General features: G+C 47.9%; 9 protein-coding genes and 3 long non-coding RNA genes across 32 annotated transcripts; 3 read left to right on the top strand and 9 right to left on the bottom strand.

The window, feature by feature from the left end:
* Window positions 1–7,644: 7,644 nt before the first annotated feature.
* Window positions 7,645–14,167, bottom strand: LOC142044062 (uncharacterized). Its single transcript, XR_012654191.1, has 3 exons — window positions 13,512–14,167; window positions 12,582–12,681; window positions 7,645–7,819 (listed from the first exon to the last, which is right to left on the bottom strand). It is a non-coding gene; the product is annotated as an uncharacterized LOC142044062 (long non-coding RNA).
* A 541-nt stretch (window positions 14,168–14,708) lies between these two features.
* LOC142043897 (uncharacterized) lies at window positions 14,709–16,662 on the bottom strand. The gene is made up of 3 exons (XR_012654143.1): window positions 16,570–16,662; window positions 15,144–15,826; window positions 14,709–14,776 (listed from the first exon to the last, which is right to left on the bottom strand). It is a non-coding gene; the product is annotated as an uncharacterized LOC142043897 (long non-coding RNA).
* A 26,846-nt stretch (window positions 16,663–43,508) lies between these two features.
* Window positions 43,509–125,059, top strand: GPSM1 (G protein signaling modulator 1). Of its 8 annotated transcripts, none has more exons than XM_075055035.1 (15): window positions 43,511–43,632; window positions 47,574–47,636; window positions 70,558–70,779; window positions 71,311–71,446; window positions 71,730–71,872; window positions 73,395–73,518; window positions 74,660–74,775; window positions 75,056–75,211; window positions 76,975–77,083; window positions 80,117–80,243; window positions 93,885–93,955; window positions 96,839–97,018; window positions 119,324–119,483; window positions 122,095–122,303; window positions 122,767–125,059. In XM_075055035.1, exons 1-15 carry the CDS (start codon window positions 43,574–43,576, stop codon window positions 122,953–122,955), a joined length of 2,064 nt encoding a protein of 687 aa, XP_074911136.1. In that variant the 5' UTR covers window positions 43,511–43,573; the 3' UTR covers window positions 122,956–125,059. The 8 variants fall into 8 exon arrangements, with proteins under 8 accessions (XP_074911139.1, XP_074911136.1, XP_074911137.1 ...); XM_075055042.1 differs by lacking the exons at window positions 43,511–43,632; window positions 47,574–47,636 and adding exons at window positions 66,863–67,032; window positions 116,637–116,714; XM_075055038.1 differs by lacking the exon at window positions 96,839–97,018 and having other exon boundaries at window positions 43,509–43,632.
* Window positions 125,060–129,284: 4,225 nt separating this feature from the next.
* On the bottom strand, window positions 129,285–131,051 carry DNLZ (DNL-type zinc finger). Its single transcript, XM_075055050.1, has 3 exons — window positions 130,641–131,051; window positions 130,200–130,339; window positions 129,285–129,560 (listed from the first exon to the last, which is right to left on the bottom strand). The coding sequence occupies exons 1-3, from the start codon at window positions 131,034–131,036 to the stop codon at window positions 129,389–129,391; spliced, it is 708 nt and encodes a 235-aa protein (XP_074911151.1). The 5' UTR covers window positions 131,037–131,051; the 3' UTR covers window positions 129,285–129,388.
* A 135-nt stretch (window positions 131,052–131,186) lies between these two features.
* On the bottom strand, window positions 131,187–143,980 carry CARD9 (caspase recruitment domain family member 9). 6 transcript variants are annotated; one of them, XM_075055043.1, is made up of 14 exons: window positions 143,686–143,980; window positions 142,110–142,256; window positions 140,058–140,281; window positions 138,792–138,929; window positions 138,017–138,342; window positions 137,412–137,591; window positions 137,060–137,212; window positions 136,451–136,576; window positions 136,137–136,328; window positions 135,532–135,573; window positions 134,867–134,912; window positions 133,372–133,442; window positions 132,525–132,619; window positions 131,187–131,594 (listed from the first exon to the last, which is right to left on the bottom strand). In XM_075055043.1, exons 3-14 carry the CDS (start codon window positions 140,239–140,241, stop codon window positions 131,486–131,488), a joined length of 1,662 nt encoding a protein of 553 aa, XP_074911144.1. In that variant the 5' UTR covers window positions 140,242–140,281; window positions 142,110–142,256; window positions 143,686–143,980; the 3' UTR covers window positions 131,187–131,485. The 6 variants fall into 6 exon arrangements, with proteins under 6 accessions (XP_074911144.1, XP_074911148.1, XP_074911146.1 ...); XM_075055047.1 differs by having other exon boundaries at window positions 131,187–132,384; window positions 132,537–132,619; XM_075055045.1 differs by having other exon boundaries at window positions 132,537–132,619.
* An 80-nt stretch (window positions 143,981–144,060) lies between these two features.
* SNAPC4 (small nuclear RNA activating complex polypeptide 4) lies at window positions 144,061–164,095 on the bottom strand. 2 transcript variants are annotated; one of them, XM_075055033.1, is made up of 23 exons: window positions 163,503–164,095; window positions 162,457–162,497; window positions 161,228–161,386; window positions 160,592–160,717; window positions 159,577–159,655; window positions 158,887–158,968; window positions 157,924–158,028; window positions 157,248–157,320; window positions 156,771–156,935; window positions 156,388–156,535; window positions 155,274–155,380; window positions 154,893–154,987; window positions 154,065–154,159; window positions 153,367–153,452; window positions 152,254–152,646; window positions 151,110–151,199; window positions 150,644–150,887; window positions 150,468–150,538; window positions 150,058–150,156; window positions 149,790–149,817; window positions 147,030–149,140; window positions 145,536–145,666; window positions 144,061–144,588 (listed from the first exon to the last, which is right to left on the bottom strand). In XM_075055033.1, the coding sequence occupies exons 1-22, from the start codon at window positions 164,086–164,088 to the stop codon at window positions 145,547–145,549; spliced, it is 5,103 nt and encodes a 1,700-aa protein (XP_074911134.1). In that variant the 5' UTR covers window positions 164,089–164,095; the 3' UTR covers window positions 144,061–144,588; window positions 145,536–145,546. The 2 variants fall into 2 exon arrangements, with proteins under 2 accessions (XP_074911134.1, XP_074911133.1); XM_075055032.1 differs by having other exon boundaries at window positions 145,551–145,666.
* Window positions 164,096–164,272: 177 nt separating this feature from the next.
* Window positions 164,273–168,440, bottom strand: ENTR1 (endosome associated trafficking regulator 1). Its single transcript, XM_075055049.1, has 7 exons — window positions 168,289–168,440; window positions 167,912–168,193; window positions 167,288–167,361; window positions 166,407–166,518; window positions 165,753–165,815; window positions 164,907–165,046; window positions 164,273–164,505 (listed from the first exon to the last, which is right to left on the bottom strand). The coding sequence occupies exons 1-7, from the start codon at window positions 168,388–168,390 to the stop codon at window positions 164,412–164,414; spliced, it is 867 nt and encodes a 288-aa protein (XP_074911150.1). The 5' UTR covers window positions 168,391–168,440; the 3' UTR covers window positions 164,273–164,411.
* A 176-nt stretch (window positions 168,441–168,616) lies between these two features.
* On the top strand, window positions 168,617–173,459 carry PMPCA (peptidase, mitochondrial processing subunit alpha). Its single transcript, XM_075054713.1, has 13 exons — window positions 168,617–168,717; window positions 168,832–169,034; window positions 169,236–169,315; window positions 169,640–169,722; window positions 170,031–170,125; window positions 170,288–170,388; window positions 170,804–171,067; window positions 171,307–171,399; window positions 171,647–171,765; window positions 172,251–172,341; window positions 172,465–172,527; window positions 172,763–172,907; window positions 173,265–173,459. The coding sequence occupies exons 1-13, from the start codon at window positions 168,665–168,667 to the stop codon at window positions 173,432–173,434; spliced, it is 1,560 nt and encodes a 519-aa protein (XP_074910814.1). The 5' UTR covers window positions 168,617–168,664; the 3' UTR covers window positions 173,435–173,459.
* A 1,460-nt stretch (window positions 173,460–174,919) lies between these two features.
* On the bottom strand, window positions 174,920–186,603 carry INPP5E (inositol polyphosphate-5-phosphatase E). The gene is made up of 11 exons (XM_075054712.1): window positions 186,376–186,603; window positions 184,372–185,440; window positions 182,435–182,558; window positions 181,590–181,687; window positions 180,756–180,880; window positions 180,481–180,600; window positions 179,990–180,097; window positions 178,864–179,025; window positions 178,155–178,270; window positions 177,550–177,686; window positions 174,920–176,436 (listed from the first exon to the last, which is right to left on the bottom strand). The coding sequence occupies exons 2-11, from the start codon at window positions 185,226–185,228 to the stop codon at window positions 176,304–176,306; spliced, it is 1,980 nt and encodes a 659-aa protein (XP_074910813.1). The 5' UTR covers window positions 185,229–185,440; window positions 186,376–186,603; the 3' UTR covers window positions 174,920–176,303.
* A 407-nt stretch (window positions 186,604–187,010) lies between these two features.
* SEC16A (SEC16 homolog A, endoplasmic reticulum export factor) lies at window positions 187,011–218,460 on the bottom strand. Of its 7 annotated transcripts, XM_075054742.1 has the most exons (33): window positions 218,355–218,457; window positions 211,567–214,152; window positions 210,268–210,798; window positions 209,565–209,710; window positions 206,496–206,581; window positions 205,404–205,539; window positions 204,401–204,599; window positions 203,088–203,265; window positions 202,164–202,306; window positions 201,252–201,313; window positions 200,876–201,014; window positions 200,362–200,604; window positions 199,940–200,037; window positions 199,139–199,220; window positions 198,829–198,946; window positions 198,475–198,586; window positions 198,104–198,209; window positions 197,472–197,612; window positions 197,249–197,362; window positions 196,397–196,601; window positions 195,950–196,198; window positions 195,174–195,262; window positions 194,098–194,145; window positions 193,747–193,905; window positions 193,426–193,503; window positions 193,133–193,189; window positions 192,328–192,439; window positions 191,857–191,994; window positions 191,065–191,165; window positions 190,581–190,655; window positions 189,896–189,955; window positions 188,923–188,997; window positions 187,011–188,693 (listed from the first exon to the last, which is right to left on the bottom strand). In XM_075054742.1, exons 2-33 carry the CDS (start codon window positions 214,075–214,077, stop codon window positions 188,625–188,627), a joined length of 6,660 nt encoding a protein of 2,219 aa, XP_074910843.1. In that variant the 5' UTR covers window positions 214,078–214,152; window positions 218,355–218,457; the 3' UTR covers window positions 187,011–188,624. The 7 variants fall into 7 exon arrangements, with proteins under 7 accessions (XP_074910843.1, XP_074910838.1, XP_074910841.1 ...); XM_075054737.1 differs by having other exon boundaries at window positions 210,268–214,152; window positions 218,355–218,458; XM_075054740.1 differs by having other exon boundaries at window positions 203,088–203,205; window positions 210,268–214,152; window positions 218,355–218,458.
* A 91-nt stretch (window positions 218,461–218,551) lies between these two features.
* Window positions 218,552–225,985, top strand: LOC142043504 (uncharacterized). Its single transcript, XR_012654060.1, has 3 exons — window positions 218,552–221,814; window positions 222,968–223,020; window positions 225,853–225,985. It is a non-coding gene; the product is annotated as an uncharacterized LOC142043504 (long non-coding RNA).
* On the bottom strand, window positions 224,822–268,377 carry NOTCH1 (notch receptor 1). 2 transcript variants are annotated; one of them, XM_075054735.1, is made up of 34 exons: window positions 268,146–268,377; window positions 266,332–266,413; window positions 248,312–248,574; window positions 247,599–247,937; window positions 244,169–244,291; window positions 243,761–243,994; window positions 243,460–243,615; window positions 243,154–243,339; window positions 242,583–242,696; window positions 241,894–242,007; window positions 240,601–240,834; window positions 240,164–240,274; window positions 239,200–239,392; window positions 238,811–238,956; window positions 238,273–238,386; window positions 237,142–237,261; window positions 236,651–236,803; window positions 235,962–236,190; window positions 235,597–235,798; window positions 235,297–235,450; window positions 234,885–235,069; window positions 234,554–234,686; window positions 233,982–234,239; window positions 233,756–233,868; window positions 232,632–233,203; window positions 231,467–231,895; window positions 230,519–230,667; window positions 229,668–229,884; window positions 229,222–229,312; window positions 228,780–228,945; window positions 227,755–228,050; window positions 227,261–227,408; window positions 227,051–227,148; window positions 224,822–226,593 (listed from the first exon to the last, which is right to left on the bottom strand). In XM_075054735.1, the coding sequence occupies exons 1-34, from the start codon at window positions 268,201–268,203 to the stop codon at window positions 225,124–225,126; spliced, it is 7,650 nt and encodes a 2,549-aa protein (XP_074910836.1). In that variant the 5' UTR covers window positions 268,204–268,377; the 3' UTR covers window positions 224,822–225,123. The 2 variants fall into 2 exon arrangements, with proteins under 2 accessions (XP_074910836.1, XP_074910837.1); XM_075054736.1 differs by having other exon boundaries at window positions 233,982–234,101.
* Window positions 268,378–270,830: the final 2,453 nt, after the last annotated feature.

Raw genomic sequence — 270,830 nt, 5'->3', positions numbered from 1 at the left:
CTCCAAAGCAAATATTTTCAACGCTGTAACGAGAGCTTGGAATTGCACGAGGTTTGAGCTTGTATTTATGCATGTGGGGCTAAATTCCTATTCTAACAAACATACACTGAAGTCCATCAGTTCCTAGCTGACTTCAAAATCTGAGGCTGGAAGGCAACCAACAAATAAACAGCTTGCTACTTTTTTTTGTTTGTTTTTTGAAAGGGTACTTTTTGGTCAAGATTAGCATCTCACTAGGCTCTCATGTCTGAGGAAGTATCCCAGTAATTATCTCTCGAGGACTTAAAAACCCTTCTCTTGATTTTACAGCAAAACCAGCCATAGACACGAAAAGCTGCAGTACCTAAGTGATTTCAGATCAACAACCCAAATGACAGCCTAAGGGACTTCATTACCTGAGAGACCGGGGCCCTTCCAGAAAGATACCCTGATCTACAGTTTTTATCAGTTAAAAAACTCGTTTTGATTAAGGGACTCTGAGTGAGAAAAAAAAACAGTGGGGTTTGGAGGAACATTTTGCTGAATCCAGCAGCAGTAGCACAGGATCTGAAATGATAACTTACCTCTAAATTGTGCTGAAGCAGGTCAGTCAAAAACCTCTGGCTTTCTTCAACTTCTATCTTTGCTTTCTCCCTCAGCACTGTAAGCTGCTGTTTCTGCTGGAGCTGATGGACCTGCATTAGCAAATGACACGCTATAAATGATATTTTTAACCAAGTCACATGGTTCCTTAGAGGTAGGGGGCAAAGGGCAGCAAACTCCAAGAGGAGGCAGCACGGTATTGCACAGCCAACTCCTGTCGCATCCTGCTACCTTTGGAAGGCAGTACAACTGCTTGCTTTGGCTGCAGCAGAGCAATGCATTCTTGCCCACCAGTGCTAGACTAGGACCCCCAAATAACAAACTAAGACTAACACCTTTCCTTTACAGCTACTTGGGGTTTATAAACCTGATGCAGAGTCAGCTGATGCCAGCTGATTATAGCCTAAACACACCTGAATCCAGGGATGGCTATCACCTTTTTACCTGGGATAGCAGAACTTGAATTGCTCTTTGCTTGTTGCATAGGTTGCTTATTGTACCTTCAGTCTGTGAGCCAGTAGTAGGGAGGTTTGCCTCAAATTGTCCAGATGGCTCCTGTGTTTGTCTTCCAGTTCTGTGCAGCTAGGGTCTCCCTCACCTGCAGAAGCTTAGGAAATAGATGTTAACAGTTGCCATTTCTTCCTTTAAAAAAAAATAAATCTGTACTCCACTTAATAGATGCCAGCTGAAGAAAGTATCAGAGTTAACTAGAGAGAGGTAGTGGAGACAGAGTTTTTCAGATTCGTTGCTGCCCTGAAAATGTGTTTCTACACTGCCAAAGTCCTTTGGGATTTAAGCATTTGCTGTTTTGCCAGTAGGGCTGCCTTGCTGGATCACCATTGAGGCCAGTATACCTTGTAAATAATCTAACAGTATCATAGTATTTTCAATAGGGTACCAAGGCATCTGCTTCTCAGCATTCTTTGCAGTGTTTCAGGCCTGACTGTACTTCTCAAAACATGCCTGAATCCTAATACATAGACTTAAACAAGGGATCACCAAAAGGGGAAGGGGATACATGTACATTGTTCCTAACTGCTTTTTCCTTTTGTATCCTTCCAGGGCCTATTTTTGGAAGCCTCCCAAATCTGACATCTGCCTTTATTCCTGGAATAACTTCTCTGCATACATTTACTTCTTCTACCATATCTGAAGGAGGAAAATGTCACTACCTACATCCTGTCAAGAAATCTGTTAGCGTAAAGTCCTGTAAGTACTGGGGAGAGGGGAAGAGGTAGGACTCAAGAGGGCCTATGCCAGGAAAGAGAAGGACTGGGGAGTGATTCCCATTCCAAGCCCGAAGTCCAGAGCATGGGTTATGGTCACTCTTGTTACCATGGCTTCTTTACTGCACCAACAGGGTCAGACCCACTAGTTACAAAAGGAGAAAAGCTTCCCAACCTGGTCACTTCTTTGGGAACTCCAGCAGCATTGAGTGTGCCCCCTCCATCTCACAGCTTCTCCCTGTACAGGGGTGCAGGCTTGATTTCTCTCTTTTGTCATGGGGAGACAAACCCGTGAAAAAAAAGCTTTCGCTTTTAAGTGGGGAAAACAACTCTTGTTCCAGGTGCACTTATTTCACTGCTACTTTCTTATTGTAACTCTCCTGTCTGTCTTTTACAGTATAGGTGATGTAATGTTTACCAGTGATATGTTCTTGGCTGCTTTGAGCTTCTCAGATGAATTGCTAAGCTTATGCAAACAGGTTGCATGTTTACTCTGTGCTGTGCCACTGTCACAGCAACCAGTTATAAATGAATTGAAGTGTGGGTCATAAATAGAAATAGGTTTGACTTGGAAACTTGAGATAAAATCTGTATCCCTATCCAGATTGTCTGAATCCATATTACCCCATGCCTCAGGATAAGCCCACAACATGCGCGGTTTGTTTTCACTTTAAATACTGAAGGATCTTTAACATGGAAGGATCAGAGATGTGGGCTTCTTTGCATGCCAGGATGCTTTTTTTGTTTATGTGGATGTGAATGAAATAAAATGTTAATGCTTCAAGCCCGACGAAGATTTTCTATTAGAATGCTGCTGTGTTTTTATAAAGGGCCTGCTTGCAAATTTCACTTACCTCTTACAGTGTTACTATAGGAGGCTTTTTTTAACCCCCTGCTTTTCCGAATCAAGAGACTGGATGAAAATCCCGTCTTATTTCTGTAATGCCTGTCTCCTGGTTCTGGAGGGTTGTTTGAAAAGACATAATCATACTGAATTACCTAGAAATCGCATGTCCAATAAAGAGTTCATCCATTTTAAGAGAGTCTTGGTTTTGCCCCAATCTTTCTAATTTGGGGACTGATTCAGACTCTTTAACACTTGTAGTTACCAGAGATGAATTTGTGAAATGGTGTATTTAGGAAAATGCTGCGGGTGAAAGAGCTGTTGTTTCTACAGGGAAGTTTTATTACTGTTTTTAAGCAATGTAATAGAAAAAAGACAAGTGAACAGTTCTTCAGCGGGTATATAGACAGCTCATCACTTTCAAAAGCCAGACAAGGATGCCTCCTTCAATACTAACAAATAAGGTCATTTTATTAAAAAAATTTACAAGCTAAATGTATTGACACTAAGTTGTCTGAGTAGCTTTTAATACTAATATCTGGGCCATTCTGAAGTATGGTAATGTATTAGGATATAGTTTAAAACTGACAAGTATTTTCAATTTGTGCCTCAAACTGAAAAATGTTATTGTTCTGCTCAAAGCCTGACCAGTGGTATTGATCTCAAAGTGAATAAAAAGTTTGTTCTGTTGTGTTTTCACTCCTTTTGAACATAGTTTTCCTAATTGTGGCTATTTCCAGATGCATTTCTTGTGTTGTAATATCCTGCGTTAAAGAAAATACCATCTGGCTAAATTTCACGTCCTCTTATGTTATGATGAATGGCATTTTACTGCCTACCCAGATAGCTTCAATGTACATACACTCAGTCTTTTTAAAAAAATGCTATTTATTAAATCACTTTCCGCTGCACCTGCAGAATCTCAGTAAAGCCCTGTAGAATCTCTGTGACATATAATTAAAAAAGCCAGGCTAAAAGTCTCATTTTTCTAATCACTTGAAGCTACGCAGAAGCACTTACTGCTGCTTTACTCAAGGACAGCTTTTTCTCTTTCTGCCCATGTCAGCAATCAGTCCAAACCAGTTATTACAAAAATACATACTTGCAACTTCAGATGTAAGCATAACTTTGACTACATTACTGCCTGGAGGTATATGAAGATAGGGTGTAAAGAGTCCTGAAATGCTGCTGTAAAATGGTGCAACGGACCCAGAAGGAGTTGACACATTTGATACCCAAGGCAGGGGAATCCTTCCCCTCCAAAATTACTGGGCTAACTCATTTGCTTTATTATTTTAGGATGCTCTTCAGGTAAGTGAAGGGATGGGTGAAATAATACCACACAGGCATTTCAGTACTTTGTTAGCATGCGGGAACTGAGCTGTAGTGATGACAAGTAACTGAAGATACAGAAGAGAGGTTTGCTGACTCCTGATCCCAGCTGAGATATGCAGCATGGGCGAACAGGATGGCTGTTTGGCCCTTCTTCAGCAAGACCTGTGAGCCAAGAGCAATCCCTACGCAAGAGGCTCTGAACTTGAAGGTTATGCTTGTTTACTCAGGAAAGCCAAGGGGCTGATCTGCATTCTTGAGTACCTTGGAGAATCTGTATTTCCACGCCTGCTGAATCAGTTTCTTCTCTCCTCTACGAATACATCTGGTATCCCACTTGTCATTGAAGAGTAGCTGCTTGCTAAACAAGGGGATTAATGTGGTCTGTGCTGCTCCTGTCCTCTGCATATTTTGTATTTATGTCTAAATCCTTTAGTGCGGAGGGTTGGCTAGAGTTCAGCTTCCAGCCAGATGTTGCAGCACATGGCAATACCTCACCCTGCTGCTGACCCTTCCACGTGTGGCATATCACTTGCAGAGCAGCAGAGCAGCTCTTGCCACAGGCTATCAAGAGAGCTGGGCCTGAGTCTGGACCTAAGCAGAACCCTGAATTTCCATGGAATGTTCCTTCTACAGCTCACGAATTATACTAAATTCCCTCAATCCACTACGCTTGCAGTATGGAAACCAAAGCCCCAACCCATGTGGCAAAGCAACACTGGACTCCACAGAGTAAGAAATGCACACGTGTCCACATGCTTTGCAGTGCTGTTTTACAAGTAACAGCACACTATGGGGTAGTAGCATGGAGAGGGAAAAAGTCCTCATTTCTTGTGCGCACACAGGCAATATGATGATTTATCAGCCAGCTAATAAGCAGTGCAAACACAGTCTCTGTGGGTATGGAAAGAAACTAGTTCAGAGGAAGAAAACTGGTATCAAAGGAAATGAGAGCAATTCTCAAGAGCAATTCTCGTGTTGCCTGTCACAGAGTCAAGAAGCATGCTATGCTTCAACGCTGCCATCATTGCAGGCTACTTTAGAGATGTTTGAAGGCTGATGATGGAGCTCACTGAAGCTTCACCAGGCAGAAGCTTTGTAAAATACAAAAGACAGTGTAGGATTTTGAAGTGAAACACGAAGAGCTGTCTTATCTCAAAACTATCAATCAAGAGGACAATTAGCTGAAACCATGCTGTCACACTACTTTGCTGATTCCACTAATTTAATCATTTCTCCCTCTGCTAGAAGCAAGAAGGCAGCTCCCTCTAGTGATATGAAAGAATATGTCAATCAGCAGTTAAGGGGAAAGATGTTATGTATATTTTCTTTGTAATCCATGTTAAAATTCTGCATTTTAAGAATAATGAAGAGCATTCAACTTGCTTTCCTAATGCAAATTACTTTAAACCAGTAGTCATGCTTAAGCTTCAACATTTAGAAAATACTTTTTTAACAATTAATTTCAGCGTAAACCTTGTTATCTCTGAGATACAAAAAAGAAACAAAAGTCTGGCCCAATGAAATGAGATTTCTGGCTCATTTAGTCCAATCTGGCTCATAGTCCAATCACAAGGCTGTACGAAGGGGTACAGGCAAAATGTTTTTTTCAAATCACCTAGTTCCCTTATTTAATAGCAATACAGAAACTTGGGTACTGTGGGCTATATTCAGAGGGTGTGCTGCAGTACCAAGGAAAGTATAGCTCATCTTCTCAGCTCTCTGTGGAAGAGACCTGGTGGTCTGGCAGGAATGATGGAAAGATTTTATGTAGTGGTGTCTCCGAGATAAGCAGAATGTGCAAACCACTTCCTCGTCAGCTCACTTGGTTATAGCAAGTTTTGTGCCTAAACCGATTAGATATGCATATAAGAGGTACATGAAATACTTTCCAGTGATGCCTGTGGAGACAATTTGTGTTCATCACAGTATGTTCTTATAGCATTTGCAATTCTGGATTTTATACTGGCTGTGTTTAAAAAGAAAATTCAACAGTTCAGGACAGATTCGCTGTCTTCCTCCAGGCAGTAGTTACAAATATTTTGTGAATATCTGCTTCTTATACTGTGCTTTATTATGTTTGAAAATGAAATTTGTTATTTTGCCAAGTATGTTTACTACAGAAAAATTTGTCATGTCTTTGGCATAGCAATTAGCTATGGGGATGCATGTATCTTTCAAAGGTAAATATTTATATTTTATATTAATATTTATATTTTGCAGCAGTTGTATAATTGCACATCATTATGCTGCATGTGCACGGTGACTTCTGTGTTCTGTGAAAGAGAACAGAATCAACTGCTGGTGTGATGCTTTATAGCAGACAATACAGCCTTGCGTCTGAATGCCCTTTTCCTGATAAGAGTGGTGAACGGATCCACTTGTGACCCATATTTCAAAACCACATTGTCTTCAGCATGACAGTTCTGTGCCTCATCTGCAGCAACATGGCCCATAGTAGAACTGCTGGCTTACAGTCAAACCTTGGGCTTGAGCACACTCAAAAGCTGTCAGCTCCTGCAAATGCTCAGGGAAGGTGAAGGTTTCTCCTGGCATAGACAAGAGGCAGCAGTTGCTGTTGTTCATGTGGTGAATAGTGGACGGCAGGGTCTTTTTGCCAGAGAGCTTCCAGAATTGGGGCCCTTAGTTATTAATATTAAATAAATACATTGTCTTTCGCTTATGGTAAACACTTCAGACAACAGACTTACTGTCCAATCATGTAAGATGCCCTCCTAGTCCCTGGGGGGTGGGGAGAAGCATAGTAAACAAGGTTGGCTTCTCGACCACCTCAAAATGCAGTATTACATATAAAATTTTGTGGGGAAAACAATAAGAGTCCTTAATAAGAGCAAAGGCTTTTTTTAAGTACCCTCTTTGAGGACAGGTTATCTGATCTTGTTCTTTTGTCTCGGAAAAGCCCTTAAAACAATGCACCATCTGCTACTGTTTGGTGGAAGCAAGCAGAGATCTCTTCAGACAGAGCAGCCTGCATGCTACTGTTTGCCATTTAACCCTTTCGGCCACAAACTTTCCCTTGTTTCTATGCAAACATTTGTTCTGAGCAGAAGTGGTGATGCCCTGCACCCCACTCTTGCCTTGTCCAGCCCTGCAGGATCCGTAGGATAATATCCAACACTTATCTGATGTGACAATTATGAAGAATTAATTGCAAGGCTCATTGAGACCTTCAGACGAAGCTGCAGGGTGCTGAAAATGTCTCTGATTTGAAGGGGGTTTGTTCCATCGGGGGTTGTCTGTAGCTGCTGCGTGTGTAACTCAGCACAGGAGCAACCTGTGAGGTGTCGCTCTGCTGAATTCACACCTGTGAAACAGCACAGCGCTGCTTGGAAAAGGCAAAGCATTTCTATTGCATTTTTTAGTGGGATGTATCTGTTAAATTGGACAAGAAAATTGAGGGACATTTTTTCATATATTCGTTCTTCACCTTCGAAATTTGGAACATGAACCAGCTATCTGAAATTCCCCCTCACCCTAGAAGTCTTTTCAGTCCTAGTCAGAACCGTTGGCAAGAATTCTCTTGCAACGAAGCAATATTCATTCTTTTGCAATACAATAAGAAGTACCTTGGGAGGGCACTGAGTAACCACTGCGCTCTGACACTTTGGGGAATGCCACCTTACCAAAGTCCCGCTCAAAGGCGTCGTGAGTCTCAGCTCCAGGGCTCAGAGCAGCAGAGGGCTGTAATCTGAGGCTGTCCGGTGTCCTCAGGCTCTCTCTGGGAGACTGATTGGCAATCTCCTCTTGATTCTGAACTTTCAAAATAGTCTTACGTGGGTAGTGATTCCTCTGAGCGGTGAGTTCTCTCTGTGGACTGTGTCAAGGTAACAAAAACAATTAGACAGTTTTTGAGATCTTGCATGTGCGTAAGCAATCTCTTAAACTAAAAAAAAATGGTTATTTCATTTTAACAAAGCTATCATTTATTAAATTTTGTTAAATGGAAACAAAAGACTGCCTGGAAAGTCATACCTGCCAATGTACAAAATCCCCTTTCTTGTACCTTGATGTTGTCAGGAAAGCTCACAACACTTGTCTTCACCTACTCTAATTACTGCTCTGAAGAACTGGATATTTTTCAACCTGGTGGCAAATAGAAACAACCACCTTGCAGTTTTGAAGCTTAATTTATGAGGGCTGCATTGTACAATCCGTGCCATTGTTAGGAATTTGTTGCACAATCTAGCTCTGAACCTTGGCAAAGTTATCTGAAATCTTTTTAGAAACACAAAGTACTGATCTCTGTTCCAGTGTTTCTGGGACTTGTGCTGAGCATGGCTGTGGCCCAACTAACATTTGCTATTGATATATATAGTTTAATATTTCAAAACAATGTCAGCACCAAGTCCCACAGTCCTGATGAAGATCTCAGCTAACTGGTTTTACTTTGTTTTGATCTGTAACTATCTGAGCTTAACTAAAAAGATTAGGAAGGAAGGTGTGAAAATGGGCATTTATTGATCAAGCCTCAGCTGAAACACATGCAGGGACACTGAGACACATTGAAATGGTGACAGATGTTTTCTTTTTTATACAGAAAAATGAATGTGGAAAATTTTTTTTGTTGGCAATCAGCTTAGGGAAATCTTATCTCATTTTTCTCGTTAATAAGCTTTTCTTTGTTTTTCATGACCCAGAAACTGCTAAAACGATTAGAACAGCTTCCACTAACATGTCTTGGAGGTAGTCTTCAGAAAGTGGGAGCAAAGGTGGATGAGAGAGAAAGAGAAGAGGTAGCAGAGATTTCTTAAGAAGCAGTTCTAATATTTGTTGGGCAAATGCACTGAGTATTGTCTCTGCATTTGTGTTGTGATGGTTTTTTAGTCAATGCCACTGTTTTCTTTGGCTCTTGAGAAATGCCTTCTTCTGTTTGGAGAGGCTGATGCCAAGGTTCAAATCCAACCCTGCCTGTTTTCTGGGAAGGCTATTGCCAACATCAGTGAAAGTCAATGCAGATTCTACTGAAAATACTGGGATTACACAGGAGTAGCCAGCAACTCCTCTCTTCCAGACACAGCCAGCTCTGCAGTGGGCATAAACCATCACAATTCCCAGATGAGGCTCTTTGGATTTGCACTGGCTAGAGAGAAAGCATTATTGGGTCCACAGTAGGAGGCAGAGGTGTGATCTCACAGCTAACTCTTTCAGGACATCAGGCCTCTGCCTGGCAGCTGCTTGCTCTGCCCTAGCCTGTGAGGCTGCCCAGGGCACTTTCAAAACTGAACTTATGGCCAAAGTGTTATGGTCTTTTTGACTCTCAAGAATGTAACAGAAATCCACTTATATGGGTAACTGAATCAAAATAAGGATGAAATTGCATACGTATTTTCTGGCAGTTTGGAGAATTCCCATCAGTGTGTCATTTGCATTAGCAACAAATCTCCGTCAGCCGCCCCTGTGGACTGCAGAGCAGCCATGCATGAAATGGGAACATTTCTTATGGAAAGAGGCACCTGCAGGATTTCTTGCATGAACATGATTCACTGTTTTCACAGCTATAATTAAACATGTAAACACAAAACTGTGTTGTCGAAACTGGCTGTGGATAAGATCATGTTCAAGAGTGCTGACTTTGTAACACTGGATGTTTTGTATTTGTGAATGAGGCCAGCAAACAGTCAGGTTTTAACAGGTGGCTTGGTTTAGATGAACTCTTGAAGAGAACATCCATTGTAGCCAACTGTGGACTCATAACTCATTATTGCTGGTAGCAACAGTGGAAGTCAGAGCATAGACCCAATTCAGCTGCTTTCACTATCATATTTTCTAACCTACCTCTAGCTACACCGGTGATGAGCTACACAGGCGTGGATTTACCAAGGGCTAAGACACAGCACTGTCCCCACCTGGTAGTCAGGTCCTGTAAAGTTTTGAAGAGACACGCTTCCTTCACTCCCTACTAACACTCCCCCATATGGAGTTCAAGCACTCACAGTGCAAATGTGTCTGCAACAGGAGGAATTATGACCCTGGAAAACGTGTTCCTCAGTCACCTCCTTAACACACTGGTGCTCCTCCACCATGTGGCTTTCTCTCTGATCAGCTCGTAGATGTATGCCCTCAGCAGGTATGTGAATCGGTTGGTACCGGAGCAACTTCAGGAACAGCTTGGTCATGGAAGCCTCATGTTGTCCTTACTGGCATGTGCTGCCCACTGGTGTGTACAGAAGGACTCTCATCCACTTTTGCTTCCCATGAGTGAGTGTGCAGGCTTCAGGACTAGGTGCAAAATTAGAATCTAGATCATACGCAAATAAAAGCTGAAGACAACTCAAAGACAGGCTTTTACACTAAACCTTTGTATGATCTATTACACTAGAGGCTAAGAAAGGGTTAGACATGGGGTGGACTTTCCTTTGTATCGTCCCCTTACTGTCACTACTGCTGCATTAGAGGGAGCCCTCAACCCACAAGGAGATGAGTCTGGAGTGGTTCACAACATAGCAACACTTTCCACTTCTAATCTCTAAATACAGTGATATTTTATCTGCAAGTAGCTCTCCTCATCTTTTGAAACAGCATTCGCAACAGGGTTGCGATTTATTGTTTGGGAGGTTTTATTGGTCTTTTTCTTTCTGTGATGCTCTGAGGACTTTGACTCCACTGCTCAAACACACAGGAGCTTTGCTTTCTCAGTAATTGCATTGTTCAGGAGATCAGTGCAATCTGTCTTATTTCTACTTTGTCTGATGCTTGTCCATTACAGTGGAGGGGCTATTCCCTTCGGGGCCCAAGGGGGTTCTGCACCTACCTTCCATTACCGTGAATTAGAGTTGCCTATAAACATGCACGCTTCAAGACAAGAGTAATGGACCCCACCATCTTCTCCAGGCTGGTGGGCTGTGCTCTCTAAGGTGCAGCGCGTACGCAGCTCTGACACTTCACTACACGCTCTGAGTGCCGAGTGCTCATGTTTTATACATTTGCCATCTTCTGTGACAGAACAGCTCCATAATCCTTGCAACTGATCTCTCAGAGCAGAAATCAGCCCAGCCTTTGTGAGTGTGGTAGTTGCGCACAAAGAACAGGGTTTTAACTCTCAGTAATTCCAGTAATTACTCTTCATAACTTTGGTAAGCTGAGCTGTCTGGACTTATCTCTCCAATTTTCATTTTCCTCTTGTTTACTTTGCACTGTAAAGCTGTAAACAATCTTCTTAAAAAGAATGCTATGCCTTATATCCTGCCTTCAGTTAAACAAACCACTCTTCCCATTAGAGCTTTCTGCAGTTTAAACTGCAAGCAGTTTGGCACAGCCCACTTGGTCCCAGGACCTGATGAACTGCCCGGTAAGCAGAGCCACTCCATCCCCGCCTGGGCAGGGATCCTGCAGCACCAACACCTCCTCCTTCGCTCTGAACGGGAATTTGGGGATGCAGTGGCCAGTTTGCTGCACATATGTCCTTTCTTTGGTAATGCCTGTCCAGGCCATATTTAATCTAGGGCTCAGGGGATTTATTCTCTAAGGGAAGACCTCTCTGCAGAGACGTGCGGCCCCTGCAGGGACTCCGGCTTTGTCCTTCTCCATGGCTGGACAGGAGCACAGTCTGGTTTGCAGTTAGCGATTGTGTCTGAACTAATGGGTCCCTTCATGGTCCTCCCTGTCACCAGGGATGACCCACCTGGGGCAGCTATACAAATATGTCTTTGAGCTCTAAGATACAGGCTAAATGCAGAGGGTTTTCTATCGACTGCCATCTACATTAAACATTTAATTAACGTAGGCTGACTGAAAACAACCTGCGTTAATGTAATCCCTTTTTTCTAAACTTCCTGCTTCAAAGCCTATTTTCCATAACAATCACCACGCTCCATCCTGTTCGAGGGAACTTGATGTTAGTGACGTTTGTGAGAAAAATCGGAATTTTTCACCCACTTTCGGCGCAAAGTGAGTGAAAACAATTACTCAAAACGGATTTCTAGTATTCGGTTGATTAAATCACTCTTTAATCCCCCGCAAAAAGGAGATCAGCGGAGCTTTAACTAGGTACTCGCAATCCATTTCTCCTCCCGCCAACGCCACACGTTAAAACACCGAGGGGTTTTGTTTTACCGGGGCCGGGGAGGGAGGCACAAGGTGCCGGACACGGAGCTCTGGCCCGGGGGGGGCTTCGGGGGTCGGCGGGCGCGGAGGGGGCGCCCCCGGCGGCGGGCTTACGGCGCCCCCTAGCGGTCGGCCCCGCCGCTGCCGCCCCCCCGCCCCCCGGGGGCCGCCCCCGCTGCGGAGCGGGGTGGGAGAACCAGAGCTCCCCGGGGCAAGGGCTGGGCTGCATGGCAAGAAACCTTCCCCCCCTCAGCTCCCAGGCTCCTCGGGCTGCATCCAGGGCAAAAGTGCTGCAGGGGACCTCCATGGCTCCAACCCCCCCCGGCTGAACCTTTCCTATTGATCTTCCAGCTCTCTTACAAAGAGGTGGTTCCCTCTTTCAGTCTATCTTGTGTCAAAAATCTGCCTACTTGGCAATTCGCTGGGTAAGGAGTAAAGAGCAGTCTGGCTCCGTGCTGAATTGGCGCTATTAGTTTTAACTACGTGTGTGTGCGGCACGTTTAGCAGGGAATAATATATCCAAATTTGTTTACCTTCTAGCGAGGAATCTGTGAGATGGAGAGGCTGGGCTGGTTATTGGCTTTTCGTGCAATAGGCTTGTGTCCACCTCAGAGCCCTTATTCATAGGAAAACCTTTTAAAAAGACAAATGAGGGCATTTAATAGATATGCTCTTTGTAGAAATGAAATGGCCCAAGCTTTGGCATCTATTCTCTGCCTACTTATATGTGAGCACTTAACTTCCATATAGCTCTTCTTATCCACCGATTTCTAAGTACGTGGGGTTAGGCTTATAATTCCTTTCTTACTTCTGGGAAAGCCTAGGCACCAGAAGGTGAAGCGATGTGTCCAAAATCAGTGGCAAAACCACAGATAAAATTAAGAGATGTAGTTTCACAGGTGCAATGAGAGGAGAAGAAAGTAATTAGATCATTACTCAAGTTAGATCATTGCTTCTTCATGTGATAGCCCCTACTTCAGTCCAATCTCTTCTTTCACAGGGGGACTGACGGACTTTTCAGGGCTAACCAAAGGGACATATAAGGAAAGTCAGTCACTACTAACATCCTGTCAACCATCCAGTCTGAGGAGATTTGCTGGAATTTCATGGTTCTGCCCTACTGATCTAAAGATATTGAACAGCATATGGAGTGGCCCTCGTACTTGCTGCTGCCAGAGGGTCCCTAGGCTGCCTGTACTGCTTGCTGAGGGCACCTGCGACTCTTCTTGGCATTACATTTGTGAGCTGTGCAGAGAACAAGCCTGCAAACGCTCAAGGCTCCAGCAACTGCTCCCTCTGAGCAGTATGGATACAGCCTAGAAGACCCACTGCTCAGGAATTTTCCAAGACACAACACTTTCAATAGCCAAGGGGAGATCAGGCTTAAACACTGCTTTGTAGCTTTGGAAGACTTGGGCTATGGCATCTGAGTCTCACTGTTGCATTGCGTCAATACGATCTACCTTGCAATGTGTTGCTCAGGTTTTCCCCAGTGTTGAGATGCCTCTGTTCTGCGCTACGAAAGATCCATGGTAATTCTTCGCTTGCAGCACTCCCGCCAGGCAAAGGAGCGGGTGTTTCCTTCTGTCTGTCCAAGGCTGTTGCTCCCTCAGTGCTATCCACAAGGCTAATCCTGCCCAGTCCCCGAGATTCTTTATCTGAAGACACACATAACACATCAGGATCTGGGGTGTCCAGAAGCATTTGTATAGTCATTGTCCTGTCTTGCTCATCCTTGGATGTCTCAGGCTCTGGGACAGAAGAAGACTCATTGTAAATGTCCAAAGTTGTCTCTGTCGATGTTTTGTCAGCAGACTCTTTAAAGCCGCTTGCTGCATTCAGTCTCTTAGTTGCCATCTCAATCTTTTCTGCAAGTTCCTTGGATAGACTATGTATGGCTTTCACTCGCTCATGTTTACTTCTGTATGGAGAAAGACCAGAAGTCAAGCCCTGGGAGTAAGGTTTTGCATCTTTCTGAGGAAGGGAAAAGCTCAGAGGAGGTGTATGCAGAGCTGGGGGAGAGAAGTCCCTCAAGTCTTGACATTTCAGAGGACTGAGAAACCAGCACTTGGATTCCAGTGGTGCTGGAGAAACTAATGCCTCTCTTTTTTTAGGTGATTGAACTGTTTCTAGAAGTTGATTCCTGTTTAAACAAAAAGGAGAAATGTCACGTTATAAAGACAAAGTAACAGTAGCTTTCTGCACAGACCAGTATCCTCAGCTAAAGCACTTCACAAAAGAAAAAGAAATAAATTTCTCTGTCTATAGATACATTTGTCAAATAATAGACTCAGGATGGAACATGAACTGCTGACAGATGTGAAGAAGAATCAGCCTGGGGCTGGCAAGGAATAATTATTATTTAAAAACAGAAAACATAAAAGTAGGCTGAAAAGTTTGCCTCAACCTGGAGAGCCAGACTGTCGGTGTCCTTCCATGTTCGAAAGCACTCCCAGATGCTCCCAGGTTCTGTAACCTCTCTGGACCACGGTGCAGTGAGGCTGACCTTAAGGTGAGATATGACAGTACATTAGTCCATTGCCCTATTTTGTATAGTTTACAACAGAATACTGTGAAAAGTCTGCAGCGTGTCCTGAGAAAGAAGCTTTCTAGGATGCTTTTTATGTCTTGAGTACCTGCCTCCGTGATCTTTACTTAATAGAGTACAGGATGTTTCATCCACCCAGGCCATGAAATTCCTCTCCAGGATTCCACCACTGGTTTGTTCCTGAAACAGAAGTGACCATTAGTGTAAGCACTAAATAGCTAGGCAACATGAGTGTAATATCTGGCTTTTGTTCCACTTAATAATTGGTTCATGTAACTGGAAAACTGCATGCACCAAACAACAAACCTGCTCTTTTAGCTCAAGCAATGGAGATTTCCAGGCTTTTGGCCCTGAAGTCAAGGGTTCCAGCCTTACTAATGAGCCCAGCAGTTCTTGCCATAATTAGGAGATAATTGCTCTATTTTTCCAGATAAAACTTTTTCTCCCCGACACTTCAGAGCATTTGTATGAAGTGTTTCATCTCCTGCATGGTGCTGTACTGATCAAGATTGGAGGGTTTTCAATCTGCCACTTCTTTATGACTTACTTGCTTAAGTTTACACTGAGGACTTTCTTTTGCAGAAGCTGTTTCCCCCATGAACTTGAGCATCTGGTCAGAACATGTTTTCCTTCCAACAGCTTCTTTCTGTTTCCTGTATACCTCTTGCAATCTCTTATTTCTCATCTCTGTGGCCTGCACCAAAGACTTTTTCTCTTCTAGGCTTTTTTTCTTTCTTTCTTGATTCTTTTGATACATAAATTCCTGAACAATTTCAGGGCTGTAGGAGTGATGGTTTTTAATGTTTACCCTCCTCTTTGAAGGGTGCTTAAGGTTTTCTTTTTCAGACCCTTTCTGTGCAGAGCTGCTTGAGCCTTTCTGTCTCTGAGAAGATGTGCTTTCTCCTCTGCTGCAGTTTCCTGAGGTGCTGGGCATGGCCCCATCTTTCATTAATGAAGACTGTATCTTTTCCCCACTGAAGGCAGAGGGAGTTGTGCCTCGAGGTCCAGGTGAAGGAGAATGGATCCTGAGGTATCGCTGCAGAACTTCTACCTTTCCTTTTGCAGTATCTTTTGGGAGCCTCGTATGTCTGTGTTCATCATGATACCGGCTTTGCAAGTGTAAATTCCTGAGTATTTCTTTTGTATCCTTGGTTGGTGCATTGCTGCCCCTTTCAATAGTGTTGCTGGGGGTAACCACACAGCTTTTGAATTCAAATCGTTTACCAGGTTCTGTGGAAAGCATTTGGAAACAACAGTGGTGTTATTACTTCAGAGATGTATCAATTCCTGTATCTATCATGTGATCTCAAAACCTGCTTCCTACTATAGGTCTGAGGACTATTTGCATGTATAGCCCAGGCTTGTACGTCTGTTGTAAAATCTGCAATGTTCTAGGAAGAAGATAAATCTGTAAGGGTGAAATTTGAAGTTGCAGTGGCCAGTCATACAAATTACGTGTACTTTGTGGCCCTTCAATACAAATAGAATTTAATATACATGGGCAGTGAAACCCTTTATCTCATAAACCTCTTATGCTTGTCAGTGTAGCACAGTGAGAACTCAGTGGCCAGCCTCAGCTGTTGGTAGAACCAGGGAAGATCTACAGCTGTGTCTGGCAAACCAACACCGCTAAAAAGCAGAGTATACTAGTATGTGTGGGACATGGAGCTGATGCTGTATCTGTGCTGGGGAGACATAATCTGTGTCATGATCCAGACAAGTCTCATTTTAAGGACACAGTACATTTGCATTGTCTCTTCAAAACCACAATGGATTCAATGTGCCAGCTGACCACAGACAACAGCTTTAGTAATTGTTCTGGGGGGTTGTTAACCTGACAAGTGAGTTATTGCAAGAGTCATTAAAGATAGGTGCTCAGAAGGCCCTTGAAATGTCTTGTTTCAACTAGTTTTAATAAACCACTTTTTTGTTTGCGTGCCAGAACTACTAGTGTTGTAGAGAGGTAACTGTACCAAAGCCATTTGCTGTGGTCTGCTCTTCAGCTGTGCTCCTCAGATTTGGAAATGTAGGGAGTGGACCAAGCAACTTTCTAGCTAACTTCTGACCTTCTCTCCATGCGGAAGCACCCGGTACCTTCACACCTGAAACAGAGGATTTGTATTTAATTATTAAACCCTCACATGTTCTTTGAAAGAAAGTTGTAGCTGTATTATAAATCTTTTTAATGTTGTTTTCCAGGAATCACACTCAAGGTGTGAGGAGATCTAAAAAGTTTCAGTCAGAGCAGGTTTAAAAAAAAAGTTGATGCTACTTTGATAACAAAAAGGTTTTAAAGCACTCAAACTTTGGAGGCTGTAACTCCGCTAGGGTCTATTCACCAACTGACAGAGAGCCGGTTCATGAATCAGATGAGGGCAACAAATGAAGGTTAAGTGATTTCCTAAGGCATTGCCATTAGCATTTATATAATTCATGTTCACACAGATCTTACAAGTTTTACTCAGAAACCCTTGACTCCCAGAGTCCTCAAGAACACTAAGAAGATGTCGGGACATCGACCTGAGAGTGTCTGAGAGCATCCTTCTATGATGGCAGCTGCAGACAGCTGGTACTTGCTGGGTACCAACAGATTTGAGACCTGGAGGGAGGGGGATAGTGAAACTATTATTTTCCTTGTGATTACTTCAAACTCACTAGAGTAAAATAATTCATTTTTAAACTGGTAAGAATCAGCAGGATGCAGTGTGGAAGAATCAATGAACGATACAGGACGAGGGACAATGTATAATGCAAAAATAAACGATGCAGTATGCAGCACAAACAAATTATTCTTGCTTAATAGGTGGTGTCACATAATAGACAACATTTATCACTGTTTTACTTCATAATTTCAGATTGCATTCACAGCATGCCAATACTTGCACTGGCATAATTATGTATTTATTGCAACCACTTCTCCAGCAGAAGGTGACTAAACAAGTACTTAGTTGGTTTTTGCCATGGAAATCCTCCCCACCAAATTCTCCCCCAATGAAAAAAATTAAAGCTTTTTCTTAAAGAAAAGATTTTACTCTTAAGTCAGTATCAGCCTCAGTTCAAAGATGTGGTTCAGTCAACTGACTGTGTCAGGCTTTTCCAGCTTCTGTTCAGTAAACTTGCCTATGTGCTGAGCTGACTGTGTGCAGCACCTCTGAGAATCATCTGTTGGACACGAAGCACTTTCAGAGACTGACTAGTTAATGGGGTTGTCCTGAGATTACCCTTTGCTTTGTGAACAACAGCTGTAAGGCAACATCTTCTCAGCTAACAGTCCTGGGCTCTGTACCATCACCACTGATAGAGTCACAGCCACTTACATCAGCTGAATTTGCAGCAGACTCTGAGATGCTCTGGAGGTGCATCTTAATTGTGCAGTTTAGGCCGTGTCACAAGGGAATGATGTTTTTCAGACAAGAAAGAGCTTGGCTCTCTGTGAGGCTGAAGTCACTTCCTATAATCATGTGGACTTACTTGGGAAGTCTTCAGAGGAATTATTCACTAGATCTATGCAGTTTGTTCAGTGTCCGACAGGAGGAACCATGGATGGCGTTGCCAGAATCTGTTGGGCTTAGGAGGACTAAGATTCATGTGTCTTTGATGAAACACCTTGCTGTATTACTTTGTTTTCTAGTTTAGCAGTATTAAAAATGCAGGATGCATTTATTTGGTATGCCGTCTTAGGTTCGCTGAATGCAACTGACAAAGTAATATGTAGATCTAACAACCTTTACTTCACCATGTTGTCTGATTTCAATTAAATCTTTTTTATCTACACAGTGTTTATTAACTACAGAAACTATTATGCTAAAGTTCAAGAGCAGTCTGCATTTCTGATGAAAACAGTTGCTAGAAGAAAATCTTTTGATTTAAATATTCTCGTGGTTTTTTTCTACCTATGAACAGATGAATATTTTATAGCTGTTGTGACTTAATTTTTTGTTAACTACAGCAAATTTATAATTCATCAAATTCCTGAGTACTCTAGCTCTGACCCCTGCCCCTCATTCATCTCTTCATAGCCCTGCCTTGGCTCTTTCACTGACAGAAACTAATAGCCAATAAAGATACCATGACACTGGCAGTTACAATGATGAATGCTTCATGTGGCATGGTCTTATTATGACCCACTCTCAGAGGAAGATCAAGCCATTTTTCAAACAATCCATTAAAACAAAAAAAAAAAAGGAGGGAGAATGAAATTATTATATTTCATGCATTTTAAATAGCAGTTAGGTAGTAGAGCACACGATGCCACTATGCTCATAATTTCATCTGCATGGTATTAGATAGCTTGGATTTTTTTTCTTTCTGTTTCACACAAGTTACATACCTAGTACCTTGGCTAGTGTAAAATACAACTGCTTTGAGTGAGCAGCACCGGTAGCACTTCCACTATCTGCCCTGTTCCCCACAAAGTCTGAATACAACCATTTCCTAGGCAAAGTAATAGCACTAAATGGGCAAAATTACTCCAGTAATTCAAATCTGCACTTAGACATACGGGTCAAAGAAAACTGAGAACTAGTGATTGGGACTCCTGTTCCTGCTGTTGACTTTGTAGTAAGGCTGTGGATAATTCATCTAACTTTTCACTAGTTTGATTTGGTCCCCATTTTGCGGCCAGGAAATCCTCACCTTTTGGTAGCACTCTTAATTCATTAGGGAACACAGAACTGAACAGGTGACAGACAGCTCTTCCCACCTAGGCCATATGGCTTATTTTTCATTTCTGGTGCTTTTTAATCCTGGCAGGACTGGAATTCAACTGCTGCAGGCAATGGTGTGACAAATTGTCAAAGGTAACAAAGGCGGGTTCTTGGACAAAGGCGGGTTTTTGGGTAATGCCTGTGGGCACAGGCACGAAGCATGCAGCAAATCCTTTGCACATTGAGCGCCCGGCAGCGAGGGGGGCGTGTGTGTGTATGGCAGTGACTTGCCAAGCTTTACCCAAAAATCCAGTGGCAGAAAGTGGCCAGTCTGATACCCCAGCCTGGGGGCCTCAGCACAATTCACCAGCAGCTAACCCAGAAATTAAGCCTTGTGTCCTTGTACTGCTGGTGGTCATCTTCCGCCTCCTTGAACAAATACTGATTTTTGTCTGTTCCTTCAGTGGTTTTCTTTGTTACTTGCTTGGTATAACTAGGCTCTGGTCCTTGACTGTGGAATCCTAGGATTTGGTATTGTTTTAATAACCAGCTAAAGATTTTGGCAGGTGAGTGCCCAGATGCCGCTGACCTCCAGCAGTTTTGTCCATTGGTCTGTGTAATTTCTCATGATTTTCATCCTTACCTTTACCTGTTGCTGCTCTCTCCAGAACAAAGGACTTGGGTGCAGGCTGTCTCTGGCTTTGTGTTTGAATTCTCTGTGCCGAGCTTCTCTCTCTTTGGTCTTTAATCAGGAGGAAAAAAACCACAGAAAAGAATTAGCGTGCAGTTAAAATCAAACTTCAAACATGACTGCTGTCAACAACAAACCAAACCCAGCCCCATTCACTTGGAATGCAAAAGTGGGAGTCTCTTTAATGACACTGGTCACTGAACAAGCAGGACACCTTTTCTGGTGGCACTGGAGATGTCCCAGCAAAGCAAGCATTGGCTTGGATCCCTGAGGTTACATCCGTGATACCATCTACCCGTACAACAGTGTACCATGCAAACACCCCTAACCTAACTAACTGGCACATCCAGTGGGTGCAATGGGACACCTTTCCCCTTGGCATCTCTCTGGAGATCCGGACTAACCTTTCTCTGCAGAGTACACAAACACTGCATGCTTGGGCAAGTTGCCTGTGACAAACTGTTGTGATACAGTATTGCTAACCTGGGATCTTGGGGGGGGGTTTATAACCCCTCCCTTGTCCAGGGATGGTAAAGTCTTCTCTGCCTGGTGTTCTGTGAACTTCATCAGGCAAGGAGAGAGCAGACCTCAGGTTCACAGCACTAAAACCTACAAAAACAGATACTTTAAACCTGTTAGGCTGTAAGGAGCAGTGCAAATGCTGGTATCCAATAGCACTGAGCACCTGTATGTGTGAAAAGCAGAAGCAGGCTTCCTAGGCCAGATTGCAGATATCTGACCGAGGTAGTATCTGGAAAAGCAGCTGTGACACACTTTTTTCAGTGGTAGAGTACAGTCAGACAAACTAAACAAGCTGCATCTGAACCGAGCATCTGGAGCTGTTAATCTTCAGCCTCTGTTCTGCCTCTGTTCTGCAAGTTGAACTGTTTGTCTGGTAGTTTCCTATCTCAGTTACATAAAATGATCCGGGTTAAAAACAAACTAAACTAGCCTTCCCCCTGAGAATGTTCAAAAGAGGCTCAGCAGGGATTGTGGCTTTGGCTTCTGGGTATTAGGAGGGGTAACGCTGTGCAGTGATGACAGAAAGCACTGCCTGATTCAGCTGAAAGGAGGAGACGGCAGCACGGATGTGTGCTCCCACAGACCCAAGGTGAGCACCATAAAATACATCCATACATCGCTGTAAAAGGTCATTCAGAGCAAATCTAAGGGAAACGCCCGCGGAAGCTTGTGGTGTGTGACAGGGATCATAGTGCCCAATGAATTAACACTAATGCTATTATAGCAATAAGATTTATTATGTACAGCTTTTCAGCTCGTCTTCTCTAGTCTAATATACCCTCAGTAATCCCCTGTTGGCTGAAAAGATTGCCAAGCGGGCAGGCTAACTGGGCTAGCCGTAGGCAGTCCTTGCTCTTGAGTCCATGCATTACTCACACCAATCTGAGATCTTAAATCACACTAAACTAAAGTGACAGCTGTAGATGAATGGTTCTTCAGGCCCAAATTTAGCAGCAAAGCAGGATAAGGAAGTCTAATAATATTTGCTTTCAGATCCACACTAGTTCCACTGAATGAACTGTTAAATCCCCTGTAATGCCTCTGAACTACACAGTTCCTGCTTTAAATACCTGTGATGCCTCTCCACAGTACTGTGCTGCTGTTTTCCATTTCATGCTTTATGTGTGGCAAAAGGAAGAATGTGGGAGGAAAGGGGAGAAAATAATATATTTGCAGCAAATTCTTTACTATTTTGTGGAAAGAAATTTATAAATTTGTGCATGCTGGGGAGTAAATCTAGTGGAGAAGTGAACTTAGTAAGCAGATTGATATGTATAGCACAGGGAGGTTTATAGCTCCCCCAAGGGCTGCAGAAGTAAATGAATTTATCACATGAACATGGTTGCTGCCCCAAAGTGTGGGGTGGTAGCTGTGTGGTTAGTTATTCAGCTGTGCCAAAGCACTGCTAGGTAATACACAGTTTCTCCATAGATGCCAGACTACTACTGACCTCTGTAAACTGGAGGAGGAGGAGCAGATGCCACTTTGCACACCTTTCTCTTCAGGGGTCTTTTTTGCAGTGGCTCTTTAGCGTAGGCAGAAATCAGGCACTTCTGCTCCTGAGATGCTACTTGCTGCTTTTGCTTCTGCTCCTGGATTCTCTTCTTGAGTTGCTCTAATTTATTTTGAGGTGTTTTTTTCCCCAACTCTCCCAGTTCCTGATCACTGAGCTTGCTGGCTGATGAAAGGTGGCATGTAGGGAGCAGGACAGCCGTGGGCACAGGAGCGTTGCTCCTGCTGCCAGGTGGGACAGCTGAGAATGGACTGCTCCCTGCAGGGGAGTGAGGTGGGCGATGCAGAGAGCAGGGAGATTTTTCCTTTTGTACTCTGTGACCTCTTGAATCTGCCTGCTCCCTGAAATTGTCCCCTCTTGGTCGGTACAGGCTCTTTGCAGGTGATCGTGTCCCAAGTGTGCCTTTGCCATCCGCAGCCTCCGTCCTGGCAGGGCTGCAAGGTGATGAGCGTGAGTCCTCCCTGGGGAACAGAGGGATCATTCTGGATGGGTCAGAGCTCACAGCAGGGCTCTCGAGGAAACAGGTCTGTGACCAAGCAGAGGAGAGAGCAGCACAGTTTCCCTTTCTTGGGAAAAAGAAAAACAAGACTGAATATGTAGGGGTGTATTATGAAATTGTTCAATATACTGCTAACATGAATGACAGCTGAATTTCTACAACATGCTCCGATGGTGATCTCAGTGTCTCCACAGGATCAGCATTTTCCCAGTTACCAACAGTTTGGCAAATGAAGATAATATTTGGGGAAGTGCAAAGCAAACAGTGGTCTGACAAGAGTTATTACAAGAATGGGCAGACAGACTAACACAGACAATTCATGTCAGGGCATTGGCTTTTCCACCGTCTTGTTGGTCAGCATTTCCAAGAGTGGAATTGTTTGGTGACTTTTTCTTTTTTTCTAATAAATAGTAAGATGCTAAACTTTTTCTGAAGTCCTGCATCCCAGAATGTTAAACCCCTTCACGTGTGCCTTCGTCTTTTCATCCACCAAATGCTGTACGTTAAGGTTATTATTTACCTGCAGGCTGGAGGAATCTCATTGCTCTTTTTCTCATTTGAGGCTGTTTCATCTTTGTTCTTCTTGCCATCTACACCATAGCAAAATGATGTCAATGTCAAAATGTCAAAAATGTTCCTTAACCATTAAATTAAAACAGTTCTGGGATGGAAAAGTGAGAGTTTGTTCTTTGGTGTAAAAATCTCTGTGTACACTGTCTCCATGCCACCCAGGTCTGCAGGGCAGACTGAGTATTTGGTTACTAGCTTGGACAGAAACCCATGTTACCTTTAGTACCCTGTGTCCCAGCTATTTGAGTACCACAGTATATGGTGTTAAAGTGTGTTCCACCAGGTCATATCACGCCCCTGTCATTTAAACCCAGTGAAAAACATTCATCTCCTCTTTCCTCCCTTTGTTCAAATGGCTTGGGAGCAAGAAAAAGATTCACATGCAAAACCACAAGCTCCAGAAAAGCTTCTAACAGATCTGCTCAACACACCTCTCTTGCTATCCTTGTTACTGAGACTGGGGCCCAGGCAGTGAGGCATCTCCATTGGTGCAAAGCCCTACTGCTTAGGGAGGAAATAGCATCCATAAATATTAAAGGCTGGCAGCTTAAACTGTTCCCAGCCAATAAGCCATCTCAAAAACAAATACCCAGCAGATGCAAAAATAATAACAAGTGAAGTCTGTTCCTGTTATTAGTTTTTAAGAGTCTTTTGGAATTTGGTTAAATTTCCTACTTTTTTCTTATCCCATTTTGTCTTTTAGATGGTTTTAAACACATTATGTATTTCCTGCAAAGTAAACAAACAGCATGCTGTATTTACATCACTTCAGTTATGCCTAGGAAAAAAACTTCAGAGGACAAGCACAAGTAGCCTTTACTTTTCTGTAGCTGCTGGGTATTAATGCTGCATCTTTTGCCTGAGCTCTCTCCAGCAAGGTGTGACTCAGTGCATTGTGATATGCTTCTGGGAACATTAGTAGAAAGCTGATTGATTTCCATCAATAAAGAGAGCCTTTCACTACCTCTTGTCACCTTCCCTTCCCTCCAGCACCAAAGCAGTCCCCCTGTCTCAGCAGTTTCCCAGGAGCTCAGAACTCACCAAAGCTTTTTTCATGCCAAAGCTTTCTTCTGGCTGCCTGCGATTTGGCACAACTCCACGTTTGATGATAAAATTTGTTTTCAATCCTTTGTAGCTGTGAAAAGGCAGATTTTTCTTTTGAAGGGAGACATATGTTTTTTTTCTGTGGTAGCCTTTTGCTGGCATACACTGTTTCTCTGATTAATTTTGCAGCTCCTAGTTACTCTGTAAATACTGGCATGTCTGAACATGTTCCATGTGGTATTTCCTACAGTTGGAAAGAATGCAGTTGACTGGGAAGATAAGAGATGAAATCACCTCTCTCCATTATTTACACTTTGCATGTATGTGTGCCTCAGATTTTTACCAGAGCTGCTCTGATGTTTTTAAAAACAGCATAAGCTGGGAATAACCCCAGCCAATAGCAACTTCAACAGTGTGATACTAGTGTCACATCTTGACTGCGCAAGCAACACTGCATGCATTTGGATATTATAAATTCATCCAAGCAATTTCACTGTTACAATTGCAGTTGCTGTGCCTGACATAAGCATTATTATGTTTCCTACTAAGAGGACAATAAGACAGGGAGGATTCAGAGGGTGTCCCAGCTCAGTGTGTGTCAGCTATTATTCTGCTCAGGGCTTCAATCACAAGGAAGGCAAACCTTTATCTGTTCTTGTCATTAATTTTGAAGAGTGTTGTGAAATTTGTTAAGATTTCTTGCTTTTCTCCTTAGCCTCTTTTTGTCATTTAGCAAATGATTAAAGGGGTTATATGTTCATTGCAAAAGAACAAACAAAATGGCATGTTTACATTGATTTCAATAACGTTGTTTCCATGAAAGAAAACTCTGTGGAGGTGATGCACAGGTAGCTGATAGGAAGCGATAAAAGTATGTGACAGCAAGTGTTCCCCAAACCGCACGTACCATTGCTTTGGCTTTCTGAAGACTCTTCCAAGCCAAGGCCACATCTGTGGAAGCAAGAGATGAAAGACATGTTTTAGCATCTCTTCACACATATAGACAATTTCCCCTCATCCCCAAGCCAGAACAGATTATAGACCTGGTGGCTGAAACACAGAACTGCTCCTGAAAATTTGTGTCTGGACTGCTTTTATATACGGCTTGCTGTCAGTGTGTTCTTAGTTCTGTCAGAGTTAATGCTCTTTAAGCTATGTTAGTGCTTATTCAGCAAAATCCTCACTGATATTAGCTGGTGGTTTTGCATGTATTTAAGAAAGACTGAGCTGAATTTCCCAATTCAGTCCTATTTGGTAGTGGTTACTTACAAAAAAAGACCCATACAGGATTATTTGTGAGAGTAAGAACGGCTCATGTCTTTTTACAGAAAAAACAAAGCAACACATCAGATACAGAGAAGCTCCTGGTGTGAACTTTTTGCATACATCCAACAGTAATTGAGTCTTGATGAATTCAGGCTGAGGAAGATTCATAAAGCAGGTTTTTGTTAGAAAGCAGCATGAAATGGGGAGTTTTGGTGTTGCTGTAGGCTACAAGCACAGTTACAAAACTGTCCAGCACTCTCCAAACTTCAAAATATTTGCTCCATTGTGTTTGAAGTCATGCAATCCAGATTAAACTAAGCACTAAAGTCTTTCAATAAGCAATAAATCTTTGGTTTAAAATAAAGTTATTCAAGTCTCTGCTATGACTGTACAGAGGAAAATGGAATCTCATTACCCACGTACCAGCTAGAGGATCTGATTCTCCAGATGTGAAACTGTTATCCATCTTCCAGCTGTGCTAGAGCTCAGCTTACTGGATAGCCATGTCTGAAATAACCATGCAAAAGGACTAGTCATTGCTGCCCTTTGAGAAGCCTAGGTCAATTTTTATGCCTATATATGTTTTTTCTCATCTATAATTGCTGACTGCCCGTAAAGACCCTCATCATTTACATGTCTGTGGTGTTTGCAGATGTTACCTGTTGTTATTAATTTCCTCAGCCTTGCGAAGGAGTCTTGGGGAGAGACAGGGATATGACACACTTGGTAAATGTCCTGCTCTGGACCAATACACCTTGAAGAGCTGCCCTGGGAGCTCGGGAGTCTAGCGCACTCACTTGAGGTAATGACTGTATGATCATGTCCCCGTTACTGCCTGATGAACACTTACCTTTAGAAGCCTTATCCATGCATGGAACAAAGTTTCCACTTAGGAGCTGTGCAAAAGCATGTAGAGAAGCACTTTAGAGATGATCTGTGAGAGGGCTGCAGTCTTTCTACAGTGGCTAATCCCAGAAGCTACTTCCAAAGGGAGGTATGAGAAAGATCTCAGCACTGAACATCCCACTTGCTGCTCCTTCCCTGGGCTGAGCCATCCACAGGAGCCAGCTCCCCAGCACCAGCTGGGAATGCAGAAGTTCCTCCGAGACAAGGGCCAGGTCGGTCCCTGCCCTGCCCATGAGTGCTGGGAGGTGCGGGACGACGTCCAGAGGAGTCCCACCAGCCCAACCTGCCATCAACCGTTGCCACACCTTTGTTTGAGCCCCTCTGTGCAGGGCGACGGTAGTGACAGCACAGGGAGAGGCTGTTAGGAACAGAGCAGAAAACAAACAGCAACAAGAGGAGCCTGAAGGCTGATGTCAGCTCGCAAACACGTGGCAAGATGCCAGCGGCTTTCTTAACAAGCCCTCGCGTCCTTTCCAGGGCGTCCGGCATCCTGGCGATGACCGTTCCCAGGGCTGGGTGGCTGCAGAGGAGAGGGCAGGGCAGCAGAGGAGCAGGGCGACCAACCTGGGGCCCAGGTGGAAGCAGCTCTGCAATACTGGGATGGGGAGAGAATATGGTGCCAGAGCAGGGGGAGAAACCAGACCTATCTGAGTCCTCATCACAGGGCACCTTTCCTCTTTGCAGAGCACCTCTTGTCATGCTGGGCCACCTCTCCTCACACCTTCCTCTGTGGGTTCGTCCAGCCTTTGATCCTGCTCTCAGAAGCACTCTCTGTCACACCTGAATCCCTGGTCTCAAGACAGAAGGGGGCTTAATTCTGAATATTGCCTTTTATTTAGGGGGAAATGAAAAAAAGGGTTTCTGGTCTTTGTGATTGTAAAGGAAAGATTGAGAATATAAAGTCAGTGTATGCTAAAGTCTCAGATAAGGATTTCCCCCCCCCCCCTTTGTCACTTTTTTTAAGTGTCACAGTTTTTATGTTTAAGTATTTGAAATCTGGGGGTAACCATTCTGTTTGTTCAAGTCCTGCTGCTCTTACCCTCCCATTTTGGATTAACAGAGGGAACAGTTTATTCAGCAAACAGCAGAGGGCAAACTGAGCTCACAGACAGGAGATGAAGCACTCAGTGCTGGGAGGCTCTGGGCCCCAGTTTCTGCCTGGACAACCCAGGAGAATGGCAGTTGCCACCTTGGTCAAAGACAACCTGGAATGGGTAGCAGCAGAAAAACTTTTGCTATAGCAGTGATTCACTCTCCTCTTCATTCTCATACTTTTCACAGAGCATCTTTCTGATGGGATTCAATGGGCAGTGACATCCTGGACTGGCATTTCTTAAACCCTCCTGAGATTATGGCTGAAGATGGCTAAGCATCCCTTAAGGTGTATCTCAGTTGGTGAATTTGCCTTCTGTTTGCATGTTGCCCATGCATTGCTTTGGGAGACTTGGTTTCTGCAGCTCTTTGCCCCAGAGTTACTCACAGCTAATTCCTGGATCTGTGGTTACAACCAAAACCACTACAATCAACATATAATGGCCAAGACTAGGCTGATAATTCAATGCTGCTTCTCTTCCTTGGTTGGATGGTCCTTAGGCATTGGTTTCCTGTGAAATTTTTCCATTTCTGAATTGTAAATTTGCTTCCCACAAATATCCTCTCATATATGCTGAAGTTCTGCAGGTCCCAAGGCTATACTTGCCATTGCCTCAGATATTCATGGAAGGTGTGTGAATACAAGACAGACAAACAAACAGGGATAAAGCACATTTCTTGTAACCCTACAGCAGTGGCCATGACTTACTGCTGTCATGGGCTGAATTTTAGTAAGTCCCCTGAGAAGAGGCTCTGTATCCTCTTCTGGGTCCCACCTGGCTATAAAGCAGAGACTGATGTACTGTCTCATCAGCGTTTTGGCTTATATTCAGTCTGGCTCTTTTTTTCTGGTTTATGTCCTCAATTATTTGTTCATGCTTTATAATTCTACAGATTTGCTTTAAGCAGCAATGTCAGTATTGTAAGTGTTCGTTATTACTGGAAAGTACTCAGATGGTGAAGCAAGACACCGACACCACATCCTTTCACGTATGTGGGTCCCTGTGGTGTCTAGAGAAGTTCCCTTGAAGAAACAGACTCAGACTGCTAATCTAATAAATGTCACTGCAGTCTGTGCTCAGATATCCCCAGCATTTCAGCTTTTTAAGTCTAACCAAACAAGGAATTCCTGAGCTGCAGACTGGAGTCACGAAGTTCCCATTTCAAGCTGTTCCAAGCCAACGTTTTGGCCTGATTAGAGGTTTCAGTGCTAGGAATGCAGAGCTCATCCAAGAGGGGAGCCACAGCTCTTCAGGGTACGCAAGTGATAAGAGCCCCAAGTGCAGTCTCCGGGTTCACAGGCAGCCACGATGCCAAGTGAACTGGTCCACCGAAGAGTGAGAACAGTAACGTGAAACCTCAGCAGCAGGAGGGCAACTTTCAGTGAAGATTTGGTAAGATGGGAAACTGTGACAAGAACCAGCAAAGCCCAGGGCTGGTCCCAGCCTGCTGGGCTGATGGAGGAGCACGTGCTGTGACAGGCGGAGTTTTGGCTACGCGCAGGCTGTGCTTCCCAAGTCCCTCAGGTCGGACTGGCATCTATTTTGGCACTGTTTCTTCTCAGCAAACTGTTGGAGCTGACGAGAGCCAGGAGAGTGACAGATTGCCAGCATGTTATGCTGCACATCTTGGAGTGTTAGACCACAAATCTGCTGAGAGATGAAGTGAAACCAATCATTGGGCCAAATCCCACTTCTGCAGTGTGTGAAAGTCCCAAGTCAGGGAGCCAAGTGTGAGCCGAGGCAGACAGGAGCAAATCCATTTGGATTTGTATTTTAGATCTGTATGAGCAAAAGGAGCCAGTCATGTACAGTTCTGGCCTGCTCACTCCACAGCTCCTGTCACATGGAACTAAGAATTAGGCCCCATGTTTTCACTCATATGGCGTTTATGATGCATCAGCCCTCAAACACTGAATTTCCCTTACAGAGGTACTCAGACTACCACCTACTCGTTTTAGCAAATTAGACTACAGGCTTTCGCGTACTCAGTGGAGGTTTTACAAAAGCCATTTTAGGCTTTTTCTGGAAAGGATATTGCAAAGTTTCTTGCAGCTAAGAATCTGCCAAGAGAGATGCTGCTAACCCATTGCATGGGATTATGCCACGGCGAGCATATTGTCCAGATACGAGTCTCTGCTCTTTCCCAGCCAGCAGTTTCCACTACCATTACACTTGGATGCACAATGATGAAGTGGGACAAGAAGGGCCCAGCTCTGCCACACTATGGCACTCTGAGTTTCAGCGTGGTTTTCTGGTGTTTTTGCAAGGCAAAGGCAAGTGGGCTCGGTGATTGCTCAACCATGTACAAGGCTCTTTGGAGTCTGGAGGATTGTTTGTCACCATTCAGGCTGCAGGCTCACCTCCCAGAGGCTTCAGTTTCCACTGTTATGCACAGTCACTGTTTAGGAAATATTTAAACCAATAACCCACAAGGCCTAGCAAAATTCAGGAAGTACATATGTATGTGAACCAAAACCAGAAATTCCTCCTAAGTCTCTGTGTTTTGAAAGAGCTGCATATTGTGCAGCTATACTTTTGTGCCCACCAGATACACTCCTAGGATCTTATAAGCAATAATTCACAGCTCTGGCAGACACGCTCCTTTATTTCTCTTGCTGGTTTACTCTGTGTACCTAGCTTTGTGAGAGTGTTGTGAGTTCCCCCACTTTAGGGAAATATGTCCAGCTAAAAGGAAAGGAAATGGTATTTGTTTGTTGTTTTTTTTTTACAGTGCCTTACTAAGCAATTTACATTGTAAACTACTTTTCACAGCAATTCTCAGTTAGCAAACAATCAAAGCACAAATCTAGACTTCGATTGCAAGCTGGATGTGATATGAATTTTGTAGTAAGCATATAGTGGGAAGAGGCAGCTGATGAAAACCAAAAGTGTACTGCTCTGAAGTCTGACAGCCAAGTGCCCAATCCTGCACCCACTGTGACAGAACACAGGCTGAAGTTAAAAAGGACAAAGATAAAGACACTTAATAAATTGAGATTTGATTTGAACCTGCAAAGAGCTTAGGGTTGACCACTACATGTTGAAGTAATTCTTAAGGGTACTTATCGTCTCTCAAATCAGCAGCATAATAAGACTGAGATAAATGGGCTGCCCCATTAACGATGCCTTGTCACAGTTCCTGAGATAAAGCACAAATTTCTTCCTCCACAGGTAATGTTGTAGAATAGCGATATTCATGTAAAACATTCAGAGATACAGAGAGAGGAGTCTGACCCAGCCTGCAGAATTTTTGCGGGTACCACTGATCTTATTTCTTTCTTTTTTTTTTAATCCTAGCAGCTAATGCTGTTTCCCATGTTGTTAGAAATAAGCAGATACTTTCCCAAGGTCTGTGCCATACACTCAGTTACTGAGTTGTACTGAGTGCTATACAAAGAACTGCTCAAATGCAGATGGGAGGGTACTGTGAGGCTGCCCCAAGCCTAGGGAGGGATCTGCTGCAATAGAGAGATACAATTCCTTTGCAGTGATTACAGCCAGAAACAGAAGGAAATGTTAAGCTTGTATTCTCCTATTGATGTTCTGAAATAATGAGAGTAATGTGTGTTGGGAAAGAACTAGACCTTCAGAATATCTGGATGTTATGCTGCATGCCAAATGATGTCTGGAAAAGGGCAAGTGTTCTCTTTATGTGCTAAAATACATATCTATCATCCAGTTATTGGGGGAAAGTATGTTAAGAGAGGGAATAGGTATCCATGGCCCATTTGGGGTTTTTTCCTATCAATAGAAGACCATGTGAATGGAATCTGAAGTGAAGAAGGGGGGGGGGGGGCTGCCTGCACTGTGCAGCTGAACGTGGGAGAGCGCAGGATTGCCATGGAAACCCGCTACAGTAAACGGGGCTCTCCAGCTGCATGAGAGGATTTATAGTGTGCCGGGCTGGGACTAGGCAATTTAAATCAACAGTCTACAGGTAAAATGGCACATTTCCTTGCATATTGTCTCCATGCACTGTAAAATGAGAAAGGAAGGGTAGGAGGGTGGGGAGAATTACAGGAGTAAAGTTATGAGGTGCCTTAAAGCCTGACCTAAACCCCACAGAAGCTGATGCAAAGACTCTAGTAGCATTTCATGGAGGCTGGACCAGGCATACAACGAACAGGCGTATGTTCCCTGTGCACCAAAAGAGAGCAGTAGGCACAAGGGTGCACCATACCTGTGCCCAACAAACTCAGAGAGGAGAAGCAGTCTCTTCCCTGCTTGCACAACCCTCCAGATGGTAGACCCCACAGCTCAGGAATGCTGCCCAGTTTGTGCTTTTTGTTTGGAGCTGGGGAAGAGTCCATCTGGTAAAGGCCCCCAACACAGCTTGTTATACCTGTAAGTGAGACAAAGTATGCTATAAACCACAAACAGTGCTTCTGTAACAAGGGATCAGATAAGTGGGGAATGATTTACTGGTTTCAGATTCTCCCATTTATTGACATTCAAGCACAGTGATATATGGAGTGGTGTGAGACAGCAACAACATTATTTTTGCGGTGCTGCCTTCATCACCATACATTACCAAGACCTGAATGACAGTGCCACACAATCTTCTCCTGGACCAGACACCACACACCTGCCTGATCCTGGTCCCAGCTAAGGGCAGCGGTTAAATCTAACTCACATGGAAACACCACAGGGCCAGTGTGGTCATTAGCTCCTGCAGAACTGCATGCTTTTAAGTAACTTGCCTTGTTGTCATATCTAGTAACAACACTAAAAATCTCCTGACTTACCATGTATCCTGGGCTTAGTGTGACTGAATTTAATTATGCAGTTTAGTACACACTGGGGTATATTTGTGACATTAAATATAAGAAGTAAAATTCCTTTTGAGCTGGAGAATGCAGAGAGCTTGGCAGCAAAGACTCAAAGCTCTGTACACTCTGTAAGCATGTTTTACTGTGCTCCACAGCTTTTTCTTCAAATGTTACTTTGTTCTGCTTCAACCTTTCAACAAAGCATCAAAAAGCTACCAAGAATGGCAAGATTTCAGCCTCTTCCTTCAAGAAGAGTTAAATGTTCAAAATCCAAATAGTCCAATCAAAATCTGGGAATCGGGTCCTCCTGTCCTACCCCTGCGGCTGCCTGTTTCTTTCCCATTGAGTCCTGCCCACACAGCAGATGCTGCCAGCCAGAGTTCCACTTGCCTTTTGCATGTTTTAAAAATCCTTTAAAAATCCCTCCTGCCACCTTGCAGGTCTTTATCTCCACTCAGCGATTTGCAGACCATTAATCTCAGACCTGCAGCATTTGCAAATGACATAGTGAGAAGCTTATCTAATTACCTAGGTAGAAACTCTTGGGCAGGCTAATACATAGTGGTGTGTACAGATGCACCATGACAGCTCATCTGTGATGCACAACATCTGTCTTGCATCAGAGCTGATCTGCTCAGCCCTGGTTGGGATCCCAGCACGGGTAACTACAAGAGGTTATGAGAGCAGAAGAGCTTTATACATTCCACTTACTAAGAACAGCCCCTGGGGCCACTGACCCTCTGCTCATAAATTCATCCGATTTCTCCTTGATTATATATGTTTTACCACTAAGTGCCAATCCAAAATATTGTCAGTGGAGAAGCAGCAGGGTAAGCTACCACAACAGACTGTCTTTCGTGTTGTTATGCTCTGTCAAGTCAGGTTGCTCTCAGATTTGCCAGAGTTTCATTGCTGCTATCCCCTGGGATGCTAGACAGCACAGTCATTTAACCCAAGACCATTTATGACTGTGACCAGAATTTGTTTGTCTGGGCTTTTTTTTTTTCCTTCTGTCTCTTCGGATAATATTGTAAACCAGCAAAAATATTGCCTTCTTATTGACAAAATTAATCTATATGGAGCTAAGTGCAAAGGAAAATAGATACTAGCTGCATACCCATCTCCAATGGAAAATAAACATAGCATATGTTTGAAGGCTAAATTCTCTGCTGATGTAAAGTGGTGCAGCCCTGTGCCAGTAAACAGAGCTATCCCAGCTTATGTAAGTAGAGAAGCTGACACTGAGGAATTTCTGTTTGCTTGCAGCAAAGTTGGTGGACATGTTACTTCACTGAGAGAAAGAACAGATTCCGGACACCTGGAAATGATGGTTATATAGGGGCTGAGCCACTGTGAGCAAGGAATGCCACCACTACGCAAGAGTTTGGTAGGAAAAAGTGGACATTGTGCTGTCTGGTAGAAAGGTATTAAATTTGTAAAGACCTAGATACGTGCTGTCCTGTGCGTAGCCCAGACTGGAAAGGTTCCCAGATGCCCCTTTTGTGTTTCTATGACAACATCGTTTAGCTGCTCTCGAGTGAAAGTCAAAAGCAGCAGCCTGGAGGTAGACACATCGTTCTGAGGAGCAAAGCTACTACCTTCGCTCCCTTTGCTTTTCCAAGGAAAAGCGAGGGGATGGGACTGTAAATGTAGACTAACACTGTGCTTTGCCACTCCCAAACCTTTCACTCAGAATCAGGACTCTGATCTTTTCCAAGAGGCCAACGGAGCCTTCAGGCTGCAATCAACAAAGGACGCAAATATTTGATCTCAATAGACAACTTGAGCAAACGTTAATATTCATTTCATCCCTTAGGCAATACAGGCTGTTAATCACATAGTGTGATCAATACTGCAGTACATGTTACACTAAAAACACCACTATCATGTCAACCATAATGTTGAGATTTGCCAACCCAGGAAAAATATCAAATATCAGTAGATAAAACTGATCAATAGGTAAAACAAGAAGAGTGGTTTTACAGATAACAGAGCAGATTCTCTAATTAGAGTTCTGACATAATGCAGAGTAAACACTCTCACTTGGTGAATGCTGCATCAGGCCCAGAACTTGTGCTTGAACTGCAGCATATTTAAACACCATTCTTCTAGATATCAGCTAATGCAGGGTGCGCTCTGTTCCTAAGCAGTTAGTTGTTCCACTGTTTAATTACTTACATTTAAACATCACGTCTTATTTCCAGTCTGAATTTGCCTAGCTGCAAGTTGTGGATGTGCCACTTTCTACTAGACTAGAAAGCTTTCTATTCCCAGAAATTTTCTTGTCTATAAAGTTAACTGTCACCTAAGATTAAGTCATACCTTAAAATTCGCTTAAGCGAGCTAAATCAATTGATCTGCTAATTTTGCATCACTCCTGTAGCTGATACTTACGGTCTTTGCTGCAGTGTTGCCTTGTGGTCTTGCACTTGGTTTGTTAGCTCCCAGTACGCAGGTAGCCTTTTCACAGCCCCTTCATTTCAACATGTACATTTTCATCTTGTTTTTGTCATCAGAACTGTAAATGCAGTGATGTTTGGCTGTTCTGGAATGCATGCCCCAAAGTGTCCCACCCTACCAAACAAACCAATCCCATCTCTCCAATTAATTGTTGCTGTTCTTCTAAATTTCATTTTTTAACACAAACTTTACCAGCAATGTCTTTATACTTCTTGTCTAGATCATTCATAAAAATGTTGGATAACACTGTACCAAGAGTAAATCCTTTTGGACACATTAGAAATTCCTCCGTCAGATAATTACTTTTAGATGCATGTTACCAAATTTTCCATCCATTTAATATAAGCTACATTGATTTTGTTGAGTACTATTTTTAATAGAATGTCACGCAAGATTAAGTCAACTGCTTTGCGGAAGTCTAAGTCTATTATGTCAGCAGAATTACCTTTATTAACTGAATTTATAATCTCCTCAAAAGAAAGATTGCTTCTTTGATAAGCAGTTTTCTGGAGCAATGGATTGATATTCCACGACCCTTCTGACTGTGTCCTGTATTAGCATGGCAACAGTATTGGCCTAATGAGGCTAAAGTTACTTGGGTCATTCCAGCTACTTTTCTGAAATATTTCGTTTCACTATTAGTCTCTTTTCAGACCTTTGAAACTTTTCTTGTATTCTGTTATTTGCTCAAAACCCAGCATTAATGGTGCAGAGAGTGTGCTGTTTGCCAGTTACCAGTCCCAAAATGAGACTTATTACTTTCAGAAAATTCTGCTGAATGTTGCTATAATATTGTCTTAATATTTTATTAGACTGATAAGAACAGACTTATCTTCAAGTGGAAGAAATGTAGAAAAAAAAATTGTATATCCTGTGATAAACACTTAGCAGAGTTGAGCTGTAAATGGTGATATTTTTGCATTGCCTTTCATTGCTGATTAAGAAATTGATGGGTTTAGCCCTAAGCCTATGTGGTTAGACTGCAGCTTTGGTTACAACCAGAATGTGCTTCCTGTCACAAAGAGCTGGTTTGGGGACTGCGAGGGGCGATGCAGGCTGGTGCTACTGCCGGAGCCTCTGCGACCTTGCAGTGTGGTTGGTGACACAGAGTCACTTTGCCAGCTCCTTCTGCTCCTTCTCTCTCTGATTCTAGGAGTTGTTGGTCAGTTAAATAGAAATAAACCCCGTCAGTTACATGGTGAGTGTTTGGAAAGCACTTGCAGAAGCTTGGCTAAACAATGCAATTAAAGTGTAAATATTAGCAATCTGTTTTAAAAACAAATCCAAACACGCTTGCTTGTAATTAACATCATTACCAACAGTTACAATTTAAAAAGGAAATAAAGCCCCCTTCAAAGGTGAAAGTGTGTAATTTTCCCTGGCTTTCAAGTATAACAAAAGGTTACTTCTTATTTCAGTTAATGCTAACAGGAGGTTTTCCCAGACTTCCAGCAGGAGAAATTGGGTTTTTGTCTGTTGGCTACTGGAAATTGAAGGTGGTTAAACAAACCCATTGCCATCATTGTAAATACGAGCTGATTGTGACTAGGAACTCTGGGGTATTTGCCTGAGCAATAAAGCTTTGATAAAGTGCCTCCAAGAAAAGCTCCCTGTTACGGCCATTCAAGTCTTCCAAGCCCATAAAAAAGCCAGCATATTTCTGATGAACCACAAGCGAGACTCCCATCACCCTCTTGGGGTTTTGGCTGAAGTCCTAAGAAGATCTCTTGAAGTAGGCACCTTGCAGGCTGTTAAATTCCTCTGCAGGAACAGTGAGAGCACGTGCCCCCAAGCAGTGAGAAGCGATGGGAATTTACCAAGAGATGAAAAAGAAGCAGAAATCCATGTGTTGCTCAAGCATGTCCAGCTTGCTGCAAACATCACCGAAATGCCTGGGGGCATGTGCGAGAGGCAATTAATAATGCCAAGGCCTTTCACATCCCCCCCAGCTGGTTATTTAACATCATCCATCTTGGATATTGCTGTCAGCTCCAGCTTTCCCTCTAGGCCCATTAGTCAGATAGGGAATTCATGGCTACGGCAAAGCCAAGCTGAAATGCGGACCATATCAGCAGCCAGTTTTGATTCCAGGAAAGGAGGAAGAGGAGTGTGTCTGCAGAGCCACTGAGCACCCTGCACTGGGGTCGGAGCAGCACTGGGGCTGCGGTGCCAGGGCAAGCTGGACCAGTCTCCCCTTAGCAAGCTGCATCCAGGGAGAGCCATGCCAGGGCAGAGGAGGAGGTTGGCATGAGGGAGAACGCTGTTACAACATGCATCAGTTGCCTGTGCTCAAAACTTGCCGAGTTCAAAAGCCTTCCCAGGCACTCTGTACAAGCAGTCATTCTGCTCTGAGGTAGAGAGTAAGATTTCAGCTGAAGAGGAGGTGCTGGCTTTTTGGATAAAAGGCATACATGGCATTAGCACAAAGAAGTCAGGACAGTCCCCCCTGGCCCTGCCTAAAAACCCCCCATCTACCAAGCAGGCCAGTGCCAGGCCATGGGGAGTCATTTCATCAAACATGCTATGAGGTTGAGGGCAAGGGAATTTTAAGGGTCTCTTGCTACTTGTTTAATGAAGCATTTTCAGTCAAGCTTGAAAGTTAAAGGAAGCGGATGAGTTCTGCCTCTTTGTTTGTCTCTTCCGAGGCCGAGAGGGGTATTAATGAAAAGGAAATTCAGGGACATCAGAGACACAGGATATATAAATATGCACAAAGTTGGAAAGGCCAAATCTTCAACTGCTGTGTGTGCCCAAACTTAAAGCAATGGAACTTGTGAAAACTTGTTAAGGTCTTGATGTGTGTTTTCATGTTGTACCAGAAGAAGAGAGGGGTGGGCATGAGGGCCTTATCCTGGGGCAGGGAAAGAAAGCTAACAGCACTATTGCTGTATTACTACCCAGGTTATGGGAAGGGGTTTGCATCCAGCTTTACTGCCCAACGGGCATCTTGCCCACCGCGCCACTGGCTAGCCTGGGCAGCGTAGCTCTGGGTGTGAATGTAAGCCCCAGAGAGGGTTGCTTTGCCTTGCAGTTGTGGCTGTTTCAGGCATGCATGCACACAACTAAATTATTCAGAGAAGCTTGTTACTCAGAGCTTTTCCCGGGTCTCTGTGCTCCAAGAGGTTTTAAAAGAGACAACCACAGTCAGCAAAGCAACTCTTCACTCTCAGATGATCCTCCTTATTTCAGGTATGAATAATATTCCTGGCTGTGAGTCGCTATTACAGGTTATCTGGAAATTGTAATAACCTTTTGTGCTTCTACTTTGGAGAGGAAATAATGGTTCCTCACTGAGTCCCACCCTCTGAACAGAGGAGTTTTGTTGCCTTAGGACCAGATTCAGTGGAAAGAAGGATTGCAAAAGCCCTTGAAAACTGTAATTCCTTCCCAGGTCCTGAAAAAAAAGCTTCTGCAGCACAGCAGTTTTATTTAGACCTGTTAAATCTTCCAGATGCATGCAGGGTTCTGTTCCCCAAAGAAAGATATTGAACCTTGTTCTTAATATGTTGTTTTAAATAACAGGAATGGCTAAGCACTCCTGCTGAAACCCATCCCTGTCCCCTCACGAGTTTACTGCATGGCTCTGGGCTGTTCTGAGAAGACTGTTGTTGCAACTCATGTAATTATGTTTTATGAAAATCCCAAAGCCAAAGCAAATGTTTCTGGTTCAGACAGGCTGTGTGTGGCCCCGATTTGCACACCAGCCTCTGCACCCTCCGGGGGCATTTCTATTATCCCCTTTTTCTTCAACAAGGCTAACTCCTCTCTTACCCATCTTCACACTGGCTTTAGGCTTATTCAAACTACTTTGCTCGCAGCTCAGTAATACATTTAAGATCATCAGACATTAACTCTTATTCCTACCCCAGGAGGGATAGGTAGAAGTTATTATGTTATCTCCACTTTACAAACTAGCACATGGCAGCACCAACAGTGACATTTCACAGGAAAGCAGTCCTGGCCAAGGCTATGCTGCCCATCATCCCTCCCTTCCAGTCCTGTGTTCTTTGGCTGGTGCCCGCATCTGTGCAGACACTTGCCCAACAAACTGGGGAAGAAATAGATCTAGCTGAAAATACCCACTGTGTATGCATGTGCAGAGCCTTTGCTGGGTTACTTTTCACTTGGATTAGTTCTCTGATTCAGTTCAGTGTGTGGCCACAAGAATACTTGTGCTGGACCAGTGCTCAGGAACCACGGGGGTGGGCTAGGAGAAACAGAGGAAGCTTTACTGGCTTAGCTGTTTACTGACCTAAACAAACTCTGAAAGGTTAAGTGACCTTCCTGGTGACACAGCCTTGCTTAGTGAACAAGAAGAGAGAGGTGATGTAGATATAAATCTGTGTTTGGAACAAGAAAACTCCCTTGTTCGTTATGTCAAGTTCTTTTGACATCCATGGATTTTTTTACTCTATATTGAAAGTTTAAATATAAACAACAGCACAACACATGCATATTAGAGTTTGCCTGGAAATAAAGACCACGTGCACCAGCCTGATTTATCCTGTCTCTACAGGTTTTTGTCTCTTCAGTTTTTGCCTTTACAATAGAACTGCTTTTGACAGCCATTGTTGCTTGTTTGCTTATTCACCTCTACTCACTATAAACTACTATTGTTGGTTTTAAAGGAATTCTGCTAATTATAAATTTGCATCTATCCCCCCTCTCTACACTTCCTGCAACTTGAGCTAGTATTTAGAACTCTGCACACAAAAGGAAGTCACATCCACTGGTGTATTTTGATATTAAAAAGGTGCAAACTTCCTCAACAATATGTTTATCTCCATTTAAATTCACAGCTGTAAAACCATCTGATACAAGCCAAGACAAAGTTTCCCGAGTTTCATGGTGTGATTCTTTTTAGCCTGATTTAAACCAGTACTATTCTGTCTGCCGACTAAGATCATCAAGCTGCCTAAATTGTGAAGGAACGGGGTATGGAAATTGTTAGCACCTCCACACTGTTGTGTTTTTTCTACTTTGTCTGACTGATAGCAGATCATTTATAGCCTCTCTATCCTTCTCCAGTCTGATAGTGGCCAACTTTCAGCCTTGCTAATAGTTTCATGATCTTTTTGCAAGTGCTGCTGCTGAAAGCCAGCTTTCCTGTGGATTTTTCTTTTGTCATGGGACTCAGCTGAGTATGAACTCTAAAGCAGGCCCTGTGCTCTGCTACCTGCCTACTAACATCTTTGGTCACATAACAACATTGGAGTTATCATTACCCCCTTCTCTTGGCTGGGACAGTAATAGGTCTTTTCATCTTAGTATTTTCAAGAACATCGTATGTTCAAAACCCTTATCTTTCTGCCAAACTTGCTGAAAGAGAGTTAGGAGTTAAATAACTGTCAGTGGTGAAGAGGCAGAAATTGGATGCACCTGCCCATAGACAAGGATCACCTGTGCCTTCTTTCACACAAAAAAGAGCATGAGAAAAAATACTCAGTTCTACATCCACAGAAACAAAGACCATAGCCTGCTTTTCCTTGCAGGCTACCTTTAAAGGAATTTAGAAAATAGCAAACTTTTTCTTGTATGCTGGACAATAGCAAGGTGCTTTCAGAACATGCCAGTTTGGAAAAAAAAAGACAGTGCAAGGTGATGGTCTTTAATTACAGCTGTTGCCAGTAAGACTTGACAATTACAGTGCCAGCTCAGTAGTGATTTCAGCTGGGGTCTGTCAGCTTTGGGAATCTGAATTGCAGTGCTCTTTTTGCACATAAACCCCAGCAGAGGCCACCAGCAACCCGTTTCATGAGCTGCAGGAAAGCTTCTAGGCTAATTAAGAGAGATCTTTGTGTTTTGGAGGGAGAGCCTGACTCCTTAGTGTGTCTGGATGATGAAGATATCGAGGCAGTGGAGGGATATTCCTATGTCCTAGCAATCCTTAAACGAGTGGCAAAATTTGCTTGTTGACTACTGTATCGCAGTTTTGTATTACAGTCTCGCTGTCTTTCTTTCAGCTTTCTGTGCCTTGTTGCTTTTATGGTTGTCTCTTCCAAGCGGTGGGAAATGTGGCAATAGTTAGAGCTCTTTCATATTGTGTTGTGGTAGCTTTGGGTATCAATTTTTAAAAGAAATATTAAAAACTGCTCAAGAAGTTTTAAGGATCCTGCAATCCTATTGTTTGGTGTTGTGATTCTGCCTGTGTTTGTAAGCGAAGGTGTAGAGACGTTCAGTAACTAGAAGGAACAAGATGATGTGCCTTAAGATTACAGAAACAAAAAGCTGTTGGAGGTGCAGAGGTACGTAATGTCTGACTAACTAAAATGAACCCTGCATTGGCTTTGATGGATTCTAGCCTGGCTATTTTGTATCCTACTCTGTCTTTCATGATCCATTCCTCCTTTTTGCCGCTCTTTGCAGTGGCCCTTTTCATGTTTAAAGATTACTACTCCGCTTCCTCTTGATCTTATCTGAACAAACCAATTTCTTTTACCTTTTTCTCATAGGTCACACTTCTCACATTCATCTGGAGTCTTTCTAATTGCTCCATGTCCTTCTCAACATATGACACAATGTGGACACAAGATGAATTAGTGGCATTTTTAAAGTATTGGAGTTTCTTCCTCTCTGTACTCTTGTAATTTGCCTGTTTCATTGCAGCTGAGCAATGGATCTGAGTTGTGGCTTAGGTCCAAGTACTTGCAGGGAGCTTCTTGGCATGAATATGTAGGGTTAACCAAACCCAACCCACAGCAAAGTAATTGAATTATTTCATCTAATGAATTCAAATCTATTTTGACCTGTCTGCCACTTCTACAAGAAGAAAAAGAAGCTGAGTTTGTCAGATGATAAATTATCCATTGCAAATTCATGAATTTTAAAGCCAAAGGGGACCATTATGCTCATCTTAGTCTGACCTCCTGCATAACCCAGGCCGTGGAATCTGACCCAGCAATTCCTGTGTCATTAACGTGTGGGTGACCCGTTTGCCCAGAGCTCTGTGGAATACCATATATCTGGCCGGAGCCCAAACTGGAAGTTGGCCTCCACCCTCCTTTCTTTTGCTCCCCTTTCCAGCATTGTTTTTCCAAAGGGCAATTACTCCATCTGCCCACATTCATTAAGTGCCGACCTAGTGCTGTGGGCCTAGAGCAGCAAAGCACCCTCTGTCTCTTGCGGTTGAGGAAGGGCTGTAGCCAGTGGCAAGGGCAGCTGGTTTTCATCTTTTGCACTAGTATTCTTGATTGGAAGAGAGTTTGGGGAGGGGGGAGGCATGGACAAACATACCCCCTGGAAATACCAAAATCTCTTAGGGCTGAGCAGTTCCTTGTTTCCACGTGCTTGTGAGCAGCTGCTTGTGCCAGGATGTTTGCTGCTGTCAGTGAAACCACAAACCCAGGTAAAAGCTGGCTGGGGTGAGGTACAGTGTCCCAGCCTGGCCCATGGGTTTGCCTGCAGTCCCTCCAGCGGGGCTTCTGTAGCTGGTTGCTTGGGGGTGCAGAGGGGTTCTTTTTTTGGGGGGGGGGGGGGGGTGGTATGGCATGTTCCCAGGACACAGCTGCACCTCCCTGGACAAGGAGGCAGCTCTCGGCAGGATGGTTTCAGCTTTCTCTGCCATGGTTTGTCTACAGAATTGTGACTATTCCTAAGCTAAGACACAGATACAGGTTTGTTTATGGGTTTTTGTTTTGAATTTAAATGCCCAATCAATTAGCTCTTGGGAAAGAGGCTTTTGTGGTTTGCTAGTGGGGTGTTATTGATGATGTTTTTTCCTGAGCAGGATTTCTGCTTGCTCTTGAGAGAGGCTTTTGTGCAAGTTCTCCAGGGTGAAACAGTCCAGTAAGTAGGGCATGGCTCTGGATTCCCTCTGACCACAGGGTTCTTGCGTCTGCAGAGCAAGCTGCTAGAATCTGCTGAAAGCCACAGTTTATACCTGCACTTCTTTGGGGTACCTGTGACAATAATGATGTTTAATTTGGTGTTGCTGGCTAAGTGACATTAATTTACAGTCAGGCCTCTGCTGAGTGACCAGCTCACTAACTTTTGCAGGAGCATCTCAAGCATTGAAAAACAGAGGGAGCTGGATGCAGCATGTGAAGATGACCTGCATCCAGCTTGAGACATTTGGTTGACAGTAAATAGTAAAGGCCCCAAGGTTCAACAGGACACAGTTAACCCAGAAAGCAGGTTCCTGTGGGCTGGGAGGGAAACATCCCTTTTCCTGATGGATTCCTCACCACCAAAGATAGCAGCCAGACTTTGCTTGGTGGTTAAGTCTGCTCATGCTGACTTACTGGGAGGGCATGGGCCTCTGTGGCATAACCCTTCTGACTGGGGTGAGGTGGACACGGCTGTGCCAGGTCCTGCTCTCTGCCCCTCATCCTAACTGCCTCCAGGTGCGGGCGTTTACTTTGAGGACAAAAGAGCTCAGGCTAAGTGAACCCAGGGACTTCTCATGATGGAATTAAGTGGCTATATAATATGGAGTGGGTCAGAAATCAGCAATGCTGTGCCACCCTCCTTTTGCGCTAATGTGCGGGTATGGAGTCTGTCCGTATGGAACTGCTGTAGCTCTGTCCTCCCCTGCTGCTGTAGCTCTGAGGGTAAGTGCTGAGGTGCTACGAGGTGTTGTTAAACACTGGGGTGGGAGAAGCGGTGCCCCGCAGCCCACCCTACTGCCAAGGGCTGCCGCGACGCCCCTGCGCGGTGTCTCGGCTGGAGACCGGGGCGAGGGTTCCCCCGGGCAGGGGGTTCCCCCGGACAGCGGGTTCCCCTTTGCCCGGGTCTGTCTCAGCCCCGTTCTCCCCGTCCCACCGCGGGGCGGGCGGCAGCGCCGAGCACGGCGGAGCCGGGCGGAGGAGGAGGAGGAGGAGGAAGGGCCGCTGCCCGCCGCGGGGCTGACATCAGCCGGAGGAGGGGCCTTTTGCCCGTGAGTTTTCTCGGTTCGGTGCATCACTTCCCGCCGCTGCCATACTCCGGGGCCGGGGCTGCGGCCGCGCCTGCCTCCGCCTCCACGGCGGGCGGTTCGGTTCGCTGGGAGCCCGGCGCTCCATGGCGTGTCTGCCCGGAGGGGACAGCCCGGGCTCCGCCGCCCGCCGGCTCTATTCGAGGTGAGAGGAGCCCCGGGGCGAGGGGGGGGAGAGAGAGAACCCGGCCCCGGGGGGGGAACCCGGCCCCGGAGCTGCACCCGTGGGCAGAGCCCCCCGCCGGGGAGGGTGGGCGGCCGGGGGTTTTGCGAGAAGGGAGCGCTCGTCCGTGGGAAGTGAGAAGCTGTTGCACGCTTGGGGGGGACCCGGTGAGAGTTAGACGAGACGGAGCGGGGAAGGACGCCGTGTTTTCCTCCGTGGGGCAGCTCTTTGCTTCGTGTTGTGGGGGCGGTTGGGGTGCTGAGGTTGCCGAGAGGGAAATTGTGGTTTTCTTTGGCGCTAACCCGGAGCGATCGGCTCTTTCTGTTCATAAGGGTGATGCTGGAACCTGGTCCGCGCTGGGCATCTGCGATAGGAGGCTCTTGGTCGCACTGCAGAGTCTTTGAGTCTCAGCTTTAAAATTGGGCGCTACGGAAATTCACACGAGGCTGGGGAAAAAAAAAATAGCTTCAGGCTGTCTGGCGTTTGTGAAAATACTGTATCTTGCCCATTCTTTTTATTTAGATCAAAAATAAAAAAGTCCAAACTGGAGTCAATTTGAGGCCTCACAGCATTGCTTGGAGCGTTGTTGTTTATGCTGTTCATCCTCATTGTGTTTTATTTCTCCTCTAGCAGTCAGAAGCGGAGGTAATGCAGTATCTGGGCTGGGGGGGGAATGCTTGAAGTATATGCAATATAGTAGCTTTTTATCAATTCTCTTTGCATGCTTTGCAACCATTAGCACAGCAACTAGTGGGTTGTCTGGTTTAATGAGTATTGGTTCGTTAGGACAGCAGGTGTTTCTTGGTTTTGTTGTATTATATAGCAACTCCTGGGAAAATGAAAAGAGAATGAAGAGTTGAAACCATTGGTCTGCTTACTCTGGTGGAGCTCTCTGTGGAGAAACACTGGCTTTTAATCAGACTGGATCTTTTTCTTCTCTTTTGTTTTTTCTTGAAAACTTTTTGGGGAATAGACTTTGGTCACTTTTGTGAAGGAAATCCTATTGGGGGGCTGCGTACCCCTAATGTGTGCCTGTCCAGCACAGTAAACACTGCTACCAGCTGTTTAGTGAAGGGAGAGTAGAAGAGAAATGGGAAACGCCTCTCCTGTGGCTCAGTCTGGGTGGCTCTGGCACGGCATGTGGTGTTAAAACTCCCTGCAGTGCTCTTCAGGCTTGCTCTGCAGGCCTTGAAAGTGCATGTCAATGGAGCCTCTCTGTCTTTACTGCACTGTTAACTGGAGTTATAACTTAAGAGTTTCTTCCTTAACTTCACTTCTGTCACAGTGTAGAAACCTCTAGCTTGAAGTAAATGACTCTCAACTCCATCCTGTAGACATGTCTGGGGTGATAGGTGGAACCTCAGGTGACTGTTCAGGTGGTAAAGCCATAATGACTGGTATCAAAGTCTTTCTCTGTATGTTTTTTTCTTTGCCTGGGAGCACTAACTCAGGTGTAAGAACTGCAGAAGGTGCCTGTGTGGGCAGGGAGTGCCAGACCCCTTATCTGGGGGGCTGGGGGAGGTATATTCCTTCTAGGAAGAGGGATGGGGTGCAAGGAAGTGTGCCACAAAGAAATGAAAGTATTTGTTCATGTTACTACATCCCTTGGTATTTCCCTAAATTCTGCCTATCCTAAACAAAGGCATCTGTTCTGTTGTTGTGCTCACAGCAGACAATCTGTGTGCTGACTGGGCCAAACTCTTCTGTTTACAGAGACCAAAGTCGGGAGGATCTCTGCTACAGCAGTAATACACCATATGCATTTTTGCAAAAAAGGTCCTGTGCAACTCTTTGCGCCTAGTCTTGCTAACCTTTCTGATGCCATTTATTTCATTGCTGTTGCTACAGCAGAACTATTAGTCTCAAGGGAGACTTGTTGGAAGTACAGGGCTTTGGGAGCAGTTGGGACTCTACAGGGCTGGCACGTCTGTGGTGGCCAGCTCCTGGTATTGAACGTTCGATCTCTGGTGGGGCTTGTTGGAAACATCGAGCTCTGTGATTGTCCTCTGCAAACTTGAATTGAGCAAGTATTACATGAGCCTGAGCTAATGCTTTGCCTTCCATGGGGTTTTGATCTGGTACTAATTTAAGTGCATCCAACGCAGCTGCATGTAACCTCTGAGGACTTCTGTTGGACAGAATCCGGGCTGTGGGAGCTGTGAAATACCTGCCTGCAGCAGGTGCTTGCTCTTCTCTGCTGCTGCAAATAGTCTCACTTGCCTTTTTGTGCTGGCTGGCTGACCTTGAATGTGTAGGAAGCACCAAGCCCACCAAATGATTCCCCTGGACCATGGTTCCTGAGAGTATGTCAAGCTCATGCTGGGGACAAGTCTGCAAGTGTTCAGAGAGCTCCACTAAATTTGCCCCTTTGCTTTTAAAAGGCTACTCTGGAGATTTCCAAGTCTGGGAGTGAGGCATGAGCATGTTCTGGGGAAACCATCGCTGTACTGCATTGACATCTCAGAGACATTATTGATCCCACACAGAAAGAATGTTAGATAATGCTGCAATCACACCAGAAATGTATAAATCTGACAGAAAACTCAGATTAAAAGCATGTTTTGTTCCTCCCTTCTGAGCCTCCCTTTCCCTTCCCTTGTTCCGTGTTCTCTTGCAGTGCTACATATTTTCAATAGAGCTGTTGGCTTTTGTAATGTTTACTAACTTCTCTTGATTGTGTCATAAACAGTTTCCATCTCGCTCATTAGTGTCACTACAGTGGGTACCTGACCTGAATGCCTGTCGGGCAATTGGAGTGCTCTCTCTGAGCACTACGAATCTTTCTAGAGAAGGCAACTTTCTCCTATTCTGATTAGAAAACTGAGCTGGAAGAATTGTTGGCCTTTGGACAAGGAAGGCAGTGAGAGAGAGCATAACTCAGCATGGGGGTTAAGGCAGAATAAACTGGTGTTTGCAAAGCAAATTGGGAAGAAAGTCCACCACTGGGGTGGACCTTCCTCTGGAATGGTTCCTGTTCATTTTGCACGTATCCAAAGGATCACAGCACCATGAAATATTCTGATTGTTTTCCAGCTGCTAGTACTTGTAAACTTTCAAAACTTTTTCATTCAAAAGGAAAAGAAAAAAAAAAGTTACATATTGCTTTCTTTTAAGATACAATTAAATGCCACCTCTTAGAAAGAAGGTAAATATTTTGTATCTGTCTCAGAGGTGAAAAATCAGCACCATCCCAGCAGTGCTGGTTTTGGTGTTCGTTAGGAATTTTACTGAATACTCAAGTGAATAAGTCGCCTGGTGACAGCTACTGACTCTGTATTAACTTGGACTGGATTTGAGCAGCAGCATGGTGACAGAGCTTTGTGCCTTGTTACAAATCCTCTGAGCCTGAGGGTTGGAGAGTTGTTGGCTCGCAGGACGATGGCAGAGTGCGATTAGCTTGTTCTGTGGAACTGGGAAGGGGCTCAGATGAAGGGAACCCTTTGAACTTCCTGAAGATACCTCTGAACTACTGCGGTAGCAGCTATTGCAGACCCTGGAAATAGCCGAGGTGGTGGCAGAATTCAGGAGAGGGAGCACACCTTGCCCAAGTAGCCAGCTGAGCGCCTGGCTGCTGCCACCATGCTGTGAGCAGCCCAGAGGCTGCTCCGCAGTTGGTCTGGCTGTGTGAGCTACCGAGCGAGCAGCGCTTCGCCATGGGCCGAGCAGCCAGGCTGAGCGGGCGGCAGCATGAGCAAGGAGCTCACGGAACCGGCTGGGGTGCCAATGCCTGCAGTAGGTCTTGATGGATGGGTTGGAAGTAACTACTTGTACATCTTTGTCTTATAAAAATACTTGAAGTTGGTGCAGATGACATCTGTCATGTAAGCAGGATCTGCATAGAAAATACAATGTTTATGTGATTTTAACCTGTTTGAGCTTGCAGGCTATTTTACTGGCTGTTTGTGTCTTTGACTTCCTGGCAGATTTCCCCTGTCTCCTTATTCTGATGCTCCAAATTGCAACAGCTGTCATCTTCTTGTGTCCAGGTAAGGATTTTCCTGCTGAAAATGACAGCATCATGAGTGCTGTGGCGGAAGGTGGTCTGTCTTGGATGGGCAGGTTTGCAAAGTGGGGGCTAGTTGGCATCACAGTGAAAAAGTGGTGTTCTGCACCACCAGAAAGCTGGGAATGATGCTTTTTTTGTCTCTACTCCATAGATCAAACTTAAAATTGCATGATTATTATGTTTGAGAATACTGTTTTAGAGGTTTCTAAAAGATGACAATTTTTTTTCATAGGCCTACGGAGTCAGTCTCCATTAGGCAGAAGGATGTGAAAAATGGGACAAACATTTCTATAATAGCTGTGCTGCATAATAGGTGGCCTGAGCAAAAAAATTACATGATAGCTTAGCATGCAGTATTGGTTTTGTTGACATCTGTTTTAGGACATTTTGAACAACTGGCTCGTAGTTTCAGCATTTGCGAGTAATGTGGTCATCCCAACGCAGAGCCAAGCAGAACATTTAGGCTTCACCACAGCAGGGAGAGGGACCCTTGCGAGTCAGACCTTGGACTGGGAATCAGTGTCTGGCTTTGTTGCAGGTTTCCCCAGGACCTTGGGCATCCTTTTTGGTTCTTCTCTGTTTGACCTTGTGGGATGCAGGGAGAGAAGCTCTCTTTTCCTTTCTCCCTTTGGTGTCTGATGTTAAATGCGTAGGGGATGTGCCTTGTACCTGTACAGTGCCTAGCACAGCATGATCTTCATCTTGCTTCTGACCTCTAGGTGCTGCTGCAATACAAACAATTGTTGTCTTCAGGGTGTTAATTTGTCTTGTATGTGCACATGTAAATCAAGCTGAGATGATACACTGCTTTTTCCCTGTGCTGACTTGCACTTCGCTGACTCGAGTTATGCCAGACCTCCTGCTTGTTGTGCCTCATGCTCCTCGGGTAAGAGCTGTCCCTCTGGACTCTTTATCCCAAAATACTTCACATTGTACAAGGCATTTGTGCCAAGCAGGCTAGAAAGAGAACTTTGTGCATTGGCCACATGTTCGTGGGTTATGTGCTGTTTGCTAGTGTGTCAACTGAAGTCAAATAAGCTTATGTGACTCATGTGTGCGTGGCCTGGGGGCACCCCTTGAAGCCAGTTCCCTGTGAGATGAATGTTAACGCTGCCTTTGGTTGCCCCAGGGCCTAACTGAGCGGAGAGCTGGATCTGGAAGAGAGGCAACCTTTTACCCTTCCAGGCTGGGATGTGGTCTGTGAAGCACGAGTGAGCCACGCTAGCTACTGAGATGCCTTTTGCTAGCTGTTGCGTTAGTGGTTGGATGCCTCCCTCCTGGGAATGTATCTGAAAGAGCTCACGGCTAACAAGGGAGAAAGGACACTGTCTGGAAAGGGTTCCTGTAACCAGGAGATTGGTGGGGACTGGCTGGGGCTGTCTTAAGGACAGAGAAAGTCCTTGGGGTTTGTGGTGGTAACAAGGACCTCTTAAAACTGGATCATGGTGGCCAAGTGTTGCAATTTAGTTGCCTCTGTGGGTGGTGGGTCCCATTCTGGCTCCTGCTGGATCCCAGCCTTGTCAGAGCTTTTCCTGATGTCTGCAGCATGACTTGCTTATGCCACATGAAAATCTTGTGTGTAATTAATTTCTTTTTCCTGGTAGATATAAGTAATTAGGGATCTGCTGCCTTTTATTTTCAAAGTTAGGGGAGCAGTGCCTATTATACCAAAGGATGAAAACTCTTTATGAAGGCTGAGATATTGATTTGTTGTAGAAGAGTGACTTTAAAATTCCTTTGTGACCGTAATGCAGCCGAACCATGACTGCTCTGGTGATGATAGCAGAGACTTGGGAGGTGATGGGAGACTAGAAATACCTGGGTGAAGGAGATGGGAGTGGGCTGCATAGCTCAGCTGGCATTCCCCTCCTCCAGTTCAGCGATGAGAGTATTCCAGATGTTGGATTTATTCCTGTTACATTACATAAACCACAGGGAAAAGCCTTGCCTTGGTATATGCCTTGAGGATAAGCGAAAGCATGGCCAGCAGCAGGAAGGCTTAAAATTGGATATGTTGGTAAAAGGCTGGAGAATCAGTTTCTTTCCCCACTGTTCAGGCCCTGCAGGCTTGGAGGGAAACATCTGCAGTACACTGTGCACATAGGAAGGGATTATTTTATGGACTGAGACTAATAAAATGACTTTGTTTTTTTTAAATGAAGCTCACCAGGATGGAAGATCCTGCCTGGATTCAAACCAGTAGTGTGTGTGTGTGTGTTCCCATTAGAACAAGAGGTCTCCAACCCTGAAGCCTGGACTGCCCTTGGGGGTGACATTCCCGCTCCTGGTTCCCTGCACTGAGCTGGCTGTTGTGCTTGGGATGTTGCTGGTGCTTTCAGCTGGAGGTACGCTTGAAGCTTGAGCAAGCACAGAGGAAAGGCAGTGGGGAGATGGCACTCCTGGCACAGGGCAGACTTTCCCTTGCAGCTCTGCAGGACCACCCTGCTGCCACCTGCCCCGAGGTGGATCTGAGGTGACCCTGGCTTATATCCTGGGTCCCCTGCACAACCGATGACTTCCTAGCTTGTCCTATGGCTTCCTGCATCCATGCTGTTTTAATGTGTCCCCAGGGCACAATTTTATTATAGCGACATAACCACGTGCAGTTTGTGCTCTCCCTAGAGCAAATACTGGTACGTCTCAAGCATCGTCTGCCCGTGCTCTCATGTTCCAGCCCTGCTTTCTACTCTGTGCTGTCTTGCCTCCTCTCCCACAGATCAGGCCTTCAGTCACCAGAGAATATAAAGTGTATTTTTTGTGCTGGTGTGGTTGCTTTTTTGCTCTCTTGGGTTTTTCTGTACTTCAGGTGATGGCCAAACTTGCATTCAGCCTCGCTTGAAGACCAGGTTAGAACTCTGTCAGGTCTTATGCTGCAAGAAGCCACTGGCAGCAAGTTTCCTGAAGTGGAGGGATGCATCTTATTTAACTCTTGATGCTGTTCTGCTTTAAAAGCAATTTTATCTCCAAATTGCTGCTCAAGTATACCTAGTTTCACCCTTTCCAGTTCTGCTCTGTGTATCGCTTTGATCAGCCAGCCCAGCTTCCAAAATTCAAAGCCACTTCCCTGTTATAAAAAACCATGCCAACCAAAGCCATGAAACAAAAATTCCTCCTCTGTCTGGGCATGCAGGCTGTGTAGCCTGACCACAAAGTGGGGCTGCTGAATTCTGGGCCTGGGCTATTTATATTGTCAGTGGGAAAGCTTTCCATTGACTGAGCTGCTCCATCCCTAAAGAGACTTTTAATTAAATGTTAGTTGACAGATCTGACTTTCTAACTGGCTTAGATTTAACTGGTATAAATGGGATATTTTTTCCCACACTGAAAGCTGAAAAAAGTAGGAATAATCTTGTTGGAAGGCTACTTGCATTCAGTCATGTCTATCTGTTGTTTAATGTAGTAAGCTGATGGAGTGGAAAAAAAAAAAAAAAAAAACCCACAAAAACAAACCAAAAAAAACCCCACAACCAGAAAGGTAACAATCCTACCAGTGCTTGGTGAGGCGAAGGGGAAGGGGACACCAGCTGCCTTTGGCTTGGAGCGCAGCAGCAGCGCTCTAAATGTCCAGCGATGTTATGCAACTACCTAGGGAAGGAAGTGAAAATTTATTATTGCAGTGCAGTTTCAAGGGCAATATTAAATGAGCAATTTGCAGCACAACCCTGTACTTAACTGACTTAACTAACTTCTCCCAGGATAAAATGACAGGGCTGGTAAGGGCAATAGCCGTGGCCTCTGCTCCCACCAGGAGTGGAGCAAATACAGGCTCTTTTTAGAATTGAATCTGAGGCATTGGACTGAGAGCCTTCAAAGTGGGCAGCCAAAGCAGTGTAATGGCCTGAGCCTGCAAGCGCCTGACTGATCCCTGTCCCATTAAAGCCTGGGAAAGGGGGAGCAAGCATGTGCTGAAGCATCTCATTGATATCTGTTTGCTCTTATTTCAGGGGAAGCAATAAAAAGATCCCTCTGCAAGGCCCTAGAGCGCTACTATCTGATCGCTACCTTCAGGGTAGAAATAAATAGCTTAAAAATCTTCTGCTATTCCCAGTTTTCTTTCACCAAGAGGATTTTGCCCAAGGATGACAGGCACTGGAACCACAGGCCTTTCCTTTCTGACTTTGAGATTAGAAGTGATACATCTACAGAAGCTTCACTTCTGCTGTGAGTCAGTAGCTCTGTGCAGCTGCTAAACCTGAAGGAATTTTGAATGAAGAATAATGGATTGTCTTGTTTCCCCTCATGCTCTTCTGTTACCCTTTGCATTTACACCCTCTGGAGCAGCCAGAGGGGCTCTTCTCTGGGAGTTTGGGGCTAATGCATCTTTCCTCCAGATGCTGCAAGAGAAAGATTAAGAAAATGGATTTAAAATGGGGAAGACACCTATGTTATTAGTATAACGTAACTCAGTGTAGAAGCCATTTCATGTTGAGCCTTGGCTCCACCTGAGAGCAGATGTTTTGTCTTGGAAGCTGCTTTAAAAAATGTATGGATAAAACTTAGGGCTATCAGTTGATATATGCGGTTTGGTCTCTGAGCTGCAGAAAATGACGGCTGCATGATGCTCCTGGGAAGCATCTTTGAACATGTGCCATGGCTCCTTCCCTGCCCTGGGGATCCAGTTCCATTTTCCTCCCATGCTCTTGTCTGCCAGGGAGCAGACCGAGATGGCTCGTGCGAAAGTGAAGCGCTGCCCCTTCTGAGCCCCTTTAATGGATGCTGTGCAGAGCTTGCTGTGGACATGGGTCTGTCTGCTGATCCATGATGAGACCTGGGGCAAGTTATTTGATTTGCAGCCTTGCTCATGCTTGCCTGCCCTGTCTAGCCTGTGGAGGAATGACTTCTGCTATAGGATTGCAGCAGACTCAGCCCAAGGAGACCAGCTTTGCCCTGGGGCTTGCAAGTGTTGTGGCAATAAATAATTAATGGTTGCGTTGAGCTCCCAAGGGGAAGCTCCAGCACACCACTGGGACAGGCAAGTGGTCCGTGTGTGTGTGTGGTGGAGTTTCTCCATGCCTTGATTAAAAAAGCTGTACAGCTGAGTGTATTTATGGGTAGAATGGAGGGATTTGCTGTGCCAGATGGCTTTGCTAGATTATATGTTTCCATGACTTTCCTGATGCTCCTGCGATTATGCAGACTACAGGGCTGTATTTGTTCTTTGGTGGGTATCCCAGCAGGTGCCTTTTCTGAGCATTTGCCCCACACAGCATGCAAAGGCTTGCTGGTGGGTACCTCCCTGGGCACTTGGGTGTAAACTGCTACAATTTCTTATGCTCGGGCTTGGAGCAGCTTGAGTGCAAATTAGCTGTGGGGCAAGTTCTCCTGTGATCCACACTGCAGAGTTGAGGTTGTTCTTTGCGCACTCCATCTGTGGAATATCCATTCATGCCCGAGGAGAGCTGGAAAGTGCCAATTAATATTCATCTCTCTGGGGCTATTTGTTAATTACTGTTATTCATGGTTTGTATTACAGTACTGCCTAGTGTCCCATGCTGCTGCGCCAGACTGAGTGGATCCTGGAAGGGTTATATCCGTTCCAGGGTTTCAGAGCACTTGGTAAACATCAGTATTTTATTTCAGCCTTTCTGGGAAATATTTTTCCTGTTTTCAAGGGTGAGAAATTGTATAGTGTTCAGGGTGAAAGAGAATATAGGTGGCAAAGCTGGGAGCTGAATGTTCTGACTCCCACTCCTTCCCTTCAGCTCTTCCTTACCCACGTCATGGTGAGGTTAATTGTGAATTGGAGACCTTGGCTTCATCTTTTACTGAACCGTGCAGGGCAGCACAGCACTTGCATTGCATGATATTACAACGGTTCTGCTGTTCTGCTTAACATGGGAGGGAGCAAAAGGTTGTTTAGAAGGAAGTCACCAGCTGGTGAATTAAATACCAGGCTCTGCCCGTTTACAAGGTGTGTCTTGCGAATGTGGGGGGAACACTGCAAACCACAGGCCCTGGGAGAGAAAAAGGAGCAGCCTGGGTGGCCATAGGGTCTGGTCACCATGAAAAGCCTAACGCCAGATATTGGCCTGAAGAAAGCAGGATAACAGTCCCAAGTTGTTAGAGTGCCTAGCCACTTGTGACTCTACATAGTTGTCTGTCTCTCAGGCTTTGAGAGTAGTTAATTTAAAAAGGGAGAGATGTACACAGAAAAATGTTCCGTGTCAGAAAATCGCCTGCAAGTTAAATCACATAACTGAGTGGAGTTCCTGGGTGCCCTGCCTTGAGGGGTGGTTGTCTTTGGGGTATGGTGAAAGATGGAGAAAGGAAAAACACACATCTCAATTCTTCTAGTTGGGCAGGAAGCTTTTGGGATGGGCAGTGGCTGCCAGTGCTTTGAGGGAGGGTCCTGTTATTACTGTACTCCAGCTATACTCTTGTAAAGTTATTGTATCACAGCTGATACTGCATCAGAAAACAGCCCCTTTTTTAGCAACTGTCTGCAAAGATTTGTATTGAGAAAATGGCACTGGGGATTGTATCTTGCTGCAAAACACAGAGGCCATCAGATCCGACTTGTTTACTGGCCAAGCTTCCTGCAGCATGAAGGCAGGAAAATACCACCCTAGTGACTAAATAAATGAAAATATCTAGCATCATAGTAATGTGTGTTTCTCTCCCCTTTTGGACAAATAAGCCCTTCTGATTTTAGCAAGGACGAGCTTGCTTGGGAAACCCATGGGCCAACATCTCACGGTGAGTGAACAAGGACTTACATATATAAATGCGGAAGAATGTCCTGGAACCGTGAGACTCCACGTGTGCCTCGAGGCATTTCCTGGCCTCTGAGTTCAGCCGAGTGTCTGAGCTCCTGCACAGGTCTAAATAATAAAACATATGAGTTCACTGCGACACACCCAGAACTTTAAGGCTGCAGCCCATGGCCAGCTCTGGTATCAATTGCTTCCATCAGGGCTGTAATCCAGGGAACTGCAAGCATGAACTAGCTGGTTGATTGAAGTTTGTGGTTTGGTGCTTTCCTGGGTAAGGCCACTGGAAAAGGGGAGGCCGTTGTGTTATCTGCGTTCATCCCTTTCATGTGCGCTGCTGGGAGTGCAAACAGCAAAAGTGTGCCAGCAAATACCATGGGTTCTGCAAGGAGATCCTGTTTGACGGGGAGCTTTGACAACGTGTTCAGGTGTCTAAGGAGTTAATGATGAAATGGTTGAAAATACCCACTTTTTCCTCTGCTGTTCTGGAAGAAAATGAAAACTCACTCTGCAAAATGTACATTTCCTTCAATAAAGCCATTCTTTGGCATCAGTGTTTTTGGCAGAAAGTTGTCATCAGTCATGCCGTTGAGTGAGCATTTTGCAGAGAGTTGTGTGAGAGATCAGCAGCGGAAAAAGAAAGCCTGGGAAAGCTGCATGGGTGTCTGAGACACTGGTCTCCAACAGCGGTGTCCTGGCCGTGCCATGTGTCCGCAGGAAGGAGCTCCAGGGCCACAAGCTGTGGCTCTGTCCTGCCGCATGGCTGATGAGCACGTCGGCTCACCACAGAGTGGGTGTCCTCTGTGACGTGGTCTGTGATCTCTGAGACCGGACTGGTCCCGGTCCCAGCGTCCAGAACTCTCCCTGTCCCTTTTTTAAAGCCAAATATGCAGTGACACAAGGATGAGGAGTGAGCAGAGAAAACTTGTGTGCCTTGCCCTTAGCTCCCCTCCACTGAACAAAACGATGTTCTCCTGTGATGGAAATCTCTCTTTCTCCAAGGACCTGGGATGAGGGTCTGATCAGTGTGATTTCAGGGGGTCCTTTCAGGTTTGCTGAAGCAGGGTCAGGCTCCAGCTGTGCTCAGTGAAGCTCCAAGCCCATGTGCAGAGGGTAGAGCTCACCTGCCCAGGGCCAGGGTGGCTGTGCTAACAGCAGCCTTAGGAAGGGAAGGAAGGAGATGCTTTACAGACCTGGCTCCAAACAAGAACTGAGTCATTTGTCAAGGCTGACGGCACTCTCGGAGCTGGTTGCCTGAGGCTAACATGGCACGCAGACAGGAGATGTAAAAATACATCTATCTATGTACACACACAGATGAGAGAAAAGTAACAGCTCAAAATGTGTGACTGGAATTAAAAAAAAAAAAAAAGAATTCCCAATTAAAGCCATGTGTGTTGGAGGATGTAACTGCTCCTGAAAGGCTCGTAGATGCTGTTTGTACAGCACAAATGCAGCCACTCCATAATGCCCTGGATTAAAAGAGGCAGGCTTCTCCAGCACACGAAATCTGTGTGGAAGCAGTGTTGTTCCTGCATGTCAGCAGCTTCCACAGCCCACCACCCTTACGGGTTAAGGTAAGGAGCTGCCTTGTCACCTCTCATTCTCCCTGTTGCTGCTGCCTGTGCTCCTCGAGTGCATTTCTCTGTGCAGCCTGCCGTTGTGCCATGTCTTTCTTTCACTGCTAGATGATGATGTCTGTGCAGGAACAGAGATATTTTTTTCTGAAGGCATGCATTATTCAGTAGTCAGGATAAATGAACTCCCTTGATTTGGGCATGTGTGTAACCCAGATGCTATATCCTCCCTTCTTTCACCAGTGTAAGGGAGGAGGGGAGCAGTGAATTCTTTCAGTGCTACGGAGCAGGCTGTGTTCTGTATAAAGCCATTGCAATACCTCTGAGGTTGCAACAAGGAGCTAACCTAAACCTAAAATAGGTCTGTGGAGAGATCTCTACTATCCATTCCTGCTTATTCTATCTCCTTAACTGCGCATTTCCATCAGGCACGTAATACATGATACAACATTAAGCTTTTGGCTTCATCCTTTCTATGTGCACAGTAACAAATACTTGCTGTGCCAAGGGGGACTTTGCAGCAGCAGGGAAGGTAAGGGTGAGAAAGAAATATGAAGGATGGGAAAAAAAAAAAAGAATGGGAAGTTAAAGCAATGAAGGATGTGGCCTTACGAAGCTTGATTTGGAAAAGGTGTTGGCTATAGGTGTGGTGCAGCCGTGGGGCTGATTACTGCTCTGTACAGTGAAGGCAGAAGAGTCTGGTAGGCTGAGGCTCAGCTCCTGCTCTCAGCTGGACTGGAAGCCTTACCTGGTGTCCTAGGGATGGGAGAGTGTCTGCTGTGGCATAACAGTAGCTGTTGTGTCAGATGGGAGAGAGAACTGCCAAGGTTTGGAGGGAGTCTAGGATATTTTGCTGGAGCTGGATGTGCTGCAGGCCTTTACCCTACTTTGTGAGGAAAACAGAGGAGGCTTTTTGGCATAGAAAAGCTTAAAAATCTGATGCCTCATCCTTTTATTCCCTTTACCAAAGGCTCAATTCCAAGAAAGATATAAAAGAACATAATTTTGGTGGTTTTTTTTCCATAATAAGTTTTGCAATTCGCTTAAAAAGCAAATCATTATATGGACTAACTCATGATTTTGTGATTGCAGTGAGAAAATTATTAGGGACACTCGTAGCATTCTTACTGTATCCAGGGAGACTTTCCAAGAAACAAAATGTTTGTACAAATTCCTTCTATGGAAGAACAGGACCAGAGGCCATTTCCCAGATGCAAAGATGGACCATGCTATGATGTATGTGGCAAACTCATATAGTGATATATGCTTGCCTGCTGTTTACACACGTGATTGCATCACACTAATACCACAGTGTCAGAGCAAAACCTAACATGGTGCTGTGTTGGGGAGGAGCAGGGACTTGCCTCTGTGCACTTGATTCGTACAGACGTTCAGTGTAGCGGTGCCAAGCGTTTCCAGGGTAGATGTTATCTGTGGAGCTATACTAGGACAGAAGTGCTAAAAATTTGGGAAAATGCGGTGGAGGACTAAGCCACACAATCCTCTGGAAGAAGTGAAACCAGCTTGCAGGATGCTGGAGCTCCAGGGTTTTCCCTGCACAGGCAGCAGACACCCGCCACAGACTGTGCCACACAGTGCTAGACAATGTGTCTGTTCTCCTCGGATTAGCAAAGCAGAGCATAATTCTCACCTTGCGTGTGAGCTGCGTTGCTTTGAGGCGATGGCCTGGCCTTCTGGGAATCCTGCTACGCTCTGGTTTATAGGCTTGCAGATTAATCTGATGGCACACATAGATTTTTCCATAATGCTATGAAGAACCCAAAAGCACTTTGCTCCGGTTCTGCTGAGTCTGGGTTTGCACAGAGGAGCTGCAGAAACTTTGTCTAGAGATGCTGGCAAGGGCTGCAGAGGACCCCCGGCTGATACCTGAGCTCTTGGGGAGCCTCTCTTTCCTGTTTGTTCAGACAGATGTAGAATATTACCTTTACAAAATCCAGAGGGGTGCCCTATGGGTGTGCAACAGCCAGGGAGAACAGCAGTGTGCTGCACCTGAGCTCTCACACTGTTTGCCAAGGCAGCCTTTTAAATGCAAGAGTGGGCTGATTTCCGATTTTTAGCACCCCTGAAGTTTCCAGGGAGAGCACAACAATGCTTTTAACAGCTCTCGGAGCATGAGACAGCTGCAGAAAAACAATGTAGAATTGGTGCAATCTGCTCTGCTACAGCTTTGCCAGCGAAAATCTGTCCTAGTGTTTGGTGTCACTTCCAGCCTGGACTCAAGCTCTGCCCACATGCTCTTTGCAGCCTCAGAGAACCACCACGTCTGTTTTCCTTTGTGGCTTTCTCTGGTTTGGGCACACAGGACTGTAATCACAGAGGGAGGAACTATCGTGGGCTCTCCCTGGCATGCTTTGGCTTGATGTTGTCCTCTTTGCTGGCTTTACTAAATGGAAGTTTGAAAAAGGAGTTATTGCTTGTTTGGATTTGCTGGACTTGATCACTTGGTTTCTGCTAATTGCTTTTCAGAGAGTTCTGTGGAAAGTAAAGGAGGGCAAGGTTCATGCTGTTCCTGTCGCTAAGATCACATCCAAATCCCTTTCAAGCATGAGTGTTGGTGCAGAGCATCCTGAGCAGTCTCTTGGTGAGCGGCAATTGCTCAGCATCTCCCTGGCTTGAAGCCTGGATGGCCCAGGAGCATGAGATCTGGGGTCTGTGTTTTCAGATAGATCCCAAAGGCCTCTCTTTCTTGGCTTTAAATACTTGGCCTGGGGCTGAAGGGAAGCAGATGAGACAGGAAGGGAACAGAACCAAATTGGCGGTTGGCTGCTGAGGAGTCAGTGGAAAAACTGTGGTGTGAACTTTGTCATCGTTGCCTTTTACCCTGCATCACGACGACAGCCCGTTTGCTGTGCGGGTCAGTGATTTGCGGGGGTATGAGGGTCGGAAAAGAGGCAGCGTGTGCAACCTCTCCGACTGCCGGCACTGGGCAGATGCAGGGGAGGTTTGGGATGAGGCCATGCATGTGGAGGGGGCATGGGCAAGGGGCTGCGTGGCTGGGACAGGCAGAGGTGGCTTCCTTTGTCTGACCGGGGTTAAGCATAATATCGTCCTTGGTGTTCCTGGGACTTGGCAGCATCTTTTCAAAATGCAGTTGTTTTCCTGCTGCAAGTCCATGCTCCAAGGCAGGAGCAATTGGCAGGTTGAGAGAGGAAGGAGAAGGGGGGGCTGCAGTTGGAGGGGTTTCCAGGCAGCTTGAACTGAGAAAAGACTTGGGCCTCTGGCCTCTGTATTTCTGGGAAGACAAGACCTGCATTCACTTGGCTTCAGAAAAGTAGTCTGGGTGTGCAGGAAAGGAAATCTCCTGAGGCCCCATGAAGCAGTTACACAGCACAACTGGAACAATTGTGCTGGTGGCATTTGTGGAGCTGAGCGTGACCCTGCCGGCAGCTGGGGGGTGGCAGGAATTAGGGGGAGGCTGTGATGCCTTGCAGTCAAAGCTGTCTCGTAGCTCGAGTCCTAGGCTGCACGCTGACTTCGTCTAACCTGAACTGGCACCGCTGTGTTGTAGCCCCGCTATGGTCCACGAGGACTCGTCCCCGGCTCTGATGAAGAGGACAGGAGGGGACAGGAGGTCCCCTCTCCTTTGGGGAGAGCAGTGGGGCTGAGGTCCGGGCTGGCCCCATGGGAGGTGGGTGCTGAGCCCCTGCTTTGTGTCTGCAGGAGGTGGGTGTGGGGCAGTTGTAGAGAAGAGGTGTCTGAGTCTGGACATCTCTCGTCTCATTTGCAGTGCTTCTGAATTTGGAAAGATAATCACCCAAACAAGAATCCAGCTATTTTCAGTAACTAGTTTGGCATGAGTGAACCCCTGTATTTTGGTGGGTAGTAGAGGTTGAATAGTGTAAATAAAATGGGTTATAAATAAATCAGTTGTTTTCATTGTATAGCTGTTGATAAGCCAACTATTTGTTTTTCTAATGTATATTGTAAGTGTAACCCAATATATTTTGTAGCAGGAGCAGTTTGCTGATTTAAATCACAGCATATATTTTAGTGAGAGGATGTGTTGGCCTAATTGCCAAAGTAATGTTATAATGAAAAGCCATTCAGACCGCATGTCCTCTCTTGCCCTCTGGTTTCTGGAAGTGACTGAAGGAACTAGCACTTCACTTCTGTTGAAATCATCCCAAGAGTGTTGTTTCATTCAGTGTGATAGATTAATTTCACTGAAGGCACTAACATTGTACAAGAAAGCAAAATGCTCTTGGAAAACTCACGAAGTTTCTCTCGTCCTGAAATCCCTGAATTAATTTCAAGTATCCTCAGTGACAAAATCTGAATGCCTAAAAATTCATCCTGATGTAGGGGCTGGCTTGGTACTCTGCATGGAAAGTTTCAGATGTTAGAGCTGTTACCTTTGACTGTGGTCTGCAGGTATGGGGGTGAGACAAACTACTAACAGAACAGATTGAGCATCTTCCTTTGTGCCTCCTGGGAAGGAGAGAGCATCCTCAGACACGAGCATTGTTAGTCTGCTAGCATTTGGCAAGCTGGTGCTGCTGACCTCTACACTTGTTTTCCTTTAGCGCAAATGGCAGGTGGTGGTTGGGTTTGTACCCTGCTGATGAGCCCTGCAAAGAGATTATGATCCAGGCTCTTCAGAAGGTTTTATTCTTGCTTTTCTTGAAAGTGAGTTCTCCTGTGGAGTCCCTCTTCTGAGGCATCTTGATCAGTTCATATGTTAGGTGGATTTTTTTTTTTTTATTTGGGAGTCAGAACATGTTTTATGAATTAATTTTCAAATTAGTATCTCCTTAATCGTTTCCTTAGCCCTGGAAAGTATTTGCATCTTATAACTTAAGTGCTTTGAAACTGGGCATCAAGTGAAACTGTTAACCAGGATGAAATGAAATTCACATTTGCACCTTAATCCCATCTGAGCTTTCTCAAATGCTGCAACCTAATTACATCCCATCATGATCCTTTGATATTTGAGTAATTCTGGAGCACAAAGGCTTAAATTTGTACTCATTGCCTTTTAGAGGTTTCACTCCTCAGATGACACAGGAAAATTTCATTGTGTTCTCTGTTCTTGCTATGGGTTAAACTGTATTTGTGGGAAAGATTTGGTACATGGATTCAAAATAATTATTACTGGTGTATGATTTATTGAGAGCCCAATCCTTCCAAGTGTAGAGCAGGTTTCTAGAGGTCATGAGTATCTTAAGCTCCTGGAGTTGGGGGCTGCTCTCTGGGCAGGGTTAGATCTTCAGTGTTTGTTTGGCATCATGTTGAGCTGGTGGCACAAGCTGTGTGAGCATCCTTGCCTGGGTGGAAGATGCTGCACCTCATCCCCAACAGAGCAGCTCTAGTTTGAGTGGTTCCCCTGGTGCTTGCACGGGAGGACCTGGCAGAGGCGCTGGGATCCAGGGCTCCTGGGTTCCTTTCCATTCTCTACAGCTGACTCACTGTGAGCAAGTTATGTCTTGCTGTATCTTAGCTTCCTTTTTGCAAAACGAGGTAATAGCTACCCTCACACCTTTGCAAAATATTTTGCGGTCCTTAGATTGAAAAGTTTCTACACATACCAGTTCAGCATCACAAGTTGCTTCACAAAATGCTACTAAACCAGCACATAATTCCCATCTGCCTTCAGTTCTCACCGTCCCCATGGATCAAAGCCACAGAGGTAGTCATTCTGCGTGGCCCTTGGTCAAATAGAGTTGTGTGCAGCTATAGGGGAGTCGTGTGAGCAGGGGAGTGCTGGATGACTTTTGCTTTCAAGCAGGCAATGGGGAGTTTGAATTTGAATTTCTGACAATGACGCAGCTTGTTGGAGCCATTATGAATTGAAATGGGGTCTTATTCAGCTCTGCTAATAAGAGGGTAAATGCAACTAAATACAGCTGTCTTCCTCACTGTCATTTGGTATTTATTAGCAAATATGCAGTGGAATTGAATCCCTTGTAAGTACTCTGCAGCTAATGGTAGATAGCAATTAACTGAAATGACTACTGTTGAGCACTGATGCTGCCATCAGTGAGTGGAAGAGGAAATCTGGAGCCAGCTCACAGACCCGGCGGCTTCCAGAACTCCCTGTAGTTTTCCCCTCTGGATTCTCTGTTTCATGCCCTTATCAAAAGACTGCAGAGAAAACTGCTTCATCTTGGTACTCCCTGGAGCTCCAGCTTGAACAAACACTTCTCAAGCAGCAGTAAGTGTGTGTCTGTATATATATTATCTTATTATTTTCAGTTTGGGGGTCACTGAAAGGTCTCACTGCAATACTACTACCAGTGAAAGTGTGTGGAGTGGAAACTTTCTCCCCTTCAGATGTTCCGGTGACACAGAGCTGCCTCTGCTGCACCTCAGGTGCTTTGGGAGATGTGAAGGAAACTGGCCCAGATGCTTGGAACTAATTCAGAAGCTGGGAAGGACTGGGTGCAGCATTCATTGTTTCTTCTTTAGCTTTTTCTCTCCAAACTAAACAAGAGATTTTGTTTTCTTGCCCTCGCTAATAAGGTGACACGTAGGTCAAAGTGCCCCAGAGGCTCTGCCTTCAATTGACTGGAGGGAAACCGGCTTCCATGTGCTGGTTTCAAACTACCAAAAGTAGTTCAACTCAGGCTAATTTCACATATATCTTGATTCTGTTGTCACCTTTCCCTGCCAACCTGTGTTTGATATGGTGCCTTGTGGGGAAACTGCTTGTCAGGAGGGGATTAGTGCTTGGGTTGTGATGTGGGTGGGAAGCGAGGGGCTGTGCTGCAAGGAGAGCTGTTGGCAGGATGGAGAGGCATCGCTGGCCACATTGCACAAGAACTGGGCTTGGGAGTGAGCTAGCTGATATTTTTGTTAGTGTCCTCCCTGCAAAACGGAGCAGGTTGCTAATGGGTGTGTTGATGATACGGAGGTACGAGCAATGCAGGGGAGGATGAGTATTGAATAGGAGGCACTGAATGATTGATAGGTCTGGTGTCATGACAATGTGATGATATTTAACGGTATGAAGTTGCAAACACGTGTACTTAGGAGCTAGTAATAAGATTTTCTTCTCAGAGATGCGAGCTTATCGTTTGGGAGCAAGTGAGAGAGAGAGGTGGCTGTGTATGTGCTGGTGATACGCCGACGTGAGCGCCCAGCCTGTTGTGAGGAAAGCATTGCTTGGTGAGGAGCGGGGACCCTGCCTGAGGCAGAGTAGCCAGAGAGAAACTGCCCAAAACACATTGTGAGGGTGCCCCAGGCAGAGAAGAGCAGTCTAGTCTGGCTTGCAGTGCTGGCCCGAGGCTAAACAGGTATAAATTCACTGTGAATAAATTCGGGCTGTGCATCAGGAGGATCTGGGATAGCTTTCCTCATGGAAAGGGAAGACCATGAAAATAGTCAGACCCTTTGTCACGCATGGGCTTTGGCACAGGGGAAGCGTGAGCTGGTTCGTGTGGGATGTGTGCTCCCTCCATTGTGTCCCCGTGCAGCGAAGGGGAACTGTCACTGGGGCGTTGGAGCAGCTCCTACCTGGCTGTGTTATCTGGTGGTTCGGAGTCATCAGCTGCTTTTCATGTACAGGAGCTGTGCGAAGGCTGAGAAAGGAAATTACTAAAGGGGAATAATTCCCAGCTTGATTACTTTCTTTAAGGATGTGCTGCCAGTTAATTATTTAAATGCATATTTAGTTAGTTAAGCAAGTGAATATACATTTACATTGAGCACCTGATAAACCTGATCCCTTTTTGATTGGGGAAAAATGTTTAATTGCCCCTGTCATCAGTGCTCTGAAATTACGTTTATTTTTATATAAAATTCAATCAGATTGCAAGTAAGATGCTAAAATCTGCTGCTCATTAATTCATATCAATAGATATACTAAGGGTTTTTTTTTACTACTGTTGGTGCTTTTGGTGTTTTTTTTTCTGCCTTACCTCCTGTCTAAAAGCTTGGGTTTTATTCCTGACTTTAGAACTACAGCAGCTCTGATTGGGAATGAGTTTTGCAATCGCCCCCACTAATATGAATCAAATACCTATAAATATATATTTTTTTTTTTTAAAAGGCAGTTTTACCTTGCAGGCAGGAAGAGATTCTCTTGCCCTGTGAGCTTTACAATATTTAAGGCAGCAGACAGTCTTGTAGCTCTGTCTTGTGATATGATTATCTTCTGTGTAGCTTGATGGATTTGTTCTTAGTAGGGTTAAGTGCTGTGAGCAAGACAGTCCAAACAAGGCAACCCTGAATGTGCGAAAGGGAGGGTTGGAGTAAGAAAAGTTTAGTTGTTGGACACTGTGTGGTCTCTTTTTCTGCCTGCCTGGAGCAGACTTGGGGTTGAGGTGCAGACCTGAGAGTTGGGATGTCACTGTGTCCTACTCTGGCTTCTGTGGCCCTATCTCCTGGGCTGCAGGAGCTGCAGCAGCCCTTGAGTTTTGGGTCAGTGCATAGCCCATAATCGTGCAGAATAGCTCTTGGCTAAAGGCAGTCTGTACTCTTGTTTTCCAGCCTAGAAGTAGGAGGACAAGTGCGATGTTGTCCATGCAGTGTTATTTTCTTGGAATATTTGTCAAGGGAGACACAATATTTGGAGGAGAGTGGGGTGTTGGGAAGTCTAACTGTAGCTCCAAGCTTCTGAACACACGTTATGAGTAGTGTTGCCTCTCTGGGGACCTATATATCATCACCCAAGTCCTAATTATAGTGCTGTTTGCACAGCAGTCATGGCGATCATTGTTAATGGCACTGGTAACACCGTGTGCTGTTTGCTTTGTTTCTTACTTGGCAGTGTTCTCAGCATCCCCAGTGCTCCTGGGACCCTCACTGCTTTCCCTGTATTGCTGTGTTGCTTGAAAACGTTTGATGCGTAAGAGTCCTTCTATTTTGCCTGTGTACCTTTTATAAAGGAAAAATTTTGCTCTTCAGTTCTTTCAGCTAGCTTGCAAGGCTGCCAAAAGGCAATCTGTGATACAGATCATCATTAGCTGCTATCTGACAGTGATGAATGACCCTGGGAAATGTTGTCGTTAAAGGCAATATCTGCTCTTCCTGTTCTTCTGGGCTCTTTCTGTCTTCAGATCAGCTACCCTTTAAAGAAGACGTTAAGGAGGAGGGAGGGTGGCCCTGCCCTGTGCTGTATTGGAAAGAGACTTCCTCATCCCTGTCACCACATGATGGAAGGTCACCCTTTTCTGCCTCCTATGAGTGTCAGAAGCAACATCCATTCCCAGGTTTGAAATTCGCAGCTGTCGCATTGATGGGGGCCGAGTGATCTGCCAGCGTTATGCCACTCACTCATTCCTCTGGCAGAATGCTGTGCAGATTGCCTAACTCATTTGTGGCCAAACATTGGGTTTATATTTGGCCTCTTATTGCTTTTAAAAAATTTGTTCTTTTCGTTTTTGTTTCTTAAACGCATATACTGCCCTTTTTGAAGTACGTTTTGCAAAAGGATCTCAAAGTGCTCCGGGAGCCACCTTCACTCCTGTTTTACAGATGTGTATGTAACCCAAGGAGTGGAGGAGCTGCAGGACTTGCTTAATGCTCCAGCAGGGAACTGATGCTGGCACTTGTCGCTGTGCACACCAGCGCTGTTCTGATTTCTAGATTACAACTGGTGTCTTCAAAACTTTGTTCTTATCTGGCCAGACTTGACATAGTCTGTCATCTCCATGCATTCAGAAAAAAACATTTTGCTATACCTGGTATAGTCTTGTTTTGGTCTGCAACTTGATCTGAGAAGGTTGTCAGACCTTCCTGGCTGCTTGTGGTAGGCCTGGGGACTGGGACGTGACTTCTGTGAATACTGAGAAATCCTGCATATCTGGAGGAATACGTAAATCTGTATGAGTGGTTTGCACTGATTTAGGGCAAGGCTTATGAGCAGGGGCCACTTTAAGTGAGCTTCCCTCCCTGCCCATGTCTTTGTTCAAACCCACAGTCAGGGACATACTGTGCTGTTAGCTAAAAGGTCGAACTTTGCGGGAGAATTGCATTAACAAGCTCCAGCGTCTTAGCTGTGGAAAAGCAGCTTGTGTTCTGCAGTGTCTCTCTTCTGAACCATACCATATGGCCAAGCCCAGTACCTTCAGCTTGTCAGCAGTAATTTGCTGGCTCAGGAGGGACTGAATCTTCTTTTCTGGTATTAAGACGTGAATAGTAGGTGCTTGCTGAGGTGGTACAGGCCCAGGCATGTTACCTGTGTGTCAGCAGAGGGAAACTTAATATCTGGGGGATAGAAGGCTATGTCTTCTCAGATAGGGATGGTTTGGAGCCCATTTAAGTGGGTAGGGATGTGCTCTGTGGGATCCTCTTTCTCTTGCTTTTCCTCCGTCAGAGAACTGCTCAGTTCATTTCTGGAACTTGCAAAGCTTCCCGGGTGGCAGATGGATGAGGCATCTTTGGAGCCTGTCAAACACTAATGAGTGCTTCTGCCCAAATGTGACCCTCTTTTGGGGGAACCCTGAGCTCCTCACCTGACAAGGAGAGGTTCATAGCAGCAGAAGTCCTTCTGCTTTTGGAGCCAACAGGCACCAACAGGAATAGCTGATGCGACCACAGAGGGAAAGTGCTTTGGGAAGAGACCGGTTCAGAAAGGAGGGAGCTGCTTGCCTCTGACCATCTTGTGGACTCTTCTAGGGCCCTTTTTCTTTGGGCAGTGCTGAAAACACGAGTGAACTAAGACACTCTCTTGTTCTGGGATTTCAGCTGTGACCTCGCCTATCTGCTACCTGAAACCAAGTGGACGAAGGATATTGTATTTCTTGGAGGAAAGAAGACCTTACTTTCTCTAGGTCTCCGGAAACAAAAGCAATGCTCCTTTCCCCTTCCCTTTCAAGGGCAGCATATGGAAAGAAAAAGAAGGATCCCAGATAAACACAATTCAAGATTCCAGCAACTTAACAGTAATGTTGCCCATGCAGATGGAGTGAAAACTGGAGAGCAGTTGAAAACTGGACAGCAGTGCACGTTGTACAGACATGAAGATGCCATCAGCATCTTCAAAAGCCTGGGTCCTGCCTGTGAACTTAACAGAGAGACCTGTCTGCAAAGTTGTTCCAAGTAGACCTCAGCCCCGCTGCTTTCTTCTGCCAGTGGGCTTGGAGCTCTGGGTTTATGTTCAGAAAATGCGCAACCTGCAGAAGAAGAGGTAGGGGAGAGCTCAGGCATGTGCTGTGGGAGGGACTGGGACTGTGACTTGAGTCTGTTGTGACTGTTTTCCCTTTCCTTTGCCAGTCAAGGTGGGTCAGGTTTGCTCACTTGAACAGCAGATTCCTATCTTCTGCCTAAATCGCCCTTCTTGTCTTTTCTTATGGACAGTTGGGCTATGACCTTTGGAAGCTGTTGGATGTGGAGTGTTTTAGTGTGCTTGAGTTTGTTCATTGACCTTTAGCTGGTTCCTCTGCCCTTGGCATTGTGTTTCTGAGTGCTTTTAAGCCTGCAGTGACTGAACTGCGTGCAAAGTTGCTTCCCAGAACTAGCTCTGACTGGGGCCCCAAGGATGTGGGAAGTTCAGGTGGGTTTTGGAAGTGGGTTGTGTTTCTATTAATAATTGCTATCCTTGACTTTTGTCCCTTTACATGGCAGCAAAGGCTTGGCAGAGTGCAATGTGGAGAAAAAACCTTCTCTCCCTTCCCCTTGTTTGCTTAGGTCCCAAACTGAGCAGTGATGTTAATTAGATAAGTCAGATACTCTGCAAAGCAGCCTGTTCAAGGACAAACAGATTTTAATAAAAAGCTGTGTGCACTAGAGGGTCATGTCACAGCATCGGGCCTGAATAGTTACTATGGGAACACCAGGAGAGCACCCAGAGAGGGCAAGTGTGTGTGTGTGTGTGTGAGTGTATCAGAATGCAGTCCCCAAGGCACAAACTTCACTTCTGGTTATGTTTCCTCTGGCAAATATGCCACCCTCGGAGTGTGTAGCTGGGTTTTGTTGCTGTAGGGTTTTCTGTGTTGCGTGGATGGGAACCCTCACTTCAGGCTATTCAAATTGCACAACAAATTTGATCCAAACTAGATTGCAATATCATGAATTAGGGAAACTGGTCTCCAGCTCAGTTTTAGACTGTTTACAGTTGAACTCAGTCTCTTAAAGAGAACCTGGGTATTGGGAAGCATTCTGTTTGTGTTGAAAATTAAATTGAAATTATGCTGAAATTTGCTTCTGTGCCCTCTTCTAACTGGAACTCATCATTAGTTCCTGTGATAGTAGCTCATTCCTGCATTTCAAATCCTCTCAAGATTGACCTCTGTTAAGCTGCCTGAACTTAATCTTGCTGATTTGAATATAAGGTGTTCCTTGTCTTCTGTCCCAACCCTTCTTTCAGCTGTTCAGGAGGTATCCGCAGAGACCTGTCAATACCTGATGATGACACCAGGTAACTGCTCTAGTGATCTACAAACCATAAATGTGCCTTGAAACTGATGGAAGTTTGGTATGATCCCAAAATGGGTCCCTCTAATTCAACATGCTGTAAGCAGAAGCTCATTCTTACTATTTTTCACATGGTCTAGCAAGAGGATCAGTAGAGAGTAGTTAAACATTTGTAGTATTAACAGTCTTAATATTTTTATTTCCCCTGTCAAACAGAAGTTGAGGCAGGGACTGATGCTGCACTGGCACTGTAAGCAGCCTTCTTGCGCAAGTAAAATAGCCACTCAAATGTAGTGAGCTTGAAATCAAATATTTGTGTGGGAGTTTGAGGTGGGAGCTCAAATGAGCTGCTTCACAATCCCGTTCTCCCTCTTATTACTCTGGTTTTGGGGACAAATGAGCAGTGAGACAGGAGAGGTCACAAGTGTGTTTGGAGGGAGAGTCTGAAATCAGGTCTTTTGCCTGTTTTTTTTTGTTGTTTGGACAGCTCTTGTGGGTTGTCCTGCTTTAGAGGATGCTGTTGGGCTGCCAAGTGTTGGGTGTTTGGAGCCATACAGAGCCAACTCAGCAGGGAGATTGCCAGGCAAATAGGGTTGGATTTTAGACAGTTTATGCACTGCTCATAGAGGAACTGGCTTTGTTTCCTGGCAGCTGAGAAAACGTCATTCTGCCTGTTTGTAGGAAAAATGTATCAGGATTGGTATTTCGTACGTGCATCTCCCCGTGCCCTTGCGCAGCAGGGGGAGGCAAGCGGTGGGTGCAGACCTGGAGCGGGAGGAACTCTGCCCTGAAGTCAGCGTGCACACGTTGTGCCCTCGGGGAGAGGAGCCAAAGCAGCGCAGAGTGCCCTGGCTTGGCCAGCACACCTCAGCCTTGGTCTGCAGAGACCCTGGTTGCAGGGGCTGGGCCTTGGCTCGTTGTTGGGGTGGCTTTGGGAGAAGCATCTAGGGGTCAGCAGGAGACTGCTACGGGGGATGTCAGCTGGGCTGCTGCTCTCGCAGTGGTGATGAGCAAGTTGTTCTCTTGGTCTGGGTACCACAGTCAAACTTCCTGCAAGTACTCTTTGCCCGAGAACAGAATAGAAACTGCCTTTGGACATTTATTATCTTTTATCCAACCCTTGCTTTTCTGACTGTGGACAAGTGAGCTATGTTTTTTCTGAGCAGATGTCCACCTTTGACCTAGATAGTTTTGACTTTTAAAAACACATTGAACAGAAATGAAAAAGCCAAAAAGAGCAAAGAGAAGCATCTGAATAGAGGAGCAGGAACATACTGTGTCCATCCACCTTATGAAGGGGCTGACTTTGCAGCAGGCAAGACATTTCCAAATGTAAGCTTTCAAACTCATGCTCTGTCCCTTCTGAGAACTTTGGATACACATGGCCTAACAGGAATGGCTGTAACTTAGAGAGGACTTGGTGGAGCACTCAAAGGAGCACGTTTCCTTTCTCTTGAAGCAGTATCACTGGTCTTGCTCCTCTCTGTTGGCTCGCAAAGTGCTTGTGCTGACAGCATGGCATGCGCCATTGCCAAAGGTGTCGAGAAATGCAAGGGAGGAAGGCTCGCCTGGAGGCTAATGTGCAGAGCGCCTGTGGAAAAAGTGACAGCGGGAGAGTTAATGAAAAGCAGACACGGAGCACTGGAAGCTGCTCAGCCAAGAAATTCTGCACAGTCCAGGGTTTTCTCTGGTATTTAATAAAAATGTGTTACCATTTGGCTACTCTCTCTGTTACCCTGGGGAAAGCAGTGCAGGCATGAATAGCCTGGGTACGTGGCTTCTGCGCTGTGTACCACCTGGAAGAAAAACAGATGCCGTGTTACTCTTGCGATATGAGTGTGTGTCTTGAGAGCCAGGAGCCCTGGGTTTCTTGTCCAGATTCCTACTGGGAACCCAGGGGCTGCCTTTGGCCACTCGCAGATGCTGTCTGTACATCTGGATGCTCCTGTGTCTCATGCCTAGGAGCCTGGTTTCTCAGAGGGGCTGAGTGCCCCCCATGTCCACTGAAAGCTGGTGTCCACACCGCTGAGGTGTGCTGGCTGTGTGTCCCTGAGTTATTATCACCCAAACAGTGTTTGACCTGGGGCTGGTGCCTTGATGCTTGGGGCTGAATGCAGAGATGCAGCTGCTGCCTGGAGGGTGGCTCTCTCCAGGGTTTTTTTTTTTAGTTTTTTTTAGTTTTTTCTGATGCAGTGAGTAATTAAAGGTATACAATGAAGTAAACTTTTTTACTGTTGCATAGCAGCATGAGTGCAGTGCAGTCTAATTCCTCTAGAAATGATGGTCTTGCTTTTGGCAGAATGGAGGCATCCTGCCTGGAACTGGCCCTGGAAGGAGAGCGCTTGTGCAAGGCTGGGGACTTCAAAGCTGGGGCAGCCTTCTTCGAAGCAGCGGTGCAGGTGGGGACAGAGGACCTGAAGACTCTCAGTGCCATCTACAGTCAGCTGGGCAATGCCTATTTCTACCTAAAGGAGTACTCCAAGGCCTTGGAGTACCATAAACACGACCTTACCCTGGCCAGGTAAGCATGTCAGCAGTGCTTCATCCTAATTGGATTCAACCTATCAGGGCTTGAGTGAAGGCAAGTTCTGTGGGGTCTGAGCCCAGCAGCCTGAGGGAATCTGCCCCAGAAATAAGCATCCAAAACTAGCCCTGAAGCATGGGGTGACTGTCCTGTGGAGAACTCAGGAGGCAACAAGAATGGGCTGGCCACCTTCAGAGCAGGGAGGTGGAGAAAGGGATATGAATGTGAGGAGGGCGATTGGAGCAAGAGCAGGGCAGTGTCCAGTTCTCCTGTCCCCAGGTACTCGTTTAAGTACACCTGAAGTCATTAGAGCAGTTCACCTGAGACAGCAAAACAGGGAACAAGGATCTGTCTTCAAAATTGAGAGAGCCTGTATGAAGCACTCCAGCCAGGTGTGTGTGCTGGGAACTGCTGGATGTGGTGTACATGCCATGCAGCACTTGCTGCAGCTCGAATTCTGCCTCCAACAGTTGGTGAATGAAAGTCTGTGAGCTCTTTAACACCTCTCTTCCTCCTGTCATCTTATAGAACCATCGGGGACCGCATTGGAGAAGCCAAGGCAAGTGGCAACCTTGGGAATACATTGAAAATACTTGGGCAGTTTGATGAAGCTGTCGTTTGTTGCCAGAGACACTTGGACATTTCTCAGGAGCAGGGAGACAAGGTAATTGATTCATGGCATCCAACAGGAAATATTTCCTAGCTTTAAAAATAATCTGTCTGCAAGTCGGGAAATGCAATATGGTGAAGGTGGGCTTTGGAAGGAGGTGGAGCGTAAAGCGCTCCCTTCTGGCTGCCATCACAGGACTCACGGCTGCCATGACAGTGAAGATGGGAAAAGCAAATGTGGGCCTCCTGGCTTTGACCATCCCTGCCCAGCAATGGAAAGGTCCATATTGGGATGTGAAGTGTAATACCTTGCTGCTCCCTGTTCTTCCTCCCTTTAGGTAGGTGAAGCCAGAGCACTGTATAATATAGGAAATGTTTACCATGCAAAGGGAAAGCACTTATCTTGGAGCATGGCCCAAGACCCAGGCTACCTGCCTCAAGAAGTCAAGGAGACGCTACAGAAAGCTTCAGAATATTATGAGTAAGTATTCAAGCTTGGCCAACCCTTCCTCCTGGAGGGAACAGGGCTAGCTGGGCATCAGTGATTGCTGAAATGCACACAGGTACACCTTTGTTGAGCTTATCCTGCTCAGATCATAATCTGCACTTGTGGAGATCCTGTTCTGCTGACAGCTTTCAGGGTCTGCAGGTTAGCTGAGCTCTGATAACCGTTAGGCAAATGATAGCTGCATGGGGTGCAAGATGACAATTTTTACTGAGTCCTGTTGGAAGCATTTCTCATAGGCGGGATTTGTTTCCTGGGCCACTGAGGATGTGGGAGCTGTGGAAGGTGCTTGTTGCAAAGAATGAGACTGTGGGCTCGGCGTTGATGAAAATCAGGCCACTGAATCAGATTTTGCATGTTGTAATGAATTAGGAATACTCCCCTGAGATGCCAAGTTACGATGGCAAATTAATCTCAAGGAAGGTGAGAGAGGGACCGCAAGTTTTTATAAAATTAGAGCTAAAATTCATCCTGGCATTGCCTTGGTAAAACTCACTGTACTTTTAAGTGAGATCATGCAATTAAGTTCAATAGTGTGCTCTTTCTCAGAGCTGTATTTGGAACCTAAACTAGTGGCTCCTGTAGCCCCTGCTGCTCTCTGCTGGCCTTGATGAGAACGGATCCCTGTGTGTCTCCATTGCTGGGGCCACGAACAGAGACTCTGCTTCACCCAAGAGAAGAAGCTTTCACTTGAAGTCCCAGTTGTCCTTCTCAGGGATCTGTAGTTTATCTTGCTTGTAACATCCTTCCCTTTCCTAAAGAGTTTCAAAGATCACTCTGATGTCCCGTACAGGAAGGTTGTCACCAGACTTTTGGGCTGATGTTTTTCTTGTACTTCAGAGTCTTGCTTCAATAATGCAGGGTTTTTTCGTAGCCTTTTTAAATGAGGAGAGTGATAAGATCTCATATCTGAGAATGTGATAGTGCCTATATATAGCTCACCATACTCTTTCCAAAGAATGGTGCATGTAGCATAGCCAGTGGGTAAATTTGTGCCAGCTGGGAGCTCTATGCTTCCCTCTGTGTGCTGTATGTGTAAAGGGGGAAAAAAACCCAAGGTAAAGAAATGCTGGGAAGCTCTATGAGCAGAGCCATGGCATAGGACTGTGGATCTTGCCCCTGTCCTGCTGTAGGTAATCTCCTTTTTTCTGTGCTCCTGGTTCTCCCCTGTACAGCGAGGTGGCCGTCTCTTATTTAATGTGGGGTCTTATCAGACCATCGGTGTGTGAGCAGTTCCTGTACACAGCTGCAGATTGCCTGAGGTCGGGAGAGCAGCAGAGACTTACACCGCTGAATTTGCACGAGCTCCCAGAGCTACAGCTAGCATAGATCACCAGACTTTTGTCTGCCAAGTGATGCACAGGACAGGCAGCTGGGGAGGGGAAATGCCTTCTCCAGGGTTAGCTCTCCTTTCTTTAAGGGGCAAGTCCTTTTGCGGTGTCTCCTGCAGAGAGTGTTGGCCGTGTCTCACCAGACATGCTACTCTGACTTCTTTCAGGAGGAACCTGTCCCTGGTGAAGGAGCTGGGGGACAGAGCTGCACAGGGCCGTGCTTATGGCAACCTCGGCAACACCCAGTACTTACTCGGCAACTTCAGTGAAGCTATAGCCTTCCACAAGGAGGTAGGAAACCGCTGCGCTGCCTTTCTGGTGTCAGGGGCTGAGACTGGCTGTTGGGGAGCAGCCTTTCTTCTCGCCTGTTGTACTAACTCATGCCAAGCAACATCATGCTCCAGTCCCCATCAGCACCTACCGAGCGGTTTGAGAGAAGGGTGCTGTTGGCTTGGAAACCAAAGGAGATGTCCAAGGGCAAATTGCAGCTGGCCCTAGCAAGGCTTTTCTGCTCTTAATTTGTATCAATCTAGATTTTAATAAATGCAAGCCATGAATTTAATTAAGCTGCTGAAAGAGCTGTCGATGAGGAATAAATGTTGCTTGTAGAACGTAATAACTTTCTGTAAAGCTTTACAGAGGGCTGAGGTGACACAGCCCCTGCCCCAATTCAAATGCAATTCAGCTTCTATTTCAGGGTATGTATGGGTTTTCTTGCAGTGGAAGGTGCTCAGTACCTTGGAAAGTCAGCCTTGTCACAGCTCTTCTGATTTTTTAAATGCTAGGGGACAGCAGCCAGCAGTGCTGTGGGAGAAGGGGCTTGAAAAGGGGTGGGAAACCTGTGCAGTATTTGGGACCAGGAGGAGGTGCTGCAAAGTGGAGGGTGAGAGGTGGGGAAACCTGGGGAGCCAGGGGCACGTGAGAGGAGAGGCAGGACTGAGGTGCAGCTAAGGGCAGAAGTCTGGGGAGCAGCTGCAGCGCAGACGGTGAGATGGAGTGCACACATGTGCATGTGCATTCTGTGCCACAGCACCATGCAAAGTGACAGCCTTGTTCCTGCACGTTAGTCTGCTGATCAACCACATCCCTTCACAGCCTGACCGACAGCTCTCCGTTCGTCTCTTTGTTCAGCTGTTGAAGTACGTGCATAATTCCTTTTGCACTTCAGCTAGAGAGCTGTGTGCTGACCAGGCTGGAGTGGGAGTTAGAGAAGAATGCACCAGTATTCCCATTTTTCCAAAGGCCCTTCCTGATCCTGAATTGCAAAAGAGGGAGAGACGTCCCGCTGCATCCAGCCCTGATAGGCACGTGCACCACTACCTTGCTGGGTGGGAGCTTTGCAAACCAAGAAGTTAAATCTCCCGGAAAAGTTGCTGTGTAATAGAAACCTGGCAATGGCCAGCCTGTACTCACTAACGTGTGTCTGCTGCAGCGCCTTGCTATTGCTAAGGAGTTTGGGGACAAGGCAGCCGAGCGGAGAGCATACAGCAACCTGGGCAATGCGCACATCTTCCTTGGGAGGTTTGACATCTCTGCTGAGTACTACAAGTAAGTGCCAGGGGCTAAGGCAGACTCAGGGCACGTGATCCCTGGAAATTTTGACCTCTTGAAGCAAATTCCATAGGCTCAGGGGGATGTGACAAGGGACCTTGAGGCCAGTTGCATGTGTGGAGCTCAGCAGTGGCAATTAATACAGCCACCTGACAGCCTGCAGAGTGTTACAGGCACCAACTTCAACGCAGTGCGTGCCGAAGTGGTGACTTCCCTGTCACCTTGCAGAGGTGCCCTGCAGTGACCAGGTCTCTTCATTCCCACCTCTTCCATGCAGGAAAACACTCCAGCTCTCCAGACAACTCAAAGACCAAGCAGTAGAAGCCCAGGCTTGCTACAGTCTTGGAAACACATACACGCTGCTTCAAGACTATGAAAGAGCAATCGAGTACCATCTAAAACACCTGGTGATAGCACAGGAGCTGGGAGACAGGTAAAAAACTGCCTCAGGAGATGGTGTCTCTGCTCTGGTGGGTTCACAGCACTGACCCTTTCCTGTTGATTTATTGTTCTCTACTGCTGGGTTAAACAACAGTGATATGTGTTCTTGAAAGTCTTTAGAAATCTCGCAGAACCTGGGCCTTAGTCCAGTCATCTGTCAAAAACGTACCATGATTGACACCTTTATCATGTCATTCAAACCTGGAGATTGTGCCCGTAATGCTGTGTCTGTGTGGGCTGAGTGAGATTTCTAATAAGAGGTATTTCAAGAAAACACCTTGTATTCAGTGCTTCGCGATGTGGGTACTGCTGTTTTATCCCAGAAGGGCCCCTCTAAAGCTCCCTCCAGTTCACAAAAATTCTATCTTCCATGGAAACTGTGTGGTTAGAGCATACAAACATGCCACTTGCCACTTTGTCCTGTTGTTCTGAGATGATGCTGGAAACTTCCATGCAGAAACAAATGATGTTACATAGAGTATGTGGAGATGATATATTTTGCTTCTTGGCCTCACCCCTTCTTCTTTAGGAGGTTTGGCCTTTTTAAAAATTTTTTTTATATTTTTTTTTTTTAAGAAATGTTGGCTCCTTTCTCCTGGATACTCTGTGATCCTGGAGCCTTCTTGCCGCTGAAGTGACTTTGCAGCCACCTTGTTCAGTGTTACTGTTGATGGCTCTTGGGAAGCTGGGTGTCCTCCACTAGATGGAGCAGAGACATTAGAATGGGAGATCTGTGGCACTATATCTGGGCAGTATGTGCTCAGAGAAGGTATAATCCCACCCAAGGGTGAATCATGCTGTGGGGGTGCAGGCCTGTGGGCTCCTGCATTTCTGGGAACACACCCTATGAGCAGAAGGTATTGAACAGGGTGACAAGAAAAATGTTTAAATGCTGATCAACCCGCCCAAACCTCTGAAAAGGGAGTTGCAGTCATGCTGAACCTCCCCCTGCGCCCCCATGTGCTTTTTTTATCCCATCACCCCCCACATCTGCTCGTTTGCAGAGCTGAGCAGGCTCTGATGAGCAGTAGGTCTCTGCCTGCTTGTGCAAACAGGTGCTGAAACCTGCTCCAGAGGCACCTGGGTGTCTGGCTTGGGCTGGGGGTGAGGGCTGCCTGGGGCAGGTTTCACATTCCCCTGCTTCCCCTGGCTTCTGAAAACAAGCAGGAGCACCCTGGAAGCCTTGTGGAAATAGGTCAATATTTGCTTGGCTGTTGCATGCAGTTCCAGTTTGTGCGTGCATCTTGGGTGACGCAGTGCTGGTATTTAGCAGGATAACGTTGTGTGCCCACAATATTTCCTCCTGGCCACGTTCCTGTTAATCTAGCTCTGGACTGTTGTTGAACAAAAGGGCTGGAAGTTATGTGCCCTCTTGATGCACTGTGCATCTCCGGAGAGGAAGCCTTGCTGGGTGAGGTGGAAGCGGGACAGGAGCTCTGGCTTCTACTCTCAGGCTGGTGCCCACAAATGAAGCCAAACCATTCTGGGACCTTGCTACACTGCTTAGTTTTTGCCACTGTGGGTGCAGGCCCACTTCTGAGGCTATTGCTCATCCCCTGATCTTACTGACCTCAGCATAAGAAGAATTTAAGATGTACAGTGCGTTTTGTTTTAGCTTTGTAGAACCTTTCTGTAGGTGAAAACATAGCTAGGAGGCCTGGCTGTCGGTGCTCTCAAGGAGGAGGCTCTGAAAGGGCTGCTGTGCTACTGGGTTTTGCCCAGCATTTCTGTGGTTGAAAGTTTCCTGTTTTTCAGGGTGGGAGAAGGAAGAGCCTGCTGGAGTCTCGGAAATGCCTACGTCTCCCTGGGGAGCCATGAACAAGCTTTGCACTTTGCAAGGAAACATCTTGAAATCTCCCAAGAGGTAAGAGAAACTGTTTCAGATCAGAGGGAACCAGTCCTCCCTGTTGAGAGACTTTATTTTATGCCAATAAGTTATATTCGTGTAGTTCTTCTCTTGCTATGACTGCTCTGGAAAGCCCTTTTCTATGTGCCATTTCAATGGTGTCTTTAGGAACTGCAGAGCTTGGCTGGAAAATATTCTTTTTATGGGAGGCTCCTAGCCTTTCCCTTGATTACAGTTAGTATGTTTGCTGTACATTGCTCTTAACTGATGTTTCTGGGTGAGAAAGGATCTGGCGACTAGTTGTCTGGTCTGCTGGCCAAGGTGTTGTGCACCCAGCTGGTGTGAAGGAGCTCAGATACATCTTGGCGTCCAGTCTGTTAGTAAGACCCCCCCCTTTCCTGAGCACAAGGCTGTGAGATTCTGACTGAGGTGGACCTTGTGATTCTAGCTGTGGTCTGGCTTGATTTGCTGACAAGTTAAGTACCTGGAGAAAACAAGGCCAGCTTCTAACTGATGGCTGGGTGCTCTAGACCTGCTGTATTCTGCAACAGAGCGTACATGTGACAAGTTATTTTCTCTCCGTGGAGCTGGCAGGGGGTCCCAGCTGTGAGGTGGTGAACTCTAGCATTGTCCTAATGCAATCGATTGGCTGGACGAGCACAGCCTGAAGCTAGCCCTGTACTGCTGCTGTGCCATTTGGGGTTTCATGTGTGCAGCTACTCTGTTTTTCAGAGATGTGCTTGCCCAGCTAGCTGCAGCTTTCCTAGTGCAAGAACATATGGCATTTTTAGGTGGCTCAGAAGTACAGAAAGCAAGAATTCCATTGTTTGCTCTTTCCAGTGTGTTACAAGGAAATTGGCTGTGGCCTCTTTAGTCTTCCCCAGATGAAGAAATTGCCCTATTGAAGCACTAATTGAAATCACCCTATGTAAGTGCTTTGTGTGTTCTCCTGCCTATTAGGTTGGCTAAATCTTGGGGTAGGGCTGACATACTGGCCTAATTATGTATTTAATTATACTTATCAGACATGCAGAAGAAAAGGTGTTCTTTGGTCCTGTATGTTTTGGGACAAATGAACTTTTCCAGCTCTAGTCTGTAGGACTGTCGCAGTGCGGGGCTGATTACTCAGAGGCGGGTGGTGGCTCGTCCATGTGCAGGGCAGATGAGGGGTGGTGGGAGGACTGGAGCAGTAGTGGTCCTGGTGACTTCTGGGGGTGGAGGAGAAGCCCAGCGGGGTGGGGGTTCACAGTGTTCTCATTCTGGGGTGATGGCCGTGATTGCAGGGCACGTCAGGAGTAGGTTACTCATGGCAGGGGGATAATAAACTCCCCCACATCATTAATTATGGAGCAGTGCAGAGACTGTCCATTTGTGAGGAGAGCCTGCATTAGCTTCTAGCAGCTAGTGATTCTGTTATAAAGCTGATGTTTTATTTTAGCTTTGGGAACCAAGCGAGCTGCTTGTGCTGTTGTGGCAAGCACCAGCATTTTGCCCAGGAGAAACCTAGTGAAGTTAAACCTTTGCACACTGGTGTTTGTAACTCGCTTCCCATCACCCTTTCCCCCTTCTCCCCCGACAAAAATCTGATGGTGGCATTTGAATCCAAATGAAATCTGCTCAGGGTAATCACATTGGAAGCTGCTGCAGGGTGATCGGAGGTTACTGAAAAATTTCCTCTGAAGCAGCTGGAGTGAAGGATGTGTACCTAAAAAAACATTGGAAGCTGCCCCAGCTCTCAGACACTGCTCCGGAGTACCTTTTCCATCTCTGCATGTGGCAGGGCGCTCCTGGAAAACTGAGACATCTGAGCTGAGGGCAGAAAACAGGGCTCTGCTGTGGTGTATGTGTTAGGTCCTGCCTAGGATCGTTGTCCTGCCAGTGTGTTCCTCTGATGTTAATAGGACCTTGGAGATGATCTGGAATGAGTGGGAGTCAGGGAAGCATTTAACAGAGTATCAAGGACTGCAAGACCTTACCAGGACGTAGTAATTTCTCTGGAGATGATGTCAACAGCAAATCTCTTGTAATTGGCAGGGGATTTATGCCTGATGATAAGCCGTTTGATCTGCCTCCCTTTACTAGTGCTTGGGGCTTCGTCATAAATAATGTGGGGATTTATGATTTTGTTCTAGGATGGCTCACACTGCAGTCTATCTCGAAGGACCACAAAAGAGCTGTTGCGAGGCATTTAATAGGGAGTCAGGCCTCTCCAAGGGAACAGCCAAGGTCTTCCTCTGTAACAGAGCCTGCTGTTCCTCTGAAGATTGGAGGCTGTTTCTGAGAGACCTCTCTCTGTTTGCTGGTGATGTGCAGCACAGTAACTTCTTGTTTGGTTAAACTTTGAGGAGAGCCCAGCAGCGTGTCCTACGACTCCCCATTTTAAGTAGCTGGAGCTGTTGGACAGATCTCTTCTGGAACACGTAACATCAGCTTCCTTGGCCTCAGGCTGGCGAGAGATGGGAATTTGGAAAAATTTGGACTCTAAAAGATTTTTGGAGTCTTGTGTGGGTAGATCACTAGGAGCAACTCAAAGCTGTATGGATCTGAGCCAGGAGAGAAGGGCTTTCGGAGCATCCAAGCCCTGAGTGTGACACTGCCCACGTGGCTGGTAGTAGTGTGGCTGTCTGGTGCTCAGTAACTATGGAGATACTTGAGGAAGGGGGGTGAGTTTCGGGGCTCTTTGCCAAGCTGTATGCGGCTACAGGACGGCCCAGGCGTGCACGTTTACCTCTGTCCCAGTTCTGTAGCAGTGGGCGAGCTGTGCCCCCTCAGTTCCTTGTACTGAACTCCACAGAACTGTGTTTTGAGGTGCAGCCGGTGCACAGCACAGCGTGCATGGACCTTCTCCCACATTATCGCTGAGGAATAGTTTTGGAGAGTTGCTTTGGTGTTGAAAGCTGGGCTGTATGGTCTCTCAGGGTGTCTCCAAGCTCTCTTTTGGCTGACTGTGCGTTTGCCTTGATATGGGACTGCCAAACCCTTTGCCTGGGTGCTGTTTGCTTAGAGCATGTTGCCTTTTAACCAGCTGCCCTGTTGGTTTTTGCCCTGTAGATTGGGGACCGCAACGGTGAGCTGACAGCACAGGTGAACATGGCCCAGCTCAAGTCAGCCCTCGGCTTGGGCCCCGGGGATGAGGACATGGGTACAGCTCATCACTATTCTGGATATGAAGCACAAGGTGAGTTTCTGGGCTTTTGCTGGCACTGAAGGGCCCCGTGAAGGCTGTGGGACGGTGCGTGGGGAGGGGAGGTGTTTGCAAGTTGGCAACACGGGAGGAAATATGAATGCTGGATGAGGCTATCGAGTGCCTTTACCAGAAAAGATACTGTGGTATGTTTGCTCTGTGTTTTCCATAAGCTGCAAGGGCGGGGAAGGATCTGCCCCAAAAAGGGCACAGAATGAGTTAATGGAATTAATCTACATCGGGAATGAAATTCCATGCACCAAGCAGCAAATCAGCTTTTGTCTCTCTTAAAGCTCTGTAGGGCCCTTTTAACTGATTTGACTGATAAAGCAAGCTTTCAAAAGGTGACTGGCAGGGATTTTTGGCTGCTCTCTTCTGATTAGCACCCAAGGAACAAGCCTACAGAATGGGCTGAAGGCAGGTTGTGAAGCCTCACTACGCCGGGTGCTGTCTCACCACCCCGGAACACCTGCAGCAATGCCCAACTCGGAAATAAAGATGTGGCAAGAGTTGGTCACAGCAGACAAAATGCCTTTACTTACCTCACTGGGCCCTGAGTCCTCGTCCCAGTGTGCTGCCAGCCTGACGTGTGTCCCCAGCTCGGGAACCGTCTGTCTGTCCTGGAACTGCCCACTGCAGACATTTGTGGGTGCCTGGCACGGGGCGCTTCCAGCTGGTTGCTCTGTCGCTGCGGACAGACTTATTAATTCACACAGACGAAACTGCATCCCGGGAGGTGCCGACTGATTAAATATGACCTTGTTAGTGCAGACACGTTTTCTCAGGCGGTATGTTCTCTTTCCTGTTGGTAGAACTGATGTAGAGAAGATGATGCTCGGTTGAGGCACGGTGTTCTGGGAGGGAGGAAGGCTGGCTGAGTGTGTTTGCTCTCTGTATTGATCTTGAAGGTGTAGTCTGCTGTGTCAGTGCTAAAGCTTTTCCTGAGATGTCAAGCTGTGGGTGAGGGAGCCAGTGTGCCCTGCCAGGCCCCATCAGGAGCTGCAGTGGAGCTGAGCTGTTTCACCTCAGCCTCCTTTTGCACGTCAGGTCCATCTTTATAACTGCTGGGAAACTTATTAACTAGGGCCTTCTGTTCGTTCCTGGCATCTCATTAGGGGCTTCCTTTTGGCAAATGATTTTGCTCCAAAAGGGGAACGGGAAATTAACCTCGATGTTGCTGCTGCTCCTGGGACGGAGCGGAGCGTGGAGGAAACGAGCTGATGGGGTGCCAGGTCCCCCAGGCTGGGGAGCGGAGGGGTGCAGGGGGAGGGCAGCGCCAAGGACCTTACGGGCATGAGAGCACTGCGTGCTGAGACACATTTGACTGGATGTGTGAGCATATTGTGTGGGAGAGCTGCCGCAGAAGGGGTCGGGCCAGATTTATCTGGGAGAGGGGCTCTGCAGCTCTGACCGTGTTGCATAAGCAGCAGTGCACAGCCTTTTCTTAGCTGAAAATAATTGAAAAAACAGAGCAAGGATGTCTCTGCTCTCATAACACACTCCTCATTGAATCTGGGCTCGAATGCAAGCTGCTATGGACTGGTCTGGTGTCCTGCTGCAGGCAGGACAGTGTACCTTGGGGGGTAGGGAGGGTCTTGGTCCGAGCAGAGCCCTTCGTGGGGAGAGCTGAGCCTAACGTGTGGCAGTGTCCCCTACGTGGGTGGTGACACAGCCTCACTGCCTCCCTGGCACAGCCCCACTGACCACATCTCACAGCATGAGACTCGGAGAGCGTGCGGCACTGAAGGGTTGGGATTTTTGCTTAAGGCACGTGGCAAGCCTGGACGGTTACTGGGCTTAACTCAGAAGGTGAGGCAGGGCAAGGCAGAGCCAGCATGTAGGCTGCTCACTGCCCTCCAGTGATCCAGATGTACTTGTGATGTGTTAACATCTGGAGTCAGTAGTGATTTTTCTCTCATCTGACAGAGCCAGAGCCATGCTAGTCTGCGTGTGATTGCTGGAGGGTGGGAAGAGGGGCTGAGCAGCCGTAGTCAGAGGCCGTGTTCGCTGGAGGTTGCCCTGACCTCATTAATCTGTGGTGCCGTTGCTCGCATTCCCAAGGCTGGGGCTGTTGTCGACAGAAGGACGAAGTTCCTCCTTCTCTGGAGGAAGACCAGTAAATGACTGGGGCTTGCAGAGCAGGAGAGGGAGGGACCGTAGGGCAGGTTCCCTTGCGGAGTAGGGCTTCCCCAGTCGGTGGGATGTGGGAGATGCTGCCCCTCGTTGGGTCCTGGGAACCTGCTGGGGAGGTAAAAACCAGCTGCCCCCTGTGCTTTGTGGGCTGGGGCTGTGCAGCAGCATCTTGCTGGAGGAAGGGAGTGTGAGTGTTGCAGTGCTTAGCGACATGCGTGCTTTTACACATGCATCTCAGGTGGGAAAGGTGCTGTCCCTGTTGCATAGAGATTTGGGGAGAGAATGGGTCCACAGGACAGCCTGTGGAGAGGAGCCTGGCTCCCTTGATTTCTCCTTACCTTTTATCCTGGCTTCAGCTCTCTTATTCTGAACTTCAGTGGAGGATGAGAGGCTCTGAGCCCTTGAGAAGAAGGGAGATGTATTTCATGGCTGCCAGGAATTTTGGTACCCTCCTGTGCACCTATTAAATGATTAGAAAAGCATAATTATTTATATTATTAATAGCAGCAATTTACAGCAAGAGGAACATCTGTTTCTGTTAATAGGAAACAGGTGAGAGAGTTGAGATTCAAGTTGACTTCTGAACCAGCCGTGCCTTTTGATGTCAACAAATCTCATGGTGAGGAGAGCTTTCAATTTTTTTTTCCCTTCAGATTATTTTCCTTGCCTGAGGTTATAAAATGGCTGCATATTCATAAAGATGCTAAAATCATCTGATAAGGCAGGCTTGTTATAAAACACATTAATTTTATCAAGCAGGTAGAATAAAGTTTCATAGCAAATTTGAGTTCTGGGAAAATCTGTACTGTTGGCTGAGAAACTGTGAGCCAGACCATCAGACTATGATGTCCTTCGCAGGTTACTTTTGCTTCTAAGTCTTGGGAATTGCCCTCTGCCAGGGACCTGGGGGGCAGAAGGCACGTCTGATGTTTTCCTCTGCTGTTTGGCTCCTCTTGCTGAGCTCTTTGCGATTTTAATTAATATTCTGAGAGCAATTGGACGTCAGAAGACAAAGCTGGAGGCCAGGGAAGTGGGGCAGCGCTGCAGAAGCCTTGTGAAAGCAACGACCTTGTCAAGAAATGCAAACACAGAGAGCTTAAAGCAACAAACTGAGAGAAGCTAGAGAGTAGCTAAAACATGAAGCAAATAAACAGAGGTTGTGTGTTTCTCCAAACAACCAAAAATGTGGCCCTGAGAAATGGTCTTGCCCTCTTTCACACACCGCAAGTTAAGAACTGAGTACTTGTAGGCTTTTGCCTTTGGAGAGAAGTAAGGGAACTTGCTGTGGCTATAAGGGAGTTGTTTTGTGAAGGCATCCATCGACGAGAAGCAGTGCTGCCTGGTGCTGGGAGATGTCCCAGGGTGCAAACAGCCAGCGCAGCCCTCGGCACTGCTGCTGGATACGGAGTGGGATCGCTGGCTGCCTGGGCCACCCTTGCTGGCTGCCCTTTTCCAGATCAGTTGGTTCGGGCTGAGGTTTCAGCATCTGCTCAGCAAGGGGTCGGCTGTGCCCAGTCCTCTGCGGGTAGCAGTGAATCAGGAGCACTGAAGGGGCTCACCCACCACCAAGGGGTGGAAGTGCTGGACAGAAGGCAGAGAGCAGCCCAGGCCAGTCTCAGTGCTTCTCCAAAGTGAAAACTGACTCTGGGGGTGCTTTTCTTTTGCTCTCGTCAGCATGTCAGCCCCAGTTGTCATCTCTGATGGCTGCGGTAGTGTTAGGAGACACTGAGCAACACCTCCCCTGGCAAGCTGGGTGTAGGTGGGGAGCAATGCAGGTGTTCCAGAAGGCATTGGCATGTAGATGCTTTCAGAGCAATGTAAGCTGGTTCCTGGCATGGTTTCTGTGCTGTTTGCAGTACGCAGACACTGCTGCCCAGCCGTGCTCAACAAGCTCTGAGGGCAGGAAAGGACTCGGCCGTGAGCCTGGCTTCCCCTGCTCTCTGTACATCTTCTGCTGAAAAAGGGTAGGCACAAGGCTACTCCGCTTGTTTGGTGTTCAGGAGATTCCATGCTGGGTACTGCTCATCCCTGCGTGAGAGGCAGCCACATTTCAGGTATTCTTAAGCGGTGAAGTGGGCAGCTGAGCCTGGGCAGGCATGAAATCCCACTCCTTCCTGGGCAGTGATCAGCTCTGTGTGGCTTTGAATGTGGGTCTTTGCATCCTCAGTGCAGTTTTGAGCTTGCCTTCTTCACAGAAATCTTTGAACCCTTGGATCAATTAGACAGGGATAGAAGAAATCTGCTTTTATGTTTCCCAGCCTGTTTGTTTTTGTTTGTTTGCTTGCTTTAAATATCTTTGAAGTCTCCAAGAAGTGTTTAGGGCTGCCGAAATATGCTAGATTGACCAGCCCTCTATTGACGCAAAGCAGGGAGGCGGCAGCGCTGCTAACCCATACCAGCCTGTGCCTTGGGCAGGGATGCTGCCCAGGGACAGGGATGTTCCTTTTCCATGGTTCACTCAACCCTCCTGCAAAGGACTGTGCTGGGTGACACCCGAGAGACGTGGCCCTCTGAGACCAGCATCTTTCTGACAGTGGGACAGCCCTGCTCGCTGTGGCTGTGATTTCAGTGTCTAGGTAGTGTTTGCCTTCCACTCGGCAGATGAGTACAGGGGTCACATCGCTAACGGCTTCAGCATGGAACCTGCCCTGTTCTTTACTGGTCAGACTGAGTAAGCATAGTAATTGAAATTGCTTAATATTAAGCATTCTCAACTATATTTGATTTTTCCCAAGAGGTGATGGGCTGCAGCTCAGCCTTTTTTCATTCTGAAAATGAAAGCCTGAGGCCGTGCTGGTTAATTGTACCTGCTTATGCAGGGTTTTGATGGATGAGGCTGTTGACTGAAGCAGAGTAGCTTTTGGCCAAGTGGAAGGCAGAGTGCAAGGTGGTCTGGTTGCTTTATTGCACGCTAACAGATGCTCAGTGGAACCTTAGCTTCTGAGCTCAGAGGAGTGCTAGCGCGAGTGTTCCCACATGCCTCCCAGTAAGGCACCTGCAGGAAGGTGTCCAAAAAGACCTGAGTCTGTGGTGGTCCTTGCTGTGATGCTTAAGGGAGCAGGGCAGCAAGGACAGCAGTGCTGCTTGCATGAGGGGCTTCTTGGGTGAAGATTTAGGACATCTAAAGGATGCCTCTTCATTATCCTTATAATGATTTTTTTCTAAACCTGAGTAACTTCTGCTGTTACAGCTGTTAAATCATTCCAGCAGCACTGATGGGGGGATGAACCTCTGAGTCATTTGGATTTAAACCGAGTAATTTAGCACTCAGTTCAGACTGCACCAGTATTGGCTTTATGAAGTTTTAAAATATTCTTCTCGAAGCGTTAAGAAGTATTTAATGTTCTTTCATCTTGCTCTGTACGCGAGCCTCCTTCCCAGCATCAATGTAAAGTACAGCAAGACTTTCAGCTCAGGGTAGAGGAAATGCTCCAGGACTGGAGGAGAAGATATCATGCTAATGAAACTCAGGTGCTTGTTTTATCTTGATGCCAGGGGAAATTGCAAGTGCTGGAAAGGAGGATGAGGAAGAGGCCAGTTCTTGAAGCCTGTGGCAGAGAAGGTACAACGTGGCTTTTGGCAAAGCCGTCTATTAAGTCAAGGGCTCTCTTGTTGTGGGGAGAGCTAACTTTCTGGAAATTGTTTGTTCCTTACACAAACTCCTGCTCTGAGCTGGGAAGCCTGAAGTTCCCTTTGGCTGCTGTTCCAGGCTCTTGCAGCCATCCCAGCTCTGGTGTGTGCTGTCTGGTTCCCGAATGCACCTTCCACAGAGAGTTTCCTTTGGTAGCCAACGTGTAGGAAATGCCTATGGATATGATGATCTTCTGTCTAACAGTACGGTGTTACTATTAGGGACAAGATGCCTCGGCTCACTGGTTTTTCTTGCAGCACAGAGCAAGAAAGGAACCGAGAAGAAGCAAGTTCTCTCTCTCACCCAGCTAGAATTACTTTTTAATCTTTTAAAGGTTTTGGATGGATGACCGTGGTCTGCTTTGGCACTTCACTGAGCAAGGCAAGGCCAGAACCTCAGCATGAGTCACCGTTATCTCTTGACTGACCTCAGGAACCACACTCCTTCACTCAGCAGCAAGGCTGGCCCCTAGCCTGGCAGGGGCAAGCACTCAGACAACAGACCAACAGACCTTTGCTTAGCAAAGAGACCTGGCAGCTTGTAGAGGCAGAGCTCATGAATTCAAAGTCCAGTGTGGCCAGCCATGTCCCAGGAGCTGGAAAGTGCCTGGCTGCTGCAAGCTGCTGACTGATTCACAACAGCATCCAGGAGGAGGGATCAAGTACATTGCCCTTCTTTTTAGAGGATTTTACTGTGAGTGTTTGATCGCTGCAAGGCTCTGACATGTGTGTTGCTCTTTCCCTTGCCCTCCCTGAGTCAGTGTTTAGGACTCAGCTGCTGTAATTGGGCTTGTCTAGCTGCTGGAGATGTTGCCTGTGTTAATCACTGTGTGTCACTTTCTAGCTCAAACCGAGTTTCTTTTTGATCTTGTTCAACACAAGCTGATAATGGAAGATGGGAGGTCATGAGGCTCTGCTATATACTGGCAGAGAAAATCCTGTGTTTAGAAGAAAGGCAGGTGTTCCTGCCAAGCCTTTCATGGCTGTTCTTAAATTAGCCCTGAGGTTACGTGCCTCCTCCCAGCCTGCTCCACCCGGTTCAGTTTATCTCCCAGAAAATCCTCCTGTCCCCACAACTGTTAACCTCCCCCAGGCAATGGTCTGCTTAATAGATTATGGTTATGTAGGCCTTCGCTAACATTGCTCCAAGCTTCCGTAAGCTCCAAGGCTTGTATTTGACTATCTGTTAGGTGTTGCATGACTGGGTGCTCTGCCTTTTCTAGATCCTGCAAATACACACCAAAATACTTCATTGTTTGGCCTGAATTGCCAGCACTTTATTTGCAAATAAGCCTTATTCCAGTCTTGCTCAGTTAGAGAAAAGCTCATGCTCGTTGCATGTATGGGGGAAAACTGGAATCAAAGATGTGCCCAACATCATGGCAATTAGTAATAGTTTGTAAGGCTACAAGGTGTAAGATCACCTTGAGCTCAAAGATTGCAGCTTTCCTGAGCTACCTTGGTTTTGCCCCCACTGGGGGAATAACTGCCTTGTGCCATCTCTTATCTCCAAGGAGGACTTTTGCTCCAAGCCTTACCCCTTCCATGTGAATGTGAAGGTTCTTCTGGCATGTGGTCCACAGTGTCTTTTTATTCCCTATTCCCATCTCAGAAGCCTCTGTGCTAGCTGCTCACCCTGAATGCAGTCAGCCAAATGTTGAGGGGCTCCTGGGTGCCATGTAGATGTGCAATAATGCTGTTATTTTCAGCCAGTTGTTCAGCTGTCAGACTGGATTCTGGAGAATGCAAAACTCGTGTGACACATACGCAAAGCATTTTCTGCCAAATCAGGCAGACGAGCATCTTGATTCAAAAGTAACTTCTCTTTATTACTGCATGTTGTGTACACTTTTTTTTAAAGGAACAGTTTTGCCACTGAGAAAAAGCCTGAAAAATTGTTATTCTGGAGAAGGTTTTTGTAGTGCTCAGGATCTGTCTGGAAGGTTGATATTTGCTCAGCTGTGTGCTGTCTGTGTGCCAATGAATACAGCATATCAGAGCAAACATGCTGAAGCCTGATCTTCCCAGCAGAAGAGTTTCATTCCTGTCCTTTTGGCTCCCAGCTCTGACAATGGAGAGCTGAGGATGGAGGGCTTTGCACTGGGACCAAAGTGTTCTTGAGGAAGTCTGATGTGACACCACATTGAAAACAACCTTCCCACAGCTTTCCCTGGCCCTTAATTATGGCTTGACTTTATTACTTTCACGTGTACTGTCCTTTCTGTTTTGAGCCATACCTGCTCTTGGCTTTTGTCTAGACCATGCAGCCAGAAAAGCCCTCAAATAACTGATAGGGAGAAAAACGTTCTTTTGCCCATCTAACTGTATCATCGGACACAGAAGGGGCCAGAGCCGTCAGGATTCCCCTGGTCCTTTCCTGCCTAAAGGATTGGGGGGTAAGCAGATGGTCCTTCCTATGGATCGACACACAACAGCTTGGTGCCAGCGTTTTATGGTGTAGTCATCATAAATAACTGATATTATTTCCTTTCTCTATTTAGAGAAAAGTATTGTTCTATCCCAGTAACAACTGAGAAAACAAATGCCAGCATTTATCATGCAAGTGCTGGCAATAATAGAGGTCAAGTGGATTTATAGTGCCAGAACCCATTATGTGTTTGAAGACTAATTAAAGCCTTAAATGAGATGCTTGTCCTACCGGAGGCTGCTTTTTTTTTTCCCCCTCCTTTCTTTTCTTGCTGCTGTGCTTGCCTTTTTTTTTTTTTTCCCTCTGCTCTTTGAAGAGCTTGCTGTAATAATGGAGCATTAGCTTGACAGAGCTTTCCTGATTAGATGTCAGTAGCGTATGATTTGAGATGCTCTGTGAGCATTCAGATTGCTGGACTGTATCTCCACTGTCACTTCTGAGCATGGTAGGGTTTACAGACCAGTCTTCCACCCCAAACAACTGGCTGGCTGGTCTAATTTAATCATATTGAACAATACTGTAGAGTTGTCTGCTAAAATCAAGGTTCTGAAATGCTGGGGTCTGTACAAATGTGGGGAGGCAATGTCCTGGACTGGAAGAACTCACCCAAAAGACAAGTCAGTATCTCAATTAATACAGGTCCAGAGAGAAATGACCTTTTCATGAAAATACGGCAAGTGCTTATGCCAAGATTTGTCATGTTCTTTGGGGTGCAAAGCTTGTGTTCTGTGGGATAACTGCTGCCGCTGAGCTGTGCGTGCTGCTCAGCTGGGAGCGCTGGCGGCAGGAGGGGTTGGGTGATGTTGGCCGTACAACCTTTCCCTGTTGGTCTTCTGTGGAGTCCACTGTCAGGTTTAATTCTGCTTCGTCTGGTACAGCTACCCCAGAGGGATACAGCGTGTTCCTGGCCTGCAAATAGAACTGTCGCTCGATCTGCATCGGGGGGGGGGGGGGGGGGGGCTGCTTCGTCTCAAACAGGGATGGAGTAGGCAGCTCTCCAAGCTGCTGGAGATGGGGGAGAGCCTAGGAGTTATCAAAGCACATGTCAACTTGATGAGAGCTCCTGGCAGGGCTCCCTGAGTCGCTGCTACACATGTTCTGCTCGATCTTGTCAACTCTGAAATCTCAGGAGCGCCAGTCGGATATGGAGACTGTCCATAGAGGAACAAAACTCTGCCCACACTGTCTACCCAGCCTTGTCCTACTGCAGATTTACATGGGGTGACCCCATCACCATCCTAAGATAAAACACTTCCTGGTGTTTTCAGTGGCTACAGCTCACTTTGTAGCAAGGTACTGCTAGAGAATTTTTGCTACATGAGCATTTCTCTTCTAATTGCACCCTGAAATCTGAGGACTTGCCTGTTCAAGGGCTTCCCCATGGCACAGAAAGAGAGTCCTTCTGGGCAGTATGGAGCTGGTGAACAGATACCAAAGGGATAGGAGAAGAATGGGGGGAAAGATGCTGTGCTTGCTGCGTGCACCATGTTAGCCCTGGTGTTTAGCCTCTCTCTCAGACATGCAGAGGCCAGTGTTACTCTATGCTGATCAGCTTAAAAAGCCCAAGGAAGGTAAGGAGCATGCACTACCAAACTTCTGGCTGTGAAGAAGAGACTCTAGATAAAGGTTCCTGCATCCATGTCATCACAGGTAGCACAAGGATGGGCAGAGGGGCCATCCCCATCTCTGCAGGGTGGAGATGTGAGACAGAGAAAAAAGACGGATATCTGATGTGGATATGTTGGGTTAGTGTCCCAAGGACAGAAGAACAGGGAGTATTTGTGAGATGGGGGGATGTGAGGGAGCTATAGGAAGGAAGGATGTCTCATATGCATGCAGGCAAGAACACAAGCATCTCCCTCTTCTCTGTTGCAGTAAAATTCCCCTCCCTGGAGTCCATTGCTCTCTTCCAGGGAGGGAGGTGACTTGCTTCATCGAGTTTTAAAATACAGGAATGTGAAAACCGTTAAACTCGCCTCAGGAACCAAATTGCAAAAGCAAAAAGTTAAACCTCCCCCCCCCCCACCCCCCCAAAAAAAAAATAACCAAAACCAAAAGCCCTAACAAAACCCCAAACTCCTTGGTTCATGGTGGCGTTGAGATCATGGGCAGGGGGGGAAGAGATTTTTGAAAAAAAATATTTAAAAAAGAAACAACAACCCCAAGCCTGAGCACTGAAAAGAACAACAACCGAGGAGCTCCAGGAAAACAAGGCATGAATTCAGCTAGTCAGTAGCATTGCTCAGCTGATGTTCACAAGAAGGTTTCAACTTGCTCTATTAGAGACCTCAGTAAACCTTAAAGACAGAGAGAGCATTTAGAAATGCCCCTGAGGTTTTCCGTTACTCTGCAGCAGGCTTGGTAAACATGCCAATAAATACTGGAGAGAGAGGAAAAAACCTTCCAGAGCAACAGACCCACGTTTTCAGCTGGTCAATCTTTTGCATCCACGGCGGCGGCTGCTGCTGCTGCTGCTGCTGCTGTTGTTGATCGGCACTGGGGAGAAAGAGGCAGAGTTGAACTTTCGCTGAGTATTAGGTGGTGCTGCAGGTATTTCTGGGAAAAATAACTTGGAGGAGGCTGAAAGTTACATCTGGAGCCATCTGAGGGAATGTCCTGGTCAGAGATGGAAAGTTAATGGGACTCCTTCTGTCGTGGGGTGCCTGTGAGTATGGAAATCTCTCTGCTCTCCTGGAAGATGGGTATGCTGCAGGCTACCGAGCCTGTCTGCTGTGGAGTAAAGGGGAGAAGCTCCCACATGTGTGGTGGGAATTGCTGCCTGTGTCGATCCAGTTTATGATAGCCCAGACTGATAGGTAGCCTCTTAATTCTGGTAGCTGCTTGTTTTAATGGCGCTGCTTGCTCCACCTGCGGGACAGCTCGTGGTGCGTGGGGATGGCAGAACCATGGGCTTTTGTGAGGCCAGCATTTGACCCTGGTGCTGGTTGTGTTTTCTTCTGGAAGAAAATAGCTGAGTTGGATGGCTCTGAAGTTGAGTTTTTAACTCCTGACTTCTTCTCTTAGCTCAACCGAATGTGAAATCCACATAGTAATAGAGGAACACCAGCATCAAAACAACTGAAAAAGACAAATTGTTCTGCGTGCCCTAATTGCTGAGGTAGTCTCAGCTGACTACGTATATTAAATTAACAAAGGGGAAGGCAGGTTTTCTCAGGTCAGAGATTAATGGTTTCTGGCCAGCAGTTTAATGCTATTGCAAATGTACAAAAGCACCTGAGGATGGAGGTGTATAATTAACGACTCTTTAGACTGTTGGAAATGATGTGTGTTTATCTAATCAGACACACTTTCCTCCTTTCTTGCTTTCCTGGAAGTGGCCGTTAAAAGCTGCTGTGACGCACGCTCACTTCCAGATGCTGGCCTCGCCTCTCGGGCATTGCTTTGAAACCCAAACATACCATCTGATTGTTTGTAGGTGGCTTTTATTCCAGACCCACCTCACTGCTCCACAAATAGGACTATAGGTTATTCCGAGGGAAGCTGAGACCCATGTCCAGAATGTCATTTTGCATAACCGGGAGTCACCGGGCACAGCCTGCCGCTGCCTTCCCCTCGCTGAGCTCCTGCCTGACCGATGTGGCAACAGCCAAAAGCCCTTTTGCTCCTCTGGCAGCCTGGGGGGAGACCTGGGGCCAGCGGCAGCCTCCGTGCTGCTGCACAGCCATCTCCTCCGCGCTGATGCCCACGGGTTGCTGGTGGGAGCGTGGTTGCTCTCTGCACATTCACATCAGTATCTGTTCTGCACCTATTCACCAAGCCTGATGTCAGTCTCTTCTGAACTTACAGCCTAGTAATGAGGTCATCTTAAAACGAAGCTGGTGCTAGTGTGCTTTTTGGAGTAGAGAGACAGAAACATGCAGAAATATTTTGCTGATTTGAGCCTTTATGGCTGCAAGAAGTAAATCACTTTAGGGTAGTGAGGGGCAGTGAAATTAACTTTAGGTCATTTATAACTAAGATGTGATGTATGTGCGTGACCCTTAGCAAAGTCCCAGCTGATCTGAGCTTGTCTTATATCTTATGAATCTAAGCGAGGTTGAACTTTTCCAAGCAGTGGTGTCTCTGGAGTTGGTGCGGTTTAGATACAACTGTGGTCGCATTTGGAGCCCTGGTTGAGCTGGATGTGTGTTAGTGTGGGAATCCCTGCTACCTGGTGGCTTTCTCCATTTAATCACCATGTTCTGCTTATAGTCAGTCTTGAATTGGTTATGAATTTTGTGCCTTCTCTCTCATTAAGTTTGTCCAGTGAGCAGCTCAGTGGCTGGCACCCTGGGTTCGAACGGGGTCCGTGGGGACTACTGTAACATAAGCAACGGTGCTGTGAAGTGGTGGTGGGAAACGGGGGAATCTTTAGGTTTGGTAAGGTTGCTGTTGCAGGAACCACACAAAGCTCAGTGGTTTCCGTTCTCAGGGCTCAGCATGGGGATGGGTTTCGATTCACATGCATTCATTCACCCTCCCCCAGGATTTCCCCTGAAGCTTGGAAGTTGTCATGGGACCTTGAGTCCAAAGTTTTCATTTCTGCCCTGTTTGGTGGTGTTGGGATGGGATGTCACGTGGTGCTCAGCTAAACTGAATCTTCAAGAAAGATCAGGGATAGGGAGCACGAGGGTGAAAGGGCTGAAGTTTTCCCAGACGTGGTGAAGGTATCCCAAGGCCATTTTGTAAATCCTGGCTGTGTAAGTGAGCAAGGCATTAGCAGCTGGGAGCAGGTTGGAGGGAGATGTGGAGGTAAGGAGAGTTTGGAAAGCAGGAGTTGGAGCTGAACTGTGCTTCACCCACTCTGTTATTGCTGGAATACTATGTTAAAATGAACTTTATGAAATCTCAAATAAACATGAATGCTGCCAAATTTTTATTTCTCTGTCAGGTTCAGGGCAAGGTTTTGCTCCACTTAAGTCTGGGCCTATAATAGTTAGAAACTATTTCCTCCTTCACTTAGTTTTCTAGTCCTTGTGACTGTAGAGAAAAGCTCAAAGCTGCGTCCCAGATACATTCTTTAAGTTAAAAACATGAAGATAAAGGAACAAATCCACAGATGTATTATACTATATTTTTGTTATGATTTTTCTCAATGCCAGTCCCATGACTTGTGGTTTCGAGTGACGTTTGTAACTCCTGAATTCCAGAGACCTCAGTTGAGATCAGGGTCGTAGTCCGACCTGGCTACTTGTTCAATAGCAAAAGCTTCATGCAGCCCTAGCTGTTGCTGACTGTGGTGCAATAATGTTTTGAAAAAGACCCAAAACAATAGAGAAAAAAACACATTTGAATCTCAAGGACGGCACAGCTGCAACATCCCGTCCTTTTGACTTTGTAGTTAACAGGAGCAGGGGGTCTGCCATGGTTTGGATTTTATCTGTGTGACATTAGTGCTGTCGGTGAGTGACACCCTCCTGATGCGAGAGTGCGTTGTTTTGCAGGAGCCAGGCCAAAGAGACTCCAAAGGAACAGCATGGACAGCTTAGACCTCCTGAAGTTCCCTTCTGAAAAGGTAAGCAAAGGTGTCTGGCCTTGAAGATTAAGTATCAGTAGGAACCTGTAATGGCTTGTTGACTGGCTTCATTTGCAGGGAAGTATGCAATTAGCAGATATCATTGGAGTCAATGGGATTAACCAAAGAGGGTTTCTGGAGAGCTTGGAGGAGAGGAACAGCTGGTCTAACTAAAAAGGCACTTAACAACTGAAAGCTGAAAAAGCCACTTCTATGCTTTTTTGGAAAAAACAGCCCTTTATTGAGAGGATAATCGTTAGCATTTTAGCCCCTTTTAGTGGCTGGTGGCAAATCTCAGTGCCTTATTAGCCCAGCGGAGAGCTGCATTCAGCACAAGCAGGGAAGGAGAGGTCAGAAGCAGGAGATGGTGCGTTGCAGGAGGCAGAGGGTATTTATTGTTCCAAGGGGCTCTAGGGACTGCCTCTGCTCTGGTTCGCTGCTGGAAATGTCACATCCGAGCAGATCAGCGTTTTCTCAGTCTCCCCAGGGCAAAGGCTGTTTCTACAGTCAGCTGGGAGGCACTGAACCTTTCCACCTACGGGGATCATTTAAGTTTCTGAGAAAATCCTGCCCAGGATCGCTGGGTCTGCCCAGCGGCAGGCACTGGTGCTGCCATGGGGCTCTTGCTAGAGTGTTTTGGATGCAATTCCCCTTCCTCTCCTCTCCTGTGGCTCCTAGGGAGAGCTGATTACAGTCATGGGAGAAGGTTGTTTGCGTCAAGCTTGCTATGGTGAGGGTGATAAGATTGTAAAGAATAAATCAGTGGAGTGAACTGTGATGTCTCCAGAACCCTCTCATTATTGTCTCACCCTCTCTGCCCTTTGTTTCTGCCAGAGATAGCCTTCAAAGTCAGCAGGGACCCCTGTTACTGCACAGGCCAGGAACTCTTGTCCAATGCCTCTGCACGGAGCTGTGTGTCTGGGCAGAGTCTGTCTGTCAGGATGCACCCGCGTCAGCTCTGAATGCCCCAGCAGACAGCGGGAACGCTGCTTCCCTGATCGTCCTGCTCTCTCCAGCCTGTGCCTTATTCCTTGTTTTGAGCTTCTCTGGTTTTAGCTCCCAGCCATTGGTTCTTGTTTATTCTTCTCTCTACCAGACTAAAAATCTCTTTATTGCATGCTGGTTTTTACCCTGAAGGTGCTTACGTGCCATAATTGAGTCATCTATTCTTTTTGTCATGAACTAAACAGTTTGAGGCCTCTAACTAAGGCAGTAAGGCATTGGAAGGCAGTTTCTTTCCAGTTCCGAAATCTACTTTTGTGGCAGCCTTTCAAAATGTGGACACTGGCCTGGCTGCAGTTGGTCCCATCAATAGCAGCTAGGGAAATGAATGTCTTCTTACTTGTTCTCCCTGTTCCTGTTTCCATTGCAAGGAATGGAAAAGTAATTTTGGCTACAGCATCCCACTGTGCTGTTGGTGTGCTGTGAATTCAGATCCTGTTCAGTGTTCTTGGCTTTCTGGTGTACGTGCCCTAAAATCCCAACCTCGTGGGCCTGTGGGTCATGTCCTGAACTGTGCTTCTTTCACCTGCATGTAGTTGCTGCAGTGAGGACACCCTGGGGAGTCCCCTCAGTGCTTTGTGTGTGATAAAAAGGGTGGTTTGCAGCCCAGAAACACCGAAGCCCAAAGCATCAAGCAGGTTTAGGCACTCTGTTCCCACCAGTAACATGTAAAGTGCCTGGTGCCTTTAATAAGTGTCTTTGGAGCTAAACGTGGAATACTCCTGCTGATGCTTCTGTACAAGGGCCTCATCTGCATGACAGCAGTAATGAGGCTGTTGTGATAATACAAGCAGGGCTATTAACCCGAGTCTTTTGACAGAGAACAGATAGAGTTGTGTGTGTGTTTTGGGGTGAGAAAGGAGGAGCCAGGCGTAAGGCAGGGCCTGGAAAAGCAAAGAGAGGAGCTGCAGTGAGAAGGGACAAAAACTAGAATTCAGGAGATGTGTGATCTCTGTCACCTCATTTTCCCCATGCATTACACGGGGGTGATAATCCTATATTTTGCATGGCCATGGGAGCACTAAGCACAAGCCTTTAAGAGAGCAAAGGAAGACAGCAGTGAGAGAACAGGGGACTGCTTGTAGCCATCTGCTGTAGTTAGTCATGTTACCCTGCAGTCCCCATGTGCTTCTGGTAGCATGAGGGTTGGCAAAAGAGCTGAATGGGACTCCAACCATTCACATTAATCTGCCTTTTAGGAAACTGTTGGGTAAGGGCTCCTCTTCTTCATTAAGTCAATGGGAGGCACTGAGGCAGGCAATGCTCCATGTGTGCTGGGAACCAAATCCTACAGACGGGAAATGCTGTGGAGCATCTAGTGTAGCCATGTTCCCTGGAGCGTGGCCGGGTTATCCATGGTTCAGTGTGGGCTTGCAGCATGGTTGGGTCCTGGGAGGAAGTGAAGATGCAGCAAGTGGAGGGACTTGTGCCAAAAGTTTGGTATTCTGGGCAAGATAAGCTTGCCACTCTGGAAGAGGTTTTTATGAGTGCAGTTGCCAGAAATCACCAGCAGCACTGACTGCTTCTGGACCTTTCATCCATCATTCCCTATGCCTGTAAATAAACCAGCCATGCCTCTACCTCCATACCTGGATTTTTTAAAAGGATGCTACTTTTCCCTGACCTCTCCCTGTGGATAAGTTGACTACTCTGTTTTGTTGGGGTTATGCTGCTTCTCCACTCATTAAAATCACCTGCTGTGGAGATAGGCAAAATGTCCTCATTCAACCCTGCACATCATGAGTGGCAAATCACACCGTCTAAACTCCGCATTAACTTCTTGCTTCTGTGTGTCTCCTGTTCTGTGGATACTTGCCAACAGATCTCCACATAAACTTGAGACAAGCAATTTGTGCAATGACTATTTCTTGTTTTCCCAAGGACCAGAATGGGGACAGCCATCACATGGGAGACATGAAGATCTCTGGAAAAGAGTTCTTGTCATTACCTGCAAGGTCAAAGAAATACCGGGAGCACCAATCCAGTTCAGAAAGAAAGTCCCAGGGGTCAAGTACATCGCCACTGGATACCAGTGAAGTCCGAGTCCAGGTGTCACAGTCGGTAGGAAGATGGGGTTTTTTTCTCCAGTGCTGATCTGGGAGTTTCTTATAGCATGTTCATTCTTACTTCATTTCTAACCTGGTATGGGTGGCAGTGTGGCCTGTTGGCTGGAAAACAGAGCCTGCATGTAGCTTTACTGTTGACTGTTTGGGCAACTGTAGGCAAAAAGGCATTTTGCCTTTTTGAGCCTTGGCTTCACTGTCCATTAAGCAGAACAACGGTACCAACCTCCAACGTGAACTGGTTTATGAGAGCTTGGTATTTAGTGGTGGTATTGGTAACCTTCTCTTGAAGGATGAGAGTTTAGACCTGAACTTTCCTGCGTTTGGGACTGTCAGGATGTGATGCCTTGAATTCCAGAAGAACACAGCTATTTGGAGACCTTGCTGTGTGGATGCTGACCAAGTCAGGCTTGTTGGGGTTCATGAGGAGTGGGCTTGTTGCCTTCAAGCAACACAGTTCTTTTCAGGTTTTTGATGAGCACCTAAAAATGCTAGTTGCCTTTGCCAAATCTGGGACCTTAGTTATTGTTCCCTCTCATCTCCTGATCACATTGGCGGTCTCCAGAGTGACGATGTGCAGAGTGGTCTCTTTGAATTCATCAATCATTAGGCAGAGATAATAGAAAATCATTGTCTAGGAACTTCTCTTTGGAAGCAAGTTAGGTGGAGCATGCTTCCTAAAGAGCAGAATCTGGCAAGAGGAGCTGACCCTGATGCCAGTGATTTATGGGTTACTGGCATGCAGCAAGTCCTGTGTTGGGTGTTGGAAGAGCTCTGGCTCTGCCTGTGCTTGGATCCCCAGAAGGCGGTGGGGATCCGTGTCCTGGAAAGGTCTCCACGTGCCTTTTTGATGTCTTTAGCATGAACAATTGAGCTGTTTGTTAGGCTGTTATCTTCCAGTTGTGTTGATGTTTATGTTGCGGCACATGGCAAATACAATGTACTGGGGAGTTTTCCTGCAGCTGTGTTGGTTTTGTTCTCAGTCCTGGAGACAGGGATCACACCCACAAACGATGGCATGTTTCTGGATCATGGGAGGGGGCTTGGAGATGTTTGAACTTGGTGATCTCAAGTGAGAAGGCCCAAGTTCTCAGCTTGTTGTTGCCAAGAGATATGGAGCATAATAGCAAAGATTTAATGATCGCATGGGTGCTTGAAAGTATTTAAGCTCTTACTTTATACTGAGACTGTAACACGCTATCACAGTCCTGTGATCACGCAGTGATTCCAGATGGAATAAATCCAAGCCAGGAAAGATAGGCCTATTTTTTCTTGGCATTTAAGAAAAGCAAAATAAAATATTTTTATGCGGGGTAAGGAAGGGTCTGAGCTGCAGAGCTTGGGATGAAGCCTGTCTGTGGAGTGGGGATGCTTGAAAGTGTTTCTAGCACGGAGTCCTTTGTTCCGTGTCTGCAGATCATGGGGAGAACATATCCTGCTCTACCTGTGTGCATGTGCGTACATACACATCCCTTTTTGACCACAGACATTCCTGATTTTCAGTTCTCTGACCACCGGAGACAGGATCTTTACACCAGCTGGGCTTTTTTTAGACTTCTCTGAGCTCATTCTTCATTCCCAACAGTGCTTGTGGAAATGGTCTAATAGGAAAAGCATTTCCTACTGCTCACCGGTGCAAACATGATCATTAGAAAGAAAACAAAGCTCATCTGAGCCAGAAAGGAGACAGCAGCACAGGGGCATCCGAGGCAATACAAAGGCAGAAAAAACCCCACTTCTGCCAGAAATAGTCTTGTATTTTTAACTCAGACGTTCAGCCAGAAACCAAACAAAAGTCATTCTCCATCAAGAGCAAGGCAAAAAGCATTCCTTAGCAGTGTAGTTGAGTACATAAGCTGTGTCTAAGAAAAGGTCCCATGGGACATTGCCAACCACCAGTGACCTTGTGACAGTACACACGGGGTTTTGGCGAATGTCCACGAAAGAGCGAGTGTAGACATACACTCTCCAGTCGCAGGAGGTGCCTTTCAGACCCCTGGGGTACGTGCTGGTTCCTGATTCTGATGGAAGTGTGTGAGCAGGCGAGGGACACGCTGGTCCTCCCACCCTTCAGGGGATGGGGGACCACGCAGCAGGGATGCGAAGGCCAGGGTTTGCTCTTGCAGAGCGGTGGTTCTCTGCCTAACTGCTGCCATTGTCTTCTTTCGCCAGTTTTTCTCCCAAGGCCTCTTCACTGTGTGCCCTGACTTTGCAGTGTGTGTGCGTTAGCTCCCTGCTTGCTCTGGATTTGTGAGCTGAGCGCCAAGAGTCCATTTTTAGTTCAGTTCCCAGGCATGCCTGGTGCACATGGTAGTGAAACAACGTAGAGTGAATTCAACAGGACATGCAGAGCAGCAGTATATGGGAAAAAAAGGGTATCTTCCTCCTTGCAGACACTAAACGTGTCCCATTTTATCCCAAAAGAGAATAGGTCAATGTACTCAACCAGTGCTCGTGGCTGGAGGAGAAGGTGACTGCCTGTCTTACGTTTTAAAGAATGTCCTTTATTCGGTATCTAATGGACCATAGTCCATATCCCATAAAAATGACAGTGACAAGTGTTTTATTGGTTTTTTCTTCAGACCAGTAGCTATACAGAGTTATGTGGCATGATTGAGGTTGCTGTCTCTGTAGGCAGGTGCTCCAAATGGCAGAGGGGAGTTTGCTTGGCAAAATGCAGGTGGGACACTGAAGCCTCCCAGCATCGCTCTCGGTGGAGCATCCTGCCATCCTTCCTTGCCAAGGAGGCTGGAGCTTCCAACTAGGTTTTGCTGCTGCCTGTGCATCCACAAAGTGAAGGCAGCTGTATTTATATCCCCTTTCCTAAAGTTTTCTGAAACACCCTCAGAAATCGAGGAGCTTCCCAGAAGCCAGAGCTGGAGAGGCTCGGGAGGTATTTGAAATTCTGCCCTGATCCCTGCAGTGCCTGGTGGTGCTGCATGCATGCTCTTTGTCCAGGCATAGGAATAAATGGTCCATCACCCCTGTTGCAGGCAGCAGAGCCTTGCCGGCACATGGCTTACACCAGCTGGTTGTCTTCAGACCGTGTCCCGCCACACATGAAATACCCTCCAGAAAGGGGTCTTTTGCCAGAAGAATGTCTCTGCAGTATGTCCTGGTGGACAAGGCTGGGTCACTTCAGGTGAATTTTGTTTTGTGTTGCTGCTCCCAGCTGACGGTTATGCCAGCCTGACTTTGTAGCCTAGGCCAGACCTCAGAATGTTTAAAGTCCGTGTCGTCCTGCAGGCACTTGCCAAAAGCGAAGCAACCCGTTGCTTTGTGTTCTGTGTTTGTCCCCATCTGTCAGGGCTACCAGGGCCATGTCAGTCTGTTGTATGGGAGTGTGGGTGGGCTTTTTTGAAAACCTGTAATTCCCATCCATGTGAGTCTTTTAAAATCAAATGTAGCAAAACCCATCCAAAATGGGAGAGAAGCTTTCCCAGGTCAGGCTGTTCAGGCAAGAATCCCCCCAGATTCCTCGTTTTGTGAATGCTCAGAGCAAAAATCCTCTTTAATCCATCAGTACATGAAGTCCTTAATTAGAGGTGAGCTCTAATAGTTGATTTAAGGTGCTTTTATGGGATGCCACAATACTCGCTGTCCCATCAGAAGGTGTGAACTCAGACTGCGCGCTCAGTCCTGCGTGCTGCTCTCCCACGGTCGTTTTGCAGAGGGGAACCGAGGCTGTGCACAGGGATGCCCAGGAAAAAAAAACCTCATCCCAGGCCCCAAGCTGAGTGATGCAATCTCTGGATAAGTCCTGCTGTCAACACAGCTTCTGACCTCCTTCCAAAGGGGCTTTACTGCAGCAGGCAGGTCCCTGGGACAGCGATGTCCTGTGGGTGCAGCGCCTGAGTCAGAGCTCCCGGGTTCGTTGCCCATCTCTGCCACCGACTGCCTCTTGTTTACCTCCCTCTTCCCCATCTGTGTGATGGGGTAATGCTGCTTCCCTGCCTACCCTGGGGAGGTTACAGAGGCGTGATGATGGCTGTAAAGTTGTTTGAGCTTTGGATGGCAGGAGCTGTGGTGGTGTTATTAGCATTGGTGATGATGATGCTAATTACCGAGCTGCTGGGAAACTCCCCATGGGAGGAGGCGGGAGAGGGGAGGGGAGGCAGGGAAAAGTGAAGGGAGGCGAAGGGAGCTTGGGGATGGAGAGGAGCCTGTCCCTGCTGGCAGCTCTGTCGGGCCCTGGGAGAAGGGCTCAGCCTGTTGGCAAAGCCGTGGGGATGCTGGGATGGATAGGAGAAGCCATGGCCCAGGTGCTGCGTAAGGTAGGAGAGCGTGCTAGGGCCTGCGGCAGGTCCCTCCGTGCGGCTTAGACCTTCCTGCCGTTGCTGCGGAAGATGCTGGTGTTGCAGACGATGGAGAGCTCGTGCAGGAGGGTCGCATCGTTGGCGGGGCAGACACGGGCTTCCTTACCCCTCCCGTGGCCCCGTGAAGTCGGGGAATTTCCCTGCCATGGCTTGTGGTCGCTGGGAGGAGAGAGACCAGCACTGCCTGGGTCTGGGGGACGGGCAAGGGCAGGGTCTTCTTCACCTTTGAGGTCAGGTCTGGAGCTCCTGTGGGAATACTCAGGGCTGTGAGTGCCTGGTTCTCCGCAGGCAGAGCAAACATGGGTTTGGTCTGGGAGAAGCTGGTGAGGGTGAGATGCGTTTGGTCACGTTTTCTCTGTTGCAGCAGAGCTCTGAGGACCAGTAGCCACATTAGAGCTTGGTCCCTGTGCCTGCAGTTGCAGGCGGCCAGATCCGCGCGCTCCCTGGGACACGTGCACGGCACACCTTCTGTGTTTCCTCCCTTAAAAGTAATATCAAAGCAGGAGGTCTTGTACCACATGAAGCTTGCAGACATCAAAGGCTAGCTCATAAATTTAGCCCCTCTGCTCTGCTGGGGAGAAGGTCGTAACACTCCAGCTCTTGATTGGCTTGGTAACAGCTGCATTTTAGAGGGTTACTGGAAGGATGGGATTTTTCTAACACTTCAGAAATATCAGAGGTTGTGTGTCCCTCACCCCCCTCTCTGAGAGAGCAACCACTGGAAAAGAGAGAGGGTCTATGGAAGAAAGGGGCTGTGTATTCCTGAAAAGACTGCCTGGGGAGGGGCTGGGGACCTGCCCCAATTCTGGGCCTTGTGTTGAAGGTCAGTACTGAGCTAAAGTCTCTGAGGTCAATGGGACTGTGCACGTGCCAGGGCTAAAGCACTTCATTGGGTCAAGGTCCAACAGCTGGAGCAAAAACCATGGAGAGAGGTACAGATCAAACCTAATCCTCTCCACTCCTTGGGGATCCATGCTCTAGAAATGGTCCTGTTCATCTGGACTCTTCTCTTCCCAGGGGAGTACATCAGCTCAAGGGAGCAATTCCTTGCTCTTGAAATCTGTCCTCCACCCTGTCCTCAGCAAAGACCATTTATAGTCAAGAGAAAGAGGAGCTGCACTTGATTGCAGTGATGACTTGCAGAGATGGGTTGCTGATGTATTTAGACACTGAACAATTTGCAAGCATACTGCATCACCAAACGTTCCCTAGGCCAAATGTTTTTATAAGACCTTTTTTATGATTACAGTGAGAAGCAACCATAAAAGAAGGGAAAAATTTGTAGATCATACCCCCTCCCCCCGCCCCAAAGGCAGGTTGCCAGAGCTCTTTTGATGGTTTCTCTCTCATGATTTACTAGGGGATTGTCAGGTTGCAGGAGCGATGCACAGAGCAGATGCTCGTGGTTGACCCTCTGCCTGGCCTGCAAGAACAAGAGTTCAGTCCCTGGTGTCACGGGGCAAGGAGCAGAGCTGGAGGGCAGCATGGCATCCGTGGCAGAGCCGGGCAGGAAGGTCCTGCCTGCCCCTGCTGAATCGCGGTGTTGTCCAGGCAGCGCTCGGATGTCGGGTGCCCTCATCCATCCCCTGTGACTTCACCGTGCACTGCAGAGTTTGCCAGATGGATATTGGGGTGCAAGGGTAAATACAGCCTGGGGGGCTTCCTCCGAGACACTTGCACTCCGGCCCCAAAGCATCTTTTTCCCTGGTTGTCTTGTATTGTTTGAGAGAGGATTAAACTGATACTTCCTCGCAATCCCTCAGGAACTTGAACATGGCAGGGTTGCACCAGGCAGCCTTTGCTACTCTATGGTGGCTGTCAGTGCATCCTCCCTCTCTTTTAAGATGAGGTAGCCTCTTTGTCTCATTGATGTGTAAACTACCGCAATGCAAGCGCAGTGCAAATGCACACCCTCGTTTATCCCACAGCCTTTATGTTTTGTTTAACTGCATAGGTATAATTATGCCATTATCGTCGGTCAGACTTTCTAGTGTAAACGTGCTCTGAGACCGAGAGCAAGGGGGATGGAGAGGAAGAGAGAAGCCAGAGTCAGGGAGAGGGAAGGCGGCTGCTGCTAAATTTAAGACTGTTCCTATGACACCTGGAGACTGCTGTGCTGGTGTCAGTCCTGTTGGAACTGAGCAGGTAAACACCGAGCTGCGGCTCGTTCTTGTAATGCTTTATCTTCCCGTTCAGTTTGTGGGACCTTCTGTAGTGCTTCGGGCAGACGCAGACCTGGGAGAGAGGCTGCACTGAGATATTTCCTAGCTGGAGGCAGGATGTGCCAGAAGACTTTCTGGAGGGCTGGAATCTGTCGCGTATCAGGAGGCTCTTCCAGGGGTTGGGGCTGTTCAGAGAAGTGGCCAGTGATCAGGTTGCCTCCCCAGAGTCGTCTTAAATTGTCTGACCTTTCTTTCCGTATGTCTATATGAGTCTTTTTGTTAAGCTCTAGGGCCCTTCTTTTCTTTAGCTCCTCTTCTCTGACTCAGGTGGGCTGGTTGCACAGATGCTGCATGAGCCAGGAGAGATTTAAAAAAACACTCTCCCACACCTAGAGGTGCAGCAGAGCCAGAGCCAAGGCTCTCACGAGTTTTGCAGTGCAGAGCCGTGACACGCTGGTCCTCGCTGGGACTTGGGCGCTAGCATGGGAGTCAGGGAAACAAACGGGTAGATAGAAAATCTCTGCAAAGTAACTGCACGGAGATGGTGGGGGGAGGCAATAGCGTTTTCTGGCTTGCACTGCCTCTGCTGCATTCATTGCCTCAGAAGTAAATTATCAGTTTCTTCCTTAAATATTAACAACTGCCAGGTAATGAATTCCCCCTCTCTGTTTTATAATGGCACTAAAATTGGGAATTGCCTTGGTTTTCTCTGTAATTATCCAATGAGAGCGTATGAGTGAGAGGGAGGCACGGCAGAGCTGGGCCTTGCAGGCTCGGCTGCAGGCAAGTGTCGTGCCTGGGGGACCGAACCCCGGCACGACCCTTCCCAGTGGGCAGCTCCGGTGTGCGGGGCTGGGGCTGCGCGAGAAGCGATGTGAGGCTTATGAGTTTATGATCCTTCATTAAGTTACTTTTCCTCATGCAGGGGGGTGGGTTTGGGAGGTAGGCTAGCATACACAGTTGGAGTAAAAGCCAGAATTACCTGCCAGGCTCCTCGGCGTCCCACGGAGGAGAAGCTGGTCCTGGTGAGGTGTGGTTGGGAGACTGGGTGGGGAGGGAGCAGTGTCCGTGGCAGGGAGAGGTGAGGCAGGAGCCATCCTGATCCTCCAGGGTGCTGGGGACAAATCCTGCACTTGCCTCTCTCTGGGGACCCCTTCCTCGGTGCGGATGGCGCCTGCATTTCGGACAACTCTGTGACTCGAGGTTTGGTTTTGGGAGAGATCAGTTGTCTCCAGAGCTGTGCACGGTTCCCTGCACTCTCTGCACAACAGTCCACGTTGTGCCAGTCCAAGGCTTTTCCTTTGCATCCTCTGCCTTGCTTATCTGGGTGGCCAGAGGAGACTTCCTTAAAATCAGCCCTGCAGAGTCCAGAAATAGGAGTCCAGAGACTCTGCCTTAGATGCCTTGGGCGTAATGGAGACGGCTGCCTAGCTTAATTTGAGAAGCAGTGATCATCTCTTCTACCCACAGCTTTAGCTTGGGAGAAGGATATGGGCACTGGCTGCTTTAAGCACCCTTTGCAGCCGGGTCCCAGGGGTGTCTCTGCTCAGAGCAATGGGCTTTTCAGCACCGAGGAGACTCTCAGTTGATGCTGTTTTCATTTTGGAAAAATGACAGCTCTGCTACGGAGCCCCTGAAGGTTGCAGGGAATGGTTTTGACATTTCTTAATTTAAGCCAGAAAAAGGTCAGACTGTGCTCTCTGGGTCACCTGTGAATATTTGACCCTTTGGGGTGCTGAAGCAGGAGAAACGACCCCTGCAAGGTGCACTGCGCTGCACAGGACAAGTGTTAACTCTTTTCTCCCCTTTGTCCTGCAGATGATGTGGAGGACAAAAGCTAAGTAGAAAAGAGAACCTGTCACCACTTAAGAGGCAGATAACTCCCACGCACTCTGTGGGACAGGACTGATGTTGGCAGGGCAGATGGTATCTGTATGGGCCACAGCTCGATCAGTATCCTTTATCTGGGGCGGAGATGGGTGAGGACTGCTTGCTCAGGGCTTGTCCCAGAGCTGCCCTTGCAGTGACCTGCCCACGTTTTGCTCTCAACAGAAGCAAGGCAGAGGTCTCGCTGCCTCTAGGCCTTGTCCTCGGTGAGATACTTCAGTGCTCAGGTCCCAGACCTGAAAGCTGAATTCCTTATCTTCCTCTCTTTGGGATATCCTTGTTACTGGTCCACCGCCTTTCTGCTTCTTCCTGCTGTGCCTGTCCCTTGTTTCTCCTCCTCCCAGGCTGAGGACAGGTTGTGAATCAAAGCTGTGCTGTGGAAAGGAGATAGGAGGCAGGATTTAACACAAGCCTGTGCTTGTGCATCAACTGAGTGCAGAAAAAAAGGAAGGTAATGTCTGCCCCAAGTGCAGGAGGGCTATCCAAGCCCTCGGCTGTGCAGAAGTTACACCAAGGACCCCCAAGGTCTGGATGCTTCTCAGATCCCTTGGGCTGAGGGTCAGAGGAATGTATGAAAGCATGTCGGAGAACCCCATAGTCCATCCATAACTGGCTAAGCGTGGAGGCCAGTTTTGGAGCTAGAAAACTGTAAGAAAGAGCCTCTTACCAGAGGAACCTGCTCTAGGAAGGAGGTGAAAACTGAACTGGTTCTCCAAGGTCCCCCAGCAGACCTTTGTTGGAGGTTACGACAGAAGGTCTGCAGACCGGCTAGTCCAGTGGTCCAGGCTGGAGCTGACTAACCAAGCTACCAAAATACATTCTTCTTCCCTTGACTCACTGTAACTGAGTTTTCAGTTATTGGCACCTTGAAGCCATAATTGAGGTCTGCGTTCCTCCTTGCACAGCCTTTTTCTCCCAGCAAATTGTCAGCCGTCAAGTGGTATGAGACAGTAAGAGAGATGTTACACTCACCATTTCCTAGAAACTGTCACTTTAAAGAGAACAATACTAAAAACAGGGATGAATTGAAGCCAGACCCAGAGCAATAAAACTCGAAATGTTTGACTTCTCTCAAAATCTGGAACTCTTCATTCATTTCTAGGGTCTCTGCGGTGCCTGGGGCACTTTGTACGTTCACAGTTCTGGCCTCTCGCATTTAATAAACTGCACATGCCAGAAGAGCTTAAAAAAAATATCTTAACTCAGGTTCTCTTTGAATGTAAATCAGCATAACTCTGCTTAAATCACTGGAGCTACGATGACACCAGATGACACAGGGGCCTCTGGTGATTGGGGATTTTGTTTGGTTTTCTTGCACAACTATCTCTTGCTCAGGCAAATGCAAGTGCAAGAGGTAGCATGGCTGTGCCTGTGTTTCACCGGGGTGCCAGCAGTGACCTGTATCTGTGGCAGTGCCAGGGACTGAGCTCCCAGCCGTGGCACGTAAGGATGAGCGCCTGATGGATCTGGCCGGTCTCTGTGGGTGGACTGAGGCTGGGAAGGGAGTGTAGTCTGGTTTTGTTTGCTGGAGCCGTGCTGTGTGTTGTTGTATTGCTTGGTGGGTCTACATAGATAATCTTATCTGTACCAGTAACTTGTGTTTCTGTTTATATGAACTATATTTAAAAAACAAGGAAATGCACCCTAATAATACGGGCTTTGGGTTTCGTTTAAGGACAGACCTGTAGCAGTGCAGGAGCGTGTCTAATCAGACCAGTTTTGTCTGTATCTTACCTTCGATAGTGGCTGTTACCAGCTGCTGGACAGGGCTCCAGCACTGGAGGCTCTCCCAGAAGACACAAACACAGCACAACCTTGGGGCAAGTTTGGCTTTTGTCTATTATTGCCCAGCTTTGGAGAGGCCAGATTGCAGCCTGTGAGCAGCTTGTCTGGTGTGGTCATTTGGGCATCCTGCCCAGGGGCCACCCCGCTGCCTTCGTTCATCACCAGCGCAGCTCCGTCCCCAGCATTCGTTGGCGGTCGGGCAGGAGCATTCAATGACCCAGGCGACGGGCAGGTTGTTCTCTAACCCACTGCTTATGGATAGACGTGGTCCTATCCAATGCCAATCCTCTTTTCTGGATTTAGGATAGTCTTGGGGTGAGCAGAGATTTTGGGGTCTCTCTGGGTTCTCTTTGTGTCTGTGCTTGTAGGTGCAGGAAACCGAGGCTCCCTGGGAGCTGGCTGAGGGTCCTCCGTGGTTGCAGGAGTAAGGAGAAAGATGTGAATCCATAAATCAAAGGAGCCTGAAATGAAGAAGGTTCAAGTGCTGTTTCTTGGAGCTCTCATGATAAAAAACCGTTGTGGCAGCAGGAAAGCTCCCTCTGCCCCTGTATGAGTGTGAATGGAGCTGTCGGTGGGGGGGATGTCAGGGTTAGAGGTGCAGGCAAGCAAATCCCAGCTGGACAGGAGAAGGTCACCCTGCTTTTGGCAGTCACTGCTGGCTGCCTGCTGGCCAGGGCACAACCTGCGCCCGGGGTTAACGTGGCAATTGCGAGCCTCTGCTCGCACCTCACCTTCAGCCTGCGTCCACATTTCCCATTAGCAGTGCTATTTTTGAGCCTCCCAAGGCAATTAACACCAATTAATCTAAAAAAGCCTAAATAATGGTTTTTCAGAGCCCCCGGCTCCTTCCTGGTCCCCATGCGGCCCCAGAAGACTGCAGCCCGAACCCGGCAGAGAGCTGAGCCCGGTTAAGTGCTTTGTGTGCAGGGAGAGTGGGGGAAGCTTCTTGGGGAGATGTGCAGTTAGAGAAGGGTCCCGAACTATCCCGTGGATCCAACTTTTTCCATCCTGGATCGTGGTGTCTGTGCCACAGAGGGATGCAGTTCCCTGCAGTGCTCGTTCTGCTGGAGGAGAGGGGGAACCAGTTTCTGCAGATCGGTGCAGCCCTCTCTTGAGAGCCAGCAAAGAGTGATCCCGCTGAATATGCTTGGGTGCAGGAGGTGCAACTCCCCTGGGATGTGCAGAAAAGTCCTTGGAGGATTTTTTGCCTGTATCTAAAGCCATTTGCATCCTAGTATTCTCTGGGAACTGTCACGTGGAGCAAATCAGCCTCCCTGTCTTTGCCTTCCCCAAATGGGGTGTAGTTTCATCTTGCCCTTTTAACTAGCACGTACCAGAGCAAAAGCTGCTTTTTGCTGATAGGAGAAGCTGTTCCTGTGTTTGCATGTGATTTTTGTCTTACCTGTTTAAGCTCTTCTGAGAAGGGCTGTGTCTGATGATCGTTGAAATGGTAAACCCATGGGTACCAGCCCCAGCATCCTCCCTGCCCCCAGCAGGGCCAGGATTTCATGTTTTGTGGGGTGCCTTGCATAACAAGGCCTTGATCTTGAGCGCAGCCTTCAGGCATTACTGGAATATGAGTAAATAATAATTAAGATTTGGGCGTTTGCTGCAGTGAAGGGTGTTTATATGAAGGTTAGATGTGCGTTATGGGTGCTAATGTAGATGGGTGTGTGTGGATCCACCGACTAACTTCTCCCGATCGTTACCACCCCTGGTAAAGGTGCTGCATCTGTTCAGCTGGTTTTTAAAACAACGCTATGCTAAGAGCAAGTAGGTGTCTAAATAAAAGTACGTTTCAAGAAAGCAGCACAATTTTGGCAATCCAGAGACAAGTAGGCTTTTTTTGCAAAGCGTTTTCAAAGCAAATTGTCAGTAGGTTCCAATTTCAGATGCACCGAGCACAGTATATTGTGGGGAGGAGGGCATATCTGCTGCTGGGGGAGCGTTGGATCATTTCCATCGCTGAAGAGGAGCGTCTCCTTCACTGGCAGCGGGCTTATAGGCACCTGTCTCCTCCATCACCTCCTACTCCTCGGTAGGGCTGGAAGTGGGGAGGTGGTGGTGCGGACTAGTGGATACAGTAGGTGACTGGGAGTTGAGCACTATATATTAACCTTGGCTTCTGTGCTAATTAATCAAGAATATGGGTTATATCCTTTAAAGCAACGGAGTTATTTCGGTTTAGCAAATTACTGCTGCTCAGCTGAGACTCAACAGCTGAGTGTGGTCCTAGTTCCACCTCCCTCCAACTGCAAAGTAAATCACTGCAACTAGTTTCAGCTAAAACGTTGTGCTTTGCTGCTTGGGTGTGCAACGGTGTGCACGGCCAGGTACCGCAGCTCTGTGTGAGGGTGGGCATTGGTTATGCTCCAAAAACTTACTGCTTGCTGGCATCTGTCTATAACCTGACTTGTTTCAACCAAGTAGTTCAGGTTCACTCCCAGTTTTGGTATTTAAGGGATGCTTCGGGTTTTTGATGGGTCAAATTGGCCTCTGGAGCTTCCCCTCTTCTTCTGTGGACTGGAGAGACTGACCTGGAATGATAATGCTTCTAACTTGTCTCCTTGGTTAGTAATTTAAGCTTTAGGTGCTAAATCTAGGCTTGTGTGTTTCTATTAAATGGTGACAGGGAAACCCAGACTGGCAATGGTAAGTGCTGTCAAATCCTATGTGGGAAAGTTGCTACATGAACTACAGAATATTGTTGTAGCTCTTTGAGGACTGTTTGAATATGCTGACTAACATATTGCCTCTCAAAGAGAAAACAGAAGTAATTTCCGTGCAATGGATGCACTGGTCTCAGCAGTGAGGGCTGGCTACCTGTGATTTCAGGTAGATGACAGTGTAGCTGGGGAAAAAGTGTAAATCCAGAATTAATAAGATTGTTGCACAAAATGGCCAAATCTGAGCACGTTTGCGCGAACTTTTCAGGTGGTCAGATCAGCACTGCAAGTAGCAAAGGTGTCAGTAACACTTCAGCCAGACACCCACGCAGGCCTGCCACACTCTGTCTCAAAATAAAAGCGAAAACGATTTTATCACCTGCTATTGATCCAAAGGGGTGGATTTAAGCCACGTGTGGCAGTAGGGCATGCTCCCAACAGGTCAGCAGTTACTGTATTCAGGAAGGAGGGAGCGTGGGTGAGTTATTTTGATTTTGTTTGAAACAATAAAACCCAAGTTATTTGAAATCTTAACAACAGAACCAGCTTTTAGCACCGGCGTTTATAGGGATGAGTGGGCGAGTTGTTTAAAGGAAAAAAAAATCTTTGAAAACAGTCCAAGTAAGGGTGATAATTTCATCCTACAAGGAAAGCGCGGTGCACACGTTGTGTTTGAGCAGCGTGTGAATGGTCTGCACCAGGGGCTGTGGCTGTGCAGTTTGCAAAACACGCTGACGGGCACCCGCGTGCCGAGGGCACCCTCGGGCGCACGCTCACAGCTCCCTGGTGCGAGACCTGGAGTCTGAAGTCGCAGGTGGTGTCTCTGCAGATCGCAGACGGCTCACTCGCTCTCATTTGCTGCATCCTAAACTCAAATGCAAAAAGTTGCTTCCTCTTGCTGTTCCAAGCACTGACCTCTTGTGTGTGGGCTCTGCTCCTTTCTCCTGCTTTTCACCCCCAATACCAGCTTCAAATGCCCCCTTTCATAGCTGTCCCAAGTCAACTCAGCTCTTCAGATAAGGGGCAGAGTCTCAGTTCTGGTTCATTCCCTTCTTACCCCTCTCCACCAAAGTATCCCCTTAACTCAGCTCCCCAGCAGGGAAACGGTGGCCGCAGCACAGACGTTCTGCTCGCGAGAGCTGCAGCGATGTCTCTGCCCCCACACCGAGCGTGACAGCAAGCAGATCGACTGTGCCCTGCTCCTTGCCCTTCCTTGTGCCTTCTTTCCCTCCTCAGTTGCTGTAGCATTTTAAAAAATTAAATCACAAACTAAATTGAAGTTTAGTACGTGAGCTCCCCAGGCAGCAGCTTAGTTTGAGGCTGATTCCCAATTGTCTCTTGCCTTCCATAGCCTGCGGCACCAGAACAAAATAGGTGCAGAGTAATTGCCTTTTGCCCGCTCTGTCCTGATATGAGGATTTTGCAAGGTCCTGTGTGATGGAGCGTTGGCCTCTTCTCCTGGCACATGACAGATGGGGCTGCCCCACAGGACAGATCCTGGCCAGCATCACTGGTGCTGCGGAGGGTCTTCTTGCATGTCTGCAGCATCCCCACCATGGCGGTTCTGCCCGTCTCTCATCAGCACAGGGTGTTTTATCACTTGTTGCTTCAGAGCTTGCTTTTCCCCCTGCGCACAGCCTGACCCCCTCCCCGTCAGCCAGGTCGGCCCCGATGGATTTGCAGTCCCCGACCGCGGCTGCCCCAGCCCTGCTGCTCTCCTCCTGGAGATGCTTTATGCATCCGTGATGCCTTGTCCTTTGGGTCAGGATTGTTGCGAAGCCCAGAGAGGCTTCCCAGCCCCTCTTGGTGGATAGGAGGGGGCTGGGGGCTGAGATCTGCCGTGCCCTGCGTGCAGCCTGGCAGGGGCCAGAGCCAGGTACCGAGCCAGGAGTCCTGATCTCGGACCCCACACAGTTTCTATGTTTCTAATTACTGGGTGGCTCCTGGAAATAAATTTACTGGTATGGAAAGGCACAGGGAGTCCCCAAAAGCTGCATTTGTTCAGGATAAAGAAACTTCCTACTTTTGCAATGAAAAATGGGAGTGAAGTGTAAGAGGACAGTGTGGACAGAGAGCCGGGAGTGCCAATGGGACTCTGTCCTCGTTTTGCTGCTGCCCTGCCAGGTGGCCTTTGGCAAGCTGCTTCTCCTTCCAGTGACCCATTTCGGTGTCAGAAATCCACATTTCAAATTCACGTTTCACAAATGGGAGGTAAGAGCAGCTCTTTGGCTGCTACGTAACATTTCCATCTTTCCATGTTTAAAACCTTATTGCAATTAGAAATGTCCGTCTGTTAAACAGTGGTACATTTAAATCAAGAGATGCCTATGGCTGAGCGTCTTTGGCTCTTGCAAGAGGACAAAAAAAAATCGCGTATCTAATAATATGAGGAGCAGGAGGACTATCTGGAGCTAAAAATGGTCCTTCAATATTTTGGTGCTTTAAATCTGAGTGATCATATTGTGTCTGTATGTGCACAGTGCATTTACTGTCGTGGTGTGTGTGCCTGTAGAGCTGAGTGTGTTTGCAGATGTAGTTTAGGAAAATTGATCCCAATCTATTTTTAAGGTAAAGTGTGTGTGGTGGGTAGGAGGTGAGGAGGTGGAAGGAAAGCTAAATATTCGCATAGCTCCACTGTGTGTTTAAGAGCATCATCTAATAACACTAGGATCGTGGCAGCGAGGTGAGGGAGAGACGAGCGCTTCGCTGGAGTCCACCCCCTCGTGCAAGGGCACAGGAGTGACTCCAGGAGGAGCGTGGCGAGCAGGGCTGTCGCTTTAAGCTGCATCTCGCACCCAGTGGGTCACTGGTGCTGGCGACGTTCTTCACATGGCTGCGCGCTCCGCATAAATCTCTGCTCCGGCAGCCGGAGCGGAGCTGGAGAGAGCTCTCTCTGGCTGCTAGCGGTAGCTAAAGAGCATCGAAGCGGCAGCCTGCATCGCCAGCCTCTGCCCGGCGAGGTGAGGTTGTTCTCGCCCGTGGATATGTAAAAGCTGGAGCCTGGGGAAGAGCTGGCTGCTGAGGTCAGTAAGTAAAACTTGGTTTTTGTTTGTGTTTCCCTTCTGTCCTCTGAAACGAGAGGCTAGATCGGGGGTGAGAGAAGGAGGTAGATAGAGAAGAGAGATTTACTCAGGTCAGGCTTGGATATTGCCTGTGTGTGCTTGTTTTTTTTTTTAAAGTTTGCAAGTAGCTTCAGTTTGAACTTTTTATTATTAATATTTTTGCAACTTTCTGGGAAATAGAGGCAAGCAATGCACAGGCTGCTCGAGTGCCTGCTGATGTCTTACAACAGAGTGTGACGAGTGCGGTTGGTGGTTTTCTGTGGCTGGCGGTGCTTACTGGGGGAGGACGGGGTGTCTGCCGGCCAGCCCTGCCTTTTAGAGGGAGTGTGGCAGCAGTGCTCGAGGATTGGCATCGAAAGGGAAGTGCTGTCCTCAGCAAAGACTGGGCAAGTTTAACAGCTTTCTGACTTTGAAGATGACAGTCTCATCAAGGAGTGGAGACTCCAGCCGAGGTGTTGGTGGCCGGGGACTGGGAGAGCCCCGCTCCCGAGCCCCAAGATGATGCTCCAGGCGTTTCACCTCCTGGTAAAACAGGCTGCGGCTTTTGGCCACGCGTTTTCTTCCACTCCTTGTCCTCCAGCCTCCCCCTGCCTTCTGGGAGGCTTTCTGCAAACCTGCCCTCCGGTGCCTTTCACCAGGTGAAGCGATGAGCTGGGGAAGTTAGTTCAGTGCCTGATGTACCTACGAGGTGAGGGGGTTTGGAGTTGCGGCCGTGCCAGTGGTGCTGGCCCCTGTGGTGGGTTTGTCCAGGGCGAGGTGTTGGGGTGATGCAGGGATAGAGAAAAGCCGTGTGGAGGGGACTGGCAGGCGGTGGGGCCGTCCGGGATAAAGTGCTTCCAGCACTGGCAGTCACCAGCACCACCCAGCCCCACTCGTGCCTGGTGACTTTGAGGTTGGCTGCCTTGAAAAGAGAGGAGGTAAGCAGTTGTGATGTATCTGCGTTATGGAGGGAGACAGATAAGGCATGGCACGCGGGTGTAGAGGTGTTGGAATGAATATCTGCTAGGCCCTGGGCAGATAAGCACCTGCTAGAACAAGGGGCACAATTTTTCCAAGAACTGTCTGCAGCCGAGAGCTTGGCGCTGGGGACCGATCGCTGGGTCCTGTCCCAGCTCTGCCACTGCGTCACTGCGGGACTTGGTCAAGTCACTTCATCTCCACGTTGTCTCTTCCCTGAAATAAGGTGAGGAGGAGTATTCGTGGTGGACACGTTTAAATGCCAAGGCAGTGCTCTCTGAGGGAGTAATGGTGAAAACTGCTGCATTGTCCCTGAACCTGCTGCCATTCTCACCTCGTCCCTGACCTGGCCCACACACCAGAGCCAGATCGCCTTTGAGCAGCAGCTCCTGAGCTGGATCCGCTGTGCCAGACCCACTGGGGTCCATCCACCGCTGGGCAGCAGGTCCTGCCCGCAGGTAGGACAGCACCATCCCCCTCAGAGGGCTGGATGAAGCCGGCGCGAGATGTCCTTGAGCTTGACGGCTCCTTGCTGCATCGGGGCGTGTCTGCAAAAAGTTGAGCCTGGAGGAGAGGAGGGGAACCAAAGGCAGGCCAGCGCCCTGTGGGGACACCAGCTGCGAGAGGAGAAGCCGATCCGACAGAGGAACAAGATTTGGCCCTTTGGGTAGCTCATGAGAGCACCCGCAGTTTGGTTTGGTGGGCGAAGCTCCCTTCGAAGGGAACGTTTCACCCGTGCGTGGTACAGCAGGTGCTTTTGGCACGTGGCGGCGGCAGGAATCGCTGGAGGATGTGCCGTGGCTCTGCCAGCGCAGAAATCATCTGCCGTGGTCCTTGGGCACCTCTGGAGCCCGGTCCCAGAGCAACCTGGGAGCGTCTCGTTGCATGGCCGTAATCAGACAGGCTTTTGCTGGGGCTCAGCAGCGAATGCAGGGAGAGCTGTATCCCACCCTGGCTGCTGCTGCTTCCCGGGGAGCCCTCCGGCACTGCCCAAGCTGACTTTAAGCCCTGTGGGGGCAGCAGCAAGCTGTGGGAGAAGCCGCTGTTGCCAGAGCTGTTGGGTTGAGGGTATTTCAAGAGCAGGTGCCCGTGTGTGGTGGGGGAGCACGGCTGGGGCCAGCGGTGGTAGGTGTGGGCTGCTTGGGTGCCAAAGCACGACTGGGGACAGGGTGCTCCCCAGGAGCGGTGTTGTGGAGCAGAAAGGCATGAAAGAAAAGAAAGAAAACAGTGCAGAAAGCATGGTGCCAGTGGCATTGCCCTGCTCAAACCAAGGACTTACCGCTCCTGGCCTGGGATGTGTGTGTGGGGCCGGGCAAAAGGACCCCCCCCATCTGCCGGCCAGAGAGCGCTGTGTCCTGCTCCACAGGGCCCTCAGGGATGGAAACACCATGTGAAACTAGCACGGAAATAATTAATGTGTCCTCTGCCGATCCCGGGATGGGGCTCTGGAACGGGAACGTGTCAGAGAAAAGCTCTTCTCTGCAGAGACCCTGCCGGGCAGCGGCATCCAAGGGTGGAAACCCTGCGGGGCATTTGTGGGCTGTGGCTTTGGGTGTTGGGAGATAGAAAGCATTTTAGCTCTTGCAATTAGGCCTTCTCCATTTGTTTAATGGCTTTCCTGAATCCGAGTGGAAATGGCCAAGGGGGATTAGGCACAGGAGTCTGTTCTGACTTTGTTTTGCTTTGCATGGGATCACTTCAGCTTTGGCCTCACCTGCGCATCCAGAGCAGCTAATCTGAGGGATTTCCCCATGAGATGCTGGTCTGTGCCCTGCACTCCTGTGCCTGGGGGGCAGAGCCGGGCAGCCCAGGACCTTCTCATCCAGAGACTGTGAAAGGTTTTATTTAGTACGAGTGAGAGTTTGTCGGAGAGGAAATAGGGTGTGTGCTCCGCAGGGCAGTGACCCGCAGCCTGGGAGAGGCAGGGGCTTGGGGCAGCCTGAAGAGCTGCTGGTCCCGGCCGAGCAGAGGGACAACCTGGGGCGGCATCGCTGCAGGGAGAGCGGCAGCAGGCACCCAATCGCTCCCTGCAGCTGTTCTTCGCTGCCTTTCCAACGCCTCAGCTGTGTTTTACACATCCTGAATCCAACCTGGCAGGTTAAACAGCCTGCTCATCCACCAGCAAATACATGTATGCAAAAGCCTGGATGCCTTCCAGTGAGGGAGACCCGTTTCAGGTGAGCGAGTCCTGCGCCCGGGCTGTCCTTAGCCAGGTAGCTCAGCTCTCCGATGAGCTGGCAGTGCCCAGGTGGAAATACTGCTCACAAAAAACTGGAACAAAGCTCTGACCCCCACCTATGGGACCTCCACCTGCCTGGGACGGTGGCCGTCCCTCTTCTGCCAGAGGTTGGGGAGCAGGAGCAGAGGCTCCGTGCTTGTCCTTGTCCCTGCGTGGGAGAGGCGTGTGTGTCTCCGTGGCCGTGCCGAGGACAAGCGTGTTTGCAGCCAAAGCTGCCCTGGGGGTGATCTCTGCAGTGCCAGCAGCCCCCAGGCTGTGGGTGCCAGCAAAAGCCCCAGGTCCCTCTGCCCAGTGCAAATGGGGTTGTTTTCCCTCTTTGTACATGATGGAGGCTGGCTGACCGGAGGAAAGTAACAGTTGGCAGAATTTGGGTAGCTGTGGTGCTAGAGGCAGAGCATGGGGGATGAGGCCAGGCAGGGACACCAGCCATGGGGTGAGAAGTGGTCTCGAGGCTGGAAACCAAAGCTGCTGCCCAGGAACCGTTTAGGGATCTGGGTCCTGGGCCCACGGTGACCGCTTGTTGTGTGTCTGTGCTATCGCAGGAGTGTTGCTCAGCCCCGTTAGGGGATGCCCTGGCTCTCGGGAAGCCTCCTGACCATCCTGGATGTGCCAAGCCCTGGGTAAGCACAGCTCGGTAGCAGATGGTGCACCCCGGGGTGTGATTACGCATCCATCTGCCCTCACAGCTCCTTCCTCGGGGCTAGGAGCAGACTGCGAGCGGAGGGAGCCAAGCGCTCCGTGCCTTGTCATATTTCAGCGTTTTAATTAGAGAGGTGCAGGCCTGGGGCAGCGCTGGAGGGAGCCTGGCGTCAGTGGGTGCTGCCGCGGGCCCTGCTGCACCCCACGTCCCGGGCTGGCGCAGCACGTGCAAGCCCTAATGCTGGCCCGCGGGCACTCGCCTCCTGCCCCTCCGGTTGCCATCAAACTGGGAGGTACCAGGCATGCAGCCAGCCCCGTCCCACATTCACACACACTGGCTGCTCTTCCTACTGATTCAGAGCATCCTTTCCTTTCCCAGGCACCTTTTGAGCAGAGATCCCCACATGCGAAATTGCAGGGTCCCTGGCAGGATGCACCCGGGGGGGATCTGGTCTCTGCGGGGGCGAAGCCCCGAGCTGGGGGCTCTGACCTACGCGCTGCCCGGCAGCTCCCTGCAAGGCAAAACTTCTGTGGACCTGCGACTGCTCTGATTTACTCTGTGCGGTTGCAGGGAAGCTAGAGAGAGAGGCTTGGTGTGAATGAGCCGGCTTCCTCCTCTAGCCTGAAATTTGGGTCACGCAAACCAACATAGCAGAGCTGTGATAGATGTAGTTCATCCTTGGTTCAAGCCCAAGCAAGCTTTGATTTCCAAGGTGCAACTGTTGATGGCTCAGAGAGTCCTTCTGAGCTGCTATTTCATTAGCGGATTGGCACGTGGAAAGAGGTGAGAGGGGTTTTTCCCCTCCCTGATCAGTTCCCACATTGCTAATGTTCCTCTCTGGCCCGCTGCTAATTTTGACGCTGCCCTAAATAGAAGCTGAGTGCATCTCATCTGCTTCACTTAGCATACAGGAAAATTGTTTTCCTTCATTTACTGAATCCAACTTGCGGCTTTAACCCTGTCAGCACAAGTGTCTCCCCATTGCAGACCTCCCTTGAAGGGCTTCCCATGCCTCTGCCCCGACGGAGAGCTCTCTGCTGGGAACAGCACCGCACATGATAGGAGAGGGAGAGCTCCTGGGCTGCCCAGGACGGCCACCAGTAGAGCTGGGAGAGGAGCTTTGCTGCATGAACAGCCAAGGAGATCCCTTTCTCTGCTGAAAGGTCTTGCGCTCTGGCCCGGCTCTCCCTGTCCTCTCTCCATCTCTCTGCCGGGGTGTGCTGCTTCCCAGGAGGGACCCAGTGCTCCTTCCCAGATTGGCCTTCCCCAACCCCAGGCTGCAAAATAGATCAACACAGGCAGACCCAGTTGTAGGAGTTTTTGGTTAGTTTCTGTTCTGGTATTTCTTCCAGCATCTGGTGGGACCAGCTCGGCACGCAGGGACCCTTCCTGAGCCTGGCCGATGCCCCTTTTATCACTGTCTAATTTTATATCCCATTCTGAGTGGCTCCTTGGAAAGATCGGCTGTTCCTACTGCACCGGCTGCTCCAGGGCAGGACTCTGGGTTCGTTCTCCCAGCACGGGGCGCACGGCCCCTCTCCGTGCTGGAACCGGACACAGCACAGCGCTTTCGAAAGGCTGCCTTGAACGCAAACCCTTCTGCAGCACGACTTAAATATATCACTGTCTAGTGCAAGGTGCTTATTTGGGGCTCTTGTGCAAGAACCGTTTTCCTGAAAAACTATAATTTTGTGGCATTTGCAGCTCGGTGACTGTTACAACAAGCGGTGTGCTGAGGACACAGGAGCTCCGAAAGGAAGCATTGGGGGTGCAAGGGGCAGTGGCCCGCAAAGGTTAAATTTAGCTGGTTAAAAAGGACGGCTGAGTGCTGGCATGCCTGAGCTCGAGCTGAGCCTCAGCTGGGCACACAATAACACTTCAGCCAGGGCGTCTGCATGTTTTCCCCTCGTCCCTCATGCTCCCAACCACAGTCCCTCTCTGAGCCCACCCCTTTGCCAGCCCAGAAGCTCCTCTTCCTTGCAGAGAAGTGCCAGGGTGAGTGCTGTCCCCTTTCCTCCCCTCTTTCCCTTTCAGCCTCCAGTTTGTTCTGAGCACTCAAGATGCTCTGCAGCAACAGAGGCTGCTCTGCGCAAGGCTAATCTGCTTGCTGGTAGGACCCCAGCTCTGGTTTGGGCTGCAGAAGTGCCCAGAGTCTCTGGGGTCAGCCACAGCGTGGATGACCTGCTGGAGCGGCCGCAGCTCTCTGCGGGATGCCCCATCTCGTGGAGCACAAGTTGCAGAGCAGCTCTTCGCCCCACTCCCACTCAGGGGTCCCTGCGGGAGAGGGGACCTTCGTGATGCTCTGCCTGTGGCCTCCTCTAGGAGGGTGGCGTTAGGTTGTCCACACTGAAAAGTGGGAAGGGAAAAAGGGAGAGGTTATTTCAGAGCCAGGAGGACAGAGGGACCAAGTAGCAGTGACCCCTGGCAGGCTCCAGGGCTTGGCAAGCCGCGGGCACAGCCGGGAGCCGGCCTCTGGACAGACCAGGAGAGGGCACGACGCATTGCCGAGGCCACGCCAGATGGAGCAATTGGACGTGGGGAGTTGTTTGGGGCGTTCTGACTCTCATCTGTGTTTTACTGTCTTTCCAGAAAATCAACCGGACCCCGTCGGATGAGGAATGCTTCTTTGACCTGTTGAGCAAGTTCCAGAGCAATCGGATGGATGATCAGCGCTGCCCGTTGGAAGAATGCCCATCGGAGGCTGCAGAGGCAGCTGCCACACCGGTCCCTGCCCTGGAAGAACGGATATGTAAGCACTGATGCGTTCATAAGTCACTATTGCTATGGGAGTGATGCTGCTCCCATGGTGTGGCCAGCTGTCGTGGTTTTACTGTGAATCTTACTGTTTTATACTGTTTTCCCCAAGCCTCAGCATTCTGAACTTAGCAGTCCTTTGGCAATCTCCATCGTTATTTAAGGAAGAAAGAAACATTCTTATGTTAATGGTTGCTGAGGGAAAGGCTGGAGAATACGAACTAAGGCTTGGAGAGTAAACCAGCAAGAGAAATGCAAAATATACTTGGATTTTTTCAGTGCGGATCTTTTGAAGGTCTGGCCTTTTGAACAGTGAGGTTGGCACGAGGACTTCTGCCTCTGCCAGCATCTCCAGGAGGAAGATGCTGATGGTCATTACTGAGGGAGCCTTGTAAGGGCCCAGAGAGCTGGGGCATGCAGAGGGCTGGGGCAGGCTTTCACAGGCAGGTTAAAGTATTGCCAGTTTTTCTCATAGCGTTGCCATGGAGGAAGAACTTCTGGATTTTGTACAGTTCTTGGATGCTGTGGTGATAGGTGCTGTGTAAGAACAGAGAAGCCGGAAGGATGGATAAACAGTAGGAAGCTCCAGCAGGCAGACAGCTAGCTCACCCATAGGAAGAAAAGGGATAAATTGAGGAAGCTGTCTGACAAATAGATGGGACAGGAAAGGCAGGTCAGGTCTGTGTTTGCACTTTGGTTTTGCGTCTTTTTTTATGATACGGCGTTGAGGTCCTTTGTTTAAACCAAGCTGGAGAGAAGCATTAAAATGTGCAGGTCACACTTGCACGCTTAATCACCACCACAAAGGGCTCAAAACACTTCATTTGAAGTGATGGATTTGTTTATCGGTTTCCAAATGAACACGAAGTACAAATAGGAGAGGAGGAGACCCCTGAGATCCCTCCGAGTGCGGCAAGAGCTGCAGCACGAGACTGCTCAGAGAAGTGGGTGCCAGGAGCAGTGAGAGCAGAGCGGTGTGGAGAAGGTCAGGCTGTGGCAGGAAGGCAGGTTGGCTGTGAGGTGAGCAGGTTTTTGTCGTCTAAAAATAGGGTGGAAATGAGCATCACTTTTTCAAGATACACATTTCTGATACAGAAGTGTGTTTGGCTGTAACAGCTGTGTAGTTTAGGAGGCTGAGTTTAAAATATGGAGCTTTATAAAGAACGTACAAGTAGGCACAGGCTCTGCTTTTGTTTTGTCTCTGAGCCTTTTGGACATGTTGTTTTCAAGGTTTCTTTGTGAGCTAAAGGGGAAGAAACTCATCTTTGTGTTAGCACTCAGATTTTTATGTGTTTCTGCAACTCCACGAGCTGGGGCTTTAAAAAGAGCACGTCGTGTCGGGAGGCTCGGGGCACCCTCTGCTCAAGTGCTGTGTGCTCACTGGGACAGTAACACCAATTCGGCTGTGTTTCTTACAGGTGTTTTTTGCTTGCCCCTGTCCCGAGCACAGTGTCTGTTGTTTGGGAGCCTTTCACTGCCCGGCAGCTGCCAGGAGCCAACAGGCTCTTTCCATTGAGCGCTGCCCGAGAGGCGTTTCCAGCGCTGGGGGCTGACTCACTTGCTTTGCAGAGGTCCTGGCATTGCTCGTGTGCCCCGTTTGAAAATCCTCCCTTTGTCCCGTTGTTCCTCTGCCCTATGCGAGCCCCTCGGTGGTGCCGATGGGATGCTGCCTGGTGCAGGCGTGCAAAGCTGGGGGACGCTGCCTGGGCACGGCTGCACTCCGGCCGTGCAGGTACTCCCCCCAGGGCTTTATAGAGTAAAGATTATATGTATAGGTTCTGGACCGGGACCCTCTGCCACCAGCTCATACCAGCCCCCTCCCAGCAGGCAGAGCCCAGGCTCAGCTCTGTGCGATGAGAACCGGACCCCACGAGTGTTTTCTTCGCACGTGCTGTGACGCAGGTCCTGCAGCTCATCGCAGCCAGAGTGTCTGCAGGGCTCACCCTGACAGTGCCTATACTTGAGCTGGCCCAAAAAAGGCCGGGCTTCTGGGGGCCTGGAAAGGATGTGCCACCAGGTGAGTGGCTTAGCCAGGCCTGGGCTTTGCTAATTACCTGCCTGTAATTATACCCAGCCCTTGGGACCGTGCAGGGTGCCCATGGCCAAGCCGGTGATGCTCGGGAACTCCGTGCTCACCTGCAATCGCCGGCACCTGCCCAGCTTGGGGCAGCTTGGGATGCAGCCCAAGGCTTTTTCGGGAGGCGGGTACCAAGGGCTGTGCTGTAGCACCAGCCTTCAGAAAAGGGAGCAAGCGGTTGCGAGATGGGGCAGTGGGTTTTGCTCCCTGTAACGCTTTGCTTTGATGGTAGGTTTTGGCTCACTTGTGTTGTCGGCACTGGGATTTTTCCTGCTGTGCGATGCAGGGTGGAAGGAGATGCCGACGGTCACACAAGAAGCCAGCATCCTCCCCAGCTCAGCCGCAGGAGGTCTGGCTGTACAGTGAGCCCCGGTCTCTTGCGGGGGAGCGTGTAAGGCTCGGCTGCAGCCCGGTTGGTTGAACAGCGGTTTGGTGATGAGAATTTGGGCTTTCTGCAGAGCAGAACCACAGCTGAGGGATGAGCGGGCAGAGCTGTGATCCTGATGTGTGCTCCTCTCCCCACTCACAGCACAGTCCTCCTTAATGGCGTCTCCACAGACGGAGGAGTTCTTCGACCTCATCGCCAGCTCCCAGAGCAGACGGCTGGATGACCAGCGTGCCAACGTGGGCAACCTGCCAGGCCTCCGGATAACACACAACAACCTGGGGCACCTGCGTGTGGAAGGGGATGCCCAGGAGCCCGGGGACGAGTTCTTCAACATGCTGATGAAGTGTCAGGTACCGGCAGGGCTGAGCGGGCTACAGAGCTGGAGGGGGGGAACACTAGTTTCTCCCACAGGGGCAAATGCCATCCCCTGATCCCACCTGCCCTCCTGGGAAGGGCTGTGGCCAGCAGCTGCCCACCCACAGCCTCGGGGACCCGGGCAGGTACTGGTCTTTGCCTCAGGTCCTTCTTTTTACCCTGTACTGAGGGCTGGGCTTTGTTACAACTCTACAGGGGAGAGGGTGGCCGGAGAACCCACCTTCCATGCAGTGCCTACAGCCCTGGGCTGGGTCCCTGCTCTTTCCGTACGCTGGAGCCCACAGTGGGGTGCAGCACTGCTGGTCCCACAGCCCTGCACCCCCAGACGGGGAGCACGTGCTCTGGACACCTTTTGGGCACTGGTCCCAGCCCTTTACATCTACGACAGGACTCTCTTATCAGTACTCAGTCCGAACACCTGTTCTCCTCCCTGTACAGTCCTCCAGGATAGATGACCAACGCTGTGCACCACCGGACTCCATCCCCCGTGGCCCCACCATGCCGGACGAAGACTTTTTCAGCCTCATCCAGCGCGTCCAGGCCAAACGCATGGATGAGCAGCGGGTAGATTTGGCCTCAGCCCAGGAGGAGGCAGCAGAGGAGCAGCAGAGGCCTGGTTCCAGCTAAGAACTGGGGTTTGGCTTGGGGGGTTGTTTTGTTTTCATTTTGTTTTTTTAAAAAGAAAAAGAAAAAAAAAAGTGTAGGTGGTTTCAAACCCGAGCACTCCTGCGCTACCACAGACTTCTCTCAGGAGCCGCCCCAGGGACACGGGAAGCCATACCTCTGTTGTGTTGCACCTGGCTGCTCTGCAGAGGCAGTGTTACAGGAAGGCCCATCAGATGGGGGACGGTTTTTAAACAAGGGGTTTTTTAGGACATACGGCCACTGTAACACCGGGCACAGCACGAGGGAAGAAGACTTTGGCAGCCCCTTTGCTTATCACCTAAAAATCCAGGAACTTGTGCTGTCGGCCAGAAGAGGAGCCCAGAGTGGGTAGTTAACTCCAGCCTTGATGTCTTTTATTTCCAGAACGCTTTTAATTTAATGGGGGAAAGGAAGAGCATCTTTTCCATTTTGAAGTCCTCCTGTCTTGCCTGCATCACGAGGTGACACAAATTGCTCTGGCTCCTTCCCTGGAATGCCTTGCTCAGCTTTGTTCTTTCTATGGGAGGAAATGAGCCCAAGTCAGAGGTCACACCAGTGCTTTTAAACCTCAGCCCTGCCCCAGCTGCAGTCGTGGTCCCACACACCTTAAAGTTTATTTTAGGTTTGCCGAGGACTCTGCAGTGAGCCCTGTGACACCCCCTCTGCTTCCCCAGCCGCAGTCCTGTGCAGAGCTGTACCAGGACCTCCTGAGCAGGAGCAAAGCCTTTCTCGCCCTGAGCTTTAGTGGGATTTGGTTATCTCTAGAGAACAGCCATGCAGCAAAGCCCAGCTTCAGCCTGGGACAAAGCCTGAAAGGTAACTGCCAGCCGTGCAGCCCAAACTGCAGGCCTGAGACACGGGCCTGTGCCCGGGAAGGGAGGAAGGAGGTCTCTGCTCGTCTGTTCAGCACAAGGCAAACGTGGGCAACTCATCACTTCTGGTGCTGCTGAGCCAGAAGTCTCGTGCATGATTGTCCTGTGCACCAGGTGAGTGTGCCCGAGGCAGAAGCTGGCATTCAGCAATGATCCGCTTCGAGAGCCAGCAAAGTTTCCTGGCCATGGCTTGTCAGGAGAGCAAAGCAGAACCATCCCCTCCTCCCTTCTGTGTCCCAACAGCAGTCAGGGATAATAGCCCTTCCCTTCCCTTGTTTCTTCCCAAACCAGTGCTGAGCTTCTCTCAGTCCCTGCAGGCCCTGGCAGAGCTGCTCCCAGCAAGGCACTCCGCTTCTGCCCAATCTGTCTCCAATAAATGGAGCCTCTCGAGAGCTCCAGACTGGGGTGTTGGCTGGGAAGTCAGTTCCACCCCACACACAAGCGCAAGAGCCTACGTTTGCTTTCGTTCCTTCCCCTTTTGGAACAGTTGGAAAAGCAATCTAACTTCAGGAGGTGGAGTCTTTTTTCTTTCCTTGACTAGATAGGCTATCTTGGACTTCAGAAACTCCAGTAATGAGTTCTGCCAAAGCAGGTATGTTCCTATAGAGGACAAATCAGCACTTTCTATTTGAAATGCATTTGATGGAAACATTTCCAACCAGCAGTAAGATTTTTAGACCAGTGATGCTGCTCATCGGGCATTTAACCTGCCTGCACTGACCATGTGGAGGGGTAGCTGCATTTTACCTGCTACCAGGGAGCACTCACCTGCTACGCTGCTGCATGGATCGCTTGGCCGAGGCTCGGCCTCCTTCCTGGGGCTGGTCAGAGCTCTGGAGAAGGGATAGGAGGACCTGCCCAGCCACCTACGTACTGACCCAGCTCGCATTTGTAAAGAGGAGGAAAACATTGAAGACGACTTGATCAGCTGCAGGCTTGGGCCTGTGCAGCTCTCAGCCAGGTGGTGAACTGGAATCTGACCGTTAAGCTTTCAGAGATGTTAATTATTTGCCATATACTTGAATGTATAAGCTTATTTATTTTTTACATGTGCATTTGCTAATGTCATTTTAATGGGGAATTTCCAACCCACAGGTACTTTTTTTTCTAAAAAATAATCTGCCAAATGAATTAATATATTAGAAATGAATACAGCTCAAGGGGAAGGGGGGGGTTGTGCTTAATAAATATTTGTGTCTAAGCTTCAGTGACAACACTTAATTTCCATTATTTCTTGGCCAGCCTGCCTGCTAGCAGGGCTAATGCTGGCCCTTTGGAACGGGGTTGGGGGTGGGTGATGGTCTCCTGTGGCAGACATCACTACATCTAAATGTTAAGTAAAGGGTGTATGGACTCACCTACACATCCCTTTACATTAAGAGCACGCAGGTCTCTTGGGCATCACCGCCATCCCCAGCTCTCTGCCTGCCTTAAACGCACAGCACCTATCTGACTGCACGGCTGTGGAGGGAGAGCGAGCCCTGAGCATTCCTTGCCCAGAGCAAGGGCCCAAGCCCAGAAGTTACCAGGACGACAGGGCAGACAAAGCAGTGGCCGAGAATAGACCTTCTTTTCCCTGTCAGCTTGAGCCCTTCTCTAGGAATGTGGCCGAGCCTTTCCTTTCAGGCCCTGCCTGGGGGCTCCGGCTCAGCCCTGTCTCGGTGCCTTCTCGGCGCCTGGCCCAAAAGCTGTGTCTTGTTTCCCCGGCAGCAGCTACCAGAGGAAAAGGGCAGCGAGTGCTGCGCAAAGCCCTGGCATCAGCCCTTAGTGAAGATACTCACAAAGCAGCAGGCAGCAGTGCTAGCTCATTCCAACGCAGCAGGCATGAGCAGGCCATTAGACTTTGCTAGTAAGTGGGCCTGAGAGCAGCAGATTTTGGATCCTGAGCCCTGTGAGGATAAAGCCAAGTCACAGCTGGTCTTCCCATGCCCCACTAACTTGTGCTGGCCACTGCCAGTCCTGATCAAAGATTAATGAAAAGCCATCAGCTCATTCTCATCAGGCATTCTCACGCCTTCTCAGTGCCTGCACACAAGCAGCTCTGTGCTAGCAGTCTCTGTGTGTGACTTGGGGACAGAACCATGCCCCCAGGCACACAAAGGCTAGAGGCTTGAATTCCCAGGAACAGGTGAAATCCCTGTGAGTGAGTGATGGGGTCTTACCTGCTGTCTCTCTCTCTGTCCTTAGCAGCTGGGGAAGGGAGCACATGCTCTCCAGGTAATGTCCTCTCTTTCAGAGCTCCTGTGAGCAGGAGACAATGGCTACAACTGAATCTCCAGAGCAGCTCACAGCCTGCAATGGTTGCTGCTCTGCCATACCCTGCACTGGCCATGTCCAATGCCAGCCTTCCCCTTGCCCACACAGCTTGGTCCCGTGTAGGGAAGCGTTCTCCGATGCTGACATCCGCCGGATAGACGTGGGATTGCCAGGGCCTGCGCGGCGCTAATGCGGGCTGACTCGGATCCGCTGCTGCTGCAGTTGTAAAGTGCAGGTTACTACAGAGCAGGGTGCTGTCCCCGGTGCAGGCCTGGAGGTGAAGAAGAGGAACTCTAAAAAAATCAGCAGAAACACAAGATACTGATCTCTCCTACTCAGCTGTACACAGGCCTTGAGAGGCACTTGCGAGACAGGGCTGATGTTGGGCCTGTGGGGATTTTTGTGTTGCTCATCTGCCAAGTCACGTCAGGGCTGAGTCTCCGCACTTACCTCAGCCCTCCCCAGAGCCTCGTGCTGTTACTGCTCCAGCCGTCATTGATCTTCATCTGGCTGGAAAGGCTCTCAGCCTGCAGGAAGGGATGTGCTGGCCCAGAGCACCCAGGCACTGTAAATTTCAGTCTGGAGTTGGACAGCTTTTGGCAGCTCTCCATAGCAATCTCCTGGGACCCCGCTAGGCCAGAACACAGCCATAGGCTAAGTTAACTCCTGCACAGCTTTGCAGTAAGGCAGGGCCATCCCCGCACCAAATACCCCAGCCCAGGGACACAGCATAGACACATGCATGCAGGGTTTTGAGGGGAAGGCTCGCTTACCCTCACTGTGCCTCTCTGCCTACACTACAGTAGGACCTGGCAGCCCAGAATGCACCTACATTAGACCCTATGCAAGCAGCACAAATAAGCGGTAGATTCATTTCACAGCCCCCAGCACCCCTCCTCACTGCCTGCACTGATGCTACAGGAAAAGAAACGTACCTGCCCAGTTGTCACTTCAGCGAGGCAGGCAAATTGCCCAGAGAGGCTCCCAAGTGGCTCCTTGGTTCAGCTGAGCCCTCCACAGCACACGCAAGCGTGGCGGGGTTTAGAGCTGCCGTCTCTGTGTAAGGCAGCACGAGGCACAGTCCCACGCAACGCACACAACACATTCATGCACGCTGGTAGCAAAAAGCAGCAGGGGGGGTTTATGTCAGGTAGCCCCAGCAAAGGAGCCTCTGCACCCCAACCTCCCTCTCGTTTGGGCTGGCGCAAAGGCCTTCCCTCAGCAAGTCCCATCACCACTTGCTTCCCAGCCCCACAGGGCCCCCGTCTCACCCACCTTTACCAAACACCACTGCCTTCCTGCTGAGCGTGGGTCAGAACACCAGTAACCCCTGCAGCTAACAGACGCAACCCATCAGAGTCCCACACTGGCCGGATTAATGCTGGCGTTTGGCTGCACTACAAAAGGAGGATTTGCTCAAAGAGGCAGAAAACAAGAGGCAAAGTATTTGCCATTTTGCAGAAAAGCCCTCGTGGGACAGGATTCAGGAACAGGATCCATTCCTTAACAGCCACCATGAAATGCTTCAAGGAATGGGCAAATGGCCTTATGTTTGCCACCTGTCCTTTGAATACTACTTGGTACCCCTTGAAATCACCACCTCTCCTCTGTGCCACAAAGACTTACCCTGGTCGGCTGCACCTTCAGTCACTCTCCTCTGCTCTGCTACACCAGGCCTTCATGTCACTTTTTTCCCATCTTGACACACCTCCCGTTCAGGAGAAAGGCTGTTTCTCTTCTTCCCGCTCCTTTAGTCTTTAGCTAAAGCAAGGTCTGCTGGGCTCCTCCTAGACAAAGCATGCTCACCTCTGTCCTCTTTCAAGAACAGACACACTTCTCTGTGACAGAATGTTTTTCAGAAAAACCCACTTCAAACAAGAGCACAAAATTCCTTTTTTACCTGCAATCTGTTAGCAGCAAAACCTGTGTTATACACAAATTCCCTTGCATAACTGCAACCCTCTCCCCTTCCAGCTGAAAGCCCCAGAATGTTTTGTCATGAGAAAGGAGGCTGGAGGTTTCTAGCTCAACCCCCATCTGTTTTTAGAGGTGAAGTGCAGACGGTTTTTCTGATACTTCTTTTGCTGACCTTTAGGCAAGTCTCAGTGCTTCAGCAGTCTCAGGTGCCTTGCTTTGTTCTCTGCTGAGAAGGGAGCCAGTAATTCTTTGTGTGCTTCAGCCCAGGGAGGTGCAGCCATAGCTGGTGGCTGTAGCAATGTCTCCTGGCCTGGCTCAGGTGTTGCATGGCAGCAACTGGTTGCAGAGCTGCATCCCGTAGCAGAGCAGCTGAGCAGAAGAGGCAATTGATATCACCTGGGGACATGTGCCCCCACCCTGGGTAAGTTTGCAAAGCCAAAACGACCCTGCAGGAGAGTCAGCTCACTAGCTCTTACTGCAGTCATGTGCTGCTTTTTTTTTTTCAATTTTTTTTTTTTATTCCCCTTGCCATCTTCCAGAGTTTTGCTTCTGTGCCCTTCGTGTCAGGGCTGAAAGTCTTCTGCATTTGTGGGTTATGGCGTGAGCCGCCCTGTGGGACCATCAGCCCCCACGCTCAGGAATCCCACTCGGGTCGATGAGTCGGTAAGCGGCTCCCTGGTGTTGGGGTTATGCAACTTCCTTGTTGGTGAGGGGGAGGATGGGCATGAAGGCAAAATTAATATTTGTGAAGCATGTTGGAGATAAGTAGAGCACCTAGAAAGTTGTCATAGAGTTACATGACAGATGTTGAGGAGCTTATTAATGCTACTGCTGAGTGTTAAGATCACTTAGAAGAAAAAATAATAATTTAATAGATGAAAAATGTAGGTGTTTACCAGCACATATCACCCAGGTAGAGATGAATCAGGCAGTGTTTGTTAGGGCTTACTTCCTCTGTCTGCACGAAAGTTTAACTTCTCTCAAGGTCCATTAGCCTGAAGTATAGTGAAGTGTCTACCTTCTTATGGTTTTAAGCTTGCAATCAAAGAATAATTCAGGTTGGAAGAGACCTCTGGAGGTTTCTAGTCCAACCCCCTTGTTTAGAGGAGGATGCTCGGGGTTTTGTCTTGAATATCTCTGAGGATGGAGATCCCACAAACTCTCTGGACTTTATTATGGTATTTGACCAATCCACATATAGTGGAAAAAAACCCAACATTAGCTTCATCAAAGGCAAAACTACACAAGACAAAGACTCACAACAGGGAAAGACCAATGCCTGAGTTTATTTTAAACACAGACCGTTGAAATCAGGGAATAAAGATTAAGAGTCTCTCTTGCCATCAGCAGAACGACACAAATCCCATTCATCAGGTCTGTCCCTTGCTGTCAGTCTCTGGGGGGGCTTCCCCACTTTCTCCCTCTGTGGGCTGACCTTGAGACCCGGTATCTGCCGAGCTTTCCAGAAGCAGTTCCAAGGCTTCCTCACCAGCCACACGTCTCACCTTCTCCCCTTTGGCTGCCAGGATTTCCTCGATATTCCTTAACAGCGATTTGAAAGCCAACAGTGACACCACAGCAAAGGCCGGACCTAACAGTCAAGCGCAGGCTTGCTCTTTCATGCTTTGCTCTCAGGATTAACACTACACAGTGACTCACCATGAGCACCACCACAGTATTTCTCCATAAAGTTTTTGGGAAACAGATAAAACCACTCAAACCTTCTGGGATATTTTCATCCATTAGCAATTACAGCTAAACAAAAATTTTTTAAGTTATCTAAGGGAGTTAGAAATCACTGAAATTCAGCAGCAGATGGGTCTACACATTTGAAAAGCCTAGCCAGGGAAACCTAGCAGTGATTTAATAAAGCCTGAGGGAGAACAGAAGAACCCCCCCACCCAGTAATTCACCTGCTGGCACCAACAAGGATGCCTGTGTATCACACAGCTTCTGCTGCAGCTTGACAGCGTTTGTTTAGATCCTAAGTAGTGACGTTCAAATTACAAAGTTCAGTTTGTGTGCTTTAAGAAACTGGATAAAACTGAATTATACCCAGCAAAAACTTTGGTTTTCTCTGAACCACATTTTAAAAGCATCGAAGAAATAACGTATCAGCTCGGGAGGATCCCCTTACACCTCCTTTTCCTTGCTAAACACGAGCGTTGCTGGCACACCTACCTCTTTCCTTCCAGATCTGAAAACCATCCCAGGTTATCGGCTATGACATGGTGATTCCCGCAGCCGGGACACTTCACGATCACCACCCCGTTATGGTAGGCTAACTTGGAAATTGTTTTTGCTGATCGGGTCTGGCAGACCTACAAAGCAAACAAAATGGGTTTTATGACCACGGTGACTGCAGCTTCTGGGCCTTTTGAGAGAAAAACGATTTATTCACCTGATTAAAAGGCTTCCTTCCCCCTCCCTCATCTCTAACTGTTGCAAGGCGGCTTGATCCTGTCACGACGCCGCGTACCTTTGTACTAACGCTCTCCGCTGGACCGGACCCCGGCGGAGGCCCACCCCGGACCGGGGACTTTCCTCCGGGAAGAGCCGTTTACCTCAGCCCGCCCCGCCGCGGCCCTCACACAGCGCCCTCCCGGCACCGCCCCCGCCCACCTTGCAGGTGTACACCAGGCGATAGTGCGTGGCCCGCGGCTGCCCCGCGGCGGCGGAACTGCAGGCCGAGCGATGGAGCAGCGGCGGGGGACGGAGCGGCGGGGGACGGCGGGGCCGACATGGCGGCGGGGCGCGGAGCAGGACCCCGAGCAAGGCCCGCGCCGCCCGCTGCATGGCGCTGGCGCAGGCGCGGGGCGGGCAGTGAGGCGGCGGCGGCCATTTTGGGTGCGGGCGGCGGCCATTTTGGGTGCGGGCGGCGGCCATGTTGTGGGCGGGCGGCGGCCATGTTGTGGGCGGGCGGCGGCCATGTTGTGGGCGGGCGGCGGCCATGTTGGAGGCGGGCGGCGGCCATGTTGTGGGCGGGCGGCGGCCATGTTGGAGGCGGGCGGCGGCCATGTTGTGGGCGGGCGACCGCCGGCTCCGCCCGCCCCGCCGCGGGAGGCCTGAGGCCGGGAAGCGAACAGCAACCGCGGCCCTTCGGGCGGTGGGACCGGCGGCCTCGTCCCTCCACGGGCCGAGGCTTCTGCAGCTCCCTGCCAGGAGCAGGGCCTCCTCGGTCCGCTGGGGCTTTCATTACAGAGCAGCTCATCCCGGGCCTTGTGGGGGCGTTGGGCCTACAACCGTTTAATCCTGTTTATTTTATTTGTGCGCTGCACAGCTCTTGCATCACTGCATTTCTAAGAGAGAGATGGACGAGGAGACGCTGTCCCCTTACAAATGTTAACTTTTCATAAATGGTTGTTCAGATGGTTTTAAAACCAAAGTAGTCCACTGAGAGAGAACTACAGAGGGCATGGCAGCCCCCAGACCAGGATGGCGTTTCCCTCGCAGGTCGGCTCCCGCTCTCAGGAGCCTTCGGTGTCGGTGTTGTCGCTGCCGGTGGTGTTCTCCCAGTCCGCCTCGTGGTGTCCGTCCTTCGGTACCCTTCGCATTGCTCTTTTTCTGAAAACGAGACTAGACGTTTCATTTTTAGAAGATGTTTTCTGCAAACAAGCAACATTTGAATGTTTTGGGGAGTTCGGTGGGGACGTTCAGTATGTATCAATCCACTCAGTGTTTAATTGAGATGACTGTCTGCTCACACCCCCAACAAAGCTGTGACTGGAAGCAAGCATAGGGTAAAGAGAATTGGTCTAAACTGATGAAGGCATTCTTAAATTTCTTGAAGCGTGGTGTATTGTTGATGTTCAGTTGAAGAAGCCAAGAAATCCTACCCAAAGTCCTCTCTTTAATAAAAATAGTATTGTCAACAGTCAGAAGAGTAGTTTACAGTGCCATTAGGAGCACCTCTATCTAATGCTAGAACTTAGGTCCCCATTTTACACGGTTTTAATCAGTCTCATGCTCCATAAAGGCAGTGATCAGTGAAGACACCAGACATTTGGAGAACAGGCCTTTCAACAAGAGCATTTGAAGAAGACAGAGGGGGGAAATCTGTTCCCATTCAGAGTCATGGGAGCTTGGTCTTGAAAGTCAGCAGTATGTCAGATGGAGAGTGAATGTCAGACAGATTTCACTTGCATGGGAGAAATCTATCAAATGTATTAAATTTGCAGTTCTTTGGAGCACCTTCCACTCCCTGCTGTGGAACCATCTGCATGGTTCACAGCAAATGCAATCATTGCTGTCTTGACTACCTCTGGTACTAAAACAGGAGTCTCAACCAGTTCAGCTAGGAGCATAAGCCTCTGAGTGAGCAGCTGCATGGTGCTTAGTTGCTGGCTGGGGTTAAACCATGACAGATCTGTAATGAATTTATGTTCGTAATGAATTTATGTTCATCATGAATCAAACTTGGGACGGGGGATGGACAGAAAAGAGGAAATACATACAACAAGCTAATCATTTAAGTCACTCAGTTATGTCTACATTAGTCCTGCTTACTAAAGTCCAGACCTTCGGTAACGCTCAAAGCAGTCCTTCATCCTCCTCCGCTCCTTTTCTGCCAGTTCCTCATTGGCTAAGCCACACTCCTTGAACTGGAAAAAAATCCAAACAAATATGAACTGGATTCCTCAGAAGATCAGACCAATCTTAGCACCAGGGAGTGCAAACCTACTCTGCAAAGGTGGCCGGTTTTGAGGCTGTTGTACTGCATCTGGCTGCTTGCAGACCACCCAAATAAGCTTGGTCATTTCTCCTCTCTAACTTGTTTGTACAATTAATCATTTTTACATTTAAATGAAGGAGAAAAAAAAAAAAGGGAACCTATGCCTTCAGATGACCAAGAACAGCTGTTCACTACCAAAACTCACAGCCAGGAAAGCAGTCCACTGCGTACAGCTAGCTTCCTGCATCTGCCTGGGCCTGCAGAATGAAGTACAGCATGTTCATTTCTGGGCTGTCCACTATTGTGTGTGCAGGGTGGTAATACATCTGTTTCACATAGTTTTACCATCTTTATTCTCTCCCATTTGTAAATTTGGGATTCTCTTTCTTGTACAAACAGTAATACTGCAGACAATTAAACTGGAAAACATCCATACCCAGAGATAAAGGCCAGAAAGTAATTAGAAGAAGCTTCTAGGCACAGAGAAATAACCACCATAAGTGTTCTGCTGCTTAGAGCTCACCCTTTTTGGAGAGTGAATTTTGCACAAAGTGCTCAGCTTTTAGAAAAGCAGCAGCTTTTCTAACGCTTCTCAAACCTGGTAAATCCATCATTAACAAGAACATTAAAAGGTCACAAACCCCAGTCATAGTAAAGAAGAGCCCACAAAGATTCTCTTACACTGCGTGAGTTTGGAGGCAGACTGCTCTCTCGAGTGCTGAATTGCTGGTTTTGTCCTTCAGGGCAATCTTCTAAGAGAAGGAAAAATTACAGCTTTAGTCATAGTTGCCATTGCAAAGTAACTTCTCCCTCTGCCAGTTCATCCAACAGCAATAGTGCAATGTAACAGCTGCCCAGCGGTACCCAGAGTCAACAGCAGAACTGAAACCAAGCATCAAAATGTTCAGGATTCAGTCCTGTGATCAATGCGCAAGTCACTTCTCATTTACTTGAACCCTGAACCTTGCTTAGGATGATGGATTTCCCCATCAGGCTCAGAAAGAGACATCAGCTTTCTAGTTTCTGCTTACGCAGGAGCAAACCAAACCTTTGCAAAAAGCATCTCTGCTTAGCATCACTAAAAAAAAATAATCATATTGGAGGTCACAAGAAATCACTTTAATCATTATTTTAACCATAATTTGTCCCCGTTCCCGAACAACTAAGTTGTGTGTATCAAGCACTTCACATCAGACCGTATTTTAGTGAAACTCCTTATGTAACGATCAGGTGTTGTGATACGTGTTTAACTGAGTGAGGTAGAATAATAAAAGGCTTTTTGGATCAGTGTTGTTTAGGTTTTGTGAAAAATCTCCCATCTCAATGAATTAAAAGATCGTTTAGATCTTCCAGGAGATCAGAACAGAAAAATTCTTCTACTGTGCTAGTTTCCTTCCTTTCTCAACATGTTTTGAAAGAGAATTTCAAGTTCTTAGAGGAGCCTATTAATTCCTTTCCATACTGCTGACTCATTTCCACTAGGGATGCCACAGAAAAAAAGAACCAGTGACAACATTAACTACATGGTTCTGCTTTTGTGAAAATAGCCTGCAACGTAAAAGGGAAGAGGGGAGGGGAAAATCCCTGGAGAAAGCCACATGGTCCAGCTGAAGTGGAAGGATGTTTGTTCTGTTCTCAGCTGTGCCACAAATGCAAGAGGACTGGGGGGCAAAAAGGCACCCAGGAGCTATTTCTCAAAGGCACCAGGTGATTTTTCCTGGACAAATTCAGTAGACAGATTACCCCCTAAAAAAAGACTCGAGCTCCTAGGATGGTCTAATGACACCACTTTTCCCAGGTCATTCAGCTATATGAAAGACCCTTTCAGAGACCATGTAGTAAAAAGACAGCCTGTGGATCTTCTTCTCTCAAAAAATCTTAACAAACATTCACTGTTCCCAGCATCTGGGGACATGTTGTCCTTTTTATAGATGAGAAAGATGGTGGTATGGCAGAATGCCTTGATTTATGGGTACCTATTCTGAGTCATCTCAAGGAGGTCTTACTCAGAGTGCCAAGCACACCCCACTGAGAAGCATCTCACAAACCGAGTCGCCAGTCAGACTACCTGTTCTTCACTAAAAATAAAACCCAGGAATATTTTTTCCTGTCCCTTTGAAACATTGGACCATTCTCTCAAGAATTCTACTCTACATTCTCCCAATAAAAGCCTTACTTTTAGTCGGTTGTGTATCTTCATCTAGATGACCATGAAGAGTAAGCTATGGGACAGAAACAAAGCAAGAACATGAGAACTGCCCCTTATTCTGTCTCACACAGTAGTTAGGAACAGATGGAGGAATAAAAGAAACAGGACATGCGTAGAACTGACCTCTCCTTAGTGCATTTTGCTGTCAGCAAAACAGGAGGCTGAGCCAGAAGTTACAGATCTACTCATGGATTTATCCTCCATGAGTAGATCCAGTTCGTTTGGCCTCATTTATACTTCTAGCCTCCAGACAGCAGTGACAGTCTCTTTCACACTGAAGTTATGAACTAAGTGAAAACTCTTTACCACAGATGTCCCCAGGGTAAGACTTATTTTTGCCTGTTCTCCCACAAGAGAGACAATTAGAAGCAAAGTAATTTGATTCCCCTGATTTGCTTAGACTCAACAAATCTTACTAACTAAATGCCATAACTGTGTCCTACACTTAGAAATCTCAGGACACAGGGAGATTCTGTCACTGGTCTGTTTTGCTGCCTCTCTACTTTTTGATAGCACTGAAATGAGCCTGAGCCATGGATTGAAAACTGCTGTTACTGAGGGAACTGAGCACAAGTGAGGAACTTGAAACCATTCCAGAAGAAAGTAAAAGGTAAACAAGGCACCCTACTCACTTCCTGGGAATCTCTGGAGGAGGTATCGTCCAGGTCAGAGGTCTGAAATAAAACCAGTATAAATTAATCATTCCTCATAAGCAAGGAAGTGGTAGTAAGGGAATATACAGGAGACTGAAAGCTCCAGAAAACAGAGAAGTGTGGACTTCCTCCCTCCTACACTCCTGTCTGACCACTTGGAGAAAGTACACAAGATGCCACATTAATTAAAATCCCTTGTATATCTAATTTCATTGCAGAAACTTTAACACCCTTACACCTGCTCCCATTCCATCGAAATGGCTCACAGACAGTCTCTAAATAGAGTTCACTCTTTGGTGGTTGAGGATCCCCTCACATCTTTGGACATGCTCCAAACACAAACACAGAAGGCCTCAGCTTGCATCAATCCAGCTTATCCATGCCTGGAACCAGGGTGAGGTAATAGGAACCATCATGTCTTTCATTTTTCTAAACTTGGCATTTGCATGGAAACTGTTACCCACACAGCTGGCCACTGCCTGCTGAATTGAACTGGTTAGGTGCAAAGGCCTCAGAACAGCCACACTCTGGCCCCATACTCAGCTTCCCAACCCATCATACAGATGACAACCCCGCAGACATACCGGTGTGGGTAGCTCCAGTTGCAAACTTTTCAGCTTGGCTTCAGTAGCCAGTAACTGACTCTCCTTTTGGAAGAGCTGCAGTTGCATTTCGTCACATCGCTCCCCCAGCTCCCGAATCTGCTTGCGGTAACTGTCCCTCTCAACCAGGTTCTTGGAGTACTGCATATAGAACTGTTCTCGGGTCAGGAGTGCCTGGCGTAAGGGAGAGCACGTCGTGGCATGTCACACAATAGTACATTCAGGGTTACAGTATCTGCCCACTTCAAGCAGCGAAGCAGGGTTTAGCAGCAGCTCCAAGAGGAATGTTTTATCACCTGGTCTCTTTCTGAAGCCACTTCCTCCATCTGCTGCAAGACAGCTTCAATCCGTTTTTTATACATCTGGGAGTCCTTCCTCAGAGACGTGCACTGTAGTTCAAGCATCTCTTTTTCCTCTGCATACTGTCGAGACAAGGTCAAAGGCACCCTGCTTGTGGGCAGAGCCTGAGCTACACTCTGACCACTTCTGCTCTGTGCCACAGATTGCTATGGCCAGACCTCCATGAAATGTCAAAGTTCAGCCAGACTGCCCAGTTGGAGCAAGGCTAACCAGCAGGTTGGTCAACATGACTAGGAGGACTGCTAACGTGACAGATTTACATGTACCCGAGCTGTCAATCATGATAAAAGCTCCCATTACACTGCAGGCTGAGGAAGAAACTGTTAATTAACACAGGCATTAACAGTAACAGTTAATGCCACAGACACAGAACACTAAAATATTAGTGTGCCTTTTTTCAACAAACTATAACATAGACACTAGAGTAGGAGCAGCAAGAATGACTGCTGAGCAGCTCCTCTGCTCCATAGGCAAGACATTACAGGTGCTTCATCCGCCTATCTTACACACTGACCCTCAGCAGGAATTTGCAATGCATCACTTACTTTGTCTTGGAGCACCTCAGCTCGCCGCAGCTCCTTGCGAAGGCTGTAAATGGTGTTCATCAGCTCCCGGCGTTCTTCTAGTATCTGGCTACAGTCATTCTCCAGAGTCTCACTGGACAGGCTCTTCTCCAAATTCTGTTCCCTGGCAACCTGCTGGACAAAAAAAAAAAGTGAGATACAGCAACCATCTAACTCCATATTAAGTCTTTCCCCACAGTCTTAAGTGCTCTATTTGACTTGGGAGAACAAGGCCACAGCTGACCCACCCAATCTTCAGTGCAGCCCCACCACTGCCCTGGCTGCTACAAATAATCACTTCTCAGGAGCCCATATTCAACCACCCCCCACCAACCTGGAGAGTGTTCTCCAGCTCCTGATTCTTGGCCAAGAGCAACTCCTTCTCCTGCTGGATCTCCCACATCACCTCATGGCTTGGGCGCTGCTCTATGGCGTGCTTCAGTTTCATCGTGTGCTTACGCTCCAGTTTGCAGTCATCCTCAGCCTTCATGAGGCTGTGCTTCAAGTGATCGATCTACGAGAAGGTTCAGAGCTCATCAGTAACAAAGAGAAAACTCTGGCCTGCAAAAGCAGTTCTCATTCCATTCCCCAGACAAACATGGAGGCAAGTTTCTCCCCAACTTTGTTTTCCTCAGGATGCTCAGTGCTCTGGGGACCAGAGTCTTGCATTTGTGCTAAATGGATAGAACATGTTGCTCTTGTGAGAGGGCCCAGTCTTGAATGAGGGCAAGACTGTTAATTCTTCGCAGCATAACTTGTGATACATGGTCCAACTGGTCTGAACTAGGGATCACCAAGACATGCCACTTGCTAGAGAAGATGCACAGAATCTCATGCTGGACTGGTCCAGACCATCCTGGGCAAAGACAAGTCTGGTGCACACCACAGCCTTCCAGGGATCAGGTAAGAAGGAGGAAGCTTTAGAAAAGGTTGACTGACCTCTAGGATCAGGTCCCGGTTCTTCATGAGGGCAGCGCTCTTCTCCTCGCTCTGTTTGGCGTAGCTCATTGCCAGGTTGTAGTTCTCATCCTTGCACTTCCGCAGCTCCTTGCTCAGGCTGTCCCTCTCCTCCTTCATCTTCTGCGCCCGCTCTTGGTGCTTGCGGAGCAGGCTGTCCCTCACCCACATCTCTCTGATCGTGTCCTCTTTGGTGTGCAGCCACATGGTGAGCTCCTGGGCCTTCCGGCGCTCCTCCTGCACAGTGCTCTGCAGCTTCATGATCTCGTTCATCAGGAGCTGGCTCAGGCCGGATTCCCCAGCGGTGTCTGTTTGGTGGGCAGGTGTCAGCCACCGCTGTCCCGTCTGCTCCCCGGACATACACACAGCACAGGTTCCCACCCACTTACTACTGTAGCTTGGGATCATTGCATGCTACGCACAAGCATGTGATGCAAACCCTAAAGACATGTGGAATCAAATTATCTGTTTCCACCCTGCTCTGTGCGTTTCTACACCACAGTGTCAGTGACAGAAGAGGTAGAAGGAAGAATTGATCCTTCTGCTTCCTCCTGCACCCTCCCAGGTCCAGCCTGTGATGCCAGACAGCAGGGCCATTCTTGCCAGAACCCTTCTGAAGCACTAAGGGAGCAAGCCAAGGAATACTCCCAACTCTGCTCACTGAAGCTGGGCAGAGGCAAGAGCTGAGGTGAATCCCCCCTTAATTTGCACAGCAACACCAAATGTATAGCTGTTTTTTTCAGAACACAAACATTACCTATAATCATAGAGAAAACCCTGCTGGGTTCCTTGCCAGTTATTTTCTTATACAGTTGTGGATAATAAAGCTCAAGACTCTCCAGAAATGCCTCAAAGCCCTTGTGTCCTGTTCGTTGAAGAATGTCCAGAAGAACACCTGAAATAATGGCAACAGGATATTCTATTCATTTATTTATCTCTTTACCTATTTCTAACATAACAAAAATTGCTCCACTTTCTCCACATGCCCTGGGACCAAATCCCCCAGCCAATCTTAAGCCAATTGCCCAGTAACTATACAAAAGTATTTTAACAGTGAAGGAACAGTTAAAACTTAACCCTTGTACTGAGCTCCTACTACAGTGGGTGCAAAAAGCAGATCTCAGAAGAACACTTTGTTATGCTGCTGATACTTACAGAAAACACAAGTTAAAACAAAGCACCATTACAGTTTCTGCAGCTCAAGGCTCCACTTCCAAATACCAGTGGCAAATATAGGAAAAAAGGATCGCTAGTGTAAGAACACTGCGTATAACTAGAGAGGTAGCAGGGACAAGCCTAAGAGAGCCTGGACTAAAAAGACTTTGAGCTCAGTTCCCTACTTTGTTTAGAAATACTCTGTACCAAATCAAGCCCAGGGGGCTTCTTTTCTGTGTTCTGCAGTTTCCCAATCTGGAAAACAGGGAAAATAATTTTTTTTCAATGACCCTCAGTAATTTATCAATAAGAGTTAATCCAATCCAAAAGATGTACTAATAGCATAATGAATTCTGTCATTCTCTCTGTTGGAACAAGACCAGGACTGTATAGAACAGTCACGAAGAATTTACTTAATGTGCTGCCAACGTTCCCTCGAACATCAGAAGACAGGAATGAGGGACAATACATACTGAATTAATCTTGGAAATCTCCTCCTGCAAAATTGTTACACAAGAATAGCCTTGTGGGTTAAACCCAAGTGACTCCCTCCCTTATGCTGATCTAGAGATCCAGAACACTAAAAGGCCGCACACCCTCTGTGCTCCCATTCCCCTTACACAGCTCGGGAATGCATTGATAGAACCATCTCCATTCCTCCTCTCCACACAATCATGTGCTGGGGAAAGGGAGAGGAAAGGGGCCGCACAGCAGTGCCTACAACTTTCATGTCTAAACACAAGCAGATGGTAACCCAGAAGCAATGCATTCCTTCAGGCTCAGTCTGTTAGCACTCTGTTCCAATCTGCTCCCAAGAGCCAACAAAGCATGGGAGCATCTACGCAGCCGAAGGCTGCGCTTCACCCACCTGCCTTCCGTTTGCGCATGACCAGGCTGGGGTCATTAAGAACTTGTTCCTCGTCATCATGGCTGATCACTTTGCACTGGCGAAGATAGGGTGTTATACGGGAAGGATCTATCACGGAGATCAGCTTCACCCGGAAGTTCTCCAGGTTATTCCAACACGTCTCATCATTATCTTCTTCCAACATGTTGGTGAGTGAGAAGTATTAGTGAGCAGTGTTGTCCTGTCTTGAAAACAAACAAGCAGACTTTAAGCCTCCTAGAGTAGTGGCAGCGGGTGATGAAACCAAGTATGTTAACAGACTGAGAATGGAAAAGTGTCTTTTAGATACAGGAACACATCTCCCATGAGGTCTTTAACTCAGAACTTGCAAATCACCTGCTGAACATGGTGATACCCTACAGTCATACCTGAAAGAACAGTGTGGTACCAGATACCAACAGCTGCAAGGCTAGTGCTAATGCTGCTGACACATATGTGAAGGAGAGCTAGTGTGAAATTCTGAGAAAATAGAAGTCACCAAATATTGATGATCTCCCTCCAATCAGCTGAACATCTCCCAGCAAAAGGAAAGTGAAACTATTTAGCAACAGGTCCATTGGCAATAAGCAAGTCATTGAGAGCCCCATGAATAGAGGAAAATCCAGTTAACTAGATTCCCAACAGCATACCCCTAGAAAGTGCTGTCACATCTCACCGACTTCACCGTGGGTTCTCCAGATGCTCAGCTATGCTTACAATTAAATCTTTAATCCCCATAAACAATACAAAAAGGGTGGAACACAACACAGGATAAGCTGATGGCAAACCACAACTTTCCAATTTGAAACTAAGCATCCTCTGGAGTGAAAACATCTTTAAAGCTCTCCTAATTAGCTGTTGCCTCTGCTTTATAAACAGTTCACACTCTTCTTTCTCCATCTCCCAGCATTCGAGATCCCTGTATTCTGTCTGACCACACAGTCACTAAATCTAACACCCACAAAAGGCTCTGTGAAAACCCCCAGTGGCAATAGCCTTAACCGTCTTCAGCTGTAATCATACAAAAGCTGTTTTTCTGCACAGTGTGCTTTATCCCTGTACAAGGGGAACACACAGCTGTCTAGAATTTTCACTGTAAACAGAGGTGCAAATCATGTACCAGGAAACCATGAGGTCAGCTGCCTCTCACATCCACCTCACAGATTCCACCTGTGCAGCTTCAGCAATTTATGCTCACAAACACCACCTGTGTGACTAACACACAGACACACGGAGAGGCCATGGAAGCCTTCTCAGTGATGAAGAGTGCTTCTGTGTGTTTGGTGGGAGCTTGTTGCAGTGTTCCCCTTCAGCAGCTGTACTCCGAGGTTTCTAGTTACCTGCCTCCTGACAAGAGCCTGCTATTAACCACAGGGTCAGAAAAACTACTACTTCTCAGCCTGGAAGTGCACATGTAAACAGATGCAGAAAATCCAACACTTCTATACCCAGGCTTCTTTGCCTTTCAAATAAGAAACTGGCATTATTTTTATTTCTTTGCCCCTTTGTGGTCAGACTGTTCCATAATGAGTACCTTCTGAAATGCCAGTCATTAATTACTATGCTTATAATCACATGTATGAGTTGACTGCAGTAGCCATTGTCATTTTCAGTGGCTCAGGAAGGCTGCCAGAAACCTTAGTATTCACATTTTTAGTCACGTTTTTTGGGGGCAGGGAGGGTGGGAACAGAGTTCTAACCATCAGCAGCTACACATGGGCTGGGATTTCATACACATCTTACTGCATCTCTCTCCAAGGTCATCTCAAGCCTTCATTGTTTTTGTGCTTCAGCATCTTCAGCACATACTTGTTACACATTACATTGTCAGTTAACTTTAATGAGCTGGACTGACATAGAACTAGTCATTACTTAGCACAGAGAAAATACTCTGCTCTGCCCGACATCAAACCAGCTCCGGCAGATTACAAGAAATGCATTCCCCTGTTGCTAAACACCACCTCCTTACCCTCAGAGCTGCAAAATAAAAATTTTCCTTGTTAATATAAACCATTCTGCATTACACGGACCAACCTGAGCCTGAGCAGTCAAAAGCCTCCTTGTTTCCTCTCCTGGTCTAGCAGCACTCATCTGTGTCCTGTCTCTGAGAGAACTTGTCTTGGATGCAGCTTGTCTTGTCTTTATATTCTGGCTAGAAGAAAGATCATTCCAGGAGCAAAACTGGTTTGAGAAAAGAGAAAAGGGGAAACTACTCAGCTATACTCCGAGACAGGAAAGGGAAGAAGGAAAAAAAAAAGGCCAGAAAAAAAAAAGGGAAGCCAGAATGGGTGATGGGGGAGGAGAAAAACACTAGTTGCATTGCAAGTCAGCAGCATTATACATGCAGTGCTTTTACTCATTCTGGCTTTGTTCTCCAATCTGCACCGCTGAAGCACCAGATAGTGTCCAGAAAGTTTCTTCAGTGGTCAGAAAGACTAAAAAGAGCAAAGGTCACAGACACAGGTCTGTCCAGCTGATTTCATGGGACAAAACAAGCCACAGAGTTAGAAGAAAGAGGCTCTTCAAATGGCCTTTCAGCTGTTAACATCTTTATACAGAAAAGCAGGTGGCAGCAAGAACTCTCTCTTGGTTTAGAGTTCAGCTGAAAAGGATGATTTCTATAATGATGCCTCTAATTTTGGATGTCCTTAAGCTTCAAGCATAATTACGACAACTCAGTATTTTGAGGGAAAAGGAGTCAAGTCTTGGCAAAGCAAAGAACATAACCCACGATTCCCAAATTACAGGCTGTGGCTCTAACAATAATTAAAGGAGCAGCACAGCAAGCAGCATTGTAATGATGTTAAGCATCAACATCATACCTTTGACTGCCTCCCCGCCTTCCCACAGTCCTTGAACTGTAGCTGCAACAAGAACTCACTAACAGTCTGTTTTAAAAAAGTCTCGAGAACATACACGCTCTGATACCATGGCAGCATGACACATTTTCCCATTAGCTTCCCACTCTACTCTTTGTTCTGCTTTCTAAGTTTCTGCAGAGTTTCTCCATGTTATCATTAGGAGTGGGGCAGAGATGCTCAGAGATTCTTTAAGCCTCTGCTTCTTGTTAGGCATTAAATTAGCTTTACACTAAAAAAAGATACAGTACCTCTATTAGCTATGCCCTTGCTGAAGGTAATCGGAATGTCTGCCAATTGACCTATCTAGCCTCAGGAGTTTTTGTTCTATACTAACAGATCAGTTTAATCCTGAAAAAGAACAAAGACAGCTTCTTATAGTTACACAAAGTTTTTCCACAAGCAGTAGGATTACAAAGGCATCTCTTGAGCAGCATTTGCAAAGGACAACAATCATCTGGAGCACAGATCACTTTTACTACCAGTGCCTCACGGTAACAGGCCTGTGGTGACTAGCACACAGAACTGTATGGCAGAGCTTCTGCCGTATCTGAATTTCTTGGAAAAATGTTATCTATGCTGGCTTATGGAAAATAGAGTACACTGCAAGAGGAAAGCCATTTCAAAATAATTCCTTTTGCTCCATAATGTCCTGACACACAATTACAGCAACATTGGTATCCACTGTCCCCAACACCAGCTCTGCCTAAAGGGTGCTTGTAGAGTTGCACCTCACAGCACTCTAAACTCACCACTACACTCTTGGGAAGATTAGCCAGTGCAGTGGAATGAAGCTTTCTCCAGCACTTTTCCACTAGATTTTATCAGCTTTGACTCAGCTAGCCTTGCACCTCTCTGTAAAACAGAAATTGCTGTTTTATGAATGAAGAAACAAGTTTCTGTAAAGTGATTTGCTAATGTCTGTATGGGGCAGGCTGTGGAAGAATCAAGAAAAAATCCAAGCCTAATTCAATCCTGCAGTTTTAGCCACATGCATATTCATCTTCCACATTCTCCCTGGTTTTCATGCAGCTTGCAAACTTCATTTTTCTCATTAGCAATCATACTCATACACACATTATTAAAAGCACTATTTACCAGAAAAAAAACCACACAGAATACATCAGTAATTTTTAAGTGAGAAAAATAAAACATCTGTATTTCAACAAATACTCAAGACTCATTTTGATACAAAATTAATCTGCTGCTTACTCAGCAGTAGTCAGTCAGTTAGCTATCAAGCAAAACCACTGTCACAGCACTAAAAAGAAAAAACACCCAATGAACAACATATTCTGAACATGGATAAACATTCACATAAATAGGGGCTACCACAAAAAGGAAATAAATAACCATCATTGCTGGTTTCCTCAGATCTCCAGCAATCTCCCCTGACCCCCAGCATCTATGGCAGGTGCTAGTCTGAAAGAGAACAGAATTGGTCTATGCCTGAAAGACTTCCCTCCAGTCATTTTGTTTCATTTTTTGCAACTTGTCTAAAGATGCAGACTTTGTTAGGTGATGGGAAAACCAGTCCAGCCATTTTCCTCTCCCCCAGGTCCGTCTAGTCAGTTTGTTGGAAGTGTTAAAAGTGAATAGTGCAAAGAGTATCTCCTACTGCCATGCAGGAAGGCAGACCCACAGTCAAGTGACTCCTGTAACAAAGCACAAACAACTCCTATTAGTCACAGCATTTTTATAGAGAAGCTGCCCTTTTGGAGTTTCTAAAACCAATTTTAAAGAAGAAACCCGAACAGTCTCATCTGACAACTATGTGAATCAAACACCATTCATGTTCATTTGGTCTATTGCACCAAAAGCCTCAACAGATATTAAGCCATCACACACTTGTACCCTACAGAAGCTGTCCTGTTAATACACGTAGAGAAATGAAGCCGTATGGGATGGGGGGGCAGGGGGAAGTTGTTCAGAGATGAAGTGTTGAAGACAAACTCCAGTGAAGTACCCGCTAGTCTTAAGTCCCAGGTTCCCACTAGCTTTTAATATTATTCTTCACTTCAAGACTCACGAGCCAGGCTACAGAGGGCAAACTACACAAAGAGCTGATGCTACCTGCCCAGGATCTAGAGGATTGCTTGACAACCCTGAGCAAGGACATCTTACCACCAGCCTGCTCAAACTTGCAGCAAGGATTTACTTCAGCTTCTGCTGCAAGTGCTTAGCACTCACACACACAAACCCTCTCTTCAGCAGTAGCTGCCCAGGCTTTCCTGGCCCACCAGTTATGAACCTCTACTAGTCTCATTTTAGCAGACAAGCCTGTAGAGTGCTACCAACTAGGTATAATGCTAGTAGGCAGTAGCATGGACTAAAAGGCTGCCAAATGTTTAAACTTCATGACTTTTGTATATAATTTTATCACATAGACATCAACTTTCCCTCCCCCTGAAAGTCAAAGTATTAGCCTTAGTCTATGATTAATGGGTGATTATAGAACTCTGTGTCCTATGGGAACAAAAGTTGAGATAATTTCGGTCCTTTCCTAGGGTCATGATTCATTGTCTAAGCTGTACCACAGACAAATGCATTTCAGGTTCTCTTCTCAGGCAAGAAATACAAGATCCACTGAGTAGCTACTAACACATTTCCTTCTCACATCCTCCTCCTTTTCCTGAAGCGGGCACTTCTCCTGATTTGAGGAGCACTGGCATCAGCCACATCAGTGCAGGAGTCCGAAACAGACTGTGCAGCATTCTCTTCAGCTCCCATGCCCTGCAACATAAGCAGAAGAGACTTATCAACACCATGTGAGCTAGCATAATTGCAAAAGAACCCCTTCAGCCATCTTTTTATTTTAGGGAGCTCACAAAGATTTCCAAAACAATCTTCCATTTACTTTCAAAATTAAGCGTGGGACAACAACATTCTATTACCAAGGTCACAGCAGGCACAAAACATCCCAAAGTTTTCAGAGCGAAACCTTCAGCCAACACTAGCATTTCTTCCTGCTTCTGCTACCGCTACCAAACTGGAGCAGTTCCCGCTGCAGTTTCTGTCTGGGCACAACCGTTTGTTACAAAGGTTGTGGGCACAACCATTCATGAGAGAGGCTGCATGCCTGCCACAAGTGATGCTTTAGCTTTCACTGCTGGAGCCAGACAGTGCCCCAGACAACACAGGTCAACACAAGCTTTTGACTTCTCATAAAACATACCCCTACCACAAACTTTTCACTGAAAAGCACCAGGAAAACAACCTGGCTATAGCATTAATAAAAGGAGTGGGAGGGAGCCTGGTGGAAGATGACACAGGACAGAGAGGTTGGCAGTAAGGCTAGCAGGCAGTGAAGAATTGCTGGTGACTTTTGGACCAACTGCTTGCAGTTCAAACTCCACTGAACTTGGCCTAGACCCAAAAGTCAGAGCCAGAATAGATAACTGCTGGCTTTTACTATGGGAAAGCACTGATCTTCAGGCAGCTTTGCCATCTTTCTGTAGAAAGAGCCATTTACCTTGTTTATTCATCTTCATTAGTGTTTTGTTTGTTTATTTTGGAGCCACAATGAATTGAAATGCAAGTCTGAGCTACACAGCTTCCTGGCATGTTCTGTAAGAAACAGTGCTGGGCAGTAATGGATTTAGCTCAAAAATCAGACACTGATTTAGGTTGACATTATGGCCTACATCGATCCATATACTCTAATAATCTCTAGTCATATAAAACAATTCAGGATGAAGACTTCAAACGGCAATAGCAGCAAACATACACAATCCCCCCGATATTACTGGGGTTTAAAGGACACATACAATGAAAAACAAGGGCCTGATTTAAAAAATACAGGAGTCAGTGCAGGATTATAAACTGTAAGAGGAAGGGAGCTTTGATACCCACTTCTGGGAACTATCACGTCAAGTTTAATGTGCTACAAAAAACATGGGACTTTTACTCTTGTGAAGACTAAGGGGTCCCAGCTGAGCTACAGAGCTTTTCCTTTTATCAGCTGCAAAACTATGCTTATTCAAAAGGACCAAATTTCTGCTACACTTAAGAACAGTGGGGGTTTCACTCTGGACTCCAGTGCAATATTTAGCTGGCAATAACTTTCTGCTTTTAGTCCCTGGCACCTCTGTTTTACCTGATTTAGTAAATCAGCATCTTTATCTCCAGGCTCATCACCAACTGTCCAATCCAACCGTACACCTGTTAATTCATTCTCACAACTCTCTTCCTCAGACACTTCCTTCTCACTCTGCCACTCCTCTTCGTCGCTCTCTTCATATTGCTTCCTGCTGGCTGACAGAGTTGTTGTCACTTTTGGAGGAGGCAGAGTTGCTAGTACAGCCGGGAGTGTAAAGGCTGCTAGGAATCTGGCTTTCAGTAGGAGGTAAGCAGGGTTATCGCCGAGTTTCTGCTGCACCAGTTCTTTGATGGCATGCAAATCAACCCCAGCGCCCTCACCCTGACTGGCATCAGAAGCCAGAAGACATGCCGCTTGCTCTTCTAGAGCTGCTTTCTGCAGAAGTAGCTTTGACAGGGTTTTCAAGTTGCACAGAAAAGGTGGCAAATAAGGCAACCTGGTTTGCAGTGATGGTACCTGGACACCTTGTTTCCCATTCAGCCACTCCTTCACTGGCCCCTCATCTTCAAGGGATATCAGGCTAAAGTCAAGTAGATTCTTTTCTGCACTGGAAGTGGTTGGTTGGGGTGGACTGTCAGCAGGCTGCATAGTCGGAGGTTTGGAGGCAATAGGTCTATTTTTCGATGCTTGTGGAGCAAAGCAATCAGAGTTCCTTGGGACATTGTTATGGGGAACTGGATCTCCTGGCTGTAGCACAATCCCTTTTGTGATGATGCTTGGATTGGAAGATGATCCGTTTGTTGTAATAGAGTCATGGCTCTTTCCCGAGCTAGTGAGACTTGACACGGATTGGGAATCAGACCCTTGAGTGCTTGCAGGTAGCTGTGTTTGGGGCAGCAGCACAGCATGCAGGGTTGGTGCATCAGGTGGAAGAACAGTCTGAGCTGCAGAGGAGTCAGAAGCCTTGGAGAAGCCATCTGAACATGCAGGTGCTGCAGAAGAAACACTGGATGTGGTGCATCCAGGACTCGCTGAGGTCATAGGTAGAAGAATTGTGGAATGGTTAGCTGTCTTTCCCAAAGGTACTCCTTCTGCTAACTGGGCACTTGGTGCTTTTGTCTCTGCACTGCTGGGGTGAGGCGTATTTGCTCCAGCTGGTACAGGAGGCACTCCTAAGCTAGAGACGTTGCCATTGGAAGTCACAGTTGTCTGACATTGACTTCTCACAGCAGCAGCTGGCAGTCCTTGGGGAACACCCACCACAGTTTGTACAGCAGTGGGGAGCAAAGCCTGTGGCGTTACGACCCACGTGAAAGGCAGTATGCTGTTGGGAATCAAATGTGAACCAGTTTGTGGAGTTACAAGAGCAGGCAATAGATTGACTGGCCTCTGTTGTGGCCCATTACTATTTAGCTCACAGGTAACTGGTGCGGAAAGAGACAATTTGTTGGTGCCAGACTCAATGCCAACAGGCACCACTGTAATCTGATGTGGCACAAAAGCTTGGTTTTGCAACACTACTGAAGCTGAGCTACCCGCTAGGACCTGACCATTGCAGCCTCCCTGATTTGGGGCTTTCTCTGCTGCAGCTGGATTCATGCCTGGAAAAACCCCTCCTTCAAGGCTACTTTCCAAAGCTTGCTCTTTTAGTTCCTTATTGGATTGTAGTTCTGTCCCTTGTGAGGAAACAGGGCTTTCCCCAGTTCCTGGCACTGATGAAGAATGGTTTTCAAGCACAATAGCGGTAGAAGTTGAACCTGGAACAGAACTAAATGCTGGCAATGGAGCTGGTGCACACTGTACTTGGCTATTTGTACAACTAACTGCTGCAGGTTTGCTCCCTGCTTGTGCAGAAGGAATGATTTGCTGTGGTGTGTGCTGGATTATCAGAGGCCCTGAAACCACCATCTGTGGGGTAACAAATACTGTCCTCTGCATAGCTTTCTTAGCCCGGGATTCTCTTAGCCGCTTCTCTCTCAGTAATTCTGAGACAGTTTTAGGCTTCTGCCTTTGCACTTGGGCTGGAAGACCTCCCTGCATGGCAGGAGCACTGCTCTCAAAGACAGCAGCAGAAGTGTCCCTTGCTTTTAAGGCAACAGGTCTCTTGACAGCATTCCTTGGTATGCCTCTTCGGGAGTTCCTCTGACTACAAGATTGTGATGAATTGCCTATAGAGGAGGGGAAATAAAGTAAAAAAAAAAAAAAATTAGAAAGATTGAACAGTATTTTCAAAAGCCATTCCTTAACTATTAAGCATCAATCACCCTGCACTGGAAGTAGCAAAATTCCTGTTTGTGAGAGTTCCTACACCACCATAGTCTTGATTTAATCAAGCCCCGTCCTGACATCTGCCAGAGAACTCTGATGCAGCAAGCTTACCACTTGTTCAGTGATGATGTAATTTTCCCCAGAAATCACAGATGGGCTAGGAATGCACCTTAACACTGCACACGAGGAATTGTACACAGGCACTTTGCATCAGCCAGGATGACAACAACAAACGGGTTTGGGTTGGTGCCAGCATGTTCACTACAGCCTACAGCCAGCACCTTCCTGGAGAAAAGCGTAACAGCAATAGTCTACAGAACTGGTGGCCCAGTGCCACTGGTCCCCCAGCCCTTCAGTACTTTTTCCAGTCCTTACCAAAGGGTAACATATTTAACCAATAACTGAAAGATCCAAGAGCTAGCAAAAATGAGCATGACAATGTAGTTTTGTTCCAAAAGTTCTCCTTCAGTTAAATTGGTCATTAATGTAACGGTGATGAATTAAGTGAAAGTTCTTGTACATCATAAAAATAAATGTTCTGGTAGGTACCTGAAGAAGTCTCCATATTTTGGGAAGCCTGCCAAAAAAATTATATTAAATTATACTTCTGAGATATCTAAAGATCATTAAAACAGCACAGATGTCAATCAAACCCATATCTGTCAACATCCTATATATTTTATTATGCTTCTGAACCAAAACAAATTGGTAACACACACACACACACAAACAGCACCACTGGCCACACGCAATGAAAAATCTCTACTTTAGTCAAGACTTCAGTGGGAAAAGCTTAGAAACAGACCATGTGCAATACCTGCTGAGGCCTTCTTGCATTAGCTCTAAGAAGCTCTGACTGCCTTAGCCTTCTCTCGCGTATAATCTTCATACAGCCATTGGTATCAATCTGAAAGAGCTGCAAGATGAGAATTAAAGTTTGATTGAGAACAAAAATGTTCTGGTAGGGCCACTGACTGAATTGGAGAGGCTTCACATGCAAGATTCTGGTGACATTTTTACACTTACAGAAAAAGTCCTGACAGTATTAGATTCTGGATGCAGGATTTATTTAAGAAACATCATACGCAAGCCATGAGGTCAGATTAATCCAGCAATTAGATGATTTGTTTAAGAAACAAAGACAAACCGTTTATTTAAGCACCAAATACACAAATAAAGATTACCACTGTCTGAAAGTGGATAATGCTATTAAGACAGTAAACCTACCTGAATGAAAAGCGTGAACAGGGGAGTGCTCACGAGACTGACCGACTTAATCTTCTCTTGAATAGAATCAGCTAGAAAAAAGTCCAACATCAAAATCAGCTGGGTGTTCACTTACAAAACGTCAGAAAGTAGGGACAAAAAGTAGGAGAGTACTACCCCTGATGGGTCACCACTACCTTTTGTCTGATAAAAAGCCATCCTCCCGGTTTGCAAGGTGCAAGGCAGTAGCACATTGCCCACCCAGGGCGTTACTGCCATTAGAAGCTTTCTGTCAAGGTTCATTCTTCTCAAACGCTCTCTCTCTTGACGGTAACTTTTCTCCGTGATGTTCTGCAGCCCCTGAAGCTTCTGCCCAACAGATGTACTAACTCCAGATGTTTTTGTTAAAACAGTGGCAGAAGGTTTTAGTATCTTTGATTGCTGTGCATGAACAAATACATAGAGTTCCAATTAGGAAGGTTCTACCAAAATTAGTCCCAGGACAAACTATTCATGGGGCAGTTATGAAAAAAAAATTATGAGCCTTTCCTCTTGTGACTACAGTGCAAGAAGGTATGTGATTCTATCAAAAGACATTTCCCACTAAATATGGCCTGGCAGTGCTCACATCACAAGAGCAGACAAGACAGAAGAGGCACTTACAAGTTTCCTCTGGAAGCATGTGTTATTTCTTAATACTCTTCTCACATTCTCCAGGGTAACCCGTAGCACTTGCTTTCCACATCTGGAAGCCTTAATATGAAAGCATACAAAAAAATATGAAAGGGAAAGTATCTCTCAGAAAATTACTTGCACTGACTATACACAGAAGGTACAAAAGTTTTCAGTATTCTTGCTGTTGAAAGTATCTTATTAAATGAAATCAGCCCCTAAGTGCAGACATTTACCTTATCTTTTAAACCTTGTGCATTGTCACAATACCAAATATCTACTTTGTAAAAGCCTTTGTGTGAGGTAGCTACAAAAAGCCACACTGAGGGTCAGAATTTATTGAATGATTCTCTTTATATTTTTTGGCTTAACAGTACAAAGGAATGTACAGGAAGAGGTTTGGAAATGCCACTGACTCTCCCCTAAACTTCTGCTAGTAAAATAATGCTGTATGAGTAATCAAAATTAAGACTGATTATGCCAGATAAGCACTTACAACCCTTGCATACCATAACCCCCATGAACACACCTATTCTGTAACCAACAAACTTGTCATTGGTGCAATCGGCCCCGCAGTTTAGGGCACACGTGCAATTCTTAACACAAAAGTCAGAACAATTTTGCTTACGTGAACTTAAATAGCAATTTAGATATTTAATGTTTTGCTAAGGAGTATCTTTCTGCAAAAATGTGCTAGGAGGGTTTGTACTGTTTCAGTACCTTATCTGGGGTGAAAATCCAGCTCAGAATCAGATACAGATGTATAAGTAACTTAATTCTTCCAAATTCTAAGCCAATATGCCCTAGTCACCAGGGTAGAGAGACACCACAATTCACTGGACAATTCTGCTTTATGAGATCTAAAAAAAGTTTTGTTTCTGTGAAACTACATGTAGGAAGGAACACAGCTATTAATGCATGGGGAAGCAGTGCTAGAAATTTCTGTTTAATCCCACAGCTCAGTTTCCAACAGCACCCCCCAATGGCATAGTGAGAAAGCAGCCAACAGAGGCACAAAAAAGATTTTGCCATCTACTCATTGCATACTCTCTTTACTACAGCAACTGCACTTCCCAGTCACTTCTGATCTAAGCACCAATCCCATCAAGAACAGACTGAGAATCCCAGGATTCACCTTGTTCATTACTTCTGCTGGATTCTTCACAATGGTGTCCGTTGAATGTGGACGTGCAATGCCCCTTAGGAGGGTGTTCAACTCTGACGATTTATCAGCAACTCTGTCCTCGGCTCCATCACACGTTGCACTTTGAACTTCACTGCTACCAGTCTTTGCATCAGCACTCACAGGACAGAAAAGGGATGGAGTTTGGTATCTTCCTTTGTTTGACTCCTGTGTATTCGTCCGTGTTGGTATCCACAAATCAATGCTGGGAAATGCACACTCCTCCTTGCTTGTCGTCTCCTCCTCTGAACTGTCTGCTAAGTCCAGTTCTATGTCTTCACTGCTACTCTCTGAAGAGCTGGAACTCTCTTGCACGTGTCGGCGTTTTGTTGGCCTAGATCTTTTCTTCTCAGTCAAAAAAAGCACAGACAAATTTTAGCCAGTGCTCAGCCTTGACTTGCAAATCTCTCAAAACCACTAAGTTAAAAAGTTTCATGGGGCAGTGTTCTACCAGTAAGGTCTGGCTTCCAATGGATAGTTCTGCTTTACTTCTGCTAAGATTAACTAAATCCAGTACAACTGACAATTGTCTTTGGACCCAGATTTTTTACTGGTTTAGATTCCTGTATGCAAAGAAAAAGCTACAGATAGGGGCTCGTGTTAAGAACTGGTCCACACAGAAGTACATACTAAGTACAGTTGCCCCATCTTGACACATTCAAGTTTCCATGAATCCTTCCCTAGGGCAGGTGCTTTGCCAATGGAAACAAGACTGTACCTTTAACATGGTCTTAAGCAGCCAGAATGTCTGGAGTGCCTGGTACCAAAACTGGCAACTCACGAGGTATGTACATGAAAAACTAGGTATATCCAATCCTTACAGGTACTTCAAGGTAATAAAGAAAATTCTGGGTAATACACGAATATATAGCAAATTAACTTCAGACCTTCAGAACAAAGGCTGCTTTAACACATGAAAAATTAGACCATGAACTTCCACGACAAAATCTTGATTTTGTGAAATCAATGTCAATTTTTGTATTGATTTCACAGGTTTTTGCTTTTAGTTTAGAGAATCTTAATTAAAGAGATGGGACAGTGACATAGCAGAATTTTGTACAATACCTTGGACCCAATCATGAGTTTCCACTTGCTTAGACATTGGGAGCCAGTTCGATGTGGCAATTCAGAAGCTATTTTACTCCAGTGACCTAAAAAGGATGCAGAGTAGAGCATACCTATTAATGCAACAAACTGAGTGACAGGCCTTTTCAATGCAGAATGTTTCCTTGTATAAGACAGAGTAACTATATGAATGGATCTCAAAACCTTAATACTCATTAGAGTTCTTCGATCAGACTTTGCACTACTATACACTCAGCTCAAGTTAGAACCTACAATAAATGAATCAGTGATTAAAACCCTAGCAGAACTACATACTCCCTTGCAGCAGTAAAAGAGCACTTAGAAGAAAGCTTAAACCAAATGCTGAGAAGCTTCTATTTGTTAAGGGAACTTTTCTTAGAGAAAATAAGAGAACTCTTTCACAGGCTGTTTAGAGGGGAACTCACTCCTCTAAACTGTCACAGCTCTGACACCTTGCTAACACAGCTATAGAACTCTTTACTATGCAATCCCTCAATAACTGAATTTCCAGGAACAGACCACACCATATAAGGAAGGCTGCAATCATGAGTACAAAGCAGAGCCTGCTAGTATCAGCTCTGGGGCTTAAAATAAAAGAGGAGAAAACTTAAATGATAAATTCCTTAGCAATATTTACTTCTCTAAGTTTCTAAAGATTAAGCCACAGAAACACTTACCCAGGCCATGCTTTTGAACCAGTTCAATTAGCTGCTCCTCTTCCTTTAAACTCCACTTGCCTTTCTTTACATCACAGTGCAATGCCTTTAAGTACCTTCAAAATGAAAACGTTAAAGTAAGGAACATTCAATTCTGCTTGTACAGTTCTGATCATCACCACATACTCTTGAGGCTGAACAAATCCGGCATTCCTTATCAATTTTTCCTGTTTGTAAAAGGTCCCATCCCTACTCCCTTAATACAGCACAGCTACAATCTCTTTGCTCTCAAAAATATCAGGCCACATGATTAAGAATTACAACAAGCGGCTGTAAAACAGGTCACTGAAATTAGGACATACTGTACTCTGCATCTCCTGAAGTTGAGTCCGAGGCTGAAAATTGCTCAGCACCTCATTATTGGTGTTCAGTTACAGGAAGTCACCGACTAGATTATTTTCACAGATGCACAGACAATACATGGATGACAACCTTCCCTCCCGACATGCACTCCTTCATGTTTAGTGACCCCTTTGCTTTATTTTGAACAACATCTCTCCCAACTTCTGCTAACCCACAGACAAGTAAACTGAGGGAGTAGCACGCCACAGGCAACAATGGTCTGTTCTCTCTGTTAAACTCAATTTCAACTTTTTGACTTCTGTAACTACAAATGCAGGGTTATGCGGAGATAATGTTAGCGACTATATTTAGACCATAACCACTTTTTACAAAACAGTCCTTAAGGTGACACTGATTTAAGCAGATCAAACATATTTGTAAAATAAGTTGCATCTTGGCTCTGTGTAATGAACTTGAAATCACAGTTGCTATATTCAGCATACTTACCGATCTCTGCACTGAGCATCGCTCCTCCCTGGCACTTCTGTCCGAATTTTATACCAGTCACGCTCCCCATACTTCTTAACTGCAGCCAACAGCATCTACGTTAATCAGACAAATCAAGAGTTGAAATCCTCATCAGTAACAATCTTAACAGACCTGAGACAGAAGCAGACATACTTGCTTCCACTGTGTTGTAAATCCCTGGGCAAAAGCATTTAGGAGCTTCTAAGCCCTCTTGACTTGTAAACTGCCCACCTTGGTCTGTTTTACATTCCTTTGTGCCACTGTTACAGCTCAGATATATATAGCCATGCAGTATCTCAACAGTCTAGCCTTCCCACTTTTTGCACCCTGCAATTCTAGGCATCAGAGAACAGAGCTTACAGCATCTTCCTCTGGTGTCCAGGGTCCTTTCTTCAAACTGGGGTCCACGCTCTTTGTCCATCGGTAAATCAGCTGAGCAGAATCTCTTCCTTCCATGTAATAAGCAACTAGAAATGCAAAGGTGTATTTTAAAGTCAGTTGCAAACAGCGTTTCTTCCTTTACTTACATTGTAACTGAGATATTTCCAAACAGTGGATCACCGTAAGCAGCATTTAAATCTCAGCTTAAATACTTAAACAATGGTACACAACAAGAATTGAAAAAGAACATGGCATACACAAAATGTTACTATTTGTAATGGCATTATCCATACGAGACACTTAATGACCCAACAATCCATCCTGCAACAACAGAGAACTAGCAAAGGTTTCAGCTCCAATACACATCTGACAGGTTCAACACACCAGGTGTTATACGCACAGGCTTGGATTTAGGACCCCAGATACTTGGTTACTATTCTCATACTGCCTCCCACACTTCTGAGGAATAGAGACACCAGTACTGACGCCCTAGAAAAGGCGGCCCTAGAAAATTGGTCACAGCACTGAAAACTGCCAAAACAGCTGGCCATGAATGAATACTGGCTTTCTAGGGAAGAACCCTGATGATGTTTTTATAAGAAACAAAGCTCACACAACCATCGGTACTTACTAATAACTCTCAGCCAGTTTCAACCAAATTTCAAAGATGGATAAAGGTTCCAAGAGCTACTAAGCTCTTGCTGATACAATGAAACTTCCAGGTAGTTACAGGAAAGACATATATTACTGCTCCCACCAAATAGAAAGAGAGGGAAAACAATGATCCTCTTTCATTCAGCTCGCCAACAAGGCATTTTTAGAAACAGGTACATCTGTTGTTTCAGACGAGCCACAGCACTGTTGTGCCCTGTCTAGATCACAGGCTAGAAAGGTAAGGTGAAAACATAGAACTGTGACTATCCTGGAAATGAAAACATTCATAGGAAATAAAACTTCATTAATTCCTTGAATTGGAGCAGGCTGGGTGGGTGCTCTAGTATGCAGAAACATTAACAGACATAAGCCTGGGAAAATGAAAAAAAAATAACGATTATGGGTGAATGGAAGACATTTTGACTTGTAGGTCACTTACTTTTCTTGTATGGGATATGACTTCCTACTCTCATCTCCTGAACAAGATCTAAAAGCATCTGATCTTCAGCTTTGGTCCATTCTTTCCTTTTCAAATCTTTGTTATAGACTTGATACTTCTGCAAGCACTGGAAAGGTGTCCTGTTTGTCTTAATACAATAAAAACAGAGCTACTCAGAAAACTGGATATTTATAAGTATAAAAAGCAAGAGGGCAAGGCTAAAGTACCAAACTTTTTTGGTACTGTTCTTGAACACTTCTCAGAAAAGCATTAATTAACAATGAATTAACATTAATGTCATTTTCCAAAAAGTGACATGAGGCACAGTTAAGTCAGAATTAACTGACTTTTCACCTCTTGTTTCTGAGCTCAGAAGACCTTACCCCCAACTCCTGGGCTATAGTCTGCCAGTCCAGATAACCATGTTTAGCAGCTATCTTCTTTAGCCTCTCTATTTCCTCCTCAGTCCATTCCTTTTTGTTGATGCTTGGATGCTCCCAATTTTGCCAAAACTTCCTCAGTTCTTCTGCGCTACGTTGTCCATCAAACTAAAAGAAACATCAAAAATCTTTTTTATCTTGTAGCTGGGACTGAACACCTGGACAGACAGGAACACCGATACAAGGAATATATTTTGCTTTCCAGGTATGTCTTAGTGCTAAGTCTTCCAGAATTAAATAATCAAATTTAACCAATAACATCACATTTTCAGTACTTCTGTGCTTGCCAAGTTATGATCACAGTCAACTTCAAGAAATTCACGATGGGAACAGTGGATGCAAACTAGACCAGGTCAGGTAATTCTCAAGAGAAGAGACACAGATATCTGAAGTAATAAAACAGCTGATCTCCCAACTTACATGGATGTTTGAAATTTTCTCCCAGTCATGCTCATCAAATCTGTTTCCCAACAAGTCACTTTCTGGGAGTTGGCTAAAGCAGATGGTACAAAGAGAAAGAACCCCATTACATGGTTAATTACACAGTCACTTTGTCTTCCTGATCTTCCTTCATCTTGTTCCTCCCACCTGTTACTGACTTCCACAAGGACTGAACACTTACTACCTAAAAGCATCAGGCTCTTTAACATAGTAACTTTGCCCAAACCAATGTTTCTCCTTGAAAAAGAGTTCCCTACAAGATGATGTTGGTTTAGCAGGAGAAACCATTAATGCAGTATCAAAATACATTGCTCTAGACACCTTAACGAGCAAAAGCTCAAAACCACTAAAAATTTCAGACCACTCTGCTTCTTTGTTGCTAAATCAAGAACTATTTAATACAGCACCTCTATATTGGGTATAGATACTACATTTGTGTATCAAGACCCAAAACACAATTCTTAGTAAAGAACTGTGGAGATGAGAGCTCTGCAGAGTTTGAACAGCACTTAATTTTTTGCAAGCCAACACAAATAAAGATTTCTCCAAATGTCACATCCATACGTGCTCGAGGAAGGAGGGAACTTCCAAGAAGAGATAAACTCCAAGAACAGACTTTCATTTTCACCAAGAACATAAAAAGAAGACTTCTCACTTAATTGCCTCTATTTCTCGCTCCACTTCTTTGATTTGCTTTTCCAAGATCTGTTTCTCCATTTCAGTCTTGACTTTCTCCAGTTTCTGATTCCAATAACTCATCCTGTTCAAAAAAATTTTTATCATTACTTACTATGACTAGATGTGAATGAGGTCAACGGCATCAGAAGACATATGGCAAAGATGGTTTCCCTGTCAGTATCATTCTTTCCTTCAAGTTTATTTCCACAGTACACAAAACTGTTGTTCTTCTATGTTTTCCCACATGACACACTCATTGTCCTATTTTTGCCCCCAAATACAAATCACTGACCCAGAACAGGTCTCAGATTAATCACTTTGGTATTTACAGAGTGAAATGATGGTTGCTGCAACAGCATCAAAGACCATACCAGCTCCAGGCACAGAAATCTCTTGCTGGATATACCATTATGACTTGCTACATATCACAATTTCAGCTTCAAGCCCCGTAGACTATTTTAAGTTATACCATTGTGTCAATGGGAAGAAATAGATGGCTATAAAATGCCACAATACAAAACGAAACCTCTCCACCTGCCACATACCCAATCAAGCGTTTAGAACCCAACCCCAATGCTGTAACCTCTTGCTTATGGTCGGAGCACTGCAGTCCAAGACCCTTCGGTACAACGTGCACACACAGATAATATAGGTGTCAACAAAGAACAAAAGATGCTGCTACCTACAACAGTGTCATCCTCTGCACTGGTGCCCACAGGACAGGGGAGTTTGAGGATCACTGCTGTAAATTCACAGAACCACTATCCCAGGCCCAACAGTGACAGTCAAAGTATCTCTGCTCTGTTTTGTAACCTTACCGAACTGCAAACAGTTAACACGAGAACTCGCTGAAGGAAGGTAGAATCTCCACATATATCCTGTCCTTCCTTCATATATAATGTTCTCATCAGGAGAAAGACGACTTTTGCACAGTACTTACTTCAGTAACTTTGGCTGAAGCAGGCGCTGCAAGCGGTCACTTACTACCGATTTCTGCAATAATGTCTTCTCTCTGCTTTTCCCTAGACAAAACAAGGTAATCGAGCATTCAGACACTGGTGCAAAACCACTGCCAAGAAAAAGAGAGATCCACTGCTTTCAATATCACTCTTAAAGTACCCCTCAAGTCTTCATAACAGTTCATCTTCATTAGCTACACAATTTTGTTGGGCAAAGCAACTACCAGAGGCTAGGTAAATTGACTGTATTCTCCACCGAAATGATTGATGTCATGTCTGACCTGAGCAAGTCACAGCCTCTTGCTCAGTTTTAGTTCCAAAGAGATCTCAATAAAGATCATCACCCAGGTGTTTGTAACTATCTAGAGCTGTTAAGTGTCCCTTGAACTTCTCTCATTTGAGCACTACCTTTGCATGATCTCATTCAGTTTTGGAGCGCTCACAGGAGTTGTTATATGACACATCAAAACAAATGCAAATGAAAGAAGCAAGTCATTAATCACTCGATGAAACAATTTACAGAGCATCCCGTTAACTACTTTTTTTTGTAGAGTCAAGTATGAAATACCAGAAATGTTGATGTTTAATTGCAAATGGGGGGGAACTAACAATATGAATATATACATTTGTTATAGCTCTTATAGAACACTGAAGAGCACATAGTTACTTACACTTTGTTGACAGCAGTTGTTCAAAGGATTTTATGCCTTGAGCTGCTTTTTCCTTGGCATCTTCATTGGAAGGCGGGCCCTAATGAAGATTAGGGGGGTCAGATACATTGGAAGAGTCAGATACACAGAAAAATTGCCTTTTCTTCTTAGAACTCTAGCATGAACTGCTAAAAAAAGACCGGTAACTCAAACTTGTGCAAATTGTCACATTCAAACTGCTAAGTTACCTTTATTAGCACTAGCTCACAGATACATCAGAAGATGTAAGAAAACAAATACAAATAGAGATAAGTTTGTCCATGGTTACACAGCACATTCTCAGCTCAGAGCCAGGCCTGCTCACATTAGCTGACAGTTGCTTAAAGAACCATTTTGAACATGGGGACACGTATTATGCACGTTTATACCTGCTTAAGATGTACTACCAACTTGGGTAGGATTTAATAGAAAAATTACCAGAAATTGTTTGAATATTATATTAATATATGTATGGTGACAGTTGACAGCTACAACAAAATGTCAAGATATTTTGCTCGCGACCCTTTAAAAACACATGAAAAAAGCCATGACACTTGCCTCAGAAAACTCCCATTTCAAAGACAATAAGATTTCAACAAGTACTTTAAACAACAGCATGGAATTGCATCATGGAGATGAAAACAAACAATCAAAATTAAGTTAAAACCAAGAATGTTCAAGTGCCCCATGGCTGGAATTGCATTGTGGAGATGAAGACAAACAATCGAAATTAAGTTAAAACCAAGAATGTTCAAGTGCCCCATGGCTGGAATGCCACTCCTCAGAACTCACTTTCAGACATCACAGTCAGACATGGGTTGAACAAACATTTCCAAAAGAGGGTAAGTAAGCAACAAGTGAGGGAAAGAAAAGGTTTCAAACTGAGGAGTGACATTCACAGTTACACAGTTGAAATGTAACACAGTTTTAACACAGTTACAATTTAAATCTATCATTGAAAGACATATCAGTACTTAACCTAGTTATATTTACTTACAATTCCTGTTGTTTTATCCTTAAAGTATGGCTTCATAAAATGACCCAAAAATACATTCGCTGGTAGATTTCTACCATCTCCTGCCTTTGCTATTTTTGGACCACCAAGCTCGCACATGATTTCCTTCTGCAATACAAGAATTAATTAAATGGTATCAGTGTCTCCTTCAAATTCCTAATTTCAGAGGGCAGCGGCTGAGCCACCACAAACACCCCAGGCAGGGTTCAAATTTGCAGCAACAGACTGTAAATCAGTGTACATGTTAAAGACAGGATTTGTAACTTCCTAAGTTTGTACAGTACGCTGCAGATGATTAAAAAAACCTAACTTGCTACAACAAGCTAAAATATAAGATATAAAGTACCCTAGTGATAGCATTTTTGGTGATAAGAAAGCATGGAACCATCATTGGTTTGAACTGCCATGAAGAAAATGAACCTGGTTCCTGGCCAAGCAAGCTGAGCACTGCACCAGCATATGAATAAGGGACTATTACTACTGCAGCTGATTCCACTAGTACCTGTGATGGATTAGGAATGCCCTAGAAAGTTTTACTGGGCTTGATGGGCAGGGGAAGATGGCAAATGGCAATTCAGAAAAGCATAGGAATGAACATTTTACTCCTGTTTCACTCACCTGCTGTTCTTTGTTTTGTGCAATGAGAAGCTCGACTTCCTCAATCTTTTCCTGGATAACTTCCTGGTACACATGGTTCATCTGGAGACATGTTTCTGGATCCTGTGGCAGACTACTTTCAATATCATCATCGCTACTGTCATCTTCTCTTTCCACTTCCTTGAAGCAAACAAGGCATTTGGGTCAAGGAGGGGGAGAAGAGAGAAAAATGCTTACTTTAAAAGGACATATGTAACATAATTATTTTTGTAACTCAATACTTCCATTATCTTACAAAACTGATTTTCAAAAGATTTGGAGGCACATAACAGCATGTCTCTCCCCGGCAGTTGTTTTGAATGCTCCCAGAGGCAGAATTACTAGCCTTGCCTAGCTCCCCTTCATCCTGTTCATTAGTTCAGCCTACTCCTATTTGAACCAAAGTCCGACTCCAAACCCTGCCAACACTTGGTCTTGTGCCATCAACTGCAAAACTGTAAGTAAACTGCAAAATAGTAGTAATTTACACTGGAGCTATCTTACCTGCTAAATCTGTACTTCAGAACAATCCCTTCAAATTTCCACCTCATTTCTGCTTCTACTGAAGCAACTCTTTCCTTACAAGATTTACTTCCACATGCTTCAAACACAAAGCAGCACTCTGACTGTTTCATGAAAGTGCTCTGCACCTGGGTCCAACCTGCACCAGCAGATCTGTCTTCACAAGCTAGCTTCTCCTTCCCTGTGCTATACGGCTGTTAAGACATTTCTCCGCTAAATGTTTTCTATATGAAGGCTGAAAATATACTATGTTTAAAACAACACCAAAAGTAAACAGATTATAAAAAGTCTTAGAAGTAATTTTCCCCTCATGTACAAATCCAGTATTCTTCCGGTACAGAGAAGTAAAAGACTTCTTGATCACAAGCTGATGATTTCTTTCCCATGTGCAATTGCTCTGCGACCTCCCCAGAAGCTGGTGTGTTTCCAGTGACAGAGATCAGCAAGCACTAGAGCAGGGAGGCCTCTGATCTCTGTCATTTGTTTTCACATGAAGAAGTCTCTCTATTACACATGAATAACAAAGTCCCGGGCAGGAATAACTAAACTTCCAGGTCTATTATTAATCCTTCCCAAGCCTCAGAGTCAAGCCAGCTGCCTAGATTTCCCCAGAACACAGTGAAATTTCCCTTCCTCCTGGTGCCTTCAATAGACAGATGGAAAGATATGCTTAAAGAGAAAATGGTTACCATTTCAGGATGAGAATCCGAGTCATCATCTTCACCATCACCTGTCAGACAACAAAAATACAAAAATGCTGATTGCAGTGAGATAAAAAAAGCTTCAAAACAAAAGACTTCTCAATTAAAGCATACAGAATAAAGCACCACATAGTATCTGACATGACCATTAGAGTTTTTGAATACTGCCAACACTGTCAAATAAAAATGATATTTAGTTATACTCCACGGATGCACTTTTTTGTTCTAGAGTAGGAAAAAAGAGCAGCTCCTGATAACTACAGTAGCAATCAAGCTGCATCTTGGTCCTATACATCATGGCAAATTACAGGCTCTAATGTGCAGCCAAGTAAACATTCCAACCCAACAGAACCCATAAACTTTGACATGAGCTCACAGCCCTTCCACACTCTTCAGCAATATTTGGTTTTGCATTCAGCATGGCTACAGACTTCTGGCATACCTTATTCAGACTTGTGTGGTCAAAACACAGGGGGATGAAGCGACTGTGACAGCCACCATAGGTATAGATACACGAACTATTACCACCCCCTCTATGCTTTGAAAAAATATCAATTTTAGGAGGCACAAGGCAGGCTGCGAAATGGAGTGGCTCACACAGGAGAGTTTGTGTTGTCCATTCACACGGCGTGGAAGCGGCTGTGATTTAACTATCGGCAATACTTGGTGTGCTGTTACCTTTCATGAATCAGCGCGTTACCACCCTCCCCAACTAGAAACCTCCATCAGAAGGTGTGATGGCACTCTCAACCTTCCCCGCTAGTTTCATCATGAAAATATGCAAAACACCGGTACAAGAGGCTTCTCCTGCAAGGTCGCTTGCTAAGGAAAGCCTCGAGGAGACGCCTCGCCTCAAGTCCTCCAAAATTTGCTCCCAGCACCCTCTGGGCGCAGCGCTCGGCAGAAACGGTGGGGTTAATATAAAAACCTCCACGCGAGCCTCTCTCCGACACGCATCTCAAGAGCCAGAGCAGTAACTTAATGCAGAAGGACCGGGGGAGGTCGGAGAGGGCCGATCCCGCGCCCCGCCGTACCGGAGCTGAGGCTGGAATCGGACACGGCCATCTCGATGCCGGCCCCGCCGGGCTCCAGGCTCCGCTCCAGCTCCTCGATCTCCCGCCGGATCTTCTCCCGTTCCGCGTTCAGGTCGAGGGCCCCGGGGGACAGCGCGGCCTCAGCACCGGAGGGGCGGCGAGCCCCGGCCGGGCCCGGCCAGCGGGACATGGCGGCGCCGCTGCCGCTTCCCCGGCCTGGGCCCCACGGCCTTGCAGCGGGGCACGCCCCCTCTCCCTCCGCCCAATCACGGCTGGGCACCCCGGTCAGCTGAGCCCCTCCGCACGTGACAACCCCCGGCCAATCGAGAGCGCCCCCGATGCCGCGGTGGGGCGGGGCTGACGCACGTGGTCGGCGAGAGGGCACTGCCGGGTCCCCGCTCCCCTCCCCGGTACCGCACACCGGCTGTGCCGCCGCCTCCGCGGCCTTTAATAGCTCCGCAAAACCCGTTACACAGCGGCCGGGACGAGGGTTACAGACCGCCCGCGGAGGCCGAGGCCCGGCGAAACCTCGGGGACTCGACGCCCTGCGCGAACCGCCCACCGCCAGCCCTTTTCCCTCCGCCATGACCGGGAGAGAACGGCAAGGGGAGTCCCGGCCAAAACGTGGGGTGCTCACGGGGTCCCGGCCAAAACGTGGGGTGCTCACGGGAGTGCGGGGTACGAGGGGAGGCAGGGCTGTGGTCCCGGCCTAGCAGAAAAAGGGGTGTACTCTTGTCCCTTCAGGTTTTAGCGACCCGGGGCGGCCACGGCCACGCGGCAGGTAGAGATGGGAAAGCCGGTTCTGCAGAGGCACTAACAGTTTCGCACGTCGTAGCGAGGTTGAGTATCAGAAATTAACTTTGAAGTAATGGTTTCCGCATGAAAGCAAAGTTCTCAGTTTTGTTTGAGTCACTGTCTGTCTTCTGACACTTCAGAAATTCTGTCTATTGATTTAAGGAGATCAGCAACGAGCTGCAGCGATTCTGCTCCAGAGACCAGCTGCCTGGAATGTGGGAGAGAGACAGCGTTAGACTGGGGAGGAGAGGATGAAGTAGCCAGGCAGCGTTTTGGTGGTGTTTACCCGTGCAATGTGATTTTTCAAGAAGCAGTTTATCTGGACTTACACTTCTTGAAGTGAAGTGTAAGAGACATAGAGATCCTAAGTATAATGGCTTTACATTAAGTAAAAAAATAGGACTTACACATTCTAGTTATTTTTATTACCTAAACCTGGAGGAAAACATGTTGCAGGTAAGTAAGAACGTGGACTAGCTGATCTGGCGTACAGAATACAAGAACCCGAGTTTCAATCCTAAAAAACCCACTGGGGACATGTAGTTGTGACCTCAGTATTTAGACAAGCATCAGGGGTAGCGTTAGGAGAGTCGTCTTAAAACAACTCACTTGATCGAAGACCGGGAGTTTGTTATAACCGTGAGAAGGTTCTGTAAGGCAAGGTCTGCGTTCTGTTTCACCACAGCCAGACTCGCTGACTGGCCCGACCTCAAGGCTTCATTCTCTGTCTTGTAATTCTTCAGCTGAACCTAGGGAGGAAACAAACACTTTATATGAAAACAACTACAAAACTCTGCTAGATACTTTACAACTAAAGCAACTAATGAACACATTCGTACAGCAGTTTATTAGCTACAGCAGCTAATGAATAGATCCTGTAACCAGACTGCCTAGAGAATGTCTTCCCTGCTCTAGAGAGCAGTCTCTGACAGAAAACTACAACTTAGAAGCCTTTATTAAAACTGAAAACGTACACAGCATTTTCATGTCTGCTTGTTTCACAGAACCAATCCAGTGTTGTAACAGTGGCGTACCCCAGCTCCAACAGCAGTGATGGAAGCTGTTACCTGACATAGATGCTGTCACCTAACTATGCTCAGCTCTGCTGAGCTGTCTCTAATACCTGTCCAGCTTCTCTCCCTTCTCTGCCAGGCACTTTCCTACAGCTAAACACCCATTTGCCCTGTTGCCTTACAGCATTCACAGGTCCCCAAAATCAAACACATCACACGAAACTTCAGCAAAATTGTAACTGAAGTGCCACACATCACAGAGATGAAGTTAACAGTCTGCGTAGGGCTGAAATGTTCTAGTCTAGAACATCTTCTCTGGCATTCACTAGGAAAAGTGAGGCATAGTTAAGATTTTTCAATATCTTTTTTATAGGCTCAATTTCAAGATGTATGCTTTCAGCCCCAGGACATTCAGCAAGGCCTTAAGAATACTGCTTCCTACCTGAAGTAGCGCATTTTCCTGTTTCAGTTTTGTAGCATTGTTTTCTGCTTTAACAGCCCGTTTCTGAAATAGAATAAAGATTGTTTATACCATAGCAGTGCTTAGGACAGAGCAGGCTGTTTGACCTACGTAGGAATGCATGATTCCAGCACATAACTTAAAGTGATGTGCTTTGCGTTATACCACCTTGTGTTCTGAATGCTTTACGAGATGGGGATAGTGCCCCCAGTCATGTCTGATCAGCTGTCTCCTCTCCTCCCCATTTTTCCTTTCTGATATCTTCAAGTGCCATCCATCACTTCTGGACATTTTTATTTTTTTTCTTGGACAAGAGGAAAAGGTACTCAGTATAAATAAGCAAGCAGGAAAAACAGATCTTAGTTCATATAGGAGGTGTTTTCAGAAGGCTGCAAAAAAGCAATTGAAGGTGTGATGAATCTGAAAATGGTATTTCTGCAAAGACCTCCCTTATTCTAGGTAGTGAAAGGAGTTCTAGACTGGGACTTGTTATAAGGGGAAACATGCCAGAGCTGTTTAGTGCTCACAAAGGTGAAGCAATCACTTCAGCTTCCCTCACTCTCCTGGGGGAGGAAGGAAGAGGAATGGAACTACACCAGCTGCGAGCAAGCTTCTGCTACTGTGACCAACACTTACAGTCATCAGCTGGAGATTCTGTTCCACGTGCTGCACCATTGCTTCCAAATCTTGTGCTTCTTTTTCTTCTTTAATTTTGTTCTCCTCAAGCTTCTTTTCAAGTTTCCTCATCCTTAAAAAACAAAAGACAATGTACAGTAAGCACTTGTAACATTAAATACTTCAGTAAGAAAATTCTAGGGAAGAAACTCATTCTTTCACGTTATAAGAAAATGAAGTCTTCCCACAGAACTACACTTCTAGGCTGTGGTTCAGGGGATTTGTTCAACATCCATTAGCATTAACGGGAACTATACAGCTGAATGCAGAAAGGCCATGCAGAAAACACAGTTGTTCACCATCAGTCTAGATAAGGGTAATTCTGAAACAAATGGTTACCTCATCACCATGGAAGTACCAGCTGCCTCACTGTGAGGAGCAGCAGAGTGCAGAGGATTCAGATGGGAACTTAAGAAATTGCCACCCTAGATAAGTCACTGGGTTGCTTAACCTAAGGAAATTAAAGTCTCCCAATATCAAGTTGCTCCCAGCAAAAATAAAAGTGCTTCTCTTGCTTCAAAGGAGAGAGATTAAGATTCATTATTTTGTTAATCTAAAGCTTTATGAAATGCATCCTGTCAAGTGCTACCCTCATTTTCACTAAGCACCTAAACTGCATGAAGCGTAAGCCACACAAACACACTCATCAGATGCCAGCTTGCTACTTACTTTCCAAGCCTTTTTCAATAAGAAAACCAGGTTTGTTAAAGCTTTTTAATAAATAGCATAGATTTCAACTACATTTTTCTTCTTTAAAGATGTTGACTGTTTCCAGTGAGCACCTCTTCTAAGACAACTCCTTGCTTATGTGGTTACTTTCCCCCATATTGTGGCTTACGCACTTGTCTGCTTGAGTTTCAGAGAAAATCTGAAGCTTATTGATCTTGCTTCTCAAACTGGCATTCTCTTCTTTCAGCTAAAAAATAAAAATTCTCATTAGAAATGAGGGTGTGGTTTCACAACACTACTAGCACTCCAAGACAAGTACCAGAAGAAATATTCAGCTTTAATTCTAGTGCTGGAAAGTCTTGCACTTTCTATTATATTCAAGCTTACTTTCACACCTGATTTTCCCCTCTAGAAACCACTTAACTTCACTAAGCCTCTGGGGCACAGAAACGTGGCACTGAAACAGCCACTGCAGAGCGACTCATTGAATGCTGTTAATTCTAAATTAATATGACTTCAAGAGGAAGAGCATGAGCAAGTCACCTGGGTCACACCAAAAGCAGCAGGACAGACAAGGTGCTAGATCTGATTTATGCTGCAGAGCAGTTTTCCAGACCTACTTCTCTCCCTCAGGCTGCCACGTATCGCGCAGCCCTTGCTGACAGCACGCTTTGACACCAAGTTTCTCTAAGAACCTGATACCCGAGCTCAGAGCTCGCTTGACAGAAGACGGAGCTCGCAGGCGGCGTTTGTGTCTGCCCTGAGAAAGGAGCCGGGAGGTCGGCCGAGGTGCTTACCTCCTCGTAGCTGGGCTGCCGAAGGGAGTGAAAGCCCGGCCCTGGGGGGGCTCTGAGGCAGGCCACGCTCGGGTCCTTGCCGCCTGCCAGCCCCGCGCCCTCACAGAAGAAGGAGCCGGCGGAGGGCGAGGTGGGGCCCGCGACGGGGAGGTGGGCCTGCTCCACGACCAAGGGCTGGTAGCTCCCGCTCCATTCCTCCTCCTCCTCCTCGTCCTCCGCCTCTCCGGGCGGCGCCGGATCCGGGAATAAGAGGGGGCCGAGGCTTGGACCGGGCCGCGCCGCCTGCGGAGGGGAGAGCAGAGCAGAGGGGCTGAGGTGGGCGCGGGAAGGGCGCCTCAGCGCGGCGGGGCCCAGCCGCGCCTCCGCCCGGGCCTTACCTGATGAGCACCGCCTGCCTCCTCACAGCTCCGCGCCTTGCTGCGGACGAACTCGCGGAAGGAGAAGGGGTTGGGCTCGGCCGGACCCGGACCCGCCGCCATGGCCGCCCCACCTCCGCCCTCTCCGCTACCCGGGCGACCACCGACCTCGGGGCGGGGCCTCGCCTCAGAGCGGGTCCCGCCTCCCTTCAGAACGGACCAATTAACGAGCGGTCACCACAACCTCACCCAACCGCGGCCTCTCCCGGGTCCCGCCTCCCCGCCCCCTTTCCCCGCCCATCCATTCCCCGGAATCACCGCGGCTGCGCAGTGCCGCCCGCCCCGCACCCACGTGACCCCGCGCCGGGCGGCAGCGAGGCTCCCGGTTGACGGCAAGATGGCGGTCGCCATGGCATGGCTGCGGCGGGGTGCTTGGGGCCCGGCCCGGCGGTGAGCGGGGGGGAGAAACGGGGGCGGGCGGGATGCAGCGCCCGGTACCGGCCGGCGGGGGAGCTGCTGTCGGGGCGCCCGGCCTCGCTGACAGCGGCTCCCGCTGTCCCGCAGGTGCGGGCTGGCGGCCGGCCGGAGCTACAGCGGCGGCGGCGCCTACCCCAGCGTATCGCTGACCTGCCCGCTGCCCGGTGTGCCCAAGGCGGTCTTCGCGGCGGCCGAGGGCCGGGAAAGATTCGAAACTCGGGTGACGGTACTGGAGAACGGGCTGCGCGTCGCCTCTCAGAACAAATTCGGGCAGTTCTGCACCGTGGGCCGTGAGTACCCACTCCCCGGCAAAGGGGGGGTCCTGGCGGGGGCACCGGACCGTGAGCTGCCCCGGGCTGAGCTGGCCTGGCCAGGGATGCGGCGGTGACACTTCCCCCCCTGCGAGAGCCTGGCCGGGTGTAAGGAGCAGGGAGTGGGGTGGTGGTGTGTGTGGTAAAAGTCACGCTGACTTCTTCTTTTCTTAATGCTAGTTCTTATAAATTCGGGATCAAGACATGAAGCCAAATACCTCAGTGGCATCTCACACTTCTTGGAAAAACTGGCCTTCTCTGTGAGTACCATACTTGTCGTAGTGGGGTCCCAGAGTCTGTGTGAAACACCGTAAATCTGCACCTCAGCGAGTGGCCGAGGGCAGGGCCTGCTCCTTGCAACGGCACTGTGGGTCTGATCTGTTTAAAAAGGTGGTAATAGTATTCCTCGTTAATTAGTGTGACTGTAGTTGTATTTTGAAAGTCTGTCGTGCTTTCATCTTCAAGGTTAGTGAGTATTTAGCAAACCATTTGACTTAATGTAGAAGATGCTTGTTCTGGGCTATGCTGAAGGATTATAAACAGTTATTGCTTTACTAATTAGTAACACTGGTATATCTTCTTAGTCCACAGCTCAGTTTGGCAGCAAAGATGAGATCCTTCTCACCTTAGAAAAGCACGGGGGCATTTGTGACTGCCAGGCGTCGAGGTATGATGCCCTTTCTCTCTGCTCTGTTACCTGAGTGGTTGTACCACTGACAGTAGTTTGAGTTGCTTTTTCTGGTGTGTGGCAGTAAAAGCCACTTTGTGTTTCTAAGCAGCAGAAATGCATTTGTGGCAACTGCTAAGAAGCTACAAAAGTGAACCTGAAACAGTTGTAAAAGTCAGTTCTATTTCCTTTCGAAACCTTTTAATGAGTAATGGTCAAGCAGCTTTATCTGTGACTTCCTGATGCACATTTACTGAATGATCATAGAAGTGACTTCTCAATGCAGAACCCTTCCGCTTGCATTGCAGGGACACCATAATGTATGCTGTTTCTGCTGATGCCAAAGGCCTGGACACAGTGGTCAACTTGCTGGCTGATGTAGCGCTACAGCCCAGGTTATCAGGTCTGGGAACATAAGTCTCTGTCTCAAAAAAAGACTCCCAACGCATGACTTGCTATTAGATTTTAGAATTCTTCATTAGATAGTGCTCATGAAGAAGTTATCATGTAGCAATTGGCTATTTTGTGTGATGGTTGTCATCTCTTGCATTCTTTCTTATTACAGATGAAGAGATTGAGATGACTCGAACTGCTATACGATTTGAGCTTGAAGACTTGAATATGAGACCTGATCCAGAGCCTCTGCTCACAGAAATGATCCATGCGGTAAAACACTGAAAAGTCTATCTTGCATGCAGTTCCCTGTATGAGAAATGCTGCATTCTCTTCTTCAGTTTTTCATCAACTTCAGTGTTTATTTTAGATTATTGTGCAAACAGATTTTTCTGTTATTCAGTTAGATTTCAGTGGTGGGAGAATTTTGCTGTCCCTCCACTTTGAAATCCTACATTCTACACACATGTAAGATTTTAACCTCAACTAAAATGATCTATAACTTATTTTTGCTGACATGGGTGACAACAAGTTGTTGAGTTATGCTGACATTAGTGAAATAATGCTCAGCTTGTCCTCTCTTACATGTCTCAAACAGGTAGGCATAATTCTAAAACAGAAAAAGAAGGTTTAGATGGAGGGGGGGTGAAGTAATAATTGTTACTTTAATGTATCTGTTTCCTTTTAGGCAGCCTACAAAGAAAACACAGTTGGACTGAACAGGTTCTGCCCAGTGGAAAACACTGACAAAATTGATCGAGAAGTCCTGCATTCATACCTGCGCAACTACTACACACCAGACAGGATGGTCCTTGCTGGGGTGGGAATTGAGCACGAGCAGTTAGTGGAGTGTGCGAAGAAATATCTGCTTGGAGTGGAGCCGGTGTGGGGCAGTGGGCAGACCAAGGACGTGGACAGATCTGTGGCTCAGTACACAGGAGGCATTGTCAAGGTAAAAGGAAGGTGGAGGTGGCATTGTGCCTCTTCCTGTCTGTTGGAGGTGCAGATTTGGACTTGAACTCATTTCTCTATAGGCTTTGCTTTTCTAAAATTACATACCATTCATGAACATGAGCCAAAACTGGCCATGACAGCCATTATCTGGGTGACAGGTTAATTATTGGGAATGTATCAAGCTGGATACAAGAGAGATGAAAATCAGTCCTTATCATTTGTCTGCCCTTCCCACAGGTTGAAAAAGATATGTCAGATGTGAGTCTGGGCCCTACTCCCATCCCAGAGCTTACCCACATCATGATTGGATTAGAAAGCTGCTCATTTTTAGTAAGTATCAACCTAAAATCCTTTGTTTTGGGTACCCTGTACTTGAAGAATCCCAGAGTACAGTATTTCATGTAAACGTTGGCACTTTTGCTGCTGGTGCTGCATGTACAGACAAGCAGCTTTTTCACTGACAGTCTGAAGAAGGCACTGACCTTTACGCTCTTCTGACTCTTTTTTTCCCTCTTTACTCATCCCAGACCCTTGCGATCTCTGCTATTAGCTGACTGAATTTCTTGTTGCAATTCAGGAGGAAGATTTCATTCCCTTTGCTGTATTAAACATGATGATGGGAGGTGGTGGCTCTTTTTCAGCTGGAGGGCCTGGCAAGGGCATGTTCACCCGACTGTATCTCAATGTGCTCAACAGGTTTGTTTGCCTTTCTGTTTAAGAGATAGCAGAAATGGTCTTCTCTAGCAGGTTCACACAGATGGCTTCATCTTTTGAAAGCCAGCACCCCCGGGTTTTACATCAGCTTATTCTGCTTGAAACGTGTGGGGCTGATTTGTTAGTAGGTATTTTGAGAGGGTGAAAGGGCAGAAGTGACCAGGAATCCTGTCTTCCTCCACTAGCCCAACCCATTCTTTAATCAGGGGGTATTAACAGAATTGGCAGTAGGTACCAGTAATACTGCTGCGCATTGTTCTGGGTTTGGTCTCAAGGATGCAAGTGGAGAGAAGGAACAAGATGGCACATGCAAAAATTGTCAGAGGCAGGGACTGATAATTCTCATTGACACTGCTGAGAATCCTGAAAATGCACTAGGAGGGGACTCACTGTCCACGTTTGTTTAATTTTTACATTTAAATTCTGTTTTTTAGATATTTTTTTAAGTACTGTTTGTATACTCACAGGCACCACTGGATGTATAACGCAACCTCTTACCACCACAGTTATGAGGATACAGGTCTCCTGTGTATACATGCCAGTGCAGATCCAAAACAGGTATGTAGTCCTGTATTCAAAGACAGGTGTCCTTTAAAAGTAATTGCGTTGGTTATTACCAGACAGGAATGTTAACAGAATAAGCATTGTTCTAATCTTCTTTCTATTATCTGTTTTTCCTAGGTTCGAGAGATGGTGGAAATCATCACAAGAGAGTTCATTCTAATGGCAGGAGCAGTAGGAGAGGTCAGCAGCCTAACTTGCAGACTGTGCAGATGGGCTTTGAGCTGAAATACTGCATTGCACTGGCCTTGCTAGAATGAAATTTTGTAGATAAGTATGCTAAGTATTTCTGTAAAAGAATATAGTAATTTTAGCAACATGTTCACAGAGAGGAAGGTGTTTCCAGAACTTTTATGTGGTATCTTGTATTAGAGAGCAGTGGCCAGAACATCTATTTGTATTTGCTGCTCATTTACAGGTAGAACTTGAGCGAGCGAAGACGCAGCTGAAGTCCATGCTCATGATGAACCTTGAGTCTCGGCCAGTTATCTTTGAAGATGTGGGAAGGCAAGTGTTGGCAACAAACACAAGGAAGCTACCTCATGAGCTCTGTGCCCTGATCAGTGAGTAGACAATGCTTTTCCTTGCCTTGACTGAACTGTACATACAATTAGGTGGGGGGAGCAACTTACAACGTATTCTTGTAGCACAGATGAATTGCCTTAGAAAGCACAAGGGCATAAATACTACAGATACATATTTCAAACTGATTTTCTCAATTGATTGCAAGCTAGCACAATGCTTATTTTTGTCAGAAGGAAGGAAAAAAAACAGAAGCATGGTAGGGAAGGTCTAGAGTTAGTAATTAGTTTTCTGAGCACAGGGTCTGACTCAGAATCATAATAAAGCTGCTTCATGCTATTTAGAATGTAGTGGTCACAGCTCTGGCTTTTTTTTTTTTTTTTTTTTTTTTTCTGCAGGTCAGGTGAAATCTACTGATATCAAGAGAGTGGTCACTAAGATGCTTCATAAAAAACCAGCTGTGGCTGCACTGGGTGACTTAACAGATTTGCCCACTTATGAACACATCCAGGCAGCGCTTTCCAGCAAGGATGGGCGACTCCCTCGGATGTACCGGCTCTTTCGATAAAACAGTGCATCTTGCACATGTCTGACAGACTTGCTTCTTTTTTAATATATTTATGAGATTATAATGTTGCTGCAAGCATTTTCCCCCATCTTTCCAGGCATACTGTTCAAACATGGAGCTATGCTACAGCTGAACAAAGCTGCTTCAGCACACTGGTCTGTAAAAGGCTCGTTATGTCGGGCTTAAAGGCCTACCCTGGCTCTGGATGAGTACTTTGACCCTCTGAATAGGTTACAAGAGAAGATGGGTTTATACAGGCTTCTCTTGGCACTGGGGAGAAAACGGCAAGCCAAAATAATCATCACTACAACTGAAAGTGTGTATCTGAGAAGGCAGTCACTGCTGTGTGTTACCACTTAATCCTATCAATCAGCAGTAGAGGCGGGGCTGTCACACTAGGGGTCCTGGGGTGTGCCCTTGTTTGAGGAATGTGGTGGCCTGTTAAAGAGCTTGGCTTACATATAGCTGAATTCAAAGAATATTTATAGCTGTTACCAAGGTGAACAAAGTCTTGGTCAAACTGAATTAGAAAATACTAGTTATTATCCATGTGAAGTTAAGCAAAAAGTTTCCTGCAGTACAAGCATCATGGATCCATTTCATCAGTGTCATTTACCATTTGCAGTACTACTAGAAATCACGTCTGGGAACAACTTCATAATTTTGCTAGAGCTCAGAAGAAAGTAGACCTATGGCATAACTAACAGTTTCTGGGGAGTCCATATACAGAGATACTACGCATAATGCCACATGGACACTTAGAATTGAAGCAATCCTATTCTTTAGGTTTTTCACTTGCAAGTGAACTATGCTAAAGAATAAAAATTCTTTTACTCCAGAGTTAGTATACAAACAGTAAGTTATTAAAGGAGTTGCTACTGGACCCTAGTTTCTTCAAATTGTCACACAGCTGAACTTGAGGTCTTGCAAAAAAGAAGACATAATTGTCAGCCTCAGCAGAGATGGAGCTCAGCTAGGCATCAGGATCAACAAAATGATGTTCAGAAAGCTCATGATCTTGAAAGCTACTCACACAAAGCTAAGTAAAAGTGCCACACATTTGATACACTGAAGAAATGGAGACCCAGAAGAGAGGAAATAAAGCATCTGATGTACGTAATCCCCTAACATATGGGCTTAAAAATGTAGACATCTGCCTTGCAGCACTTCACTGGCTTGATGTGCACTGTAAGGAGCAATCAGACTGGGAGCAGAACACTGTGAGGCAGCCATCACCTGCTTTGTCCTCATACCTTTCCTCATGCAACTAAGAAGAAAACAGGTTGCATTGCTTCTTGTGGAACCCACAGTATGGAAGTCCTATTCAGTTGTTGTGTATGTTTGTAAGAAAATAAAGAGACCTCTAAATGACTGGAGCCAGTAGTAAGAGTTCTGAAATTCATCAGCTAATGGCTGGGTTTCTTTAACTGGCAGGTGAAATGTGCTTTGTTTGCTCAATGCAAACAATCCCAAAGAAATCTGTCCTGCTTTTCCAGCTGAAGACAAATGGCTCAGGTCACCCAAACAGTTAGCATGCATCACACAGTCAAAGAACTCTAGTTTGGACAACGCTGCAATAAGAGCTGGTTCTCATTTAAGGTATTGCATTAATTTATTTTTATTCCTTTAAAAAGAAAGGAAATCCAAGTACCTGATGGCTACAGACAGGTCAGTGCCATAAATGTTTGTACCGCAGAACAGAAGCTCTGTCTTGGACAGGTTGCATAGTTAGCAGCACTTCCTCCAAGTTGTTTGCACGGTGTTTTCTGTACTAAGGTGATTAATGATCCAGCTGATCTGTGCCCATGAAGTTTTCGAGTATTAGCTGTACTTAGATTTTACCAGTGCCATACTGGCCCATGTAGTTATGTTTACCTTTAAGACAACACTACTTCAAAAATAGTAAATTATTCACAGTTCACTGAATTGGAAAAATAAAAACAAAAGGAATTAACCGTAATCAGAGGTAATGGAACTGCACCAATCTGACCTGCTGTAGTTTCTCTGCATACTTCCCTAGTATACTCGCTTGACATCTTAATCACTTTGGTGAAGCATTACACAGTAGCTGTACTTAGACCATTATTTTCAACTCAAGTGTCCTCTAATGAAGGCAGGTAGTGTTTTATCACCCCTGGGGAGGGCAAGTGAGTTAAGGAAGGGATTGTTTCAAGCAGTCTCAACAGCCAAATATATGGTGTGAGAGATTGATATTTACCCCCTTAGTAACAGAAGGCCTATAGAATAATTATTGAAAGGCAATGTTTCTACACTTCAAATGTACAGTAGTACATTCACACAGATCTTGCTGTGGAGGACCAAAAAAGCCCAACACAGGAGCACCATCCTTACACAAAACTGCCGAAGTCCCCTAACTGGTCCCTGTTACGCGTTTTACAGAATACCGTACACTTGGCTACAGATGCGGAGAAAAAAACCAACCCCACAACATACATAAGCTAACCAGATCAAATCAAAGAGACAAACAAAAATTTTCACCTTTCTGCAGGCTTTTCTTAGGTCCCCTGCCCCTGGTCATGCCAATTCCAGAAGCTGTACCCCCTGTGTGGAGTCATCTTAGAACCAAGAGTCTACATCCAGTTGCTTCCAAAGATAGTATGGTTAAAAATAAATCAGTTACATCTGTCGGGATGGATGTCCTAAATAACTGACTCCATTTTCTTCAGCAAAAGCACTTGAGCTACATGGATTAGCTCATGCAAATGAATCCAGGATGAGGTTTAAGACATTCTTCGCAAGCTACAGCAACTGCCAGAGGTGCTTAAGCAGACAATTCCCTCCAGAGTTTGCTGTGGCCTGAAATCCTCTTTCCGGGCACCTCTAACACAAGCATTGCAGAGTCCTCAGCTCAGGAAATGCTACATACGCTGCTGGATTTTTGGTCCTTTTGCTCTTGCCGTTTCTGAAGTTCCCTTGTAATCCGCCTCTTTATTCCGATTAAATAGAGTTCTCTGTCAAACTGTCCTGCAGCAAGTGGAATGCTACAATACAAACACAAGCCATTAGATCAGGGCACAAATACACTCTTGTTTGCCCACCATTTCCCAACTAGTTCATACAACAAAGGCCAGAAACCTAATTTTTTCTTTCCTAATGCATTCAGCTACTGCTGTGGGAGAAAATGGGTAAAACAAAGTTGTTCTTCCACAGCAACCAGTTAAGGTTTTTCACAACACATTTAAATGAAGAAAATATTGGTTGTAAAAGGCAACTGTACTTTCAATTTAAGCATGAACATGCCTGCATTCATAAGGGACATACATAGAGGATGTTCTTTATGACTCTAAACCACAAAACACACATTTGAAAAGCTAAACTAGCATACTGTTAACTTGGTGTATGTGCTGGTATGGTTCATGCACAACAGTTCTTACCTTGGTCTGTTCTAGAGAGGCCAGAAGGCAACCCTAGCAGTTCAGCTTCAGAGACTCCACAATACTTCTATTTAACGGCTATTTCATACCCATAAACAAAAAATCCCAATTCTAATTGCACTGCTGATCAAGTGCTTTGAGAAATCACCATTTTCCAGATACCTGGGTCTTGAAATCCCTGACCATGCTACTCACAGGAAAGAGACTAACTAAATTTTAGTGACTTAATCAAGTTTTCTAAGTAGTTCTACTAGCACTACAGCCCACAGTGGGACATTAAGAACTTGCAGGATCTCAAAATACTCCACTGACATACAGCTATGTTGAAATGCAGCCACCGCTGGGGAGGGAACACAGCATTGATCCCAAAAAGGGACAGAGGAACAGAAGAGGAAAGCTGTCCATGCTGATAGGAAAAACAGAGCTGCATCTCAGATAAAGCACAGATTTACAGTCAATTGCAATGGACTCTGTTTATGTCCCTCAGGAGGATTAAGGAAGGTGGCAGCAGGGATTTTGGATGTCAGTGCAAGGTTTAAGTGCTCTTACTGCTCTGACCACTGAGAGCATAAATTGGGTAAAAAACAAACAGGCTGCAGAGAGCTACATGGGATAAACTAATTCAGAAACTCTCCTAAGAGGACAAACTCCAAACAGGAGCATATCCTCAGGATCACTGGAGCCATGTGCAATCATAGAGTGGCATAAGGAGGTACTAACTTGTCTCTGCCAGGCCTCACTTTCACACGAAACAAGGCAAATACAGGCCGATGGTCTGAAGTTTTGATCACAGGACAAGATGAGTACTTGACAGCATGGATGTCATCTCTGTACCGACTGCGGTATACAACTCGATCCTGGGAGGTAGAGAGAGAGGGGAGACTGATGGTAACTCCCTTTGCACATCCACCCTGGAAAGAAGCACTGGTTCATGAGACAAATCCATTCATTTATCACACTTCACTTAGTGAAATTAAGTGTCTCGGACAGGGATACATTCATGAAGAAATGTGTGTCTGATCCCAATAGCAGTTCTGTGCCCAGCTCTGAGCACAGGGGAGAATGCACTGGAACAGGATGTAAGGCAAGGAAAATAAGATTAGCAGCCTGTGCCAAACTCTCCCTGTGCTCAGAGATTCAACAATCCTTTCTTCCAAACCAGTTCCAGACGCCCTGTTGCCCTTAAGCAACAAATCTCAGCATGACTGTATCTTATGCAGACCAACTGTGGAAGGCAGCTTTTTCTCACAGGTGAGAATCCCCTTTGGAGGCAGATGTGAGGCTGAGCGGCCCTTCCAGCATGCTGCTCTGAAATCATCCCTTACCGTGTAGGAAGGAGTCCTTTGTTTGGAAGTGGTGTCATAGCTGTCCTTTCCTATGTCAAACTTGTAGGAAGGACGGAAATTAATGTCAGCCTCTTGGAATCCTTTGAAAATAGACCCTGGAAGAGAAGGGGAGAACACCGTGAACAACAAATTCCTTCTTCACAAGAACATGGCACACTTTCTGCATTTATTCAACATTGCTTAACTAATGCTGGCTAGGAACTGCAGCCATGTACATACATGACTATAAAGACCTGGGCTTGGGCTCTGGAAAGGGAGCAAGCTCCAGTTCTTACACAGTGAGGATAAAAAATAGCCAGTGGCTATTTAGTCAGTGGCTATTTAAACAAAAAACACTTGGTGCATGCACCTCCCATTCCACTGAAGCTCATGATGCTTTGCAAATGCTAATTATTCAAATGTAAATGCCCTAGACACTGTGACAGAATGATATCCAGTTTATAGAGGAGTCAGATGAAACAGAGCAGTAAATAGCTTGGGAGATTACACTATACATAGCAAAATGCTATAGCAAAAAGTCCCTTGTACAGACTACCACTGTATTTGACAACTGCTGACTTCCTTTTTTAGGGAACTTAACAAGAGAAAGCAGGAAAGGTATCTAGGAAATAGGGATTTGGCTGTAATTATTTCTGTGTGTCGATATCTTTATTCCTGGAGACTAGGGAGAAAAATAGCTGTCCCTCACCTCTACTCATTTCACTGGTAAGCTGGTCATATGCCAAAAGCTTGGACACGTCTGTTTCTGGGTTCTGGTTCAAGATGGAATCCACGGTCTCACGATCCTTATTTAGTCGGAAGTTGAAGTCACCAAACCAGAATACTTCATCAAACCGAGTTGTGACATCATCTGCAAATTCAAGCCAGAAGTGTCAGTATAAAGGTAAACATCCTGAAAAGTTCTGAAAGCAAAAAAAAAAAAAAAATCCCCCACTTTTCTTCCCTGAATCTCCTTTTGACTTTTGAGGAAAAGTATGTGATGTAGCTACACGCTCATCAAAATGAAACTCACTTAATTCTTTCAAAGTGAGACTTGTATGATGCATAGCTTCCTGAGAGTGCTGCTAGATGTGTTCAGGGAACAGGCATAAATTCTTTCTTTTTACTACCAGGAGATATAATGCTTGAGCATGTTTTCTGCTTGTCATCATCACAGAATGTGGTAATAAAAAACCAGTAGAAAATAGAACAGAAATTTAAAAAATCATAGAAAAAGCTGAAAAGAGACCAAACTATCTATAGGACCTAAAAATAGTATGACCACAAAAACCTAATACTACACTGCAGCTAAAGAGTAAATTAATCTTTCTAGAAAAAGGGCTTAGCTATCTATCCAGACATCATGTTAACAGCACAGTATTAACAAACAGTGAGGGAATTTGGCAAACAATATGCTGACCTGTGTATATGCAAACTGAATAAAGTTCTTTCTCTTAAGTTTTGAAATAAAGTATTTTCTACTTGTGCTAGAACACACTTGGAAAGTGAAACACATCCATAATATTGGTAAAAATTACACCAAAATTATCTTATTGCTGTTCTGAGAAAAAAATACATCACATGAAAATTCCTTTTGAATTTTCTCTCTCCTCCTCCATTTCAACTTTTTCTCTCAAATTCCCCCCCCCAAATTACACCCCACCTAAAAAAAAACAAAACACGTGAATAATAACCATCCTCAGACAAAAAGACCTGTGGTCTCTTTATACCGTCTCAAATTAGCACTCTTATTCTCTTTTCCTTAGTATAGACTGAAAGACAATGCACAAACTGTGTTCATTTGGGCTCCCACACAAGCATGGTTTCACACTTACTAGAACTCGATCGATACGGGTTTGTGTCCGGAACGTTCTTGGGAAGTGTAAGGGCTTGAATGGTTTTATTGTAGTCCAGTTTCCTCTCATTCACCTTACTGTCCCCAGCTGAAAGACAGAAATTCCATTACTGCCAACAATGCATCATTTTCATTCAATTACCATTTTTGGTTAGAACAGGAACTTCCAAAGGACATCAGGCATTTTCCACATGTAAAATTTAACACTCTGACCCAGGGAGCATACAGACTGAAAAACAATGACAGAAAGTGTGGAAAAAGGCATATAATTATGCAGAGTTCATTTCTGTTTTTCTTTTGTAAGGTTGCTGCCAAAAAATCCTCTCCCCTTACTGTTCTCAACTCAGCAGTCTGGAGCTTTGACTTCAGACTGCCCTGCTCCTCTATCCCTCTACAGCTTTTTTACCTTTGTAAAGCAACCCTCCTCCTCCCTCAATCAGGACACTTCTAACAATATTGTAAATGTCTCACATGTGAAGTGGGAGGTGATGAAGAGAAAGGAGGTCCCAAAAAATGTGAAGCAGATTCCCAGAGCTCCCTTGGTTTTGATCTGAGATACAATTCGAGTTGTCACTGTGGCATATTCCACTTCTGGAAGGAGAAAAAGCAGCAGCTTTTACTGAAAAGCCTCTACAGACAGTAAGCAGGAAAGTTAGGTGAGGGACAGCCCTGGAGAAAAGGACATGACACCCAACGGCAGCAGTCCTTTCACCTCCCCACTCTCCAGCTCCTACTGGACCACAAACCTGAGCAGAACCAGATCAGGTCCCTCCGAATGAAGATCGACATGTACAGCACTCCATGTGCAGCAGAGTAGAGCATGACGTAGTGGGGACCTAGCGTCTCTTGCAGGCGGATCTCCCACTCTCTTCTGCAGGAAAGAACAACAGCTGGATCACAAGGACAGTACAAGAGACAATAACCAGGAAAAGAAATCAGCATTGTGAAAACAGAGCAATCCCTCTGACAAAAAAAGTAAAGTAAGCGTAAGCAAAACCTCCACTGCCATGGCCATGCTGCAGTGAAGGCTGGTCAGTTTGACCTGTATCTCCACACATGCCATGCAGCAGGCTCTGCATGTTCGTGGAGAATATTACTGCCACTGCACCGAGCAGCTTGCAAATCTGAGGAAAAGAGAGTCCCACTGGGAAGATACCCTAAAAAAGCAGAGCCTGACATGAGGCTTCAACCTGCTCTTCTAGGGTTGGTCAATCTCAGACAGACTAGAAATTTGCAGTATTGTACTACTAATGAGCACGTGGCTCCTAACGCTAACAGCCAGCCTGTGAGTTAGATCACAGCCAGCTCAGGTCTATGGTAAGAAGCCCACAGAAATCAGACAGGAGTTTTGCTATTAGCTGCCCTGACAAAAGGACCAGGTTCTGTATTTACAGATTTTTGTGACATTTTCCTCTAAAACCCATTTTCCCTAGTGCTCATGCAATGGAATTCAGAGTCTTATTAAATGGGCTGTTTATTGAAAATATTAAGAATATGATGGAGACTATTTCCAGACTAATTAAAAACAAAGTAATTAGTTAACAATAAAAGAGGATGGTTCATTACATTGTTTTTGCTACCTGTCTGGACAGCCTTCTTGAACCCCAATGACATACATGTCCTGGGCATAGTCAGGATCTGTTGGTAATAAGAAGTCATCCAGATTCACTGGAAGCTCCTAATATTTAAAAAAAAAAAAAAGAAAAGAAGAAGAAAAAGGATAAAATAGCAATATTAGTTATGCAAAGATTTACTAGAAAAGTACAAGAAAAGTCCAGGCTAAGCTACAAGTTCCACAGCATACACAAACAATTCAGCTTCAAAAAATAGCTTAAGTGATAACACTAAAAATTCTCCTTTCCCAAAGGCAGACTTCAACTGCTGTTGCTCCAGCAGTAACCAATATTCCACTGTTCAGCCATATGGGCCAGTAATGTGATGTTTCTAATTTCTGGTGATGCTTACTTTTTACCAAGGTCATAGGCTATTTACTGAACACCCCAGGGGTTGCTCGTGTTCTTCCAAGCATAGCTTCTCAGTCACCTGGTAGAATCAATCTTGAAATTTTAGGCTACATAAAGATGTAGGCAGGAAGCTGTTCTTTTATCAGAGATGTTCTCGTCATAAGCACTAAATCATCAGTCATCTTCATATGACCCTAACTGCAACAGAGCACAAAGGAGCTGCCACAGAAAGCCAGTGGCGCTGTTTTCATACCTGGTGTCTGAGGAACCCTGTTACAATGACTCACTCACTAAGATGAACATGCATGACAGGGCCTTGTAATTTGATAACAATGATGAACTCAGGTTGATGAGGAACATAGTAATGAACAGGAAAAAAACACCATTGCACCAGTCCTTGCAGTAAAGATGGGGTAACCTTACCACTGCCAAAAGACCTCTGGAGACTTATACGCACATACCTTCTGACCCTGCATGTTCCAGGTGGCCACAAAAATTCCAATATTCCGATCAGGGAAATATCTGCTAAGTTCTTCTGCTCCCAGTAAGGCACCATTCGCCAGAAGGCTGCCTTCCAAATAGCTTCTGTGAACAGAAGACCCATAAAAGAGCACCTAAGGAAACGGCATGACAGTTGGAATAATGATTTGTAACGCCTGAATCTTGAGTTAATCAAGAACATACCTTTAGCTCAAGAAAATAGCATTTAGTATTTATATATTGTTCTGCTTGCCTAAAGTTCCTTATAAAGTTCCAACCCTTATAGAGAGTTCATGTATCATGTGCAAGAAAACAAAACTATTGTCATAAACCGGCCTTTTCAAAGCCAAGACATGAGTATGATGGTGAGACTGATGCTGCTCTCAGGTTCTGTGATGAGAAGACTGAAACCACCCAAAGTCTTCAATCTCCCTAATACTTACTGCAGACACAAAATGAAGAGATTGGTTTGGTATTTGAGTATCTTGAAACAGCTCGGTTTACTTAAAACATGAAAATAGCTCCACCACTCCCAGTGTTCTGGCACCAGGTTGCTCCTAATCAAGGATTCAAACTCACGTTCTTCCTTCTAATTCAGCTCATCAAATTAGCTTTCAAGTAAACGAATTATTGAGTCTTAGGTCTAAAATAATATCCTATTCGAAAAGGATAGATCTGCCCCACACTGGCTGCTTGCAAAAACAAGGGGTATTGGCAAAAGGACTGCAAGTTGAATAAGCATTTTTAATCTTGCTTAAGCTCTGCAAATAATGATGACAGCATGATGTCAGGGAATGCTGTGCAACCCACTGGTCTACCCAGCTGCCCACTTGACTTCAACAGCTTTGCATAGGGAAGTGAAAGAAACCCCCCCATGGCAAACAAGTAACAATCTACCTTTGGGGTGTTTTTACCAGTTAGTAACACTTTAATTTATCTCAGAATTATTTTCCCCGGTACCACTGACTCCCACTCTTTGGATCAATGACCAGATTTATCCCTCAAGGTCTTGCAGACTGTAGCGTGTCTATAACATACAACCTTTAGCTGAGTACTTGGTATCCTTTACCTTTTAACTTGTTTCCTGACCTGCAGTATTATCAATAATACTCATTGCAGTGTTTGTGCTGTGTGCTGGCAGGTCTTCACAAACAGAGGGTCTGCAGCCAACACAAGAAGAGGATTTGATACACTAGCAAGCAGATTAATATACTCCCGGCAGCTCCCTCCAATCAACAATCTCAACTTAACTAAGAATGAAGACAAATGAGCAACCAGAGCAAGAGGTCAGGGCCACACTAGGAGAAAGTGCTGAGATCTGAGTGTAATCATACTCTTCCTCAAGAGATTCCTGGAAAAGCTGGGGCAGAGGAGCTCCTGTGGGAGCAGGAAGCAGGTCACAGTACATGATTTGATCCTGCAAGAAGCCAAACAAGCTCAACATCTGCAGAGGACCCTCAGCACCTTACAGGATTGTGATAACATTGCATGTACTGCATGATAGTTTCAAGCTAAAATATCTGGGGTTTTTTCCCGCCATTTAACATTTCAGTTCAAACCCAATGTACTTTTAGATTTAAAAAAAAAAAAAAAGTTTTTCCCAACTGTTAGCGTGCACAGCTAGTGTTTCTTAATCTTCAAAACAAATTACTTAAATATTACAAGCAAGCTGACAGCAAATCAAACATATTAATGAAAAACAGTACCCAACTGAAAGGAGCAAATATAAAGTATTTGTACTAATCTCTTCATCTTCAAACTGTTTCCAGTCTCCACAGCAAGTTAAAAAACACAGAACAACTTTTGTGCTTTACTGATCAGTCTGAAGTTCTCCACCTCTGCCCAGCAGGATTCTGCAGGGCAGCTGGCTCCCTGCTAACACACCCCAAACTTTGCCACGAGAAGCTGGGAGACATACCTGCTTCGAACATCCTTGGAGCGAATGGGAGTGAGCAGACTGAATGTAGATTTCATGGAGTCTGTGGAGCAATTATCATAGACCATCCCGTTGCCATGTAGCCTGCTATCGCTCAAGCTGCTGCTTACCCTCCCAAACTTGTGCTGAGAATAATGTCGATAATCCATACAATCTGAGTCAATCCTATTAGCTGTCCTCAGCGTGTGAGAGGCCACATTGAGCTCCATGGGTGGCAGAGGTCGAGCCGGCATTATTTGGGACAGCCGGGGTTTGCCACCTGCAAACGCTTTTCCCCGCAGAAGCCCACCAAAGGCACTGGAGATCTCGGAGGCTCGTTTCCCCAGGTCAGAGGTGCCTCCTCTGCTCTTCCCCATGGGACTGGCTTCTGAGGCATCTGGTGAACTGTGCAAGGAATTCTGCTGGCAGCACTGATGGCAGGGGCTTGCCCTACCCCTGACGGGAGGGCTGAGTGACGCTTCCTGCAGAGAACCATTTGAGGAACTTGTCTCATTGGGATCGGTCAGACTTTCCTGACTCGTTCTAAACCGCCGCCACCTCCTCCAGCTCTTCTCATCCAGAGATGCAGCACGCTCCAGCCGGGGTTTCCGAGGAGGCCTTGGAGTGACCGATTTAATTTTTGTATTAGCTTTGAGTTCATCTGGTAGAAGCTTTAAGGTTTCATTTAAAGAGATGCCTACACTTGGAGGATCTTCAAAGGTAAGCACCCCATTGCCAGCAGCCTCCTTCTTTGCTGCTTTGCTGGCTTTTTTAGCGTGCAGGTCCTGTACTGCTCCACCCTCTGTGCTCTGAGTAACACATGCCCTGGAGTGCTGTGGAAATCCATTTGGAGTACTCATTCTCCCCCGGGGTACCAGCTATGGATACTGCTCCATACGAAAAGTTCCTCACATCATAGTTTTCCTTCCCTTGCTTACCCTGTAAGTTTGCCGGGCTTAACCAAGCCAGAGAGACATGGAAATTGAAGACAGCTCAGTCTTTAGCTGAGAATGAAGGGCAGGTATATGTGTAGGCAGATGCATTGTCTGCAAAATTTCAAGAGGTGGGATACCTGGATTTCCCCAAGAGAAACATGTAAGAATGAAAAGTTATTGAGCTGCAAACTCTGCTCCTTAATCAGAAAGCAAACTCCTCACAAGACCTCCCTCTAGAACAATTCAAACCTTAACATGACCTTGTTAGAAAACCAATGTTATTTTCTTTTTTCTTTCAAGAGCAGAGCAGTGAACTGACTTCCTCACTGCTGTAGGCATCACGGCTGCATACAGACTTCTTTAAGAAAAGACTGTGTATACTGTTAGCGTGAAAGGAAATTAAAACTGTATATAAATCACAGCTTGTTCTCCTTGCTGTACAGTGAGTCACCAGTACAACCAGCCTCCAGGCTGCCCACAGCACTTGGTGCCAGAGGCCAGGAAATTTCCAGTGATCTCAGCTTCTACCGTGATCTCACAGCAGGGAGATGGCTGCCACCTTTTCTTGCTTCGCGCCAACCCCCGACTACTGCTGCTGAAACTGAGGCGATATCCGAGGAGTAGTTTTAGGGATACAGAATTGGGATTCAAGGCAAACTCCTACTTAACGGGGGAAGCACCTCGTTATTCTGCACTTATTGCAAACCAAACTTCCCACCTGCAGCGGCACACTGCGTAGCTCTACACTGGAAGCACAAAACCCTGTTAAAAGACACCAGAACGCTGGTTTTGTACCCGAGGGGAAGCCGCCCGTGCTCTCCTCGGACCAGACGGGAGGGATGGCTTCGCCAGCTCCTCACACCTCCCTTTCTCACCTACTCGCCACGACGACCGCAGCCCTGACAGCGGCTGCGCCAGGCCCAGGCGAGGGGAGAGGACGGACGAGACTCCCCACGGCCGCGGTCACTGACACCCGCGGGCACCGGCGGTCCCGGAGACACCACCCACGGGCCACCACCCCCCTCCCCGGCGAACGCACCACGGACACGCTCACCCCTGAGAGACCACTGACCTGCCGGCCCGCGGGGCCCCGCTGCCGCCCCGGCGGAGGCCGGCTCCGCTACGCCGGCCTCGTCGGCACCTCACCCGCCGCCGCTGCTGCGGGCGGGAGGCGGCCCGGGCCCCGCCCGGAGGCGGCCGCAGCCACCCTTCTCCCCACCGGAGCCTCGGAGGCCGGGCTGGCAGCTGCCCCGGCCCGGCGGGCGGGCAGGCCGAGCGGGCGGCGGTGGAGGCCGCCTCAGCCCCGCGGCCCGCCCGTAGCAACGGCGGCGGCGACGCTGGACCCGCCCCGCGGGCGGCGGCACAGCGGCGCCCCCTGGCGGCCGGAGGAGCGCGCCGCCAGCTCCCGCCCGGGGCGGGGCCCTTCTTGACGAAGGCGGCATTGAATTAAGCAGTCGAAAGCAAAGCTTTTTACGCTTCAGGACGATGAAAAGTTGCTTATTTTAAGTCTGCAGCTTCGATTTTGAACATCTGAATGAAGACACTTATGCACAGGCCCGAGCCTGACGCGGGTTCCTGTACAGAGCAGCCCCTAGTCAGAGGCAGCGCGCTCCAGCGCCCTTTCTTTAAAGGGATTATTTCCAAACGTACGGGAGAGGTTCCTTCACCCAGCTTGCTAAAGCAATAACCACAAGAAGAAGTAAAATGTGAAAGTGCTCCAGAGCGCAAAATATTTTATTTAAGAATTTACAGTGTCAAATCTTACACTTAGGAAAGATAGCCGCTCCCAGCTCAAAGGAAGCCTTCTTAAATTAAGTTGTCTGGCAGTCTCTACTGAAAGGAGAAAATAATCAGCAGCCTGGCTGAACTAGAGGAAAGCCAAGTGTCTAACCAGCTTTCAATTATAGAAAAGTAAACCACACTGACTGCTGCTGACCATGTCTGGAATTGAGTATGGACCATTATGCAAAGGTTTCTAATCCCCCCCAAACAGCATTTTGCTTCGGCTACTTACAAACCTTTTAGGACATACGTAAGGCTATCGAGATCTTAGAAAGGTGGCGTTATTCAGGAAAAAAAAAAGCAGCCAAAACAAAACCAAAAAACCACAATCGGGGACCAACACTGGCAACTTCACATTCACATTATTTCTACTCATGGGCAGGAATTCAAGTAAAATCAAATAGTTTGGTGGCAAGTTCTAAATAAAACATGGCCTAATGATTTAATAAATATTTAAAGTTTATTTCTCTCTTTGCAGATAATTCAGATTCTTCAGTGAATATGAATGTTGCATATCATGGTTTTCAAGATTTCCTATATTAAACCTAAAGATTTTAAAGTCCATCAGTAGAGGTCTAACCCGTCTACTTTTAGTATGTTTGAAATTCAGCTGTTAGCTATTTAAGACCTTGGTTATTTTAGTAATGGAGAATCAAGAAGAGTATTATGCTGATTCTGGCACTCAACAGGAAAAAACTTAAAACAACTTTCAAGCTGTTACCACCTTAATTGTACAGTGCCAGCAGTTTGAGAGAAAGCAAGTAACCGTATTGCACTTAAAAGAACACTCACTCGTCAAATAGTACAGCATTGGCTATTATACAGAGAGCTTCTTTCAGACTATACAATTTGCTTTACAAGTAGTCTAAACCACAAACTACATACATACTAGGTAAGATCCAAATCAAATTAGTATTAGATTACAGTCACAGTTTTCATTCAATATAGGTCAATTTATTTGGATGAGCTGTGGCCCCCTCCCCCCTTCAAAAAACAAACCAGCATGAGGCATTTCCCAGATGAGCATCTCCGACTTCATACACTGACAAACCAAGTCCTGTTTGATAAGCATTACAATTGAGCATGGTCCTCTTAAGGCCACAGAGTGTTATGTTACAATGTGGACATGTTTTTCCCCTGCTGGGAGGGGAGCATCCTTCAGAAATAAGGAATCCCTGAAACTATGTCTTCGAAGGTCACACTAGTAGGTTTAAAATAAACTTAAGGAATAAATTGCCTATGCAATTTACAAATGTTTTTTGTAACAGACAGCAACTATTCCCTCCCTTGTGTCTACTCTTTATCACAGCAAAGCTATTTCTAGCCAGGTTTTTTAAAAGGAAAAGTTACATATATTTCATGTTTGGTAATGATTTGCGTAGATGAGGTGCAAGTAGGGAGACCCATGAAAAAAATCACCCTTCATTAAATTTCTGTCATGTCAACTGTAGCTAGTACTGATACCATGTGCCGTAAGATTCAACAGTTCTTTGAATACTCAGAACACGAGTGAGAATCCAAATACAAAGCCATTGTATTCTACTTCAATGTTGGATACTTCCTCTGTCCAATTCTTCCCAGTCTCGAACTTCCAGTGGCTGCAGGAGACTGAAAAAGGAGAACAGGAATGAAGTGTTCTGTAAAAGTGTCATACTGGACACAAAATACAAAAAATTGGCAATAAAGTTTTGAATGCAAACCTCTTAAACAGGTGCTAGACTGGTTTATGCGCACATTTAACACTCTATATGCAACAGCCCAGGTTAAGCTAGTAGAACATAAAATCATGGTTTTGTTCAACAGTTTTGTTCGAAGTGAAGATAAGGTCTTTACTCACTTGTGCAAATTGAGAAGGATTGTAGAACGGTACTGTTCCTGCTGAAGGCCCGCCTGAAGGTGGTACAGTGGCAGGCTAGAAAGTAGATAATACTGAAGTTACAGAACTGCAGGGCTTCACTGCCTCTCAAATGTGGTTTGCTTAGTCATACAGCGCAAATTTTCACAGTAATAATGCCAACAATATGGACAGCGCAGCATATTGTAACAACTGCAGAAAGTGCCGGTACAGTTTGCATCCATATCTTTAATATTACTTGCTTAATGTAGGAATTGGCAAAACAATGTCACATGCATAAACTGTAAATAGCTCTGAAAATCCAAAGCATGCAAAACCAAAACAAGACACCGGTGCGACTTCACTGAATTAGTACCTTCTGCTTTTGTTAGTAGACCTTAGGACTTGCCCCCAAATAAACATTCTATGTCAAGGTTTGCTTTACTAAGAAATATCAGAAAGACTTTTTGTCACCCCTTTATGGTGACCCCACAGTACTGGAACTTACAGCAGAGATGAAGCATTCCTTTAATTCCTACAGGGGCTTTAGCACATGAAACAGGCAACGGTATTATTACTGATTTGAGACTGGCAGTAGCAGAATGACAAGGTTTTGCTTGTAAGAGCCTTTTTAGGAGTTTGTTTTGTTTTGTTTGTTTGTTTAAAATCAACTGACTTCTTTGGTATCCCAGGAAAGAGCTGATCAAAATTATTAAGTGACTCTCTTAGGAACATGAACATAAACAAAAAGCATGCCTGGATTACATGCATTCTCATAAATACAAAAAACTCTGAAGACCCTGTTTGAGTGTTAAAAGGAACACTACATCATTAGTTACTTTTAATGTTATTTCTGTGAAATGAGAAGAGGGGGAAAATGACTAGGAGTAGCATTAGTAAGTATTTGAGCAAATGCAAAATAAAGAGGGGAAAAGTAAATAAGTTAACATAAATGAGAATGGCCAGCCACATGTACCTGATTAAAATGCTGGCTTACTTCACGTGATAATGAACTCATTGAACTAGAGCGCGAAAGCTACAAAACAGCAAGAACACACAAATACAAAAAAACACAAATAAAAAAGTCGTCATGCATGTCACTGCCCCAAGCTTTCAGTTGTTTTATTTAATTTTAAAAGTCTCACTGCCAAAGGTTAAACCAACTTCAAGTTAAAAAAAAAAAATGTAAAGCCAGAAGTTAGTTTAAATCAAAAGGACTTCTTAAAGCACAAAATTATGTAGATATAGAAAACATTTAGTAGGAACAAAGGTAATGTTACTCTGCCTGGCACATAGCAATCTGTTCTCCTTGTTGTGTCTTGCACTTAATATTAGTGAAATTATATGCATGCACGGAGGCAAGAAGAGATCCTCAAACTGCTATTGACATTTTACTCTGAAAAAGCTTTATAAAAGTCTCCTTATAAAGAAAAAGGAGATCACACCACAGAATACAGGACACGGAGGCTGAACTTCTTGTATGGGCTTAGAGGTCTTTTCTGTACAATTTTGGAGGTAGTCATATGATTCCATCTTGGCTAGTCATCAGCAACTGAATCAGTTACTTGTTGATTTAGATGGCCCATGTTATGTCCACTACAAATTAATAGTTAAAATGTGCTGCAAAAGTCATTAGCTAACCACTTTGAATCAAGCCTTACCTCGCCTGATTGGGAGCCATCAGGGTTAGAAACAGGAAGTCCAGATCCAGGAGGAAGGATTGCAGGGTTTAAATACTAAAGAAAAAAAATGCACTTTTGTTTATCTTTGTTACTATGAAGCTATTTCCCATTTCTGCTGCATTGATCCCACTGAACCAAAACAATGTTGCAATACATCAAGCCAGGTGAAACATGCAGTATATGTCTATTCTTATGTTCTTGGTCCCTTTCCTGACACATACTGCACCCATAGAACCTGCAGCCCTGCCAAATTAGGAAATACAACTTTTCATGGGCTTCCCGCTCCATTTTCACTTGCATTTTCCTTCTCCAGTTCTTTAACTAAAATGTTATACACAAACATAATCCCTACAACAACATGTTTTGTACATACTGTGGCTATGAAACTACTATTCAGAATCATGAAGATTTTTTTAATCAGAAGTTTGAATTATATATACACAAGACACTCTTTCTAACTCACCTCTGGTTCAACAGCTGCAGCAGGATCTGTGTTGGTTTGATTTGCAGCTGGTGTGTGCTCTGCTGCTCCACTCCCTTCCATTGGCTGGGGTTCCCCTGGAACTACAAACAAAATGGCATTTAGCCAAACACACCATACTAGGGTGTTTGACTTCACAGAATGAGAAGCAGGGACATCAGCAGAACTGAATTTCTACAATACCAATCTTCTCCCAGGAAAAAGGTAATATAAAGAAGGCAGTGTCAGTGCCTCTAGATGCTCCCGTCTTGTTACAAGTCTGCAAGCAGGAGATGCGTACAATTGATACAGATAACCTTGGTGCAACACAGCATGTAGTGAAAGCAGAAAAAAAAAAAAAAAAAGAAAAAAAAAAAAAAAAAAAAAGACCTCTCCCTTTCTTTCGCCAAATAGCAATCCTGGACTCGGAACAGGTGTCAGAAGCATGAGATACTGAGTAACGCAGCAATATTACACAGTTCAAATGTTCAATGCTATTTGGATGGCCTAGCCACTCTGCAACAGGGGGAGGGAAAAAAAAAAAAAAGGCAAAAAAATAAAAAAGAGAACCCCTTTGTTTGCAGCATGCAGAACTGGGCTTTACTAACCCATTTGTTTTACTGCAGTTACCAGACTGATTCTACTTTTAAAACAAACTGGAGTTAATGAGACTGAACATTCTTAAATGTTCATTAAAGGCAATATAATAGACACACTGTCAAAAGTGACTTAGATAACCACACAACCATAAATAACCATATAACCACCTTACAATTTTATCCACTCATGACACACCTGAGTTTGGAACAAATACATTTGCAGGAATTGGCATTGGTGCCAAGGGGGCAAATAGGTCTGATGGTGCAGGAAGAGCACCACTTGACTTGGTTCCACCTGGATTCAGGACATCAACATAACGGGCTCTGCTTCCAGCTAAAACAGAAAAATCCAGAAAAAAAGAAATAAGCCTTGTGTTAGTCATCCTCATGTCTATTTTGAACAGTCTGCCAGTTAAGCTATCTTTCAGAACCAGAAAATAATGCTCCAGGGATACAAACAACAATACCCAAGCCATGATACAGTTGTGACAGCAATCACAGTGCAGAAGCTAGACACAAGCAAAGCCAGCAATAGCCAGAGCTCCATATCATTGAGTTGCCAACCGTTCCCAGACAACTCCAGAAAAGCCAAGACTTCTCCCTTCACATTCTATGCAAGAGAAAATCTGAAGTCCTCCATACTTCAAGCATCAATGTTGTCCATTACCTGCTCTTCTGGAGAACATGTTGACAGGGGCACTAGGTGGGCCTCCAGGCCCAGGTGGAACAGTCTGAGGAACTTTAGGAAATCCTGTCGGAGGTGGTGGTGGAGGCTTACTCTGCAGGGAGAAAAAAAAAATAATTCAACCACATCATTGACTGAGTTTTAAACCAAGTGTCCATCTGACTTCTCCTTTTCCTTACCTATTCCAGAGCACATAAAACTGGGTATACAGACATACATCTTGTAGTGCAGACCAATATTCCTCATATTCCATGTGATAACTAATGTCAAGACCTTTCTACAACCCATCTATGCTCACTCTAAAAGGAAACATTTACAACAGTGGTCCTTATAATTTGTTTGTGTTTTGAGACAGATCCTTGAATGACAAGGATGGACAGGATGTGTGATTTTCTTTGCTATACAATGCATTACATTTTCAAAACTATAGACTTTTCCTACCTTTTTCTCAAAATATTCTGTTTGCAGGAAATCAATTAACAAGCAATTGTCTAGGTGATGCCAACCTCTATGAAGAGATACACTGGACTATATTTAGAGCAAATTTCTTTGTAAATTCAATTGCAACTACTGGATCCACACCAGTAACTAAAGATACAAATGGTTCCATAAGGATGTAGGCTATAAGAACATGTAACCTGCTTATTAGTTTCAAGATGTTGCACATTTTAATTCAAATTCAGTAAAAGGCAGCTCTTAAGAGCCAGTAACAGATTAAAGAAAATTGTGTGGCAGTACAGATTTCAGTTTTCCACTTAGAGAAATAATGAGTACTCAAGATTTTTACCTCTTCTTCCGGTTCATCCAGATTAACCCAGCGTTGTTTCTGTTCATCCCAAACAATCTACAAGAAAATCACCGTCAACGATTAGGAGTTCAAAAAAAAGCTGTTAGGCCAAAAAAACCCCCCAAAACCACATAAAATTTTTTTTTTTTTGAAAGCCAGTCTTGGAATAAGCATAATCTTGAAAAGTTTTACACACATTTGTTTACTTGTCAAAACAATGTTCACCTGTCATCCAGGAAAACATTTTGAACAAATTAAAATGTATGAAGGTTTTTGTGATTTAGCAGCCTTACTGATTTGTTCTTGTCATCTGGAAGGTGAGCTTCATTCTTTCCTTTTCCCATCAGCCAGCGAAACCAGTTTGCACCAGTCTAAAAATAAATTTATCTATTCAGTTAATTCTCTCAATACTGTCTTTACGGGAAGATTAAAAGAAACTTTCATGCAACAATTCATTTTCTGTTAGGGAGTTCAACTGTGAGCCTAGAGTCACACCTAATAAATAGAAAGAAACAGTTTAGACAGGACCTCTTAAGTCAGTAACCTGGATCAGGAGTTACCACATATACTAACAAATCTCCTCCAGCTATAGCTACCTTTCTTAGAAAATTTACCTTTCTAGGTGCTGGCTCCTTTTTAATTTCTTTTTTAGTTTCTTTCCCTACAGGAACAGAAGGAGAAGGAGAGGGCTGTTTTGCTGCAGAGTTGGATCTCTCTCGTCCCACAGAATGAGCAGAGGACTCTGAAGTTGTTCGGGATCTTCGCCCATAGCCCTGTATTACAAATATACAGAGAAGTACAAAGTTGTCACTGCTGGAATGATGGATTACATTTCATCTTGCTAAACAAATTCCTTCTTTGAAAAGTTAGTAATAGGAAGAGATACAAAACCACATTAAAAAAAAAACACAAAACATAAATAAGAATGAAGATTTAGTGAAAGAAACAGCCTGCTTGTGGCATACCATATGTGCTGAAGACTGAGATGCAGATCTGGATCTTCGTCCTGGTGCCTGGTTAGATATAAAGCCAGGACATGCATAATAAGCAAGCAGCTAAATATCTGACACAACATTCACTTTTTATCAAGAATTCCCACACAATTAAAGATATTCAAGCTGGTTATTTGGGTACTTTTATCTCCTCTGACATATAAGAGGTGCAGAAAAAGAACTGAAGTCTGGCCAAGTAATTGCACTACCATGTAACTGGTCCATTAAGAAGAGTTAAATCAGGGCACTGTTGTGCAGGCTAACCAGCCCACAAGAGGAAAGATGTAAACATGCTGCACCAGGGAGTGGCTGCTGCATTTGTTTTCCCCTCCAACATCAGGTTGTTCTTCCAATGCTTGTATAGCAACTCAAGCGTAAAACAAAAAAATCTTCACTGTTTCTTCTTAAGTATGGTTAATTTCTAGTTAAAAAGTTCCCTCATCCTTTATCAGTTGCCAAATGTATCCCTATTAAAAACGTTTATATTAATTCTTTCAAACAATCGTCATTTCAGGAGACTAACTTCCAAGGACATACGAACTTCAGTGATATTTAAACAGTGAAAATACTATATATTTAAAAAAGAGGTTTGGAATTTTGATAAACACCTTCCACATTTCCAGTCATGACCAAGTGGTAGCCAATACTGTGCTTTTAAAACCCAGTCACAGAACTGTTCTTTAGGGCCTGCTTGCCTCACTTGCTGATGTATGCTACAAGTTCTTCTGGCTATGAAGAATCATTCTGGGAGGTAGGAGAGGAAGACAGGGCAGAGAAAGATAAATTAAACTCTTCAGACAAGAGCCTGATATCCCCCTTCCCCCTTTAAAAAAAATAAAAAATTACTATTTTTATAGAAGAAAATTATGGCTAGGATTTTTCTACTAGTTCTTCATTATTTATTCTCCTGAAGGGGAAGGATAGTAGGAAAGAAAAACTAATCTTCAAGTCTTGCTGAAGAGCAAGACAGAGCCCCAATATACTCTTCTGTTTGCAAAGATCTGTAATGCAGCTGACACTTGCTGAAGAGATGTATGAAATAAAGATACCATGCTAGCCATTCTGCCATAGAAATCCTCCTCTCTCTGTTCAGGGAAAGAATTTTGTGAAGGAGACTCCGGGGCAATTCTCTGCATTCCTTAAAAAAAAAAAGAGATTATGTTAGCGAGGACACAATAACAACAACAACGAAAGCCTCCAAACCTCACAATACCACTTTTAAGGCAAAAGTTTTCACTAGTTATGAACTTGGTGCTAGAAAGAATTTGGTCTTTTAAAAAAACATGAACTGCAGTTGCTGAGAATTTTTTTCTTCTTCTCCTGCATGGGTACTATGTTTGTTCTAAACACAGGTCAGAGCAGGCTGAGGGATGCAACCATCAGTGTGGGGCACTTTAAGGTTCTTCATATCTCTAACGCAGCTCTGCCAAACCTGTGTATGCCTGCCTTCATACATGTCAGGTTCTGCTGTCACAGAATTAAAACTTAACAGGGTCCTAGAAGCTGATGTCCAGAGGCAGAAATCCCTGAGGCTCCAATCACAGACCTTGCAAACAGAAGTGCCAATCCCAGTGCAGTCAGTGATTACCTGTTAGGGTCTAAATCATAATCTGCTGAGTCTGACCTGTCTTTCAAACTAAGCCAAATAAGCAGGATGAATACTATAACTTTCTACAGATGTTTCTGTACCATTACATGGTGTTTTTAAATTTCATTACCCAAGACTTGACTTACTATTTTCTAAATATTGAGATATTTTGCATTATTCCCCAAAATACTTCACTGCCCTTATAAGGAAGGAAAGTTGTTTACTAAGATCCCAGACCTGTTTCCAGGTTTGCCTGCTCTTCTGACCGTGGTTCCATTTCTTGTGGTGGCCCTCCTGGTGGTACTGCTGACCCCAAATACAGTGGTGATGGTTCAGTTCCATACGGATTTGAAAATCCTGGAGGTGCAAAGCCAGGTCCTGGACCAATAGGCTGAGGAGCCACTGAATAGAAAGGGACACTTCGGACAGCTTCCTGGTCACCAGGAGGAATCGTAGCAGCTGACCCATCAAGGACAGCCTGAGGTACTGCAGCACACACAAAAAAAGTTACGAGTTATAACTAAACAGAAATTCCAGTGCATAAACCTTTTACCCTATGAATAAAATGATACAATGCAAAAGTGAAATCTCACTGTTTCTACCACCCTCTTAATTGGTTTCTTATACCAGAAACCTGAAACATTTATTTTCTCTCTGTCACAAAGAAGGATATGAAACACTAACCTGAAGGCATCAGTTGCACACTTTGCATCTGTTGAGCCATACTGGGTAATAAGGATGCTAACAATGCATTTTCAGCACCTGGACCCATGTCACGACCAACTCCTGCTCCATCACATTGACTAGCATGGTCTAATTCAGAGCTTGGTGTACTACATGCATATGGTGGTGGGGTGGATCTGTCTGTGTTATAAGCTATTGCACCCTCCTGCACAAAAAAGCAAGATCTTATTAACTGTACCAGACATTAAGTTCATAACCAAGGGAACATATAGCAAAGGAAATCTCAAGAGTGAAAACAGCACACAGGTTTTTTTAGTGTTTAGTCCAAAAAAGAGTTGTCAGCCATTTGCAGGCCAAGTTCAACCAAATAATTTAAAGGGGTTTTTTTGGCTTTTTGTTTGGTTGGTTTTTTAAATGGAAGCTTAGCTAACTAGCCCAAGGTTCAAATTTCTAAGAGATCTCTTTAAATAAATAGTAGTTATTTCAACTCTGTTACAATCTAGCTACACTAATTCATACATAACTTCTTTTTTCTGGCAAGCAGATTCCCTGCTTACAGCAGGAGTTATTGCAACCTAATGAGCCTTGCAATTCTCCTTGCACTATGGTACTAAGAAAAGCCTGTCTCATATAGTGTACACCACCCTTTAACTATTCTGTATTGAATCTTAGGGCACTAGTGTGGTAAATCCACTTGGTTTAAATCATAACACTCGCACTTTACAACATGAATATATCATAAGGTCACTTCATACATTTCTGTAATTAGCAGTATAAAAAAAATATTTAAAAAACTGGATTTACACTAATCCTTAAAAGAGAACACTTCATGTTGAAAAGTACACTCTGTACCTTGATCTGTCCATCCACATGTCGAAGCGTTACTAACCATGAAGGTTCAATAAAAGATTCCTGTTCTGGTTTTTCTTTTATCTGTGGGTCAAACAGGCGTAGTTGTGATGACATCTAGAGAAAGAAATCATTGTAAAGTTTACTAGCCAACAAAAGGCAACTTCAGCCACAGCTTACCACCTAAAATATCAAGCCACAAATACTTAATTCTTCCTTATGTTACCTGGATTAGTTGGCCAATAAGTACAGGTGAATAGTAATGTGGATCTTTAAGGACAGTTCTGGAAATCACTTCACAATAATGGAAAGCCTGAGCAGCGAGTCCCATTTCAGCTAGTCGGCAAGCATAGATGAATTTGAAAACCTAAGGAATGCAAGCAGGTCAAATAAACCAAGTGATCAGAACATTCTTAGAATTATCAAATGAAAGTTAGTCTGTCATTTCAGTTGAAAGCTCAGATATCCCATTATCACCTCTATACTAGGCAGGGAAAAAAAATGAGGGGAAAAGCATTCAATTATCCTCTTCCACCCAACATATCCAATGGAGTTATCTATTTGTCTACAGCTAGTGCCAACACATTCTGCTGGATTTTTCTTTTGGAATATAGTTACAATAACAACAAAATTTAAAATACAGAAGTTCAGAACGCACAGATGAAAAAACAGAAAAAGGACATTTAAGTGACATCAGGAAAAAAAGCTATCTTGCACTATGTTATCCACGAATATTTCATGTTACATTGGATAAAACATTTGCTGTGCTGAGTACAAACATGAGACATTAAAACCTCACACAAAACCTGCAACCCCCCCCCCAAATAAAAAAAAAAACCCAAACAAACAGTTCTTCACCTGGAAATTGGGCAAGCAGCCAGGCTGAGTTCCTAGTGACTGTGCATATTCATAGGCTTCTGTTCGTTGAATGGCTTCATTGGTAGCAAACTTAAAAAATGGCAAGCTATTCAGGAATGGGAGAGGAAAAATACTATTTAACATTGAGATTATATGCTGACAATAAATAGAGACAATCAGAAATGAAGTCTGAAACATAGCTCTATTAGACACATGATACCAATAACTTCTACTCCTCAAACAAAGACAGGGCATCAAATAGTTATCTCAAAAAACAGCTGTGACTAGTGATGATAAGGGGAGCAGTGCAACTCAGTCTCTGAAGCCATTAAGCTTTCAATTTTGCATTAAAAAAAAAAAAAAAGCCAAACCTATGATTTGATCCAATTAGGACAAGCTTTGTTGTCTTCCTTGTGTAAACTCCAAAACCAACTTGGGCCATAAGGTAGCAAAAATGAGCAGCATCCAGCAGGCCTTTAGAAGCTGTAGAGAAATAAGTGACAGAACTCAGGATATTTCCTCTCAGTGTCACATTGTAATTCAGTGTCCTGTATTGTTTTGGCTTTGCTTTCAAATACCTTCACAATAGAGACACACCCATATAAAACTGTTCCACTTTACATTTTACACAGTAATTGCTTGTTTTCAAAAAAATAAGCTGAGTAATTAAAACTTTCAGAAAGCTTTTCCTTCAGTCATCACCCTGTTCATTCCCCAAAAGTTACCAAGAGTGTCTCCCATGGTAGCAATGGTCCTGGATTCCAAGTCCACATTATTCGTCAAGTTCGATAACACCATTGCTAGATGAGGCCTCCAATCTCCCCATTTCTCATCTCCACAGCACTAAAATTAGAAGAATTACTTAGTCAAATCAGTGACTGGAGCTCTACATGGGTAAGTGTTTCAACCTAAAAAGGACTAAAACAACTTATCTGACAATTCTACGAAAAGCACATGGAAAGATTACTGTCGCGAACTATGCTACTCACTGCGGTACCTCTTCAGTCTCAACTGCAGCTCACACTTGAATCTTACCGTGGATGCAGCTGGCATCCTTCCAGACATGAGCTGGTAAACAGTCTGCAGAGGGTCATTAATTGGGAGACTGTTGGCGAACCTGCAGGGAGTTATACAGAAAAACAAAACACAAACATAAGGTAAGCACAGTTAAAACGTACACGAACACTCAGTGGCAGTTAATCTAGCTTAGTTTAAGAGAAGGAAGTGCTGTTTGAAAATACTACACTGAATAAGCAATTGCCCAGTAGATAATGTTCAAAAGCAAAACATTACTAGTTAACTGGATCTGCCACTCTGACAGAGGTCAGTCCAAGCTAGGAAAAACCTCAGGATTCTCTCCCCCTGCCAGCTGACTAGACTTAGTACATGATTTCACAAGCTCAGGAAGCTGAAAGAAAGTTTTTCTGTCTACAGACAAAGCACGCACGAACACATCTTGCTTCTTTCAGGCAAGGAGAATGAAGGGTACAACAGAATTACTCGGCTTTAACAAAGTTGTCAGTTGGGGTTTTGCACAGTTTTTTCAAAGCCTGACTAACAGCACCTGTCAAGCAAGCCCATAGACGGCACTGTTCAAATACCCCTTAAATGGAACAAGTGGCATAGAATAATTTCTGAGATTTAAGGTCATGGCCAGAAGGCCCCAGAATAAAAAGTAACAGATGACAACTGAATATACAGGTAAAATTAAAGCTTAATTCTTGCATGAGCTAAGGATAACTCATGATTTTGACATTAAGATTTCTGAGGACCAAGTCTCTCCCTCATTAACAGGATAGGCAGTCATATTGTATTAATCAACAAGCAAAACAGTACCTGGTCATAACTCTTGCATGTGTTCTGCTGTCCATTTTGCTGGCAAGAAGCAGAGCATGACCCCATAAACCATGCTTCATGGCAGACTCCAAAGCATCCTAATTAATGCAGAAATTAGTTTCCTGGGAATAGCTTAACATACTACACAGATAAACAATGATTGTTTTACAGTAGTACTTTGTGACTGAATTAAAAAAATGTTTGTTTAGATCAAATGCTAACACACGAATATAATTTTGGTTTATATTATAAACTGTAGGGCATAACATTTTTCCATATCAGTGTAGTGCAGTGCCATGAAATGTAGGCACTGGAAGTTGCAAAAATGATTTTAACTGGTGCCTAGAGCTTTAAGATTTGTGAAAAATAAGTAAACAAAATAAGGCACATGCAGTATTTGGACCAACAGCATAAGCATTCACCTTCTTGCGGCCATAAAGCAGCAACTCTCTGAATCTCTCTGTCTCTTTCTCAAGACTGTCAATTGTGGTTATAAGACTATCAGTAAGAAATGAGAGCTGGGCTTCACCAGACTCCTCTTCCACTTGTTCCAAAGCCTCATTAGTGAAATCAATCAAATTTGCCTCATTAGGGGACTTCCCAGGAAGCCACACTGTTTTATGATCTCGGAGCAAAAGTTCAGCCAGGTCTGTTCCCACAACAGTCTATACAAGTAGAAAGAGAAAAAAAAAAAAAGGTAAAAAAAAAAAAAAATGTTATTTCAACATTGTCTTAATTTTATTTGTCACTTCAACAATAATGTGTGAGTATCAGCACCTCTGAGCACCTGAGGACAAGTGACCAGTTTGCCTGTTCCATCTATCTGTGAATTATTCCAAGATAAGTCACTATACACATATTACTGTCTTTTACATTAATATCATTTTGTGTATAAATTATTTTAGGACAGATAAAAATTAAAGCAGTGAGACATACCCCATTCTGCCTGCATAACAGTACAATAAAGTCCCAAAGCAGACTTGCAGATTCTTTGTCAATTAAATTTTCATTCTTAAAGCACTGTGTAGCTTTATTTTGTGCAAAATTAATAACATCCACTTTATGGGTGTCATCCCTGAAAAAAGAAGGAAAAAAGAATAAAAAAGCTTTTAATGAGACAAATGTAAACATTCAGATCATTATTGTCATTAGTATGAGGAACAAATTTAAAGCTCATATATTACTTAAGCAGGTGAAAAGCCACAAATATTTTAAGTCAGTTTAAATCCTGTAATTCGCAGACAATTAAAAGTTCGATGAAGAAATGAATTCTGAAGGCATTAAAGTTATTCTGAAATCTGTAAGAACATACTTAGCAAGAGGACCAGGAAATGCTCTCATCTCTTCTTGCTCTGGAGAATGTTGTAACATAGTCTAAAACACAAATATAAATCATAAGAAATTCTTATAACTATGAATTTTGCTTTTTAACAATAAATCCCCAGACCTGAACACAACCTGTAATCAAGCTTACTGCTCTTGAACAAAACATATATGGTGACTTGCAACCTGCAAAGTATAATAAATGATGAAATCTACTTTACATGGAAGTCATTCTGTAGCAAAATATAAAAATCTTCCTCACATCTCCTTAATCATAGAACAGAAACACAGATTCATTTAGGTTGGAAAAGACCTTTATGATCATTGAGTCCAACCGTAAACCTAATATTGCCAAGTCCAATAATTGTCCTGATGCTGTTCTAGTACTTGTGTACAATTCTACTCCCTTCTAGTGATATTTTACCAATGAACTCTACCCTGTTCTTCCAGCCTGTCCTTCCATATATTTTACATGACTTGAGTATTGCATTTTTTTGTAGCGGCTCAAGAAGAATGAAAATATACCCATGCTATTTAATCCCCAAATAACATGCAGTCCTTAGCCCTGCAGAGAATGTACGAGGACAATGTTGTGTCTATGAACAGCAATACATTAGAAATAAACCAACACAACTCCAGCCTTTCTAGGATGTAAGGATTTTCTTTACCTGAACAAAATTATAGGGAGCTGGATGATCCCATCATGACCACATCATCTCTCAGAGGAAAAGAATTTTTAAAATTACTGTTTTACTTACGATTACAGCCCAAACAGATAAATATAAAGATACATGTGTTAACATAGAAAAAAAGTCAGGAAGCTATAGATCCAAGTTCCCTACTCCCCTTCCAAAAGAAAGGCCTGTATTCCACCACTTCCCTTTCTTCTTTTAAACTTTACCTCCATACTGTGTATTTCAACCAGAGCTGGCTGTCCTTCTGAAGGCAGGTTTGGCAGCACTTTTATTAAGAAGCCCCCAGGACCAAACCTAGCACAGATATGAGGCACTGAAAATTTCTCTGGTGTTGAGGGCCTTAAAGGTGCTGAAATGGGAAGAAGAGATAAAATAAGAACAAGTAACCTGCCTTGCAAGTAAGTAAACTTGCTGATGTATTTATCCAATTCAGTAATCCTGCAGTACTAGTGGAAAAAGCCCTGACATTCAATTTGGCCATACTTTACAAGCAACAATTAATCAGTTCCATTATAGTCCCAAAGATCTTCTGAAGATTTGCAACAACAAGAACAAAAATAGACTATAGAACTTTAAAATCCACTTATTTTTTCAGTGCAGGGGCTTTGATTGTTTGTATCAGACACATTTCTGTGACCTTTGTACAAATATGTAATGCATCTTCAAAGAGCTAATGATATACTTCAACATACTCTGGAAAAGCTCTTCCAGAGAAACAGTGTTTTGTTCCACACCAAAAGGGTAAGAAAAAATTATGAAAAAAATCTGAAGTTTAAGTTAAACTTCAATCATTCCCCATGAAGCACAAGCAGTGTAGTTAAAAATCTATCTAAAAAGACATTTACAAATGGAAGTATGCAGTATTTAATACCAAACACTGCCTAGCTACTACTGTTCTGTGATATACTCAGGTTTCAGCAAGTAAGTTATCCTTACACTGAAAAGGAAAAAAAACTTTGTTCATGTGTACGTACACTGTAAAACAGCATTTTTTTTCTTGTTAACAGGCTCAATGAGTACACAAAAGGCATCTTATACACTACAAATACTAACAGAAGTGCAAACTACTACTGGCAGACAACCTCGCAAGCACAGCGCCTTCCCTCCTCCTTCCCCAATGGTGCCAATACCTTGTTCTACAGCTGACCATCCAGTTTCAGTCGGGTAGCCATAATCTGTAAAAGGCTGTTGTCCATCAAAGTTAGCAGCATATCCGCCATATGGATAATCTGTGTGGAGCGACACTGCCTGTGCAGTAGTTTCATACGTATTAGCCGTTAGATCATGATTACTTCTATACAGCTGGCTCTAAATAGATCATATTAGTAATTGTTAGCAGAGAGCGTGAAGTTACACAAAGCAAGCAATACTGCAAGCATGACTCAAGACAGTAAGCATTCCCCCCCAGCTTCGATTCTTTAACCAGGCTTACTATACCACTGCAGCAATAGGCTATAGAAGACATATTAATTATCTTAGTGTTCTCCCTCAGTGTTTTTACTACCATTTGATCTGTTCACATCCAAGTACGTTCAGCTCTCTCATGATAGAATGTCTATGTGCTTGTGTGAAGAATAACATTATAGAATGAGTTACAGGTTCAAGTGGTGCTGTATCAGCAACTATGGATCAGAATCAATGTTAACCCCTGCTGTAACACTTTGACAGAAAATCTCAACCGATTAAATCTGATGAATGCCTAAATGACTTCAGGTGCCTAAAGGTTAATGCCTAACTATTTGATCTCCAATATTGATCTCCAGTATTGATCTCCAATACTACTTCCAATATTACTAAACGAATTAGAGTTCAGACTGGAAAATCACCTAGAATTCCAAGAAACATGATGAACTAACACAGGAGACTACTGCTAAAATGACACATTCCACTAGCAAAGACTGTACCTCAAAAATTACCCAAATATTCTCTGTGGTTTTCAGGTATTTGTACTTATGGCATAAGTAGATGAGTAATCAGTTAGATTTGGTTTTTGCTTTTAAGGTCAAAATAGCATCATACAAATACGGAGTTAGTCTTTTAACAGATCCCAAGTTCAGTAATAGCATTCATGCTTGTGATGAGAAAAATGACGTAACACTGAAAGCCAGACACATTATCAACTACAGCCAAGCACAGTAAGGGCAAAGTTCTCACAAACAGCAAATGGATTCAGTAGAGGAAATTTTCCATTTCTGTGTGTGTGGCAACTTTCACAGCTGAGTGCTGATTTTGGTTAAAGTTCTCTTGACAACTGTGATAAATACTAAGTTCAAAACTATATTATAAAACAGCCTTAACTTAAAAGAATAGAAGTTTTCAAAATACATATTCCCCAAGGTAAACTCAGAAATATTTCCACATTTCTAATGTTTCACCCACCCCTAGCATAGAAAAAGACCCAACTCAGCTGAAAGAATACTTGGCATGACCATTTGAAACTCACTTGCTGAGAGCGAGAGCTGAAACTACTCTGATGACTGTGAACACTGCGGGAGCTTCGGAGACTATGACCAGAATGCTCACTATGGACACTGCGTCTATCAAATTCATCACCATAAGGATCTCTATGGGGTTCAGATTCATCATCAAAACTTCCAGTAAAACGAGGATCGTATCTCCAGTTATCTTCATATCGGTCATGTCTGAAGAACAAAGACACACGCAAAGCAAAAATGAACATAGCCACCTATATACCTGAGGGAAGTGACTTCACTGCATACCTGTCAAGAAGAAAACTGTACTTAGCTTCAGAAGGACTTTTAGATTATTTCCTAGATTGAGGTTTTTATTACATTAAACAAACTGACCTTTCTTCAAGAGGTTCATCCAGAATATTCAAGGTCAAGACCAACATTATACTTAGAGTCTGTTCTAGGAAAACCCACGGAATATTCACCCGATCTGAAAACAAGTCCTACTGCCTTAAATCCTTTTGTTAAGAGTAACGTGACAGCTCAACTGTTTTTCCTCAATGACCTATGTTAAAGCTACAGAAAGGACTAGCAACATGCATCTGTGAAATGTGTGCAATACTGCATTTTAATAGTCTGTTACAGGATGCATCTGCATTTCTAGAGAATATTGAGAGGATTTTACTTACAAAGCTGCACAATACCCTGAAATTCTGATGCCTGATACAACTATCACAACAGTTCATAAATTTTGAAGGCTTTGGGGCAGATCTTCAGCAAATACAGTAGTATTTCTGTTAGTGCACAAGCAAAGCCTCAGCCTTTGCCTTAACTTTGCCTTAACACTTACTGCCATAATTTAATTTTCTGGTGACATATTGACTATGGGGAACTCAGCCCTGAAAAAAACAATACCAGATTCTCCACCTTCACGCAGACATGCACACTAGATCATTCATCAACAGCAGCACTTAGGCCCTGCGCTGCCCTAGATCTGGAAAGAGCATTGAGGGAACATGGATCAAATGGACAAACCTGTTGCCATATGGATACGCGTCTCTCTTCTGGTAAGGGTTGTGTTCAGCATCATACCAATACCTCTGATCATAACTTCTAGGATCTCTGTATCTGGGGTCATATGCTGATGAGTAACGCTCCCAGCGACTTGGATCTTTGGAATAATAAAAAGAAATCATTTAGGTATTGGAAGCCATTGCCTATAACCTTTTTCTACTCCTTTAATTACATGCTGATTTGGTCCTGAAACATATAGCAAAACCAAAATAATGTACTTAAAGCTACATAAATATGTCCACTCATTTTTAGTTAAAAAAAACCAAAACAACCAAACAAAAAACAACTAAAAAATCTACTTCACACCTTCTAGAGAAACAAGGTTATTATAGTTAGCTAGATACTCTTGAAGGGACAGCATTTAGCATCGGAGAGATAGATCTTTTCTAACAACTTTAAAACTCAATCATAACATGATAACGACCAAATAAATATTAACAGAATCTTTGTGATCAGTCTTCAGAGCATCATACTATGTGTCTCAGGATGTGGAGAGATGTTGGTTAAAATCCTCCCAGGCATTATACAAGCAACTATTTTCAGATTACCAATGCCACTATGTCTCTGTGAGCATTCAGATAATCATGGACAAAACCAAATTCTAGTCATGAGTCAATTTCTGTTTACACCCACCTAAAATTTACTTTAGAAGTCTGCCTGCAGGTTACACACAAGGGATACACCCCAGTGAATGACAGGCTTGCAATGCATTGAAGAAAACTATTTTGTAGACTTACAATGGTGTGCTTTCACAATGGAAAGGCAAACTGAAGGCTGGTATTGAGGAAAAAACTTAATTTATTTTCTATCTACTACTTCTACTGAATAAAAAAAATACAGGAAGTATGGCATGGTATTAAGAACTGAAGTATGCCCAAAGATCAATTTTCAGCAAGTATAACTTTATTCTTGCTGGTTGTGGAAAGGATATCAATTTTCTTAATATGGAAAAATATAATAATTCTCTGATCTTAAAGTTCCTCTTCCCCATAAATTTTTGTTTAAACCTGCAATTTTCTATAGAAAAATTCAGAGTTCATTTAGACACCTTACCTCCATAATCATATGAGTTTGGGTAATAGCCTGGATAATAATCACTCCATCCACTTTTTGTATAATAATCTTCAGTATAACCTTGCCTGAAAGAAAGTGCACAGGTATAAAAAGTTATTCTTCCTTCGATCTCTTCTAAAGTCAGCAAGAGATATGAAGAACTGTATGCCACAACTGATTAGGTAGAGTTTCATATTTAAAATAATGCATTTATAGGAAATCAAGGAATCATAAAATTAAGACTTTACAAACCAATATATCACTAAATTGTTGTGTGCCATAAAAAGTTTAATTACTTACAATTAATAACAAAACCTACTGCTATAATTAACATCCTTTGAACTGTCTCAACAGAGAAGTCAGTAACTTAACAAGTATATATGAAATAATTGCTCCCTCAACTTTAACACTGCTTTGTTATACATCTTGTGGTGACAAAGAGAGGACTACAGTCTGGAGAAGAGGTCATAAAAATGGGTCAGGACATGAACTAGCACTCTCATAGATAATTCTGAACAGAGGGTTTCAGCCTCCGGGGCTGCCATTGTGGCATCTGTCACCATTGTTAAATACAGTTACATTCACAAAAGAAACAAAACCAAAACACACTACATCTTTCTTTAGGTACTCAGCCAAAGAACTCAATATTGTATCATCACCTTGTTTGACTTGGAGCCGATGCCAATCTGTGGCTGGCAAGCATGGAGAATACTAACATTGTAGGGCTAGTACTACCATAATCCCAGTGCTTTATTTTCATTCTGCACTCAGTCTGTTTCTCAGTCTCAGCTTTTCAGTAGATGCAGCAACGTTCCGAGTGTTAGCACATCCTTACATTTAATACTCCACTGAATAAATGAGATAGCATTGAGACGCAATTGTAACACAGCACATCACTACACAACTAATTCCAGGCATCTTCTAGGTTATTACCCTTCTCAATAGGCTTGGATGGACAGTAGCATGTAGGAAAGGCTTGTTTTCCATTTGAGCAAATAGAGAGGACTGAATAGAAGAAAATACTCATTTACAGAGCCCATGTTAGAATACTGATTGTCCAAACAAACAGAACAAGCACAAGAACCTGACTAAAACCAACACATCAAAGTAAGAGTCAGTGCAAATACAAAAGATAATTATAGTACTTCTGATGGAAAAAGAAAGATGTGGCCATTACTTGAAAAATCATGAGCCTTTATTATATGCAATTTTTAGGACACCATCCTACAATTTCTGAAAAAACCTAGATGATGAATGTAAATGAAATAATGTAGTGTATATATATGTGTATGTATATACGTGCATGTTTATATCTACACGTGTATATACCTGTGTGTATATACTAACAAACACACATATGTATACATACATACACACACAGGAGGTAAAGATATTTAATGCCAATGTGGAATGATGGGAACTTTCATACTCCTCTACAACTGATCATACAACTGACAGGGCAAACTCCAAAGTGGCCAAGCAAGTCAAGTGATGCTCCTCCCTGGAACGCGTGGGAAGTTTGCTAACACAGCACCTACCTCTGCAGAGGAGGAGATTTGATCTTATCAGATCAGGTTTATCCACCCAACCAATCTTCTGTCTCCGAAAGAGACTCCCCAAACAGAGCTTACAAAGCTGTATCACTAATACTGGCACATTAGGGGCACGTTTCAGACGTGCTATCACACTGACTTTGCCACTCTTAGGCTCTGCTGCCCTGCAGTACCACACCACAGTCCACATCCGACTGCAACATCATGTCACACATCAACACTGACAGAGCTACTTTTAAGAGGCTTTGATCTGCCCAATGTCACCTATAGAAATTTCAACCTCTTGTAAAAACAGTACATAAGAAGAGTACACACCAGGAAGCACTACTAGAGGTTATTATCTCATTACAAGATCTCACAGTGTGCTTAGATTCACTTAAGATGATAAAAGTTATCACATGCAGCTACAGCCATTGTTTTGTACTCTCAAGGCCAATATACATCTCCTATAATATTCTGGAGGTGGTATGCAAAATGTTATGGTTTTAATTCGAAGACTGCTCCATAAGTGAACTAACAACAACAACAGACAAATACTATAAAGGGTTTTATCACTTCCAGACAGATAACTGGGGTTCTCTCTTGGAAACCTGCAAACCCACCCACCAGATAATGCAACAGTAACATTTTGTCATTAGTTTGAAGTTCATACAAATCACTTATTTAATAATCATCAAAAAGCAGTAATCCCTGGGAGGTAATTTGCTGCTTCTTGCTTGAGAAATACTAGAGATTTCATTTCTGCTTTTTATTTAATATTTGGAAGTAGTATCTGAACACATTGTTTCCCTCTCTCAAATGTTTTATTTCATACAATCAGACAGACCGAGGCTTTTAAGTTTTCCTAATTCATGTGCTACCTGCATCAAAACCTGTAGTGAAGTCAGTGGGTGAAACATGCCCACATAGCATATTTGCTACATTGACCACAGTTTGGGAGTTTTGTGAGACCACACAGTTGAAGTAATCATCAGACAAATTAACCTGACACAGCACCAGGATATTTTCACTTCATTCACCATCTCTCTCTTCTAAACATCTAAAATACCATGTATTGGTAAGCCCCATGTACTGTTATGCTTGCAAGGCAAATCCCAGACCAACGTGCAAAAGTACCATTTATTAACAGAACTAGGGGCCATTGCTTAAGTGCTAGCCAGAGACTAAACTAGTATTGATTAACAAACCCATGGCCTACACTGCTCTTTCACAGCACACATGAAAAAGAGCTAACCTCAGCACCGAGTCCATCGCAGTGAGTTCCTGTCTGGCAGAAATGCCAACAACCACTCAGAATGAAACTGAATGAAAGGAGTAATACAGCTTTAGCAACAGAAAAGACTGTGGAATCATATCCTTTCCAGACATGGCATTTGATACCACCTGTTCCTATGGCAGCACACAATGAGTTTTTGAATTTACTGCGGCTTATGCTATAAAACTTCAACAGGCATCATTACACTTACTCACTGCTTCAGGATATACCAGATCTTTACTCAATTTAGGAATTGCATACCTAGAAGAAGGCCTGTCAGAGCAGTGACTAGCTCTGGAACTAGGACGTTCAGGCTCAGAATATCGATAGCTCCCAGGCTCCATATAAGCAGTGCTGGTGCTATCATAGTGTCTGTACCGTGGGTCATACTGTCCGTAGCTATCCTCCTAGAAAAGAGATTGACACATAAGGCAAGAGGCTTCCCACCTCCAAGAGTAAAACTTTAAAAACAAACACACACCACCACTGTGATACCTGAAGAGATGCAGATCAACAGACTACATTATAGCTTTCGCTATCTGTTGTGGCAAGTTATATTCAAGCCTATCAATATCCTAAACTTTAGAAAAAAACATTACATCTGGACCAAAGGCAGTTAGTTCAACCACTACGCTGGCCATGCTGCTAAACTGTCAATAATTCAGGCAGCAGATGGGAACCAAATTTGAAGCTAAGATAGTTATAATTGCCAACTTTGTCCAAAGAATCAAATAAACTGCTATCAGCTGACATCTGTGCCAGCTGGAATTGGTATTAGTAACTACTTTAAGTTTTTATAATCTTTGTAATGTAGGTTTTGTTACTATTATCTGGGTTTTCCGTACAATTAAATACTTAACATTAATGCTAAACTGTATGTTGATCATGACACAACTGTTTAAACTTGTAATTCAAAATTACTAAAACATACTGAGAGGGGAGGAAGGGAAAAATAAAAATTTACCATGTAATAAAGATGAGCTGCTGTTCTGGGGTCTGCAGGAGGATAAGGTGGAGGATATGGAGGCTGATAAGCATCGTACGGATGTCTATAGTAGTAATAAGGGTTCTGGGGCGGACCAAAGGCATCCTGAGGAGTCTGAGGCAGGGATGGACGCTGCAGGTCTTGTTGCACATTTGGCATGACTGACTGACTGGTGGTGGTAGAAGCGGCTGTGGAAGTTGGAGCACCCAATGGCTGTCCAGGCGCTGGTTGCTTCTCAGGACTCGTCTGATCATACCTTGTTGTCAGCTGCACTGAACTTGCCTCTTGGGGACCCACAGGTTGAGGATGGTTACTCAGCACCTGGTTCTCACGCGGCTGTGATGCCTGCATGGCTTTAGTCCCTGCGGCAATCTGGTAGTTTGAAGGAACTGAGGACTGCCCAGATGATGCTGGTTGCTGCATTTGAGCTGCTTGTATTTGTGGTTGAGATGGCAATGCTCCCTGTACAGCTCTGTCTGATACAGCCTGATGCTGTACATCTTTTGTCACCTGTTGATAGAAATGTTGTTTGTCATGCATCTCAGGACCCACCTGACCAGCACTACCAGCTGACTGTTGAGGATATACTGGACCACCAGAAAGTGACTGATTGTGCACCTGTACAGAACTACTTGCACTGCTTTTCTCCAAAGTCCGTGATACTGTGAAGTCGAGCACTCTAGCAGCTTCTTCTTTGCTATTTGAATGATTTGCAGAATTATTAGCCTGTACTACAGAATTAACAGGGGCGACTAGTGCACTTGCACTTCCACTGGGGAGATGCGTCCCAGGAGAAATGGATGAGTTAGACCCTGGCTTGCTAGCAAATTCAGGAACAAAACCTTCCGTATTAACATTCTTTTGCCCTTCTGGAGCCAAATTAAGTGGAGTTTTCATAAGCAAGTTTGTAGGCTGATTAGAAGCAGTATCAGAGGAATTAACAGGGCTTTGTAACAAATTATGTTTTAACAGATTAGTATTTGGAAGTGCATTAACTAATAGAGATCCAACTTGCATCACAGGTAATGGTACATTTTCCCCAGAAATGATCCCACCAGCATGTGAAGTTTGGGGACCCATTGCAGGCTTGTCCCCAACCCCAGAGTCCTTCATTGGCTGATTGTTTTCATTGCTGCTTAGCTGATTAGATAGAGAAATAGAAAAATTAATTGGCTGAGCCAAGTTATAGCTTTGATTAGGCTGAGCAATCAGGATAGGCTGATTTTGCAAAGACTCTGTAGGTGGAGAAGACAACAAACTTGCATAACCAGAACTTGCCTGAGACTGAAGTGCTTCCTCTTCTCCCATTTTGGGAGGATTCTCAAGATTTTCAGAAGATATATTTCCATCTTGGGAAAGCTGCACAGCAATAGTCCCTGGTTTACTTGGCAGCTGATTAGACAGGCCTTCTTCTGGTGGCTGAATGACTTCTACAGTTTGTTTGGCAGGTACGTACACTGCAGGAGCAGCAGGAGCTAGAAGCACATTTCCCGCAAAATTAGGTAACTCATTATGAGCCCACAAAGTTGTTGCTGGGCTATCACACTTCTTAACTGCTCCCTGAGCTCTTGTTGAGGACCTTCTCTCAGATACTGATTGTATGTTTTCCATAACAGATCCAGAGTGCAACGTATTTCCAGCTTCACCAGTGACTGCAACAGGCAGTGGGTGTACCTGACGCATGAAAATAGTTTCCAGATTATCTGGTGGCTGTTCAAGATTGCCTGGAGATGCAGCCGGCACAGCTGTATTCTTCTTGATATTCTTTTGGTTTGACTGATTCTCTCTTAATTCAACCACCATCTTTGCTTGGTCAATCTCTGCAGGTTTTATACCAACTCCATGGGACCTCACAGGTTCGAAAGAACTATTTGCACTTGTCTGAAATACTCCTGTAGGCTTAGGAGGACTTGGAGTTGGAGGCTGGGATAGATTACCATGGTAGTTCTTACCCAGGTTTAGCTCACTTGAATCACCTCCCAAAGGAGAGGAGTCAATCTGTTTAAAGAAGCTAGCAGAAGATTCTTCATCAGGCTTCCCACTTTCTTGCTGAATAAACGTACCAACTTGCTCTTGAAGTCTTGCTGAGCTAGAAGCACTCCTATGGCTAATGTTGCTATAGTTTGAAGATACGCTATCTGGTCGGACAGGATGAGGTAATGAATCAGGTGCCTCCAAATTTGGTCCTCCCTCAGCATGGCTCACAACAGCATTCTTTGGAAGCATCTGACCTGGAAAGGATCCGTATCTGTACAGATCAGGACCAGCAGCAGGGGATGAAGCACTGATGTTCTGTGGTTCACTTGGCAGCACTTCCTGATTCTGAATGCACTCCAGGTTCTCAACATTTTCATACTGTGACCCACCATTCCCAGACACATCACCTATACATGCCTTGTCATCGCTAACAAACATAGAGTGCTTAGCAGCCTGTGTCTCCTGCTGACTTACAATTTTAGGAAAGTACTGGACATCCATTCCTTTTTGTACCATCTCATTGGCTGAACCTGTACCAACCTGTGCCTGAGAGAGAACGTTAGTTGCAACCCGCTGAGGATGCATTGGTTGGTGATACAAGGATGCTGAATTTGGCTGACAAGCATCAAACTCCACCTTCTCAACTAAGTAATTTTTTTCAGATGAAAGTATTTCTTCATTTTCTGCCTCATCCCCTTTGAAAAACATGGAGACAGTGCCTGAATCTCGATCTGTGGGAATAGGTCTATTTGATATTTCAGACATATCTGGAGACTGGGTTTTGGGGTTATTTTCCTGAGGTGTGGGAACGACAAAACTGGAGTCTTGCAATGGTGGCTGGGGGTAAAACTGTTCCTGGTATGGTTGACTTAACCAAGCGTTAGTCATTTCTGTGTTCTGCCTAAACACGTTTCCAGGCTGGATGCTGTTCATGTGATGACTGCTATTTGCAGAGCCATTTTTCCCATTCTTTTCAGAACCAACAGATAAAGGCGCTTGCATGGTATTTTGTGGAATACCTTGGTGTACAGGACCCTGCTGTAAATTTGTCTGTGGAGGAGGATGAGAAGTGCTAACAGAAGACTGAGAAATGTTATGAACATCAGTCTGAGAAGACGGCTCAGGATAGGGCACAAAATTTCGCACTGGAGACTGTAGGTTACCTTGACCAGGCCTCCACTGAGACACAGGCTGCTGGGGAAGTGGAGGGAAGAGTGCTGTTGCATTGGGTCCTGAAGGAACATCATTTGGATCTCTACTAACATCTTGTCTACCTCCAGGTTTGTTTGATGTAGACACCATTCCAGGATACACACTGAAAGAATTTTCAACTGCTGCTCCTGCATTATAATGCATTGGTACCGCAGGCCCGCGGAGTCCAAGATCCGCATTTGGGTGCACTTCTGTAGTACTATTTATAATGTATCCTGGGGACGGTGAAGGAATCGGAACATTAGAAAACGTACTGGTATTTATTCCTGTTTGAGATACAGGAGCTGATAAAGACGTATGCGGTCCATGAGGATTGTCCCCTGCACGTGACGGTGAAGTATGCATAATGGGTGGCTGCGGAAACACCGCTGGGGAAGAACTTTGCATAACCAATGCATTGCCCTTGGATGGATTATCTGAAGAGGAACCCTGTGGAGTTTGTCTGCCAAATGCAAAAGGGTCTGTCACAGGCTGCACTGGGGCAGCTGTTGCATTTGCTCGTTTACTGAGCGAGCTGTTTCTCCAGTACATGTTCCGAGCAATGCCTGCAGGAGGTGGAGCTGCCGCTCCTGCTGGAACAGTCTGGGGAGGCTGCTGCATGATGGCCTTCTATCAGGGTCAGATGCTAGATGACAAACTAGTAGTGGATGCTGTAGACAGAGTCCTTCTTCTGCCCTGTTAAGGCAAAACAGATGACAAGTCAGTTTCCTTCCTCACAATACATGCAGCACTTAAAGATTTTTTATTTTAGAAACAAAATTACTCAAAGAACTTGAAGTGGAAAATCTCTCTCTCTTCTCCAGAATGCATAAGAAATTTACACATAACATTACATGTCTAAATCCAAGTCCAGTATTAACGAAGTTTAATGTTGTGTGGTAACAATGCACATTATTTAATAACCATATTAACAAATAGCTCCAACTAAGAGTAATTCAACACAGTTCAGTCCCGTACAAATGTTGAAGTCTCAGACTGTTAAAGCACTAATGGTATCATATGGTTACATTTCCCTCAACTTGTTTTAAGCAGAAGTATGCATCACAGACAAGACACAGCAGCAGTCAGCCTACAACAGAACCTGCAAGCACTATGGCAAGCTCAATTTAATTATAAAGAGTTGAGAAATTATTATCTAACTCTAATTCTATTAGAGATGATCTTCAGCTCTGTTGCACTGTTGCTCAATATGAACGGACCTTTTTAAGACGAGAAGAAAGCATCTCAGGAAAGAATTCCTCAGATGTTATTCCCCTCAACAGAACACTGTCCATTTTTTGCTTTAATAAAGAAAACATTGTGTAGGACAGTAGTGTTCTTTATTTTGAGAAAGGCAACTGGGTTTTCATCACAAATATTCTCTCTTCTAGATGAATGCTGCATAATAGTAAAACTGCATTTAAGAATATAGAAGACAATCAACTCCCCCCACCTATTAATTAATCAATGTTCTTGCTTTAACGCTAGTGGGACTTTGGCACGGTATCAGTTACAGCTGTATTTCAGGGTGGAAAGGACAGGCACAGAAGTATTCCAACTCTGCCAGCAAGAACTCCAAACAATATCAGTTAGGAATTTGGTACACAGGAAGTTCAATAAATTAAACAGGAATATGTATTTTTCAAATTTTATCACCCCTTAATAATCTGGGGAGGAGGGAAGCTGACAAAACTAGAGTCCTTCTTCAGTACTTGTCCAGTTCAGCTCACTGAAGTTTTAGCAACACGTGATAGTCTTGCTTTCTAATAGTATACAACAAATATGGTTTATTTCATGTAGAGTGAAGTACCCATGGCAATTGTTTCATACCACATGCACTTCTGTTTATAGAAGACAGATAAAAGCTGTGCAATTTTTATGGTTTTTGTTTGTTTATTTGTTTTTTAAGATTCAGCATCTTGTCAGTAAGAGTAATAAAATGGGAAGCCAGAAAAGTCAGATGTTTGTAATCAAGCCAAAATTTTAATAGCTATAGAGAGGTTCAAATGCAAAACACTTTTGGTTTCTGGTTAACAAAAATACATACCGAGTGAACACTGTGCAACTACACGTATTTCATAAAGATTTATAACTAAAAAATTCCAATAAAAAGCATACTGACCGGTACCACAGCATGATCTATACAGACTTTATCGGACATCAGTACAACTTACCCTAGGGAAAAATCTCTTCTGCTCATCACTGCAGAATCAAACAGTTCTATATGTAATTCAGGTCCCTCTTTCAGAGGGCCTGAAGTACCAGTCAGCAGAGTCTCTCAATTTCTTCCCCATATCCATATGTTTCATAGCCATATCTTAAGACTTTGTAAATTTGTTGTTAAAATTTGTGTTTTGTTAAAATGGGAAAGAAGGCCAGAAACTGACTTCAACAGAAAAGCATTAAATAGAAAACTTCATTAGTTTCATGCATTACTTGCATTTATCTTCAACATTCTTTCTGAAACACAGCTGCCTGTTGAATTCCTATCAAGGAATACTTACAAAAAGGTTTTAGTCTTTGCAATCTTTTCTGCTGTTATGATACCAAGGTGAAGGTCTTCCAGCTGGCCATGCTTACTGCCAACCACATTACCAGGAAACCCTGCCTAAACACCCACCTCAGTTTCCATATGCTTAAGAAACCCCAGGCTGTTCTGGACATCCCCACATATTTTTCATCATGTTCTTTACTGTATTAACCTAACTGCAAAAACTCCTCCCTCCCCTCCAAATAAACTAGGGTTTTTATGCAACACACCACAAACTGGGGAGGAAACAAAGCTAATTAAAACATCTGCCAAGACAGTTACCTCCTGGAAAGCACTAACTTCACTGAACAAAATGTTGGTATCTACTTAACAGCTCTGCTCCTAATAGAAAAGCTGTTTCTGAAATACAGTTGAGCACAAAAGCCAACTGTTTTTACAACTTAAATACCTACTTCCAAATTTCTAATGTGGACTTCACTCATTACAGTGTCTTATCAGATGTACACAGAGAAAAAAATCCTAATACTTTACCACATTTTTGTAACAACCATTACCAGTAATTAGCTAATTAAAATAAGCGTAGAGTTCTACTTTAAAGCGCTGGCTTGACATTCCTATAACAAGATCTCTAATGTTGCATTACAGAAGTTCAATACGAGGGTATTGGATTCCTTACAGAAGGAAAGTTAATATTAACAGACTGCACACAGTAGTAAAAGTATGCAAGATTTGAAGAATTAAGTCCAAATAAAATGAACATGACCATATCAGGTAATTTAAACAGAAGATATCAACCCAGCGATACTGATCCTCCCTGCCCCCATCCCAGTATTAAAGAAATGCTGATTTTAAGAAATTTATAGATGAGAAATAACTATGTAAGTTAAAAGCAATCCACCTCTGCTTTATCAGTTTGGAAATTCTTAACTTTTAGCAGGTTTATTTCTAGATAATGCAGAGCAGCCTGCTAAACATTAGTCACCAGAAGTAACAATTGCAGGTGGTGGTTCCAGACGTGCCAAGAAAATGTTACCAATGAGGAAAAAAAAAGATTAAAACTACCCTCTAGAGAATGCCATCAGTAAAGTTCACCTGATGAGCTCTATAGCCATGATTAGTTTTAAACTCCCCTGTGAAAATTTATCTGCATGAAGGAATAATTTATTTGGGGGGGGAATTAATTTAATCCTATCTCCAAGGGACATAAGCTAAATAAATTACTCTTTAACAAGTATAAGTATGCCCACAAAGCAGGTTACACAGTACTAATGTTAATTCTCATGTGTGCCTATACATATATATACACACATATGTGTTTGTGCACACATATGCATGTACCAAACAACAATTAACAAACAGGTTCACATACACAGATTCCTAATGACAAGAACAAAGTGAATAAAAAACCCTGCTGCAATCCCAAAGACAGAACAGCTGAAAAATGAGATTTGCATCTTTAAAATCAGTATCTGGGACACTAGTTTTCCAGATTATTTTTTTTGTACACAGACAGCTGCACATCTGCACACGTGTGGATGACACTCAGACTGAGCGCATTCTACATCTTTAGTACTGCTGATAGCTTCCTACCCGCTTTCTCATAAATGGCAACCATAGTTACAGATGTTATTCAGTGAAAAGAGCTCTTTGGGAATCAAAAGCACAGAGCTAAATGTGATTCATAGAGAGCAGCAGCATAAAACCTTCCCATTTGTCCTGTAAGGGAGACTTGACTACCGGTCCATCACACCAGCAGGTCCCAGCGCTTTCAAGCAACTGTGCTACTGAGTCAGCACCAGTTGCTACTCCAATAAAGCAGAGACCTATGACACTTGACAAGTCGAAAAACCAACCCCGAGTTGCGAGAAGTATTGTGTCTTGTCAAAGGAAATACACGATAATGAACATCAGGCGGTACTTTTGACCGCAAAATCTCTTTTTCTCTTCCCCACCCCATGAAATATTATTCAGAAAGCCCGCAGCGTGTGCGCCTGTCCCACCGTGGCACTCGAGGCGACCCAGAACCACCCCAATCCTGCACGAAAGACACCTGGGCAGCACAGCCCCACCGATTTCGCCCGTGTTTCACCCCTTCGCTCCTCCTTCCACCACCACAACCTGCCCCAACCGGGACCAGCGGCCGAGACCCGGGGCTGCCAGCGACCCTGCCGCCGCCCTGAGGCCCAGCCGCGCCGAGGCACGGCGGCACCGAGCAGCTCCAGCCGCACAGAAGGGGCAGCGACCGCCACCAGCCCCGGGGCCCGCACCTCAGGCCCTGCCGCTCCTCACGCAACCCGCCCGGGATCCCCAGCCCTCCGCCTGCCCCCGGCCCGGCACCCACCACCCCCCCAGCCTTCCTTCAGCCGCCCCTCGCTCTGCGGCAGCGCTCGGACCCGCCCCGCCGTACCTGGCAGCCCCCCGCCGACCGAGGACCCCCTCAGCAGCGGGCGCCGCCCCCCCTCACGGCCGCAGCACCGGCCCCCTCCGCCGCCATCTTGGACCATCCGGCTCCCAGTTCCGCCGCCGCCGCCGACGTGTCACGCCGCGTCGCGCGATGACGCCACGGCGCGTGCGGGGCCCGGCGCCGAGCAGCGCTTGTTTGTGTTTCTCTCCCAGTGGCTCCCTCCCTCCCCCACCGGCACTTCCGCCTTCCTTAAAAGGGAAAAGGGGGAAGGCAGAAGTGTCGGAGGGTTTAAAAAAAAAAAACAAAAAAAAAAAAACAAAAAAACCTAAGGGCGGAAGCGGCCTCGACAGCGCCCCGGCCTGGCGCAGGCGCCGTGCGGCTGCGGACTCGGGCGTCGCGGGTTCGAGTCCCAGCTGGGGCGGCTGCCGGTATTTGAGCTTTCCCGGGTCTCCTCGGTGAGACTTGGGCTGCGGGCGTGCCGCGGTCGGGGGAACCCTTCTCCCTGCCAAGCCCCTGTCGGCAACGGGTCTCGCTTCCACCGGTTGGAGTATGGCGGAGTGTGGCCCTGTGTGTGGGGGGGGTCCCGGTCTCCTCAGGCAGGCGCCGGGCACAGCGAGGTAAAGCCCGGTCGAGCGTCCACCGGGATTTCCGAGCCCTCGGGTTTCCCTGGGTAAGGTTGTAGTGGCGAAGGTGACCGCCAGGGCGGGACAAAGGACCGCCGGGCCCGCGGTGGGCCTGCGCGGCGGGAGGCCGTTCTGTCAGGGCGGGAGGTGAAGGCGGAGGGGCCGGGGGGGAGCGGGGCGGTTCGGGAGAGGCTGTCCCGGGTCGCTGAAGCTGCGAAAGAGGGAAAAACTGGGGGGGCGGTTCGTTTTGTTTGGTTTTTTTTTGAGGAAGGCCGGTGGAGGGGTGTCCGAAAGCTGCGGGGTAGCAGATGCCCCGGTTCAGCCCTGCTGCACGCAGCTATCTCCGGGACTCATTAACTTAAAGGCTTATAAAAGCACTTCTCCAGAGAAACATACGTTTGCGTGGGTTTTCGGTTTGGTTTTTGGTTTTTTTGTTTGTTTGTTTGGGGTTTTTTGGGGGGTCTGGGGTTTTGGGGGGTTTTTGGGGGTTGTTTTTTTTTTAGACAAGATCGTAGCATGGTATCAAACAGTTACGTGCAAGTCTAAAGCTTTTACTCCGCTCTGCTCTGTGTCCAGCTCTGGGTTGAGGGTCTGTTTTACACAAACTCGAAGGTTTTAAGGCGGGAGCCCCAGTTCCAACGGGAGAAGGATGTGTCATTTACAGGCGGTGGCCGCTGTGCCGGTATTGTCACACTCTGCACCCAACAACAGGCCTTGGAGGGGAAAATACAAACGACCTAAACAAACATCTTAATCAAGGGTCATTATCAGCACAAGAGCTGTTTCTGCACGCTTGATCATTAAAGCAGGGTAATATCCTCAAAGCCCAGTCCATGCAGGGGAAGCAGTACTTTGATGCTGGTGTGGGAACCAGAGGCAGCACTGTGATTTTTAAAGTGCCTTTCATCTCCCTCTTTTGTAGGAACATTCTTATAAACCAGCTTGTCAAATACAATTTCCCTACACAGGCATGAATTGCAGATAAAGCCCTGGTCCTCCCTTGATACTTCCCCCAACAGGTGTAATCCGAGGAAACATGATTTTAATTGGCCTGATTAGCTTTCTAAAAATACATATGTATTCTGTAAATACCATCAACAGCTTACATATGTATCTATAGCTATATATTTACATTACATATCTAACCCTCCTCTCATACACCTATACACATACATACAGAATGCGAACACTAATGATGGCATCTCACCTTTGCTTTCTCCTGGTAAGTATGTGATCATAAAGAACTGTCACATTAGGACATTAAATCCCTTTTTACCCTGAAGCTTTCTAACTGATTTGCTGTACTCAGAAAATGCAGCCAGTTCTGGACTTGAGACTGACCCATTACAAATAAAAAGGCTTGCTGGTGGGCAAGAGGACAGCGTGTGTTCTTTTTTCCTGCTTCACCAGCTTGTGTCCAACCCAAATGATACTGACCTTTTCCCATTAAATTCTGATAATTTATTCAGCCTTCAGGTTGCAGGCAACCATAAACACAGCCCTGCCCCAGGAGCTCGCTATTAAAAGGATCATTCTCTAAGTTTAGAAACAGGGAAAATGGCTAAAGGAGAGTTTCTCTTATGAGTACAGGTATCCTGTACCAGGTTAGCCAACTCGGACAAGCTGAGCTTTATTTATTTACTAATTTAGTTGCTGTGATTATTCAAACTACCCCAGCCACGTTAACCCGTGTGTAATTTGAGAGAGGCTACACCTTAGATGAATTTGGCTCCTTTTGTACATTCTTAAGGGGGTGATTTGAGCTGCAGTAACAATTCAGCAATCAGGGTTCAAGCAGCTGTTAGCAACTTTCTGAGCACACACCAATAGCCTGGAGGTAAAAGCAATACAGAGTAGCAATTTCTAAATGTCCCATCTAATTGAGCAGGAATAATGAAAACAAAGAAAAAAAAAAACCCAAGCCCTCCAGCATGTAAACAAATAGTTCAGATGCACCGATTCCTCATAGCATCAACGTATTTGCCATCGGAATAGCTCGGTGCTAATCTTGTCTTATGCAAACACTTCTGAACCCTTCCCTTGGCATGGGATATATTTTCAGTGCTTCTCAGACTTTTTCACCTGGAATGCTAAAACAACTGCGCTTGCCATGACCCATTCGTTCCTCAGCATCTTCTGTTGACTCGAGAGCTTCAAATTCAGCTCCCACCATCTTTACCAACATGAGGTAAAGATGAGCTTGTGGTTGGACAACATGGGTTGGTTGGAGGGGACTGGGGGAAGGCAAATCCTTCTGGATGGAGGGTTGGTGGGAAAGCCCTAAGTGTGGAGGCAGTGTTTGAAACTGGGGCCATTTCTCTCATTTCTCATTTAACTTTGCCTCAGTCCCAGCTGGGGATCTGTGACCCCACTGTCATCTCATATACCCACTTAGGAAAGCAGGAATGAGGGACTGGCAGGAGTTTGTGGGTCACCAGACGCCTTCATAAGTGTAAGAGTCACTGGGGGCTAAATGCTTAAAAACTAAACTGTGTATCTGTACTCCTCTACTGCTTAGAAAACCTTTTCTGACTTCTAGTTTGTATTACCTTGTGGCCAATTTATTAGTATCAATTCATGTACCAATGCAGACCTTTTTGTTTTGCCTCTTTCCCTGGTATTTAGCTCTCTTTCCTCATTCTGTCCCTCTGACCCACCCTCATGGAAAATTACGTGCTTTGAAGCTCCTCACTTCGTAAATAAGCCACATATGTTTAGTTGTCTCTTGCAATGCACGTTGTTTTGCACATCCTCATAATCCCTTTTTTTTTTTTTAATCCATTCCAGGCCAAATTCCCACCTTGACCATGAGTGATGAGAGTGTTGCACACTTAGACCAGGTAGGAGAGAGTCTTACTAACACCTCACATTGGCGTGAGCATCTCCCAGTCTCACAGGCAGCACGGAGGCATGGGCATGAGCACTTGGACGCGTACGTGTGGGAGAAGCCTGAAAAGATGGGCTGCGTGGGAACATGGCTAGATGTTCCCAGACACAATTCATGGACAGCACATGTGCGAATCGTGGTGAAGGCAGACACAGTTCATCTCGTGTATCCCAGATGGGATGCAGCGAGACACAACTAAGGGGAAGAGCACGTCTCAGGAAGCCCATCTCCAGGGCGCCCCTTGGAGTAACGAGGTCCTCAGTGGCAAACCACATTTTACAGGGGGAAAAGGGATTTGTCCTCAGTTAAAATACCCCCTTTCCACGGAGTTTGCAGGGAGAGCACGCCGGCACATTGCCTCCCTGACCTCTGAAGGCGCTGCGTTTCCCTGCTGCTGGGTGGCACATAAAATGCCACAGCTGCAGCACCAGCTTCTGACTGGTTGTACAGCAAATGTCTGGTGGCCCCGAACCCGTCTGGGGCTGGATACTGGGTACATGTATACACATGCCCGCTCCCTCCCCGGCCATGGAGTGGAAAATACCAGCATTCCAGGAGTCACCAGGCTTATCTGATTTGGGAGGAGGTCCACAGCTTGGCTATTTATATCCAGTTATTTGGGGACTTTGCAGCTGCATTTGGACTACAGAGTCCCTGTGGGAAAGAGAAAGAATTAAATTAAATTACTGCAAAAATCTTGAGTGCAGCAAAGACAGCAAACATTTCTGCGGGGTGTTTGTGCCTGGAGTGTCATTACTGAAACTTTCGCTCGGGTGCTGCTGCCCCTCAGCGTTGTTGCTGGATGGCTTCCCAGTTCCTATCTGTGCAAGCCACCACATCTGAGAGCCCAGCCATATGCTCAGTGCTCTGTGTGAAGTAGGAAGCCTTATACGTAACTTTTAACACCACTCCTAGGGGCTCTGTTTCCATAGGCACCATGTAATTAAAAGCACGTGGCCATTTTTTACCCTTGGCCATCTCATCAGCCAGAGAATGCTTCTAAAAAACTGATCAGAAAGCAAAAGTTTTAAAGTGACAGAATATAGTACTTTGAACATGCACGAGTGACGTTCTTTAAAACAACTTTTCAATGTTTCCCCTTTTAGATCCTGACCTAATGGCAGAGGCCTGAGAGGACATCAGAACATCCACAGCACAGGTAAAGGGCTATCTGGGCAGAGCCCATCCTGGCTGAGAGCCTCGCAGAGCTCCTCCTGCCTTGCTCAAACCAGATGTGTCAAGCTGGTGAGAGTTTTGCACAAGTTAAGGAGAAAGTTTCATTGTCCAAAGCCCTGCTCTGATCTTTAACTTAGAGAACAAGATGTTAGGAAAGTGCCAGTACTTTGTGTGGAGAGGCAGCCCTGCAGTATTGAAAGACAGCTGGTATCAAGCCCAGATTTCAACCAATCCGTAACAAAAACACTAAGTTGCATTTTTAGTAAAATCTAGATGCCCAGAAGCATCATTTATTGCAAATCAGTTAACCAAAAAAAATACATCATTTTTGCAAACTACAACTTTGCATGTAGATAACTTTATTACAGAAGATATCTTTTCTTAAACTACACTCTAGTTTATAAAACATAGGAAGATTCAACACCACGTGATGTTTTTATCACTCATATTAGGCATGTCACAATAACAATGGTCTGAAATGTTAACTAAGATGAGTGCTCAGCAAGGTGCTGTGCCTTGAGAAATATCTGTTTTATTTGGTGTTCTAATAAAAAGGAACGAGGAAAAGGAACCCTTTTCTTAGGTTTTCTTGATTAACTGCTCTCTATTTGCCTGTCCCATACGCATATCTAGTCTTAGGGTGTCTGCTTGCCTTTGCACCCGAGTGAGTGATATTCCAACACCTCTATAAGGTGATATATTTATGATATATTTAAGACTTGCTCATTTAGATTTTTGAAACAAAATCCACCTTTTCTTAAAAAAAACATATTTACAAACATTAAATCTGCCACAGGCTTATACTATATTTTACATGATACACAGAAAGAGTGCACATCAATATAAAAAAAGATGCATCACTCCAGACTAACAAGAACAAAATGTTAACGTTTCACAGCACAGACTCGGCTGTGCTGTCCTTCGCCCTCCTGTTTAGCCAGTCCAGCATCCCACCAAAACCGGCAGCGCTTTCCACTGAGCACCCAGCAATCGCGCTGCCAGAGGAGCTGGATACGGGCGAGCACTTAGTGGTGGCAGTGTTATAATGCTTTGTAATCTCACTCAAGGTTGTCTGCATTAATAGACACGCCTTCTTTAAAATAGGCAGGCCATCCTTAAAATAAGGATGTGGTTTACAAGTTTATATTGGCATTTATTTCTTAAACAGTTACTCAAATGCAAACACGAAAACAAAAAACAGTAAAGATATTCAAAGTAAAATTAAGTCTCCTTTGTGTATAAACTCCACAGTTATGGGTTTGGCATATACTCCGAAGTTATGGGCTTGCTCTCTTAAAAGTTTGGCAAATACACTTCTTTTTGGTGGGGGACAGTATTCATGTTTTGTAGGGTTTGTTTTTTTTATCTTAGAACCTGTTCTTACAGGTCTATAATCCTGATTATTTTTTTAGATCATAAAAATCATTTAAATATATATTTTTTTATATATATAAAAACAAGAGAGAACAAAAATTTCTATTATCAAGGCAAATGTACAACTATATAATACTGAAATTTAAACAAAGATTCATGACTGGTACCATAAAATGTCTTCTCAGATATAATAGCAAAGGAAACATTTTAAAGTACATTTCGAAAATCCATCCATGCTTAATTTTTTTTCCCCCTAAGGAGTGGTATTTTTAGCCAATTTTTCGTTCCCCTTTTCTTTCTCACCTCTCTTTCTGAGTTGAAAGAGAAAAAAATAAATTAAGGGCATTTCAGAATCACAAATCGCTGCCTATAGCTTTACATAAACATTTCCTCAAATCAAACACAATGAACCCCCCAAACAAAAGAGAATGTCCTATAAAAACCTAATTTTTTGATTTCTTGAAACACAACTGGTGTCCCACATTGAGTTCTTAACAATAGAACATATAAATAAAAAGGCAGTGTTTTCATGTAAAATAAAAAGTACATAAATAAATACTAAAAAAAAAAGGAATTAATTTGTCTTTTTCTTTTTTTATAAAAACATATTTAAAAAGGATCCTTTAATAAAAGCATCCAATGTCCTTTTAAAAAAGATCTCCCTCAAGCTTCTAACTCCCACTGAGCGCCAGCGTCTCTGAAACACCGTCTTTTACTTGAAGGCTTCAGGGATGTGTCCCATCTGTGACTGCATACTCGTGGGAGGGCTGGAGATGCCCTCAGACCAGTCGGACACGTTGGAGTGAGGAGACGAGCTGGACCACTGGTCCGGCGACTCTGGAGATGGCGTTAGGAAAGGGTGGTCGGGCACCTGGAGCTGGTGGCTGGGGGTGTTGTCCAAGGGGGAGGAATAACTGTGCTGGGAAGGTGGAGTTAGAAACTGCGTGGTGGTCATGGGCTGGGCGAGGGAGGATGGCAGAGACGTGGGCAGCATCTGGGAATCTTGAGGCAGGATCGTGTGGACTGCCATGGTACTGCTGCTCACCGGCTGCATGTCGGGCTGGCTCAGCTCGGTACCAAGGAAATTTTGGCCCATGTGGCCGCTCGCGTTGGAGCTGGGGTTGTGATGCTGTTGCGGCTGCTGCTGCTGCGGCTGCTGCTGCGGTTGCTGCGGCTGCTGCTGCGGCGGCATGTTTTGCTGCTGGAGCTGTTGCTGCTGCATCTGCTGTAGCTGCTGGCTCTGCATCAGGTGAGGCTGGGAAGCCAGCCGGGTGTTGGGCATGGCCTGGTAGCTCATCATCTGCGACAAGCTTGTGGTGGGCAAGCCGTTGTGCAGGGAGGTCATCATGCCATGTTGAAGGTTCTGTGTCTGCTGATGTGCCCCTGGTTGCATGTTGCCTCTCATCGGGTTGTACTGATTCTGGACCATGCCGTTCTGCAGCCTGGTGAGCCAGTCACACTGCCCGTTCAGACCGGCCGCTCCGCCAACAGAGAAATTCATCGGGGCGTTGCTCATCACTGTGCTGGGGCTGGAGACGGGGAGATGAGAGAGACGCGGCGGCACCGAATCGAAGGCCATCCTGCTGGAGTTTCCCATGCCCATATCCTGCTTCCCCGCCATGTTGAGGTGATTGATGCTCATGTGGGCATCAGGCATGCCTGGCAGATGATTCAGAGGCATGGAAGGGGACTGCTGAAATGGAGAGGTCATCAGTGGAGGAGAGGCGACATCTGACAGGTACCCGTGGGGCGACTCCAGGGAGTCCACTGGAGACAACACGCTGGAGTTGTCAAGCAGACATCCTTTTCCATCTTGTGATTTTTTCCTCCGGGCTTTGAGGTCTTTGGCATCCTTGCCGTTGCAGCTGAGGCCCTTGGTACTCGGCTTCCTGGCCTTCTTGCCCTGGACGGCAGGTTTCAGGTTGCCGATGTAGCTGTTGGGAGAGCAGAGCGGTGGGGACAGTGTGGGTGCTCCCAGCGGGCCATTGTGCAGCGGTGGGCTCCGCACCAGGTTGTACTCGTCCAGCAGCCTCACGATGTCGTGGTGCATGCGCTCCTGGGCGATGTCCCGTGGCAGCCGGTCCATGTGGTCCGTGATGTCGCGGTTGGCAAAATGGTCCAGCAGGACCTTGGCGGTTTCGTAGCTCCCTTCTCTGGCTGCGAGGAACAGTGGGGTCTCCTCCTGGAAACCCAGCAAAGATGGTTAGGTTCAAGTTCACAGATTCTCTTGGCTAACACTGTCCTGAGCTCCATGCCCAACACCATGCAGATGGGTGGCAGAGACAGTAATCATCTCTCCTCTGGTGTGGTTTTCCTGCTGCTTCTTCCCACCCTGCTAAGCCATATCTTTATACTGATACCAAACCAGGAACCCTATGAGTGACCCAGAACATGTGAGGAGATGGCCACATGAACACTGTGTCATACTTCTCACCAAGCACAGCACGGCCCCTCAACATCACCCGTAGGATCAAATCCCACAGTGCTTCTTTGAGCTAAATCCAACAGCTTCATTCAGAGCAGAACAATCAAATCAGAGTCTCAGTGCCAGACAGTGTTGTATTTTAGGCAAAAATTACCCTTTAACAGACTCCCCAAACAGTTCTTTCCTTGTCTACGTAAGTCCGGGAGACCCCTACCTTATTGTTCTGCATATCCTTATTGGCACCATTCTTCAGGAGGACTACGGCGGCTTCAACATTATTCACGGCAGCCGCCCAGTGCAGTGCCGACTTGCCTACGGAGGAAGACCACGAAATACAACACGCATTAGTGAGTGGTAAAAGTAACAGCAAGCAGCCCTTTCCTTCCACCTCTGAGGGAGCCTGTGTTTTAGTTGCCTGCAGTACCTAGATCATCCACGGCATTAACGTCTGCATGGCAGTTGATGAGATCGTCCAGCATGCCCTCCACAGCCAAGCGAGCGGCCAAGATCAGAGGAGTGGTCCCGTCATGCATTCGGGCGTCGAGATCAGTTGCCCTGTTCCTAATCAGGATCTGCCACAGCACAGGCCAAAACGCAGGAAACACAAACGTTAGGAGGGACAGAGAGCAGACAGTCCGGGTACCCAGGTCTCAGGACCTGCAAGCCCCTTTCCAGAGGCTGGTCCCTCCAGTCCCCACTCCCAGTCTGGGGCTGCACATCCGAGGGCAGCTACGGGGTTGCTGTTTTGCTGTGCCCTGCCCTAAGATAAAAGGGGTTTGGTTTTCAAGACTTTCACCCCACGGTTTCTCAGGGCAAGCTGGAGACCCTGCAATAACCTCACTTGTGTGACTGACTCAACATGTAGCACCAGGACTTTCCCCAGAAAACCTCGAGACTGGTGGCAAAAGGATCAATTACCTGGAAGACTCCTTGGGCATCAGCAGAGACGGCGGCGTGGAGGGGCGTCCTGCCCATGTTATCTTGGATGTTTGCATCGGCACTAGCTTCCAGCAGGCGCTTGGCAGCGTCCGAGCGGGAGTACCTGGCAGCCAGGTGAAGCGCCGTCTCGCCAGTGCGGTCAGTCTGGTTGTGTAAGCTGGCGCCTTGGTAAATGAAATCTGAGATGACGGCGGGAGCATCATCTTCCTCTTCGCTATTGCCAGTCTCCAGCCCTCCTCCACTGCACGAGGCGATCATGAGAGGGGTGAAGCCATCTGAAAAGCACAGGGGAACTCGGTGAAAAAAGGCTTTTTACCCTTCTGTAATGCAGACGGCTCAGCAAGATGTTCTGTCTGCGATAGATGCTTATTCTCATGGGTGCATCAAGACTGAGTTCCTGACTGGTTCTAAACATCAAACACGAATATCCTTCCTCTGATATGGATCTGAAATTCCTTAGTGGTATCTCACCGCTCGCTGATTTTCCTATTTCATCTGCTACCTTACACACTAACTTGTAAGGCTCAATTTATAAGGAAGATTGCTCAAAGCAAACTTGAGTACGGTACAGCACAGCCTTAAATATTTGTATTATTTCAGAGGACAATTTCACAGATGTGGGGAAGACCAAATGTTTGTAATAATTTAAAAGCCTATTAACTACTAATATAGTTAAAAACCTGAAAATAAGATTGTGAAATGTGCAGTTCGGTGGGAGGAGAGGAATCTAGGAGTGGCAGAGAGATAAACTGGATGATTTAATAGGTACTTCTGTATTCTCTAACTTCTGTCTCAGTGATTAAACAAAAGAGATCTCATGGAAAGCAAAACGTGACAGGGTCTGTCTCTAAATCACGCACAACAACAACCACGCGATGCAGAACGCGAGTCCGTACTAGAAATGGAGACAGGTAGGGCTGTCTGGGACTGCTCATCTGCAAGGGGTAAGGGAGGATTTTAGATTAGCTGACAAGCAGCACAGAAGTGAAAGGAGTCCACCTTACCGGGACCTCTGACGTTAACATCCATACAGTCTGCATCGATTTCTCCCTGCGGTGGGGTAGGTGCCATGGAGGATATGCGCAGGTCAGCGGCATCCAGGTGCTGCTGGGTCCACTGCCTGTGATCTGTCTGATCGTCCGTGTCGGGCAGCATCGCCTGCTCCTCAAACTGAGGAACAACAGTGGGAAATGAGCACCGAGCAAAGCGTACCAGTCCGGGCGGGAGGAGGGGGCTGAGCTCTAACATGGGAAGCTCTGCAAGTCTCAAAGGTGAGTTTGTCACACGCGGGTTTGCAAAGGAGCCTGCAGCAGCGATGCGTAGGGCAGGCTGGGCCCCCCAGGGTCCCTCTGCTCTGCTGCTTTCCGCAGCGCTCTGCTCCTTCCGTGACAAAACCCAGCGAGTGACTACTTGCAGCACAGAAAGGGAATGTGGCAGTGAGCTTACCCTGAACTTCTTGGTGTCCAAGGTCTCCTCATCACCCCACTCATTTTGGTTGTCATCCATCAGCGTGCCATCTGAAGCATTTTTGAGGGGTCTTTAAAAATAAAACCGTACAAAAAATTAGCTCCTCTGCAGGAACTAGTCTGTGGTGGACTCTGCTTATCTACATGCACAAACTGAAAGAAGAATCAAGAAGGCAATTTCCAGGAGGTTCCCCTCAGGTTGCCCTTCATTTTTTGCCAAGTGCAAACAGACCATGAAGCGTTTAAAAACCTCCTCCAGATGGGAACACTGCTTTCCCCATGCAGAACTTTAAGAAACCTGATTTTCCTCCTCCCCACTATGCCAATGTGATGCACTAGAGAACAAAACTCTGATGGTTTCTTTCAGAAGAGCCCCAAGCAGCCCCGCTGCACTGTGTTTAATGGGTTAGTAAGCAAATTACTCACTTCAGTCCAACAGAATCCTCCCCAAGTGGTTCTCGTCGCTTCTTCTTGCTCGACTCTGTCACTTTGAAGCCCTCTGGGAACCAAAGCTGCCCATGCTCCCTGCGCCGCTTACGAGACACCAGTACTCCCACTCCAAAGCAAGCAAGCAAGACCAGCACAGCCACCACCACGTACATAGGATACAGCTGGGAGTTCTTCGTGGGCTCAGCTGTTTCACCTACAAAACAGTGGGGCACAAAGAGATGCTGAGACATTAAGCTGCATCGCAAACCAGTGACAGAGTGGAAATGAAGGAAAATTAGTTAATAGAGGTACCTAAGTCTGATCTCAATCAGCCCCCCCAAAATAAGGTCATTTTATACGCTATTAATCAGAATTGCAAACTATCGGCAAATTCTCGGCTGCACAAGCCAGCCTGCATCAGGAGACAGCTTCACTTTTTTCTCCTTTAAGGAAAAGGATTAGCAAACTTCAAATCATTGCGCTTGCATTGAGCTGTTAAGACAAAAGGATTTAGGGGGGATTTTCAAGATACAAACTTCAACTCCTTGCATGTCACTCATTGATTGGAGCTGGTTGGGTTTTCTTTTATTTTCTTTTTTTTTTTTTTTAATAACTTTTATAGTGATAATGATTTTGAAATAAGTCTGGAATAAGCAAAAATAATAAACTGTTTTTGCAATTTTTTTAAGAACAGACTTAAAGCAAAAAAAAAAAACCAAAACCCAAAACGATGCAAGGTTATTAAAACCAGACTGTGTTCAAATGCAGCTGGCTGACAGACAACTAAACATGGATAAGGCTGGAAAGTTTTGGCTGTCTCTCCTCCCCAGCCAACCAGCCATACTTACTTTTAACGGCTTCTATTTTATAGGGTATGTTCAGGTTGCCAAGGGAGGCCAAGGCACCCAGGAACGCCGCCACATCGGTTGCACTCTGGAAGCACTGGGAAGACGACTGGATGCACTGGCGGTTATCAATTTCCAAGTAGACAATGGATCTGTGTGAGAGAAGAGTCAATGAGAAACACGGAGCAATGACCACACTGAGAAGACAGATGAGCCCTATCTCCCTTCCCTCCTTAACCCCCCAGCAGTGGGAACTGGAAGGTGGGAACCCATCTCCTTGCTTCCCTGCGGCCCAAGCCCTCCAGCTCACACTCATGGTCTATTGGATTTGCTTCAATGAATACTGTGAAATCTAACTCCTTATCTACAGGAATGGAAGGGAGTCTCTGCTTCACAATGTTTTAGAATTACCCAGATACTACAGTATCTTAAATAATGCTGTTTGGGAGCCTTCAGATCTTTTCAGATCTGTTTCGGTGCTCTAACTCCTTTGCTTTCAGTGGCTTTTGATTGAGCCCACAGAGAGGGAGAAGGTTAGATCTATATGTTTACACCAAAGATCTCCAAACACAGTTTGCAGTAATTGAGTTTTACAACAAAGCTCTAGAAAGCATTTCCCAGGGAGAAACTGTGGCTTAACTTAATGACTTCCTGAAGTCAGACAGTCGGTCAGGCCAACCTCTGCTTCCAGGTCCCACCCAGCCCAGCCCCGGCTCGCAACAATACACAGGACTCCTTCAATCGTGAGAGTCGCTGCAGCATTGTATCAGGGATTGCTGAGCGATCACTTGCTTTTCCCACATGAGAGCAAAATCCGGTTTCTATTCACATAGAAAGCAACGTCTAAATACAATTATCTGGCCTACATCCTTCCCTTTATAGCGTGTTACTATTATCAACACAGAAAATAAATGCTGCTGTGTGAAAAAGGAACCCATTGGTCCCCCTTACCCTCTGATGTCCATCTGATCGAGCTCCCTCTTCTGCCTTCTGCCAGCCCTGGAGTAAAGGCTGCTCTTCACTTTGTTGATGACAGCACTAGACATATCTGACCAGTCCTCCGTTGACCTCTTGATGTAATGCTTTTTCAGCTCCTCCTCATTGCCGTAATATGGAAAGATCATATACTCTCCCTTGGGGTTCTTCTTGAAGACCACGTTGGTGTGCAGCACGCGGCTCAGCTCCCGTAGGAAGTTGAAAGAGTTGTTCTTCAGGTTCTCGGGAGTGATCAGTACCACCACCACCAGCGTGCCATCTGCAAGCTTCTCTGGCATGTTGTTTGCACAGTCCAGACCATCCCATTCGCACTCAAAATTATTGCAGCCCTGGTCACAGTGACCATCTGAGAAGTGATCTTTGCAGTACTGATCATACAGAGGGCTGGGCAGAAGAAAAAGAAAGGCAGAAGAATGAATTAGACCAAGTACTGTGCATATTACCCATCTGCTGAGAAAAGAAGCAGTGGTCCACAAGGACCTCTCTTTTGTATAAAAATTCTTCATCCTGATAGACACTAAGCCAGTTTACATAGAAGGCAACTGTTTCATGCAGCACTGTGAAGCATTCACCTCTGCAGGTGAAAGATAGCAGCTATTAAATTGTAAGTTGCAATTTAGATGTCACAAAAAGGGACAAATTACTGTGACTTAGAGAAGACATGGCAACACAGAATAAGTTACTCAGACCAGAGTTTGTCGAGGAATCTGGGATTAAGTTCCTGCTGTTGCCAAAGACGATGTTTGGTAAATGCCTGGATGTTAACATCATCATGTTTTCTGGCTGCTCTTCTATCTGGGGTGTCCCTACACTGAAACTCACTGTGTTACTACTGTGAGTTGGAGAATTCACTTCTATGGCATGATACAGGCAAGGACGGGGAAACCATCTGGAATGAGCCAAACCCAGAGAGCTTCCAAGTGTATATAAACTCAGTAAGATGACAGGGAAATGCGGTTGCTTGAGTTGCAGCCCCATAGGCAGCAGAACAGAATGTAGAGAGTGAACAACAACAGGTCTACACTTGGAGCTTCAGCAGATGCAACCAGAAAATACCCCAAGACGATCAGCACAGAGGTCATGGCTTTAAAACAAGAGGGTCAATGAGCAAGTCACTTACTTGCACTGCCCTTCATATTTCTGGCAGTCAAATCCATCGTACAGGCAGCCAGCGTTATTGCACTGAGAGTCGCATTTGCCGTCGTTGAAGTACTTCCAGCACTGCAGAGACTGGGAGCAGTTCTTCCACGGGTCGTTGAAATTGAGGGAGCAGTCGCCCCCATCCCAGCCACAGGCATGGTTATTGCATTTCCCATCGCAGATCTTGTTGCCGGCATACCCCGCGCAAACTGCGATCTCGCACTTCTCCTCAATTTTGGGTGGGATGATATCCTGCCCGATCCCACCTTGGAAATCAAAGTCAAGGATGTGGCAGTTGAGGCCGTTGAAGTTGGCAGGGCAGTTGCAGCGGTAGTAGGGGGAGGCATCGCTGAAGAACTCGCAGGTGCCCCCGTTGTAGCAGGGGTTGGATGTGCAGGGGCTGCTGGCTGGGTACTGGCACTCAGGACCCGTGAAGGCCGGCGTGCACATGCACTTGGAGCTCTTGTGGATGGAAATGCAGGTGCCACCGTTCAGGCAGTGCAGGTTCCCACAGGTGCGGGAGTCGTTCTCGCAGGTGGCACCCACGAAGCCCTGGGGAGGTGACAGCAAGGAGGGAATCAGAATCACTGATGCTGTCCTACGAGCAGCCTAACACACGTGTGTGTTCTGGGAAACTCGGCACAAACCCAGTGAATCAGGACACAGCTCTGGTGTGTCCCCTGAAACTAGTGATGGGTAAGAATAATCTAGAATGTAATCCCCGTTAGAGCATCCCCCTCAAAATGAAGGGAGCTATTCTCCATAGCTGCCTGCTCCACCTTTACATGGTGCAAATAATGGTCAACCAGGGAAGAGCCTGTCCTACAGAGCTGTGTGTCATAGCTGGAGGGCTCAGCCACCTCTTCCTCCCTGACCCTAAGCCAGTCTCCTTGCAAGTGAGCAGGGTATGTATATACGGATACACCTTGCTCCAGCGAGCAGCCACAGTAAAGCATCTTCCCCTCCATGCTTACCCCTGGCTATCCCAGCCAGGGAAGCCTCAGGGGCTCAATTGGCCCCCTGACTGCCCCTCTGTGCAAGGGGCTGACTTGCAGAGCCTGTGCAACATCCCATGCTCAGAGCTGGAGAGGAGCAGGTACGTACCGGGGGGCATTTGCAGATGAAGCCACGGCCAGTGTTGCTGGCAACCGCGCATGTTCCACCGTTCCTGCAGGGTTTGCCCTTACAGCCGTCCACCACGGTGTCGCAGCGACGGCCTGCCGAGGGAGAGGAGCACGTGAGAAGCAGAGGAAGGTGTGCGAGACGCTTGGGGTGGCTGGGGGGGGGCTGCAGGACGGGGTGCTGGGAGCGGGAGGGACGCAGCGCTCACCTGCATAGCCAGGTCGGCACTCGCATTTGTAGTCATTGACCCGCTGCACGCAGTTCTGGGTGCCGCGGGCGTCGCAGGGGTTGGACAGGCACTCGTTGACGTCTCCCTCGCAGCGCTCCCCTACAAAGCCAGGGGGGCAGATGCAGCTGTAGCCACCTACCCGATCCGTGCACTTGCCATTGTTAAAGCACTTGGGCCCCAGGGTGACAGGATCAAAGAAAGGGCTGCAGTCATCCACATTGATCTCACAGTGCACCCCTAGAGAAATGGGGGAACAACCCACACAGCTCATCAAACAGTATCGGGGTGCCTGGTGGTCGCTTGTGTGAACCTTCCCTGCGAAGGGGCTGAGCCTGACCAATTCAATGGCAGTCTGAGCCGCCGCGCTGGCAGGAGGCACGCAGCACCGCGCAGCTCACGTCCAAGGTTGCATGGCCTTGATGGCTAAGCTCGCAGGCAAACACAAACCTCTACCGTTGCATTTGCTTCCGCTAGCCCAAGCAGCTAATGAGCAGATACCGAGGATATCTGCACTCAGCCCACTAATGCCCCAGCCTGGGGAATTAATTTACCTTGAGTTCCTCTGGGGCAGGAGCATTTGTAGGTATTGATGAGATCGATGCAGGTTCCTCCATTCTGGCATGGGTGGGACAAACACTCATTGATCTCCTCTGAGCAGTTAACTCCATGATAACCAGCCACGCACTGCAAGGAGGGAAGAGTGGAACTATCAGAGAGGTTCACTCAATTCCCACATGGCTGCAGGAGCACAGCCAGCACCCCAGCCTTCAACCCTCTATAGGGGCACTGAGCCAGCCTGAAGCTGGGGCAGCTCCTTGGGCAGCAGAAAGGCAATAACTGGTGCTTTTCTCCCTGTACATCTCCGTCCCCCGCAGCACTCACCTCGCAGGAGTAGCCTCCCAGGTAGTCTGTGCATGTGGCTCCATTCTGGCAGGGGTTGGGGGAGCACTCATCCACCTGCTCCTCGCAGTAGCTGCCGGTGTAGCCGGCCTGGCAGCGGCAGAAATGAGTGTTGCCGGTGTCCACACAGAGCCCCGAATTCCTGCAGAGATGTGCTACGTCGATACCTGCCGGGGAGAGCAGAGTGAGACGCGGGGACCTCGGTGACACCCACGCACCGCAGGGACACGTCCTGGGGATCACAGCCTCAGGGGGTGCAATCCCTGAGATCGCTCTGGTTGTGCCAAAGATCCTCACCAAGAGGAGTGAGCATGTCTCTGCTCAGAGCCCAACACGGGGGCACCTGGAGACCCCTCCCCGGCCCTGTGAGGCCGTACACATGGCAGGGACTGACCTTGCTGCTTAGCGGCCACCTCGCAGGAGACACTGGGGACATCACAGTAGAGCCCTGTCCATCCGCTGTTGCACTCGCAGCGGTACAGGTTGTTGGTCTGCCAGCACTTGCCTCCGTTTTTGCAGGGAGAGGAATCGCACCAACGCACCAGGTTCTGGGGGGGAGCAGAGCAAGGGACGGGGGTCAGGACCCAGTAGGGCTTCTGCAGGAGTGGAGGCTGCAGTGATCCCCCAAATCCCCACAGCCAGCATGCACGGACAGGCGCTGGGGTCAGCGGCTGATGGCCCAAGGCTCCTCTACCTGGCAGTTGAGCCCGGTGTATCCCTGCGGACAAGTGCACTTGTACATCCCGTAGCTGTCCTGACACGTGCCCCCGTTCAGGCACGGCTTGGAGTCGCACTCGTTAATGTCGTGCTCGCAGTAGCTGCCCGTGAAGCCGGGCGGGCAGACGCAGGTGAAGGTGTTGATGCCATCCACGCAGGTCCCACCATTGAAGCAGGAGCTGGGAACACAGACATCACATCCCAGTGAGTCACCGCCGGTCGTGCTCCACGCCAAAGCCCCCACAAACTGGCCCAGGGCTACGGGGCAGCGCAAGGACCTCAGCCCCTTGCTCCAGCCCTGACAAAGGCTGCGCCCGCGGCAGGAGCCGCGCGGGGCTGTACCTCTCCGTGCAGTCAGGCGTGTTGTTCTCGCAGTGGATGCCGCTGAAGCCGGAGGGGCAGGTGCAGGTGTAGCTGTTGACGCAGTCGGTGCAGTTGGCACCATTCTTGCAGGGGTTGCTGGCACACTCATTGATGTCTTCCTCGCACTTGGGCCCACGGAAACCAGCCAGGCACTCGCAGAAGAACGTGCCGACGCCGTCGGAGCAGGAGCCACCATTATGGCACGGATCTGGAGAGGAGGGACGTACGTGTGAAGATTCAATGGGTCCAGCCCTGGTGCAGCAGCCCTGCCCGGGAGCTGCCCCACAGCACTGTCCTGGCATGTGTCCCCTGGCCATGTGGAGGGATGGGACAGAGCCCGCGGACCAGGCAGAAGCTGGGCCAGTCCCGCCGGGGGACTGGACACAAGGAGGGCACACGGGACACGCTTGCTTATTGCCCACCCATCCCTCTCTCCCCCCAGCCTCCTTCCTGCCAGCTCTCATCTGGCCTTGGACTGACGCAACTCAACCGGGACGTGCTTGAGGTGGCCCAAAAGCCCAGGCAGGGCTCGCAGCACGGCCCAAGCCAAAGCAGCGGCCGAGGCTCGCCCATGCACGGGAAGGAAAATCCCAGCCCCAGGAAGAGCAATGAAGCTGACAGCTCGGGGCCAGGCTGAGCGTGGTCCACGGAGCAACCCCTGCTCTTACTGGGCTTGCAGTCGTCGATGTCGGTGTCACAGTTGCGGCCGGTGAAGCCGGTTCTGCAGGCGCAGCGGTAGCTGCCGTTGGTGTTCTGGCACGTGGCCCCATTGCGGCAGGGGCTCTTCACGCATTCGTTGATGTCAATCTCGCAGGTCTGACCTGGGGGACAGAGCGGGACGGGGACCACATGGGCTGGAGGTGCTGGCGAAAGCCCCCGGGGATGATGATGATGTCTTGGGCACCGCTCGCACCAGGGTGGGAGCCCTCGCAGCAAACTGCCCTCGCCGAGGGGTGCGGGCGATGGCTGCATCCCATCCACCCTGCTGAGCCGTGGGGCAGGTCAGGACCCTCCCCAAGGCTGGGCACTGTGCAGGGCACGCAGGCAGCCATCTGCCCGCTGCTGGTCCCTGGCCACCCTCCCTCCTCTCCGTCTTTGGCTCCCTGAGCAGCCGAGAAGTGCGGGGTGTGCTGAACCCCCAGACGGACCATGCCCCTACCTTGCCAGCCGGATGGGCAACTGCAGGAGAAGCTCTCATAGTCTTCCGACTCCCGGCACTCGCCACCGTTCTTGCAGGGGCCGCCAGCGCAGGGGGCCAGCACGTCCTCGCAGGTGGCTCCTGCACAGGCACAAGCACCCGCTGACACCCGGTCTGAAACGACGGCTGGCCCGAGACCCTGCTACCCCTGTCCCCTGCCCTGGGGCTGCTGCCAGCCCTGGCACAGGCTCTGGGCTTCCCCACCAGCCCCCAGGGCAGCCCAGCTGGGGCCATCTCCTCCATTCCTGGTCCCCCGTGACCCTGGGCCCCCCCACGAATCCTTTAAGCTCTGGCAATCTGGGTTGCGTTAAAGCGCCGCACACTTCCTTTGGCAGGGAAGCGCCGCTCGGGGTGTCTTTCCTCCCTCGCACTCCCCGCCCCGGTCCCTCTCAGCCGCTTTTCCTGTTTACGTCCAGCCAAGGGACACGTTCCCTCCGAACCCTTATCTTCCCTGTCAGCCAGTATCTCCCGAACTGGCCTTTGCTATTTTCCAGAGCCTTCCCCTCCCCTCCTGCCCCGTCCCCGTCCCCCCCAGGGGTTTCTATGGCCACTGCCGAGGGCAGGAAACAGCTCACGGCTTCCTGCAATTGTGCACCGGCTGCGGCTCTGCGCGAGCGGAAGCGGGAGGCCGGCAAACAGGAATTGGCTCAGCAGAATCCCCCAGCCCCTCGGCTCGCTTTTTCCAGCGTGAGCATCAGGGCAGAAGAACGGGGCCACCGGCAGCGGCCGACCCCCCCGGGGTGGTGGGCTGCGAGCGGGGTGGCCGCCCTGGTGCTGCTGCCTTGGGTGCTGGTGTGGCCAAGCCACTGCCTCGGTGCCCTCCAGGAGGAGGAAGAGGTGGAGGAGGAGGAGGGAGGAAGCTCTGGCTGGCTGGTTCCCAAAGCTCCTCCGAATTTCCTCCAGCTGCGCCGTGGCACGGGGAGGTGGAGCCACGGCCATGGGCAGCCCCACGGCAGAGCAGCGCGAGGGAAGCCTCTACGCTTGGTGCCGGCTCGTTGCACACGCAGAGGGAACGATTTGCTGTCACACCCGAAGCGGCAGCCCCGCAGAGCCCCGGTGAGGGCCTGGGGGGCACGGGGTGCTCCCCCTCACCTGTGTAGGGCAGGAGGCAGTTGCAGGTGTAGCCGGCGACATCGTCGATGCACGTGCCCTGGTTCAGGCAGGGGTTGGAAGCACATTCGTTGATGTTGGTCTGGCAGTTGGGTCCTGCGTTAAGAAAAATAGATAAAAGCGGCTGTGATGGAGGCGTGCTGGTGGGAGCGGGCTGAGGGTACAGTGGGGACGTGGTGACAATGGCCCACCCATCACCCTGGCAGAGCCTCCTGCTCTCAGCTCCAGCCTTGGGTGCCCAAACTCTGCTGAAGGTCCCCAGGCTGGCTGCACTGCCACATCTGGTTGTACTGCCACATCTGGCTGTACTGCCACATGACGGTTGGACTTGATGATCTTAAAGGTCTTTTCCAACCTAAACAATTCTATGACTCTATCTCCCAACCAGACCTGGGGTCTCTGCCATCCCCACAGCAAAGCCTCCAGCCCATCTAGCACCGCGGGGAAGCCCACCACAGCTCCCACCACAGCTCCCACCAAGCATGGGGGGACAGGGCAGTGTCCCTGGCTGCGCCCTTACCGCTGAAGCCCTCCCTGCAGGTGCAGATGTAGCCACTGGTCATGTCCTTACAGGTGCCACCGTTCATGCAGGGATTGGATTCACACTCGTTATTGTTAATGTCGCAGTTTGTCCCACTCCAGCCTGGGTCGCAGTCACACCTGTAGCTTTGGGGAAAAATTGGGGCATAAAGCACAGGACCTGGTCCGACCTAGCCCTGCTGGCTACACCAGCCGTCATTTACTGGCTCTTAATTGTGCCCCTGCAGGGAAACATCCCCTGGCACTAGCACACAGCACGGATGAGCACCGGCACAGGGGGTGGCTGTTTTCCCTGCCTCTAACCCCAACTTTGCTGGGTGGCCCTTTGGTCCCAGCAGCCCCCCAGCAGCCCCCGCACCCTCAGCCTACCCGTTCAACCCATCGTGGCATTTCCCATGGATGCAGGGGTTGCTGTTGCACTCGTTCACTTCGGACAGGCACTTGGGGTCATGGAAGCCCTCGGGGCAGAGGCAGGTGAAGCCGTTGATGCCATCCTTGCACGTGCCCCCGTTGTGGCAAGGGTTGCTGGAGCACTCGTCGATGTTGATGTTGCACATGTGCCCTGGGAAAGCGGGAGGTGAGGAATTGTGACCCCCACGGGATGCACGGCACGGCACGGTGGGTGCATGCCACCTCCCGGGGAGCACCCACCGGGCAGGTCCCCCTCCAGCCACCCGGGGAACGGCTGCCGGCGGCTCAAATCTCCAGCCACACGTGTGCCGCCTGCGTAGGAGCGGGCTGCTCTCCGGGTAGGGTGACTTCACACCCTGCATCGCCCACCTGGCTTAATTAAACATGACTGGGAAGAGGCTGTGCCCTGGGCTCGTTTGGTCCAGGAGGGAATAACGAAGGGAGCCGGTTTCAGCCTGTAACCCTACCTGCCGCGGCTGACAAAGCCAGGCTTTATTGTGGCTCCCTGCGAGCGGGAGGACAAGGGGCCGCGCGAGCGGGGAGAGGTGGGGGCTGCTCCCATCAAAGCCCTCCGCCATTTCCAGCAGCGATCAAACAAACCAGTCGGACAAGGCGGCAACCCGATACCCATGGGAGTGGGCGCAGCAGGAGTCGAATTCGCGGCACCAGACACCCCTTTGATTTCGGCCTGAGCCAGGGTCACCCTCCTGAACAAGCAGGGGCACTGGAGGGTGCAAAACCTCCGGCGAGCGGGATGGCAGCATCTCCCCTCCTCGCCGCACCCTCGCCCGGGGCTGCGCGGGGCACCACCAGCTGCAGGCATCCCCGCACTGCCGCGGGCACAGGGGGCATCCCAGGGCTCCCCGGCGCCAGGTTGGATCCGGACCAGGTCCCCAGGGTGGCCACCATGCCCTGCTCTCACCTGTGTACCCCGTCTCGCAGGTGCACTCGTAGCCGTTGATCTTGTCGATGCACTTGCCGTAGTCGCAGGGGTTGCTGGCGCAGTCGTCCAGGTTGATCTCGCAGTTGGGACCTGGGGAGGAGAGTGGTGCCGTTAAGGGGGTCCCCGGCCCCGCTGACGAGGCAAAACGAAGCCCGCCGGCACTGACTGCCGCCGCCGCTCCACAACAAAGCGCCTCCGCCACCAGCGGCTCCCGGCTGGGGTGCGGTTCCTGCCGAAAGCCGGGCACCAAACCGGGAGAACTCGCCCTCACCGAAGACACCCCAGGCCGGCCCCGGCACCGGGCTGGCTGACGGCGGTGGCCCAGGGCCAACCCGCCTGGGGATGGGGATGGGAATGGGGTGCCGCACCGGCACGGCCGACCTGCGTGGAGCCCCCGGGGGGTTCCTCCCGCTCACCCGTGGTCCCTTTGAGGCAGAGGCAGTTGTAGGCGTTGTTCCTGTCCTGGCAGGTCCCTCCATTTTTGCAGGGCTGGCTCTGGCACTCGTTGATGTTGATGTCGCAGCGGTGGCCCGTGTAGCCGGGCTGGCAGAGGCAGGTGAAGGCGGCGATGCTGTCCTTGCAGGTCCCGTAGTGGCACGGGTCGGGGTCGCACTCATCGATGTCGATCTCACAGTGAGCACCCGAGAAACCTGCCACCAGCGGGGGGGGACACAGAGGGTCAGGATGGGTGACGTGGGGTGAGGATGGAGGATGCGGGGTCAGGACAGGGGACACTCCTTCCCACCCCGGCCAGGTGTCAGGCAGTGCACCGGGGTGGCTTGACCTGCCCACCTACCCCACCACGAGCCCCGGGACCCCCGGGAACGGGGTGCAGGCAAGGGAGCACCCTGGCACGCCGGCGGCAGGGCTGGTCAGACCCCGGCTTGCGGGCTTTGTCCCGGGGCGCACAATGACCTGCATTAAGCCGCCTCGGCTCAGGAGCGGGGCCCCGCGCTCACCCGCGGCTCGTCCCGGAGCGTGCGGGGGGGCCGGCCACAGGCACCCCCGAATAATAACCCCCCCGGCAGATCCTATTCTCCTGGCCAGCTCCCTCCCCGCCGGGTTTGGGGGTGGAGAGCTGAGGACAAAGTACAGCTTTGACTAGACCCCGCCAAGCCCACATAGCAGCTTTTCATCGGGGCTTGGCATTAGCAAGACACTAATTAGAGGCCATTCAGCTGGAAGATTTCTGGCGGGAGCTGCTCCACAAAAGAGCCACTGTTTGCCACCAGGGCTCAAGTCATCATTTTGTGCAACCGCTCCTTGGGTTTCGGTCGGCGAGCCCCCGCAGCCCTGCACCTTGCGTCCCCATAGAGGCAGCTTTATTCCTTCCTTCCTGCCTTCCCCCTCGCTGCCGCCCGCCGCCGAGGCAGGGAGCACGGTGGGACGGCTGCTGCGGGGCCACACCTAACGAGCGCTGGGCTCGTTACGCCCGGCTCCGGGCCCGGCGGGCAGCAGGGCTCGACTCGTTCCGCCGACGCCCGGGAAAGGGACAGTCCTGCCCCATGGGAGTCACATCGGCAGGGACCGACCCTGCTGCCGGGGGGGGGGTTCGGAGACACCCCCCCCGAGGCAGATGCTTGGGGAGGCGGGTACTTGTTCGTAATTTGGCAACGTGGTTTGACGGCGCATCACGGGGCAGAAGGTGGGTTGTTCGTGGCCGGTGGGGTGGGACCCCTGGAGCCCCCCGGTACATGGGGACCCCTCACCTTCAGTGCACTCGCAGCTGTAGGTGTTGGGACCGTCCACGCACTTGGCACCGTTCTTGCAGGGGGTGCTGGCGCATTCGTCGATGTCAAACTGGCACAGGTGCCCGTTGAAGCCTGGAACGGAGGGAGAAGTCACGTCCCCGCGCAGCGACTGGACCCACCAGCCTCCCCCCGCCGCCGGGCAGATCCCACCGGGCCCGCCGGGTTTCCATGGGGATGGCTGCTGGGGGCCCTGAATGCGGGGCTGCGACCCGCCATTGAGAGCATCTTATTTACATCTCTAGAGGAGCAAAGTCTCTGAACTTCAAAACCTCCTTTCACAGATTAACCGTCTCCCCATTCTCCGCTCCACCCCGTGACTTTGACACCGCATTCAAAGCTGCTGGTGCGGCCCCCCCCGGCCCCCGGCTCTCCTTCCCAAAGAGGGGCCTTTTCAAGTGCAAAGCCGTGGGGTTTAATCCTCCTTCCCCTCTCCCATGGGCCGGACCTGGAGCAGCATTGCCTGCACGGAGCTCAGCCCCTCACCGCAATGGGAGAACCCCCCCACCAAAAGCACCGAGAGGTGCTCAGCCCACTCTCCCCATTTCCCCCAAATTTAAGGAGCCCATTTTCGGCTCCTTCCCGGCTCAAGCTGGGAGGCATCATGGCTTTGTTTCCGCCGCGATGGCAGCGGGACGGATGCCACGTACCAGTGGGGCACTCGCAGTGGAATTCGTTGATCTTGTCGAGGCAGTCGCCGTTGTGCAGGCAGGGGCTGCTGGCGCACTCGTCCGTGTTGATCTCGCAGTAAACCCCCTCGTAACCTGTGGAGAGACCCGGCACGCTGTCAGCGCCACAGCACGGAGCTGGCACAACGAGCAGGATGGGTAGATTATGCCAGGGCACGTTTGGTCCCCCCCGTCTTTATAAAGGAAGCTCAGGAGCTGTGCTACAGGTAGTAGGACCTGATGCACAGGCTGCTCCGGGGTTGTCTACCCCGGATCTCCCTGCCCTTGGCTTGATCCAAGCCAGCAAGGTCGGCAAGAGGACGAGTCCAGAGCAGGGCTGATGGTGCCCGACTCTCACCTCCCGTCCCCCCACCGCTGCAGGAGACCGTGCAATCTTTACCAGGCTCTTTCTTTTCAGCGCTGTCCCCATGCACACGAGCCTCCCATGGCTCCTCACCCAAACCGACACCGAGCTGAAGCTCAGGGGCACCCGGAGCCCTCCCGTCACCCACACCCAGCACCGGGGCAGGGGTCCGCAGGGCTGCCCACCCACCGGGCATGCAGATGCACTGGAACTCCCCAATCTGGTCCAGGCAGGTGGCATCGTTCTGGCAGGGGTTGGAGAGGCACTCGTTGACGTCGATCTCGCAGCGAGGGCCCGAGTAGCCCTGCAGACACTGGCACTGGAAGGACCCCTGGGTGTTGATGCATTTCCCCGCGTGCTCGCAAGGGTTGGCTCCTGCAACACACAAGCGCGGCTCACAGGACACGATCCTGGCGGCACGTGAGCTCCCGGCGGCACCGGCGCTTTGCCCAGCTGCTCCTCTACCACCCGCACGAGCTCAGCCCCGGCGCTCACCCAGCGAGCACTCGTCCACGTCCTGGTTGCAGGCTGGCCCCATGTACCCCGAAGGACACGTGCAGATGGCTTTGCCGTTGACAGGGTTGGTGTCGCAGTTGGAGCCCTCGTTGCAGGGGTTGCTGATGCAGGCGTCATCGAGGTGGCACAGCAAACCTGGGCGGCAAAAGGCAGGGGCACGTCAAGGGCGATTGGGGGGGTAAGTCATCACGCACCAAGACCTCAGCTCGGAGCCAGGGGACGTGCAGGGAGCTGCCACCCTGCACTGCGAGCAGGGGGCAAGATGGGACAAGGACCTCACCTGTGCGGCCGTGGGGGCACTCGCAGTAGAAGGAGGCTACCCGGTCGTGGCAGGTGGCCCCGTGGAAGCAGGCGGCCATGGCGCAGTCATCGATGTTCTCGCTGCAGTCCTCGCCCGTCCAGCCGTTGACGCAGACGCAGTTGTAGCCGCCGTGGTTGTTGTGACAGGTGCCCCCGTTCTGGCAGGCGTTGGGCATCAGCTGGCACTCGTCCACGTCCTCGGTGCAGTACTGACCTGCCGGGGGACAGGGCACCTGCGTGAGGCTGGCGCTGCCCAGCTCCCGCAGGCTCCACGAGCATCGCCGCAAAGCAGGACGGCTCTCCCCACCCGGTCCCCAGCACGTCCCGGGGAAGGATCCATCCTCCCAGCCCAGCCCCGTGCCACCCCTGCTGTTGGCAGCGGCATTACCTGTCCACTCGGGTGGGCACTGGCAGTTGTAGGTGTTGACGCCGTCCACGCAGGTGCCACCATTCTTGCAGTTGTTGCCTGGACAGTCATTGATGTTCTCCTCGCAGTTCTGGCCCGTAAACCCTGCGCAGAGGTGACGTCTGCCATGATGCCAACTGACCAACCGGCCGTGCCACTGCCTCAGCCCCCCACCAGCCCCCCGCTGATGGCAGGCTGCTTGTTATCAGGTGCCCAGCTGCTCCCAGCCCCGCTGCCCGGTTTCATCCCCAGCCCCGTCCCGCCTCTGCCGGGGTTTGGCTCTGCCACGCAGGTTTCCCTGCCAGGGCACCATCGCCGGAGCCTGGTGGTGGCTTCCTCCACGCAGGGCAGACGGGACGTCCCCAGCGTGGGGCTCACCTGCTAAAGCCCCCGGCTCTGGAGACGCTCGCCCCGAGCATCAGAGGATCCGGCTCCACAGCAAGCCAGGATGAACCAGGGCTGCTCCCACAAAGGCTTGCGGCACCCGGTGCTGACTCACCGGCTTTTAATTTCACATGTAAAGAGCCTCAGCAGCAGCGCTTTCCCCGGAGGGGGATCCAAGTCCCTGGCAGGGGGAACCACCGCCCCACGCCGCGCTGCGCTAATCCCAGCCCACCTCTCGCGCCGTGAGCCCGGCTGCTCGGGGTTTATCTTATCGCCTCCACCTAATAGCGCGGCACACATGGAAACCGCGCCGCCCCCGGCCTCTCCCTGCGGCATCTGCAGCAGAAATCAAACGGCCCAGCCCTTCTACGGGCATCTGCCAAGCCACCCCATCCTCCTCTAACAGCCCCTTGGGTTAAGAGCTGCATTTACTCTAAGACCCCAAAGCCCCCGACCCAGCCGCCGTCGGGTGTCAGCCTTCCCAGCCCGCCCAGGCGCTCGGGGCCGGGACGGCAATGCCAGCCCGCGGCAGCTCCCCGCGGTGCCGGCGTGCACCTGCAGCTCCCCCAAACTCCTCAAGGCATTCTGCAGGTCCAGACCGGGCTGCTCCCCTGCCCACGCAGCTCACTACGTCACCTCTGCCTCCATGGGAAGGGACCGGGTGCCCAGGTTCATCATCTGTGGGACCCCAGACCCTGGCCCAACTGGGGGTTTTCCCCTCTCTCCCTCTCCAAAGGGCCACGTTTTCCTCTCCCCCGTAGCCTCAGCCCCATCGCAAGAGGAGCAGCAACAGCTATTTATGATTGCTGGTAGGAGTCCAAAGCAGATAACTTTGATTTGTGCCTCATTTTTAAGCAGCTGGGCTGAGACTGAACAGCAATAACTGGCAATGTCCTAGATACCAGGATTAACTCATTTTGAACCATCCGAATGAGTAATTAGTACTGCAATTACTTTAAACTCAGGGTTACATTCTACAGCGATGGCATGATAAAACAGCCGAGATTAGTTTAACTTGAAGAAACCCGGTACGGCCAGGCCTCTCCAGGAATGAAAAGCGGACATTGTTTCAGGTCTGCTGCGCTGCATACCAGCGTATCAATCACCCTCTTATCATGAGAAACAGCCCCCGGTCCCTCCTGCCTCCGCTCGAAGCCGATGCAGCTCCTGCCGCGAGCCATGCGGGATGGCGGAGCTGCCGAGGGACCCCCCTGTCCCCCCCCCGGCGCAGGGGCCGTGCCGTGCCACCCCGCGGGAGGTGAACCAGCTCGTGCAGCATGCAAGTCTTCTGGAAGCAGCCCACGAAGCCGCAGCTGGGCGCGAAAGCACCGATCTTCCCCCTCCGCAGCAGGGATGCTCCCCCAAGGCCATACCTCACCCCGACGTGCCCGACGCTTGGGCTGCTCTGGGGAAAAGTGCCTCGTCAGCAGAACGGCAGGGCAGGGCCAGCGCTGCTCCTCCTGCCCCCTCCACCTGCCCGTCCCTGTGGCGATGCTGCTCTGCCCTGCCAGGGCTCAGAGCTGCTCCCGCGGAGCATCGCCCCTGGGAGCTCCCAGCCGCACCGGCTCATCCCAGAAGGAAAGGCTTCCTTCCCCGGCGCTGCTCGCCCGGTCAGTCCTAACGCCTCGCTGCCCCTAAGGACAGGAGCTTTGCTCCAGCCTGGAGGAGCAGGCATGGAGGGGATGCAGGGGATCCGGCAGCGCCCTGTGTATTTTGGATGGTTAACGAGTCTCCTGAGTTATTGCAGCCAAAAGCTTTGGGAAGAGGATTGAACCTCTGAGCCCGTGTCAGAGATCAAGGCGAGATTCCCCCACGCTGCCCCACAGGGATTGTGCATCTTCCCCCGGCACCGGGCTGGCAGCAGGATGCGGGTACGTCTGTGCTGGCTGGGACATCCCATCCCCGCCCCGATGCCACGTCCCCAGCGGCAGTGGGGCAGGAGCTCCGGCAAAGGGAGGCTGGAGCTCCCTGCGGTAATGCCAAACACCACCCAGGGTGCAGAGCAGAGAAACCACCTACCCCTCGTCCTGCCCCAGTCCCCACGGGGCTACGGGCGACCAGAGGAGATGAAAGCAATCCCAACGAGAGACTTCTCAGGCAGCTTCACGCTGCCCACAGCTTCCTCCCAAGGAAGAGGCTGGATGCTTCCCCTCCGCGTCTGCCGCAGCCGGCCAGCGTGGCTGGCTCAGGTCAGAAACTGCACTCGCCCTCCGGCAAACACAGCCTGGTCTGCACTGGGTGCAGCGTGGCTCTGGGCTGTACCGGCCACCCGCCGGCAGGAAACCCCATTATTTCATTTCTTCAGCCGGCGTGGGGATGGGGGGAAGCGTGGGGCCACGCTCGTCCCCTTCTGCTCCCTGCCCTGACCGCGCTGCAGACCACTGCTCGACGGCAGAAGCGAAAGGGCTTGCCGGGGTCAGGGGGGGCCCTTTCACAACCGCTTTTCTTTCCTCTGGCATGTAGGGTGCCAAGCTCCCTTGCAGGGTGCTGAGCTCCTGTATAGGGTGCTGATCTCCTGTATATGGTGCTGAGGTCCTGGGACAGCCCCTGCCAGGCCCCCTCCTGCAAGAGCCCCTCTAATTCAGCTGGGTGGCTCCGGCACTTGCCGGAGGGAGCAGCAGTGAGCACGGAGAGGGTCTCCCTTTCCCAACTCTGTTCGCACTCGGAAACTTTCCAAAAGAGCTATTCCGGGCTAATTATTCCATTCTGGAAGTGGATTAAGCTAAAGCGGAAAAAGGCACTCTTATTCTGGAATATGAGCATCCGCACAGGGGCCTCTGCTGAAACACTTCTCTGGAAGAGCTATTCTGGTGAATCACCAAGTATAAAAAGCCCCCAGATGACCTCTCCTCTTCGGACATCGTGGCCCAACGTCTTCCCAAACACATGCAGCACAGCGAGCCCACAGCCGCTCGTTTTTGTCCCTCCCAGAGCCATAACTCGGGGGAAGATCGGGCGCTACTTGTTGGGGGGGGGGGGCCCAAGAGGGTCCTCTATCCCCGTCCCCTGCCTCGGGGGCAGCCCCTACCTGGCAGGCACGTGCAGTCGTAGGTGGTGTCTCCGATCTGGCGGCACGTCCCTCCGTTCTGGCAGGGCGAGGGGTTGCAGGGCACGTAGGGATGCTCGCAGTTCTGCCCGGTGTACGCCGGCTTGCAGGAGCACTGGTAGGTGCCCACCTCGTTGGTGCAGCTCCCGCCGTTCTTGCAGACGGGGGGCGAGATGCTGCATTCGTTCACGTCCTGCTTGCAGTTGGCCCCGTGGAAGCCGGCGGTGCACCGGCAGATGTAGTGGGCTTCGAAGGGGACGCACTGGCCCCCGTTGGCGCAGGGGTTGGAGGCGCAGGGGTCGGCCTGCTGGCAGGTTTTGCCTGGGGAGGGCAGGGAAGGAGGATGAGGATGCAAACTGGTGGGAGCTATCTTTGCACTGGGGTGCAGAGCCGGCTCCGGGACTGTGTTCACAGGGGTTGCAACTAATTCCCCCCGCCTCTACCCACCCCGTAAAACCCTTACCTGTGCAGGAAGCTCGCAGCTCACTCAGCCAGGGACCCTCCCAAGCCCCGACTCGGGTTTGCAGACCGTCCCCCCCACCTTTCCCCCAGCACCGGAGGAAGCCGAAATCAGAGGCAGCGCCCTTCTCCATCCACGGGAGTTTTCCAGGAGCAACCCATCACACCCAAGCCGTCCCTCTCCCCCCCAGAGCTGGGTCACCGTGTCCCCACACCGCGTGGCATCACCGCCTTACCCGACCACCCCGGCGGGCAGCGGCACTTGTACTCGCTGAGCGTCAGCAGGTCGCAGGTACCCCCGTTGCGGCAGGGGTTGCTGAGGCAGACGTTGTCGCGGGGCGTCAGGCAGAGCTCGTCGGTGAAGCCCAGGCGGCAGACGCAGGTGTAGTCCACGGTGCTGCCGCGCACCACCGGGATGCAGGTGCCGGCGTTTTTGCAAGGGGAGCTCAGGCAGGGGTTGGGCAGCTGGCACCGCTCGCCCACGTAGGCACCGCTACACCTGGCAGGGGCGAGACACGTTGTCAGCGTCAGCAGGATCGGTCCCGAGGGGCTGGGGGACACCCGGATGGCCCAGGGACCAGCTCTGGGAACACCCTCCCCGGACCTGACCCCGCACCGCATCCCGGCACGTCGGGTTTGGCAATTGCAAGGCTCTGCCCTGGCCGCGCTGGGCTGAGAAGAGGAAGATGAAAGAGGCGCCGGGAACAAAGGCGTCCCCCATCGAGGGGCCTGCACCGACTTGCAAAACCGCAGCCTTCGGCGCTGACGTCTGAGATGCTTCTCATCCCAATGTGCTTTTTTTGCGCCCCCCCCCCCCCCCCGCCCTTGCTGAAGTGGAAACCAAGGCACAAGGGGGGACGTGGTGGAGCCAGGATGGGGAACCCTATACCTGCACCCACCCCAGGGCACCCACAGACCCCAAGGAAAAGGAAACCCTGCAGTGGCCCGTGGGGTCACAAGTGGCACGGGGATAGCCCCGTGTCCCTGCCCGTCCCGGGGTCTCTGCTCCACCAGGGAGATTTTCATCCTCCCTCCATCCTAAGAAATCACTCAAACACAATCAAACACAGGCTCAGCGCCGGCTGGTAGCAGGTGGGACACATTTCTGCTCCTCGCAGCCAGCTGAGATCTTCCCCAAAGACAAACCCTGTGGAAGGAGGGAACGAGTGGCCCCGGCTGCCGCGTCCCTCTCCGTGGGGGCCCTGAGAAAAGGCCCCCCCGACGCGGCCACCGGCTCAACCATCTGTCACCGTTGGTCGACAGGGCTGGAGCAACTGCCTGCTGCGGGACCGGGGCAGGCGACAGGGACACGCCGCAAGGGCAAATCCCGCCGGCTATCCCAGCGAGGCTGGCACAGGACCCCGCAGAGCGGGAAGCTTCCCCCTGGGAAAGGGAGGACAGAGCAAAGCTGTGCACACAGAGACCGAGGGCACCTGACATCAAATGAAGATCCCGGAGACGAGGCCCTTCAGCACCTCCCCAGCGCGAACCCTCCCACACGGCATCTCTTCTATCAAGTCTGCAACATGAGATGCCACGTGTTTTGTCCCCAACCAGCTCTGCTCGCGTTACACTGCTTCCAAAGGGGGATTTTCTACCCTGGCTGGGCTGCGCCGAGCAGCCGTCGCGAGTAGCATCCATGGGAGAAGCGAGACGCCGCCGGCACGCTGCTGTCCCACACCGTGATGGCAATGCCACCGCAGCAGAGCGGGGCACGCCGGCTGCTGTCAGAAGCCTTGACAGCAGAAATAAATCTGGGGGCGGCTGCAGGCATTGCTGCGAGCTTGGGGTAAGGCAACCACCGCTGGAGGTGACGGCTGGGGAAGACGACAGCACCCGGGCACTGGGGGACTGCGGTCCCCGCTGTGCTTTGGCAGGTCGGGGCTCAGGGCACCCACCACGTGCTCGCACCCGTTGCCACCTGAGCTGGTGGGACCTCGCGTCCCCGAGCCTCGTGCGTGGCCTCCAGGGCTCCCACGGCAGGCAGCCGCCCTGGGGGTGAGCGAGAAGGGTCCTGGGGAACGCTGCAGCCCCCCGGCTGCGGAGCAGAACACTCACCTGCAAAACCCCACCAGCCTGCAAACCCCAAAACAAGAACATGGGGCTTCTCTGGTGAAGCACAGCCAGCAAACCCCCACCCTCAGCCGGCCCCGACCCGGAGCCACCGTGCTTTGCCGCGCCGTGCCGGCAGCAGGACCACGTTTCAGCCCCGCTTCCCCTCTCCTCTTCTCCTCCTTTTTTTTTTTTTTTTTTTAACCCAATTCTGATTTCATTGTTGGGGATTGTGTGAGAATTTGTCAGGATTCGGAGACATTTTGAGTTAATGAGACGGCATTATCCAGGCCAAATGAAAAAGAAAATGTGTATAATAATAAATCAGGGCATCTGCTCGGCACACAAAGGGCGGCGGGGAGCAGGTGTGCATCCTAATGAGGCAGAGCAGCTGCCGGCGCCCGCAGCCGATGCCCGGCTCGCCGGCGGCTCTGAGCCCGGGGCGCCGCGGCCGTGGGGCGACGACGGCGCTTCTGGGTGGCTGCGCCGTGGCCCCGTGCGGGGGAATGCGAGGGCTGGGGCCGTGGCCGCCTGAGAGAGGCCATTGTGCGGGGCCCGGCGGCCGGCACAGGCACGCCGCCGGCAAACCGCTCAAGTGTGCAGTCATCTGTTAAAAGCACCGCTCTCCCCCGCCTCCCCGCACCACACACGCTTTTTTTCTTAAAACAATCCTCTGGGCTTTCGCGGCGGCTGGCCGACAGGGAAGCGTTCATGAGATTCTCCAATGGGAGAAAAAGGCGGAAAAAAAAAAAAAAAAAAAGAAGGAATAAGGAGAGGAAAAAAAAAAAAGGATGCTGGACAAAGAGCCCCAGGGGCAGCGCGGGAATCGTCGAGCGCGCGGGAACCGCCACGGCACGGGAACCGCCACGGCGTGGGCTTTGGCTCGCGGCGGTGCCACCGTGGGCAGCCGGGACCGAGAGGCGATGCTCTGCATCCCGGGTTGAGCCGGGCGGCCGGGAGGGGGGCTGTCTCTGGGATTGGGGTTCCTGCACTGCGGGGCTTAAATGAGGCCGGGGCGAGGGGCGCAGAGCTGAAAGCCCTCCCACCCAATTAGTTTTCGGACCGTTTCCAATTTCAGTACAGGCAAGTGGTGGTTTGAGCTCAGGGATGGGAAGCCAGAGCAAGAGCCCAGCCTGAGCCTGGGCATGGTTATTAGCCAGGAGGTTAATTAGTGATTGGAGGAACTCCCCTGGGGGGCAGGGGAGCCCCTGCCTGAAGGCACAGGGGGCTGGGGGCTGCCCCATGCCCGGCTGGGCTGCCCGGGTTCTTTCCAGGCTTTTGCTTCAGGAAACCTCTCAAATTTCAGGGAGTTTGTAGATGTTTTTTTAAATGGCTTTCTATTTGTTTGTTTTAAGAGCTGGTTTATGGACGCAATCAGCTCAAGGAGTGAGGAGGGTGAGGCAGACGCTGAGGAAGGGCTCGGCACGGGTCTGCCCCAGCCAGAAAGGGCTGAGCCGAGCGATGGGCACACGTGGGCAGGCGGAACCGGGGTACGCTCGTGCATCGCATTTCTTCTCCCTGCAAGGACGGTATTTCCAGCCACTGAGAAGTGCTGGTGAAGTAACTCTTCAGAAAAAAAGCGATACGACACAGGCACCCTTAAAATCCGGTAGTCACCACCATAACCCACGGAGGAGTTTGCATCGCGCAGAGTGGTGCTGTGCGGCACAGACCCACTGCGGATGCCCGGCCATTCCCGAATCACAGCCACAAGCGCGACAGGGACGGGGACAGCCCTCGCGTACCCACTGCACACACCGCGCCAGCTCCCAGCTCGAGGAGCCCTCTCAAACTCCTTCCACGGTTTCAAAGTCATCTCAGTTTCTTTTCAAGGTTTCAGAGGAAAAGGTCTCTGACAGCAGGGATATCACTATCACGATAGTGATAGTATCACGATATTGCTGCTCAGCAAGAGCGTGAAACAAGGACACTGGACACTCCTCTGCTCACATTTGGCAGCCCCTGGGACATGCCCACGGGCAGCTTCGCACCCGGCAGCTTCGACACCGCTCCTGCATCATCTGTAGACACTTCTGCACAGAAATGATGCTATTCCTGCCCATGTTTGCAAGAGCAAGTCTGAGACGAGGCAGGGGAGAGCATAGCTGCGGACCGAAGCCACGGGATGAATTTTGCTGTTTCCTCCCCACGTGGGTCCCGGAGCTCACTCACGGCCAGAGACTCTGGAGCTGCAGTTAAAAGCCCAACAACCACAATGGCTTTAGAGTCCCAGCTGCAGAGGAAAGCCTGGAGACAAGCCTCACTTGCAAAGCAAGAGATCAAAAACCAGGTGAAGAATAAGGCCAGCCCAAGACGTAGTTATTTTTCAGCTCTCCCAGGTCTGGAAAGGCTGGATTCAGCAGAGTCAGGTTCAGCTCCCAGCCGTGCTGCAACCTCATCATGCATCCACCTACTTCTCCAGGGGCTAAAAACCTCTCCTAAAGCTCAGCCCAGGGAGCTAAGCTTTATTTTCTCTGGAAAACATACCGGCGGGTGGTGGCGTCAGGGCTCCCAGGTGGGCAGACGTGGAGGATGCGACGTCCCTGCGGGCTCAGCCAGGTGAAGATCACCCTGTGGTTTTTCCTTTGGCACTTCCCAAGCGAGGGCTACCCAAACCAAACCCCAAGCAGCTTATGGAAATCAGCATAAGAGACATGAAAGCTATGCTTTAATTACAGATATATGTGTTGGCAGAGGACAGGGCGGGTGCTCCAGGATCAAAACAGCTCAGAAGTGCCATTAGAAACCAGCTTCGAGGTGGTGAAAGGTGCCCAAGCTCCCCGGGGTCCTGTGGAGCCTCCGTGAAATCCCTGGAGAGGCCAGTATGGCCATGCTCCCAGTCCCACGCGTGACGCACACCCCATTCCCAACCCAGGCGGGAACGGCTAAAAATACCCGTGTCTCTCCCTCCCCTGAGCACGCAGCTGAGAAACCTTTCCTTTGAGTCATTAACCTGCTGAAGAGGCATCAAACGCTTCAGCTGCGACCCACCCCACCGTTTTAGACGGTGACAGAGGGTGACGGCATCCTGACCCCGGTGATGGCCAAGCCCTGCTCCAATGCACGATGCTCCCTCTCCCAGCACCGTGCCAGCACAAAGGAGCAAGTCAGGGCGGACAATCTCACAATCTTCAATTCAAGGATATTTTCTATGTGACCTAATCAAGGGACTGGGGCTGTCACCGAAACACCAGGCAGGACAGGGGACAGCGATGCAGCGGCTGGTCCCCATCCCTGCGGATGGGGATGCTGCATGTGGTCCTTGCAGGTGTGAACGCACTGATTTACACCCCTCTGAGCGTCTGGGGCTGCCGTCCATCCTGGTGGCTTTTTGTTTCGGGGGGTCAGGCAGAGGCTGGGGGCTGGATTCCCACGACACCAGGCTGCGGCACGTCTTCCCCCTCCACGCCAGCCCCGAGCGAGCACCCGCTCCTGGAGCACAAACTGCTGCGAAGGGGGAGGCGCAACTAATAATGCACCGCGCTCCCGACCCATAAATCTCCGGCACGATTCACGGGTGATGTGAAGGGTGATGGAGAAGGCCTTGTCCAAGGTCAGACAGCAAGTCCTGGGGGACAGCCTGGGAACAGGAACAGCGGCCCCAAATTCCCACCCCGCTCCCAGCGCCAAGCCCAGGCCAAATCTGGATCTGCTCAGCGTGGGCACGTGCATTTGTTGTGTCTGCTGCACATCCTTAACGAGTTACAAACAACGCTGCAGTTATTTCAGCAAGGCTCCAGAAAAGCTCGGCAGATCATATAATCAAAAGCATGAATGAGCCGCAGAAATATCAGAGCGCCAACAAGCTCTGCTGCCTGCTGCCACGCCGCTACCCCAGCTTTGCATTACACATGCGCTTGCCCGGGCGCCGTGGCTTCCAGCACCCCCTCGCTCCACGACCAGCATCGGCAGAGTTGGGGGGGCCCATCCCGGCCCCCCATCAGCCCGTGGCTCCCGCGCCGAGCGCTCTGTGCGTGCGGCTCCGCGCGCGCTGCTGGCCCTTTGTTCGCTCCCTCCCCGCTTGCAGCCTGCAAGGCTTTTTCCTCCAACCCACCAGCAACAGGTTTTGTCCCTCCGCAGCAATGCGGGCACTGAAAGCATCCCGAGGCAGATGTTTCTGCGACCTCTGACCCAAGACTAATGTTTTCCTTTCTGCGCTAAGCTGCCATCTGCCACAGCCAGCACAGATGACACCCAGGCGCTCCTGCAGCCCACCCCACCCCGGCACGGCTCCCGCATGGCGGCACGGGGGCTTTGTTCAAATTTGGGATGCGTCAGCCCTGCACAAGCGCAGCCCGGGGGCCGGGGGGTGTTTCAGAGGTGCTGGGTGCATGGGGGATGCCCTGGATGCTGGGGGCTCAGCCCGCATCACCCCGCAGCTGAGAACGGCCGCGCTCACACCACCCGCTGCTCTCCTGCCCAGCCCCAGGGCAGTCCTCCCGAGGGCTGAAACCGTGGCAGGGCTGGAAGTAAAACCCACCTCGGGCTTAAAACGCACAAAATAAACTAACAAGCAAAATGAAAACCAGGTGTAAGCTGGAGCACGGCCACCAGACGTGCACGGGCTGTCCCCCATCCCCATCCCATGCAGGGACAGGTCCAGGGGCAGCCCCACGCTGCGGGAGGGGACGGGGGGCTGGCGGGGAGCCCCATCCCAGCCACTGGCCCCACGTCCAGGCTGCCTCTTATCTGCGCTATCACATAACCTCTTCCTCACCCTCATCTGCTGGAAGCATAAACGGCTGTGGTTGTTTTCCCCAAGGTATGAGCACCGTGGGAAAGCCGAGGAGGGGAGGCTCGGGTCTTTATTCAAGCCCCGTTTTGGGGGTACTTGAGACTAATGGGGCCAGGAGAGTCCCCGCTGCCTCTGGGGCAGCAGCAAACCCAGGCACTGGGTGCGGGGTCTCCCCCACCCCAACACCCATCCCCAGGCACAGGCTGGGCTGTGGGGGATGCCGCTCTCTGCTCCGCGGTATCCGTGGCCCGGAGCAGCCATCCCAGACGAGCCGTCCTCCCTGTGCCCCGAAGTCCCCGGCAGAGCCACTCCAGCACGGAGGTGGTTCAGAAACCACGACTGTGACCTTGCGTGGTGCAGAGGGTCCCCACCGAGGGACCGTCACACCCGCGGAGACCTCTGCACCAGCAAACGTGCTGCGTGACCCAGCGGACGCCTGTGCCAGCGTGGTCCGGACCCCGTGGAGCAAAGCAAATGACCAAACGTGAGCAGGACACTTGCATTTCACGTGTTTGCTGGCAACAGCTGAGGGAAGGAGAAATAACCAGCAGGAGGGTCTCCCTTAGCTGCGCGCAAGACCACAGCCACTGCACGCTGCTCCCAGCTGCGGAGCGGCGACACGACCCTACCCCACCGTCCCCACACCTCTCGGGGTAACCGTCATCCTTGGGCTTACGAACAGGAACCACAACTGCCTCCTTTCACGCCTTCCCCTGCGCAACCCCAGCAGCTGCAGACCCTGGGCGTTAAGCTTGCTTTCCCTCAGGCATCCACTTTTCCAGTGGAAGGAGGCAGGAGTCACTTTTCCAGTCGTGCCAGTGCTTCCCACCTGGCACAGCCTGGAAGCAACACCCCAGCTTTCTCCAGAAGTTACACCCTTCCCCGTAAGACATGTTTGCCCGGTGCCAGCCTGGGGGACCCTGATCTCCCCCAGCTCCAGTCCAACCAGCGAAAGGGCTGGTGCTTGGGGATATGTCTCTGTATCACTGAGAGAAGGGATCTGCTTCTTACTCCATCTTCCTATTCCATCTTATTCCATTGCCTCCCCACGACCCTCTCCCATGTTCCTGCACGGAGCATCATCAGGGACCACAGGTGAGTACGACCGTCTACGGGATGGCTTCCCAGCAGCGTCAGCCCACCTCGGAAACACCCCACCGAGCACGGGAGCACACTCTGGAGCCAGAGGAAGGCAGACAGGCTTGGAAAGTGGTCCCACTGGGAAAGCAGAGCTCAGCACCCTGTGCTCTGGTCCCATCTCCTGCTCAGTTCCTGCCCTGGCATCGCCACCCTGCTCAGGGTGGCACGGTATCCCTGGAGCCGGCAGAAAGAAGATGGGTGCAGGGAAAGGTGGAACGCTTTTGGATGCCGTCCTGACCTCCCTGGGGCATGTGGGGCCGTGGATGCCCCCTCTTGCCCTGGCAGCCAGGGGCTGGTGGGGGCTGCTTGAGCCCCCTCCCGGCAGTGGGCACAGCCGGGCTCCCCGCACCTCACCTGCAGCTTCGCTCTGTGGCTTCTGGCACACGCGTCCGTTAAGAAACCAAAGGTTTCGCCACGGCTCACGGGAGATCCAAGGCAGAGCCACCCAGCTCCCCCTCACCCACACGGGGCACCCCGACCGGGCGATACACCCCAAAGCTCCCGCCAGCCCTGCCGCGCTCCCCCGGCGCCGGCATGGCCCCACAAACACCTCCGGCAGCCGTGACGCGGCTCCCAGCACCAAAAACCAGCGCTAGACCAAACCGGTGGTTTTTTTATGAAGTCCCATCCAGGCCCGGCTTTATTAAACACTCTGGGACACCAGCCTGGGAAAAAAACAGAGTTTCACACAGGGAAGGTGGTTGGCAAAGCAGCAGGTTACTTCGAGTGACATCAGGTTAATAAAGCAAGTGCAGATCTTCAGTCTTGTTTAATTAAAAAAAGCAAACTGCAATCCAAAGTCTTTGATGTGTTTTTTTTGTTCCATTTCATTTTTGACCTAGCCCAAGCCATCTAATTGAGATTTTAAGACCCAGACTTTCATCTGGAGCGAAACTAGAGGAATTCCCAAAGCTGGATATACTCACGGACAGGAGTGGGGAAAAACGTGCTGGAGCCCTGTTCCTCCTACCAGCGTGAAGGGGAGAGGGCAAAAAAATGGCTTTGTTTCTTAAGCAGACATTAGTCAGGACAGTTTGGGAATCAAAGTTCCCATTGTAATGAAAAACAATATAATCCCATTACTAAGCAAAGTGGCCAGGCTATTCACTGGGTGGTAACCAGCTACCTGGGAAGGAGCTGCCTTTCAATGGAGCTTCATTCACAATAAACATGAAAGATGTCGAAGGAAGAGACCAAGACAAAACTTGCCTCATTCCCACCCTCAACAATGGCTGCTATGTAATATTTTTTTTTTTCCCCAGTTGATGTTTTTCATATCCTCTGCCGGTGTAAATCCGCACAGCCCCGTTGTTTGTGGCATCGGGCTGCCCTGTGCTGAGCTCTGCTCTCCCAGCTCATCCCAGTCCCTGCTCCTTCTCTTGGAAGAGTCCATTTAAGGGCCAACCATGAAGGATGCAATTCCAGCGGATGATCCCCAGGGAACACAACCTGGGCTGAGGCTGGCAAATGGTCCCACCGCCCACCCGCAGGGCAGGGGCGAGTGTCCTGGGGCAGGTCCTCAGCAAGTGCTCACACTGGTGACTGGTGTGCCTGTTACACACCACTAAGTTACCCGGCTCTTCTTTTCCTCCACGGTGCTGCCCAGCAGCTATGGAATTTGAGAGCACCCACTGCAACTGCTCCCTGTTTTGATTTTTCATGGGTAAATATTATCCCCTAAAAATGTTTTATTCTTTAAGCCAGCAGAAAGAGATAGTCAGAATTTGGGGGAGATGAGGAATTTCCACTTCCCCAGGCCACCTGCCAGCCCAGCACTGCTGGTGCCCATGGCCACTCTCCCTTCCCCATCCCTTTTCAGATAAATGCCCATTTTCACCCGCTCTGGATACAGCGCTGCCTGTGCAGGGCAAATTCACGCTGCCTTGCTCCTGGGAACTCTGGCACGCACGCAGTGCCAGTGTCATCATCTCACTAAGCGATGATGAACTCTCTTATTTTTTTTCCTTTTCCCTCTCAAACCAAGTTTTGGCTAAACACCGCGCTGCCTGAGAACCAAATATGGAAAACTCCCACCCGGGACACGCGTGACCCCACCATTCCGCTCTTCTAATCCTGAACATAAAACCCGAGATTAGGATCTGAACAGCCACCAAGAGTTTAAACAAGCTATATTTAGCTCTGATATTTATAAACAGGAGGAGAGAGGGGGTTTGCAGAGCACACGGGTACCCCTGCGGCACAAACCCTACCGAAAGCCAGAGCAATTTGCACCGGGGCTGTTTCGGTGAGACGGTGAGAGCGGGCAAAGATGGCAATGGCCGGACAGCGATGGATCCAGCTCCCCCCAAACTCATGAAACTGCTGGTTTCTCTTTGCCAGCAAAGCAAAGCTCCCGAAAATAGTTACTAGCAACAAAAACCTCGCCCCCTTGGAAACCATGGCCAGAGGGATGTAAAGCACCTCCAAGCCAACGGGTATCCGCTCCTGGGATCTGTATCCCGGGATTTCTGTTGCTGCCGAGTTTAACCAAGGAAACGGCGAGGGAGGGAGGGAAGACTCTGCCTCCGACACCTTTTGCCGGCAGAAATCCTTGTGTCAACATGACGCCCTCGCCGAGGGAGCGGGGACAATGGTGGCGGCTCTGCCCTCCGGCCGCAGCCCGCATTCCTGCCCCCCTCCCCTGGAAACCCCCCTTTTGTGGGGAGCAGCAGGCCCTGTGAAAGGGCCGTCTGTCGCCCTGCCTTTTGACTTGGAGGTCTGTGTCTAACATTTTAATAGGGGCTGGGGGCCGGGGAGAGCCTCCCCCCACCTCCTCCTGGGCCGCTCCCCCACGGGGTCACTCTCCCAGCCCTCGCCGAAGCCGACGGGCAGCGGGCGCGATGGCGGGAGCCGACGGCACTGCATATCCCGCTGTCGGACAGCCACATTCCTCCACCTGCCCCGAGAGGAGCTATTCGACGGGTTAAGTGGCCGTGAGTGCCCTCGGGAGGGTCTTTTTCTGATCCCCCTCCCACCCTGCGCAAGGATGCACTGGCAGGGCGGGAGCGCTGGGGACGTGCTCTCCTCCACAGCTGCTCCTCGGCAGCAGATAATTTCCATCTTAAAATAAACCACTGCACGCTCAGAGACACTCAGCCCCCAAGGCAGCGATGCCAGCGGGGAGCGTAAGGTCCTCAGGGTCCCCATCGCCCCGCTGATGCCCGCTCTCTTGGCACGGGGACACGGGACAGAGCAGCCGACAAAGTGAAGACCCTCCTTTGGTTGCTGCTCGTGGGGACAGTCGTGGTGGACACAGGTAGCGTCACATCTCACCTGGAGCCACAGAGGAAGATGAGGAGGAATCGGCAGCAGGAGGCAAGGCTCAGCCCTGCAGCCCCAGCCCTCGCAACAGCCTGGGACTGATCCTGCACAGGTCCAAGAAAAGCCTGGCATCGCCCCTCTCAGCTACACTGACTTTAGATCAAGCCCAAAGCAACAGAGTCCCCAGCCCATCGGTGGCCATCGGTGCTTCTCCCAGCCCACCACCACATGGCCGCTTGCCTGCAGCGTGCCCCTTCTATTAAGTAAGGGCAACGTTATAGCATCATTAAAACTTAATAAATCCATTTCCCATATAAATACCATTAAATTCAGATTTGGGGGAAGGGAATTAGGGTGAAAACTTGTTAAAAGAAAATGACTTCTGCGCAAATAAATTTTTGCAACTTGACTGAGCATGAAAGTTTCCCATTAAAATGCGACTCTGCTCCCTTTGCTGGAAATGTGCAAGAGCCTAATAACCAGGGCCTAAACATTAACTGTTTAACTGACTTTTCCAATATTAACTCCAGACTGCCGTGGGGGAAGGGGAGGACGTGATGGGTGAAAGCTTAAAGTAGATATTAATTACTGCTGTGCGAGGGAAGCACACCCAGAGCGCGCACGGTTCACATCTCACCGGCATCATGCTCCCAACAGCCCTGTAGAGACACAGATGTGGGACATCACCGGCCGTGAGCACAGCACAAACCCTGCTGCACGTGGGGCAGTGGGCAGGATGCTGCCCCATCAGTTGGACTAGATGATCATTGTAGGTCCCTTCCAACTGAAAATATTCTATTCTATTCTATTCTATTCTATTCTATGGCAGAGCTCCCCATATGGCCCAGCCAAACGTCTTCCCCCTGTCCCTCACACACGCTTTAGTTGTGGTCCTCATCCTGCACCTCTCACACCAAGCACTGCATTTACCAGTGGGCACCTCCATCACCTAATTCACCTCCGCAAGCCAGGATGCGCCTGGCAGGTTGTGCTGCTCCATCTCGCACCAAGCCAGGTTTTGATGTTCGGATAAGCAAACAGCACATGGAGGGAAACTGAGGCACCAAGCAAACCTCTCTTGATGTATGTGGAAACCCCGACACCGTCCCGTACCGCAGACCCCTGCCCGTGGGACACTCGCCAATGCGGCGAGGTGAGACACAGTGACCCGATGTGCCAGACACGCGCTAGAGCTGTAGACGGAGGCACTGCAACGGGTCCAGGCACTGCCGTGCACCGAGGAAGGCAGAGTCCAGACAAGGGTACGCAAGTCTGAGCGGGCACCGTCACACCTCATCCTGACGGCCAGCTGGAAGCAGCGCCGAGCTGCTCTACCAGCGAGACTGGGATGACGAAGTAAAGACTGGGGTGAGCCCAGGTGGGCATCTCTAACTGTCCTGGGGGTCTCCGAGCAGGCAGATGGGATCTGCCGTGGTCTGGCGTCACTAAGACCTAGCGGGGCGCTGCAAAGACTTGCCAACATCCCATGCCATAGATGTGCAAAGAGAGTTGTGTTATTAAGTCCAACTGGGGCTTCCTCAGCCCTTCAGAGCCCCGGCTCTGCAACCCTGACCAGACCCTGCTGACGACAGCGGTGCCAAAGCAGGGCCCTGACCCTCACACGTCTTTGCTCCTGCTCCCGCATGCCTCTATGTTCAGCTTCCCAAGAAGCAAAAAAGCAACGTCCCCCCTCAACACCGGAGTAGCATTCCTGTGCTTATTCCAGATCTTGGGCCAACGCGAGCAGCTGCAGTTTTAACCCAGACCAAAGTGCAGGCACAGCCCTGGGCTGGTGAACGCCCAGCACGACATCCACGGCTCGCAGTCCTCAGGATGGTGCTAACACTGACCTGCTGCCACCGATACCTCTTGAGGCCAACCCCAAGGAGCCCAGTACCGCAGGATGGAGCCCTTCCATGGACCGATGGACTGGGAAAGCTGGGATGCCTCCTCCCCGCAGCAAATCCAGGCTCATGAGGGCACCATGCGGAAAGGCAGTGTCAGGGACTTGTGGGATTTCGGCACAGCCGCTGGGCTGGGTGGCTGGAGCACCATCCTTCCAGGCACTGGGGAGCAGCGCCGTGGGCCAAGGGCATGTAATGAGATGAAAACACCATTCGGAAAGCATCTGGAATCACCCCAAACCATCACCTCTCTGGCCTGATGATCTTTCTAACCCTGGCCCCCAAAGCAAAGAGCTGCAGGAGGTCAGCCCAAGACCAGTTTGGGGAGCGGTGAGGGAGCAGCCCAAGTGCCCGGTGGTGCTGCCCCACGCCAGGCGGCAGCAGAAGCCGGGCAGTCCTCGGGGATGGCTGGACACGAAGCAACAAATCTGAAGCCCCGCACAGAGCAGGGGAACCCCGAACACCTTTTTGACCCCTGCGATGGAGGCAGGACTCAACCAAGACCCCATTGCAGGTCTGCTTTCCCGGTGGGGGTTAAGTTATATCTCAGAGGCTCTTCCACTCTGCAGCCCCAACAACACACATGGTCTAAAACCTTCACCTGGAGTTTGGCAACACGTTAACCACAGAGAAGCCTCCGTCCAGATCCAGAGCTTACCAGCTCTCAGTAACTGCACCCCGAGGCTATTCCCTCGTTAAACACACTGATGCTCTATAAATTTCACATTCCACTCATGTACACAGGCCGTTACCATTTGGGACACCTACCAACATGAGCAAAACGAGGGTCACCACACCTCCAGGCCTGGAAAGAGTAGGTTAATTTCCAAACAATGTTATTTTAAAACTTGCTAACTGCCTCCTGATTATGTTATCCAAGCTCTTAATTGGTGAATAGCTTGGTTTTGCAGTGACTTATACGTGTGTCCCTCATGTTACATACAATAAACCGTAACAGCCTTGGAGGTGAGACCAGGGTATGCAGCATCACCTGGAATGAATGGATGTATCATGGCTTCCAGCAGGTAGGAAGACAGCGAGTCAGGTGGTTGAGATGGAACAGATTTTGGTGGAATAAAATACACCCCATACAACAAAGCAAGTGGCCTCCAGAAGCTGTCCATGGAGCAGAGCCCCATGCACTGTGTCACACCGCAGGATCACACATTTAACAGCTGCAAGTACCCAGAGGGGAATAGACCCTCTGATCTCAGGTGATGATGGCCACCGCGAATACCTCATCCCCTCTGCATCCTGGGGAGCAAATTCATCTCAGCAGGCATCACCCCATCTCTCCTGCTCCTCTCCATGCTGCCGGTACTGCTGAGGGACCTACTGAGATACCTTCTCTTGAACGTGACCCGTGCTAGCCCCTGCCCAAACGCAGTACAACCCTCTGGCCATCACGAGTATCCAAGCCATGAGAAAAATCAAGCAAAAAACCTCAGCTCAACCAATAAAATCCCGAGGCAAGTTAGCAGGAGTCAGTGGGACCACCTGAGACAACTGATAACCATCAAGACGCCTTGCAGAGAGGAGAGATGTAAACAGAGATTCTTCTAGAAAAGAGCCCAAAATCCCACTGCTGTCCCAGTGACCTCACCAGCTGGGCTTCTCAGCTAAGTTTCTCTTCTACTGGAATCTGCAACAGGTGACGCTTTTGTATTTTTAATCTCCCCTCTTACCCATTTCCACCTTGTTCTTTCCGAGAATGAGATCAGACTCGAAAGAGCCATCAAGAGTTCTCAACATGGCTGAATCACCGCTCGTCTACTTCTTTAAGAGCTTCCTCTGGTTGATTGTTCAACACTCCACCCTCTTCCTCTCCAGCACGGAGACTGCATTTTTTCTTTGTTATTATTTCATGGAAATAACGTTGGGTTAAAGCACATGAGAAAAACCAAACCAGAAGAAAACTTCCGCCCTTTACAATGAGATAACAATGACTGAGCAGTTGAATAACTTAAAGGGTACAGAGAGCTGCAAGGCTCAGATCACTCCTCTGTCTTCCTGGTTGTCTCCTGAAAGAGTTTTGAGCTAAAATAATCATTTCTTCCCACTACGGTCCCCCTCTGAATATTTCTTCCAATGTTTCTGGCCCACTGCCCGTGGAAGCTGGTGGTGGCAACGGGCACCAGCTCAGGAGCCATTGCCCCGGCTGAACTACAACGCCGCGCTGATTCATAAACAGAGGAAGTACTTTAGCAAACTGACTTTTCCCCCTTTTCAGCGCAAGCCTAGTGATTAATTTAACTTATTCTTTTCCTTTGCCGTCTCCTTTGCTTCTCTGGGCAAGAGTATGACAACCCAGACGCAGCTCCTCTGACTTTAATGGTGAAAGGCTGGTGGAGTGGGGTTTGAAACTCAGCCCTCTTTCATGCCATCTGCTTTTAACTAGCAGAGCAAGGGAGGTCCTGGGAATAAACGTCACGTGGCACAGCAATCTAAAATCAGCCCTACTCATTTGCAGGGATGCCAGTCAAAACTACGGTTATCCAACAGTCTAATTAGGAGCTATCACTAGAAGTCAAAACGACCTTTTGGAAAACCTTCTCATTTTGCATGGGAAAATGCCTTAATCAAAGGCGAGTGCCTTTTCTGGAAAGCCACAGCTCCCCAGCGCCGTGAAACCACACGTCAAACACCGCAGCAGCCACCGTCTGCAGGCCGGACCTTTTAAAGCTCCAGATCTGGTGCAAGTGCCATGCGTGGGACAGAAACACCCCGCATCTTCAGCTGGGGTCCATGCAAGATGCACGAAACTCTGCTGCTGCTTTTCCAGCACTGAAAGACCCGACTACCCCTGCCAAGATGGAAAGCAGCTCCAAAGGCGGCTTAATTAGGCCGCTTCTGTCGCGAGCCCTCCAGCCGATCAAATGCTCAGTCCTCTCCATTCAATTAAAGCCCTGCATGCCCCGGACTGCCTGGCAAAGGGACAAGCAAGATAAGGTACCTGGAGTTTTACAAACTATCGCTGTAAAATAATAAAGGCAGAGAAAGCTCCTCGTCTCGCACCGGCGATTCCCTTTCCGTAACAGGGCTGATAACCCGGTTTTGGAGTTATCAGAGTCGTCTTCATGTAACCCAACTAGCTCTCTCCCGCCACAAACGCTGGGACACTTGTCCGCTGGAGTAGCGTCTCCCTCGTATGCTATTTATTTCACTCCACTTTCTAATTGGATTTGTGGGGGCAGCACAATGGGGCTTTATGGCCAAACTTTGTTAAGTGCCAGGCCGAGCGGAGATGTGGCCAGCAGCCAAAATGGTGCATTTCACGCAGGCGCCAAAGGGCAGTGCCAAGCTTTTCTGCGTCTGGTATCTGTGTTCTTGGCTCTGCTTTGTTTAAGAAGCTTGGAAGCAAAACTCCTCGTAAAGAGATATTCAAACAAGTGAAAAACCAGGATTTTGCAAGCTGCTATCAGATACCTTGGAAAGTTGCACCTCCTCCAGTCTGGCAGTACCTCTAATATCTGCCCCCATCGCCCATGGAGCGTACCCTGCACGGGACAAGTGCTTTTAACACACTGAGAGCACACACCTTGGTTTCCTGCAAAAATAACTCGCACACACTTGCGAAGCCATCCTGGCGTCTGCAGCCAAGAGAGAGGCGGTTATTCACAGCTAGCAACGAAGAAGTTCTTTAAAGTTAACTTTTTCTCTTAAAAAAAACCCACCCCAAGCCTACTTTGGAGGCTTCTCCTCCAAACAGAGCTCGCACGCATCAGATCTAATTAGATTCCATCACCATCTGCACATGAAATGTAAATCAGGAGTTGCAGAGACTTAAGAAAAAAAGGGAAGAATGACCACAAGGAAAAGGAGGGGTGTAAGGTTGGGGAGGGGGTGGAGGGTTGGGCATTCTGGGAAGCCATACATGATTAGTCACACAGCATTAATCTGCCTCCCTTAACAATAGCTGCCGAATTTCGACCGAATCCCAGCTGTCGCTCTTTGAATGAAAGAAAACAAGATTTAGAGCGTCAAGCGTTGGTAAGGGCTTCTGTGCAAAAAAAAGTGGCGTGCATTCATTAGTGGCTCACAAAGGGACCCAGCCTTTGTCCATTAAATTGCTCATGTGCCTGATTGATTTGCTGATTTATTTGCACCAAAGGGTTGGGGGGCTCAGCTCAGAGAAGGGGGCGGGAGGTGCCCGGCTACTGGGCAGAGTAACGGCACCCAGGCGGATTTGCAAAAAAGCAACACACATTGTCAAGGGAAACTGCCATTCAACAGGTTGGGATTGGAAATGCCTTCAGGTTCCTCCGCCGAGGACTTCCTATTTGGAAATTTGGGGTGGGTGGGAACGTCTCCCCGCCTGCTCTCAGCTCGGGCCACGTTCAACAGGCAGAGGGGAAATCTGGCCGGAAAACAGAGCCTTGCCCATTCACATTTCTTTTATGGAATAGTTTTAAAAAGGGAGCTGGAGTCTTATTCATTTCTCTTGGTTATTGTTCCCTGGGAGCCTGGAGTGAATCGGCCATCGCTGCGGTGGGTCGGTTGGTCCTTCAAAGAGTCCCAACGCTTTACACATCCGTTTCCCCACAATTGCCTTGGAGAAAGCTCCTGCCCGGGTGCCAGGTCCCGCCAAGAACGCCGGGCTGGACCGCAGCTTGGCACCGGCGCCGGCAGGGCTGCGGGAGGAGGTGGCCCTTCTCCCCCGCCTGCGCTGGGTGATGCCTCGCGGACGCATGGACATCAACGGGGCAGCTCCAGCATCCAGAGCCACGCCATGAAATCTCTCTGGAATGTTTATTGGAGATGTACTGGACACTGCACCGTGAACTGCCAGGGTGCAAGGGACTGAAAGGCAACGCTTCGGAGCCAGGAGGGAATAGCTGGAAGACAGACAGACAGCCTCCCTCCCTGCCCAGCGGTCCAACGAGCGCCGCGGGCTGGCCCTACCTCCTGCTCCATCAGCAGGGCAGTCTGCATAGGTTAACACCAGCAAAACATGGCCCTTTGCCCATGTTTTTCCACCCAGCTAGGAACAAAGCCCAATCCTGCCAAACTCGCAGCGACTCCTACACAAGCAGGTTATTCTTGCCACTCAAGGAAAGAAAACGCATCTTGCCCTATTAAATCCAGAGCCTTCAAAGCTAAGTCAACATGCATGTCAATACTTTGGTCGGGGGAGATGAAAATCCTCTGGCTCCTCCATACTTACTGGCACACCTCCGTCCCGTTGAGAAAAGTTTCACACTTGCCCCCGTTGAGGCAGGATTCGGCAAGCTGCGTGCACCGTAAACCTGCAAACAGAAGGAAAGCGTTAGCCATAGCGCAGGTCGTGGCGGGGGGGGGGAGGCTGCATCCCCTAGCATCACCCGGACCGGGGACAGGCTCGCCGAGACCCCCAGAGCACCCTGCCCCTGCGCAGCCTGGTGAGATGGGGGCTGCAGCACCCGGCGGCCCCCACCCACAGGGTGATGGAAGCGGGCAGGGACTGCGCGGCCCCAGCACTGAGAGGTTCACCTAAAAATAAGCTCGGGGTGGGCTTGAGGGTAGGCTCTGCCTTCTCCGCCAGTGGGAGGACTGACAGAGAGAAACCCCAGATCAGGCCCTTGAGTGACAAATGCCATTTGGGAAAAACCATCTGCCCGAGGGCCCATTAGCTACCATTAACTCGGTAACGAAATGAGTCGCCCGTCACAACTTGCTATGAGTAAAGGTTTCATTGTCTGGCCCTCAGAGCCAAATTCTGCAGAGTTACCACAGCAACTTGCTGAAAGTACCAGAATCGCTTCCGATTTCCACCCCGGCTCGCTCTTCCCCTTCTCTGCCCTCCTCGCTCTTCACGATAACCGGTTCTGCGACACGCGTGTGCAGCCAAAACAGTTTCACATTGAGTGACTACAGCTTCGCACCGCCACCGCCAGAACCAAACTTCTCCGCTGAGCCCCACGCACCCCGGGGACACCCCGCTGCGCTTGGGGCTCCGTCCCCAGCCCCGACATGTCCCACGGGGGAATGGAGTGGGGTGCTGGGGACCACACCGGCTGGGCCCAACTTTCCCCAAACTTTCCCTCCGAGGGGGCCGGGTGCCAGGCACGGTTCTCAGCCCGGGCTGGCCCGGTGCGGAGCGGGGTGAAGGCAGCCCTGCTGCCTTCCCTTCTTCCCAAAATCCTCCCAGGACACTCCTGCTCTGGAGGAGGCTGCTGGCTCGGTCCCGGGACGGGATGAGACGGGACGGGACGGGATGGGATGGGGGGGCATCGCAGGGCCCCGGCCCCCCCCGGGGCGGGCTGCTCCCCGCTCCGCCCCGCACCTCCGACCACTTTTAGGGCTCTTTTCCCCGGCGCCCACCGGTCGCCCCCCCCGACTCTCGCCCAGCAATTCGCGGCGGAGGAGCCGGACCCGCCCCGGGGCCGGGGCCGGCGCCGGGGAAGGAGCTTGTGGGGGGGGGGGGGGGTGTAGAAAACCGAGGGGGACCCGGCTGACTTTCAAGAAACAGGAAACCGAGAAAAATTTGCAAAACGGTCAAAAGCTCTCGCGGAACAGCAAGGCAGAAGCGCGGCCGCCCTGAGCCCCCCTCCGCCGGGACGAGCCCGTTCCCGAGCTCCGGTCCCCCCACCCCCACCCCCGGCTCCCCGCCGTCCCGAGCTCCGGTTCCCCCCCGACGGCACCGAGCGCCTTTCCTCCGCCGCACCCCCCGGTCCCGAGCTCCGTTTCCCGGCGGCTCCGACCTCCGGTCCCCCCCCCGCCCCCCCCACCTCCGGGCCACCCAACTCCGTCCCCGTCCCCCCCGGTTCCGTCCCCGGTTTCTCCCCCGTTGGCGGCGCCGAGCTCCGGTCCCCCCCCCCAGGAGCTGAGCCCGGTCCCCGGGCATCCCGCGGTACCGAGTCCCGCTTCCCACGGGGGGGGACCCCCCCACCGCTCCGGTGCCCAGCCGCGACCGGGACCCACGCCGCTCGCCGTCCAGCTTCCCCACCGGGAACAGAAGCGGCGGCGGGGTCCGGGCCCCCCCAGCCCGGCGGCCCTCACCTCGCGTCAGGGCGGGCAGTAAAAGCACCAGGAGGCCGGGCGCCAGGAGCCGCTCCATCCCGCTCTTCTCTCACCGCTCACAGCCTCATAGATCCGCGGGGGGCTCGGCCGAAGCCGGTACCGGTACCGGTATAACCCGGTAAGGCGCTGCCCCACCGGGAACCGCCCCCCCCCCCCTTCAAGACACACACCGCTCCCCAGCTCCGAGAGAAGCGACTCCGAGCGCCGGCGCCTCCCGTGGCTGCTCAGCCCCGGCGGGCCGGGCCGGGCCGGGCGGGAGGGCGGGCGGGCGGAGGGGGGGGCGGGACGGCGCGGGGCGGGACGCCGCTCCACTCCACTCCACGGCACGGCACGGGATGGGACGGGACGGGACGGGACGGGACGGGACGCTCCTCCCCGCCCAGCCCGCGGGGCCGCCGCTGGGAACCCCCTTCCCGCCACCGGGGGTCCCTGCGTGGGATGGGAGGGGGGCTGCGGGGTCCGCGCAGCCCCCACGGGCAGCCCCAGGGCGGCTCTCCCCAGGCGGCCACCGGACACGCCGCGGTGCAGCCCCCCCCGTGTAGTTCCCGCAAAGCAGCGGTGCAGCCCCCTCTGTCCCCCCCCCCCCGCAGCTCCAGCACAGCCCTCCCGTGCAGCCCCCGCAGAGACCCAGCGCAGTCCCGGACACTTCCATGCAGCCCCCCACAAGCAGCCCCCACACGGTCCCAGTGCAGCCCCCACATAGTCCCAGTGCAGCCCCCAGACATCCCCAGTGCAGCCCCAGACACCTCCAGTTCAGCCCCCCAGCCCTGGTGCAGCCCCCCCCCATGCACACCCTGCATCACCCCAGTGCAGTTCCCCACCACGGTCCCAGTGCAGCCCCAGTACAGCCCCCTCCCAGCACTGGTGTAGCCCCCTTAACCAACCTCAGTGCAGCCCCCCCGGCCCCTGCACAGCCACAGGGACACAGCCCCGGTGGGCTGCAGCCCTTGCTCGGGGACCACAGGAGGACCCAGGCCCACAGCGTGTCCTTGCAGGGGCCCTGGGCACACAAACCATGGGGACACACGGGAACGGGGTGGCTGCAAATTACTGGTTGCACTGGGGGACCAGGGCTTGGGCTGAGAATTCCCTGGGGGTCACAGGAGAGCTGGGTACAGGGGAGCACAGGGTGGGATTCACCCTCAGACCTGCACCACGACACAGGTGTGCGCAGGTACGCCGAGCCACTTCCCACCCGCCTTCGCCGTACGTGCAGGCAGCTGCCCGCGGAGCTGGGGTCGGATGTTATTTGTTTTGTGCTGTGAACTAATGAACTCGCAGGCAGAGCCCTGGCCAGCCCGATGCACCGCATCAACAAATAAACAAATAAATTAGGAGGAGCAGGGAAGCCAAACCCGGGAGGCAGCCCGACAACCCCCAGATGTGCGCAGGCTTCCCGTGTGCGCAGCGCTGCCTGTGGGTCCCTGCGCCCTCATCCCCAGATGTCCCCAGAGCCCCCCTCCAGCCCCCAGCCCTCACTGTGCCGACGTCGAGCCTGGCACACCGAGCTGCCCCAGAGCCTGTGGGATGGGAGCGTGGAGACGTCCCACCCGAAACCCAGCCAGACCCTGAGCCCAAGGACGGGCTTAAGCACTTAAACTCCTGTTTGTCGGTATCACCCGAGAGCTGTGCCGGCAGAGGGGTGCTCAGCGGCTGTACCCACGGAGCACTGCCACCAGAAATGGCCCGTGTGAGGGTGTTAATGCGTGATGCTTCTTCATGGGGTTGTGGGAGCCAAACCCACTCAGCGAGGCTCACTGCGACACCGGTCCCTTGCGTCACGCCACGGCAGCCTGGTGTCTGCCACCGCAGCGCTGTGCCTCCAAAGGCGGGGGGCAAAAGCTCGGAGCACAGAGAATTTGGGGTACTAACTGCCCCAGGGATAGGGGCACCTAAATCCCATGGGGGTCCCCCTGAGCCCCTCCGAGCTGTGGCTGTTGGAGACCATCGGATGGCTCCTTTACAGCTCTCAGATATGGAGACGTGCTGCCGGCCTTTGGCTGAAAGCTTGGGAAAGAGGAAGAGGAGCGAGGGTCGGCAACGGGTTAGTGGAAGGAGGTGACACCGTTGTCATCTGTGTGTCTCATCACAGGGCACCTCTCCACCAGCCCCCCCCCCGGGCTCATCCCGTCCCATGCCAGGCCCGGTGTTATCCCACTGCTTCCTGTTGTAAATTATTTCCAGAGCAAGTGTGAAACAATTAAACAAACCGAAGGGCAGAGTCTGCTCGTCAGATCAAAGGAGCGAGCCCTGCAGCGGTACCTCGCTGCCGCGCTCTCCCCTCCTTCCCTGCTCCTCCTGCATTCGTCACTTTGGGCTCTAAAGCAGTGCCCTGATCCGGGCTGGGCAGTCGGGGCTCCGAGCGGAGCATGGTGCCGCTTGGGGTTTGGCTCCCCCCGAAACCTTAAAGCATCCCAGGGAGATGCCGCTTGCCTCGCTCCGTCGCGGCAGAGCAGGGGCCAGGCCGGGCCATCGGCGCGTTTTAAGAGCAAATAACAGATGCCAAAGGACTCAAGGCTGCAAGGCCTCTTCACCGTCATTTTCTACCCTTGGCAGGGAAGCAGATGCCCCCCCCCCCCGGTTTTATCCTCCCTGCAGACACGAGTAGGACAGCAGCAGCTGGGCAGCAGGATGCGGCCCCTGCCTCTGCCCTGGCTGAGCAAC

This window comes from Buteo buteo, chromosome 23 (genome assembly GCF_964188355.1).
Source record: "Buteo buteo chromosome 23, bButBut1.hap1.1, whole genome shotgun sequence".
In the NCBI taxonomy this organism is placed as follows: Eukaryota; Metazoa; Chordata; class Aves; order Accipitriformes; family Accipitridae; genus Buteo; species Buteo buteo.
This window is presented reverse-complemented; position numbering and strand designations above follow the sequence as displayed.

What these genes read in the sequence shown, in the direction of transcription:
- GPSM1 (XM_075055042.1), top strand. Translation starts at nt 66,863, where the DNA reads ATGAAGATGCCATCAGCATCTTCAAAAGCCTGGGTCCTGCCTGTGAAC. An exon ending in GCACAGGAGCTGGGAGACAG is followed by an intron (nt 75,212 to 76,974) that starts GTAAAAAACTGC and finishes CCTGTTTTTCAG; the next exon opens with GGTGGGAGAAGGAAGAGCCT. An exon ending in CTGGATGTGCCAAGCCCTGG is followed by an intron (nt 116,715 to 119,323) that starts GTAAGCACAGCT and finishes CTGTCTTTCCAG; the next exon opens with AAAATCAACCGGACCCCGTC.
- DNLZ (XM_075055050.1), bottom strand. Translation starts at nt 131,036, where the DNA reads ATGGCCGCCGCCCGCCTCCAACATGGCCGCCGCCCGCCCACAACATGG. An exon ending in GCCTGGTGTACACCTGCAAG is followed by an intron (nt 130,340 to 130,640) that starts GTGGGCGGGGGC and finishes TTTGCTTTGTAG; the next exon opens with GTCTGCCAGACCCGATCAGC. An exon ending in TCAGATCTGGAAGGAAAGAG is followed by an intron (nt 129,561 to 130,199) that starts GTAGGTGTGCCA and finishes ATCGCTGTTAAG; the next exon opens with GAATATCGAGGAAATCCTGG.
- CARD9 (XM_075055043.1), bottom strand. Translation starts at nt 140,241, where the DNA reads ATGTTGGAAGAAGATAATGATGAGACGTGTTGGAATAACCTGGAGAAC. An exon ending in ACCGGGACCTGATCCTAGAG is followed by an intron (nt 137,592 to 138,016) that starts GTCAGTCAACCT and finishes ACCTTCTCGTAG; the next exon opens with ATCGATCACTTGAAGCACAG. An exon ending in AACTGGAGCTACCCACACCG is followed by an intron (nt 135,574 to 136,136) that starts GTATGTCTGCGG and finishes GTTTTATTTCAG; the next exon opens with ACCTCTGACCTGGACGATAC.
- SNAPC4 (XM_075055032.1), bottom strand. Translation starts at nt 164,088, where the DNA reads ATGGCGGAGGGAAAAGGGCTGGCGGTGGGCGGTTCGCGCAGGGCGTCG. An exon ending in ACAACTGCTGTCAACAAAGT is followed by an intron (nt 158,969 to 159,576) that starts GTAAGTAACTAT and finishes TGTTTTGTCTAG; the next exon opens with GGAAAAGCAGAGAGAAGACA. An exon ending in GGCTTTTTATCAGACAAAAG is followed by an intron (nt 150,539 to 150,643) that starts GTAGTGGTGACC and finishes ACTTTTTTCTAG; the next exon opens with CTGATTCTATTCAAGAGAAG.
- ENTR1 (XM_075055049.1), bottom strand. Translation starts at nt 168,390, where the DNA reads ATGGCGGCGGGTCCGGGTCCGGCCGAGCCCAACCCCTTCTCCTTCCGC. An exon ending in GGCAGCCCAGCTACGAGGAG is followed by an intron (nt 167,362 to 167,911) that starts GTAAGCACCTCG and finishes TTTATTTTTTAG; the next exon opens with CTGAAAGAAGAGAATGCCAG. An exon ending in AGGAAAATGCGCTACTTCAG is followed by an intron (nt 165,047 to 165,752) that starts GTAGGAAGCAGT and finishes TTTCCTCCCTAG; the next exon opens with GTTCAGCTGAAGAATTACAA.
- PMPCA (XM_075054713.1), top strand. Translation starts at nt 168,665, where the DNA reads ATGGCGGTCGCCATGGCATGGCTGCGGCGGGGTGCTTGGGGCCCGGCC. An exon ending in TGGAAAAACTGGCCTTCTCT is followed by an intron (nt 169,316 to 169,639) that starts GTGAGTACCATA and finishes ATATCTTCTTAG; the next exon opens with TCCACAGCTCAGTTTGGCAG. An exon ending in TGTGACTGCCAGGCGTCGAG is followed by an intron (nt 169,723 to 170,030) that starts GTATGATGCCCT and finishes CTTGCATTGCAG; the next exon opens with GGACACCATAATGTATGCTG.
- INPP5E (XM_075054712.1), bottom strand. Translation starts at nt 185,228, where the DNA reads ATGAGTACTCCAAATGGATTTCCACAGCACTCCAGGGCATGTGTTACT. An exon ending in CCTGATCTGGTTCTGCTCAG is followed by an intron (nt 180,601 to 180,755) that starts GTTTGTGGTCCA and finishes TTCTCCTTCCAG; the next exon opens with AAGTGGAATATGCCACAGTG. An exon ending in TACCAGTGAAATGAGTAGAG is followed by an intron (nt 178,271 to 178,863) that starts GTGAGGGACAGC and finishes CTTCTCTTCCAG; the next exon opens with GGTCTATTTTCAAAGGATTC.
- SEC16A (XM_075054737.1), bottom strand. Translation starts at nt 214,077, where the DNA reads ATGCAGCAGCCTCCCCAGACTGTTCCAGCAGGAGCGGCAGCTCCACCT. An exon ending in CATGCAAGAGTTATGACCAG is followed by an intron (nt 199,221 to 199,939) that starts GTACTGTTTTGC and finishes AACTCCCTGCAG; the next exon opens with GTTCGCCAACAGTCTCCCAA. An exon ending in TGTATTTGTTCCAAACTCAG is followed by an intron (nt 191,166 to 191,856) that starts GTGTGTCATGAG and finishes TTTTGTTTGTAG; the next exon opens with TTCCAGGGGAACCCCAGCCA.
- NOTCH1 (XM_075054735.1), bottom strand. Translation starts at nt 268,203, where the DNA reads ATGGAGCGGCTCCTGGCGCCCGGCCTCCTGGTGCTTTTACTGCCCGCC. An exon ending in CTGCCCGCCGGGGTGGTCGG is followed by an intron (nt 247,938 to 248,311) that starts GTAAGGCGGTGA and finishes TGCCCTCCCCAG; the next exon opens with GCAAAACCTGCCAGCAGGCC. An exon ending in CCAGTGCATCTGCATGCCCG is followed by an intron (nt 242,697 to 243,153) that starts GTGGGTGGGCAG and finishes GTCTCTCCACAG; the next exon opens with GTTACGAGGGGGTTTACTGC.